Here is a 244,014-nt window from a genome sequence, read left to right as displayed (position 1 = left end):
GGGACGGGGCAGGCCGAGCGCCGCGGGCGGCAGCGCGGGGCTGTTCGCTCCTCCGGATCTCAACCCATAGTTCTCATTCCTTTTCATTATTATTATTTTTGCTTTAGAGTGATCGCTTGAAAATGGAGCAGCCCCGTTCGCTTTTAGAAAGGAGAAAGGAAAATACTCCATCTCCTTCCCGGGGCTCCACGTGCCGGGGCTCAGCACAGACTTCTGACCCCAGAAAGGGACCCGCAGTCCCGCAGCCCGGCGTTGTGCACAGCGCAGAGGTCCATTTTTCCGTGGTGGTTTACGAACCCTCGGTAACGATGTGCCTGCACTTCGCAGTGCCTCGTGCCCCGTCCAGCTGCTTGGTGGCCACAGCTGGGGGCTGCCAGGCCGAGCTGCCCCTCTGTGCCACCCGGCAGTCACCATCCTGGGGAGCAGCGGGACGCCGTGCTCGGAGCGAGCTGCACTGCTCAGCTCCCGGTGTGTGTGGGCCCACTGCCACCACTGCTCCTCCAGAGACACGGCTTTGTGTATTCAAAGCCTTTGGCAGCTGAATATTAGAGACCCGATCCCAATGAGCCTCAACTGGTGGCCCCAAAAGGTGGCTGTGAGCTCAGCCCCTGCCCGCAGCTGGCAGCACCCCTGCTCAAGGCAAGGTGACAACGTGGTGGCAGCCCTGCAGTGCCAGCCCCCCTGCCCGGGAACGCAGGCCAAGCAGCCCCGCAGCTTGCAGGGCTCCGCAGGAGGAAGGCTGCATGGGAGGAAGGCTCTGGTTGCAGACACAGGCTGCTGCAAGTCCGCACGTTGCTCTCACCTCCCGGAAGACAAAGCAGAACGGTCTGCAAGTCGATGCTGGCCTACAAACGCCCCAGTTCCCGCTATCCCGACTGCATCTGAACCACTCATGTGGCTTTACAACTATCAGCATTTTTCCACCGTGATTTAAGAACAAATAATTAAAGTCACCCCAGATGGGCTGGTAAAAGCAGCGTACCTCAGCTAACTGAACGATCTGCAGTAACGCCCCAACCCCCGTGGTGCTCAGGGCAGCATCACACACTGCGGTGCTTCTCCAGTGCATCTCTGCATTCTGACACCTGTGCTCCATCCCGGCTGAGCTCGAGCTCCTTGGACAACCTGCACAGCACACAGCGATGCTCTCTGGTCTGTGGGGCCAATGGCCTGCGGTCAGTCACTGCTCACACAGTCGTGCTTCAGTCTTTGCTTTCATTCGTCACGGCTGCACTTCAGCGTTACAGACCGCAGTGAGACCCTGCTGTAATCATTGCAGTGCTACACCAGGGACAGACTGATAACTGATAACCATAATAGACATAAGTAACACTAAGAGTCAAACCATCTTGACAGAGTGGTTGAGGAGATCCAAAGAAACACAAAAACAGCTCCCCAAAGGTTTGTTAACCAAACAGCTGTCCATTGAGGAGACAAGAGTATCTCACAGCATTACTCTTCAGACTCATGTTAAATAGATACGCACCAATGCAATAGGGCAAGAGTTACCATGGTGAATAATTGTACATTTATTTCCAAGCGCACCTTATTTCTAACAATTCCAGACACGGTTCCCACTTTCTGGTGACTAACCACTTCATTGAGGTTTTTAAACTCTTCAAGACAAGGCACTCCAATGCTCTCCTTGGCAGGCAGCAATACTGAGATCTGTGCAGAGAACAGTGCTGGGCAGGGACGGTGCCCAGCAGCCCCTCGCTTCCCTCTGCAAGTTTGCACAGATTATTCTCACATATGATTTAAAGCCCAGCAGCCACTCTGAATTAATTCTTCAGCAGATGAGCCCTCATTGTTGTCTGGAACATCAGACACATTTTCCTTCTCAGAGTTCATCCTCTGAAGTACGTGTTGAGAACCACCACAATCAAGATTTCACCTCCAATGATCCGCAGTGCCCACCTGTGTCTCTCCTAATGAATTGTGGCTCTGCTGCTCCCATCCTGAGCCCCATGGAGCCCAACTGTTTCTACAAAGCACCACCCACAACCCAAACCCTATGCGCTAGAGCGCTGCCCCAACACTGTGAGCTCTGGCAGCTCAGGGCCGTGCCCACAGCCCTTGGGTTACTGTTCCATGCCCACCAACCTCTCGGCACAGCTTTTCCCCAACACCCCCCGGACCCTCCCGATAGCTCCATGCCTGTCGCTCTCACCATACTGCAGAGCAGCACAGGACACCTCCACCCCAGCAGTGCCCACGGGAGCACAGCCCTGTGCCAGCCCCAGTCTCCCCAGATGAACGCGTTTTATTTTCTTGCACTGAAAACCAAAACCAGCAAAACCAGGCAGGGAATTTTGGGGTAGACTTATGCAGGGCCAGGACCCCACGATCCCTGCAGGTCCCTTCTAACTCGGGGTTAGATGCATGTAAAATAAAGCATCGCTAGGGAACGAGTCTCAAAACGCCCGGACGTGCCACAACCTCGCACCTCCTCGGAGCACCGCAGGCCCAGGGAGGCGGACTCACCCACCCGCACAGCGGCGGTGCGGCGGCCCCTTTAAGGTCCCCAGACGCCTCGGGGGCGGCCCCAGACGGCGCCCGATGTCACGGACGGGCGTTCCCCCGCCCTCCGCATGTAAACGACGCGCGCTCTCAGCCAATCAGAAGTGGGAGACCCGGCCGCCGGGCTCCGGATAACCAATGGGAGAAAGGAGGCGGGGCACTCCCGGCCATGTGGGCTTTCCGTCCACGTGGGGCGGGGCCGTGACCGCGCGCTGACCCGGTGCCGTGACAAAGGCGCAGCTCGCGCCTTCCCGCACCGCCGCCTGGAGGGGCCCGTGCCGGCGGGGAGCGCCGCGGGGGGCGGCGGCTGCGGGCGGGGCCGAGCGGAGCGGAGCGGAGCGGAGCGGAGCCGAGCCGAGCCGCGCTGCGGGGCTGATCCGCTGTGCGGCGTGTGCGCTGTGGGCAGATCGCGCCGCGCGTGCCCCTGACGCCCTCCGCACTGCGGCCCCGTTCGCTCGGGGTTCAGCACCAGAGCGACGGGAACACAAACAAACGGGCCGACGAGGAGACGGGGAGGATCCTGGAACGCGAACGCTCCCATAAATGCCTTTTCCGTAACTCTATTTACTCAGCTGCTGCAGTGACTTCAGCCCAGCGCCGAAACCCCCCATCCATCCCCTGCGTGACGGTGCGAGCCTCCGTGTGCCGCTACCTGCGGGCTGCGCTTTGCCCCTCGCTTGCGAAGAGCCGTCAGGCCCGCAGCGCGTCTCGCCCCGCCCCGAGGTGGGCCGCAGCCCCCCCGCAGCACCGGGCATTCCTGCGGTCCCTGCCGGCCCGGCCCGGTGCGCTGCGGGGGCCGCGGGAAGATTTCATTTTCCGAAGGAAAAGAGTTTTAATCTCAGTTTAAACCAAAGGGTTCTGCTTTTGCAGATCTTTTCCTGCTGGATTTATGCGGCTCATCCATTGCCAGTGTTTCCAAGGAAACCAATGTGCCCTGTTCTCACCGAACCAAATCTCACTATTAAAACAATTAAAAACTTAATCTGGGTTCCCCTCCTTGCTCCCTCCTCTCCTTTCGGTATTATCGTAGGCATTTTAATTAAAAACACGATAGCAGTAAGTATTTTACACATTTGTAGGCTACACCCTAAGTTATCTATTGGAAACTTGACTCCAGAGCATCATAACAGGGAATCAAATCTACTTCCACAGCTGGGTAAAAACAAGCGAGCGGGACTCTTGCTGAGCTGCTGACAGCCATTGCTCCCAAAGGCCACCCGCCGGCTGTCAGAGCTGAGGGCACTGCTGGGACTGCAGCACTGCTGTGTCCTGTGCAGCCCACAGCCCCAGTTCTAGCTGGGCCGGCAGTGCAGGGCAATGCAGGGCACTGACAGCTGGGTGCAGGCCTGGAGCTCTGCAGCCTGCTGCCCTCTGTGCCTGGCCAAAGCCGACCAGCAGCTTGCACACTGTGCCCAAAGGGCTGTGGGACAGAGCAGCAGGGCCGGGCCTGGCAGCCTTCCCCCTCCCTGATGTGTTTGTAGGGAGCCCCGCTGCTGCCCTCAAATTTGAGCCCCAGGGACAACCGCCAGGGAGCTTAAAGCCTCCAAGCACACACACAGCTCGGGCTCTTTGTGCTCAATGCTTTTTGCTGGTTTGATCTGAAGAGGCAGCCGGATCCTGGCACGGGGCAGCGGGGCTGCTGAGGAGAGGGATCTGCAGGTCAAGAGGCTCCTGACAAGAGGAAGCCGGCTCTGAGCATTAGTGAATGCCACCAGGAAGGCAGCAAACACAGCCCTGCTCTTTGTTTCCCCGCATTGTGCTCTGCCTGCCGCGCCGACTGCGCTGCTCTGTTCCCTTGTGCGCAGTTCCACCGCCGCGCCGAGGGGCTGAGCACAGGGAAGGAGCGGTCGGCACGGAGACGTTTCATCTGCATCCAGGAGCTAAATCCGTCCCCAGCTTGTGTGCTGCCCCGATTCTCCAAGGAGCAGAAGGGAAATGTGGCCCGAGTGGCTTCCTCCACCATTGTCTGAGCGGTGGCAGAGGGCAGGGGACAGTGACAGCGTGTCTGGGCCAGTGTCTGGGGCACTTCCAGCTCACCCCGTGCCCGGCGGGGCTGACTTTGCAAACCTCCCTGCGGGCGGATTCAGGGCAATGAGTGTTTCTCACCGCTCCGTGCACATCCCTCAGGGCACTGTGTATTGCTGTGTGCTCCTCACAAACGCAGTTTTCTGTGGAAAAAAAAAAAAAAAAGAAAAAAAAAAAAAGCTTTGCTAGCATCCCATCCCACATGGAACGTGATACACTCCCATTCATGCCCACTTCCCACCGCTCTGACACGCAGCACTGTATGGGCAAAGAAAGCATACAGCATGTCAGCACTCAGAAACACCCCTTCCTCCAGTGGGTCGGGGTGACTTGGGGTGATTTGGGAGGGTTTTTCCCCCCTTGTTCCAGAAGAGGTTGGAAAATTACTTTCCACCATCTGCCCTGCCAGAGCCGGGAAATATTTGGAATACATTCCATTCTCCTAATGAACACGCAGCAGCAGGGGTGCAGCAAATAAGAGAGAAAATCTTTCTAATGAACAACAAATGAACTAGAAATCAGATCTGCATAGCTTCAGCTTTTGTTGCCTATAGCTTTAGGGTGATTCGTGGAGACAAAAATCAATGAACGTGCTGTAGACCCAGGCCTGGCACGGTGTGCACAAGTCTTGCCATGACCCAAGCCGTGTTTGTTTTGGGTACAAACACCGACTCTTGCTCGCTTCCTTCTTATTTAATTGAACAGAAGTGGGGGAAGAATTTCTTACGTATGATTCCTGTGAGTCTTGTTAACGCTCTTCAAAATGTGTTGAATTTATAGGATACTGTCAAATGCATATTAGTATTCATGACAAATCACGTTGCTTCCAGCTGGGATATAGAGCTGAGTCGTGCTCTTTTGTTTAAAAAAATAAAATAATGTGCTCAAAGTGAAGAAAGTAGTGGGCTTTTCTCAGAGGAAGGACCCAGAATTCCTCTTGATCCATGCTGAGCATGGCCAGAGGTGAATTTCCGGAACCTCCACAGCAGAAATGAAGGGTTTCTCTCAAGCACTGTGTTTGCCACTATGAATATGCAATTAGCTATTCTTCTCTTCAGAGCTCTGCCTGCTGCAAACCATCTAGACATAAGCAAGTTTCCACCCAATGCTTTTGGTGTCAGCTCCAGCCTCAGATGCTGTGTGAAGCAGTGACCCATCGCAGCTGGCCCCAGTGCAGAAGTGTGAGGTGCAAAGCATTTCTGAAGCTGTAACCCATCCTCAACAGCAAAACCTTTGTTTGGATCCTGGGACTTTTCCTCACACTTCCTTACTGGTGTGTTTTTGTTTCACACCAGTCCACAAGCTCAAGCCCAAAATGCTCAAGAAGTGACAAGTGTCACCAAAGAGCTCAAACCATCACCCCTGCAGCTGCAGCATCTCAGCTGGTCCCTGAGAGGAAAAGCTATGAGAGCACGGGAGCTGCTGTCAGCACACCTTGAACGTCAGCACAGCAGGCCAAGAGCAGCTCCACGTCCCCAACCACGTCGCTTTGGCTGCCAGCACAGAGATGTTCCAACAGATGTTCTCTTAGGAGTTACTGCCTACACTGCCCTGACATCCTGCACTGTGGACACTGCACACTCCTGGCTCCAAGAGCACCGAGTTCCTCATGGGAAACATCACCACCAGCTGAGACAGGAGACTATTTCAACAAGGAAACCACCTCACCCTGCCCTCACAGGTGTCTGAAAGTGCAGAGCCCTGGAGGTACACGTAGAGCAGCCCAACATGCAGGTGTGGAGAAGTGATGGCCAGACACGCTTTGTTCTACAGACAGGGCAGTCGCTGCTGTGCCCTAAGCAGTCCTCGTGCACTGTGGGCTGGCTGCAGGAGGGCAGGACAGGAGATGTACACCAGCTGTCCTCTGTGCACCTGGCATTGCACCTGGCTGCGTGCTGAGCTGCCGATTTTCTGATGTGTGCATTCATTTCCTGAGAGCCTGACGCTGCAGTTCCTTCAAACACTGAACCTGCAGGAAAGTCAGCAGGGCTCTCCCATAACAGCATCACGGTGAGGCATCTTTATTTAATGCCATCTTCTGCATACCTGCTCGCCTTCCTCACCTTTTTATTCCTTGTATTCCCCAATGGAAAGAGGAGCTGCATTCAGCATCAAACACACCCTAACGGCTGCTTGGTCCCCCCCTCCTCCAGGTCTTTCACACTGGAGTATGCGTTACAGAGGGGAAAAAAAAAAAAGGAAGAAAAAGAGACAGAACGTTCCTACAAAAAGCAATTTCTTGGCTGGCCGCTTTTTTTCTACTCCCCTCAATATGGCAGGAGATATTTCTGTCTGAACAAACCCTCCCAACCCATCCAGCTCTCCCCATTCTGCACCGCAGTCGTGCTGTTTGTATCAGTCTGTTGCTGTGAAAATTAATGTGACAACACAGAACGCAGCATAATGACTGAAGGTGTGTGAAACAGTCCCGGAGAACTGAGCAGTGACTTCAAATGCAAGGTATTTCCTTCTTCCCCTCTCTCTCATCCTACAAGCTGCCACAGCTCTGAAAATGGGACAGTTTTCAAATAGGCTATATTTGCAGAGCAAAGATGGATGCTATTTTTATTGCAAATTAGCAGATTTTTTAGCAGATTCAACCTCATTTGCAAGTGAAAATGACTCTACTTACCATGCAGATATAGGTCTTATGTTGGAAACTCATGGAAATTCATGTTTTGAACATACTTACAGAAGAAAAAAATAGACCCTGCCTTTATTTCTGGCTGAGCCTCGCTCTGCTGAAGGAGCACCGGTGGGGCAATGAGTACTGCTGCTCTGCTGCATGGTGTGAGTGAGAGCAGGGGATCCTCAAACAGTTCTCTGTGAACTTCTCTGCTGGACTTTAAGAGTCAGCAGAGATGGGAAAGGGCATACTCTGATGGCAGCCAGGAACCTGCACCCGGGGGTCCACATTGCCCCTGGAAATATTTGACTGTTCTGCGTGCTGGAGAGGACCGACATCTCACTGTGCTAACAGAGCTGGCGAGGTTGTCGTGCTCTGCCCTCGTGTGAGGAGCTGAATGTAGTAAATGGTGTGAGAGCAAAGTGTTCTCAGTCAGTGGTGGTTGGTCCTGCAGGAGATGCACACTGGGATGCCAGAACTGTTGGTACAAAGGGAACAGATCTGGGGAGTGGACTAAGCCAAGGAAAACAGCTGAAAAAAAGATGAGGGCAATCAGAACACTCCATGGAAGTGTTACAGAATCAAAAGCTGCTCAGGCTTTTGTCTCAACCTGAGATATTGAAGTGAAAATTCAGCCAACTTGAGAAAGGTGAGCGATGGTGAAATGCTGCGTTCCCAGAAGTGTGATTTGGGATTTAGCTGCAGCTCCACCATGAAAACCAACTAAGGAGATTAAAAAGAAGTAATCTTCATTTTAGTATGGGCACTGCAAGGAGAAAATGAAAAGCGAGCAGCAGGCAGAGAGAGCAGGGAGCTGCTTCTGAGAGGTGGGACATCGTGGCAGGAGTGCCATTCCTACCTGCTGGATTTGCACATGCATTCCTGGAACCTGGAGCCATCCTTTAGGTGTGAACCTGTTTGTACTCCTCCCAGTGGAGCACAACAGAGGGAAACCAGTGGTGCAGGTACTCAGGTATGCTCACCAACGCTGTGAGCAGATGCCAGTTTGGCAGTTAGCTGCTGCACACAAAGGAGCAGGAGGTGCATGCCAGCCCTGCTGCCAGGCTGAAAGGGCTGAGCTCAGCCCTTCTTTCTCCCCGTCCCATCCCGATGTATCCTGGGGGCAGACAGCTCCCATTTTCATGACATCCATTACAAGGCACAGATCACATTCCCAAACACTCTTGTTGCTTCAACAGGCTTTGATATTTTTTCATCACAAGCAAATCTGAAATCGGAGGCAACATTTTTAAAGCACCTATGTTCATGCCGCAAAAACATGAGACAAATACCCACTATTCAAACTTAAAGGACTTTGGTTGCTCCTAAACAGGGTCTCAGACAGCACCCCACTCTGCTGCATCCTGCCTGCCCATAAACACCCTCAGTTCAACACCTGTCCCATGCAGTGACCCCATCCCGTGGGAGTGATGGCACTGCGGGTCAGCACACAGCAGGGTGGGCTTTGTCACTGCAACAGCAAGGCCAGGGAGGCTGTGGATGCCCCATCCCTGCAGGCATTCGAGGCCAGGCTGGATGTGGCTCTGGGCAGCCTGGTCTGCTGGTTGGTGACCCTGCACATAGCAGGGGGTTGGAACTGGATGAGCACTGTGGTCCCTTTCAACCCAGGCCATTCTGTGATTCTGTGATTCAATGAACAGCAGTTCAGAATCTCAGAAAATGACAGGCCACCCTTCTCAGTTCAGTTTTACCACTTCTATTTTCTTTAATGGAGGTTCAGAGAATATGATTTCATAGTGCTGACAAACAGACCCGGCTATTCTTTCCTGAGCGTGAGGCTTTGTATAGTTTGTAGCAAGCATGAATTATTGCCTCCATCCAAACAAGTGAACATCTGTATCCCATTTTCATTGGCACCACAAGGTACCTGGCGCAGCCCCAGAGCGCAGTGTTTAGCTACAAGGGTTTGAAATATGCAGTAATTTGCTGTTGTGTTATCTTCTGGTATTCTCTGCTTTGGGAAAAAAAAAATAAATAATATTTTATCAGCGAAGTCCTCCCACCGTCTATTTGCCTTGCTCTAATCCACAGTGAAATGAATCAAGGAGAACAACGCTGAAAGCCTCATTTGTTTGCCCTCCCGAAGAGCGGTGCTCACGAAGCAAGCTGAGCTGTGTGCTGCAGGAGTGGAACACTGTGCCCCCATCCTCGGGGCAGAGCTGCTGGGAGCAGAGTGTTCTGTGCACACAGGGACACCCAGCCCTCCTGAGGTGGCACTGGGAGCGATGCTCAGGGACGTGGCAGTGCTGAGCTGTGTTTCTCTGCTGATGGCTGAAACGGTCGCAATGCCCGCCTGCTTCAGCTCTGTTTGGCTCTCAAGTAATAGACAATTAAAATGGTAAGGAAATTCCTGCTATTAGATGTCTGTGAACTGGCCAATGAGAAACAAATTCACAAGTATCAGCAAAAAGTATGCTGAGCTGTAGCAATAGGAATTACAGAAGTAAATAAGGCCACGTCCCCAAAGAGAAGGGCTGTTACATCAGTGCAGGTGTCACTGCCCTGGAAACCCTCTTATCGCAGGGCAGGGGGGGCTTGGGACACGGCTTCAGGAGAACGACCGTCTCCCTTTCAAATGCCATCACTACAGAAGATAATCCCCCAAATACCTGAATCAACTCCAGTTGGTCCCTTGTCCAATACCAGCTATTTTCTCTTTGCAGGTGAGGTCTCCTCCCCATACCACACATCCCCAGGAGTGGCTGCAGAGGATTCCCCTCTCTGAGCTCAGCTCCCTGCTGACGCCTGCCTGCCCCAGCGCTCCCATCCCCGGAGCATCACGGGGAAGGAATGCCACTCGCCTAAACGTGATAGACTATTGCTGCAGGCAGGAGTAACTTGTGCTGTCAGTGTTCAATTAGCACCAACTTAAACTAAATGTCTTGTGAATATTTCATAACGATCTGCCAGCATCGTATCTGAACTCTCTGGCTTTTACCAAGCCATTTCCCTTCCAAAGTGACACAGTGTGGAATGAAAGGATGATGAGCCAATCTCGCTTGTTTGAGTGTCTGTTCAGAATCGTGCTATATAATAAAAAAAGTAACAATTAAAAACTGGCACAAAATGTCCCAGCAGCATCAGCTACTGAGGCTTATCCTCTGAAAATAAACTCTCACCTTGTTTAAAGGCAGCTTATATGAAAAACAGCTCTTCCTTTTCTGACTCTAAGTTTATGGTATCTTTCCCCATTTACTTAAGGAGTGACAGGAGCTGAGCTCATGTCAGCTTTTATATTGCCCATCGTTTTTCACAAAAAAGCTCAGAAATGGGTTGGAACAGACCTTAAAGCCAGGGCTGGCTTCAGCCTGAACATGGAGCAGGGGCAGGCAGTGGCCGGGCTAGGTGAGCTCCCCATGCCCTGTGCTGGCTGCATCAGCTCTGCTCAGCTCTGCGGGAGCTGGGGCAGAAACATCCACTGCAGTGCAAATACTTCTGTCTTGGAAACCAGACCTGCCAGATCTCCGGCTGGAAAGTGGCTGTGAGATCTGCCTCACCTGCCTGGGGTGCTGGGCAATGAGGCACAGGGATGCAGCTCTGGGCTGTGCAAAAGGCAGCAGGATCCCAAGGGGCTTCCTCTGAAGGACAGCAGCTCCCCTATGGATGGAAAGGTGCTGCTGGGCACGGAGAATCTTTCCCAGATTTTCTGCTGAGGCTGCCAATAAGGAGATCAGTTGTTTCCAACAGTAATGGACCAAAGCCACCAATTCCTATCGCCTCATCCATCAAATGCTGGTGATAAATGATGCTGGTTTTGGAGGACACAGCCATACTGCCTAGCTCTGCTTGCTGAAGTGACACTCCCACAGCACCCAAAATTCTGCTGGGTTGGCTGCCTGGGCTGGGATGAATGCCCCAGTGCAGTGCATCTGCACAAGCAGAACAAGTGATGGGGCTGGAAGGTAAAGAGCCATAGCAGGGCTGCTGTTGCCATGGGCACTGAGCTGGTTCCCTTCTCAACACAAAATGGCCCGTGAATAGTTTCACATGGCCACGCTCTGCCTCCAGTCTCACCTCTGCTGGATTTTACAGCAAAATAGTATAAATTAGGTAACTGCCCGTAAAGAAAATACAAGTCACACCTCTTTGACAATGAAGGCTTAATTGAAGAGTCCACATGGGAGCTATCCTGTGGCACTGCAGCAGCAACTGTATTGATAGAACAGATGAAAGGTGCGTGCATAGGCAGGACGAGTGCTTTGCCATTTTAAGAATATCACTTTAACACACAACATGTACAGATTCACAGCAACATTTCACTTCTGGCCTCCCTCCCCCAGCACACTGTCTTGCACGCTTTGCCATGAGCAGTGTGGGATCCCACTGCTGATGGGCTACTGTGGTTTGCTGAGCAGACCCGGAGACCTGCAGCACTAACTGCTGTGGATACAGATGGAACACAAACAACAAAGCAAACCCAAGTGTGGTTGGGCTGGAATATTAATGCCTCCCTCCAAGGGCAATGGCAATAGGGATGAGCCTGCGGTTCATAAACACGGGGTGGATTTTGCTGGGGACAGGCAGCCTCATTAACAGCAGAATGCCCCAACCCTGCTCTGTAGGAATACTGACACTGGCTCTCCCCAAATGGCTGAACCAGTCTGCTGATAGCAGCGATGGCATCCTTCCAGCAGATGGGACTGGGGTTTTTGACCCAGCCCCTTGTCTGAGCACCAGCATCTGTAACACAACCCAGGAGGCCTTCATGGCTCCAAACCGGAGCCATGTGGGACCGCTTCCATTTTCTATTAGACAGTCACAAAGAAAGGGAATGCTACTGAAGTCATAGAATAGATTCACCCAATTCTGTGCTCAGCTGTGTAATAGTTGCCAGAGTAAATTCAAGGATGTGCTTTAGAGTGCCAAAATATATTAGCAATGCTCATCTATGAAAATAATGATTATAGCAAAGGGATTTGTTTGTATGCCTTAAAGAGAAAACATAATTCATCCCATATTTTGCTGGAAAAGAAGAAAGTCCCATATAAATAGAACCTGGAGTTCTGAGCTGAGCAGAAGGGGTTGGACCCACTGACCCACCCAGCCCCTGGGGCTTCAGCAGCTTGTTAGAAACAACCAGGAGGCTGCACAAATAGTATTTCTAACTTGATTAACATGATGTTCCTCTTTGCCACTATGCTGCTGCTGGTTTTTTGTCCTTGATAACCAAGGGATGGTGGCTGACGCTGTGTCACTGCCACCAGGCTTCATCTCAGCCCTCAGGAGTGAAAAAATCTAAGGGAAGGGTCCCAGGGGGTGGGTGACAGGGTGGATGATGCTATAGCTTTACAAGAGCGAGTAGCACAGGTGGAACTGCTCTGATAGACACCAAGATGGGGCAGGATGGGGAAGGAAGGGAGTCCTGCTCGCTTCTCAAGGCTGAGCCCCACACTGGTGCTGGGTCACCCTACAGCTCTATGGGCTGAAATGAATGCCTGCCTGTGCTCACCTGGCACCTCCAGGCTTCCATGGGATGCTTTATTGCATTAGTGTTGTCAAATGGTGACATTTCTGAGTGTAAGTCGTAGGGTTGTTGTTAATGCCAATTTAATGGCGCTAAAATGATTAAATATGGCAGGCTTTTAAATAATAAGGTACATAAAAGGTGTTAATAACCTCTTAAGTGCTTTAATAATATTCTGTGCTATCATAAAATGTTAGTAATTGGGCCTCTTAACTTTCATCTGCCATAAAGTAATGAAAGAAAAAAAATCTCAACAGAGGTGCTGAATGGCTGAAAATTTTGCTTAAATAAAAGAAAAAAAAAAGGGGGGGAACAATGGTAAAACTGAGACCTATTTGTTAAAAAAAAGAAAAAGAAGAAGGAATTAACTGGAAAGCCCAATGGAACGTGCATTTTAATAACATGCAAATTGTTAGCATTTGGTACTGCAAGAACAAAGGATCCGGAGGAAGGCGCAATGGTTCACCATGAAGCCCAGCCTGGGGGCTGCCAACCTGATGGGAGGCAAAGGTGTGCCTTCCCTGTGTGTGTCAGGCACAGAGCTCAGCTGTGCTGCTGCGCAAAGCTGGTTTTGTGGGTCTGATCCTGCAATGGGAGCATCTCCCTGGAGAGGCCTTCTGGGATAGGCAGTGCAGAAAGCCCCTGGAATTTCATGGGAACTGAAAGTGATAAAGCACCATTTGATGCCTCTGGGGGTAATGAACTGCCAGTACTGGAGAGCACAGCGTGAAGCAAAGAGCTGTGGTGGATGGGACAGCAAAATAACCAGCTGTAAATAAAATGGCAAATGGAGGACAAATAGGAATGCCGAAATGAAATTTGGTCAGGATTCTGGTATGCAGGAGCAAGGAGAGAGGTCTCTAACGTCCCCCAGGTACTGCTGAAACCCCACCCAGCAGTTAGCCAGAGGAGCAGTGGCAGCTCCCACAACGTACTGACATCCATCTGCTGTGGCCCCAAACCCTCCATGGCTCCCCGCCATCATTTCCAGTAGTATTTGTTGGGTGTTCTCTCCTAAATACTAATCAATTAGGAAACACTTCTTTACAGAATGGGTGGTTAAATATTGGAACAGGCTCCCCAGGGAGGTGGTTGAGTCACCGTCCCTGGATGTGTTTAAGAGCCATTTGGATGTGGTGCTCGGAGATATGATTTAGCAGAGGGTTGTTAGATTAGGGTACTATGGTTAGGCTGCAGTTGGACTTGATGATCCTTGAGGTCCCTTCCAACCTGAGTAATTCTATGATTGAAACCCAATCCAATTATCGTGGGAGAACCCGTACCAGCAAAAGCATCTCCATCAATGGCAATCTGCACGTTCCTGATTCAATGGCTTTCCCAGATAAACCCTTACGGTCTTCCTGGCAGCTGCCTTACGTGCATCTCCTGTCATCTGTTTACACATCCACCCAGCTCGTTTAAGAACAGGTGCTTTGAGAGGACAGTGGAAGTGGGACTCATAGGGACAGCAGATGAGGAGGCAGTGCCACACGTGCTGTGCAGCCCAGCAGCACACTGAGCCATGGCAGCTCACCTGTGCCATGCACGGAGTGCTGGGGGCACAGCAGCCTCTTTGGAAGACAGGCACAGAGCAGGAGCCGGCCCACGTCAGCATGGCCACCAATGGCTGCACAGGAGTAGCAGAAGGAAACGGCAGAAGCCAAACGTTTGCCCATAGGCATTGAAAAAATTATAATGAGTAAATCGATCCTGAGTAGTCTAAATTTGCTTGGAGATAAATCAGGAACAGAACAAATGCTCTATCTAACAGAGAAATGATTCACCAAGTACAGTGTTCCTAGATCCATGCAAAAGGCTCTTGGCTGCTGTGAATGTTGGCTTTTTTTTTTTTTTTTTTGGCTTGGTATCGCAGACCATTATTATTTTCTCATTACAGGTCTAATGCCGATCCCATTGAAGTCAATGACAAATTTTCCATTAGCTTCAATGAAGGACTTGGCCTCATAAAAGCAATTATTCATCCATCCATAAAGTACTTCCTTGAGTCTCGTATTCAAGAGAGACCGCTCCCCACCTGCCAGCATCTCTTCCAACACAGCTACAGTTTGCAAAGGCTCTTCATGCCCTACTGCAGACCCAGCATCCTAGGATGGGATCACAGTCCTCTTACTCAGATGCTCCTTGGTTCATCTGAGGCACCCATTATTTGACAACTCTCTCATTTTGCCCATTAGGTAAATTCTAGGTGAGATTATTATTCTGGATAGCTGTGTTACAGTCCCTTTGAATCCATCTTTACGCTTACCAGGATTTTAGAAATGCAATCTAATTTGTGCTAAAGCATAGAAATTCAGCTCCCCTATGATCTGTGCCATTCACATGTCACTGCTGTGTCTGCAGTGCAGCCCTAATGTGTACACAGCAGTGGGAGAAGCAGTGGGCTTACAGTGCAACAGCAAACCCCACTGAGACAAGTAGCTGAGCCCCAGCGAGCCTTGGGACCAGGAGAAACCAGCTGGTTCACAGATGATAGTTCTTTTTTAACTCTTTATCAACTCTCCACAAAACTCTCATTTTTTAAACTCAACCGGGAATCATCAAACTCCTTCTGTGTCTGTAAGAGCAATTTTATACTTTGAGCCACGTTCCGGGAATGTCAGAAGATGTGCAAAGCCCAACAAGGATGCTCAGGTGCCTTTTTAAACTGTCACTTCACCTTTTTTTGGTTTCACACCAGCTCAGGTTGCAGTCAGTGCAAGCCTCTGCCTTGTTCTTGCTCCCAGAGCTCTGTGGATACCCTCAGCAACGTGGAGAAATGCAGCCTACCCAGACGTGCCAGTCGCTAGCAGTGATCAGATTCTGGTGTTGATTGGCTAAGTTAATTAGAGCAGAAGTTATTTTGCTAGAATAGGGTAAAAAACACCGAGCAAATGTTTCATTTAGTGATTAGGTGCTGTGATTAGCTTCGGCTTCTGGAGGAATACAGCACAGTGCTTCAGTGTGACTGCAGGCTGTTTGCACCCCATGGCGCGGGATAGGGAGCTTTCTTCAGGATTTCACCTCTGAACTTTCAAACATGAGAAACTGCTCATGTCAACACAGTGTGTGACAGTAATTCCTTCCTCTGGTACCCTCTCAGGGCTTTGCCACTTTGATTTTGCCAGGCAGAACTGCTGCCCACTGGAGAAGTGCTTGGTGCCTGTGTTGGGAGCGGGACCCCGAGGCAGGCAGGCTCTGTCCCCACAGCATCCCCATGGTGTTTGATGCTCTGTGCTCTACATCACATAAAAGAGGAGGATAAAATGAAAATCAGCAGGGTGCCTGCAGAGGTGCTCTGTGCAGAGCTTCACACGCGTATTTAGGAGCCCTCATCCCCACCACTCACTTCCCGATTCTGTTCTTGGGGGATAAGCACTGGGATATACTCTGCAGCCAAAAGTAAAGTCATAAAGAAGTTTGCTCACGTTCCTCGACACACGAGATACAGAGTTAATTAAAAATTGTTCTCTGTACAACAGGTTTGTTTCACTGGAAAATGTCACTGATGTAAGGCTGTTCCACTCTTGTTGCCAACTACATCGAATTGACTCCATTATAAGCTTCCTCCTCCTCCCTTCCCATTACTTTTCTTCCAATAATAAACCAAAGAGATCTCAGATCCCACTTTTTAGTTGGAGAAGGTGTGTTAGGAGGAGCTGAGTGGAACAGCCCGTGTTTATCTGTGTTTCTACATGAGGAGCAAACCCTTGCCCCAGCCCTGCACAGCGTAAATGAGATATCTGATCCTACGGGCATGGTGCTGCTAGAAGATTCTTAATTAGATAAATACATTTTATAAAAAGATTTTGCAGAATAGTTGCCTCTAGCAACTGTGACAATCTTCAAGCTTCATCTTCTAAAGGAAAGAAGACTCCTGCAGGAAGCGAATGCGTTACATCCAAATGAAACATGGTATTACAGAATTAATAGAAGGGGGTCCACACTCTGATAGAAATGCGGTCCCGCTCCTGGAAAAGCGAGTTGGCTTCATTGCTGCCTTCAAACAGCACAGGGATTTGTGCTGGAATTTTTCCAGCCAGACTGCCAAGTCTCCCTGGCTAGAGAAGGGCTGGACCTGCTGGGAAGGAGACCCTGAGCACAGCCTCTGCTGTGCTTCAGGATGGACCACGCAGATGGCTGCGCTGGGGAAGGACCCGGCCCTCCCTGCGCTCTGGCTTGGTGCTCCATGGAGGAGTTGGGGTGTCCTCTTCCAAACACCACGTGATGTCCCCCATCCCAGCCCTGCACACAGCCGTGCCTCTGCACCGTGCGGGAACTGCGGGATTTCCCTCTCCCACTTTCAGATCCCAGTGAATGACGCGTGCCGGTGCGCCGTAAGCTGGGGAGTTTGGTCTGCTTGGAGCAGGGAGGCAGCTGGCATGGGAACTTTTCCATCCTCACCCCCATACTCAGTATATTTAGCCCTGACCTAGAAAGACCATCCTTTCTGGGGCTGAGCTGTGATTCAGACAGTCTGCTCGCGGAGCAGAGACTGCCAACTGTGCCGAATCCTCGCTGATCAGAGGTGGGAGAGAGCCTGTAAAACAATACACCCAGGCAAACGCGGTGGGTTTGGAGCGGTTCACAAAAATTATATTTAACACCATTTCGGTGGCTTAAAGAGAAATTAAAACAAACAACCCTCGCACCTTCCAAAATAACCCCACCTGTCTGCGGTGGGAGAGAGGAGACTGGCAAAGTATTGCTATTTAAAATCACAGTGAAACAAGATGAATACACGTACAGATAGGTGGATTGAGGTACAGGGGCAACCTCACCTCCAGGCCTGGGAGAAAGCAGGAGTGGGGAGGCACCGTGCTTATGAACCAGTAATACAGCCAGGGAGTTAGACTGGGAAATGCTGCATAGCCCAGTCTGGAGAGAGCAGAAATGAGACTAAACACAACAGTTTAACAAATAATTGCAGGTTCTTTCTATGGGCTAGGATCTGTAATCCGCCTTCATCCACTTCTCTTTGCACAGTTTAGAATTACAATGCCAAAGGGATCACAGGGAATCATGAAATAATGTCCTGCGTTTGAGTGCAGAGCAGACAGTCTCTGAGGGTTTTAGGCAGTCCATTTGATACTCTTTTCATGAAACATTTACCATGTCGTACCGAAGCGTCCACTCCACTGCAGCTCAGCAAACAGAGCGCGCTGTTACACTCACATGTTTGCAGCCATTAAAAGTGATGAGACAAAACCTGGTAGGTGCTCCTGGATTTAGATTCAGCTGAGTGTGGGCCCTGAGCAGTATCTCCGCACTACATTTGCCACACCATAAAACAGAGTGAAGCAATGGCTTGCATTTCCACAAACACTCGGTCTCCCAGGACCTCCTCCTCCATTTGCTGCACAAGGTATGGAGTACAGCTTCCAGTCATCTAAGTTTTTAATGCTAACTGCATGGAGATGGTGGGCTGACAGCAGAGGTGCTGGGTGGGTTTGGGGGCTGCGGGGCTCCCTGACACCCCTGAAATCCCATCCTTTGCAGAACAGCTCAGCAGCACCGCTTTGCTGTGCCCAGAGCACCCTACAGCTGTGCCTCCATGTCGGGTGCCTCCTGCTGCCCCGAGTGACAGCACTGCATCCCAGGACACTGAGAGGGCTTCTCAATGAATTGGGCATAAAAGAAGCAAGGCACTGCGCTCGCACTTTGCATTATGTGCACACAGACACTTCAGGCTGCGCTGCCAGCAGCTGCTGGGCAGGGGGACACGGAGACGGGGGGACACACAGCTGCTGTGCTGCAGCACCTCCATAGGTGCTCATGTATGGGGAACAGATCGGCTACAGAAGCAGTCGTGGCTAATAGACAAAACTGAATGTTAATAAAAGAAATGCTAATAAAATAGCTCTAAAAATGGCTAGGTAGAAGGAACTCGCAATGAATGTCAGAAGTTGGTGAGGAGTCAAAAAGAAATTAGAATTATCTGAAGTCAAAGAAAAGATGCTGTTCTGCTATAAATAAAAGGCTTTTTTAACACCCTAAGTGGTTTTTAAACACTTCTAGATAATGCTGGAGGAAATTTCACAATGACAGTTTGCACCAAATGGAAATACTTTGTTTAGAAACATCTTCGCAAACATTTCACATTTTTCATACTGCCTTTTTTTTTTCCTCCCTTACACGAACAGTGCGGAAAATTGCCACTGGTTTGGGAAACACTGCTGCATTTTCGGCCCCAAATATTTCACCCAAACCACGCGTTCACTTCCAATTGGAAGAAGTGTCTCTGAAGGACTTCTACAACAAAAGGCCTTCCTTGAAGCACAAGCTGAAGTCCGTTCGATGTCAGTGAGCTGAGCACAGACTTAAGGAAGCGACTGGTGAGCGGTGCAGGGCGGTGTGCGGCCGGGGCTGTGCTGGAGTGCGGGGTGGGAAGGGAGCACAAAACACATGCAGAAAGAATCAGCAAATAAGCCTGGCGCTGTGAGATGCCGAGCTTTGTTTGTACAGTATTTCTAAGGTGTGTTTTGTATGTCTGAAAACCCACGTTATTCAGCAGCCCGGCATCGCTCCCCCATGCCCAGCAGTGCTGAATAGCGAGGCACAGCGGGCGGCCCTTTATTCCCAGGGAGCCTTAATCGCTCCCTCCCGAAACCGCGGCTCCATTTGAGTGACAGAATTAAATGCAATCCACATATTGGAGGGGAAAAAAGAAAGGCAGCCCCATTTGGTTGTCAGACTGTGGGTACATACACAAAGCTTTTAGCAAAAAAAAAAAAAAAAAAAAAGAGAGAGAAGAAAAAAGAAGGAAAAGTTGTTGCCCTCCTAAATCACATCTATATTAATGACATGAATGACAGGCTTAAAGGGAAAATTATAAATCTTTCTTTCCAGCTTTTCTTCTATTGCCCAACCGTATCGTTCATCTCTGCAGAGAGCGGTGCCATTAAGCACGCAGCTGGCAGAGGTGGGTGCTGTGGATAAGCAGCAGTGAGGCCCCTCCTGCCCCCCCTGGGCAGTGCCAGCCCCGCAGCCCCTGCAGCACCCTGCTCCTCTCTGCCCCATCACCCGTGTGCTGAGGACCGAGTGAGACCAAGTGCTGCTGGGGCAGTGCTTGGCCATAACCCCCCCATTCCTTGGGGCTCCGGGTGGGTGCACAGCTCTGTCATAAGCAGAGCAATGCTCTGGGGCTGCACCCACCAGCTGCCTCCAGGGCTCTCACAGGATGCCCCGTGTGCCATCAGGGCAGTAGGTGTGACAGGTGTGACAGTGCTTTGGGTTCCTGATGGATAGAAGAGGGCTGGCTGCCCTCTGCCCCGTGGAAGAGAAGCCACCAGGTCTCTGTTTCTGCTTTGTTCATTTTCCTACGTCAGTCTCAAGGGAAAGCAGAGAGGAAGGCAGAGAAACCCCCGAGTCTTGTGGGATCACGGAAGTACATTTCATCACCTTCAGTTAAACCTAATTCCTTTCAATTTCCCCAAACCCAGTTCTGCTTTTGCTGGAGGCAACACGGGACTGACATGACTGCCAGGCCTGCATGTGTACGTATATGAACGTATGTATCCACGCACACACTGCCATTCCCTTTCTGTGCCAGTCTCAGGCACTGCAAAGACACTTCCCTGGGCTTTATTGTCTGTGACCAGCACGCTCCCAGTGTATGGTAGCCTAATTACAGGCAATCCACTTTAAATGCTGATGTGTCGTGTTAAGTTATGCTGCAGGTGAAAGAGTGGACAGAACATTTCTCTGCCTTCTCTCAAATCCTGTAGCATTATTAAGAGGCTTCGTCAGCGGCACGACTGTCTGGAGAAATTAATCTCTTTCAAAGTGGTCCTTGATTTCCCATCACCAGTGGCACTGAGTGCACAGCGTTTGGGGAATGGTGGTTTGGTTTGTTTTTTTTTCCACGAACGAAGTGGAAGATTAAAAAAATTAAATGGTTTCATTTGAAACCTCCCGCAGAGCTTAGTATGTACCAATAAAAGGCAATGATGGCTCCTCACAAATCAACTGAGGGGGAAAAGAGAATTAAGAGAGAGTGGCAGTGGGGATGCCAGGTGCTGCAGCTCGCTGCTCGTTGCTCTGCACAGCCCCAACTGTGCGGCTCACACCTCTGTGCCAGCACTGCTGCAACACACAACAAAATCATTTCATTTTCTGTGACTCTTTTCATCTGAACGGACACCCGGAGATTTCTCAGCTGTGGGACAGAGCACGGAGCCCCTTTCTGCAGAATGGAGAGGCAAGGGAAAGGGAAGAATTGGGTGGAAACGCCGGGAGAAACTGTGATGAAAGAACAGGCTTTCAAACGTTGAAAACACCTGAAGGACAATACACAGCACAAGGAAATAAAGCCTGCTGCCACCCCAGCACTGCAGTTTGATCCTGAGGGGTCTGCATTTCTCAGAGCAGAGATTCCTCAGGGCTGCTGAGCAGCGCTGCGGGCTGTGGGTCCCCGCAGAGAGCCGTGCGGCGGCAGGGAGCCCTCGCCCCCCAGGCACAGTCTGGCACATTAAAAACCCGACAGGATCTTTCTGTTTTCAGCTCGCTGCTCCTGAGGCTCTCTAATGTGTTGCCACTGCCCGTGCTCATCCCCAGCGCAGTATGAATAGCTGCCAGTAGATGACAGATAGGGCATGGACATGATGCCCATGTCCTCCCCCCATCCCGCTGTCAGACTGTGGGGACAGCAGGGGCTCAGGGGGGCTGAGCAGCAGAGCTGAGCAGGAGGAACTGCTCGTGCTGTTCCTGAAATCCTGCTGGAGGTGAATGTAGAGGTGAATATCTGAGCCAAGCAATAGCTCCGGGGCTTAATTAGGGCTTGGTGTAATCTAAGAGTTGGACATAACCAAGAATGTATGTAATTTTATGTTGGGTGTTTCAGTGAGCTCCCAGTTCAGCTTGGTTTTTATCCTAAAACCCTCCAGCAAGGCTGTCTCTGGGATAATGGAGAGTTTAAACATCAGCTCCTTGTCCTGTGCTAATTGTCTTTGCCACGCTATCCTCCATCCAAAGCAGCATGGTTCCAGCAGGATGCCCAGCTTCAGACACCAGAATTTGAGATGGACATAGATTGACTGGCAAGAGGCCAGGGAAGAGTAAACAGAAATGGTAAGAGATTTGGAAAAAAGGACCAAAAAAAGAAACCAGATTTGCTCCGTTTAGACTGCCATTGGCTCCCCTCTGTTGACAGCAGTCCAGATCTGGGGGCTGGTCTTTCTCCCACTGCATTCAACAGGGAACTTTTCCATTGGCTTCAGTGGGGGCAGTAACAAGCCGTAGTATCTGTCAGTGCAGATTGCCAATGGAAGACAAACTGGAATTGCTAAGCACTGTCTGTAATGAGAGATCATTTTTTCCTCCCTCCTCCTCTCCCCCCAGTCCATTTTCAGACCATAACCACGTTTTAATGAATAAAAAGTTGTTGTTTCAAATCCTTGCAGAACTGCAGTCCCTGCCAAGCCTGTTTTTCTTCTGGAAAGACAGATGGATGTGCTCACATTATGGTAGTTGTTTCTTGTGTGCCATATATTTTCAGTGATGTTCATGAAACTAGAATTAGTGACACTAATAATGACAAATCAGAGGGCTAATATTGTTTAACCCTGTTAAAGAGTGTTATTACATTTACATGTTCCCACAGAGTAAATGCTGTTTGGCTCAGACATATGTCTTGCTATCTGTTTATTTTTATGAATCAGAAATGAATCAGCAGTCAGTCTAAGAGTGTCCCTTAGATTCACTTGTCTCATATACCACCTCAGAAGGAAAAAAAGAAATCAACCAAAAATACATACCAGGGTTTACTGAATCATTCTGTATTCAGTAGAAGCATATTATTATTACTGCATTAATTCTAATCAATAAGAGAGAATGTTGCAGGTCTACGAGGATGTATCCCAAAATGCTGAGCCACAAAGCTAGACTGTGCTCTTGCTGATGTAATATGCATTCCTTTTCAGATGGTAAAGGCAGAACAAAACCTTTAAATTAGGCCTTACGTGTGCGTCTGTCTGGTTTGCACTGCTTATGAGCAGTGCCTTTAGCCAGCAGGTCTCTCAGAATGCAAAGAGCAGATGCACAACGTAGTCTACAGCATTATGTCCTATTTGTGTGCAAGACCTACAGTGATTTAGAGCTGGGGAACGATTCCCTCTCTGCATACAGCAGATAAATAGAAGGAAATGACAGGCCCTGCTGAGATGGTCTCAGCCGTATCTTGCTTCCATCCTCAGGGACTTTCAGGAACAGGGCTCGGATCTCTGGGAAGGCCTTTGAGAGGAACCCTCTGTCCTTCCTGATGCTCAGGCCCTGCTTCTTCTTGGTAAGGAGCCAGTAACAGGCCCAATGATTTTTGCCTTAAAGCCTAAAATCAATTTACCGCTTCAGAAAATTGACCAAGAGAGTTATGTAAGAGGTACAAAAAACATCACACTTTCTTAGAGCATTAGACATTCCAAGAATTACAGAAGGTAATTTAAATTCAACTCAGCCACCACTGTTGCAATATTGAGGTTTTAAAGTCAGTTTATTTATATTTTAACTTTGCAGTTTCCCATAAGGCATGGTCAAAGTCTTTAACACAATCACTGACATTAGGAATTCTCGTCCTCCTTTTCCCTTGTTCCTTATCAAGCGTACTTTGTTTCCTGCAATGGTTTATTGGGACCATCTGCATCTCCTCCTGTTTTCTCTCAGGCATGGAGATAAGATTTCACCTTTGGCTGTCTGGTTGAAGTCCAGCTGGCAGTCGGGACGCATTCGGCCGCGGCTCTGCGCCTGTTGCATGCCTGCGCCAGGCTCACATGGTGCCAGCAGAAGGGCCCACGTGAGCCACTCTTCATGCTCAGGACCCGCTCCGTTTTCCTCTTCCAGGCTTCAGAGCTTCAGAACTCACTGCTTGAAATAAGTGCCCTAAGTCCTTATCTGAGAGGCTGAGCAATCGGCTGCGTGCTGCAGTCTGTGGTCCTCACCGATGTGAGAGGGGATGGCGAAGCCGCTGGGATGATGAGGCACTGTTTGCCAAACCAACACCCAGTCTGCTTTCTGAATATTTTCAAGCTGCTGTTGGTCCCCACAGCTGCCCCCATCTCTGCTCATCGCCCTCATTCCTGACCTTGCTGCTTATGCTGAAAGCAGCACCGTCACCACGTGTGTGCTTGGGCCTTACAGCCCTGTGCCCCAGCAGCCCCGTGCTGTGCCAGAGCAGAGCAAGCAGGCTGCAGCCATGCAGAACTCCTCAGCATGGGGTAATCATCATAGGAAGTGCCATCATTTACTCCACCCAGCTCAGAGTGCTTCTGGATGTCTGGCCATCTTACCACTCTCCCCTGGTACGGACTTTTGCCTAATGCAGTACGTGAATGTGAAGTGGAAGGCCTTGGTTTCAGCCTTTGGAACGATCTGCAGCAGCAGCCCGCTGCACTGAGCAGTTGGGAAGGAATGCAGCCCCCCAGGGTTGGGGCACAGCTCCCAGCAGTGGGGAGGGAGGAGGCAGAGCCCTCCCCCAGCTCACCCAGCAGCCCTGCAGAAATGCTGCGGTCTTTGAAGATAATAGGAGCAAAGCCAGTTCCTTTCTTCCTTCCTTCCCTCGCTTCTTTTTGGAGACACATTATCTGCACAGAGGGTCAAGTATCTAGTTAAATGTTTTTCAAAAGCCCACAGTGAAGGTCTGCAATGCAGACAAGCCATCTCGAGCCTCACTGCACGTTTTCCCAAGAAACCGAAGGAACACCTCATGTACTGATCCTTTTGTTTCTTGGCTTCTTTCCTTTAATATTTTTATTCTTATTTTTTGGTATCTCATGAAATAGAAGAACCCGCCAGTTTCTGATGTTTTAGAAAAGCCAAAGAGACAAATCTGTAAAAGCACTTTCTATGTTTGTTGGATTTTTTTTTTCTCCTTAAACACAGGCTGCAAGTCTCAGAAGAAGTCAAGGACTCAGTTTTCTCTTTGTTTTTAGTGCCTGGCTGCTTCCAACTGCGTTAAAGTGTCAGCTCCAGATAAATAAGGGAATGAAAACAGAGAAGGTCTATTTAAGAGAAAATGTCTGTCCTTCAAAGTCCAGAGAGATAGGAGCAAATTTATAGTCCCCTGGGTAACGTCCAGGGAATGTTTTGGAGCCTTGAGGCCAACAGTGGATGCTGGAGCAACAGCCCTCAGCAGTTCTGTGCATCCTTGACGCTGCACTGAGGCCTGAGCTGCTTCCCATCCAGAGAAGCAAAAAGCAGATTAAACCTGGAAAGGAAAGGAGCAAGGAGAGGTCCCTATGGACCACATGCAGTGAAGGGCCCATGGCCGAGGGGTCAGAGTAGCCACGGGGCAGTACAAAGCATTTTGGAGCTGTGTGTTAGAGAAGTTCATCCCATGCCCTGGCATGGTCACTTCTTGCTTGCTCTTTTTTGGGACGTGCAAAGGAAGGTCTGACGTGATTGTAAAGTCTCTGGACCTTGACAGACTTGGATGAAGGTGGCCTTCCCTTAAGCACCTGCATACGAGCATCACAGCTTATATAATCACTGTAATTAGCATGGTGCAGTCTTGCTTATTTGGACTCATGATTAAAAGGAAAAAAAACAACAGTAGGTGTCTGTCTCATAGCTATGGAGAAATGTTCAAGGGAAAGGTGGACTTCTCCACTGTTCTTCCACAGGAATATTTCCGAGGTGCTGTTTTCCCTCAACCTTTTATTCTGTGTACTCTGCAGCAGGCAGCCCTGCCTTGGCGTGGACGTGCAGGTTGTAGCACACAGTGCCAGCTGCCTCTGCTGGGCACAGCACGGACTTTTTTAAACTAGTTTAGGAGGAAGTTTTTCACACAGAGGGTGGTGAGGCACTGGAACAGGTTGCCCAAGGAGCTGTGGATGCCCCATCCCTGCAGGCATTCAAGGCCAGGCTGGCTGTGGCTCTGGGCAGCCTGGTCTGCTGGTTGGTGACCTGCACATAGCAGGGGGTTGGAACTGGATGATCATTGTGGTCCTTTTCAACCCAGGCTGTTCTGTGATTCTATGAAACCCACAGCACGCAGAATTGCACCTTCTGTGGAATCAAGACTAATGCATAAGAGTTACCATAACAACAACACCTCGACACACTGCACAACTACCTGAATGGAATCAATGCCCTGTTGGGTGAAAAACATTCACCCACTGAAGGACAGGCTGCTGCAAACGGTGCACCTTGAGTCATGATTTTGTAGCAGGAAATCTGTCTGTGAGAAAAGGCTTCCAGAAATTACTGATCAGAACTGTATTGCTCTTTTACCCAAGCAGTGGTGATGCTGGCTGCTGTCAGCCACTTGCTGGCTGAGTCCTGCTACTGGGGAGTTGGAGGGTTCATGACAGCAGAACAGAGCTCTGTGGTGGTATGCACTGCACAAACACGTGGCAGCAGGAAAAGAAAGGCCCTAGAGATAACCCAGCAGGCTGGCAAATGACAGGTTATCTTCAGGAGTACGTGCTTTTCGAAGAAAAAAGTGTAGCTATCCAAAGTAATCTAATGGAAAGAGATGTAACAGGAGCAGAGATAAGGGGAAATAGGGCAGGGAAGAGAGAGCAGCATGGAAATATGTATAGTGATGGAGGTAGCTGAAGAGAGATGGTCCCAGCCGTCCAGCAAACAGCCCTGCTGTCCCACCCAGCGGTGGCTGCTTTTAAAATCCCTTACTGACTTCCATCTCCCTTTGTTATTGCAGTTTTCTCCTAGAACACTACATTTCACAAGACTCTTAGGCCTACGGAAAGGTTTGGGGGTAGGAATTCCTTTTTTTTTTTTTTTAATTTTATTTTTTCTTTTCTAATTAGACATTTTGTTGGTGTGCAGCATTTTGCAGTCTTAATCCCACAAGGCTTTGTGTTTAGAAGCCAGGCAGCTAAATGCCACACAGTTCCTTCCCCTTCAAATAATTCTTCCACGCAGCCTGGCTGTAGTGAGGCAGCTCACAGTGCACAGCTGTGCACAGCATTCACCCCCATTGAAGAGAACTCAACAGGGCAAACCCCACGCCCAGCCCTGCACCTTCATTCTTCTCCTTTTCCTTGCAAACAAAGTGTCGGGCCTTAAGTTTCCTCCCGGTTTCCATAAGCATTGCTCTAACAGAGATCCCTGCCTGTTTATTTGTTCCCAGAAGAACAGTGCTGGATTTTGCTTACAGTCCATCTCTGCTGTTAAAAAAAGAGCTCGAGTCATTTCTGCTCCACTTGCTTTGATAGTGATATTCAGCAGTGAGAGTCTTTGTGTATAAGAAACCCATAAGAAGTAGCTTTTCCTAGCATTATAATTTGTTACACTGAGGTGTTACTGAGCTGCTTGCTCTAGCCTGCAGATTCCCACAAGTTTCTCTTTGTCCAGGTTGGTCACACAGTAGTTTTAGGTTCCCTCTGCAGCAAATGGAGGGAAAAAGGCTTCCTTGGGGCTGAAATTTATCCCACTTTAGATCAGGACCATTCTGAAGGGTCTCTCTTCCCCACTGAGCACAAAGGCATTGCAGGCAGGTGCGCTGCTAGGAACCTTTCTGGGCTGGCTGATGCCTGCCCTAAGCTGCTCACCATCTCAGCAGATAAGAAGGGAATGGGAAAGAAGAGCGAGACGCAATAGCAAGAGGTGGGCAAGGAGGCTCAGGAGATCGGGCACTGCTTGGCACCCAGCACAGGGCTGGGCTGGGACCCAGATCTCCTGATGAACCCCTTTTCCTGCAGTTGTAGTGCATGGCTCTCCGCTCTGTCAGACAAAAAGAACATCATCGTCTATTTCCTTTTTCTCTTCCTTTCCAGTAGTTGCATGTTAATTAAGCACTTAAAATTTTCCAGAGCAGATGTAAGACCAGAAACCTCTAAGTTAGATGGAAAGAACTCAGCATTTCAGCCAATGCGAAGCATCCAGCAAAAATAAGCATGTGGGGAAAAAAAAAAACAACAAAAAAACATCGTGCAAATAATATTGCTGAGGGAAATATAAAAATTACATGAAAAGGGCAGACAGGGGCACTGTGCAAAGGATAAGGAAGGAGAGTTAGGACCGAGGAAGGGTTCTTAATTTTGCTTAGTAAGTACGGCTGCTGAACAATTCCCGTTCCCACCCCCACCCCGAGGTCTCTGACCCCACAGCACAGCCTCACAAACATCTCATTTCATGCTCTGCACAATGGTGCGGGTCCCACGGCCTTCAGCAGCCCAGCGGTGGGGACAGGAGGGGAGATGGCAATCAGGGATGGGCCCCTTGCCAAGTGCCCTGCCACCGAGCAGTGGGCTGTCCTGCACACAGCTGATTCGTCTCATGAGCTGAACCTTCCTGTCTCATCCATTGTACCAAATGCTACATTTGTTCGTTGTGGGGCTACAGAGGCAGAAAGCTCTACAAAATGACAGCCAAGTGTAAACTATTGGTGCTGGCCTGATCTGATTTCAAATATAACCCTGCCCTGAGTGGACTGGGTGATCTCCAGATGTCCCTTCCAACTTGATGTTCTGATTCTCTGTCACGGGTTACCATCAAGAACTGCAAGGATTCAGGAAAACAACTCGTCAGAGAAAGAGAAGAAATGGTATTTCAAACCACAGTTTATGTTTCTTAACAGAAAAATCCCCAGATGAACTCAACACCCCTGAAATCCTGAAGCAAAGAGAGTCTTTATGGAGAGGTCACCAAGCCACATCGTGACAGGTGAGCCCTTCGTTCTCTGCTTGTGCTGTGAGATGGCTCACTGCTTTTTCTCTCCCATTCATTTGCCTCTCAAGACAAAAGCCAAAGCAAGTGGAAGATCAGCTGCACATACTGCAGACTGCGCTCCTGCTGCTGTCCCACAGCAGTCCAAAAATGACCACTGCAACATTAGCCCAGAAGCATTCCTTCACTTGTTTTGAAACTGTCCCAGCTGGGATACAGACTGCAGCTTTGTGTCACTTCTTGGTCCTGCTGTGGCTGCATTTATAGCTGCTGTACGCTGCGCCAACCTGCAGGTTGGTACAGAACCAGAGCAGGATGTGCAGTGCCCCAGCAGCCAACCTCCCACATCTGCTCAGCACCCAGCCCAGCAGTGACCTCCCAGCCCCGCAGGGCATCTGTGGGATGCAGGGCAAGCAGCCTGACTTCTGGAGGTCATTAGACCAGTGTGTTTTCAAGGCATGCAGACTTTACAATACCCCCTTACAAGCTTAACCATGCTTGGCACTGCGCCCTGTGGTAATTCTAATGTGTGGTGGTTACAGGAGGCTCTAATTCCAGCTGCTGTGCTTAAACCAAACTAAGATGGCAACCCGTGAGCCAGTGGATTTGGATCACAGCTGCCTCTTCAATGCCAGTGAGTGAACAAACACCTTCAGACACCCAGGAAAGGATCCCTGCAGCACAGAAGAACAAACTTTGCTCAAAAGAGGTTATCAGTGGGACCCCAGGAGACCAGTCACTGTGAAGCTCTACTTCATTCCGTAAATGTTTTGGAAGCAATTACTTCATCTTGTTCTTTATTCACAGGATTCACTTAACTGATGACATTATAGCTCAGTCCATTAAGTAAATGGGTTATATATTTTCTCCTGGTTTTGGTGAAGTAATGTTGCAGTCTACGTTGCTATCATTGTCAGCAGTCAATGGGGACAGATCCTCATTTGTTTAGTGAGGTTTACCTCAGCTGAGATCGTAAATATGATAAAACTGGCTCTGGATATTTTATAACATTTGAGCAGGATTAAAAAAAAAAAGAAGAAGAAAGGAAGTGTTATTTTCACAAAAATTCCTGGCAGCTGTACCGTTTATTATGAGAGGAAAACGGAGCAAGAAAAATTGGCGTGTCATTTCTTAAATGAATTTATATCCTCATTTCCTTTAGAAAATGAATCCATGCTCCATCTAGCCATTTTCCATCAGTCTGCAGGGGCAAAGTTTGCAGAGCACAATCGAAACACACAGTTATAGCGTAGGCCAGCGTGCCACATAAGGCTTTATAATAAGATCCTCCCCCACCACTACTGCCAGTAGCACTTATAAAGGCTTTATTTCCCATCAGTTAGCCGTGCAGCAGGTCTTAAAAGTCAGCAGTGGCTCAGAAAATAATCGGGGACAAGCAATCAGGGCAGGAAGGAATCGGAGTGCGGTCACTGCACGTCCCTGTGCCATCACAGCACTGTGCTGGGTGCCTCTTTTGCAGCTCCTTTGCAATGTCTCAGTTTCCCAGGGAGGAGAGAGGCAGCAGGCTGGGGAGATTTGCCAACAGATAAGCAAATTCAGGAGCCAGTTAGAAGCACTGCATTTGGGATCTGTCACAGAATGCTGTCACTCAAAGAAGTTTCTCACAAAATCTCCAGAACAACCTCTTCCTCCCCCACTTTCATCCGCCTCCTCCGAGGGGTGGTGGTTAATATACTAAATACAACATAACCACTTGGAAAGCGCTTTTCGTTTTGAGTCACCACCTTGCTATTTCTGCAGCCACAGAGACAGAATGGTGGAGCTGATGTCATGAATCTGGTACATACAGGAACAACCTGGGGAGCTGGGGTGCAATTCTGAGGAAAAGGAGGCCCTGGAAATGTTTTCTGGGGAAGTCAGGATGCAGGAAATGCAATGCTTCGTTGCCAGGAAAATGAAAGAAAAAGAGGATAATAGCACTGTAATGTCAGTTCTGCCTGACTCCAGTTTGTTTTAAAGCACTCTCAAATCAGAAGAAAAAAAAAAAAGGAGAAAAACTAAAAAAAATAATAAAGGAAAACAGAAAAAAAAAAAAATACTGCATTTACTGCCAACAGTTTTTTTGGATACAGGCTTTTCATTCTTTTCAGCTGAGATTTTAAAAAACACCCAAAAAAGAAGTTCAAAGCCCAAAGTGATTTCAAAACGAGAAGCTGAAGGCTCCTGTTCCAGCAGGCAGCTCGCTGGGACAGGGTGGCAGACGGGGTGGGAATTGCCAGACATCAGGTCCTGGCAGCCTGACAAACACGAGGGAGGGCCTGAGAGCAACAAAGCTGGGACACGAAACCCACAGACTCCCGGCGATTTGGGTCAACATATGGCTCAACACACTGACTTCGGCCAACCTCGACGTGTTTCAGCCTCCAAGGTGCCACCTGCTATTTTCTCACATCAGAACTGCAGAGCATTGATGGCACTACGGAAGCAAAAGCGACTCCCATCACACCGCACACACGTTCCTGTATAAATGGGGTGCTGCAGTGCTGTTTACTTACAAAACATCTGATCTACAGCTCTCCTGGACCTACTGAAAGCTTGGGGGACTCCCGATGGGTATTTTGGCTGTTGAGTGGGAAAGCAGCACTATTGATGTGGGCCGGGGTCCCTCAGCAGCGGCTGCATGAGCCGCTTCCCCCGCCAGGCGCTGTGGCTGTGCACAGCCTGATGTCAATGGCACTATTATGATTTCACCCAGGCTCGCAGCTCCGGCTGCAGTTTCCCTCATTCCCCGAACAGCAGGGAAGGTCTAGACGGGAGCTACAAAGATTTCCACATACACAGACACAGATTTTTTTTTTTTTTTTCCCCGAACTGCCTGTTTCACCAACCATGAGAGCAATTCACAGAAGCATATGAAGGCTTTGTGCTCTCTGACCTGCTTGGCCGGCTTCCCTCAGCCCGTCCGAATGGCTCTGCTGGCCCAGCCCTGCACATACAGGCAAGCTCGAGCCTCTGTTGTAGACGAGCTAAACTTTGGGAGAAAATAAATGTGGGTATTAAAGTTGGAGTGAGAGGTACATGGCTGTGGTAGGGGAGAGCAACTGTGGGATGGAGAGAGCTCAAGGCTGGGGCTGGATACACAAGAAGAGAAATGTCCCTAACATCATCTTTCCTTTGTACGTGAGATTGGAATCTGCATTTGGACCTGAGCTTCTCTCCTATCCCTCTCATGAGCCTGGGGACAGACAGACAGACGGGGCTCAAAGCCCTCGAGCATGGGGCACTGCCAAGGAGTGCAGCTCCAAGGGTACCGGACCCCATGCTGTGCCCCACTGCCTGCAGGGGAAGGGCCTCCAGCATTCAAGGGAGCTCCAGTCAGGGCTGACCAGAGCACGCAGCACTGATGTTGCCCTCAGGTCCTTGAGCAAACCATCTCCAGCCCAGCAAGCTTTGGATCACTGCCATGCAGAGACTGTCCTGTTCTGTAGAATAACTGGAGAGAAACAGAGGACACGATAACCTGGGGAGGGCTTTGCCCTGGGAACACTGGCACTCAAGATGCTCAGACAGAGCTGTGGGAGCCCAGCTCACAGCCAGCCCTGGCCCGAGGGCTCGCAGCCCCCAGCACAGAGCTGTCTGCACACAGCAGCATTGGGGACGTGGGCTCCAGCAGAGCCCAGAATGGCACTGCGCGGTGTGACGGAGCTGCTTGGCAGCCCAGGGGAGTGCTGTGACATCGCTGCGTGACTCTGCTCTGTGAATCCCTTCCAAACAACAACAAGAAGCAGCAGGCAGGTCAGAGCAAGCAGTGATTCATGTACTCAGAATGGTTCTTCTGAGAAAAGCAGCCATGACCAGAGGCACTTTCAGCAGACAGCACCACTTGAGCAGACCTGGCTGCTTCTAGGTTCATTTCCTTGAAAGGGCTGATGGCAGCGTAGGCAACAATGTGAACAATATGACAATAATCAGCGTGGGGGAGTTTAAAAAGGAAAGAAATTGGGGAAAGGGACAAAAAACCCACATGGGCAGGAGAGAACTGCCAGGAGGGGCACAAGCACAGCAGGTGTGCTTGTGTTGGAGCATCAGTTTTTCTTAAGAAAGGCACGTAAGAGAATTATAGGAATGAAATATTGAACCAAAATTTTAAATGTGCTAAGAATAAACCACTGCATCTCACACTGTCTCTATTTTAATGAAGTTTTTTTCAATTTTCAAACTCTGCAATACAAGAGGAGAAATGGGACATCCCCTTATCTCTGCCCACTCCTTGTGTGCACTTCCAGTCCAGTGCAATGGTTCCAGTCATTAAAAAACACAACACACTGAACAACAACAGAAAAAAAACCACCCAACAACCCTTCAGGAAGTGAAAGCTAAAAGAATACGTCTCATTTAATGGTCCCTCCTTCTTAGGTCTGTTTAACATCGTTGTGTCAGGTGTTACAGTTGGAAGCAGCTGCTTTTGTATTGGTGCCTGTTTGCTTTTCTCTTTGGAGTTTGCACAATCCCCATCTCACAATGGAGTGTGCCAACAGTTTCAGTGCTGGAAAACAGAAATAAACAGAGGAACAACTGTTCTGCATTATGCATAGCGACTAGTGAAAATTATTTTTCCCCTTCTTCTTTCCTAATGACTCACACCTTCCAAAGTCCCATTAGCTAAAATCCATGTAACCTGCTTTTCCTCTTCAAGTCAATTCTGTTTTTCCCTCTCAACCAACTTCAGAAGAAAAAAATCTGCATCTCAGTCCTTTTCATTCTCTGATAAAAGCAATCTGACCTCCACCAGAAGCGATGGGGAAACCTCCAAAGGCTTCAACTCCTTTAAGTGAAGCGCAGCTGAACTTTTAAGCATCCCCCTCTAATCCCTCGCAAGCTCACGTTTCGCCTTTACTCTCCATGGGCTTACTGACAGGGGAATACCTTCCCAGAACAGATGTACCACAGTAATTAATCCACTGTAGATGAGGTGAGTAAAATTCTCACCTGCACCTTCTTCTGGAGTGAAGCTTATTTTGTTCTGGATTCACACCTCTGTGTGGGCACAGCTTTTGTTCCACAGCCCTGGCAGCACAGCTCACAGTGACCCATCAGAACAGGACATGTCCCAGCACAGGTAGGCCAGGAGGACTGCAGAGAGATTGGGCTGCAAACTGCAAAAAGGCATTGGGATTGGAACCGGGTTCATTCTCATTTCAGATGCACGGCCTTACCTACATGTCCTTCCCTGTATACAGACACCTTCAGGAGGGTCTCACTGCTCCAAGGCTGTACCTGTGGCACCAGGCCATTGCTCTGACCCCCTTCTGATGAAAGCAATGGGTTTTTCTAACCCATCACCCAGCCATGAACCCAGCAGAGCCCAATGGCACCTCTTGGCACTGCTGGTTCCCCACTGCATGCCACGTGCTGCTCTGCCAGCTCTGCCCTCTGGCGCTCTGCCCTCACACTCCCACTCTGGTTTCCCATTTTTTCAGTGGGAACGTAATACTGCTTTGGGGATTCATTAATTGATGGATAGAGAGAGCTTGGAAAGTGTAAAGCACGACAGAGGACTTAAGTGTTATAATTAGGAGCAATTCTCATTCTGATTACAATGAGGTAAAAGCTGGAAGTCTTACACCACTGAAAGATTTAAGCTGATAAAAAAAGATCAGAAGCGGGGTCTTATGATTTTCAGTGTAAACTTGGGCAGATTCCCTGCCGAGTTACATCTGCAACTGTAATAAGATCATGGAACATGACAACTTGTTATTTCAGTAAGAGATATAGGGAAAATGCCCTTTGAAAAAATTAAACAGGAAGGAAATTTTAAAAGTGTTTTCTTTGGCTCTGAAACATATGCCCGGGGAGAAACTGTTCTCAGCAACGCAGTGGATCTTGAAATATTTACTGGGTCTGGCATTTAGCATAATCTTTCTTGTATAAACGATATAGGAAAAACACATATTATCTTAGACTGCAATCTAGTGTGAGGATGAGATGGTATTTTAATAGGGCTGCATTTATCAGCTGTAACAAGGGAGGGAACGTGCTCCAGCCCCCCGCGCCTGCTGGGCAATGCCAGTAAGAGTCAGCGACTGCGACTGCCAGAGAAGTACGGAGATGGGAGGAAGGCAGACGGACAGACAGCCTGCTGGGAACGACGGCGGTCTGGGAGGTGAAGGGTGCGGCACCCACTGCCCACCTTACCGGCATCCCATCCCCATCTCCACCATCCTCAATGCTCCTGGAAACCTGAATTTCTGACTTGACTTGCGATGGGATTTGCATGTCTAGCCAGTGACACTACTATTTTCAGAAGTAATGAAATTTTTAATTACGCTTTTTAATAGCTGGTAGCTGCTGCCTTGCAGTTTTGTTCCTGTCCCTCTTGGATGCACCTTGGAGCAGCACCAGGAGCCTCCACTTCTCTTCCAGTGAGATGTGAGTGTGTGAACACACAGCAAGAAAGGGGAGAATGTGTGTGTCAGTGTGTGCAGCTGATCTTGCAGCCACACATCACAGCTGGAGACTGAAATCAGAAGTGGGCAGTGCATCTCAGAGCTATGGGAACATCCCCTCAGCATTTCCCAACACAAGTCTGCAGAAAGAATGAGGAAGACAGAAAGGCCCAGATCTGCAGTGTGCAGGCAGAGTTGGTTCTAGGAAAAGCACACCAGCTTTCCTCTAAATCAGGTGTTTGGGCTGAGTGCTTGTAATTGTAGGAAAAAGGGAAAGTCGTCATATAAAAGCAACCACAGGAGAAGTGAAATAAACTCTTCAAAGCTGGCTCGTGCTGGAGCAGATGCTGTATTGAAAATCCAGAGTGAGAGAATTCCCTGTGACCTTGGGCAGGTCGCTCCATCTCTTAGCAGCTCAGACTGCCAGTCGGTCACTAAGGCACCAACCTTCTCACTGCTCCTCTCCTCTCTGGAAACAGAGATATGGAAGAATAAGGGTATCTTTTTCCTAGAGATCCAAAAGGAGGAGAGGTCTAAATAAAACAGAAAGGAATTAGAAGGCAGCTCATTTTGATCCAGGCAGATCCTTCAACCTTTTGAAGTTTAAAGGATCCCTGACTTTCCTGAAGCAGTCCCAAGACTCCCATGCACCCATTTGCAGAGAAAACAAAAGTCCCTCCAGAGCTGGCTGCTCATTAATTTGCTTTTCTTTTCTCATCATTTGTTTGCTAGCTTGTCTGCTTGAGAAGATGGCGTGGGTTCCTATGATTTTCTAGTCATTGCCTAACCCACCTGTTGCAGGGCCCAGCAGTGCTGAGCACCACGGAGCTGCAATGCTCTGTTCCCAGTCCCTTTGGTGTCACCCCCTCACAGACACCCTTTAATCAGCAGATTTCAGGTGCTCAGCAAACCCTGGACACGTGGAGCACAGCGGCGATGCCGCGCTGGAGCACTGCTGGCTGCAGACCCCCACAGGCACCGCTGCATCCCATCCCTTTCCAGCCAGCTACAAACAGCAGCACAGAGTGGCTGTGATTTGGCATCTCATTACCACAATGACTTCAGCAGTTCAGGTAACCATTTCCAAATTGCTGCTAATTGCTGTTAATTTGCGTGCGTGGCAGCCCGACAGGATACACAGCCCAGGTGGCAGAGGGCAATGCTTGGTTTTCAGGTCCTAATTTTATCTCGCTTTTTAAAGCCGGGTTTGAACCTCCGAGGTTTTGACTTCTTCAGATCCCCTTGTTATGAAGTTATGAGAAAACATCTGTGGTGGGGTGATTTCCTTTTGCCCTAGACAGCTGTCAGGAGCAGCAGAATGGCCCAAGGCAAAATCTGATGTGGGCGAAAGGAGTGGCTTAAGCCAGTAAGTTGAAGTGATGGGTTAGAAAGCCTGAGGGAAAAAAAATGAGCCAATAATTGCTGAAAACCTTCCTATTCTGCTAAGTTTATTTAGTCAAATTCAGTGGCCCCTCTCCAGGCCTGCAGCCCTTTCCACACCTTAAAGAGGAACATTATTCAACATTTTGCTCCTATTGTTGAATGACTCTGAGCATCAGCTCGGTGCCAGGCTCTGCAGAACAAATGCAGCCCCTCCCAGGCTGCAGGAGGAGTGGGCACAGAGGGATGGCTGGGGCCCAGAGCCCACCCTGCATTGGTTGCAGCATCAGCAGCAGTTCTGGACCCCAGCTCCAGGCTGCCTCTCTCTGAGCACACGTCAGCAGCCTTTGGGAGGTCACTGCTGCTTTAACACCTGGATTTTAGGTACTGGGAGATCATCTGCTGCTTGGAGTCCTGAGATCTGAGAACTGTGACCGGGTTCATAGCGGAGCCCCCACAGCCTCTCCAGCTGAATCAGACTGGAGATACCCATCACCTCTTGGTGTTTCAAGTTCAGTGGGATTTAAAAAATCTCCTTCTTACTCCCCAGCAGTCTGTAGGGAATTCTTCTAATGAGCAGTCAGCATTGGGATTGGACGAACACCCTCCACCAAAGAAGGTGGAAAAGTGGATTAGTGTCTCAGATACAGTTGTCACAGATCACATTTGTGCTTCTTGAACAATTTCAGTTTTAATGAACAAATGCGCATCTCCTCACCTCCAAAAATAACAGCACCTGAAGGAAAATCTGTCTGAATTTGGAAAATTTTCAGAGGTATCTGGGGAGGTAGGAGGAGGACAACTTTCATCTGCAAGAAAGGAGAAAGGACCTCAGTATTTGTTTCAACATTTTGTAAACAGTAGTTGCAACCTTGATGCGCCCTTGGCTCTGGATGCCAGCAAAATCCAGAGCTGTGCACAAATATGATCCCACATAGCTTGCAAACTGCAGCTTTTGGGCTGGTGGCTGCTGCTGCCCAGAGCTGCGTGGGGGCTTCAGGAATGGGGATTCGTCCTGCCCAGCGTGAGCACAGGGTCCACTTCTGCCCTCCGTGCTGCACCCCGAGTGGCTCACAGCCTGCAGCCTCTGTGTGTTTGGACACCTGCCACAGAGGGCTTCACTTCGCTAAGCAAGCATTTGCAACACAAATATAATTACCTTCCTCTCTGGTAGCCTTTGTGCTTCAACTGATTTTACTGGAGCACTCATTTTCATTCAATTAGAAACTGAAATTATATTAATATCAGATTATTATTATTATTATTTTTATAAAGACTCTTAAAATTCAGCTTTTGCTTCTTCTGCTAAATGATTGCGTGCAGACCTGTCTCTCTTTGGAGGTCTCAGCCTGAGCCTTTCATGAGGTGTTCAGAGAATGCAGACTGGCTGGTTATCAGGTAATACTTTATACAAAGGCTGAATCTTTATTTAATAGTCAGTCTCCTATTGATTCACACAGGCAGCAGTGGTGACTAACAGCTGTGATTCATTGGCACCCATTGGTGTCAGGAGGTTGGGGTTTCTTTTTTCACTCTTCACAACCTCTTCCCTCTGCTTCCCCAAAACCCACACACTCTAAATACATGTCTCTTAAATTACAAAGGAGCAAAGAAACAGAATGAGAAGGCTATTTTTTGAACAGTAGCTCTACACTTGTAGTAAAATTCACATCCTTTTATATGTCCTATCTGCAGCTATTTTAGAGTCATGTGCAAGTTTCTAAAACCTCTTAAAGTTACCTGCTAAGCTGTTTATCTTTTTTTGTTTCTTCTTTTCTATTAGATAGCAAATACGAGATGAAATCAAGTATATGGGTTATAAGGAAACAACAAATGATTCATGACAGGTATATTTCAAAATTAGCTATTCCTTGTCCATTTTATAAATGCAGACACGCAGAACCCTGCCCAGAATTGATCCATATTACTCCCACTGAAATAAATAAAATCACAGTCCTGTTCATACATAGCTGGGTAGAGTACTTTTGATTCAGTCAGAAAGAAACAGCAAGGCAGGAGTCTCCAAACAACAATGATAATAATAAAATCCATACATTTTCACAGTAGTTCAGTACTTCTAAGCACAAGCAGGTTGTACATCCTAGTACTGAAGCTCTGGGGGCAGCCCTGTCCCTACAAAGTTACTTCAGGCTTTCTTAACAAGGAGCATGAGCCTTCAGCAGCACTGCTGGTAAGCACCAGCCCCCAAACCTGCTGCTCCAAACCTGCTGCTCATTCTCACACGGAGAGGTGCTTACATCTCCAGGAGCACAGGGGAACGTGGCCACCTAAGCCATTTTGGGTGAACAAACCCTTCTCTTGGTTGTGCTCGCAGAGAAGCAGACACTAACAATTTCAAGCTTTACTCCTAATGATGTGAAATCGTTACCTCTACTGGTGGGTCTTCCACTCTTTAAGAGTTGTACATGACAGGCAATGGAACCACTGCCCTTCTTCCTACCAGAGCCCCCCCAGCTCCTGCAGCCAGCTTTATACTTCCATTTCCCCTTCTCATCATCCTGCTTTATGTGAGCGCAAGCATCAGGCATGAAGTCTTGGCCTCGTTAAATCAAGTCTGACTTTTACCACTTGTGACAGTGGGGCCAGCATTTCATTATAGGCCCTCTTTCCCCAGCCCTGAGCAATGGCAGCCAGAGCTTAACTGGGGTAAAGCTGGGCCACCATCATACGATTCAATTAATTAGTGAGTCATGATTTGACAGTTGTAGACACACGACCAATTGCTTCTGTGGAACTCTGAGCCCAGTAAATCCCAAATATTTGAAATTCAAGCTCAGACTTAACCCCCCATTCCTTTTTTTCTTTTCTTTTTATTTTGCTTCTTAAAATCCCTTCCCTTGGAGCCTGTCAAAGCTGCCTCCCCAGGGCTCTCCCCATTGTGCATGTCCTCGTGCAGTCCCTCTGCAATACCCAAGCCATGCAGTGGATGCTCAGACTGAATTAGTAAGCAGGCCTGCATCTGATCTGCAAACATAACTCCAGCCTCACTTCCCTCCCTTTAATGTATTCCAGCCTATGCCTGGGTAGTTAAAATCTTCAATTCCTACCACTCTCTCCTTTTCACATGCCTGTTTTATTTGCACAGTCATTTCACAGTCCAGTTGTTCTTTCTGGTCAGGTGGCCTATAAAATATTTCTATTACTAGTTTACTCTCTGAAACATCTCCAAGTGCAGCCCATAATGACATAGCAGGCCCATTCCAGCCTCTCTAGATCCCCACTCTCAAATGCTAATAAATCCTTTTTCTTCTCAAATAGCTCTCTCTTCTCTCATTCCTTTCTCTCCCCCCCCAACCCAAACAATCTAAACAATATCTACTCTTTAATGTTAATATCTCTGTTACCTTCTAAGGAAACTGCAGTTGCATCCATACCTATTTCCTAGTGGGCAATGCCTATGTGTACAGCTCAACCTGTAGCATCCACACCGAGATGCAGCAATAAGCAACCCCTCCTTCCGTTCCCCTGCACGTCCAGCCCAGCCCTTTCCTGACCGCATCTGGGACTGATGGCTTTGCCATTCCTGGTTGAGGTAAGAAGGGCTGATTCTTATTTCTATCCATCTTCTGTCAAGTCTCCAGTTCTCCGACTGCTTCCAATTTGTCTGGGAGGAAGGATCTGGTTAGAGTCAGGGATTTCTACTTTTTAATGTCTCTTCTACTGTATCCCATAAATATATTTAACGAGCCTTTCCCACTCCCACTGAAGGAAGCCATCCTTCTGTCAGTTGTGGTGCAGGCTGGTTACACACAGCAGTGTGAGATGAGCCTGATGCTTGGAGGTGAGACCGTCCTTGAGGTGTGAACTGTGTACCTTGACCTGCAATGCCTTACATTCCTCCATCTGTGCTTTCTCAGCATGTATTTCTGCCACACTGGGAGAGTGAGCAGTACCTCGGGAGGTTCTTGTGCCCAGCCAGGTCTCTGCAGGCAACCGGAATGGCTTAGGAGTCACTCGTGTGCCAAGGGTTACTAGTGTGTCATTAAGCACCAGGCCAAACTTTGAGGAAGTTCTATGCTCAACTCTATGCTAAACATAAATATGCTAAAAAGGAAATTTGGCCCTGAAATGATTTGGTGACTATAAAATGGAATTTCAAATATGTTTCTATTAGTGATCTGGAGAAGAGCTAGGGAGGATGTAGAGGGCTACGGCCAGTTCACATCACCTAGAGAAAAAGGATCAGCCAAAAGGGAACAGAAGAGCAATTTCCCTCCTTTCCTCTCGCAGCCCTGCTGCAGCCCTGCAACTGGATTCTCCAGCACACCCCATGTTGCTCCCTGGCACCCAGGGAATCAGCTGGGTTGTGCACCATAGGAAAGCTCTGCAAACACAGTGGTTGTTACTGACACAGACACACATTCCCACAAACACCACTCTCATGCTAGATACGTCCAACCAAGCAGCCAAATGGTTTAAAGCCAAGCAGTGGTCTCAGAGCCAGTAAACTACAGCCTCTGGAAATCCCTAAGAACTCCAGAGGCAGAGTGCCCTCTGCTATGCACTGTCCCATGGCTGCTGCAGTTTCCTTGCTATGAGTGCTGCTGGTTTTGCAGACTGTGCCACATCTGAACCTGTCAGGCTGTGACAAATGCATCTCACACTCAAGAGCCAGAAGCTTTGGATGTGGTACCTCCACAGAGCAGCCCTCCAGGAGACCTTGGTGACATCCAGAACAGAAGGACCTGGTGCTGTACCTGTAATTACCAGTCTCAGCCCACGGGAATGAAGCTGGGAATATGTGAGGCACATCTCCTCTTCCAAATCTTGGAAATGCTGCCACTGTGGTTTCCCAAACTCCGGTGTTGACACGTCTTGTTGGGCCTTAGAATGCAGCAGTGGGACTTGGTCTGTACTGAGTCAGAAGGATCCCACTTTTGCCCTGAGTCTATTAGTGTAACATTTTAGTCCCTCTCACTCTACCAAACTAACACACAGTATTGCTGAAGTTCCTAAGAATCTGGGATTCTGCTTTCCTTGGTAAGCCCAAAGCATTTTTAAAAGGTTTGGAAGAAGTTTCAGAAGTTGTCCTGAACGAGGTCTGATTCATTCCTCCCATGGATGCATGTCTTGCCTCAGGGGTCAGATACCAACTCAGAGGCAGTAGCTGTTAAGGGTTTGATCCTCCCATAGATTTTGGATGCGACAGAGATGAATGAATTTTACATCTTTATCTGTAACTTCTCTCATCTGGACAATTGGTTACTAAAGATTATTCAAACCCATACATTCGGTGAGACCAACTTTTCTGTCGATCACGCAGTACCCTCAGAAGAGTGAGTTTATTAGCAGTTAACTGACCACACACAACAAAATAAAAGTATTAAATTGTGCTTTTTCTCTTCTGAATCCTACCGTCGTTTAAGGGAATGGAGGCAGTGTGTCAGGTGAGGTCACCCAGTGCCTGGCAGTGTCACCGCACTGTTGGGTGTTCCATGGCCACACCAGCTCCGTCCCCAGCACATCGCACAGCCCGTCCTCATTCCAGAGAGCTGAACCAAAGCTCAGCTGCACAAAGGAGTCACCCTGGGCCACTGCTGGGAGGAGGAACTGTGGTGCAGGGCTGAGCACAGGCTGTGCCATGCCCTGCTGTGTGCCCTGCCATCGCTAAGAAGCACATGGGCCATGGAGTGGGGTAAGGTTCAGAGTGATGTTGGGCAGCTATCCCTATGGAGGGACCCTGGTACTTAGTGCTATACGGCATACAGGCACAGTTTTGCTGGGTAAATGACACAGTTAAACGAGGTAAATCGACAGTGACAGGCAGCGAGAAAATTATATTGACTGTAATGTTTACAAACACTCGTCACCTTCCAGCTCACTGATGAATTGGTAATTTTTTCACGGGAAGAAAAGATCCCTCTTGCTTTAAAGAAAGCTATTGGATGAGGCACAAGGGAGACAACTAGACATTTAATTCAGTTTGACCTGCTCTGTCATCACGGCTCTTTGTTTCCCCATCTCTCTCTTTCTCTCTGACCTTTAGGACTGGGCGATTGGTGGCTGATATTTATTTATTTAGTTAGACCAGGTCACATCAAACAGATCCTGCTTCCCGCAGATAACGTGAACGCAGAATATGAATGCAGACTTCCCCTATTGTGTCCCTTCGCCTCCCTTCCCCCCGCTCCCCCCCACCTCCCTGCCTGCACGCTCCTTTGCACAAAAGCACACCGAGTCCCCACTCAGCAGCCCACCTTGAACAAAAACACTCCAGGACTCTCGAAACAGCAGAAGTGCTAATCAAGCAGGGCCCTGTGCTGTGTGCTTCTGCAGTGGTTGCCTGGCATAGAAATGGGCTGTCTGGCCGCAGCTATGAGGTAACGTCTGGCTTTTTTGCCAAGCTGCAGAACTAGTCAGACACTCCCTGGAACAACATTTCTTCAGGAAAAAAAAAAAAAAAAAAGTTAGGCAAGAAATGATCTTCCAGAAACTTCCTTGCATCTTTCTGTGTGGTTTTTTTTTTTTTCTTCCCGTTTTTTTTTTTTTTTCTTCTTACAAAAAGTTATATAACCGAATTACTTAGAATGCAATGGCTTTCGTCAGCTCATTTGGGGCAGTAATCTTACGAAACTGATTTCTCACACCAGGCACACTGGAAATTTGGAAAGGGGAAAAGGGGAAAGAACACAGCGGCACGAATTACATACACACAGGGATGAACCCCACTCTTTTTCCTGCACCGCAGTCTGAGCCCATCAGCTATTTTTGGATGGGAGCTGAAACAGAGCAGTACGGATGGATCAAGGCAGAGCTAACCTGCATCTGCAGCGTCTTTTTTTTTCAGCGCTACCGATGAATCTAATTAACCAGTGAGATGAATGGTTGGCTATGCTGCAGCAGCCCTTCTCTTTCCCTAAGAAATTCCTGATTTAGTCAAGCTGCAGAGTATTCCTGATTCAGACTATTCTGCTTTTTTACAACGTCACTGACTGCTTTATTCTTTTTTTTCCTGAAGGAAAGAAAATATATAGATCATTTTCTGCAGTGAAGGTTGAAGAATAATCTGAGGAGATGTGGCTGCTCCTTTGGAGTTTGAAAACCCCTTATATCAAATATGTTTCTCAGTCAAGAATTCAGGCTGTCCCTAGGTGACACCCCTCGAAGAGTTAATTCCTAAGAAGCAGCAGCTTTGGAAAGGTACAAGGAGGAATGTCTTGTCCTCGGGATAGGAGCAGCCAATGAAGCCGGGTGCTGGTGATGTAATGCAGCAAACCTGGTGCATCATTGGTTCCGGAGGTATTAGACTTGATATGATTTTGGAGAGTTGGGTGAGAGGAGTTTTTTGCAAGAAGAGCCTGTAAATTTCCCCGCATCAAGGACACCTCACTGAAATCCTGCAGTGCTCCTCAGCTGGGCACGTCCGGCCGGGAAAAGTTTGCTCTGATGATAATAATTCTGTCTGGTGTCTTCTCGGTACTGTTTAGCTATTCTGCACTCTGCTATCTGGGAGGCATTTCTCTGAAGTCAGCCTGTGCTGGAATTACTTCTCTAGCCTGCCCATGAAATTGAAATGAATTTTTAATAAAAAGCAGTTGTTTTTTCTCTGACTCACCTCTGAACTCTTAATTGTTTCAGGCACCAACTTCCATTCCCCCAGCTTCTATTACCTTCCAAGGTTTTCATCTGCCCAGTCTTATTTCTTTAGCTGATTACTTCATGAGGAGATGGCTGATGATGTCTCAAATGAACCTCTCCAGTCTGGGCTTGCTCTGAAGGGAGCTGCTCACAGCCCCGTGGTGGCAGCCCAGGAGCATGGAGCCTCTCACTGGGCTGCAGTGTTTGCGTGAGGCAGCAGCCCTCTCTGCCACTGCTGTCCTGAGCAGTTCGTCCCAACATCAGCCACATTCAGTCCTGGGATCCTCTGACATTCCCATCCCTTTCTCTCATCCCCCACCAGTGAAGCAGTCTCATACAGATGTTCACACGTCTGGCTTAGTGCTGCTGTCACGTGCTTCATTTCCAAACAAGAATAAGAATCCAGAATTTCCCTCAAAACCAAGGGGTAAATTTCTGTTCAGGTTTTATCTCAATAAAATCAAAATCTGCGTTCTGATGCAGACTTCCAAAAAGATGTACAAAAAACCCAAACGATTTACTACTCACACAAAAAAGTCAAACACCTGAAATAATTAACTCCAGCAGTGAGCCGTGTCCCACCACCTCCCACTTCTGTCTGAAGGACACAATTCCAATGAAACCGGCTCACGTTAGCAATGTGTTTGAACAGCAGTAGGGTGGCACCTTCCTGAGGTCAGACTCCCACACTTCTGATAAGGAGGGCACAGAGATGAATGGAAGGAAACTTTGCACCTCCTCTCCCTGCTCTGTACAACCTGTGTATGATGGTACCGGCGTACTTCTGCCTTCGTGTGAGTAACGCAGCCTTAAAATCCTTTTAGACAAAGAGATCTCAAACTATGCTGGAAAGTCTGTGCCACTGCCCAGCTCACCTAATAAGCGGAAAACTTCTCCTAATATCCAGTCTAAATCTTTTTTGCTTCCTGCAAATAAAGCTGATTTATTCTTAAGCAGATATCCTACCTCTACCAGCCATCATCCTCCTCCAGTCTACAGCTCCCCACTACCAGGCTGTTGCCGTGCTCTTCCTTAATCCTTTCTTCCCCCAGACTGAACCGATCCACTTCTTTCCATCTTTTCTTTTCACCCATGGTATCTAAAGTTCAGATACTTTCTGTTGTCTTTACCCTGAGATTTTGTCTCCATTTTTTTGGAAGTTTCCAGAAAGAGACATGGCACACAGTGCTCCTGACAGTGCGTTGCTGCATCCACTCCCCACACACCAACACAGACAGGAGGAGCTCTGTGATGAGACATTCAGAGATGTCTTCTCTGAATAAGGGCCGATAGAAGCAAGGGACAGGAATGTCATCCACGTAGCTCTCCTGCTTTGTGACATTTTGCTGAAAAAGCATCCCTGTTTGAATGTCCTCACAAAAGGAGAACTGGGCACACTGCACCTCCTCGGCTTCCCAGAGGAGCAGCACTGCCCAACATCCCCTGAGGGAATATTTCTGACCACTCTGCCCAGCGTTTCCACATCTCAGCACTCAGCTGGACATCCCATGTGCTCCCCGCTCAGCTGTTCTGGCTTTCCAGCACCACAGTGCCAGAATGCCTCATAAACTGGTGACATAATTGTCATTCAATGGTAAAGGAAGGAGGGATTTAATAGCAAGCTGTTGAAACATACAGGAAAATGAAGGCCACAGTGCAGCACCACACCAGTGCAATGCATACACTGGTTGCAAGAAGTCTTACCAGGTTGTTTCCTTCTTCTGGTCATCTTGCTCATCCTTCTCACTTGAAGCCCGTGTCTGTCATTGCTACTGACACAGTAAGACTTTGTTTCTGCCATGTCAGAGCTGTGACTTCTGATTTCTTTCTTTCTATTTCTTTCTTTTCTACTAAGCAAAATGAGGTTTTCTTTGCTACCTTGATGGAAAACAGTGCATCACTGCACAACTACATGAGTAGAGGTATAAAATGAGCCTCCAGTCTAAGCGCACAAGATTGAGTTTACAAAGCCCCACCATGCAGGCTTAGTTTTAGCACTGTTTATGGATTTTGATAACGAAGCCCGTGATGCTAGAATGTAATGACAATGAAATCCACATTCAGTGATCCTACGGCAGCACCAAGAACACCTCTTCTTTTCCAGGCCTTCCTACCTCCTAAGGAGACGTTGTCGTGTTGGCTTTGGAAAATTCACATTGCACAAATAATGTGCTGTGCTGAGGCCCTGCCCTGTGTGGAGAACTCGGGTATGGCTGTGCTGGGTGTTTGCTGTGTGGTTTATAGAAATGCATCTCACTTGCAACTCCAGCTAGGCGAGTGGCTCAAAATTGCTGTAATAACAGTGACAGCTGTGTTTGGAGTTGGTTTTTGGGTATGTGTGTGTGTGTGCTGCTTTGCTACGGGGAGTCTTTCCATTTACTTCAGGTAGTTTGAGAAAGGGCCTTTGCACTAGCAAATATCTCCTGCAGCACAGACTTTCATCTGAGCCAGCCATTAACACAAACCACAGGGAACATGCACGCACATAGGGAATAAAAGTAAATATGGAGTTTGAAAATACGGCTGTTTCCAAATAGTCTTGTGTTATGGCACAGAAATCCAGTGGATAACCAGATACACAAAAAATGCATCACAGAGTACTATGTTTTCCCACAGTGTTGACAAATTCATGCAAACTAAGCTCACAGAAATGTCGTCCTGCTCACAACCGCTCCTCAGCCACGTCCCCAGAGATCCCTGTCATGGTGCTCCTTAAAACCTCTCTGCAGATGATGTGCTGCAGGGTCACAGCAAACCCCTTCTCTTGCAGCCCTGTGGAGCACAGTGCTCCCCTGGCCCCAGCAGCCAGCCCACTGCCGCATCCTTGGGTGCAGGCAGGCCTGACTGCATGGACAAGTACAGCGACTCACCACGGCAGTGACTCCTGCAGCTCACCCCAATGGAAGATGCTTGGGTGTCTGGTTGCCACCGCGCTTCTTCACAAATTGCTCACATTTGAAAGCAGAAAAATTCCACTCCACAGGACATAAAGTGTCAATTTAAGTGTTAATTGTATTTCCATATCCGAATGTAAACTCCAGTTTGGAAGAACATGGGAGTCCTTAAAATATATGGCAATAAAAAATGAAAACAGCTAGTGTTCTTGAATCAATTTTCACATTTGTAACTTTAAAGAATAGTTCCCTTTTTCTGTCTCACATTGTCAGCTCTGTATGGCTTTCTGCTTGCCTTGTCATTTCATCAAGAATATGTCAGCCTCCCATTTGCAATGCTTCTTTTGATTAAAACAAATATCCCAAAATACCACCACCACCAAAAAAAAGCAGAGGCAAAGTCTGAACAATATATTAAACCATGTGGGCATGGTCATCTGAAAGAAGATGACAAAGTTATCTTATCAACTATGGGGAAGATTCAGGCTGTGATTGTGAAGAGAGCATCCTTCTACTGCCACCAAGGCTGCCATCCATCGCCGCTCACTTCCAGAGGTCATTTGTGAAACACAAAGTATGCCGTAAATATCATTTATCATAGCATCTGAGGGCTTTCTTGGGAATCACAACAACAGGACCTTCCACATAGATGATTTACTTTATTTATTGGATTTCAAAATTCTAAATCTGTCCAAGGTCATCACAGTAATGAGAAGCATGAAGTTAAAAGATGCTGACTGCAGAGTTTGCAGAACCTTTCCAATACCTTCTAAGCGCTCATTTCTAATTCCTAAAACTACTGACTTCTTATTTTTAAGCTTCTCCAAACTCCCACAAATCCCAGGAGCCCATCACAGCCTTCCAAACCTCTAGCAGTACATTTACTTTCTTCTACGTTAACTACTAGACCTAATTAAACAACACTGTCTCATCTGAGTGGATGATATTCTTACAGTCTGAATACAAATTAAAATTCCAGTTCTGTTAACATTCAGGTCAGTTAATCAGAATAAACCTCTTTAAGAACTGGAAGACTAAAGTGATTTCAAAGTCAATCATACTCAACACATTTTTAAGGATGTCATTTGTAATATTCTCTGTTGGTTCCCTTTAAATAATCATAAAAAAGAACTAACCGGTCTCAGATCAGCCTAATTCAATGGCAGAAAAGTGGAGAATTTTCTGTGAAGGGTTGCTAAAGAGCTTCAGTTTCCAAAGGGCAGGCATGCAGCCCTGCGTGTGGAAAATTGTACAGACAGTTGCCAAAACAGCATGTGCAAATTAGACATCGTGCACATAATGAACTTGTTAGAAGACTAATTCAAGATTTGCATGTGGAACTCTGAATGTAGAGCTGCATTATTCCTGTGAATGCAGATGTATCTATTAGCTTGTGTGTTTTAGCAGATGTTATTTTGAAAACAGTATCCTAAGTCCTCACAGTACAGAAATTAATAACCAGACACTGCACTTTCTTGGAGCCCTTCTCTCTCACATAGGACATAGTGCTAGGCACTCAGAAATGATGAGTTTTCAACCCACCCTCAAAACAGATATTCCACATGAGGGAAATTGTATGTATTACTTCTACTTACTTTTGTTTACCTATCAGTGAAATGGCTTAAATATTCCTTATCTGCCATCACAAGCACACCGTCAGACACAATTAGTGCTTGTAATTCACTTTAAGCTCTGCAAATGGTTGCATGTTTTAGAACAGAACTAAAACTCGAATTGTTTAACCCAATCATTTTTGCACTGCAGTGCTAATCTCTTGGCAGTAACTTTCTCACATTAAAGAGAGAGAAAAAGAGGGAGAAGGAAACAGGCGGCCATGCAGGTATGCTGGCACACTTGGAGGTGGGCTGGGCCTCCCTAATTGGAGCTGGCACATCAGTAACTTAGTGGGCTTCAGATGCGGGTGTACAGAAGAGCGCAGAAAGCAGAAGCTGTGCTTCTGCTCAGTGAGCACAAAAAGGCCGTATTTGTGTATAGTGTGCTGGGGAACCTACCCTCCCACTAATTGCTTCAAATGGGGACTTTCAAAATGTGCATGCCATGGGGAATTGTTTCAGGTCTCAGCTGCAGCGATGACAAACGCCGGCTCCGCTTAGCATGCAGTTTGCGTATTGCTAAAATACATATAGCTGCTCAGGTTTTAGGCCCTGTAATCATTCTTTCTAAAGTGCAATGCTATTTTCAGCTTTATCTTCATTTTATTCTCATTGAAAATAATTGCTGTGATTTAGAGACTGTCTAATGCCCTGTCGTTATCTCCAGATCTCTGGTAGTATAAGTCTGCTGGCATCCAGTAGGGAACCTAAAAGCTGCACAGATTTTCAAGTTGCAGCATGTTAATCTTGTTCAGTATGTGGAACGATCTCTCTAATTGAGAAGATAAATGCGGCCCAGCTCTAGATGTGCTTCTTGTATGTTTGCATTAAAACTTCAGTAAATGCAAGGAAAGGAAAAATGAAGAAATAAAACAACAAACCAAACCAAAAACCAAACCAAACCAAACCAAAAAAACTCTCTGCAGAAACAAAATAAAACTGAGGTAAGTGTTGGCTTTGAAGTCAATAACCTGATTTGATATGTGCTGCCTGAGTGTGCTCTGTCCATAAAAACTGAAGATAAATATTTCTCAAATCACCTTGCAGAGAAAGAAATTTGCATGTAGGAAGACTTGAAGTACAAGGATAATGAAATCTTGTCTTTGTCTAAGCCATTAGCCAACCTTTAGCTTCGTTATGAATAAGACAGCACTGCTGGATGGTTTGTGCCTTAACCTATTGCACTGACACAGGAGATGGAAACCAAGAGGCTGAGATCGACTCAGCTTTTCTTGAAAAGTAACAGATCATTGTTTTCTGACTGGCCAGTCAGCAAGAAAAGCAAGAGGGAAACACATTTTACAACAAAATCCATAACTTTTGTCTATCGCTGCTTTATTTGTTCCCTGTACCCGTTCAATAGCCCCTTCCACGGCGCTTGTTTCTTTCCTTCACTGGCAGATACAACAAGAAAGAAAACACTAACTTTTCCCACGAGAAGTCTCAGAGGCCCCTGCACCAGAATGCTGGCACCACGCCGTACATCACACCCCACATCCCAGTACCCCAGAGGTCTGTAATGCCACATTGCCCTCTGGTTCTCAAATCCAACCAGGGGGAACCTTCCTAGGAAATCTAGTAGAAGCAGCAAAACGCAATCGCATGGATTCCAAATGGCTGGTGCACATCACACCTCTGTGTTTTCCCCCACTCTGCTCCTGCTTTCACCTGGTTGGCAATACCCACGGGTGTGGTTTGCGTGTGAGATGAGCCAGGTTGAGAGGCAGGCTGTTATCACTGCTCTCGCAGTGCATGTGATTTTTTTTTTTTTTTTTTTATGTGTTCCTACTTGTAATTTTATCGCTCGGTTATTATTTCACAGTGTATTTTATTGCACTTTTTACTACAGGAGTCTTGTGAGTATTGGTGTTAGATATCAGGGAGCAAGCTTCAGCTGCTGCAGTCTGCCAGTGAAAATAGGCAAGAGGTGCCCAGCTGAAGTGGAGCTTTCTGTCTCTGGGGTCTGCATGGTGCAATGTAACCTCAAGACGCCTGGCTTAGTCTATTTAAAAGCTGTCTGCAGCGCTGCTCCGTGCACATCCTGCAGAAGTCCCAAGTGGAGAGAGCTGCAGGCAGGTTGGCTCTATTATCCAAATCGGGTCACTCATTCCTAATTATTTATAACCTCTGTCTGCAGCGCATTGCGCATCACGATGAGTGCACTCTAACGGGAAGCTTCGTGGATGTCCAGCTTCTGCTGTTTTCTCTCAGGAGGAATCCCAAGCAGATTTCCCCTTGGGCTCAGCAGACTGCTGCTGTGCCTGGGGGCACATTGGTGTGGTGGGTGTGCTCCCTGCTGACCTCCCGCCAGCCGCAAGAATAACATTTGCAGGCTCCTTGTAAAGCTGCCGATAATGAGGGCTCCCTCATTACAAAGTCTAATTATCAGAGCGCGATTGTAGGGGACACAACCTTAACATACAGGCTTTCTTGACCCTTTTCTTCACCCAGTTTATCGGGATGCTTCTTCGGACCTGGCGGTGTGCAGCGCCCATCCTTGCTGAGCCTTTCCCATCAGTCCCACACCAGCAGTCAGTTGGAATCAATTTGATGAACCGGCGGGTCAGCAGGAGAGAAACAAGGCGTATTAGTCTTTAAGCTCCTTAGATAAAGTGTCCCAATGAACTCTGGCAAAAAAGAGGAATCGGAGTGGGACCCTGCGGTTAGGGGAGGGGAATTAATGGCCGTTTGCTGTTTTTATTTTAAGGAAATCAATGGACTTGCTGGAGACCGGGTGATGGAACACACAGCTGGTAGAATGGACAGCCAAAGATCACTATTTTCCTTTTAAGCAAATCAATGTGTTAATTGGGATTCTGGTGGGATTCTGAAGCTGCTAATGGAGGTGGGGGCCAGTGGAGGATCATTAGTCTTTATTGTAAGCAGTACAGTTAGTTAATTGGGGTGTGATTGTGTTGTTGAAAGAGAGAACAACAAAGAATGAAAAGTGATTTTTAAAAGCTGTCACTTTAAGCTCTCTCTAATGAAATGGACTTATTAAAAAAGCTAAGGAAAGATATAATTTGTTTCTCCTTTAGGTCTTTCAACTTGTGGAGATCTTCATTGTGATGAGACCATTCTTTTTTGTATGACAAGTTTTCCAGCTTTCTAACCTGTCTTAAAAAGAAATGATGCAATCCTTGGAAAGTTACTACTGAGCCTCATGAAGGTGACAAAGTGTCATTGGGTCAGATGAGATCAGATCCTCACCACATACCCATATGACTGTAGACACAGCTCCATCTCTTATTTCAACTTGGAATTCTTCTATGCGTAAAGATGCCTGGTTTCACAGAGGTACTAGGCTGATAGGAAAAATCTAGAAAAATCTCAATTTCTTGTGAGTTCATCCCTATTGTAAATGACTGAGAAGTTCTGAGTCCATCTGTGATCAGGCAGCGAGTCAGTTAGCTGAATGGCACGAAGGCTGAGCAGGTTCATCACAGCCCTCAGCCTGCCCTCAAGAGCCCAGCAGCCAGGACTGCTTTATTCTCAGTGTAATAAAACCAGATTCGCACTGAAAGAGATGAAGTTTCCCTTGGAGACCAGGTGGAGACCAGGTGGCAGAGTGGATGCGCCTGTGGTTGAACTGAAGAGTTTCTCCTGAAGGGGAAGGAGCTGTTTGCAAAACTGCACTGGAAAATGGTGGTTTAACCTCTCAGGGTTGTCTCAGAAAAAAATATCTTTTTTTTTTCTTCTGTTTGTTCAATGAAAAAGTAAATGAAAAATATAGTTAGTAGTGAATCATTTAGAATGAGTAAAATATGTCACCTAGTTTGAAATAGAAAGTGTCCTTTCACTTGTCAGCACTTAAAAAACAAACCCAGGTACATTTTGGAATGGTGCACTCTTTCATGTAACAGTGTTAAAAGAGAACGCTTTGATTTGCTTACATTTTAAGAATGAAACGACTCGTTAAGTTGAACTCATAAAATGTTTCAGTTGACCCAAATCTGTTTTCTTCAGAGCATAATGTTTTATCCACATCTCCCCCAGCACTAGCTGTACATCCCAGAAATGTTCTGTGCAGCATCAGAATAGGGCCCCAATCCTTTCTTAAGCACCTGTGAGCCCTACTCAGCGGCTTTGCCTTCCATCACACATCAGATGGATGTTACTGATGGATGTTACTGTGCAGTCAACAGCGGACTTCTCGTGGATTCACAAGTTTCAGATCTGCTTTTCTTTCACCACTCACAACGTTCAGCTTCACCAGGCTGATTCCCTGCTAGCCTTGTTGGATGCTGGAAGAAACGCCGGCAGACTTTCCGGTGCTGCTAAAAGCCCTCGGGCCAGGCTGGCAGATAGCAGCCCTCTTATTTATTTGTCTAAATAAGCACAGAGCGTGATGGGCGAGCTGTCAGGGGAAAATCAAATCAGTGGGGACGTAGCTTCAAGGGAATTACTGCTTCTGATGCACCGCTTTTAAAAACATATAAAAATTAACACAGTCGGTGGCTAAAGCCAAAAACTGCGTTTCAGGACTGGCAGTGATATTTCCAACAGAACAGTTCAATGAAAAGATCCTAAGCCATAGCATATGATAAGCACACAGCTCATTCTAGAAATGTATTTAGCCCAGAAGTGAAAGCAGAGTGAAAGTGCAAGTGACTCCAGGTATGTGATTAAAAGGAACTGAAAACAAGTAATGGCTCCACATTTTGAAAACTTAAATATATACCCATTTTTGTGTGTTGTGCGTGCTTGAGAAGAAAGTACAGAGAACCTGAAAGCTTTTAGCAAACTCATAAAACCAGACACTGTAGGAAATGAACTTGTTCCAAAAAAGAAAAGCTACTTTTAGAAATACAGCTCCACGTCTGGCCACAAAGTAATTAAGGTTCTTAAAGCTTTCCTGTCCAGATGAGTGACTGGCACAAAAATAAGAATAACAGTACAGTAATAACAGCAGTGACTTGTCACTGTAGGGAATAGGTAGCAGTAAACAACTTCCAGTGGGAGGTGAGAGCAGAGGGGTAGGAGTGTGCATGGCAAGGGGTGGTGCTGTGTGTGCCCTGTGAGGTATGGGAGAGGAGAACTCAGGCTGCTTGCCAAAGCAATGCTAAACATCTTGTCTTAGGGTTCAATTCATAAAAAAGAATAGAACTGAGTCATATTCTTTCCACTATTCAGCGTGTATGTGACACAAGATGCAAATTCCACGTGTGATTCATAAAGATGTCAGTTTTTCAAAAGCACACGAGTCTGAGTGCTGCTTCAGGTCCAGACTGAGCCGCTGCGGGAAACTGGCTCTTCTTCTCTCAGCATCCAAAGGCAGAACCCAGAGACCTGGCTCAGACAGCACTCACCCACCTCCTGCAGCGTGATTACCAGTTTCCATTCTTTTTAGCAGGAGTGGAAGGAACTTGTCATGTTACAGAACTTGGTCTGCAAAACTCATCCAGTTCAAGTGCAGTTTTCCATGAACACCAATGGGCATCAGACCAAGACATGGAGGACAAAAAAAGGTTCAAATATGAGCAGAGCTCAACAAATCGCAGAGCATCTTTTCCCAAACATCTGCTGAACTTTTGATACCTCCATTCAGTATGTACTTGTGCCATCTTAAAGTAGAAAACTAGAGAAACTTCAAGTCCAAGTAAGGTGGCATCACCCAATAGCCGGCGGCGCGGAACTGACAGTCCCACGGATGCTTTTGTTCTGTGCTGATGCTGAGCTCGGGCTGACAGTGCAGTACAGTTGCACTGCTTCGTTTCTGCATTGGAGGTGAGTGAAAACCCAGAAACGCTATCTGCTGTCCTTGGAAAATAACGTGGAGCATTTTGTTTGGCATTTCTGTCAGTGTGTCCAGTTGAGCAGTCTGCCACACCACCATGCAATTCCCTGATTTCATACTTTCTTGGGCTGTCTTAGTACAGATGGCACAGTCCCATACAGAGGAACACCCATTTGTTTTGAAAACTAAGCCAGATCTCAAACTTTTTTTTTTAATTTTAGGAAAATTCCACTGGTTGAAAGAGAGAAAACAGGATTTTTTCTCCATAAAATACAATGTAAAGTATTCCTAACTATAAAGCTGATCAAAAAATACATTTTCTCAAGAAAACGTCAATGAAAATAATAATATTTTTTCCTTCCATTCATATTTTCCATGCAAATATTAGTCTTCAAAGTTAAATAAACACATGCACTCATATACATGCTTGTTGATTTGAACATGTATTCTGTCATCCCTTTTCTCTACAACCCAAACTTGGCATGATATTCTGCAACAGCCCTGCACTGCTGGCATGGGGAAGGAGTTTCTCAAAATATTCAGTAAACAGCTACACTCTGTTACAAAGGAAATGATAATGTACCACAGAACCCATTGCTCTGGCAGTTTTATCCCTCTGAAAGATGCTTTTTAGGGAAGGTACTAATGAGGCCATATAGATTCATTCTGTGTAGAAGCTGATTCAGAATAGAGAGATTCAGGAAACCCACACTGGGCATTCACAGTTCCAGCCCAGAGCCTACAATGGTGCTGCATGTTTGAACATCCCTCCAAATATTCAGAGGCCATGGATGTGGGATTGGAAAGGCCTCTGAAGTCATTAAGTTCATCTGCTGCTGCTGTAAATGAGTACAAAAGAGTGTGTTCAAGAAGCAGGGAGGGAGCTGCTCTGAGGCTCTTCTCTTCAGAAAGCTCGGGTTCATCTGACTGGAATCACCAAGCAAACCTTCAAGGGTCCCTTTACTTCCCCCATTGCAAAGGAAACTATTTCAAGCTCATGGACTGCATTTGTAATGGCACCCTGCAGACTTCACACATCCTGGAGAAGCTGATCCAACGCATTACTTCTCTCCTTTTGTTTTTCAGTCTTACAGCCTGGTTATGATTCACTCTCTCAGGAGGAAATGAAAGTCAGCAGCTGTTGACTTTTTAGCCAGAGAGAAATACAGTTTATGGAGCAAAAAATCCAACAGGAACAGAAGTGGGCTGAACAATAAACCAATTTCAGATGGAATAAACAAAGGAACAAAACCATCAGCAGCTGAGAGCAACAGGAACTCTGAGCTTCAGTTCGTTATTTGTCCATTGCAGGGTTACAAGCCAAATGAGTGTTTATATGAGACTAAGGATATGGACTGCAATAAGAAAACAGCCTGGAAAATACTCTAATGGTAAGAACTCCATGCATTTGTGTTTCACTTCAGTCATGTCCAGGTGTAACAAAGATTGTCTCCAAAAGCGAAAAAGGAACAGAATATAAATTACAAAATGGACTCATTTGCAATCTGTGAATGACCAGCAGGATAGCAAAGGGGAACACAGCAAACTTTGAATAGCTTTGAATAGATGTGGGACTTTTACCAGTGCCCCAAAACTGGGAGAATAGAGAATCAAGCATTTCTTACTGTTTCCCCTTTCCTAAGCCTTCAAGTCCTGATGGAATTGTTAACTCACTACATCCTCTCAGGTGTAAATGCTACCATGGTACCATTACTGTTCTGAGATGCAAGAACGAGAGGCCAGCTTCCTTCACATAAGGGTTATCAGTTCAGAATAAGGCCAACAGAGATGGAAGGTGCTTTCTCCATAACCACTGTTTGGAATAAAGCCTACCTACCCATCTACAGTGGATAAGAGCCTGTGTGCACTTGTTAGACAGCAAGCTATAGGGAACTTGAGCAGACAAAAACTGAAAGATGAATCAAAGAAAATCACCTACTGGTTTTGGATCAGCAGTCTTTACAGCTCTAAAAACTATTGCTTCTGAGTGTTGAGATAAGGGAAGAATAACTTCTTGGATGCCATCAGTGGATATTTTATTGTTAAAAAGTAACATAATGTAGCTATCAAACTGAAAACTGCCCCACAGACCTATTGGAAATATCCTGTGCATGTTTAAGTGCATCCAAAGCAAGGAGTGATGATTCCACATCTAACCCTGTCCAATTCTGACGTTGGCATCCAAGTGACAGCTGCCTTGTGGGGCTTATTGAGTGAGGGAACTTCATCTGTCCACACTCCTGTTTCATCCAAGGCACCACAGGCAGGCACTTGCTCTTAGCCTGTGTAAGCACAACCTCACTCTGCTTGTCACCCATTAACAGTGACGTGCTCCCAGTTCACATCAGCTCTAAAGAACAGGCTGAGCTCAGAGGTCAGCCCCCAGGTTAGTGCAACCAGTGGTGAGCAGGGCTCAGCCTTCACATCTCTGTCATTACCACAGGCAAGCACTGCCTCAGCTAAGGCTTCTGCTTTCTCATTACCAACTGGAGAATTGAAACAGATTCCTTTGCCCTTAGCACCTGATTTATAGAGAGAGTTACTGAAATCGTGACTGCAGTAGATAAGCCATGAGAATAGCAAGACGTTCCTGACATGCAAGTCAGCCAGCAGCAGCCCTCCAGGTGGCTGGCAGAGTAATGCTGAGCTGTGGCACCCTGCGCAGTGTCAGGCAACACCAGATGTGTATTTCAGCCCGAACAGTGAAAGGAAGGAGAAAGATGGGATTTGTAAGTTGGGAATAGGGCTCTGAGAGATGCCTTTAGCAGGAGACTTGTAAGTGATACAGCAGAAGGTTAGCAGTTTGTGTGGGCTGAAAACATCCTAGGACTCTTAATTTTTCTTAGCATCCTTCCCACTTCCCACAGGTTCCTTTCCTTAGATCTCACTTCGTTCCCTGCCTCAGTGGGAGACACCACTCAGTCACTGTCTGCAGCTCTGGAGCTGCTTGAGAAGCTTGAGTGGTTTTCTTCCTTGAACCGACTCATTCAGAGTAAAAAGGATCGTGGCAAAACTAGTTGCTGTGGATCCAGAAGAAAATCAGGCATAGTACCTCTATTCAGTGTGAAGTTTGGAAAATGCTCTCAGTAGAATTACTGCATTGATTGTTGCTATTTCAGAAAAGCTATGCAAATTCTGTGAAAATACACAGAATTAGTAATGGAAAAATACTAATAAAGGAACTCTTTCAGATTTAACTTGGCCTAAAATTTAGGCTTTGTAATAGCAAGCTGCAACAAAACTTGTATTTCCATGACATTTTGTTTTAAATTCCAATGCGGAGGAGGGAGAAAAGTTTGAACAAAGATTCTCTGTAGTCCTTGCTTTGTGAGGAAAGACATGAAGCCTGAGAATCTCACAGAGTGACTTAAAGCTTCTCTGGGTGAATGCTGTCAGGAGTTTCTGTTCATCAGAACATATGCTGCTTCCATGCTCTCTTCAGCAGCCCTGTCAGGACACTGCTTTAAGGGCACTCACTGCTGATGGCCCAGCAGAGCCCAACAGAGCCTAGCAGAATTTCTCAGGGCTCACTCTGAGATTTCCTGGCTGCTGTCTGGGCACACTCACCCAAACCCTGGTCATCCAGCAGCCTGCTTCTTGGGAGCACTCCAGGTGGCCAAGGGCCAGGTTCAGGCAGAGCCTCACCGAAGTCAGCAGAGTGCCTTAACACAGGTGCTCAAGTCAGCTTTCACGGTCCCTCCTTTGGATGGGGTACCTTTCCTAAGCTCTGCATTGAGGCAGTAAGAAGTGGAGAGTTACCTATGGCACAAGGCATTTGTAAACCCTGAAAAATGAAGTCAAGTTGATTGATACAATGAAATAGGAGCACGAAACATAAGGACTATGGCTCCCACCACGCACTGCACATCGCATGCCTCAGGCTGGGAGACTTGCTTCATGGTAAGACACACGAATGTTTTCCATAGTTACTGCAGTCCTTGCTAAGTATTTCAGTTAATCCAAACCCCAATTTTCTGTCCCAAAAAGGGGGAGGGGAAAGGGAAGAGAAATTCTGACAAGTCTCAGATTGAACGTTATTCCTGCAGCCTAATATCATAGCATAGGTACATTAGGAGATCAGTATTGCTAGCAAAGATATAATGCAACACAACATTATTTCATCGTGAAAAGGAGTTTGGCTTTTCTGGACCTTCTGGTTATTTCCTGCTGAGAACCTCATAGCAACGACTGGTGTAACGCACTTGGATGATCTTTTTACATAGAAAACATCTCCACAGTTGAGTCCTCCGAAGGGCAACATCTTTACAAGTACCACCACAAAATGTCTGGTCAGGGTTTGTGTTAGCAACGTTTAGAAAGTATTTTCTAGCATTTATTTGGCAGCGATACAAAGGACTTCCAATAAGTGCCCACGTCTCTCTGTACTGGCACAGAACCCCCAGAGGAAGGCACTGCGGGGGCCCCCAGTCAGCACTTAGTTTAGTCTGGGGTTGCACCATCCAAAACATCCTTGAACCTCAGAACAGAACATTTCAAGGACACTTTTAGCAGACTTGTGATCACAAAGGGGCAAAAAAACGCCAAAATACTTGAATTATTTATCCCCAGCAGTATTTTTAGAGAGAAGAGGTTAAAATAAACTTTATCTGTAGGAAGCCTCGGCCTGATTGGAAACCTCCTCATATATTTGGAGTCCTGTTTAATAAGGCATCCGGACAGAGGGAGCATTCTTCTGTAAAGCCCGTTTGGCACAGAAGCCTGCAGCAAGAGCTGAGCAGGCAAATCCCACGGCAGGGGAGAGACAGCACTTTTTGACCCAAACAATGTCTAGACAGCCTGAAAACAGATAAATTAACAGGCAAGCAGCAGCGGCATCACACAGCAGCAAAGCAGTGGATATTTGTCACCTCAGTGATGGGTTAAATGAAGATTCAAGGCCTCGGTATAGTCTTTATGAAACACAATGTACTCCAGCTGTCTCCCTCCCTCCTCCTGAGCTATTTACTGTGTTAACAGCTCCATGCAGAAAGTTCACATTCACTGACATGGTAAACATTTCCCATCTTTTACAGGCTGCCCTAATGAGGCAGCGGGATCAGAACAAATTAGTGGCAGAATTCCCCCATCTCCGTGCACGCGGTGTAGGAGCAAATGTCCTTTACATCCCGTGCACCCTGTAGAAGCTGCTCTTGGCTCCTAATGCGGCAATTGGTGGCAAATGAGAAAGTGGCTGTTCAGCCATAATGGTGTAACGATATTTTTAAATGCAGTTCCTGGTTGAGGATGCTGCGTTCGCTTTACAGTCTGGCTGCCCTGTTTGAGAAAACACGTCTTTTACTATATATAGCAGGGTCTGAAAAATACATTTCGCTACTCAAAGAAGCACGAATCGCTTCGGATGACACTTTGGGTAGAAAAGAGATGTGATTTCATCCACTGTGTTTACTGAAAATTATACACACACAAATTACCTTAATGAGATGCAAACCTTGTCGTTTGCATTTAGTGCACCACTAACAAAATTCTTCTAGCTGCAATGATAGTATATTTAGCATACAGAAAATAAATAATTTGTTACATCAATGCTGTCAAAATGAAACAAGCCAAACTGTGATTAAAGCAGTTATCATTAAACCAGAGGCTGACTTCCTGAGCTGTTGTGAAAACAGCAAAAGAAGCAATTTTCCTAAGTGCATTTCAAGTGATTGAGTAAAAATTGAACTTATGGTAGACTATGTTATAGAATACTACTTAAAGTGTTTGGATGATGATACTTCATAACACAGAAGCCTTCATGCAGTACAATTTAAATCCTTTTTTTTGTAGCAGAGCTTGAAAGCATATTAAAGATTGAGAGACTTTCTGTGTGAATCAGCTCTCCCATTCTCAAATATGATAGCAAGGAAGTTTAGTCTGTGTGAGATTCCCTCTGTATGCAGAAAGATGCGCAGGAGAGAGGCAGGACTCCCTATAGCACGCAGGATGCATGTCCTGGCTCTTGCCAAGCAATATTCTGTGCGTCTTCAGGAAGGCAGGAGTTGTAAACATGTTGTATAATCGCCTAACTGGGCTGTGACCCATTTGTAAGCAGCACAGGAAAAATACATCAAAGTCACAGATAGTCTCCTCAGACAGGCCTCGACAGATACCCATCTGCTAATAACCTCGGACTGTGAGGGATGGGTGATTTATAAAGGTGTTAAGAAATAAAGGTCTGCCTTTTATACATGCAGAAACCCTGGTGTAAATTCCCTACTGATTAACTATGAAGTACCAGGAAAAGAAAAGGAAAAATAATGCACTGTTTTAGAAACAGTGGAGAACTGAATGATGTGCAATGAGAGACTGCAACCATATTAAAGGCACTGAGCACTGCTAGCCCTGAGATCTGCTGTCTGTTAAGCATATGTGAGGCTAAAGTGTAGCAGCCCCAAACAGTAACTGCCCTTAACTGCCAGTCACTCTCTTGTGTTTAACTCTGGCTGTCACCACAAGTGCCAAGAAGGCAGTGACCAGCTACACTAGCAAGTCAGGTATCTTCCTCCTTGCAAAAGCCCACCAGAGCAGATCTTGCACTTTGATTTCATGGAATTGAATCGCTTTGGTTCCTTACTGGTCTGGAGCTCTGCTTGCCACTGAGGGAGTTTGAGATTGGATCCATTTGTGTCCCCACAGCTGGACAGAGACTGGAGCAAGTGCATCGCTTTCCAAATGTGTTACACGTTCCAGAATGTATTATTAGGAATATTATCATTCCACAGTGTAGTATCTCATTTTTGTGCAAGGCATAGACAAGCACAGAGAGGTACTCCCATTCTTAAAAGCCTGCAGTCTCAGTATCTTCTTAATAACACAGCCAGGTCTGATAACTGAAAGCTGAGTGCACACAAATACCCTTTCTTGTCATGGGTTTTCTTCATGACACTGTTCTGTTTATATCCATCATTCTCCTTGGAGCCCTTTCCTTTCCGAAAGGTCTACTGGATTTAGGGAGGATGCATCATCGCTGGTAGACATCTTCTGTGGTCTAGACTTATAAGTTCTTACTCTGTTGTTATATTGCTCCACCAGAAGGCTTATAAGTCACACTACTTGTCAAAGTTATGAGGATGCTGAATCACTTTTATTAGGCATCAAAGTCTCCCCCTCACCCTTTCATTTCTTTAACTGAAAGCTTCATTAGATTGCAAAATGGCACCTCTGTGCTCAGACAGGCCTGTGGGCAAATCAGTTTCTTTCCTTTGTTAAATCTGATTGATTTATTTCACATATAAAATGAGCAGTAAATGTTCAAGTTCTAAAAAGTTATTTAACAAGTGTCTGAGCAGAATGAAAATAGCTTTCTAAAATAGTGCAAATACTTATCATAAGCATATTAAAGAGACTCTTTTCATTTTCGGATGTTACCAAATGCCCATAAATTCTTAGATGTTCAAGTGGTCAGGCACCTGAGGAAGCTTAGGATAACAATTAATTATTGTTATAATCAAGCTGAGTTCTGCAGCACTGAAGAAGAAAGAGGTACCACTCTGTTTACATAGTGGCAGGGAAACAAGAGGTGGACATGGAGGACTGCTATGAGCCAGGCTATGATTGCAAGTCTCCCTCCAACCCAGATGGCAGGCCATGCACCCCAGGCATCACTGCACCTCCTGAGGACTCAGACAGGAATATACAGAACTGGAGTCTGTATAAACCCTTATTCAGGCAATTTGTCAGAGATATCACTCAGACAGTATTGTGTTCCTCTTATTTGGCCACTTGGCACTTAGTGACTCATAGAAGCTTAATGAGAAAAGACAGACACTTCCCAAAGGTGTCTCATCCCACCTGGAGGAACATGCCTTCTGCAGGACGCTGTCTCTCTCTACGCCCATTTGGGACAAGTGCTAGAAGTTCAGCCATGGCTGTGTTTAACCTGGGCAAAAGGTGAGACAGCTCCTGGAGTAGGGAAACACCTTTTAAAAGGGAGAGAGACAGATGTGAGCCTTGGGCTCAGCAGCAACATGGAGGGGAGAACGAAACAGTGGTGGAGATGTAAGTGACAGCGTGTAGGCTGGCAGACTGTGTCAGAGGCTTAGAGAAAAAGCAACAAATCAGCATAAAGTTGCAGGTGAGCAAAGGCCAGTTTCCATTTCATGTTAATTTTGCTACAGAAAGCTTGTCCTGCTACCCAGCTCCAGGGTTACTATGCTCAGAACCTGTTAATTTTCTGATTTCCTTTGACCATATAAGAAGAAGAAAGCAAAACCAAAAGGAGAGAGATGTCTCAGAGGGGAGAAACAACTGAAGGAAAGAGAAAAAATCAGTTGAGGGAGAGCAGCAGAGGAGATCCAGGGATTATGCACTGTAAAAAAAGCTATGAGCATAGACTTTCATAGCAACTGAAGGGGAAAATATAAAAAGCACAACAAAAAGCCCTGTCTCCTGTGGTGAAACTTCACTGAAATGCTATTAAGGATAAATCTTTTATTGTATTGTCCTGCAGGCAGTCTGGTAAAAACTGTATTCTCAGCATAAATGAACTCTCCCATTATAAAATAGGAAAAAATGTCTGCTTTCAGGACTGGCTCTGTAATGGCTGCTGAGATATCCACTGGGGATATTTAGGAGCTGTAGCAAGTAGGAGTAGGCCCAGATATTTCCTGCTGAAATAAGAAGGTCTTCTGAATGAGCAGACACATCAGATGTGTTTGCAACCAGCTTCCCATGGGCTACCAAAGGACTGCAGTTCACATAAAGGATTTAGCCCAGGGAGAGCATTTAGTGAGGAAATAACTCCCTCTGCTCCATGGTTTGTCAGGATCTCTTTTAATTGGCTCTCCGGCTGAGAGATAAGGAAAAACACTGGCCAGGTTAGCCCTGGGGGAGTTACAGCAAGGACAGATTTAACCCCAAAGTGAGAAAAGGGTTTTCAAAAGGAAAGGGAAAAGTTTTTAAAAACGTTGGTCCAGAGCAGGAAGTCTCTATTTTGAAGAGACAGTGACGCAGTGGGCTTCTGATTGAGCAGCCCTTCTCCAACAACCATCACTGAGAACAGCCAGAGGCCCCTGAGTCACCATCACTATGGCAGCTGCTATAAGCAGGACATGGACATGTGAATGAGGACTCAGACAATCAGCACATCCCACCAAAGCAGAGCCATTTCAGCCACAGAAGTTTGCCTTTTTTCCTTGCTTGCACAGTCCTTGCTGGTTTGTTACATTTCTGATGTAGCACTGCCCTCAGAACTCACATGCATGTCTTCTAACCTCAGCAAAGCTCTCACCAGTCAGCCAACTTGTAATTTTAACAGAGATTTGCAGGCCAGATCTTAAAACAGTTTAGAGGTGCCATTATGTGTGTAAGGTCTGTGTGTGGTGAAACAGTCGACCATCAACTTGATAATGGTACTGTTTGCATGCAAATCATGGCCACCAGATACACAGATGCACATCTGCTGTGTGCCAACCTCGGCTGCATGTAAAATGACAGGCTTGCTATTTCAGGTCTATCTGGCTGCAGGAATGAAAACTCATCTGAGAAAGCACAAAAAAACGCACTAAAAATGTTCTTGGGGGAGATTTCTGCTTCAGATTCAGCCATTTTTTCTGAGACCAACAGGCCAGATAAATATTGCGTCTTTGCCACCATAGCACCATCCTAGTTTCTGTGCCAAGTATCTCCTCACACCTCCTGAGCTTCTCCTGTGTCACCGTTCTGAAGTTCTTTGGAAAAAGCAATTCCCTAAAGATCCTTCTCAGCCAGAACATTTATTGCAGCCCAGCTGGCAGTACCTGCTGCATTCCCCACCTGGATCACTCTGCCTCTCTGCTTCCCCCAGGGCAGCCCTGCTTCTGGGAATGGCCACATATCAGAATCTCAGATGATGTTTTGGAGACTGCATTTACAATCTTGTGTCCATTACTTTCTGAAACTGCAAAAATTTCTGCTCGTGTGCATTATTATTCAGTAGCAGCTCATGCTTAGGTTGGAAGTACACTTTAAGCACAGGTGGAAGTGTTCAGTCTCAGTCTTCAAACGCACAACAATATAAACTTACACATTTCTGTACATATGAGACTGTCCTTAAACCTCCTTTTATAGTTATAAAATATTATTCTAATTAAAGCTGTTCACATAGTTTTGTGCTTTATTTTGCTTTTCTCTCATCTTGAACAGCAAAAATCATTTCTATACCTAGCTTCATTTTTAGAAACACAGTAGGGATGGCAAGGAGGGATGCTGGGTACACCAGAACCAGGAGTTTATAACCCATAGCAAATTCCCCGCAGGAGCCGAATTTAAACGTATTTTTCTTGATTTGGTATGATTAATTCTGATGCCAGGTGGTTCGTGGTACCTTTCCTCAGAATAAATCTATGAGAATTGCAGACACTTGTTTCAAAATGATTGTTCAAAGTGCAGAGCACCAGGAAAGCAGGCCAGGGAGTAAGAGATGATGCAGATAGGTGGCTGTGATTTCCAACCTTTTCTTTCTCTTTTCTCCCTTCTTTCCTCTCCCTGCCTCAGCTGAGCCTAGTATTAGCACTGATGGCTGTGATTCACCATGTGTCAGACGCCCTGGGGAAAAGAGAGGGAGGGAAGAGAAAGCACCGCCAGTCAGACTAGGAAGAAAACATTGCTTTCCTTTTGATTTAGAATCTTTGTTCCCATCAATTCTTTGCAATTTTAACTCAATTCGGAAGTGGTAAAACACAGTATTGCCCCAAAACTCACAGTATATAATCTGTAGTGGGGTGTCAGTGGCAACCGGAAGAAAGCATCACTAAGTTCCAGCAACTGATGGTGTCAGAGTGTGGCAATGGTCAGGTGGCAATGCTGAGCTTGTAGGTCTTCCTAAGAGTCTGCATCTTCTGTGTGGATGTGACATGGAGATGGGGAGTTGTCGTTTCATGTAAATTTCTGGGGCTTTTGAGGGACATCATACAATCAAAAGACTTGGCTCACTCACTCCATCTGGCTAGAATACTGCGTCTTCCTTTCCCTGCCGGGCAACCTTTGTGGAAAGCCTTTTCCCAAGTGACAAAATGGAGCATCAGCAAAGTACTCAGAGTATGAACATTTTTTGCCCGTTTTTCTGTGGCCATCCACTGGAGAATTCTTTCTCAAATGACTTTTAGGAAGCAGAGACAGCCTTGCTATTGTGCAACAAATACTAACTTGATTCTGGGATCTCCAGGAAACTTAGATGGCTTCCAGTTCTCCCAAAACTTAGGGTTGAGCCTAGTTGTAAAAGATACAGGCTTTTGCTGGCTCAATTTCCAATGGAGTTATTAGCATCAGTTATAAAACTGCCACAGTTGTGTCTTTATGCCCTCTAAAAATTATACAAATTTTCCATCCTTCTTTGCCGGTATGTTTGGAGATGCCATCTTCTCCTTGTTTTCTTCCATGTTTATTACAGAAGAGCTGTCTAAAGCACCAGCAGTATCTGAGGTTTCAATGTGGCTTGATAAAACTGCAGATTGCTGAGCTGAATTCATCAGTATATGATTCACATATAATGGAGGTACATGCAGCACCAAGCATTAAGGGATCATTTATTCCAGGCTACAGATAGGATTCAGCTTGTGAAGTTACCAAGAATTTTTCTAGTGATACGGGTGGGAGAAGTTAAGTCCCAGGGTGCCAGAGGGAAATTGTAGTAAAGCAAACTTCATGTCTGTAAGAACTTGAGGCACAGGAACCAAATTGGCAGCTCTCCTCTGACTCGGTCTGTTCTCAGGAAAACTTTCAGATACTTTCAGACACACATTTGGTCCCTTTGTGCTAAAGTAGTGCTAGAGCACACATGAGAATTTTGGATTTGCCCCGATGAAATCACTATTATGAAAAGAATCTTTTTGATTCGGTCAGAATTAATTCATTGAAAAAAACCTCGAGTTTAACTGGAAAATACAGGCTCGGATAGGTGGAATATCCTTTGAAAGTTACACAAGGGTATTTTTTCCCCTCTACTTATATCTAAGATGTATTAACAGAAGCATATGGAGGAGATCAAATATACCTTGAAACAATGGATGTATAAATCTGTGGACTGAACCTCTTTTGAATACTGGATAGGAGAGGAAGAGAGGGAATGTAAAAATATAGAGATCATTTACTGAGGGGATATAACACTGAAAAGCTACAGTGGTTCTAGGATCTTCAATATTTTATAAGAGGAAGCTTAAAGTTATTTTAATAAACCACTGAGGCCAGTTCTTAAAAAATGTAAATGTACAACTGTGCGCAAAATCTGCATATGCAAATCATCGCAATTGGGCAAGCAAATCAGATAATTGCATGCAAATATGCCTACTCACTCTGTGCCTGTGTCTACAATGGTAGTAACTGTGCATGCAAATTAGGTACACATTTTGTACACATAAAGGTGCAGCTTAAATGGCATATGGCATGAAAATATGGCATATAATGTAACAAAAGAGGGAGAAGGAAATAGCAAAGGATGCAAAGTTAGCAGTAAATAATAATATGGAGCGTACACAAACACACACACATGAATCAATAAACATGGGATTAAGAAAAAGAAAATACATGGGTCTTTTGAGAGCTTAAGGAACTGGAATGGCACATGACGAGTGGAGTGGGCGTCCATCCAAAGCTAACACAGCTTCCCAGCAGACCGAGTGCCCATTCAAAGCACAGGCTGAGTAGGACTTCACCAAGCCACACCAAATTCTTGCTCATTTGATCCAGTGTCCCTTGCCTTGAAGGGAAGATGGAGTTCCATCACTCAGGCTTACAGAGGTAGAAGGCTCAGTCACAGTGTCAGCAGTAGTGCCAAGTGAACGTCAGATGTGGTGGTGGTCTCTTGTGATGCACGGATGCATGTCTTCAAGGAAAAAGGCTTTATAACTCTTTTGTCTCTCAAAGTATTGATTTTGCTTCAACTACCTTTCCTTCTGCTTGGGAACTAACCAATATAACTTCACTGCCTTTTTCCATTGGGCTTATTTGGATTCAGACTGCATTATAACGAGATTGCTGGCAGAAAGGATGGATGGATAGATGGATGGATGGATAGGATTCTAACCTCAACTGTATCCTTGAACTTAAAATCTGTGTTATATCTTTAAAGCACTCAGACCTTTAGCTCAGTTGTTAGCAGATTAATGAGATGCACAGACTGACATTTTATTTGAAATTTTCCAGGCAGAGAAACATAAAGTGCTCAGCGTGAAGAGCAGACTGAGTAGCGATGACAGCATGCCCCCTCAATCACTCCAGGCTTCAGCATGCTCACAGATATGAAACAATGAGCAGAAGTTGGAGAATGGAATAAAAAGTGTTGATTAAATTTTGATTCAGTCCTTTTTATGCATGCGATTCTAAATTTGTGCCACACTCAAACAGCCATTAACGTTAGAGATTACTGACCACTTGGAGCCTTTGGGATTGGGCTCGTGGTACTCATACTATCAAAGACCTGTGTGAAGAGGGCACACAATGCAAAAACATCTTAATGATCCAGAGACAGTCACAAAAGTCAGACTTGCCAGCTGAAACATCATTGCACAGGAAACTGATGTGACTGCATAGAGGATTTGGATGGAAAGTAGATAGATGTCCAGTTTCTTGTCTCCAGTTTTTTCAATGTTCTTGTTGTCTGGTTTTCCTTTGCATCTCAGAAACCTAGGCAGGGTTTCGCCCTTGCTCAGATAGCTCCACAGATTCACTGAACAGCCCCACCATGGGGGTTTTCTGGCTGTTCTATTTCATGAACTCAGTGCACATCCCTGGAGCCCCTTGAGGAAGGCTGTAGAGGATGGCACTTTGGTGGAGAATATAGGTAATGAAAAGAAGGGCATGGCTTGGGGAACCAGTTAGGCATCTTGCTGTCACCTACACTGAAAATAAATATATTTTTTCTGTATCTGTGCCCTCTTTCTCATTGTTTTATTTTTCAAATGCAGTACTTCTCTAGAAATTGGAGGCAGAAACTGTGCTGAGGTTTCTGTCATGCACAGCTTGGCTCTGTCCATCTTGTGCTACCTTGAAATGAGCAGCCACTTTCACTTATGGATAACATCCTAGTGGTCTGCTGTTTTATTCTGATCAACACAAGGTTTTAAAGTTTTAAATTCAGCTTTGGATCAGGATCAAAGCATATATTTTCCCTTACAGATCTGTATGGCCTTACATGCTGGAACAACAAAAATTTGGAGCAACTCCACACACACAGAGTATGAGTGCCCATGCACACATTGAGAGAGCATTCATTTTTCAGTACATACCTGGGCTAAACTGTTTTCAGAAAGGAGGAAACTTAGCACTTAATGGATTTTGACCAAACTTCAAGTTAGTTTGGAAGCACATTCTGACATGCAGCATTAAAAACACTACTGGAGCTGCACTCAGAGAATTGGGAACAGACCAGGGTTTTTATTTCCCTTCCAACTGCAGCCTGAGTCTTTTGAGGCTTACTCTCATACCCAGTAGAGTAGATGAGAAACTCTCCATTGGATTCAGGAGGAATTGGACAAATCAATACTGTAAGTTTTCTCTTAGGAGCAGTTATATTGGTCAAAATAAATATTTCCCAAGTAGAACAAGTCTATTTTAAACCCTTTCCTTCCCCTAACAAAACAAAAATATTTCTCCTCAGAACTGCTCAGATGTGTCTGTTAGTGAAAGCACACACTGAAGCAGGGGATGGCTTCCTGGACAGTACCAGCATGACTTGGAAATATTTCTTAAGAGACATATTGAGCATCTTTGACAGAGTTTTGAGTGTGGGCGCTTTGTCTCCACTGACAAGCTAAACTTATTTATTTCTGTCAAAAGTAACATTCAGAGTTCAACTCTTCTGAGCAGCCATACGTGATAAAATTTCCCTTTTAACAAAAAATTAAAATAACATCAGGTGAACTGTGGGCTATATCCAGCTTGTTCCTTTCTCCCTTTCCATGAGGAGGAACTGGGGACTTCCTGGCTGACAAATAGATTTCAGCTTCTGGAAAGATGCTGAAATGAAAGAATCAAAGCATTTGTAAGCACACAGAAGATAACAAGGAAATAAGCATGAACACATGTACACTTACTGGGAAGAGACTGCATCAAACCAAGCTCATTTCTTTCCATGACAGGAATAGAGGAGAAATGGTTGTCATGGCTTGATTTAAGCAAGTCTTTTGACTCTGACTCACAAGACGTTTTTATAGGCAAGCAAAGAATCTCGCTCTTAATGAAGCAGCTCAGCAGTGGGTGCAGTCAGAGTTAGTGAGACACAGCTGCAGCAATCACAGAATCACAGAATCACAGAATTGCCAGGGTTGGAAGGGACCTCAAGGATCATGAATCTCCAACCCCCCTGCCACATGCAGGGCCACCACCATTCCACCTAATGCTAGACCAGACTGCCCAGGGCCCCATCCAATCTGGCTTTGAACACCTCCAGGGACGGGGCATCCACAACCTCCCTGGGCAGCCTGTTCCAGTACCTCACCACTCTCTCTGTAAAGAATTTCCCCCTGACATCCAACCTAAATCTCCCTTCCCTCAGCTTAAAACCATTTCCCCTTGTCCTGCTGTCACTCACCCTTTCAAAGAGTTGATTCCCCTCCTCTTTGTAGGCTCCCTTTATGTACTGAAAGGCTGCAATGAGGTCACCCCGCAGCCTTCTTTTCTCCAGGCTGAACAAGCCCAGCTCCCTCAGCCTGTCCTCATAGGGGAGGTGCTCCAGTCCCCTGATCATCTTTGTGGCCCTCCTCTGGACCCTCTCCAACAGCTCCCTGTCTTTCTTGTACTGGGGGCTCCAGACCTGGACGCAGTATTCCAGATGGGGCCTCACAAGAGCAGAGTAGAGGGGAACAATCACCTCTCTGTCCCTGCTGGCCACCCCTCTTCTGATGGAGCCCAGGATCCCATTTGCCTTACGAGCTGCAAGGGCACACTGCTGGCTCATGTTAAGCAATGACAGCACCAACAGTCTGGGGTGGCAGGAAAGGCAACTGCTATCACAGGGGATAGATAAGCAGTGAATCCCCTCAGCACACAGTGGAAGCCTTCTGCAGAAATACAGTTTCCATGTGCTAAGAGCAATTTCTAGAAAGTAGAAGTTAACAGATTGGTCTTAATTGTTTGCAATTGGGCAGCCATAGGAACTCTGAAAAACATTGCTGGATAAACCTTCCCATGGTCTTCATAAACTTAAAAAGATGATAATAATAATGCTAATAATGATGATGATAGTAATAATAAAAACAATAATAATAATTAATAGTAATAGAACGTTGCAGTTGAAGTCGAGTGCCGAAGTAGGGTTAAGTATTTGCACAGCTCTGTTGCCCAGGGGCCAGAAGAAGTTGGGGTCAACTAACGTTCATTATGCACCAACATCTCTTCATTTTGATCTGAGCATGTGGCAGACATCTGCAATGAAAAATGCATGTGCACAAGCTCCAGAAGTAACTGATGTACTCAGTGTCACCCAGTTATCATGGATTTAATGAAATCTAGGTTAAATCCCCTATGAGATCGGGGAACAATGCCTCTTCTCTTCATCACAAATCTCAAGCTTGCTAGCACTGAGTGAAAGACGAAGTGCTGTGTGCTTTACAACCCGTTCCAAGCCCTTGTGGGATTAGTTAATTATTCTTTGCCATAATTAAGGCAAAAACAATTGATATAAGAATCTCAATTTGTTTATAGTGTGAGGATTCCCTTCCCCCAAGGCTGGAGAAAGCTACAAATATATTTATACTCCAAAGCTGCTGTTCTCCAAAGGGAGATTGTTCTGCTTGGCTGAGAATGAAAGCCATATCGTCGCTGTGGCAGGTATGGCTATATTAAGGCAGCAGTTGAGGGCCCTCAGGAGTTTCTTCATTACACTTTGGAACAGCTTCATTCTTCAAGGACTGGCATCAAGCCAATTAGTCCTATAGGAAGACTGATGTTTTAACTAGACACATCCATCTACGCTGCAGCTTTCTAAATACACTGTTTTCTAGGTATGCACTGCATGCCCATTTCTATTTCTCATTTTCTACAAAGGTCAAAGGACACCTGCGATTTTTGTTCAAGGCAGATGTTCCAGGAACCTGGAAAGCATGTGACTGAAAATCAGACATTGTCTTTCGTGTATTAATTACCTACAGCATTCACTGAGGGACAAGCGAGATCTAAAATTATTATTTGGCCTTTCACCCACTAATCTATCACAGATTTAAGGGACTAGAAGCATCCTGTGAGATCCTGCTCAGAAAATCTAGCCAGAAAAAAAAAAAAAAAAAAGAAAAAAAAAAAAGTAGCATCTCAGGAACCTGCAGGCACTGAGAAATGAGAGCAAAACTGTACAGTGGCCAAAGTAATAAAGGCAACCACCTACATAAAAGCCACGTCTCCAGAGGCATGACTCTGGACATGTTTGTTCTAATGTGCTGTGGAAGGACAGTCACCCGGCTGCAGCCTACATCCCTCCTTCCCTGCACTGCCATGATGCAGGCACAACCTGACGCATCCTCTGAGCGCGCCCATTGCTGCTGCCTGCTGTGAGGAGCTCCTCTCAGTGGCTTTCTCTCCAGTGCTCTTAAGGTCTATCAGCTTTTCACCTTCCCACCTGTGTGTTACGACCTCATACAAAACTTGTGTGCTGGGCAAGAGGGAACCTGAGAGACTGTTTTCTCTCTGCTGACTGTGCGTTCCAGCAATGAACATAGACTGCTCCAGGTTTATTGGGAATGGGATGTTCCTATTCTCAGCAGCACTTTAGCAAGAAAGCTGCCTTTGTCAGCCTGCACTGCAGCAAGCAAATGGGAGAGAATGGCCCCAAGATCCTAAGTCCTTCCTGACACACATTAGCTGTAAATGTGAGCCTCTGTATGCTCAAACGTGGGGCAAAGTTACCTTAGAACAAACAAAAATAGTTAATAATCAGAGCATCCCACAGAGTTTGAGATCTACAGTAAGTACTACAGAGATGTTTTTAAAGTGTTCTAATCGTATTATAAAAAATAGTCCTGTACTGTACTCAGTATTGAGTGTATAGAAGCTGGCTGCAGATTGTAACTGGGTTTCTCTATTATAAGTATTACAATAATGTTATAAGCATTACGATAATTAAAGCAGCTACTCCCTAAGTGACGTTCTCTATCATCTCTTTGGTAATTAATTTCCCCACTAAGGTGCAGCCTCTGCTTCTTCAGAGAAGCACAAAGGTGGTGGGGACACAGTTCTTGTTCCTGAAATACACCAAAGCTGCTCTGCCAAAGCCGGGAGGAGGTTTCTGCTGACTGCATGTGCAGCCCCAGCAGATGAAGCAGGGGTCATGCAGGGCAGCGTGCCTGCCAGGCTCTTCAGAGTGAGAATGAAGGCTGTGCTGCCATTCCTTCCTCTAGGAGTAGTCTGAATGCTCTGAAATCCTAAGAGGGCAAATAACCCTGAATTTTCACAGCTCTCTTTTGGAGGTACCAAACTCCAGACTGTCACAGTATATATCATCTAGGCCATTGCACCTACACAACTCAGCTGCTTTAATATTGTATGTTGAAAGGGAAAGGTCTTGTATGCACAGGCACCTAAGGAGGGTTAAACAGTACCAAACTTCAGATGTCTCCATCTGATCTGCTTGGCTGGACTTCCTTTATAGTCAGTGGGCAATCACACTTGTGGTGTGATTCATCCAATCTCTTTCAGTAGCCAGCTGCCAGTCAAGGTGACTATCACCTTTAAAGTGTCTCTTCTCTGCACTGAGTACAAAAGAAGTTGAAAAGACCGTTTCACACAGAGATGTCTACATTGTGGACATCTCCAAACAGGTGAGATGAATCCCAGACAGAATATATGAGCAAAGGGAAAATTACAAAGCTGAGAAATTGCTGCAAAGCATTTAGCAGCACCCTATGAATTTCTTTTTGTTACATGTCTGCCATGGAATGATCAAACTACAGTTCTGATGTAATCCTAATGTACTGCCTGTCTTCTGCTTTAAATGCAGTTTTCAATTCTCACAAAACACTTTCTTCACATGGTTAGTCCTTACAGGATAAAATATTAAGGTAGAAGAAGAGGAGAGGGTATTATCAAACAAACTACTTTTTTTTGCAGTGTATGCAGTAAGATGGAAAAGCTAATTTGTATCATAATAGCATGTCTTGGAAGAAGAGATGGGAACATTTATCCTTCTGGTTTTGCACAAATGCAAAGTCCTCAGTCATCCTGCAGCAATGTCTGACTTTTAAATCATTTACATTTTCTCCCTTTGTGTGTGGCACTGTTATAGGAATTGCAGAACCACGGTGCTTATCCCCTGGATGTGTCATACGTTATTTGGCTGCAAAAAATTAAAATAGCTACTTCCTGAGTGGCATTATCTATCATCTCTTCGGTAATTAATTTCCCCATCAAATGTTGACCATGAGTTTACAATTTAAAAAAAAAAAAAAAGCAATTTGGAGAGGAGACAACCCGCAATGGTTGGATGAGCTTTTGAGCACTTTGTAATTGAAGGCCTTGCTACTTGCCAAAGCGTAGTCTGAGTGGCTTTCCAGAGGTGATGTCAACAAAACTTTCACGGAGATGACTGCTGTCAAGAAGAACAACCTCGTTAACCTTCAGTCCGTCCCAGGGCTGTCTGCACTACTCGGCACGGAAAGCTATCAGAACAGTGCCAACCTATTTCTTACCCGTCACAATTCAAATGACTTAAGTCCCATGAGGGCCATCTCTTTTAATTAGTCACTAGTTCCACTGTCAGGTATTTTGTTCACACAACTGTGTGAAGGAATGAGGATTAACTCATTTCCCCAGTAATTACTGGTTAACATCAGTTCTGTCCCTCCTCTTCTGTGATGGCACAGTCTGCTCTCCCAGAGCAGTGAGTCCCTGTTTCCAGCAGCACAAAGAAGCTCCTTTCTGGAGAGGTGCACACTACTAACTTTTCTGCATGCTTCTGGTAAAGATGTTCTCCTCTGTAGGGGCATACATCTGAATTCACCACTGGTCACACACGTTGTCTTCACCTGCTTTAAAGCACCTGCCTCTTGTTTACTCAGTGTTGTATCTCAGCATAGGAAGCTCCGAGGTTCAGAGCTTACCTTCTTTTATTTGTTTGCTGATATAAATATTTCTTCCAATGTTTACCCAGCTTATGTAAGCTCTTATAATTATCTCAGCATTAGCTGACATAATTTTTTTGTCTGCTCACTTTTGTCTATACAAGTTCATGTGTGCTGGGCTGCGCTGCTGGCATCCGCTCATCGGGGTGCACCCTAAGGAAGGTGGAAACTTGAATACTGATAGAAGGATGTTTCCTTAGTGTTGTTCCTCCTGGTTCTTAGTTCTTTAAAGTCCGTGCAGCTTACTCCAGGGATATTTTAATAACATGAGTTTCTTCAGCCTTCTAATCACTCTTTGATTTTACAGAACTCTGTATTCAATTGCAAGTCTCACGATATTTCACAGGTTTTCTTTTTTAAAGCCCCAGCTGCTGAATTCAGGCATTGCAAAATGCTCTCATCTTTCATTTTAAAAAATTCATCTTCTTGTTCTTATGTCTGTGGAAAGGAGCCTGAAAACATGAAGCCCCTGTAGAGCTCCAGAGAGAGAAGGCCAATAAAAGGAATTCAAAGAATATTATTTTAAGCCAATCTCATGATTTCTTTTTCCCCAAGGCCTGGCTCATGATTTTTGAGAACTGGCATTTGGAAATGCTGGAAACATAAAACTCTTAGTAGGGAACAAGGAGAGTTACTAAGAAACATGAAGAGAGAGAAGATTTATTCACTAAAATGTGAGCATTAAAGAATTGAAGAGGGAGCCTTGTTAAAGGCTAGCAAAATTCTATTACTCTCATACTCAGCAATTCTCCTACACAGTCCCTGGTGACTTCAAGGTGCATCATTTTATTACCCTTAATTTCACCAGCAGCTTGATGGTTTGAATGCGGTAAAGTCATTTGGCTTGATATCTTTTAACTAAAACAATCAGGTCAGAGGACATCAAATAGAACATTGCTGGTCTGGTTTATTTTACCCCTACCAAGAATCCTTGTGGCTTACCTTGCTATGCAAAAGCATTTTTTCCCCATCTTCAGGAGAAGTTCATTTTTATGATTTAAAAACAATTATGGAATTCATTTGTTTTTTAAAAACCATCCTAAAAGTAGGCTGTTTTATAGAAGTCTTTCTTTTTAAATGAGCTCTACTATCAAAACTTATCATAGGGCCTTTGTTGACCTATTTAAAGATGTCCAAAGAACTTAAGTATTTATCATGTTAAGTAAATACCAAATCTTTATCATAGTTAAACTCCAAGAAAAGGAACAACTTTGTCTACCCACACTGATGGATATGTTACATGTATATGCCTCGAGATCGATAGACCAGATGTTGCAGATATAACAGAATCAGTCTGTTTACTGAAATTCAGTAAGATGTTTTCCATTCTTTGGATACTGAAAATCCATAGCATATCTTACATTCTCCCACTAAGATAAAATATTTCAATATTATCTCTTACCCATTCATCAGCTGAAGTGGGGAAAATTCACATTTTTTCTCTTACATCAATGCAGACTTTGGACTCTAGGTAGTATATCCTGAATAGATGAAATGGGAAAGCAAGTAGCTGCAAAGGAGCTGATGTTGAGTCAGAAACAGAGAAGGCCTGGCTTGCTTGCCTGTGTCAGACTAAGGTAGAGACTCAAGCACTTTCAAACCCACAAATGAAAAATTACTCAGGCAATTGCTTGGGCCTGAATACAGCTACCGGAAGGCTCAGAAAATGAAAAATGAATCCAAGATTTCTCTACCCAAGATCTTTCTATAAAATGGCAGGCATTTGTATGCCTAAAATTGCCTGCCTAGCCTTTTCAAATAAACTATGAAAAGTAAAAGAACATGCAGAATAAAGCAGCTGGAAATATAAGAGACTGCTCGTTTAGCTCTTGTGATCACACTGTGTTTTGTATGCACAGCTGCCCCAGCAGTTTCCCCATCAGATGTGCTGCTGCATTTGTGCATTTATGCCGAAGACAACAAGCTGCAGAAGATTCAAATGAAGATGCTTAAGAGGATTTAAGGGAAGTGCTGCAACACAAGTTGTGTTTGACTGCTTGAATTACATTTAATCTGGCTCCCCCAGAGATAATAATACTAATATAATATGCTGTAAAAGGGAGTTTAAAAATCTTAAATTGAATCGGTATGTTTACTATCAAAGTGGCTGTGTGGAGTGCATGGTACAAAGTTTTAATACTTTCAGCAGGCAAGTCATACATCTTGTCTAGACACCGGGGAAATTTTCAGACACAAAATTATTTTAAATGCTAAAACAAATAATGCAGACTTTACCTCACATCCCTAGCAGATTGTGGAATGTCATTTACTTTAAATTTGCAGCCAGACATCACATAGCCAGAGAAATTGCCTGTATGAAAAATAGGCTGACACTTATCACTGCATTCCAGTGGGACCAGGCAGTGATGTCAGCGCTCTCTGTCTCTCCCAGACAATTGAGCTTCCTCCAAATCAATAAAAACAAGGTTTATTGGTATGTTTGCTTTATCACACTTGAGCCACTTTCATCGTCCCAGTGACAAAGTCTTCACAAATTGAATCATTAAACACAGTAATTGTGTTTCAAATACATTTTAGAGAGGAGGAAGGGAAGAGAGTATAAAAGAATATTCACTGCAGTATTTATGGCTGCAGAATTTAGATTTGTTACAGTTTGCTGTACCTATATTCTATTTTTCAATATGAAAAAAGGAGCAGGGGTGGGGGCGGAGGAGGGACTCCAGTAAGTGGAATAAACAGTTGCACTCCAATTCAGACCAGCTAAGCTTTTAATATTTTGCTGAGGGAACGTTATATAAGGAATTTCTCAACAGATCCTTACACAAAATGTCAAACTTATTTTAAAATTATTTCTTAAAAATAGATGGGCTTAGGGGGAAAAAAAAAAAAAGGCACCCTGGAGTCAGGATCTAAGGACTGTTACCATCCTTGTGGTTAAAATAATTCCTTCCTCGGTGTTGCTCAGTCCCTTACGCAAGCCTGTAAACTCATTTCGCCCCAGCACTCTTTAAATCTTTGTCGCTCTTTGCATATGTGGTTGCAATTTACATGCCACCCACATTTAAAGAGGTATTGACATTTTCAAGTCGGCTATTTTAGCCCCTGGATTTAAAATGGTATCAATCACACTTTATTTCCTCACTCTGGAGCTCAGGCCTGTGCTTGCCGCACACCCAGCTCTCTCCGCAGCACGAGAGAAAAAAAGCCATCTGCATCCCAGCAGCCCTCCAGCTGGCTGCCAGGCCCGGGTTATTGAACCCCGGTGGGGATGGGGCCGGGTGCCCCCAGCCATGGAGATTTTGGCCTCTCTGTTCTCATAGTTGCTATGCAAACTGAGTTCGTGGCTGTTTGGTGGACGGCCTAGCGAAACACAGGCACCGTTCACAAAACTATCCAGCATTATTCAGCAAAATCGGGTGTGACTGGCGTTCTGGGCGCTGAAGAGGCCTTTGACGAAGCTGGCATGCAAATGGCATTGTTCTGTGCTGAATGGCGGTGACCTGTGCTGGGCAGGGTTAGGTCAGCGGCAGGCCAGGCCGAGGGCTCATAAAAGTCCCACATGCTCCAAGCCCGACTTGGGAGTAAATCGGGGATTCCTCCAGACAATGGCATGTGTGCTTTTGTCTTAGGCAGCAGCCCTCGAGAGCGGGAGGGCCACAGACATGGGCTCGTCTCCAGAGATGTGTGCAGGTTGGGCTGCAAACACCGGCATTCCCCTTTTATTAGGTTTCCTGGGTGAATCAGAGAGCATTTCTCCCTTCCCTCTTCTTATCTTGCTGCATTTTTCGTACTCAATTAGCCTGAAATGGAACATGATCAAGCTCCTAGCTGGAGTTTCCTCCCAGCGCACTGGTATCAGACCTTTCCACACATTATACAAATTGTATTTTATCATCGAAAATTAAATCTAGAAGGCAATGATGTTCAAGTACAGAACACTTAAGAATATACGAGCGCTTCCTCCGCTGCGCCGGCCCTCCAGATGAATGGAGGAATGTCAGTCAGGAGCTGCTGCTCTCCCAGCGGCTCCAAATCACTGCAGGCCCTTCCCAAATCGCACTGAGCGGCCATGGAGCCAGCAGCACGCCTCACACAGCAGGAGGTCCGCCGTGGTGCTGACAGTCCCTGAGCTCTTACACACCATTTATTCCCTCACACGTGAGTGCAGGATGCTGGAAGGCTGTTTGCTTTAATGCGTGGCTAAGAACAAAAATCAAATGCCTTTCAATGGCATTATTTCTTGCACAGAAACCATCTTGCGTGTGTTCTGATGGAGATTTATTTCTCTAAAGGCATAAAATGGTTGGGGATCCACTTTGATCCTGCCAGTGAAGTGCGGACAGGATTGATGGCCTTCCTGGGTGACCCTTTCTCTTTCTGAGGCTGGTGTTGAGGCAGGAAAAAGTTCACAGTGTGTGCACAGCAGATATTCCACAGGGGCTCCGTAGCACCAATTCTAGAATCACACGTGCCAGGAAGGGTGTCCACCAGCCCGCTCTGCTTTCATCCAAAGCAACCGATGCAGCCAGCAGCTGCAGACCACCTCTGTTCCTGCAACTGGAGGAACAGCAGTAGAGCTATTTTGTTGTCCGTCCTCTAATTCAAAACAAATGCCACCCATTCTCACCAACATAAAACCTTCCTGGAATTGGGAGGGGAAGGATATTCATATATTGTTCATGTGTGTGAAAAAAAATATATAAAATCACCTATGTTTGGGTCATTTCCTCTAATCATATCGAGTAAAACAAATGTAGCAAGCAAACAATTCAGAGACATGGGCTTATTGACAATTAACCTTGCATTTTAAAATGATTGTGGTGCAAATTAATTCAGTCGGCTGTAGGGCTGCCCCAAAATAAGAGTCTGGGTTTGGTAAGTCTGTCAGTGACGGCTCGATTTCCCAGTATATATTTACACTCACATCAAACTTGGTGAGTGGGTTTGCTGTCGAACTTGCAAAGCACAAAGCTGACAGTTTGGTTTGAAGTTCCCCACACGAGGGTCATACAGGAACACTTGAATAGATGCATTTGCTATAGGTTATAGCAATCTTGACAGTAGTGAATGAATGACTGCTCCTAAAAAGTACATCTTGTTCTGACATTATCGCTTCGCTGCATTCTAAAAGTGGCTAAAACAGAGACAGCCTTCCTCATCTTTCCCCAACCCTGCTGCCATTCAGTGTCTCTTCTGGTTCAGCACTCTGTACTTTCAGACTGTTTCCAAGGGGCTATGTAGTTACATCAGTGGGACATGACGCACAGTCGTAGTATGTAAAGCATAACAACAACCTATTTTTCCAGAGAAGTGCTTAGATTATCAAAGCAGTGAAGTATTTTCCCCTCCTGTGTGTCTAAATAACCAATCAATATTCCTGTTTAAATAAATAAAGCTCCCATAATCTGTTGTGTTGCAGCCTTTTTCTATTATAACCAAAGGCAGGAAATGTTGCTGACTTCCATGGGAGCAGCGTTTGCATCATGAGTAACAATAGGTTAAACACAATGTACCAACCCCTGACTTAAACAAAGCTCAGAGACATGCCCACTTAGAAAGCCACGCTGCCTGTGGTGAGGGACAGCTTGGAGAGAACAGCAACAGTGGCAAAAATAAAACAGTCTAAAACAGATATGAAAAATGATGAATTGACTTTGCATGACTATTTTTGCTTAAAATTAGGGCAGGCACTTGAGAACTTTGCTGAATCAGGGCCTTGATGATCGGTATCAGTAATGAATGCAGACATTTGGGAAGGTACGTTTCATTGCTGCCATCATATTTTATTTTTGGAGATGTTAAAGAAAGATATAAAGAAGACATAAAGCAAGTAATTAAATTCCTGTTTAGTGTAATGCAGAGCAAATATTTGCTTCGAGTTTTATGGCATCTTGCAAATCAAAATCATAAATGCAGATGAGCTTTTGTTTAAAAAAGGCAATCTGACAGATCAGCATAAAAGAATAAGAGACTTTGGTTTGGAAGAGAAAAAGAGAACCTTGACATGAACATGAACACACTGGATTAGGTGATACTAAAGGGAATTTGCTGAAGAGGGTAGGGGTTGTCAGGTGCCTTCGCAGCAGCAAACATCCTCTCACTTCTCAAGTTGGTATGGAAGTCAAGAACACAGACTTACTTCAGATAAGATATTTTAAGAAATTTGTTTTATATTTGCTGGTGAAAGTGCTCTGACAGCTTAGCTAAGAGGAATTTGTATTTGAGTGAAACTTGGATTAGATAAGAGTTAAGAGAATACCAGTGTTGGAATGGAACCAGCATTAGACAATGGAAACGAGTTGGTGAACAAGTTACTGGGGAATATTTTCTGCAGCACATTCTTTCTAGTATGAACCTTGCAGAAAGTGAAATCCAAAATGCCAAAACCACCTGTTATGGACACAGGAAAAGTTCGGTTTCCAAGGAGTCCAAATTCATTATTTTCGTTCTTCTTTCTTTTTTCTTTTATTTTTATTAACGCTTTTAGCCCTGTAAATACTTCCTTGAGCTTGACCTAGTCAGAAAGCAAGGGAATACAGAATACTTGTTACAGTTTTCAACAGTATTTTGACGTTTTAGAGGAGGAGGAAATAAAGCTTGGGTCCAGAAAAGCCAGTGCAGTCATGCAGTCATGAGATCCAACATTTGTAGCTTTCCTAAATTCATCCTCCTCTTTCTGCTGAGCTCTCTGTGCTGTACCTTACAGCCAGGCTTTTCTGGCAGAAAAAGGGAAGGCAGCCTGTGGTAGGGGTGTGTTGAGGCACACGGTAATCCAGCCAGAGAACCGTGCCCACAGAGGATTCTGGAAGCTTAAATCAAGAGTTACAGTCTCACATCAGGCTTTTTATAAAATAAGAGACTTACTGCAAAATAAATAAAATGATAAATAAATTTGAGATGGAAACTTTTTTACCTGTCCTGTTCTGAGCAATGTGCACATTGGTTTTTTCACCCTTTTGCTGACATTCCCAAAGCAGAAATCTCAGCTGATATCATTCTGCATTTAACACTCAGGTGCACAAGAAAGAGCAACAAATTCTTCCAATTCTCAGACAAATTAACCCCTTTGTCTTTGCCTCTTAGTTCACTATTGCACATGACAAATGAAAAGGTGAGCTGTGTAAGAAGAAACAAATCAGCATTAATCAGAGCAGCTAATACAATTAAAAGCGGGCAAACAGAACCAGATTAGCTCTGGTGTACATAAGCCCTTCCAATAGCAGAAAAAGGAGATGAAAGTCAAAGACACAAATCCTTCACTGTCTAATCAGAAAGAAGAGCCAGATGATTGCTGCTTTGCTAACTGGAAAAGATCGGTCTTCCCCATGTTTACAGCAACTAATAGCAAACATGCTGATGTATTTTCTGCTGTTTCATGTACAGCCAGGGTTTAAAAGATGAACTAGCATAAGTAATGTACAGAGCAGAGTGTATATTTATAGCTTAAGCACCATCCTTTACCTGGCTGCATGAACTGCACTGACATCATAGTCTTATGAACCTACTCTGCTGCAGATCTCCTTCAATATATCAAGTAACAAAGCTGGTCCATTAAGCATTCCTCTGCTAGCACATGAAATATTCTTCTGACCCCACACAGCGCATAGGTAAGATTCTCCCCTGTAATGTCTTTTAGCATATGGTCAATGGACAGAACCTGGGCGGATTCCAAAGAAATTTGTACTTCCTCAGCTTTTGTCATCTGTAATGCTGCACTACTGTGCCCTGGGGGTAAATAATCAGCCCCATTTTCCTAATGAGGAAATTCATCCAAGGTCACACGGTGAGCTGGTGGTGCTGCAAGGAATGAAAAACAGGTCATGGGTGGGAATCACCTGCTCTTTGCTCTGTGGTTTCATTGCATTCCAGAAACTACATTTATTTAGTATGATAATAAGCCATCACCTGTTGTAACAAGATGATAGCAACCGAAAAGAGGCAGAAATATGTTGAAGCAGTGTGGTAAGCAACAGTAGCTAATAGAAACTATAATAAGGCTAGGGAATTAGGCAGGAGCTAAGCATATTTCTGGAAAAGAGTATTATGGTAAAGTATTACTGATCAAAGCCTGTAGGCCCTAATCCTGCAAGTGCTTCCTTATATGTAGGATCATATTAGTGGAGTCCCATGAAATGCAGTTCGGTCACAAATGATAAGGTTTATATATAATCTCTGTAAACTGCAGCTGTTACAAACATGAAGTTACCGGACGGGGAAGTGGTCTCCAGGAGGCCACTGCTGTGGCCTCTGACTGGATTCAGTATTTTCTATATATATGTTCAAGTTAAATGCAATCAACCTGTTCCAGAGATATAGAAAAACAAGTCCTGGATGTTCTTTATCTTCCCAGATCGAATGATATGAAACATTAGAGATGCTCTGATCATTTTAAATGTTTTGCTGCTTTCACAGAGTCTCATTACATACTAACACGTCATTTGTTATGAAATTATGCATTCACATTTATTTTTGAGAATTAGTATTTCTATATCCTCATGGAGAAGCACAGCTCCTTCAGCCCCAAAAAAGAACCCAGTAATCCATATTCCTTGTGTCTAGCCACAAGTAGGTCATATTTATAAGCTTCCCATCACGTACTGGCTCTGGTGCCTGGAATGATCTTTCAGGTTGCAGGTAAAGCTACATTTAGCTCATGACCCCACTGTACTCAGAGCCTTAGTTTATTAATATAGCTATTATTCTCTTTCCCTCTGGCTTTATTGATTTCCTCTTACTGTGAAATACTGAGGTTATTTTCAAATCTGTCTCACACCAAAAAGCTTGACTTTTCCCACTTGAACCTTCCCTTGACGAGCTCAAAACAGTGATAGAATGAATGGAAAATTGCAATAAATACTGCTGATGTCAGCTGAGACGGCTCACACACGGCCATTTACACACTTGCCTGGATTAAAGCATTCCTGATCTGGGACCACTTTGAGGGTTTCCTACAAACCCAGTGATAAAAATACAGCCGTGTACCTGACTGTGAATAACGAGGCAGCTATGTTGCAGAAGGCTTGTGAATGCTTGCGCTTACTGCATAGGAGGCTTTGAATATCTCAAATGGAAAAATCATGACAGAAAAAGGCAAAAGTCATGTAGACATTAGGGTGGCAGGCAGGAGCAGTTCAGGATTTAAGGGTTGTCCTTGTGCTGGCGTTAGAGGTCACATTCAAAATCCCTGTCTCAGGGAAGAGCCCTTGTCAGGCACTTAGGGACAATGTTGGAAAACTATCAAAATTGCAGAATCTCATCATTCTCAAAACAACTGGCATCTTCCTGGGGACTCTGCCTCCCTAAGATAGATCACTCCTGCAGGAGGCCTCTGAGATGAAATGCCATTGCAAGTTTTTATTGCCTGCTTTAAGCTTGAATTTCACAGAACTCTTTCTGTTCGGTTGTATCCCACCTGCTGGTATATTTTTGTTCCTAATCATAAGGAAACTTGCAGCACATTAACCTTCCAGAGGGAGAGTACTTCATCTTTCAGCATTGCATCAGCAATAAAACTTGTGTCTTACATAACTTCTCCATCAAAAAGAACTAAAAGCAGTGGTATGGATTTTAAAAGGTGGAATAATTGCAGCAGAGCCATTATTGTCACCGTCACGAGACATTTGTAGCGATAAAAGTCACTCAAATGGGGAGTGCTAATTGATTAATTATAATTAAATAAAACTAGTGCCATTCCCTGAAATACTCACACTATCGCACAGACTGCTCATCCGCCTTTGTCCTCAAAACCTATGGGCTCACAGCATGCTGCAGTGCTGCAATCAGATTTAGCCACAGCTATCGGGGTAACCTTGCTCTGATCTGCTCCCTACGATCCAACAGCGAACCAGCAGCACAGGCAGCCCTGGCAGAGCTCAGCAGCCGCCCTGTGCCCCAACTGCATCCCGCAGCAACTGAAGGTTACTGCAGCAGTTTTACAACCGAAGCCCATTAAGCAGCTGAGGCGATTCAGCATTTTTATTCAATGCAGCATTTATCTGACTTTTTTTTTTTTTTTTTTTTCCCCCGTTCATTTTCAGGGTTTCATTGTTCGGTGTTTTTTCCCCCCCGGTTGTTTTTGTGCCTGCAGTTCTTCCCTGTGGTTTGGGAGGAGGTGGGAAGCGCTGAGCCCGGGGTTCCCCCGCTGTGCTGTCTGCCCGGCTGCCTATTTATAGCCCTTCTCTCACTGATCTGCAGAGATGTCAGAGTTTTGCAACTATGTGTTGGGGACTGAATCTTGCAGTGTTTACTGCCAGACAAAATTCAAGTGAGTCAGTGAGATTTTTGCCTCCTTAGGTCTAGAGATGAAAATAAATCAAGCCTAAAATTCTTTTTATTAAGTTCTAGGACACTTCTGTTTCATTCCTGTCAGAAGCATATTTTCAGAAGCAAACGCCGTTCTCCTGCTGTGTAAGAGCAGTCACTAATCCCATGTCTGTGAGTTTAGGGGACATGAGCCACAGGGTTTGCAACTGCAGATGGTAACTGCATGTCCCCTTCCATACTGCTAAACAAAGAGGAGAAGCTGAAGGTGACTGGCATTTAAAACTATAATTCTGTATTATCCACACCTCCCACTGTAAATATCATATCCATAATCGGAGAGTTTATTTTCCTTAGCCTTACTTTAATATTATTCAAATCCAAAGGAATCTGCAGTTTTAAATAACTGGGAGGACAAGTTGTGCTTTCCGAGAAAGGGAGTTGGTACTCCTGCTTGAACAGATGTTAAGAATGTTTCTGAGTGTGCTAGACTCATTTACGAGTCTTTTTCACACATTTGAATCTTGGGGACATCAGCAGTTTGTTCAATATTTTCAGCCTCCTTCCTAAATGCCACATTGGGAAAATGAGAGGAGAAAAAAACGGAAAGAGAAAAAAGAAAAAAGGAAAAAAACCCACTGAGCTCAACTTCCATCAGTGAGATAGCGTAAGCAAGAATCACAGCCAAACAATGAAGGCAAGGAAGGCACGGCCAGATTGTTTGGATGATAGAATCAGGCTGGAAAAATAGCACAAGATGATAATTTTAACATCCAGTTGAAGCTAGTCAGCTTCCGGACTCCTGACACCTTGGGCAAATCTGCAAACCATGGGGTTCTCCCATATAAGAGAGAGCTGAACTGGCTGTCCCAGTGATAGCAGGTCTGCCTTTGGGGCCTCTGCAGCCATGGCACAAAAAAGCATCGTAAGAAAGCAGCTCTTTGGAGCTCTGATTTCTCCTAGCATTATTTGGCGGTCTTTGGAGATGCTCTGAGTTACCGGGCTGGAAGGGAAAGTATCCTTTCCTACCAGGTTTGTATAGTGCCCAGAAGCACAGGGCTCAGCTGTGTCTGGCGCAATGGCTGCTTCAAGGAAATAACTGATGACAGTGCACCAGTTGTGAAACGAATGGACGATCGCTTCTGGCAGATAATGAAGCTCAGCCACTTCAGACTCACCAATGCACATTGATAGGCATATCTCTTGAAGGAGCTAAAAAAGCAAAAGATTTTCCTCTTGTTAAAAATAAAGGAAGTTAAAGAGACTCTGGTTTTGCTGGGCTTATTGTCTTTCCTCTTCTGCTTTTGCTGATGCAAGTAGATAGACTTGTAAAGAAGGTTTAATATTAGCAGTTGTTATGGAATTCCTCACCAGATTACTATAGATCCCTAAAGACTAGCTGCACTTTGTTATTTCCATTTGCATTATCAGCTGAGTAGACCACAAGGCATCAGCACTATCAAAGCTCTGTGCTCACTTTGAACAGTTCTCTGTTCAAAGGGAATCAAAAAACCTTGTTACTCTGCCTAGGCAGCTATTGGCCTAACGTACAATTTTGGAAGTCACTTCACTTTTCCTTGCTTTCTTTTCTCATCTTTGGTGCATCTTTTTTTCTAGATGCTAAGTTCTGTGGGGCAAGTATCATTTCTCCACTCATGTCCTTACAGAAGTGACGGTTCCAGTTTACTTCTGCATTGAGTTAAGCAATTATTCATACTTCTAACCAAGCATCTTGCTTTCCTCTCATTCTGACAAACTATTAACCAGCAGTCTATTCTGGCATTGCTAGTCCCTGCAGTGACTCTGATGCTCACAATCAAAGGGATGCTATCAGACAATCCAGTCTCCCTCCATGTCAGAATACAACCCCAGTTTTATTTGTGTGTGACTTCCTGTTTTCAGATGGAAGCACTTCACACAAAAAAAAACTTCAGCAAATATTTTAGTCTAGGTAGGAGCTTTCTTGTTCCTGGTGATTTTCCATCAAGCTTGGAAGGCCATCCCCTGAGTGCTGTGTTATCAGTGACAATGCAGACAGAGCAGTTGTGGATAATGGGGCCAATTTTGCTCTCAGGCAACCCCGGTGACTTCATCGTCTGGTTTATCTGATGATAGGGTATAAGCTGGTAGGATGACTCATCAAGAAAAAGAAATAGGAGGAAAAAAAAAAAAAAAAAAGCAAAGGCAGCCAAGCAAAGACACAAGGCTGTCTCCTAAGGATAATTTTAATGGCAAAGACAGGGAACAAGCTTCAAAATGCAGTAAGGGAAGCAGAAGCCTCTGCAGTGTGGGTTCAGCTCAGAGCTGTGACACAGAGCTTGGTGCCTGGGGGCTTTTTGGTTGTTAGCAGTTGGGGGGTGGGTTGGTTTTTTTTTTATTATTATTTCTTTTCTTTCTGCCCACCCCACTCCACCCCCCAACAGCCAGTTAATCCTCTTTCCTCTGAGCTTACAGACCTGGAAAAGAGAGCTAAAGTTAGCATATATAAAGAGAAAAGAGGGCTAACTTGGAGCAGGAGCAGCTCTTCATAATCACTGCATATGGCAGATAAAAGTTTTTTAAAATGTTGCCTCAGTGTATAAGGAGTTTGTTATACTATTACTTCACTCTCAGAAACACAGAAAACCCTATACAAGGTCAGGATCCCTTATGCAATGCACTGGACAAGCCCCTGCTGAGAAAGAGCCCTGGTTCTTATAGCATTAAATAGATACATCAATCAAAGACAGGAATAAAATGGCTGACAGCCAAATTAGATGAGTGAGAGATTTAAATTCCCAGTGCTCCGAGTCTCCTGCCCTAAGCACTTGGTTCCAGTCCCTCTCCTTCTGCAGAGCTACAAGGCAACCTGGTGGCAGGAGGAGCCCTCTGGGCACTTCTCTGCCTGGCTCTGAAAATCAGATGTCTTTGACCAGAGCAGGCTGGAAGACTTCTGGTGACTAAAATCAGAAAACTTAGGGAGAAAAGTTGCATTATTTGTCCCTGTGACTGGGAGAAGTTTTGCAAGTCTGAGGTTTTCTCAGCTCATCCCACTGCATCTGATTACTCAGTTCATGAAGATTAGGAGGGAATTTGAGTAAAGGACTTAAAAATTACACTGGGAAAAGAAAAAAATCAGACCAATTAAGGGACAGCTGAGCCAACACCACAAGAAAACAAAACAAAACAAAGACTTGTGGGATTTTGGAATGGTACTAATCAATTCTTCAGTTTATGAAAAATGTTTCCAAGCTAAAAAATCATCAAGTCACCTCAAACCCACTTAAAATGTTTATGGTATCATTATAAAATTCTCAAGCTAAAGAATTTTAATGGGGTTAGAGATCAGAACATAGAAAAAAGTGTTCAGATATCAACAGTGGAACATACACATGTAGTGGGTAAAGCCTTGTCTCAAAGTTGAGGAGTCGTGCTCCTATGTACGAGATGTTTGAGAACATACTGAGGATGTTCTGGAGTTATTTAGCTGATGTCCTGATCGTTGTTTGAAGTCAGTAATAACAAGCCATATGTTGCCTTTTTCTGAAGAAATATTATTTATTAATTCTGTCAGAGTTATGAACTCTCAGGCAAAAAAGCACATAAAATGTTCCTATGCTATTTGGGTAAATTCTGCTTTACTTTAGAGGTCAGGTAATACTCTTTACTATGAAACTATTTGATACGTCTCCAGACTTTGTTCCCTTTATGTACCAGTAGCAGATAAACAAATCCTCACTGATTTAACTTGAATAGAGATTTGCCTCCACAGAATCCTGCTCAAAAAGGAGACAAAAATATCTGCAAAATATCCTCGTCTCCTGCCAAACCAAACCCTGCTGGTGGCTGTTAATGGTGTATCTCTGCTGCTGGAACCAAGACTCCAGCTGTTACTATCTTGGCTATTGAGTGCAGACAGGAATCATTCTGTAGGAAGAGGATTTGTTATCATAACAGCTGAGAACACAAGCACCTGAGTTTGGTTCAGCAGCACTGCCATCTTAAACTGGAAGGTCGTATTCAAAACTTGGGACATAAATGAGCAATAGCCCACCTATACAGATCTTTCTGTCTCCTTCCTAACCAGCAATTCACATTGAGAAAGGACTGAGTTAAAGGGTTTTATATATTTAATCTCACCTCAAGAAAACAGCATTCTAGTACAGTTAACTAAATTCAATTTGAAGATCTTCGCCTTCATAAAGAGGAAAAGAGCAGAAAAAAAAAATTTCTAAAAAAAAGGAGCACTTTGCTATAATCCCTCTCTAATTAACAAGAACACCTACTATTTGAGAAATCTCACATGCCCAAATTAATGATCCATGTGGGACAGAGACCCAGTGTTCTCAATGCTGTGTGAGACAACGCTGAACAAATAATAATAGTTATTAGTAAGCCTTATGCACCATTGCACTTTGTAATACTGCCTAGAAATGAAAGCGACAAGATGGTATGGTAAGCAAAGCTGTTCCCAGGCTATTGCCCTCTTCAATAGGATCCCCAAAATACAGAAATCTCAAACAAAACCTTATTTTGGGGATGTTCCATATTTGTTCTTTGCAAAATTAATTTCAAATTGGTTTCAGATAAGTAACCCAACATAAATCTTGTCCATACAGCACACAGTGCGCAAAGCAGGATTGCATCAGCTTTCATAACTCAAATGCCTCTTCATTCTGAATCTTCAGAGGCAAAGATGGTGAGAGAAAATAGGGGAACTGCAGCTTCGTTCACTGGCTATTCACTGATTACATTATAGCCCTCATGCTATTTTAACATACATAAGTTGCTTTCACTAAGATTGTACGTAATGTACATCATGGTATAACCAACATAGCAGGAGTTTGAGAAACACTCATAATGAAAACTGAGGATGAGAAGTTAGAACTGGGAATTCGTGGACTCGTCGTGCTCTCCAATCTGGTGACTACTGCAAGTGGTTGATTCTTCACAGGGAAAAATTTGTTTGCAACACTTAGGCCAGAGCCCTCTGGAAGAAGGTTCAAAAGAATTCAGGAGGGAGAAACTCCTTCCTCCCTTCCAGATGGAAAACAGTGGCTGTCAATAACACAACTACACTTTAGATGAAGGAACTGGAACATAAAGTCCACCATGTTGGGAACACTGCTCTGCTGGTCAGCTGCTTAAAGATTCCTGGTTTGTGGACACTGAAAAATAAGCCACCACTGTAAAGTCAGTTTGTAGGTCCACATGAGCTCAGTATTTCCAAATACTTTTTATCCCTCTTGTTTGTAGTAGAAAAATAATTGCAGAACTGCCCTTTAATTAGAAGCTTTGAAGCTCCTGAAAGTTAAATTCGCGATGTAGTAAAATATGCAGTGCAAGAAAGCAAAGCTTTACTGCTGCCCCTCCAAAAGAGGATAAAAAAATGATGTGCTTAACACCATTTTGCCAGTGGAAAATCAAGACACAGATTAAGTAATCTGGTAAACCAAAGACTGGGCTTTAAGGCAATGACCTTCTTAGTCCTCCTCGAGTATCTGAGGCAGGTGATTGTTCTACGCTAAGGTTTCTCCCAAAGTGCCAGTCTAATTAGGTTTGCTTCTCTCTACCAAACGGAAAGTCCACCTCAGAAACGAATTTGAAATTTTTCTATAGGTAGAACATCATGGAGTATAGGAATTATTATGGCAGCAGGTACTGACACACACAACTCTTAGTTATTTACAGGACAGCAAAGACATTTTACTCTTCCTTTTTGAGAAAATGAAAATCCTCTCAAAGCACTCTGGATGCATCAGAACCAAACACATCTATTCTATCAGCTCAGGTTTGCTGAGCTGTCAGGTAGCTTTTAACAGAAAGCAGATTGTGGCTCTGTTGTTGTGAAATCTGTATCAACTACACGTAAAACCATCAGGCCCATTCAGTGATTTAGCTTCCAACGGTGAACGTCGTAGCTGGTTCCCAGTATCAGGATGCTGCAGTCAGCTGTTTGACGCCCCGTGTGCAGACGTGGCTGGACAGGCAGCAGAGGGGCAACAATTGGGTGCAGGCTCAGCGCGGTGCGAGGGATCGGAGTGACACCGTGGCAGCCACAGAGAGATGGGGTGGGACACATCGCACTGCAGAGTGACAGTGATGGTAACGAGCGGTGAGTGCCAGTGGTGGAGATGGAAATCCAAACAGCCAGGCACTTGGCAGCTCGCAGTAGCAGGGTGCAGATTAGCGTCAAGGTCAAATAAACATCATAAAACATTGCTTAAGCTGTCAATTAAAGAACAAACGAGCTCATCATAATTATACAAGATAATTGTTATCTGCTGGGTGTTAATTAGATACATTTTATCAGATCTGCTGTCACTGAATGGAGAGCAAAACTGGTCAACATTTTTTTTTTTAAATTGTGATGATTTCAAAACTAGTTTTATTCTCCCTTCAGATGAGACCAATGTCTTATTTTCCCTGATCAGGTCTTCTTGACTTTATTCCTTCTGTTAATAGGCTTTAAATTTTCAGAATGAAATTATCTTACTCTGTAACTAAGCCTACTGAAGAAAAGCATGTATGGAAAAAGATCTAAAAATAAAATTTGTAAAAGGTATTTTCACTTTAAAATAGAAATTAAAAAAAAAAAAAAAAAAAAAGACTTCTTCTTGTACAGGTTCAAAAAAAAAAAAAAAAGGGTTCAATTTTATTAATTCTGAACAAATTAAATGGAAATTTCAACCTACTCTGAATCATAAATTGGTACTAAAATGCCTCAAAGAATGAAACCAATGCAGTGCTGGTCAATTACATAAGAAAAGTACTTTCCTGAAAGGTTTCCCCTTCCATCCCATGGGCTTTGGGTAGTGCCCAGATGTGAGTGAGGAGCAGAGCATGGTCTCAGCCCTAAAGGCAAAGGCTGCAGCCGCTGCACTCACTCCTAACCGTGAGAACAAGGATGTGGAACCACCTCGGAGGGACACAAGGATGGAGTAAGGGCTAAAAAATGCAGCAATGCCAGCGGGGCAGTCCTGTTGGGAGTCTGATGAACAAAGTATCACGTGGGAACGAAAACAAAAGGAATAGAGAAGAGTTGCATAGTCGCACTCTTGCCTCCCCCTATTGGCCTTCATTACAGCAGTCCAAGCTGGCCTCCTTTCCACCCTCACAAGTCACAGTTTATCTGCCCAGGTAACAGTTACCTTCCCAGCAAGAAAAGACAAATTTCCAGTATTGGAACTGGAACAACCAACAGAAACATCTAAACTTTCATCCTCTTGGGCAGGATGCTCTCTACTTGTTCATCACCAGACAGGAGCTTCCTGGCACTGCACTGAACAACAGTGATGAGAAAGGGGGGCTTGGAGGCCAGGAGAACTACCAAACTTCCAGCTTCATTTAAATTCAGGATTTGCTCATCAAAAAGATAACTAAGATCCGCATCATAAGTTACAGAACTTGTATAATTTGTACTGGTTTTAGCACGGAAAGAAAATACCAATTTTTTTTAAATTATTTTTATTATTATTATTATTTTCTTTTGAGGAGAGCAGTGGCACAAAGGTTTACCACACGGGGCCGAAAATAGTGTGAGAAAGGAACTGACTTCAGCTTGAATAATAGTCATTAAATCAAAACACTGGAAAATGCATTCCTTGTAAGAACACAGCCACTGGAGGTTTGCCCAGTCCTAAACAAAGAGTAGCAGTTCACAGCTGTAGGGGACACACTGTGGGAATACACTGATCTAAGGTTTAAATATACAGCAAACTTGGGGATTCCAGTGACTGTGCAAAGGCATCTCAGGTTGCTTTCATTTCTGTATTCGATAATAGCATTTGTCTCCCTAAATCCATTTATCTTCCCTTTCCAAATTACTGGAAAAGTTACCTTAATAGGATTTATCCTAAAAAAAATTCCAAAATTTATGTACATAAAACTGTAAATCCACTCTGAGATTATTTCAAGCAATAGGGGGTGTTTTCATGGCAAAAACGTTGTGGCCATATTTCGAGAATACAGAGACAAAGTTCAATGTGACTCATGCGTGCAGGTAATTGATATTATTAACACAAACAGAAAATTTGAGGTCACAACTGGCAAGCAATATAAAAATCGTGTTTGTTTTCTAAGAACATTGAAAAGGGATTACAAGAAAGGCAAACTGAACAAAGACCGAGTTAAATATTTAATACATACATGTATATTTAATATTCATCTAACAATACCTCATTCATAGCTTATGCAACCTAAATGGTTCACAGGTTGAAGATATTTCCTCTTGTTTCACAAGTTAAACATTATAATACAACGTCCTTTTTTCCTTCCTTCCTATAGCACGTCTGTGTCACTGGTTAGCAATAGATACGGCTGATACTTAGGTGAAGATCTGAGACCTTTCATCTCTGAGGACTGTGGAGAACTGAGAAAAGCTGGATAAGGACTTGGAGGAGAGACTGTAAACCCTTTGAACAGCAGTTCAATCTTCATATACCAAAGCTTAAATAAAGCTGAAGGAATGATCCAAAGACTACTGAAAGCAATAAGGACCCTTCTCTCGATGGACATTAAGAGGTTTCACATCAGCAAAATGAGAAGCAAACAGACACTTAAATTAAAAAAAAAAATCATCTAGAGAGCAGAGGAAGGAAAGAAGTGACAGTCAACAAAGCCTGTTAGCTTTTCATATGCTTTAGAAGTTTGGCCTAAGTTGGAAGAATTGTTCCCTCGCACTTGGGCTTCTTGCCAAAGTAGCTTTTCAGAGAGAAATCTGAGATAAGAGAAGGCAGACATCTATCACGAGTCACCTTTATCAGTTCTAGGATGCATGCTCGCTAACAAGGCTGAACACGTTTGTTTTCACAAAAGGCCACCAAGAATGGAGCAGTCAAAGCAATGGGACTTGAGGGAGTGGCCCCAAGTTGTGCCAGGGAAGGCTCAGGTTGGATAGAAGGAAAAAGTGCTTTTCTGACAGAATGGCCAGGTGCTGGCATGGGCTGCCCTGGGAGGCTGTTGAGTCACTGTCCCTGGAGGTGTCCAAGAATCGTTTAGATGTTGTGCTGAGGGACGTGGTTTAGCAGGGAAATATTGGTGGTAGGTGGGTGGTTGATCTGGATGATCTTGGAGGTCTTTTCCAACCTTGGTGATTCTATGATTCTACATAATGCTACTCCTTGCCTGCTCTAGTAAAGAAATCTATCACATGTGACCTAAGGAGCAGAACGTGACTGTATCGCTCATTTTTCCACAAGTGTTGCATCTCTGGGAAAGAAACAGAACAGAAGTTATGCAGTATTAGAACGTACAGGAACCTGGTAAACAACAGCACTTCAACTATGAAAGGCAGTCAGGCACAAGCTTCTGTCCCACAGATATCAGCACAGCGAGGGAGACTGAAACTTCCAGTCTCACTGCAAAATAGAGAGTCCAGAGGATACAAATATTAGAATAGCCAAGGGCACAGCCCAGCATCCTCAACAGCAGCATTTCTCACCCTGTCTGATAAGACTGCGTCAGTACTGTCTGCACGTGCTGCCATCACTGAACTCCACGTTGGTTATTTAACAGCAATAAACAGCTCATCTCCATCCAAATCCCGTGTAACAACAAGAATCAAAGTCCCTCAAAATTAGCAGCTTGAGGAGCTTGCACTAAGGGCTCAGAAGCACACCTGCGGCCGTGCCCTGACAGACAGGAGCTGACAGGCAGAACGCTTGCCTCCCAGCACTGATCTTACATCCCAGCTCCTCGCACTCCTCGCGTGCTCGTTCCTCGCACCCACACCAGACCTTAACAATCATCCATCTGACCCAGTTTTACTGTCATATGTAGGGCAAGCGAGGGAATTTGCTTTCATATCTGGAACAATTCAGATTTTGTTTTCTTTTGTCTCCGAAGGAGGAGATATGTACCGAAGGGCATATTTTTCAGAACTGTTACTGTGCATGTCAAGCAATGCACACACCTCACTACTGCTTTCCATGATGGCAACTGAGATCCTGTTAATTCCTGTGACAGTTTGCCTGTTCCTGTCCATAACAAAAGAAAATCAAGCAAATTAAATTGATTTGATTACAAATCTCTGTTTTGATATTATGATTTCTTTCTATTGGATATTTTACAACAGGGTGCAACCTTTCATCTTAAACTGACTGGAGTTGCAAGAATAGGCTGGAAATGACTAGAATTGGAAAACTGTAATTGCAAAACAAATGGGTGTTTCAACTTCTGTTTTCCTTCTTGAGGTTAGGCAAAGCAATTTCCACCCCCTCCATGAGGAAAGGCCAGTTTGGGTACTGGAAATGTCTCTGGTAGTTCTCCCAGTGTTGGGCCAGGAGATGCTGAGGTTTATAAAAAGGAAGGAAAATACAGCTGTAATCACTGGTTTCATGAAAGGTATTGGGGAAATCAATAACAGGCGTAAGATGACATCTGAGTGCTGCATACATTCCAACAATGAAAAATTATCTATTCCATAATGATTGAAGTCTTTGCAACCTCTAAATAGTGTAAATATTGATGTATTCTGATACCTAGCATAATAGTAGCTAATTTTTCACACGTGTGTGTGACACATACTACTGGAAAATGGCACAGAATATCAAAGCCTTCCTAGACATGCTGAGGAGTGGAAATCCAAGTCTGATTTATCATCTGCTTGAATAGCTCCACTGGGCTTGGAGCACCTCTGCTGGCTTGCTGCTCCCTTTGGATTTCTCCTTATTTCTCAGTGACCGATGAACTCTCTCTACAGTGCTACACTTTGTGAAGATAAATACAGAGGGATGCTGTTACAAATTATAGAGCACCTCAAAGACAGCAGAGAGCACAGGTCCTGGTGCATCATACGCAGCACACGAGGAGGATGTACCTTGCTTTCCTAGTTAGAGAGTAAACTCATAACCGGCTTAACTTCTTCAAATAGGCAAACTAAAGTAAGGCTAATTCTTGTCTTCTGTTGCATATTAAGTTATATATACACCATCTTATTCAAACTGCAGATTAATATTTTTGTTCATTTGAAGTTTGACAAAACACCTGCCTCATAGTGTACTGATTATGATTTGATTCACATTACCGCCTTCATATTAAATCATCATTTGTGCCTATTAATGTAACCTTTAACATGATCAAAACAGTAATTAGGTAATTGCTATTATTCTTGAATGCTACTAAAAGATTTCCCCAAAAAGGTGATGACAGTGATGCACAGAAAGACTGGCTGATGAGACACTGAATAAACCAATCTCTTGGTACCTTGTTACATCAGATCTCTCTTCACTGATGGCTTCAAGTCCCCAAAAGGAATACGCAGGAAATATCACCAGAATTTTACCCACGTTATTAATATCATGATGTAATGGGATTCGTATGAATACATTCTCACAGAATCTCCGACCACACAATTTATGTTGCTGCAGTCTGATGAAAACCATGTGCCTTACATCCTAGAAAGAACACACTGCCCATTTGCTACAAAAGACACCTACTGAGTCAGTTACATATCTGGGGTTTTGTTTGTTTGGCTTTTTAACTGTAGCTTTGTCAGGCTTACAGCCTTAATTGCACATTTGTACAAAGGAGAGGAATTCAGAGCATTTTACAATAGGTATTGTTTAGTCTAGTACACTGAGTTATGCTCAAGTGGGATAAAAATCTACATTTCGTCTTTTCTATTACAGCCTCCTGAATGCTGCCAAGAACTACTTCTTGGAATAAAAAGCAACATTTCTTCTCATGGTTGCAATTGTTTTTATTCCTTTCACTAACAAATCATCTGAAAATTTCCATTTCATTTTTTTTTCCCCTATTTTTAGGAACACTGACAGAAAATTCAAGTCATGTAAATGTTTTTCCAACCTATCTCTGCATTTCCCTCATGATGTTTGCTTTGGGAATGATTTGTCTTACTGCCTCTATGACTTTTCCCCATTTCTTCATAAAAGCTACAGTTCACCAGGCATAGAATAATTTTTAAAAAGGAAAACAAAAAAAAACAGCAACAAGAAAAAAAAAAACCAATTAAAAAAAACCTTACCAACTATATGGCCAAGATAGTTGACTAAACATCATAAAACACTCAAATGTGGAGGGCTCCTGATCCAGTATTTAAGCATATATGCCAAGTGTATGCCAAACATTACAAAAGAGAGAAACTAAGAACGTTTGGTCGTGGGAAATCCAAAAGAAGCAGAAAAGGGATAAAGCATTTGAATAAAGTATTTAATATATCCAGTTCATCCAGTTCTGCTCCTTCTTCCTCATCCAGAAGAAAAGCCTATTAATGTATTCTGAATATGAAATGTCCTCTATGAAACATTTAACATATTACATTATTTTTATATTCTTATTATTTTAAAAATATTTACACTGAGAAGATGATCCCTTTCCTTCTCAATATTAGCACATGCACTGTGGAATGCAGATTTTAATCGAATCCAGTTGTAGAAAGGATAGGTCATTTTAAGTCTCAAAAGGAGATGTGGCTCAATCTGGAGGCAAAACAATATATGTGAAGTTAAAAAAAAAAAAGACTCAGATTCAGCCCTTACATTCTCCCACACCTCTGGCTGTCATTTACATAGGAGGCTGAAATAACAAATTTGTATGCTGCTACAGAACTGGGAGATATTAAAGATTAATTAGCAAATTTTCTAAATCCAATCCCCAAGACGGTATCTAAGTAAGTCAGCAGCAACTTTTGGATGATTCACTGTTCTAGAGATGGACTCTTACGTGCACAATCTGTATTTGGGTCACCACTTCCAGAAAGTACCTCTTGGACACTCAAGGCTTTGGGCTGATGTAAGTTATCCCAGTTGTGAACAAATCCAAATTTAAGCGTCAGCCACTCCGCCAGTACATCAGTACTTCAGTTCTAGTAAGTAAGGTGCATAATGGATCTTCCTCATCACAACCCAGAACTAGGATGAAACTGTCCTTCCTCTCCAACTCTTCTGCACTGATTCGGGAGTTTGGCCTTGTCCTTAGTGAGTCCTGGTTGGCCCAAAAAGAAAGGGGTGTTTTCTGAATGATACCAAATACCCTTCCCATGGGAGAGGAAAACAGAGGGGTTTCTCATCACTTGCTGGGGTGAATTATAAGAATTATAATTTTTATGTGAATGGATGGGGAATTTCTTTTTGAAGAAGACCCACTTTCTCCATTCCTCCTGAAGGAATAAAGACATGCAAGGGCATATTTCTTTGTGCTGCTGCCAAGCAGTGGATATTTATCATCATAATTAAAGAAACAAATTGCCAAAAACAAATATTATTTGCAGATGGATTCCTCTGTCTTCTGTGAAAATTCTGTTTACATTTCAAATGAGTGGAAAAATAAGATTACATATTTGAAAAAGCCCCAGGCCAGCCATCAGGAGAGATAGGGGAGCTCTGAACTTTCTCCTGTAAAACACACCTGAAAGACTTTCTAATTTCTCAGCATGTTGACATTATTTAAATTCATGTCTTCCTGAAATATAGCCAAAGCTGAAGCTCTAGCCCCCAGAAAATAAACTCTTGTTTAATAATGTGATGGGTAAACGTATCCAGGAAATGTCACAAAATAAATCTGAGATAAATTAAACAAAACTGACTTCCTTTCTTATGTCAGATGCCTCTAATTTTGGCAGCTTGGAGTAACAAAGGAAAGAAAGCAAGTATTTAGAAATGAAAATGTCTGTTTAGCATCAGTGCTGTGAAGGAAAAGGAGCATGTTTCCAAATCTGTAACAGAATATATGATATATGACCTGGGTCTTCTATACTGTACGTAAGCTTCTCATTGGTTTCAGTAGGAAGAACATTTCTTTCTTTGCAATGTTTGCTATTTCTTAGGAATTTGGGCTCAGTAAGGCTATGCTTCAGAGGATGCTGAAGGCTCTATTCCGTCCATCCTGTACAATGCTAGATAAGCTCCCACTCCTTGATTTTCAAGATGACAGTTTCCTACAAACCATCTGCTAACATAACAAAGCATCAGGATAGAAGTCTAACTGCCACCAGCAACAGATCTGTAGAATTACAGATCATAGAAGTCATTAATTAACAGTAAACATTGTTTCCTCATTGATGGCGGACACGGAGAGTTGGCAGTCAAGGCTTACATGGGCTGTTGATAAAGAACCTTATGAAATTAAAAACTAATAACGTGTGAAGACAACCACATGCATTTGGTATGAAGGAAGGGCATTTGGGGTCAAAGCAAAATAGGAAAGACAGAGACTGCAGTCCTCCTCTGTGATAAACTTCAACTCCTTACTTCATTAAGCACCTGGCCGAGCTTTTTACTTCCTTCTCAGCAGAACTGCATTCTCTTTTGCAGGGTGCTCTCCAGTGCAGGGTTACACACAGACTTTTGGGAGGGCTGAATGCCATGAGAGCACAAGAGGCAGGATCTGCAGGCTGCTACCTGAGCCTGTCACCCTCTGACCATGAATTACTCAGCTGGCTGAAATAAGGAAACAATTATCTTTGCACCTGGCTGAGTCCTTTAGATCTTGCTAAAATATAGATGACCGTATAGATGACCATCAAATATAGATGAGCCAAATAGTGATCAAGAATATTTAAGAGATTAAATATGAAATTTGCCTAAGTCTTACGAGTAGAGATTATTTACTTATTTTTAATTTGGTCAGATTCTGAATACCTTAAGGATGCCTGCTCATGTGCCATTCCAACCTTACTCATTAGGATTAGGGCTTCATTTCTCTAAAGCAGCAGATGCTGCTCTGATTACAGTCACCTGCCCTTGGGAGTAAGCCACCCTTAGCAAAATATTTTGAATAGAAGTGGAAAAATCTGTCAGAAGAAAAGATAAGCAGGAATTAAAGAACATGAAATGTTCCTTTAAACAAACCAGGGTAAAAAGAAAAGGTTCTGTTGGCCCAGTTTTGCCCCTCTAGAGACATAAAGAATACGGTTTGTATTATTCCACACGCCACTATTTCTCACTTAAAAAAAACCAACGTACATCTCTCTTTTTCTGAGCCTTCACGCTCAATGCCTCTTTGGGAGCATACAGGTAGCACTGAATGCTAAAGAGATGACACCTTCTGCAGCCCTGGACCACCAGGATGTAACTTCATCGACCCACAAGCAGCAAGATGACGAACAGTCCATCTGGCATGAGGGTGATTCTAGTAGTGCAACCACTGTGACTCAGTGGGCAGTCTACAGGTACACCATGCAGAGGTAGGCTGTGTTTAAGCAGCCATATCTAATGGGGATAATGATACAAACAGTAGAACAGCAATGGCAAATGAAAGAAGGTTATTTTCAGCAGATTATTATTTCAGTTATTTATTTAGAGGGGGAAAAAAGTTCATAGCACATAGCATCAACTTTGCCCCAAAAGAAATCACTAATATCAAATGATTTGTTCTCCCATAGAACCCTCCATCTGGCTGGGGACTCACAGAAACTAAACATTTCCACAGCAGCCTTTGAGAAAGGAAATATCATCTTCTTCACATGGATGACAAAAGCAAGGGGCAAAGAATGATATCCTCAGGATTATGCAGAATGGAACAAAGAAAAACACCCAGAACGTGCTTGTTCAGCTCTGGAAGAGTTCTTGGAAGCATGAGACAGTTCCATATATTATGATTACAGAGCATCACATGGTATAAAAGAGGGGATGGGAAAGTCTCACTGCTTCCCACAGGAAACCCCACAGTAATAAGCCTGGAGAAGGAGTATTCCCAGAAGACTTTTTCCCACATCACTTATTTGAGGGGGTGGGACTTCAAACCTCAAAATATGCAGCTTGACCTGACATACTTGTTTTTGCACAGTAAGTTTCAGACAGACAAGGCAGCTACCCACTAAAAGCATCCTACTACTGCCGTACAGTTGCAAAAATTTATTTGGAGCATTTTCTGAGCCAGCTATCTCCATACCAATCTTCCCGTGTCTTGTTACAGGAGAACTAAGGCAAGCAAGCTTTCCAAAGGAGAAAAAACCCTGAAGGTCTGATTAGTGGAAGACACTGCATGATTCCTTCCTCTGTGGGAAGAGAGGAATGCAGCCTGCCTTACGCTCCAAAAGTAGAGTCCCGAGGGCCAGGTATTCTTGAGCATTAATCCTACACTTGACACCACCTGACATCCTATTACAGTAGATCTACTGCATCTCTTTCCTCCTTGCCACCCCAGTGACATTGCTTCATAGTAATGAAGCAGCTAAGAATGAAAATGGTAGAGCTCACTTAGAATGAAAAAAGCATTGCTCACTTTTCTGCAGCTTCTGTACAGCTTTGCAGTTGCCCTAGGTAGGGAACTACCTTCTCAAAGCAACTGAAATAAGGAAATTCCTCGTTTCTTTCCTGAGTAATGATACCAATAAATGTTACACCACTATGTACTAAATCAGCATAACCCTTCATGGCTCATATGCCTTGAAAGTGTTTATTCAACTTGTTTTTAGCTGAAGAGGACTGCAGCATGCTAGTGAAAAAGAGGGGAGAAAAGGAAACAAGCACCAAAAAAGCCTGACGTACTGCCCCAAATAACTTCTGTAATCTCATAACGATGAGAAATTTCTGAAGATAATTGTTTTCTTCCATATTACTGAGAATCACAGAGGCTCCCAATAAGAGCCAGAAGCTTTGAAAGGAAGGGGTGTTTATGCGAATGCGTGAATTTAAAAGTCCAGCCAAGCACAGAACAAAAACAAGGCAACTTCAGCCTCCAGAGAAATAACCTTCAAATCACAATTTGACAAACAATATCAACAACTATCAGAAAAGCAAGCAATCCAGCTGACTGCGGGGTTTTCATTCCCTTCTCAGCAGTGTGACCTCATCACAGTCGCACTCGCACAGAATCCTATTACTGCTGCCTCAGCTGCAGAGCTGCAAGACAAAGGAAGGTTACAGACATCACTCCCTTCTGTGCCTTGCTAATCAATAGTTTTTATCTAATTTCTTTGCTTCAAGATACAGGAAAACAAGGTGCTGCATCTGAAATGAAAGGCTGGGAATAACTGAGCTTTGAGGGAATCGATAGAAAATAGAATAGCTGACAATGTCATTCACTGAAACACTATGAAAAAAGAGCTGAAGTTCCTTTAATTATCTACACGTTTGTATTTTTAACAGTGACTTAGTGTCCGCAGAAATACTGGCATTATATAAGAGCCATTCTGGTTTCAGCATTTTTGGAGCTCCTGGTTAGTCTGCGCCGTTCCCTTATATTCCTATTCTGGGTGGAAGTTTCCCTTTTGATGTCAGTTTAGGGCTCAGTATGAAGCATCTGATAGCTTGCTACACTCAAGTGGATAACTTACAACTTACAACATAGCATCTGAACCCTGGCTAGCAGGATCAGTGCAATTCAGTTGATGGGCAGTTAATGGACAATGGACATGCTTTCTTTCTCTAAAGTCCTAGGCAATTTTTAGCAACACCAAGTTGTGTGATTTCCTTAAACAGGCCAATAAGAAACATAAAAGTCCAGCAGTACTTAAACCAGAACCAAGAGAATTAAGAGATTCCCCTAACAGTAGAAGCAGTCTGCACATAGCTGACTCAGAAGAGAACAATAAATCAGAGTTAAGAGATGTAAAATGGAAGTGCCAACTTTAAGCATTCTCTGCCTCCTCCAGAGCACCAAAGGGCTTCTCTCAACTAAAGCACACAGAAAAAAGTTGATAAGGCTGCACAGCCCACTCCACTTGCCTTAGTGGCTCTCCGGAGAGTCTTTCACGCAGACTACCAACAGCAGCACAAACCCACTCCTTTCCCCCATCCCAAATTCTAACAGTGTTCCTGTGGGAAGTCATTAATTCCTTACAGCTGGTGGATCTCTGCAGTCCTGACAGGCAGCTGTGTTACTGCATCCTCCCCTGCCCCCACAAGGGTGAATTAACACTTTCCCAAAAGCCCCTTCACCAAACCAACGTGCACTGCTACACATGCTCTTGCTTTGCTCCAGTGTTTTATGTCCTGGGCAGCAGGAGGGACTTTGCAGTAGAACACATCCATCCAGACTCTGCTCTCCAGAGCCCCTCTTTGAATGCCTTACACCTAAGGGACTTCAGGGTCACAAAGACAGAACTTACCAAGCATGTACAGTTTTCCTGCTGAACGTGTGCATAAATCTGTGCAAAACTGAGGAACGGGGCACCTATCATACATCCATGCTGTTCAGGGATTCTGAACTGAGCCATTCCCATACCTGCTTCACCTAGGTTTCCTCAGTCAGTGCCTGCCATACTGCAAAATGCAGCAGCAATCTGTTCTTCGTACTAAAAACAAGGGCAGAGAAATCCCCTTTATCCAGCTGGTTAATGGTTAGCTTGGTCAGGGTACAGACAGACTTTTCTTCTTTGTTTGAAGGGACTCAAACCCGCTTTTTCAGAGACGTTCCCTGCTTAGAGGTAATGATACCACCGGGTTGTTGCAGAAAAGAAATGGTTCCCTACATCCCCCCTCACACTGTAAAGGATAGCGAGTCCTGCTTTACAGTAAGGGGAAAAAACAGAGACTGGAAAACTTACCTTCAGAAGAGTGTTTCAAGCAGCTAATCCCACATGGAGAGAGATGCAAGGCCCCAGCCCTGAGCGAGGAGCCTGAGCTACAGCTGAGTGCCCATGCCCTGGCAGCACTGCCCTTCCTGACTGCCATTCTGAGGCTCCTTGCTCAGGGCTGGGCATCCCACGAAGGGGGCAGGCATGGAGAGCTCACTGTTTTGGCATCCATAGAAGACTTTGGGCCTGGGTCTGATGTTGCTTGTTGCTCCCTTTTAAGCTGATGCTGCTTGTAGAAGAGCATCTTCTTAAAGCTTACGCTGAAGAAATTGTGAAATCGAGGGAATGCGGAATTTATGTCACAAAAAGCAGCTCTTGCATACAAACTGTAACTGCTCCACAGCTGAGACTTCTCAGCCAGAGTAAAACATTGTTTTTCAGTAAACTATGAGATTTAATTTTTGTATAATTACGTATAATTAATATGGTTAGCATATAGCATCTACAACCTCCTAGAAATGCAGTGCAAGCGCCAGCTACTTCAAGATGCTACTTCACTGCAGCTTGCAATCCTGTTTTGGAATGCTGTGAGTTTGCTCTAGAAGGGATTGCTTTAATTTAAGATTTTAACTGTAACAGCCTATGAAACTCATTGAGAATAACAGGCGTGCTTCTGTTTAATGGATAAACCATTTTTTTCTGAACTGAACTTTTATAAACCTGCCACTAGCCAGGATTTTAAATAAAAATACCCATTTAATATAACGGAATGCTACTCACGTGTTAAACAGTAATCAGTTTTCTTACTCTTTCTTTCTTTTTCTGTGGGCCATATAACTGCTTGCAATACTGGTAACTGGACAGTGTAAAGCACAGGACTGAGGACAGCTGGACAACCACTAACAAGTCCAAAGCTGAGGTGCAGCAAAGGCAAGAACTGCTCTGCAGTGTACATCTGTGCACTTGCTCGACTGATGCTTTAATGTTAACCTGGCACAAAGATCAGCTGCTTACCCAGGGAAAACTACCAACACAAGCAATTCTTGTTTTCCAGACTAATAGTAAATTGAATTTAATTTTGGTAAAGTTTCAGATTAAAAAAAAAAATAATTAAAAAAAAAGGAGACATTTTTCAAAATGTCAAAACATTTCATGTTGACATTTTTAATGTGAAATGTTTGTCTCAGAAATGCCAAAAAAGAATCATTTTGACATTTTCCTAATTGAAAGATTTTGCAAATTGGCATTTTTCATTCAAAAGTTCAGGTAATATTTTTTTTAAAATCACCTTCTTAATTGAAAGCTAAATAGCTCAAAAATGAAATGAAATACTTCATTTCAGGTCAAATAAAATATTTCCCACTGATCAAATGCAGCTTTAGCATTTCTCTGAAAAGTTCAGTTTTGGTTGAACTCTCAACAGTTTTTATCTTGGTTTTTATTTATTAAAAGAAAGGGAGGGAGGGAGAGAAGTCTTGTATGAATTTAGAATTGATGCTTAATAGATTTCTTGTTCTGTTTTTTCTTAGGTTCATAAATGGGTTCTTGTATCTTAATAAATGTTTGTGCATCATCTGAGCAATGTTAGATAGCAAAGTGCTTTTTACTCCACGTCAAACATGAGATAAAACATTTAACTTAAGCTTCTTTAGCTGATGGATTTTATTCTGCATTTGCCACAGTCTAAATTTTTTGTTAAAGTTTATTCACCACCAGAGGGTTCAATTCACACATACATCTGCGACTTGGTTTTGGTTGAGGAATGGTCTCCATTTTATATTTATGAAGCTATATTAACACTTGGGAGAGAAGCCTATTTTTCCTGAAATAACATCAGCCAAACAAAGTTACAAGCTATAAATCTGGAGATGGATTAGATTAATTAATAAATGAGCTGGGCCAATGCATTGTTTCATTCCTTAATGGTGAAATCTCAGGCTACAGAAGGTTAGAAATCCAGTGAAATGTTTCGTGCCCAGTGCCTGATTTATTTTTTGCTAGGTTGAGTTCAGAGCTGGCTAAAGCAATCTGAGAGCTGCGAGTTGGTTTCATGGAGATATTGCCCTCTATGGAGAGTGGATCGAGTTGCAGATGCTTGAAAATGGTCAGTCCTCACATCTAGACTTCAAAGAGGGCCCAGGGTGGGGGACCAGGATAAGAGCCAGGAAATAAGAAAGAGGGCAGACATCCTGAACTGCCAGAGAAGTATCACAATAAACTACCAAATATGACTTTATGAGTATCTAAGTGGATGAAGAAGATAAGTATGAAATTTAACCTGACCCAGAAATTGTCAACATCAAAGGAAGAGCTCCTAACTTTTCCTCCCTTTGCTGCACTTCTACTGATTATTTTATATTTGGTCAATCTCTTACTGATGTAGGAAGTCTGCTCCAGATAAGGAAAAATATTGACATTAGTAACATAATTGTTTCATATGATATCTCAAGACTAGATGGGGAAAACATAGTTTTGGTCTTTAAAATGGATGAAATACTGGTCGTAGTATCTTCCATGGGTAGTAATGATCAGTGGTTCACTGGAAGGATATGTGGGGTACAATGCTTCATCTTTTACCAGACAATATTTTCACTACAGATTTTTGTGATAGAATGCAGCATGCACACGTTCAATTTACTGATGAGAACACAGCAGAAAACATCGTGTGCATTGGATAAAGAAGTGAAAGAATGAATGAAAGAATGAATGAAAGAATCAGTGCAGTAAGGAGACATACAAGGCTTTACAGTTAGGGAAGAACAGCTAGTTGCCCAGAGCACACTGTAGAGACCAGACAAGAATCTAGACATTACTACAGATTACAGGCTGAGAAAAATCCAATAACATCATATGAATTTTTGGAAAGTGGCATTACTTCCAGAACATGTGAAGCCATCTTTCCAGTCAACTGGTCCCTCCCAAGACCTTGCCTTGAGCCCTGTGTGTTCAGCACAGTACGTCCAAAAGGCTGCAGACCACTGGGAGAGAATCCAAAGGAGTGCTATGAAAGTATGAGAAATTCAAGTACATAAGGAAATCTTGATGGAACATAAGTTGCTTAGGGTAGAGAGGAAGAGATGGGAGGAAGACATGAGAGCACTCCACACAAAGGTGAATCTGCAGGAGATAAAATATTCTTCATTTTTAGCTGGACAAGAAATAAAGGAAATTAAATGGCAGAAAGGAATGTACATGAACACAAACTATTATTAATTAATTACCATTATTAATTTATTCATACTACGCAGTGTGTCTGCCAACATGCTGCATAACACTGCCAGGCTGCGGGCACTTACGGTTAGTTACTAATAAAGTCCACCCCAGAGACCAATCTGGACATCAGCCAGCTGCTGTAGTCTTTCTTTTATTTTAAGTAGCTTTACTTTCTCAGACCTATGAATGAAAGCATTCTACACGGCTGATGTTGAACTAGTTGTTTCATGTCCCTTTACTTATTTACTGACGGAAAAGAAGAGACATGACAGCTGTTTTGGTTCTGTTGTTTGGGTGCAACTTGGCCAAGAGAAGCAGTACAACAGGGCTCATGATTTGGGCTCTTCTGAAGCAGTAGAGCAGTGACAGCTCTTTTCAATTGCAACTTGATTGATTATAGCTAGCAGATATTCATTATCATTAATAGAGTATCTCAATAGAACATATTTGGACTCAAGAAGTCAAGGGGTTAAGATCCTACATGGTGTAATAGAGAACTATGGAGTTAGATGGATGACTCAAACATTAGACAGGATCAACATCTATAAAGAATATCTATTCCCTACACTGTTTCTTAGCATCTTTTTCCTAAGCACCATTCCATTTAGAAACATGATATGCAGAGTAGGAACACTTGCAGTCTGGTCTTTTTTTCTGTTAAAAGAAAGAATTTAGCAGCAATTAAACTCTGATTTTTAACAATTATTTCATTTTAAACAAAACTTAGGAATTCAAAAAGGCTCATTATAATTTTCTACATGAAACAACCCCCTGTTCTGTTTGAAGGCAGTTTTTTATTTGTTTCAAATGCACGTTTTACAGCCCTAAGCAGAACATCAAAATGACGTTCTCTAAAGAACTGAAAGCTTGAAAAATTTCATGTGAGTGAAAATTAAAAAAAAAAAAACAATTTCAAAATATCACAGAATTTCATTTCATTCATTTCCCATCCAAGTATTGCCAGGAAACTAACAGCATTGGATTTCCACCATCTCTAAAAATATTGGAGAAAACTCCGTGGTTGTGATTCATTAAGGCAATACCCACATAGCTGTGGGTAGGTCTTGTCTCACCTAGTCTGAGACATCTACAGTGTTGAAATCCCTGTCTGAGCTAGTCATCACAGCCTCCTTTAATGTCAACATGCTTGTGTGATGCATTATTTTATGGTAGGCATCTTAAATAGGCCACATGCATCCTATTTCTCTCTATCGGCAGTGAAGGGAATCTAGTTCAGGTGATGACTTTGCCTCGTTTATGTCTTATGCTAAGCATTCATATTTCTATATAAATGAAACAGTGATAACATTAGGAGTCAGACACAAAAGGTAACACTCAGCATAGGTTAAGACAAGCACCATGAAGTCTACAGGAGGTGTAATTCACTGAAGACTGGATTCTCTTCACCACCTACTAAATGGGACCTGGACTACCTTCTCCAGGGCACTTGCTTGGCCATCTGCTTTCTTTTACGTTGTGTTGGCTTTTCATTTGTTGCTAAAGGCAGGGATATGTAGGTGACTTTGATAGTTTTGCTTTCTGTAGCCCCAAGGGTTTCAGCACGAAATGAGATTTCATTTCGACACTGAAAAGACAGAAAATGTGTAAAAAATTGTAGTGATGTTCTCAAGGTTGTTGGATTAACTTCCTTTTGCTGTCACTGACAATGATTTATCCTGGTTGTTTAAATTCTGCTGGTAACTATTATGCAGTGAGGGCAATTATGCTCTCACGGTGTCGAAACAGAATTTTCCAAAGCCAAGCAGGAATTTCCTGCTTTTTCTTGGTGCTCTTTGGATTACGTTTCTAGAAACATGCAAAGGGAAATAAAATCTTCTTGACATCTTCATGTAGGTCATTCACTTTTTCACCATAATTCTCTGATGCAATACTGTAAGCTCCTTAAGAATCACAATTGACAGAAATCAGCTAATGTATATGAAGTAGTATCTTCACTCAGTAGATGGAAACACTTGGATGCACTGCTTGCATTCTTCCAACTCAACCTCATTTACCCAATTTCAGTCTTCTGGCTTTCCAAGCAATTTCTCTGACTTTAGAAGCTGGTAACATAAAATATGTGAAACGAATACTTAGAATGTACAAACGAACCATTTCAAATGAAATGAAGAGAATTTCTTTTCTTCTTTTCTCACGTGATGGATGGTGCTGGATAAAGCAAAAGCCACAGTGAACCGATCTACAAAAATATACCATAAGGATGTAATGGAGGAAAGAATATGGTCAGTGCTGGAGTGCTGAAAGCCATGAGTTAGCAGTGGAGCAGCCAGTGGTTCCACATAGCGGGATTCAGTACAGATGTGGTTATTGTGCTGCAGATGTGTGCTGGCTCAGATGGAGCCAGATTGGCCACAGCTCCTCCTGAAATACAGTCAATCCACCCCCACAATGAAGACTGATTAATTTGAGGCCTACACTCCATACTCATCATTATCATCATCATCATCAACAACGACAACAACAAGAAGTTAAAAAATCCCTCTAAAGCCTTTTGATGGTTTTATTGTCCAGAGTCTCAGAGGAGCTACTGACAGAAAAACTCACCATTAAAGTATTGATGTGATACAGAGGAGAATGATTAAAACTTCATCAAAATAATTCAAAACAGCTTTCTTTTTTAAAAAAAGCTTATGAACTGAAGGTTTTTTTTAACATCTCATTCTTCTTATCTTTGTACCACTGCTCTCACGGACTACAGTGGCAAATGACAATTGCCCTCTTCAGAAAAACAGACCCCATTCTCCAATGACCAGTACTTAATTAACTCTGGCATGTGCATAGAATCTGAGGGACAGGTCAGAGCTTGTGCACTATAAAGGCACAGGCCAAAATGACAAACATGCTCCAAAAAATAGGTAAGTACTGGAAGGCTTCTCTGCTGAGGTATTTATCTTCAGTTCAAGTCAAATGGTTTATCCACGTCTCAAAGGCTATTTATTTGATGTGTGTTGTTCCACTTCATGTTCACTGTGGGAGCTGTCAGTGCCTAAGAAAATCAGCTCCTAACTACAGAACAGTTCTGGGACTCTCATTCCTGATTCCCAGTAAGATAACAGAACCCTGTCCTTCTTTGGCTGTGGTTCTTGTTTGCAGCACAGTCCCTGTAAGTGCAAAGACAGTCTGGCTCACCTCCAGTTGTGCCCTTTCCTGTAAGATTAAGCTGGTGAAGAATCCATCTACCAAGAAGACAAGCAGTGTTTTCTCCTCCTCCTGCCTTGCTCTTCCATTCACAGATCAGGTCAGGAGTTGATTCAGTGAAGACATCCAAGAGGGCACAGGAGTGGAGAAAAAGGGAGGAAATCTTTGCCAAGAGAAAGGGGAAAATGTGGCAAACCAGCCCAATTACAGTGATGGGAACAAGACTTCCAAGTCTTGGGAAGTCCAAGGCCAAAAGAAAGTGAAAAGTTTCCTCCTACACTGTTACAGTCAGAATCCAGGAGGGATCTTTCCCTCTTCGGTGAGTTATAAAGGATGTCTGAACATCACTCAGAGCAGTAACAAGCCTAATACATACATAACTTCAGCCAAATCTGCCAGCCATCACATCACATGAATTTGCATTGAAGCTTAGTTGCCTGGGATTTTTTTTAATGGTGAGCATATTCAGCTCACTATATGTTCTCGTTGTGTAATCATCTATCCATCATCTAGTATATGCACAGCTATAAAAGCACAAACCAGATCGTCATTGTTATTTTTTGAGCAAACATTCCTTTGTTCGAGCGCGAAGCTTTGTCTCCTTCAGTTGTGCTGGGTTTTAGTTATTCTGAAATCTGACTTTATAAAAACCTTCTGCAGAAGCAGATAAAATGAAGGCTCCCTCTGTGTAGGAGTGATTAGTATTCTGTAGTGTCGCAGTACATTTTCATACAGATTTTTTGTGTGTTTTTCCCCCTTCAGAATAGTACATTTGTGGGCTCTACATATCTTAAAATAGATTGAAGATAACATTTTTTAAAATCTACACTTGGGCCCCATAATTCTGCAAGTTTTCTGCGACTTTGGAAGGAGGATTATTCACATTAGGAAGACAGAATGTCAGCAACCACATTTCTGGGGCCAAAAGTAAGTAACGTTGTTCGGAAAGAAAGCTGAAAATATTCAGCTTTATGTGCTTTTATTTCCTAGGAATGTAAACATCACAAACATGATGTAGTTTAATTATTTCTGCAATACGTTGGTGGAAAATAGATATTTCCTAATGACATAAGATTATCACAATGACAAGAACACAGCTTTGCAGCGAGCTCAGTGTCTCCTGAGCAGTGCTGAGCACTCACTGCGACTCTCACTGCAGTTTTTGGCAGTTGCAGTTGCTCAGCACACCGGGGAATCGGGCCTTGACTACCTTGCAGTTCACAAAAATTCAAAAAAGATCTATTGCAAAGCTTGGACCTCATATGCTTCACTTGAGCACTCAAGTGAGATATGGCATCAAGATCAGAGCAAATATTTAAAACAGAAGCAACTTGAGGTGCACAACCCAATCAAGGCGACGTTGGAGTTGATCCAGTGCCTAACGTTAGGTTAAAAAATGTAAACAGAAAACAAGATCAAGATGCCAAAAAACGTTGTATTGATCCTAGCTTTAGAATAGAGTCCCTCAAAAACAGAAAATCCTTTTTTTTTTTCCTCTTCTGTCCCTGTACATTTTATTTATAATATAAAAGATTTTTTTTTAAATTCTTGTCAGCCATGAACAGCATTTTCCTTTTTTGTTTTCTTTTTTGCCTTCAACCCCAGCATCATTCAGTTGACTTCAGCAGTATTTACTAATATGTTTAGAGTTGGGCACATGCTTAATTATCCAGTAGAAAAAGGGACCTTAAATAGTTCTCCGATACGGGAAGGCTGTTTTAGGTTAACTACAAATGTGATTTGCCTTGTGGGAACCTCTGTCTCACTTCCATGATTGAGGGCAAACCATAATGGAGTAATGGACACATAATGCACTTAACTCCACTTTTTAAAACAATATTTTATTGATTTAACTGAAAATCTCAAGTCTGTGGATTTGCTCTCTATGATGCCAGCCAATAACTAAAAGAAAACGAAGGGAGGAGAGTGGTGGGGAACACCAACATTTCACATTTCTGAAATTTTAACCCTTTCATGTTTTTTTTTTCTTTTTAAGACTCTTGTTTCAAAAGATGGAATGAAACAAAGCCCAAAGGGTTTCTTTGGCAGACCAATTGGAAACACAGATAGAGAAGAAAGGCAAACAGAGACAGTCCAATTTATGTCACAGCTCACTACATTAGAGAATGTCTAAGCCCTGAATTTTTTCTCTGTTCGTGCCAGCACTCCTTTGATGATTACTTTATCTGAAAAAGATAAGACATTATGAATTTGATTATGGCATCACTCCATGTGGTTTGACAGAGCCTCAAGCACATTGGCAAATTGCTGTCTGAGCAGTTCCATTATTATTGCATAGCACGGCTCAGATTTAAGGACTAAGCTGTAATAAATATAGAATAAAAAAAAAAAAAACAACAACAACCAACAGTCACTCTTAGCCTTTAAAGAAATTACTCTTTTAAAGTTACAGTGTCTTCCCATTACTTGCAATGTCATTCAGTAAAACATTAATAATTGCTGTCCTGAGTATTACCTGTAAGCTCAAAGCAATCCCAGAGCCCAGCTCCACAATGCTGAAATGTCATTTCTGACCATCTTTGAAGAATTTAATCAGTAGTTAAATTGCATGGGACTGACAAGAAGAACTGTTGACAGCAGTTTCTTTGAGGCTGATCGTACAGTTTTCAAGCTGAATGTTAGGATTGTGAAGTATTTTAAGTAGAACAGTGCAGTAACTGTAATTTTAACAAGAGGAACATTTTATGTGTTTGGGTTTTTTTTCTGTGCATTAGTCTGGAATTTAGGCACTTAACAGTCTCTTAGTTTAAGGACTTCAGTCTCGGAACAAAGAAAAGCAACATATATTACAATTCAGGGTAGATCATTGGAAGAGCAAACACATCACTGCCACTAGGAGTTCAGAAAACCGATTATATATTATTATTATGCCTTAAAAACACAGGGCTATAATCAGAGGGAAGTCTAAGGAATTCTGAACTGGGACCATTTAAATTTACTTCCCATCCTTCCTGCTGTAGAGACCCTAAAAGCAAAGAAGAGCAACAGAGTTTGTGGAAGACCTTGCATGTGAAGTTGAAGACATCCCAACCAAAGCAGGAAAGCTCTTTGTGTTAACTGGACTTGCCAATATGCAGTAATCCATTTGGAAAACAGTGCTTTCCAGCCCTTCAGCTAGGATGTGGCCATAACAGAAGGTTTGTTTTCAGCCACATCTGGGAGAGCAGAAACTTCCAGGATGGAGCAGGGGCTCAGAGGAGTGGAAGAGGGCAATTTTAAATAAGAGTAAAATGACAGGAAAGAAAAAGAGCAGGAACAGTGACTGCTCCCTTTTGTACCATGTGTGTAGCCAAAAGGCTAAATTCTTTGTCAACTGGCAAGTAATGTCCTAATTTTGCTTCATTAAAGGCAAAGCAGAAATCTCCCAAGGTATCTTGAAAGATGCCAAAACATGATCATATATCTCACATGCACTGCTATCATACACCCAGCTGACCTGGGAACCAGTTTTAAAGTAAAGCAAGAGCATTAAAGCCAGATAAAGGAGTGAAAGAACTTATCTACTGAAGGAGATGCACACATCAGATGGCACTTGCAGAGCAGCAACAAGCACACGCCTGTGTATCTCAGTGTGTGAGCACGGGTGGCTGCATGTATGTCTTTCATTTCTCAGGACTTGAGCATGCTACTATTTCCTAAGAAGGTCCCTCCTGACTGATCCAGGTGGAAAAAAGTTGCAAGTGATAACAGGTCTCGGGCTGCTCATTTCCCAAAGCTTAAAGCTCACTGCATGAGTCAAAGGTACTGCAGCAGCCTGCATGCAGGGTTCTGTGCTGCACCAGCCTCCTCCTAAAAACCACTTCTAACCGTGCAGCTTTCCTGGGCCTGCTTCTGCATCTCAGGGTTGCATACCCCAATTCTCTGTCTGCAGAGCTCGCTTCCTTCTCAGCTGACATGGTGCACAAAGCCAAAGCAAAGGGGCCCCCCGGCTTTGATGTGCCTCACTAGGAGCCAAGAAAAGTGTATAGAGAGTATTTTAATAATTAAGAATTATGGATATGAAAGCAAAGCTATTAGCGTTGCCAAGTTCGGCCACAGTCTTTGAAACGAACTCTGTCAAAATGTGTTTCTAAGAAGAAATTATGTTATAAATTATTTTTATGGAATGTTCCAAAGTTAAATGAATATTTAGGCTGTAGTTCATGAAAACCTCCCTCTTCTGAAAAAAAAATGTTTTCATTTTTTAGATTTCTCTTTGTCAGCATTTCTAACAGTAAAAATGACAAACTTTCATGGGTAGGTGCCAGTGGAGACAGCTGTATTTTATTATTGAATACTTCTGGTGCTTAGTTTGGCACCAGTCCTGTTTATATTGCTAGTAAGATTTCATGCAAGCCTTTGCAAGGTCTTGTGTTTAAACTTAAATGTCTGATATGGTTTGTAATTGATTCCACCCAGTTCCTTCCCTCCTCCTTCTCGGTCCATTTTGTAAAGGAGAATTTATCACTGTGTGGGGAACACAAACCTTCCAGTTCTGCAAATTCAAAGACAAAAATTCCACAGCAAGATCCTAGAAACCTCTGCTGCTATTATGATTCTCTTCAGCTGCTAAGGGAATGTATTCATCCCCACTGTTCCTGCCCTTGGATTCTTATTTTTGATGTGTTTTGAATAACTAACTTTTCTCAAGGTTAAATCAAACAAACCTATCTGCCTCCCAACTCAGAGCAAAAATCTATATAGGCATACCCCCTATTCCTTGATTTTTTTCTCTTCTCTTCTGCCATAACCTCTATGCTCACTGTGGCTACTCCATGCTGCTTGCTACGTGCTTGCATGAGTGGCAGTGAATATGAAAAAGCAACTTCATAATAATACGCCTTAAATATGAAGATGGTTTGCTTTGGTGCCTTTCTGCAAGAGGTGAACCTCCTTTCTGTCAGGGCTCATGTAACACAGGTCGCTACGGTCAGAGGATTTGTTTTATGGAGTGAACTTTCAGAGGAAAGAGTGTTTGTTAAAACCCATCCACTAGAGCTCAAGCATGGAAAACAAGACATATTTGTTTGCTTTGGTCTGGTCTAAATAGAGCCAAACAGAAACCAGAAATAAAATACCCACTGGCCAATTCAGTGTGTAGGGAGCTACTCCTGATGAGTAGCTAATCAGTGAACTGCACGTGGCCTTGCTTGTCTTTGACACAACCTCTGTGACTGCCAGCCTCATGACGCCTCTTCTACCACTGCCACGTCCTGTTGCAGGACTGCTGGGCCTGAAATGCTCTTTTTGGCATCTGCCAGTACAGTAAGTATTGCAACAGCCATGTTTCTGGCTGGGGTTTTTAGCATTACTGAACTACAAGAGCTGACAGCGTGACATATTTTGCAGTTCCTATCAGATCGTGCACAGAATTTCACAATATTTAGAATTAGGTATTGCTTTTGCCTTGTTTTATATCAAAACAGCTTCCATGTCTTTCAGAACTCACTCCCTGTGTGCTGCTGTAACTTATGCAGAAAGATAAAACGGGTTATTCAAAATCAGCTCAGATCCCCATGATACTCTGCATTCTGTGGTGGGCCCGTGTTAAAACTGTAAACTTCCTCACTTTAAATTCTGTTACAGTGAGCTGCAAGAATAGCTTAACAAATGTCTGTGTAGCCATAGCTGTAGAGAAAGAAAAACTATATGGGGCTTTAAAAGTCAATGTTTCTCTCCCACCCACCATAAAAACTGTCTAGAAACTTCTTGTAGCCATGAAACTATGAAGATAATTGCACAGGGTATGACTGTCCTTCAAGGGAAATGAAAGAATATTATATAGATTTCAATACAGAAAGGAGGCTATAATTGCATGCTATGCAGATACCATTCGTGACAGAATTACAACAAATATCACATGCCAGTTACAGACTAAGAGCTGTGGTGTTCAGCTAATCTCTCACGGGGTGAACAGAAGATGGTGCATCAGTAAATTGGCACCAGAGTCTAATTAGCGTTCTCATTCAGCCTACTAAGTAGGAAGAGATGGCAGAAGAAGTAGATAATATTCGACAAGCAGATCTGGATTAATATAAATTGCAGACCCAAGGATCTCTGGAGTGCAAAACAGAAGATAACATTTTATCCAGCTTCATCACACTAGAGGGCAAAACAGAAGTCTTAAAACATCTTTTGTCATCAGGGGTATGCAGCTAAACCAACCCGTGTTTCCTCGACGTGTTTACTTCACCTTCTGCTATGCAGGAAGGGGGGAAGTAAGGCTAGGGCTTGGTAATAACTTACCCAGAAACATTTTCTGAGCTAAAGGTCAGGTAAAGATCCAGGAGAAGCAAGTTCCAGAGGAATGCAGCTCTGAGTAAGAATTCCTACGTCCAGCTCCCACTCGCATCTTGAAGGGGATGATTAGCTGAAGTTTCCTGACGAGCGTAGGTGTTTGCAACAAGTCAGAGAGAGAGAGAAGTGATATATTAGGTCATTTAGACTTGTCTAGCACTGCTGTGTGGATAGATCAACACTTCAGATTTCACACAGGACTCTTAGACAGCGTGAAGAATACAACAGAAGCATAATGAAGTTCTCTTCCACTTGGAAGGTGGACAGCTTTGCTGTGATTCAGCATTTGTCCGAGTTGCTGGACAGCATTCAAGATTCCTCCCTGGTACAAAAGCTTCACTATCGGCCTGCTTCAAAGCAAGTAAGCCTTTAGATTTTAACATTTAAGGATAGGAAAAAACATGTCAGTTCCTGAGTAGGGAAAGATAAAACAACCAAGATATCATTTCAGACTCCTAGACTGAAGGCGCATGCAGTAGGACCTTGACATGATACGCAGTTTGACAAGAGGCAGGTTTACTGATTGAACATCTGTCAGGTACACAGACCTTGCTGAGAAGCAACTCTGGTAAAGAGAGCTTGCTCCAGTCGTAGGAAAGCCCACATTATAATAAATTTGATTTTATGATGATCATAATTTGCATTAGATTTAGCACTCACGTAAGTTGGACTTTATGATTTTAAATTTCCCCTTTGAGGGAAAAGCTGCAAGAACTGTAAAATCAGGATGTACTGAGATAAAAAACACCAATTGGAGAAAATACAGCAAAAATCACAATTTTTTCTTGCTCACAGAAAAGCGCAGACCTTTTCATCACCCTATTGGCTGAATCCTATTGACAGCACCTTACAGTAGAAGAAATTAGATACTATTTACTATGAGCCTTCAAGAAAGGCTGGAAACGTGCATCTGGGGCTCCGACCATATCGAGACTATTTCTGCTACTTCAAGGTGAGCTGTCAGGCTGCTGGTGGCAGATAGGCACAATATAATATTTTAGGGTCTCAATAGCAGTGTTTTCATAAGCGATCAGACATACCACTTCAATTATTAGGTCTGGCAGGAGTGTTTTCATTGGGTTTCATCTGAAAATATAAAAGGAAAAACATTAAACTTTGATAATAAAGTCAGTATCAGAAGAGTGGATTGGACCAGTGACTGGAGATTTGTGTACAGAAGCAGAAAATAAGTATCAGCAATAAAGGCCAGAGCTGAATTTCATTGACATGTGAGCAGGTGGACCTAAATTTAAAAAAAAAAGAAAGGAAACCATATTTGTTTCAGCTCAGAAACTGAACTATAATTAAGAAGTTCAAGTCGCCCCTGCTTGTTGTTTTGTCTCTCACTTTCTCAATTTTTTTTTTTTTTCAGCTGTTTCTTTTCTCTTTTGCAAGGGAAAAAAAAAAAAAAAAAGGAATGAAAAGAAAAGAAAAAAATACATCCACTGCAAAACTGACCTTCTGGATGCTCAGTTCCAGTCCAGGTCCAGCTTTTATTGATAAGATTACAGAACCTTGAAAGAATATGTCTTTAATGATAAGACATTTGCAATGACGCATTTCAACAACCCTCAGGAAGAAAATCCAGAGTTGCACATTTCAGCAGAAATGCATCTGTTGTCACACTACCAGATGTAAGGGGCGCCATCCTTCAGTCTGCTTACTTAAGAAAGAATGCAAGAGAGAAAGACACAACAACTTCAGTGTCAATGCATGATATCAGTCCAGTTCTTATTTATCCCAATGGGAAACGCGAGCAGAAGCCTTTCCCTTGGTCTTTTGGCCTTAAGATAAAGATGCAGTTTTTAACAATCACTGGAGTAACATGGCTTCAGAAACACAAGGAAAAATAATATCAGATTTGCTCTGAGGCTTCAGCAGTTCAAAAGGTTCCCAAACTGGTTGTTGGGTTATTTTCTGCTCTCTTTTTTTTGCTTTTATTATTCAACTTTTTATCTCTGACTTATACAGTTCCCCATGAAAATGTTTTCTTATAATTTTCATTTGGGCAAAGGTGACAGCACTCTTCACTTTTTGTGTTACTTTCCTCACCACCTCCTCTTGCTTCCAAGAGATTTACAGCTCTGCTGACATAAGTTTTCAAAATCCAGTACACAGCACGAAAGCTATAAGGCCCCTTAATTCATTTGGCAAAACTCATTAAGATTTTGTGAGCATTGTAGAAGTTTAACAGCCCTCCCAAGGGAGGTGTTCAGCAGGAGTGATGACTCAGAGGACAACAGACTGCCACGCAATGGTTTGCTGGTAAAGATGAATGCTGTTCTTTCCTGCGTTGAGGGAAAGCTCTTATAACACACATTAGACTGGTTTGTTTCTTGACTTTGCCACAGACTTTCTGTGTGACCATGAGCAAGATGTGCAGCTCACTTCTGCCATTCAGCAAGACTGGGGCAGGAGGTGCCCAGCAGATGAGAGCTGTGGCTGACAACAGCCTCATCATTCACAGAGAAATACTGGCTCCTCTACCCACCCAGAAACACCAAGGGCTGATCCAACTCTGCCAGCGCAGCTCTGCTATGAAAGAAAATCTTCAATCTGAATGCAAACTCTAGGCTTAGTTCAGCAACTCTGCATAAAGGAAAAATTGCTATGGAATCTAGGCCTGAGAAACAGCCAGAAAAGATCCCAGCTGGAGAGCAATCCCAGCCAAGCTAAGAAGGCACTGCCATTTACATCACAGGACAGGTTGAGATGTTTGGCTCAGCTCACATTTTCCTGTCTACAAACACAGCGATCACATCAGCTGTGCAGCTGCACACGAGATGCCCCATGTTGTCAGTGTTCACCCTAGGACCTCAGACAACTTCTGTGGAATAGATATTTGCAAGATGGAAAAGGCCTTGCCCAGTTGTTTCATAAAGAGCAAGACACTAACAGTGCAATGTAACGCTGCTACCTCATCCTTTCCTGAAGCCAGGCATTTCTGCAAAGCTGTATTCAGTGGTGTTCAGTACCTGTATGGCTACATACTGTGCAGAGAAGTCTAAATATTCCAAAGCATTGATGCAAAATTCACTACCACCCCAATCTTATATTTTTTTCTAAGATATAAGGAATACTCTCACCCTGATTTAGATGTGTGGTATTTTTTTATTTTTTATTTTTTAAAGACATCAGTCCTGTAAGTGTTTATAAAAGAGCTGGTAATCTATTGGAAAAGTTCCCCCAGCCCTGTCTTCAGTTAAACAGATTATATGGTTTCTACCTACTAGACCGAAGACCACATCACATTTCGCTTTGAATAGTCCTGCTATTAAATGGCTGTTTTCAGAGTAGTGATGGAGAACGTTTGCCAATGAGACACCCTTGCCAGGTGGACTCTCAAAGTCATCCACAGGACAGGGCAGACAAATGTGCTCTGAGGCTTTGTGTCTGAGAAAGGCATCCTCAGAAAAGGAAAGCCCACAAGTAAACAGAACATTAGGTTCCTCACTATTGCCAGTTCTTTGGAGTCTGCAAACACAAATATCCACTGCAGGAGAGAAGTGTGTGAAAGAGATTCTGTGGGCTGCTGGGAGTTATTGCTTCCACGCCACCCACTGTACTAACTCATAAAAACAGAAAAGTAATCCCTATGCATTTCCTTTACGTAATGGTGGTTGAATGCTGGTACCCAAATGTCCATCCCTCTTCCATGGTGCTCTGTCTTAAATTACAGCCATTTGATGTTAATTTCCAGCCCTAGCAATTACTGGATAATTTCTGTGTTTTATAGAAAGTGTGACAGGAATATTCCTCTTGGGGTGAATCAATATCAACTTATGCCAAGAAAGAGAGCATTTTACAGTACATAGTTACTCTGGTTTTTTTTTGTATTTTTGTCTGCCTAGTGGAGAGTCATTAATTCTGTGGGCGATTCTAATATTAAGTGCACATGCATGTGGTAGGTGGGTGGCAAAGACAGTTATTGATTATAATGTGGACATAGTAATGAAATCTGAAATCCACTGCAATGACCACTGGACTGTGCACATAGCTTAGTGATAGTCTTTGGAATAGTTCTTTGTAATGAGTGCAGCAGAACAGATAAATGTGGAGAATGAAGATCTCCATGCAGATGAGGCAGGGGTGTAGGACAAGCAGTGGCAGAGCGATGCAGTGCGTTACACCATACAGGTGTGAAGTGCACAGGTTCTGCTTACTTCTTTACACAAAACAGCTACAAGCTTTGCAGGGCAGTGGATGAATGTCACCCAAGATATTCTTCTGGAGTAATGGCCTACAAAGATTAAGGAGTAAATTAAATCTGTGACAGTTTCTCTCTGCTTTGACTGCTCTCAGCATCAGTATTTATCATTTTGTGATGGCCGCTTGAGCTTAAGAGCAATGAAGCTCTACTGAGCTCAGAAGAAAGGGCTTCAGAGTGATGGACATAAAAGTCTGATCCAGAGATAATTTGATGACATCACCAGCTGTGGTTCCAAAGTCCCCATTTTGCTATTTAGTTGTAAGTTTCTAAGCCTGCCTGTCTCTTTTTTTTTTACTGGCAGGTCATTAAATGCTTTGTTGCTGCAATAGTAGACTCAGAGAAGTGTCATAAAAAAAAAATTTCAAGAAAGAACTGTTTTGCCATTCCTAGAATTCAGCAGTACATTTTCTTACCTGAACTTTAGATTTATACCAGCTTCAAATACTGAGCTGAAAGCATGCACACAGAGGTTCGTGCACCAAGTTGTGGGAACGATTAAAGAGGCTTGGACAGCAGAGTGGAGAATGGCAATTTTAAGAATTTCTCCATTGGAAAGCAAAAATGAGACGAAGCCATCTGTTTCAGAAAGAACATTTCTGCAGAATGTAGAACGCTTCTGTAGAGGTTTCTGTTCCATGGAAAACCTGAATGTTGCTAACCCTTCTGACAACCACTAATTAACTCCAATTTCTACTACTTTTGGCAGATGTTCAGGGTGCTGAGCATCTCACAAGGATTTTACCATGAATCTCACCAGAATGGAGCATCTAATTTAACCCAAACAAAATTAATTTGCTGTGTTGAATCTGTGGCAGCAACCGTCTCATGGGAGAGAATCAAAGCTATAAAAGAATAGCTACAGTGCAGAACTTGGGTGTCCTCAGGACACAATGACAGGACCAAATGAGGATACAAAGTACAGGATCTGCAAATTAAAATGCTTAAATTTTCAGTAAGTATTCAGGTATGTGCAGTACCCATGAAACTCATATTTGAAGTTTTAATTAATTCTGAATAGGAATTTGAGCAACGGCTTCAATGCTGTTGTTGAAAATATTGACAAAAGGCCCAATGTCATTTGTAATGGGTCACAGTTACTGAGTTCTATAATTCAAGCACTGGAATACTTTGTAAATCCAGATGAATTTCTGTAGGAAAAGTTTTAAAATGGGACACCTGCTCTGCTAAATCTCCTTCCTAACACTGTATCTCAAAACAGTAAATTCCATTTGTCTCTGCCACTTGAAAGGGGATTCTGTTACCCAACACTCAGCATTGCTGTGCAGCTCCAAGAGCTGCTCAAAACTTTTTGTAACCAGAATATATTTGGATGGGAAAATTCTTCTCCACTTTCTGTTTTTTAGGGAAAAACAAACAACACCACCAACAAACCCCAGTCCATGGGATTTTCATGTAAAAAAATGTTTCGATTTTTCCACATTAGAGAATTAAATAATAAGCAAATAAACAAACAAATAAATAAAACGTGTGTTTTTGTAACATAGATGCATTGCAGCTTCACTGAAGGAATGTAAGTTGCTCTGAAATGTTGTACAGACATAAAAGCACAACCAGTTTGTGTGCTTGTGAAATGTTCAGAAATCCATAAACAGAACCATATCCTGATCTTCTTCCTGCTCTGTGCCACACAGAGGCCTTGACTATGAGCAGGACCAGGATTATCCAGCAGAAAATTACAAGTGGCTACATGTGCACTTGTAATTAATGAACTGGTGGCCTGACAATGCAGTATTCAGGAAACACCAGCTGGTAAAACTCTGTACGACAAAATGAGGCTAAGCAACTGGAAAATCACTACAGCACAGTGCCTTTATGTGGCATCCCAGCTAAAGAAACCCATAGAATTTAAAAAGAAACACAAAAGGAAATGTTTAAATAAAAAGTATGGTACATACCTATTTGCTATCAGTATTTCTGATGGTAGGAAATATTGTTAAATTACTACGCTGAGTATAATTGCATTAGTAACTGTAAGAAACTGTTCTGTAGCAGTGAAGAGCAGTAACGTGCCAAGGCTGATCAAACTCCTCCAGACAAGAAAGGTGAGTCTGACAAGACCAAAGGCTGAGTTCTGTGTCAATATCAATATCACTCTGTATTTCCCAGTCTTTCATTTCTGTTGTTTCTGAGTAGATCGATTTGAAATATAAGTGTAATATATAAGTTAAAAGTGAAGTTACTGAAATTACTTCTACTGGCTTTACACACTATGGCTGCAGTTTAAGCAAATGAATTAAGCACTGCTTAAGCAGATTTCTGTAGCACTAAGCTGTTTAGCAAATGCTTTCCCTGAAGGCCTTGAGGAGCCATAAGAATGTTAGCATATGCAAAATGTGGGGATGTACGTAACTGCACAGCGGCACAACACCGAATCTGAGGATAACTGTGGACCCAACATTCCACTTTGTAGGAACAAACAAGTGACTGCATGACTTTGTTGTGATTTTTCTCTCTATCACATTGAAAAAAAATATGGTTGGTAAAGAAAAGAATAATTACAAGTCCTTTCCAAGTATTTATGGAAAGGTAAATTCTAGGGATGATTAATGAGGTGGTAGCAGAGGCAAACAGACTCCAGAGCAAGGGAGAGAAAAAACCCCACAAGCACTAGATCAATCCATCCTCTGTCAGTGCATAATAAACACTGTGGTCTTCCAGCCTATAATTCACCGGATTCAATATTAGGTCATTTAAGAATCCCTGTGTGACACAAATAGAAAAGCAAGTTAGCAGCAGAAATGTAATGATTAATTTTACATGTAGCAGAGAGATGTGCGTGCCTGTTCAGCTCCTCAGAAGCCCCCTGACAGACGATTTTTTATTTCCATTTTTTTCTTTTTAGTCTACAATTGACACAGTGTTCCTGATGACTTGAAATGAGGTTGTCAGGGCAAATGAATATCACTTATGAGGAGGTTTGACTGCCAGTGGGCATTAAACCAGCAGCAACACTGGCCTGCAAAAATGAAATTAGCAGCTCCCTTTGTATTGGTGCGGGGCAATATATACAAATAAATGGGAAATAATGAAGCTAAATGATCACTGATAGCAGCACAAAGACTGCTACAATCCCAGCATCTACATATTTATTAGTTGCAGTGATAGAGCCAAATACTAGAACCTAAATTACAGTGAGATTCAAGGTACAATTGAGAATAGGTAGGCTGAATTAAACAAGCATGATGCTGGTTGCTCCCTTCCAGCTGGAAGAATGATGATAGAGTACACATCTTTCAATAAATATGCAGTGATGGTACTATTAGGAATTGAAATAGCTGTCGAGTCATAGGACTAATTAGCAGCTTTATGACTGATAAGTGAAAGAAAATGTTATATAACTTACTGAATTGCTTTATCTAATCACATAATCTCCATGAATATCTGCAGAAACAACTTGGGAACAGCAGCAATAGACCCAACCCTGTACCTAGTCACAGTGAATAAGGAACATTTTAACAACTGGCAGTGAAAGACCCTCACATTTTTTAAACAAGTAGATAGCAAAATGTCCACTTTGTCCTAAGAATTATTTATATATATAATATATATATATATAATATGTATTTATATAATAACTGGGGTGTAAGATGACCACAATCAAATGAGGAAACAGTTCCATTGAGACTGCAGAGAGTTTGAATAACGTAAAATGTTCATTTGAATGATGTATTTGCAATGATTCCTACGAGGTTCCTAAATAATACTTTCCAGACCAGAATTGATGAGAAATAATTTGAAGCAGTGAACAATTTAGTTTACAGAGAACGTCTAGCACAACTGATATCCTTATTTCACAGCTCAGGACGGCGGGACTGGAGAGCTTAAAAGGAGACCCCATGTCTGATAATGCCAACACGACCACCGTGCCTTATGGCACTGGGTTGGCTGGGGGTGTTGGAGCCTGGCAGGAAGAGGAACCTACTTCTGGAGCTTGCAGTGCTGTGCAAACCTCTCACAGCTTTCTGCCCCTTCCTGCAGAGATCTGTGCAGGCTCATTGGCTTCAGGGAGCTTTTCTCAGTGGTGGAGCAGGGCTCTGGGCTGTGAATTTGCCCAGCACCTGCCCTCTGGCAGAGAGAATGGGCTCTGGGCAAAAGTTCAGACAGGTTCCTATGTGACTGAACTGCATCCCGTTCTTGAAAAGGCTTTCAAAATAGAAAAGCAAATGTTCTAATCCATCAAAGCTACTAATTAGCTGGAAACGTGTGGCAAATGGATGTTTTCTTTCAAGGAAGCAGTTGGATAGCTTTGGAGAAACTGGTGCCATTCCTTATGGAAGACAACAAGCAAAGGGTCACCATGATGTGGCATCACAGAGCACATCAGGCAGACTTTCAGGGAAGCTGCCCCTCTAGCAACTGCTCCACATAGTCTTAAACCAAAATATCGTGACTAATAATGCAATAATTTGAATTGCAATGTCATTGTCAAGAGTGGAGCAGCCTCTAATAATGTTCTGTAATTCCAGGGGGAGAACTGTCTGGTTCTTGCCTGCAGTTTTGTTCTGCAGGGAAAACATATGGAGCAGCAGAAAGCTACCCACAGAATCGCTGCAGCAGGGTGAACAATTCTCTGAGGTGCTGAGTAGGTTCGTCTCATGTTAAACATGGTTGTTATTTTCCCAGCTTGCTTGCTGTGGTCTCAACCAGTGATAGGTTATTCATTATTCAGCTGGGTATGTTGGCAACGCTTTAAAACGCCACTGTATTCCCTTTGCTCTGGCCTTAAATTAGAGGAAGCTTAAAGCAGATTGCTATATTTGAAAGTATTATCTTCTGTAAGCGCAGCATCTCAGTGTCTTCCTAGAGAGCTGAGATGTATGGGAAAACAGAAAGAAGAGCTGAAGAGCCTGGAAGGTGTGAGACCATGGGAACATGGGGAAACAGCGGCAGCAAATGGAAAGAGGGGTGAGGCTGGCCATCCCTGAACCATAACTAGGAATACCTCTGCAGAGTCTCACCAGTGAGTTTCTCAGAATCAAAGACTTCTAAGTACTGCTGTGAAGGAGGGAATGGTAACACAAGCTCACACACTTCCTCTCTGTGGGGTCAGTGGCACCACGACCTGCTCTGTGAACAGGGAACTGGTGACTTGCTGCAGCTTCCCAGCCGCCAGGCTTCTGTCCTCCTTGAGCCACACTCTTGCTTTTAAATGGACAGCAAATTCTTCTCCCAAGAAGAAACTGACTGCAATTTAAATCTGAGCTCGTCATTTTCAGAGAAGCCCTACATTCCCCAAATCAGGCTTGCTTTAAGGCTTGCATTAATTTATAATCTTTACCTTGCATTGTAAAATAAATGCCAGAATGATGGAGAGTGGTCTTTCTAGGTCAAACAATTGTAGAAAAGTCAGGGAGATGCTGGAGGGGAAATGCCTGTTCAATCAGGCAAGTTCACTAATGATTTATAAAATGTATAAAATGATTTATAAAATGTCTTAATTTCTTCAGCACCGTCTACAGGCATCCCTTCATGAATCAGACAGGACAAATAACTCAGTCTAATATTTCAGAATTAGCAACTTGCTGAAGTAACCAGACTATAATCTTCCTAGTCATGGTTAGAATTTTTGAGGTCTCATCAGTACACCACAGCTTCTTTCTTTAAGTGTTTTGTGTAACTGCAGGCTTATCTTCAAAGAGCAGATGTATGAACTATCATTTTTGATTAAAGCCATCCAGTTGGAATAAAAAAAAAATAAAATTCATCTGTTCACTGCAGCTAGAATCATCTATTTTAAATACATTTACATATTCCCTTAGCTGTCCAACTATTTTTTCCCTACTTTCTCTTCTTTTTGCAGCTTGGAATCCTGCCACATTTCTATTTTGCACTAACTACTCAGGGTCCTAATTAGCAGAAATGGGATGTCAGCAGGGTACCAGCCAGCAAGGGAGGCTTTTTTGCTTCATTGGGAAGATGTGCAGCATGTGGCATGGATCAAAATCTTTGCATCCCATGCAGAGAACAGCATGATGTGAATTGAAGAGCAAGGTAAATGGGAGAATTTGGGCATCTCGGAAATTTGTGAATTGGCAAAAGCTGCCGATTCACACACTTTAGCTATAGGCAAAATGAAGGAGGGTTTGCCAGCAATACTGTAAATTAATCCAACATTTAGTCTCTGAGGATGCGATGAGACTCAAAAAGAATGTGCAGTTCTGGTTATTGAGCCCATAGCTGTTTCATGCAGCCCAGTCCCACTGACATCTCAGGCTTGAGATGTAAAGTGACAACATGCACTGCGAACTTTCACATTAGGGACCTGGCCCCCATGAGAGCTCAAGTGCCCTCAAGAACACATAGGTTGTCTGCAGAGCATGGGGAGAACTAAGTGCATCAGATAACGGCCAAAATGAGAGGAGAGAGCTGAGCTGGCACAAGCATTAGCAAGTGGCACAGGAGATGTGTCTCACACCACTGCCCTTTCAAAGACTTTGTCCCCTACTCAGTTGCCCCACACCTCCACCACCTGGAAGCCACAGCTCATGCAAAGATCTCCTGCTGTGGATGTCTCTGGAAGAAAACTGGGTGCCAATGGCTTTAATGGCAAAAAAACAGACATAGACAATAGCATAGACAATAGAATAGACAATGCTTATTCCAGTGTGTATTTCTTGGCATTCTTCTGGAGTCTTCTTGCTTTTTCTTTGTGACATCCTATTTTTTTTTAAGACAGTTGAGGAATTAGCAAGTAGGGCATGAGGAATTCTGAAATATCAGACTACAGATCCGCACCCAAACAGAACAAAACGTCTGACCTTACTCTCCTGATTTCATACTATGTGAGTAGATGTTGATTTTCACAGCAGGTCACGGGCAGTAGAAGTTGCTTTTTCAGTGGTTTAAGTGGAAGGTATTTGTCAAAATCATCCATACTCAGTGGATAATTTCTTTAGCAGAAACTGTTGTCACAGGACATGAAAATGGTTTCAAACTAAAAAAGAGTAGGTTTAGATTGGATATAAGGAAAAAGTCTTTTACAATAAGGGAGGTGAAGCACTGCACTGAAGGTTGCCCAGAGAGGTGGGGCCCCATCCCAGAGACACTCGAGGTCAGGGAATGGGGCTCTGAGCACTGATGGAGCTGTGGGTGTCCCTGCGCACTGCAGGGGAGTGGGAGCAGATGGCCTTAAAAGTCCCTTCCAACTCAAACCATTCTGTGATTCTATGAAATCAGAATGGCTTTAACCATTGGTGGCTTTAGTGGAATTTGCTCATATACAGTCAAAGGGAAATATGATCCTTAGGGTTACAAAATGGTCCTTTGAAGTCACAAATGTGGTACAGTCAATGACTTTCCAAAGGAATGTTCAGTGCTGCTCACTAATGAAACATGAGTTATGATAATGGCTGATAATGATGATTATTAATATGCTAACTATACATCCAGCATTAAAATCTTATCTAAGCACTGTAAAGGCACTAAAAGGTGCCAGACTGTGGATGAAGCTTTAATCTGTGGTGAAGAATTTTTACCATAGATCTAAGAGGAAAGGAAGAGAAGGCAGGACTCTGCTGACAATAAATATGGTAAAAATAGAGAATATTGTTTCTTTGCTTTTGAACAGTTTTAGTTTTGCTTCAAATTCTCTCACTTTCAGCTTTCTCTTTTTTATTGTTTAACTTCAGAGTTTATGAAGTGACAAGTTTCTTTTGCCTTTTGCTATTAGACAAACTCTGCATCTGTTTGGAAAGTGGCACGGAAAGGAGAAAGGAATGACAACATACTTTGCACTCACTCTTCATTTACGTGCAGAGATAAACAAAGGAAGGAAAATGAAAAGAAAAAAAAAAAAAGTAAAAAGATACTAAAACCCTGAGGTTTCCGAGTTTGAAAAAAAAAAACCTGGAAAATTAGAAAAGGAAAGAGGAGACGCCTTAGTTTTGAAAATGTGGCCTTTTTCAGTTTCATTTCTAGAACTGCCACAAGTGTTGTAAGCTGGACTGCTCTCTGCACTCTCGTTATGACTTTCTTCACTGCGACTCTGGTTTATAATTTTTTTTTTTCTAATTACAAGCATTAAATATTCTGATAGATTCAGAACTCTTAGGCTGCTGTTTTTATCTGCCCGTGGAATGCAGTGATTTGTTCACAGCACTGAATAATCTCAGCCAAACTCCCTGTTTGCTGAGCGCTTGGTAGGAGGTTAGATACTATTATGCTGTCATTACTCTCCATTACAGCAAAGCTGAAATCTCTTGTGAGTGTCTTCATGGAAAAGTTACCGTTTGGCAGAGAAAACATCTTTGGCGGTGTGGGATAATCCTCTGAGTGAGTAAAGAGCTAGACAGAGTGAAGACAAAGCCATATAAAGAGAGATTGCAGACTGCACTCACCTCTGAGCTGGAGTAAATATTAAAATGAACAACTAGAAAAGTGAAATAATGAAATAATGCATTGTTTCATGAAGTGAAATGATGGCAGGTCCTGAAAGGCCACTTATGGGAAGGCACAGTGGAACTTCTCAGAGGAGGCGAAATAGGTGGGGCTTTGGCCAGAAGGTGAGCAAGAAGGATTTGCTGTGGATAAACAACTCCAAAACAATTCCCTGCTCATGGCAGTTTCTTCCAGGAAAAAGAAATCATTGGACACAATGAATCAAGAGCGCTGACATTTCATTCCACCTACTGCTACTCCTGAGCAAATAGACTTATTTCAGTTCCCCCATAGGCAAACTGCAGAGCTCGAGAGGGAGGAGAAAATTTTGTGCTCCTTTTTTAATTTTTTTTTTTTTTGTAGAAGTAAAGCCCATCAACCACAGTCCTGCAAGGTGCTTTGTACTCCCTACCCTGAACCAGAACAACTTAAGTCAATATTTTAAAAGTATTTTTGGTCTCTGCAGTGCTGTTCTCCTCCAAAGGCCTTTCTCTTCTGCCCCAGGGCATGCAGAACTTCTATCAGCATCACCATACTTTCATCCTGCAGAATCACAAGCACTGGGCCCATGGAACGAGGTGACCAAAGCAAAGACTGAGTGTGGAAATTGCTGCTCCCCCAATCCATTGCACAAATCTGGTGTGCCGAGAGCTTATATACACAATTATCTGTAGGTTTTAACTTTCTACCTCGAGGATCAATCTAATTAGCCCAACATGATGTTAGCACATTAACCACACTCCAGCAGACTGAGAGTATTTATTACTGAGAGAACTCCTACTAGAAACCTTGGAATTTTTACAATACATTTTTGTCCTTACTTTTTGGAGCAACAATAATGTAATACCACGCTCCCTCCCCAGATAGCTGCAGGGTCCCTTTTAATGAATAGGAACAAATAAACTATCCAGCTAAGCCCAGAAAAATGACCCCTATCAAAAACAGAATCAAACAATACCCTGAAAAAAATCTACATATACAAAGAACAAACTTTTCTTGTTCTTCCAAAGATTAGCACAGTAGGTATTTGGCATTCAACAAATTCTACAACAACATAAATTATTTTGTTTTTGAAGAGGTTTTCTTTAGCATTATTGTTGCAGTTATTTTACAAAAATAAAAGAGAAAAGAAAGTTTTAGAAAACAACTCAGAAATACTATTCTAGGTAGCATTCTGTACAGCCAGGACTGCTCTGCTCTCATCCAGTGACAGTCTGTAAAGTCTGCTATGTTATAAACATAGAACTACCAGCTCCTGTTCAGCATTCACAATTCAAGCAACAGCAGTGGTATTTTCCAGCTCTCCACAGAACAGTATCTGTGACTCCAGCACTGTACTGGGCATGGAAGAAACTTATCCTGAGCTCATAGAAGAATGGACACAGATGTATAAAAATGATGGGTCCAAGTGGAGACACATAGGTGCCTGACTGCCTCACACCGAGTGCCAAGACTTTGGGATCTTCTATCAAACCTGGACAGGGGAATGACTCAGAAAACAGCTCCATCTCCCTCGGGGTCCAGAGGGACCTTTCTACTGGTCCACCTCTTTCACAGGAGAGAAGACTGGAAAGGAAACAGAGCATCTGGCAACAAAGCGTTCCAGCTGTGCTCTGCAACTCCTGCCTCACTTGCTGGCAGGGTCCAACTCACACTGACCCACTCCACTCCAGCAGTCAGGCTGCCCGAATCACAGCAGTTGAGCTGAAGTGATTTTCTGTGCTTTGCATCCATAGAACACTTCCAGAAGCCCATGAAAGCAAGCAAAGCCTCTGGGCTGCACTTCTTTCTCAGTAACATTATAATTACTTATTTAGATTATCTGTTCCCTATGGAAGGGACTGTCTGACATTGGGTGCAGCACTTCTTTAGTGCTTTTGTCTTTTAATTTCATGACAAGTCAAGAAATGCCATGTGTGCATGACTGACTGTATAGATCCCAGTGCTGCCATCAGTGATTTTAACCTTGAGGTCTAGTAGCACATTGATTTCTGAGTACTGGCTACCTCTCAGGGAAAAAGCAACTTCTTCTAGTCACCTGTGCTTTTAAGCCCACATTTAGAAGCATTAAAAACAGCTGGCCTTCAGAGTTCTGTGTTAGGAACTAGATAAGTATGAAGAAGTCAGCACTACCCATGCAGGCTATCCATGGTGGTGCTTCTGCTGCAAAGTGTAACATTCCTTCAGTCAGTATGACGGGATGTGAAGGGAAGGAAATGAAAATGCTGACCATCCTCTTCAGAGATGGAGCTTCAAAGCAACTATCAGGAGTTTTCCAAGTTCTTGTTAATGGGAAATGCAGTCTCCACATCAACCGTTTCCTACAGAAGGGTTTGATTTTGCTTTGTTTTATTTATTATTATTTTCAATAGAAAATGTGAAATGACACTCCACATCTCAGCTTGGATCCAAATGATCCCAGACATCCTGTGAGGGAACCTTCCTCTGCACACGGGTCACATCACAGCGGTCTGTCATGAAGCAGCTGCTCCCATTCCGGTCACCACTTTGATCCATCAGAGCCTGGGATTTTTGATCATGTTGTGAAGCCTACATTGCCGATGAGTGTTCCAAAATGAGAATGAGTAATAGGATGAGTGTATCTTGGGGCTGCCTTGGGGTTATTCCATAGAGGGCTTATTGATCTGAAGCAAGTCCAAATATGAGTCATTATGCAGAAAAGATTCTTATTTGCAGTCTTGCAAAGCGCCAAGGTCCCTACAGTGTTGCAAATAAAACTGTAGCAAGTTCTGAGCAGCTCTGATAAGAAATCACCAGGGGGTTGTACAGATGTTGAGGGCACTGCCCCTGGCTCTGCGGTTGGGAAGCTAAGGCAGTTCCACAGGGAGCCTGCGTGCAGGGAGCAGAGAGCAAAGGCAGAGCGTGGGAGGCAATGGGCAGGGGGCAGTGGGCACGGGGCAGCTTGGAGTGAGTAAGGGGCAGTGGGTAGAGGAGCAGTGCTGCCTCCTGACAGCTCGGGTCACTACAGGAAGAGCCTGGGGAGATGGGGGCTGGCTGCACCCAGCTGGAAGATGGGAGAGATCAGCGGCCCAACCGGAGGTCATCCTTAGACAGTCTACAGAGACAACTGAAGAGTGGTAATAGGAGCTAATTAATTATCCTAAGTGTTTTTATTTTTTACTCCCTGCTTCTATGCTAAGGGAAATTCGATGGTTTTTTATTCTCTATCAGCATTTTTCCCTCTTTATGCCCTCTGAGACATGAGGCAAAATAAGTCAGCAATCCCTCCCAGGTCAGTGCAAACAAAATGCCAAAGCAAGTTATTTGAGAGGAACTGTTAAACATCATCCCACATCCATCACATCTGCCATGAGTAACGGAACTGCTGCATGGAGTCTAACCTCCTTCTTTAAGGTTCAGCTCATGCTCATGGGTTTGAAGCTTCTCTTCTTGGGATTTCCTCAGCACAGAACTAACATACCTACACACACACACAGCTCTGTCTGACTCTGGACATACTGTCTGAACCCTCTGTCTGAATATGGCTGCAGCAAGGAGGGAAAGAGCTGAGCTTCATGCCTTTATCTAGCTTGAGGCTGCTTACTGCTACACAAATGCCTGCAGTTCCTGAAGACTGAAAGCCAGAAATGAGAGAGTAAAAAATTTTTCCTGCCTTATTTTTATTTCCTTTCCAGCCTATCAGTTATTTCTCTGCCTCAGCTGCTGTTAGGCTTCGAGTCATTAGATTGCTGGAAAGAGAAGTTATGAGAAAGAAATGTGTGTGAGGTGAGGTGGCATCTTGCTTTGAAATCTGCAGGTGCTGCATTTTCTACTTATTGCTGCAGTGCTGCATACACTGCTGTTACTTTACAGACAGATGCAAAGACCCTTTTGGATGCTGAAAATACCCTGCATCTGTTTCAGTAATGCTTCAGTCTTCTTTTTTTTTTTTTTTTTTTTTGCTTAGTTACCAGAGCAGATTTCTCAACGTATGTCTTTTTCTTATTAACATGAGGAACTTTCATGTTAGTTTTAGTGCCCAATTGTCCAATGCGATTAGAACTGCCAAAAACAATAACCCAGGAAATGTCATTTTCCACAACATTTTAGCACTGGCTGACTTTGTAGAATCCCAGCGGTGAGCTGTGAGCAATGATATATGAAGTGAAAAATGCTTGCCCTCCCTCGCAAGCCTCTCCACACACTGCTCTGACTTCCTGCTCACAATCCGTACTGAGGTCATGGGTTTTGCTGTCAGACTGAGCTTGAAAATAGATGATGGCTGCATGCTTGCCAGGTGCTTTTGCTGCCACTGTGGTCAGATAGATAGCAGTTTACCATCTCAGAAGTTCTCTTTATTGTCAGTTTTACTTTCAACTCAGAACTTCCACTGAGTGCTACAAAAAGACTGGCTTGAGGCCCAGGATCCGGGATAACTTGCCTTGCATTTGTGTGTGCTAAACTCATGTTGTAAGGAAATAGTTATGTACCCAGTCACAGCATATCATGTAAAGCAACCCCGAAAACAGCCTCAAAGGCCGTATTCCAGGGAGGTAGATGGACTATAACGAAGTTTTTCTGATGGCTGGAAAGTTTGTGAGTAATGTGAAAGTGTGTTTGGAACAGAAAATAATGCATTTTGCGGTAGTATGGATATGTAGTAAGCGGTCCTCCTGAAAGGTATTCATGTGGAAAAGATAAAGAACGATAGCAAGGTAGGCAAGTGGAGATCATAACAAGCCATAGCAGGCTTTCAGCAATGGCTTTTACAGCTTTTCGCTACTCAGATGCCATTTTTACATTCAGAGGTTAGAATGTAATGGGATGTGCAGATGCATGGATATTTTCCCTTCTTCTGACTGACTGATTTGAAGAATAGGAACCTCAGGCTCTGTGCACAATTGGGAAAGGCAATTCTAGCTTTCTTGAGAAGTTGCTTAAATTATTAGTTTCAGAAGTAAAATGTTGGCTATATTTATGTTTACAGAAGAGAAAATGGGGTATAAACTTTCCAACAACTGCATGGAGTCCAAAGTTTTTTTTCTCTCCTGACACAGCTATAATATTTGCTAAATGTGCAGTGGGTTTATTTTTCACTCTTAAAATTGCACGAGAAGGTCACCAGTTGAACTTGTCTTTCCATATGGAATTAAGCAGAAGCAGATTAGTAGTTAAAGAGAGAGATTCTCATGGGAGTCTTCTCTGTTTTATTATTTTAATATTTGAAGTCCACTCTGAGTATCCATTTTAGCTGAAAAGAAGTCACAGACCTGATGGCATTTTCAAATTTGTCTGTGCCTTTTATTTCACTCCTTTTTGGATACCATAATCCTGTTTATTCAAAGGTCACTGTGCTGAAAGCAATATCTGCAGGTCACAAGAAATACTGAAGACACAGTCACACAGGATAGAAAAATATGACTTGCGTAACCCTTCACCTCAATTTCTTTTTGGTCTTTCTATTGGTTTTACAGATGAAAACAAAGGAAATTCTATTGTCTTGAGTTTGCCTATGCAAAATAAATCATATTTAAGTCATGGTTCCCTCCCACTCTAATAAGAACACACTAAGTCCTGCAGCAGCAAGAAGGCTTTGGTGCTGTTAACCCTCCATGGCTCATCCATGCTCAGACCTCTTAGCCTCCATTTCCTAGTCACATAAATATTTCTAAAACTGACATATCAGAAATGAAAGCTGGTTACCATTGTGCAGTAGGAAGAAATGTCTTCTAAGGATATAACAAAGAAGTAAATTTATACCCTCTCAAATGTTGTGATTAGATTAAAATTCAAGGTAAGATTTGAGTCTAAGAAAAAATATATTCTAAACTATCTTCTAGTGCAAACACCATGGAAGCCAAAATCTCATATATGGAACTTAAGCAGAACACAAGGCATTTTACTGACAAGAAACATACGCACATTGACCATAATCTGCACCCACCAAATGAGATAGCTTTTTCTTTTTTTTTGGTGTAGCAAATGTATTGACAGCAAATCCAACTGCAAAAGTGAGGCCAGTTAAAATTTGAGCCCACTTCTTTCTGGGGCAGGAGATCTGGTGGCAGATGACAGGGAAAATGCCAAGGCACACAATGCCTTAATTTCCTCTGTCTTTAGTGATAATGTTTGCCTCAGGTCTCCGAGGTCAGTGCAAAAATCCTGAGCAAAGAAGATTTATGCTGGTTAGAGGAGGATCAGGTTAGGTTACATTTGTTCATGCACTTGTGCATACACAAGTCCAGGGAACCTGGTGGCACACACCCAGTAGAGACAAGGGAGCCAGCTGATGTCACTGCCAGGTCACACTCAATTATGGTTGAAAGGTAATAGCGATCAGGGGATATTCCTGAGGACTGGGAAAAATGAAAATCAAATTTCAATTCAGCCTCCAAAGAAAGGCAAGGAGGAGAATCCTGAGAACTACAGGCCTCACCTTGGGCTTGGGAAAGTGATGGAGCAAATAATCCTGGAAACCATTTCCAATGATATGAAGGACACGAAAGTGATTAGGGGTAGTCAGCATAGATTTATGAAGGGGAAATCATGCCTGACCAACATAATAGCCTTCTATGATGAGAAGACTGGCCTGCTGGATGATAGGAGAGCTGTGGATGTTATTTATCTCAACAGCAGTAAGGCTTTCAGTGCTGTTTCCCATGACAACCTCATAGAGAAACAGATGAAATACAGGCTATATATACTATACTTATAGGAGAATGCCATGAAGAAAAGGTATTCATGCTGTTCAGCAGTACTAGCTGCACCTTCTCTTTCAAAGCTGGAAGAAGATATGAAAATTTTGTGAAATTCTTGCATTGAGCAAGTAACTTGTTGACATGGCTGAACGAAAATATAACTTGTTATTGTTTACTTCATCATTAATAACATCATAACAAAATGTAGAGAATTAGACTGGGGGTGTAAGATGACAGTTTTGGAAGTGTTCAGTATAATTTACTCAGCATTTCAGATGATGCAGGCATGCACTGATTGCCAATACTGACATTAGTCTGCAAGTTCATTTCCATCTCCTGCCTTTCTGGCTTCCCAGTCCAGTTTGCACAGGGAAGAGGAAGATACTTGAGAATGAACCTGACTTCAAAAGAGGCTGATGTCTGTCTACCTGAGAGCAGGAGCAGCAGGCTGAAAATAGCAGATAGCTTAGGAGTGACTGGGCCTGAAACCTGTAATGAGAAAAGCCAAGATCTTGCCAGGACTGAATACTGACAGTGACAGCTACATAAGAAGATAGGGCCAAGTCCCTCAGAAAGACATTACATTGCCTTTCAAATCCTAGGATGAGTTTGCCTGAGGCTGTGAAGTGAATGTAATACTTATTTGGGCTGCATCCACTAAAGGCATCATGCATAATATGCTGCTGCCTATTATTCATGGGGAGGGAATCATTCTTCGTGTAGACATCTAGAGAATTTTGAGAAAAGAGTGAAAGCAGTTCTCTCCACGCTTTGGCAGCACAGGTGGGTTCCTTACTGGCACTTCATTGACCACAACAATACAAAACTTCCCATTATGCCCCTCAGTTTAAAGACAGATGACCCAGTATATATATTCTCTCTGGTCCAAATATCCAGGCCATATAACATGGATTGCACTGTAGCATGCAGGCTACAGAGCTGCAAAGCCAACCAGACACTGCCACCACCTCTCCCATAACAGACCTACGGTTCCCAGGGATCCCCTCCTCTGCTGCCCTTTGAAAGGGAGGTCTGTAGCAGAAGAGTAACAGCAGTGTTTCAGCACTAAGAGTTATGAAAAATTAAAAAACTCTCTAATCACCAAAAATGCCGATCTACTGGAATTAAAGTTCTTATTTAATGCAAACTGCTCCCATTTTTAACCAGAGACTTTCAAGAATCTTTCTGCAGCTCTGTATCTCTGCCAAAGCCCTGTTTTTTTTTTCTTTTGCTTGCTGTCTCCCTCCCTCTTTCTTCCTTTTTCCACCCACACATTATTTACTCAGAATATGACCAAATTACAGTTTGTGTTTATCTGAAGGACCTCCAGTTCATCACTTCAGTTAAAGTGTTAGTTAGTTAGAATGAAGATGGACAAAACACTTCATTAGGAGAAAGGGAAAGAGAGACTGCTAGTGCTGTTACAGATATGAGCAGAATCCACTGGGGAAGGTAACAGAGAAAAAGGCAGTATCTCCTTGAGCCTTGAATCTAAATGGTGTCACTGCTGGCCTGGAGTATGGTTATTGTCTAGCCAAAGTCAGTCTCTCCTTTAACTATTAAACTGGGGCCTGTTTTATTTTCCTGGTCTGATCTTGGTCATGCTGAAGGAAGTGGTGATTTTGCTGAAAGCAATGCTGTGCCCTTTGCTGCTAACCATAATGATGGTGTTTGCTGTGCTTCTAGCCAAGATCCTGATGAGACTCCAGAGAAATACTTTCTTCTCCCTGTAGCCTCACAGAACTAGTTTTACTTATTATTATTATTTTTTTGAAGACAATGTGAAACTGGATGAAGAAAAACAAGCCCTGCCTTTGAAAGAAGTACTTGCTTGTGAATCTCTGGATCCCTGGCACACACGAACAAAGGAAAGGAAATGGGAGGTCAAGGACAGAGCATCTGCTCACACTGTGACTGCTGTCCGCTTCCAAACATCAAGTTTTCAAAGGCCAGTCCTTAAAAAATCCAGTCCTGACTACAAATATCTTGGCTTGGCTTGCACCAGATAGCCTTCCTGCACCCACTCATTTCAGCTGGAGTTTTGCCACTGACTTCCTTGGAACTAGTAACCTGGCATCTAATCACCATCACGCACCAAAATCTGTACTGGTTTAGTCTTCATATTTAAGGATGATTAAAAATGATCCTGGGATCTGTTGGAGCAATAGAGCTGAGTAAAACAGAGCATGATATGCTGGCTAGCATCTTTTCCAGCAGCTAGCCCACAGCAAGCAGCTAAAGGACTTTCCCCTTACTGAGAGCATTCAGGGCTTCTGCTGCAGTGAGAAGTTCTGGCCGTCACTCAATTCTGCAGCAGGTTGGTTGGGAGTTCTCTGGTATCTCTGCCAAGTGGGAAATACCTGCATTTGCCCAAGGGCTGATCTGCTCACACAGATCAATCAGATACACACAGATAACGAGGTAAGCAACGTCTGTGCTGCATTCCTCTTGTTGATTGCTCCCCTCGTGCAGACACACCTGGGACAGAGTTATCATTACATTTGAAATATTCCTCAACTCAAGAATCACAAATGCTTTTTACCCTATGGAAATTGAAGGAAATGTGAACTGCCCGGAGGAATTCTATGTGGAGTTCTATGGTGCACCAGAAAGCTGACTGCACAGAGCTGGAAAATGTTAAATAATTGGAGAGGATACAACTGAAATCCATCCCAACAGGAAAAATGGCAAGAGAGGCCAATGGGAATAAGTGGGGATAGGAAGATTAGCATCAGCAAAATGTGGAAGTCTTTCAAACACAAACAGTCTGGGAAGGAAGCAGATTGGGGAGAGCTAGTGTTAAAAAAAACACATCCCAAAGCTGGAGCAAGTTAAAAGAATAGCTAAAGAAGGAAAAGAAATACAGAACAGCTAATAACAGTTCTACGTTGTTCAAAGGCTTTTTTTTTTTTTCCTAGAAAAAAAATGTAAAATGCTTTTTCTGAAAAATAAAAGGTCAAAAAAAAAGGAAAATTAGGAAAAATTGTTAAATATTTCCTTCAAAAGCACAGGAGACCCCTGACAGCCTAAGCAGGAGTCATCCAGGGAGGCCTCCAACAACAGACAGCTGCTTAATTTTGTTTCTGTCTTTACAAATGAGGAGGTTAGAGATCACTAATGCATTTCCCCTTGGAACAGCAGCTATGCAATGACAAAATGCATAGAAACATTCACAGAAAGGGAAGACTGGGTGCACCATGAGCCCAGCAGTACATTCCAAAGTGGGAAAGGACAAGTGAGCATCTGCATGAGCACCAAAGTGATTCCTAAAGAGACGGGAAACATCTGCACTGTAGATGGCCATTCATAGGGATATCTCTGCAGCAGTAATCTGAGACTTATTTAACGTTGTTTGCTAGATTCAGTCTGAAAAGTTTAATCTATTACGTGAGTCAGTATGGTTTTATTGGTGAAGGATGATTTAGATGTAGAGATCTTCACAGCTGCCATGAAAAAATGAAAAAAATGTTATAGACAGGAAATAATAAGGACACAGTTCTGCCTTCACTTATATTTATGCACTGAGATCAAATCAGCAGGCTCACTCCCCTCATCAGATGCTTTTTTTTCCCAGCAGACTTTCAGACTTTCACAAGCCTTAAATGGAGTTAACTCCCGTGTACCAATGGAAGTGAAAGGAGAATTCTGTTCACTGATTCGTTATGAACATAATCAACAAAGAATTTGGCTGCTGGCCTCTTTGACAGCATCTTCTATTACACTTTATTAGAAGGAGTCATGAGTTGAAGTGAATAATTCTGCCTGAGGGAGGTAAGTATTTCAGCACACAACTGTTGTCTAAGAAAGTGAAATCAGCTGCACCCCAAAGCCTTTCTGAGCAAAAGGGGTAATTCCTTTTTTGGGTATCCTCTGTTAGTTACAGAACTGACGTTGGTGCTTTACAGGCTCTTGAAGGCTGACAGAAGATTCCCAATAACGTCACTATGTTTTGGTTCACTTCCAGCAGTCTTCTTGCCTTTTACCTTTTCAGCTAGGTAACATCTTGAAAGGTTTGCATTCCAGAAATTCCCACAGATTTCATAAAGAAACACCATAAAACCTGAGACAGCCTCCTCTATTATCAAAGACTATTGAGAAGGTTGCAAAGATACCCATTCTCAATAGTTTAAATAGGAATTTATAATGCAAGGAGTTTGTATTTGCTGACAATGCTAAAACTGCAGGTATAGAGACAGTGAAGGCAGAGAAACCAGAGCACACTACAGACCTGTTCTCATTTTCCAGAATGAGACAGAAAGCAGAAAGCAGTGCCAACTACAAGTCTTGGGGCAATGAATGAATCCAAAAAAGGCTTACTGAATTTACCAGCTACAAAAAATAATGGTCAAGAAAGGAAAATGTAGGGGGCTATAATACGAAAAGCTGTCTGTCAGGTGTACAGCAGTTATAAAATCAAGGAAAAAGAAGGATGTGGTAAGAATGAGACAGAAAAGAAGACAAGGAAATGATATATACAAATGCCATACACAAAGCTCTGATTCACTCTTCTGGAGAGCATTGAGCAAAACTCAGCTCCAAGTCAGAGTGGCACCACGTCTGTGCTCTCAGTACTATTAACAACTAGAGAATTTTACATTGATTAGTTTGGTCAACCCTTTTTTTTTTCTTTCTTTCTTTTTTTTTTTTTTTCAGAAAGCTTATTCTATTTGTGCAGATGATGCCACATAAAACAAACAGGACAATCCCATGAACTGTGAGAAAATATGTGATCATGTAGATAGGAATTTTTCCAATAGATGTGGGACAGAACTAATTGCAAAGCGATTATATTGATTTCTTGAGACAGCCACTGGGGAGACATAAATAATGTACCGATCTGCAAACGCTCACAAAGCACTTGCTTCCATTGGCTTCTCTGCTCATACAAACCTAGAAAAGTGAAGAAGTCTGCAGTAAAAATTGAAATGTGAAACTCACAGCAAGGTTTGTTGAAGTTTCCAGTCAGTCTGTTAGTTCATAGCACAGCAGGAATAAATGTAAGAGTGCTACCAGGAAGGCCTGCAGTGCCAGGTGGCACACAGCAGTGTAAAGCTCAGGCAGCTCTGCTCTGCACAGCTCACTCATGACCACATCAGCTCCGTAATGCAAAGCCCCCATCCTTCCTGCCTGGTTTCTATGAGGCAGTAACAAGTCAATGCATGTCATTTTCCACTCCATAATGAATAATCTGCATTGTCTACTTGTTGCTGAATTGCAACAAATGGTTCTAATGGCAATTAGAGTGGTTTTTTTCATTCACAGAAAATTAGGGGCATACAGTACGTAGATATAAGCCTAGCTCTGAATTTGCTGAAAATTCACAAACCTATCAGGACCAATGGCACCATCTTATTTATTAATTTAAAAGAAGAACACAACTCCATCTTCCTGTTGTACTGGATCCATTCAGAGTTCTCCACCACTTGGTATGTAAAGCCGTGCTTTGAGGAGGGAAGGCAAAGCAAACCACAGAGCTTCAGAGAAACCAGATGCACATGTAAAGCAAGAAGTAGAGGTCATGAAAAAATGCCAAAATTTTGTGAAGGAAGAAGAAAGCACACTGTGCCAACTACAGCCAACCACAGCAGAAAAAAAAAAAAAAAAAAAAAAAGGAAGGGAGAAAAAAAGGAATGGGAATAAATATAAACCCTTGCTAAGACTACTGGAATATGGACTTCAGTAACAAGAGTTTCATTTAGAACAGAGATGGGTTGTAAAACAAGAGCATCAAGAGCATCTTAGTGAGTAATCTGCTAGGCTGTAAAGCCATCCCTCTGTTCTCCATCAGGCACTCATACCGGCAAGCTGTCATCTAATAGCAAAAGCCCTAAGTCATCTAAAAGTCATCTAAAGCAAAGTCCCCGACTTTGGACCTTTTACGCCCTCAAATGAGCACTAAGGTGCCACAGAAGTTTTATGCAGGCCTTCTGCAGCCTGGTGCTGGTCAGTCCGTACTGCAAGGCAAACTCTCTTCTCAGCAATACTGGTGCTCCATAGCAGGATCATTCAGGCAGGACCTAGCTGGATGAGAGCATGAGTCACTTGGAGTTGTGATCATCATGTTCTTTCAAAGAAAAAGAGGGTTTGTTCTCTATGTGAAAACATCCAGTGGCTGGATACTGCCTCTTTGCACAGGGACACAGACCAGCTAGATACTGGTCACGTGCCCTTTACAGAATAGAGGAGATGATGATTAAGGTTGTAGAAATGTTAGCACATGGAATCACTTTTCATAACCTGAATAAATAATTTTCAAAGCAAGCATTGTTCTTTCTCCTTTCTACACTTTGGCTGGCAGCTGAGAGGTGTTTTAAATAGAAAAGAAAGTACAGTGAACAGTATGACTTTATGAGTTTCCTCAGTCTCAGGAAGGAAGCAGAAGGTGCCGAATTAAACAAACATCTGCCCTGGCAAATAGCAAACAATGTGTTTGTCTAGTAAACTGAACAAACAGGACTTGGAAGACTGAGAAAGGGGAGGATGAGACAGAGGAAGCCAACATGGCCATTTTGCCAAATGACATTTTTTCATGCGCCAGCAGTCAGTGTTGTAATTACGAGAAACTCTGGGGAACTGAGGAGTCTGAATCCTCACTGCTTTAGAGCATTGCCAATAAGATATAAAAATTGCTAACGTAGTGAAAGCATTCATCTGCAGTGGGGTTTGGTATGCCTTTAACCAGCAAAACGTCTATTATGCAAAAGAAAAATTCATTATAGAGTCTTTCATCACACCAATTTCATGCTCATCAAAAGGGCCAGATTAACAATGGCAGGAATTGACGTCTGGTGTTTATGTACAGACGAGGCAGAGGCATTCATAGAGCATGCTTTCCTGCTAACACGTCTCAACCTGCCATGAAAAGGCAGCCCTGAGGATCAGAAGGTTAGTCACTGTTGATGGGCTTGCAGAAGTTTGCAGCCAAGGTGACAGTAAGTGCAAGAGTAAATTAGGCATGAGGCTGTGAGGAGCACTGAGAAAGCCTTATTACAGTTGCAGCGTATATAACTTGTAGATCTGCTGCAAGAAGCCTCCAGATCAGGGACACCTAGCTGCATATCTTAAGCTCATGTGGGACTCAGTCTATGAGATTATACAGATGTCACAAAAACTGCAAGGACTTCCAAGGACTACACAACTTGTGCACCTCCCCATCTGTGGGTACAACTGGCAAAGAGATCAGGCTGGAAAGGAGTCCTGAGACTCCCTTGACTTGATGGATTCAGTCAGAGTGAGCACAGCTCAGTACCAACCTTCACACCCACCAGCCTGGTTATGTCTTCATGGTGCAGCTCAGCAGGGCAGGCCTTTCAGTATTGTTGAACCTAATTACCCCAAGACTTCTTTTTTTCATTTTCTAAACCACATCTGTGCTGTTTTATGATTTTTTCCCTTATGTCTTTAACTTTGTTGAGAATCTGTACCTTACTTTGTGCTTAGGAGATTCTAATGTGAATGTTAAAATCATTTTTCAGCCCTGGACCTCAGCTCTCAATAAATGATGGCAAGTGCTAAACATACGGCTCCCATGTGCAATGCTTTCTGGTCCCTGAAGAGATCCATATAAGGTGCAGCTTGAGACACTGCATTTATTAAGTGGTGGCTAGAAGCAGCCACCAATCCCACAGACACTGAATGGAAGAGACTAGACTTGGCATTTCCTGCCTCGATTAAATTTTCTCTCCCATTTTTCCCCTCACAACTATCATCCCATCACTTTTATATTACAACATCATTTTCCTCTATGTTAAAAGCAAGGCAGGAGCATCAGCCATTGATCTTGCTCTTGTCCTTTGGCAGACGGGAAGGTGTGGATTTTATTGATGCAATGAAATCTGTTAACTATCAAAACGTGCACAATTATTTTCCAAATACTGTAAATGCTAATCACTGGGGTAACCTTTACTAGTAATTGGCAATAACTCAACGATTATTTCCTTTGACTTGAATGACTACAATAGCTTTTGTGATCTTTTTGTTGCTACGCTTCACTGATTTACATTTACAATGTGGGGTGTCTCACAGCTCCGCTGCTTCAGGAAACTTCTGTGGAGAACAGAATCTGAGAACTGGAGGAAAGAGAAAAGCAGCAGGGACTGGTGGCTGATGTAAGGGATTCGAGTCACACAGCCTTTGGTGGAGCACACCCAACGCATTGGAACCAAAGGAGAATTTCATTTTGTTTTTGAAATGCTGTTATTACATTCAGGAAATTTGCAAAGGCACCTTGACAGAAAATGATCAAATATCTGAACTTCTAGTGCAACAACATTTACTTAGTAAATGACATTTTAATGCAGAAAGTCAAATTTGCATACTAATTAAAATTTTCCTTTAAAACATTTAGACTTTTTGGCCTTCCCATCTACCCACTGCGACAGAGATTAAAAGATTTTTTTTATTAAGTCCTGTCAAACAAAACACTCTTCTGTAAAGTGTTACAGTACAAAGTAGCACTTTTAACCTATTTCCTCGTCACTCAGAATTCAGGCAGTTCACGTTTCCACGTGCTTCTTGATCTCAGACAGGCAGCTGATGGCAGAGCGACAGGGAAGAATGCGTTTCCTCCCTCTCTCTCTCTACATTTACACATTGTGGGAAAACAGTTTCATGTACTGCAGGCCGGGTAATAAAATAAAAAGACATCACACTTGTAAAACTACCCCAGCTCTTTACGAAGAGAAAGAGATTTATAGAGGTGCTGCAAGTTATAGTAACACTTCAGCTGTCTTCACCTTTCTTGACTTCCAGGCAGAGATAGAGGGTGATACGGGTAAAGTAGGCAATAAATAGTCTGAGGTGGCAGAATGAGGATATTAGCATCCCAGGGGAGGAGCTGGGTCGCAGCCAGCAGCTCCCTGGGCTCTGCTGTTCCTGCAAGGGCCTTCCAGCCCAGGGCACCTCAGCCTGGCGATGTGGGCACATCAGTGGCACACGCAGCTGCAGAGCAGAGCACTGGGGGGAGGGGGAGGGAGGAATGCAGCCAGCCTGCAGCTTTGGTTTGAGGTTGCTTTTTCTTAAATCAGCCACTGAAGCAAAATCCCTCCGATAATAATTTCCTGGCCAGGCACAGCTTCTTACTGTGAAATAACCATTCCTCTATATTTTAATGGAAACAAAAATATTTCAGGAGGATCAAGACAAACTCGTTACACCATTTTTTCCAGTCTCCTCTTTGTATGTGCTTGTTACCAGCAGTAACTTCCTAAGATGTGGCCTTCCCACAAACCACGAGGATCGCTACAAACAGGCAAGCAATGCTGCTAAGCTTCAGTTGTTTTTTGCTCTTTTGTTAGGCCAAGAACGGAGAGCTTTGCTTCTGTTTTGCTTGACAGGAAAACTTCAACACTCTTCAAAGGTTGTTTTCGCCGAGTGAAATTTATATTCATTTCTGTGTGCGATCAGACTTGCTGCTCCCTGCTACGCACTGTGTGTGTGAGAGCACGCTCACAGCGAGCAGCGGGTTGCTGTGGGAAGGCTCAGAGATGGCTGCAGTGCTGCAGGCGCAATGCTAGCACTGAGCTTGGGGTGTTCCACAACGATTTTCTTTTTGTCCTTCTATTGGATGTCTTGAAAACTGTGCTGGAACCATGATAAGGCCATTGCAAAGATAGCTGAGAGATGGATCCTACAAACACTGGTAGGCTGCAAGCGCCATGTTCATCAGAAGTATTACCTTCACCTCACCTGGGACCAACTCACATCACTGCGGGTTCCAGAAGAGCTAGCACACTTGCATCCCTTTATCTTAAGGACAGAATTCCATACCTGCTCTTTTTCCCGTGTACACTTAGATCACATTTCACTGCTCTGCCAGATGGCCTTAAGTGAAGGTGAATTGCTTTAAGATTAAATGCCAGCTCAGGGTTTTTCTATACAGTGCTATTTTGCAGTGGTACAAACAGGGTAGCTCCCGCCATTTGGAGTTAATTACATTTTGAAGATGACAGCTACCTAGATATTTACCTTCTGTCCAACGAGCACTTAAACTCCTCCTCTTTGTCCCATGTCCCATACCTGGGTTATCCACAGAAACTGTTCTGGACTGGAATAGGAGCAGTTTCTGACGCCCATCCCTACCAAAGCATCCTGGCCTTCATGTCTCTCTCCATAAATGCCACAAACAGTTGTTGTTGGAGAGAGGGAAATTTCTGCATGTCATAAGACACTTTAGAACATGTATAAGAATTCACACTGAAGTAGTTTCAGTGTTACAAATACATCATTGAAGATTACAATTGTAAAGGCACGTTTTACCCTCCAAAAAACTATCACAATCCACATTAGCTCAAACATGAACTAATTCAGTTGATGCTGTCTTCTCTGCTAAAGCACTGACTCTTAAACAATAAACTTGTTTTTATCTACAATGATGAGTACTCAATTGCTTTCATTAATGTCAGTTTTCTGCAAAGCTCTGAGTATTCAAGTTAAAAGCACTAATAATTTTCATATTCTGAAAAGTGCTCAAATAGTTTCATCTGAAACCCCTTCCCAGCTCTGTTCTTCTACATTATGATGATGGTAATTCAGGGCTCTGAAAGGACATTTCAAACACAAACACTTCTTCTGTTTTTCACTTTATGTGCAGCTCAGAAGCTCACAGTGTAGTTACTTCACCCCTTCCCCCCTCCTCTCTCCCATCTTTATTTCCCTGCTTACAAATTTAACAAAGCCATACCGTCTGCTCTTTGGGAATAGCTACCGTGTCTGCAGGGTACAGTAACGAGTAATTTAATTTAACCCTTTGAAAAATGTGTTCAGATGATGTTCTTACACATCTTCAGCTGCAAGGAGAGCATGCACAACAATGGAATCGCACAGAGAATTTTTGTCTTTTTAAAAGAGCCCTCTTTGTCTTTAAAACAGACAGAGAAGTTTGCAAATGCTCCTAATATGCGACATTTTATTTCCATGTAGGGTAATGTTTGTAACTTTGCTGTCTCTGTAGGGGACTCAAACATCTAGATCACAGTGTCTGATGTCAGTTGCAGCTAGGCATTTACAACCCTTGGGCCTCAAATCTTAATTATATCTGCTACTGTTTACGGCTTATAATTATTGATGTTAATTTACTGAGTGATGTTATACTTCCAGCCCCAAGTTATGTTTTTGGCACATTAATCCATTTGCACGCAGACTATTGCATCTGATTGTACAGACTGCAATTAAGGGGGATTTTTCACTTTAATTTTCATTTGATTTTGTCACGTTCTACATGATTTTTTTTTTTTAAAGCAATACGACTTTTCCAAGTAATCTTACAAATAACGTTTAAATTATGCATGATGCTTTGACAGGACAGCAAGAAAATAAAGCTTTGTCCATCGCTGCAGCAGCCAGCCATTACCTGTCTGATGTTTCAGCAGCAGCTGGAGCCGCCAGAGGGCAGAGTGAAAAGCCCACCGGGTTTCTGTGCAGAACTGTTCCATCTATGGCATGTAGCTGTGTGAGCAGCAAGAGGCTGGACATGAAGAAGAGGAAACAGCACAGGATTGTGCACTTGGCTGGTTGGGTTTCATTTCAACAGGCTGGGTAACAAGTAGTGCATCATTGCTTCCAGTCTGCAGCCAGCAGCGCTTCACCCACTGCCGTGGACAGGCTGGATGGTGATGGCTGTAGCAGATGTGCACACAGCATCCTAACGTCGGGCGTGTGACTGGGCTGGACAGTCACGTGTCTCAGGGTGCTTAAAAACAATTCAAGTGGGGATTTGTACTGACTTCTAAGGACTACAGTCAAGCATTTCAAGCTTTTCTTTTCTTTTTTTTTTTTACATTGGGCTTTTAAGAAATCGGGTTTGAATTAAAGAAGGATTATTGCTGTTGCTGACTTACTCCTTCCTAATTGCTTTGATTTCTATGAAGACTAGATAATTGTGTCCTCTTAAAGAAGAGCAATTTATTTTAATGTTGGAAGGCCCTGATTCCACGGTACCTTTAAGCATGGAAGTATAAACTTCATTGTCCTCTCAGCTTCCCAGGAGCTTTGTGCTACCCAAGAGCAGCAGGAATGACAGAGGCTGTAAGGGATGGCAGAGAAGCCTCTGGGTTAGCACAGTGTTCAGAAGAGGAGGCAGCTCCAGGTTAGTGTAGGGGGTCTGGCAACCACATCATGGGATGGGGGAGAGCCTAGATGCCAGCAAATCAGTGTGAGCAGGTAGGAACGTGGCCTTATTCTTCTCTTTCAGGAAAAATCCTAACATCCTACAGTTCTAGAAATCACCTTAACAGGACACTGAGCCAGTTCTGACCTTTGTCAGAGCTTGGAAGTTGTACCATCACTGGCAAGAGGAGCTCCCACCTCTGTGCCAGGCCACCGCTCTCTCTGAAGTCGTTCACACGCCCACAGTGCAAACTCCTACCTTACAGCATTGCTTTGTGCAGGCAGCGAGCGATCTCAGCTCCGGCACAATTTGACTGACATTACAGTGGAATTACAGACACTTTCCTTGGGAATTAGGTGAATACCTGCCATTTATACCTTTCAGAATCTCTCCCCGAGTGCCAAGAGAGAAGAGTGATTGTGATATTACATCTCTTTAAAAATCAAAATAAAGGAGCAGAATTTTAACAGAAACTGACTCTGAAAGACCATTTCTTTTCCTCCATCCAAGAATGGTTGGAAAAATGAGAGCTAAGTCATTTGTCTTTTCACTTCGTTTACCACCAAAGTCTGATGGGCTCAACAGGCAATTAAAATATGAAATATGAAATATTTCATAATATGAAAGATGAAAACACAAATAATAAAGAATCTAAAATGACAAGCAAAAAGAAAAAATATAAAGTCAATGGTTCACTAACAGATTAAACATAAACATACAAATTATCTAAGACATGGTAAAACACTCAGCTCACTTCTGTAGGCATCAGCTTTTCCAGCTGGCTGAAGGGCCATTGTGCTTACAGCCTCCCAGATCAGAAAGCATCTCCAGCTTGCTGAAGTCTCAGTGCTGCAGGGCCCTCAGACAATAACTCCTATTTGTTCTCACTATTAGCAATTATTATGGATGCAACTAAACTTCCTTAATTTCATCAGGACACAAATTTATTCAACAAATAATTTTAGCATTGGTGTGCTCCATTAAAATGTGTTCTTAATTCTCATTCTAAAGGCAGTTTATGACTGTATGTATTTCCCTCTAGCAGAGGATACTTTCTTCTCCTCAGCTTGAGACTTTGATCAAGCAGTTCCTCCTTCCACAGACACCACAGTTTGGGATGCACCAACCGAACACCTGCTCTCACTAAACTCACTGGTCTTTTGGGACCAGAATTTTATTCTATATTCTTTATTATCACCTAGGGGCCAAAAATTTCTCCACTCCCAGCTTGAAGTGAGTATGACAGAGAAACTGGGGACAAGTATTACAGTAGGAAGAAATAACCTTCTTATAAGGTGTTCTAATTTATCGGGTTCTCTGGAAGACCACGAGGCGATTGGGCTGCTTTCAGCCACTATCACACCTCCATCTGGGCTGAAGAATAACACTGCTGATGGCAATGTGCTACCAAACACCACAAAAAAAAAAAAGCATGTACAGATCATACTCCTATATCACAGTAATGTTTCTTTGCAGTAAAACAGGCTACTAGGAAAAAATATAGCATTCATAAACCAAGTCTAAGGAAATATTCCTGCTGCACAGAAGTAGCACACATTGATGGTACTTTTCTCTGATCAGCTTGTTCTAAGCTCGTGCCACAGTAACACAAGGTACAGGAGAGGACAGACAATGACAGGGGAATGAAGATTTTTTTATTATCTTCCCCAGAGGATTAGAGAATCTGAGAGCAATCTCTTTTTGTCTGGGCATACTTACAACTGAAGACATATGTCTGGAGTAGGCAAAAAACGTGTTTCTTAAAAATATGGTATTGAGCATTTTCATCCTACAGCAGCAGACAGGAGTAGATGTGTTTCACTTAGAATCAAAGTTGTTAGAAAAGCAAATTAATTTATTCTATGCTCCCCCTTTTTTTTTTTTTTTTTTTTTTTTGTCTTCATCATGACCAATTCAGTGGCAAAACCACTTAGAAAGGGAAAATCAACAATAGATTCTCATCTTTATGATTTTGCTTGCTAGAGGAGTTCTTGGTTGTTACAGTGTCATGCAGAATAATTCACTAACACAGTGGCCAGGTGGAGATATATATCTAGATTGCATCAGCTGCATCTATATTACTCCTCACCACACTACAGGGACCACTCTTTTATGATGTATACTTGGCACTTGTTTCAGCAGCACTTTTGCCATTCCCAGGGGTTGGTGAACTGCAAAGCCCTCTGAGATAGAGATTTTATGCTTCACTTAGATGTAAACTGAGGCATAAAATAGTTCTGTGATTTAACCTGTAGTCATTAGGAAGCAGAGGAAATTAATCCGGGACTCATATCTGCCATGCTTTTATCTTTCTTACTAGAAATGTTGCCACAAAGAATAGGACTGTGGAAGAGATTGCTACCACTGATTCCAACAGAAAAACATTTGGCCCAGTGCTGAGTGCTTTTGAAATGCTGCTTTGACATTTTAGGCCTGAAACCAGACATTTTTCCTGACATTATGAAACACAGCGAGGTAATATTACAAATAAGTATAAAAAATAAATCCAGCTTGAAAAACATACATGACCTTTCAAAGCCTGAAATCATGTAATAATAACCAGCCTGATCCATTGCTGAGGTTTTATTGTTTGGGCTTCGCTCATGTTTTTGCCTTTCTCCCTTGGACAAAGCAGACAGTTAGGGACTAAAATCCCAGAACAAGTGCATGCTTATTTACAAACAGAATGAAAAATGTCTTGAAATAGTTCAGAATGGTTAATCTGCTGGTGGAGAAATCATATAAAGGAAAACAACACCACCTCCTCTCTCTGTTTTCTCCTCGGTTTGCTTATATTGTTTGCTTCAAACAGCCCATTTTTAATGAATCCAATAATCAGTTGGAACTTGAACCTGCTCTGCCATCTCTCACTGTTCGTTCTTTCAGTTCCAGGAAAACTGAAGCAAAAAATATTTTTCTTGCTCAGCATTAAAGAAGCCATAATAATACTAATGTTTACATCTGGTTCCAAAACCAGTTTTGAGCGTCAGTCAAAACAGAGATGAAATTTAATGCACAAAGTTCAACTTCTTGGGAACACAAAATGTTTTCTTAGTTGGATTTCAAATCTTTTTTTTTTTTTTCTTTCTTTTCTTTCTTTCTTTCTTTTTTTTTTTTTTTAAAGAGTGCTTCTTTTCCCAGATTTGGAGCTAGCTTCTCTAGGTTGGCATCAGTGGAACAGTACCTAACCCAGTTCTGTTCTTTGGGTGTTGAGTCAACACTGCATTTCCATAGCTCTCTAACTGCTCCTGTGCTCGGTGTCAGTGCATTGCTAAAGAGGTTCACAGACAAAGATTTTGTTACCGTTCTGATAAAAGCACAGGGATCAGGGGTCAGCTCTTTGCAAAGAAGCAATGGCAAAGTTCCCCACGCAACAAATACCATGCTTTATCTCTGTGTACCTAACACCTTGTCCTCTGCAGGCAGCTCCCCAGCCTGCTCTGACATCCATGCCTGACGTGCCTTTCAGACTGGGAATGGCAAGAGATTGCTCTGCCTGCATTTTCCTCCACAGAGGCACTCTGGGCCTCCTCTCCCAGTTGCCATATTCTGTTAACATTGTTGGAATTTTGTATTTTTGAAAGCCCTCTCCCGTTCGGTCATTTTTTCATCATAACGGCAAACATTCGTAAGTCAGTGGGAGAGGACAGACACTGACAGACAGAAAGATGGGAAGACAGCCTCATTTCCTTGGGAAACAAGCCTAAAAAATGAACACACTCCCTAGAGATTTTGACTGCAATGACTTTGGTGTAGCTGCGCAAAACTACCTTTAAATGGATACTGTTGGATTCTGTTCCATTTTTGCTCTTGTCCTGACCTGCTCATTGAGTAAATAGAGCCATCTGCCAAAGCAATGGCTCCTGAATTAGAGAAATGCACCTTCCCCCTGGGAGAGCAAAGTAGGCCAGCAATTCACCAGGGCTTTCTGCAGCTGAAATTATTATTCAGGTTTCCACACTGTAGGAGCAAGGGATCTGTATCTAAATGAATAATCTGGCAGGAAATGTAGCTAAGTCACAAAAACATACTGGCTGAGAACCATGGGTAATTCTACAGAGAATTTAAAGTGACGTTTTCAGATAAAAGTTTGTCATTCTCTTTCCCAGCCCTGACCAGCTTTTTATTCACTGCATGCACTTCTCACCTTAGGCAGCAGCAAACTGCATTGGATCCACAGCCAAAGTCAAGATGCTAAAAGTCCTAGACACCAAAGTGCTGCCACAGACACCAAAGACTGTTATTTGAGCTGTAGATGATCAGAAAAACAATTTCTATCATGGAAAACTTGGGAGTTTTTTTTTTTTTCTTTTGCCAATAAAATCTTTCTTTGACAAAAAGATTTCTTCAACCACTGTCTCTAATAAAAAGAGTTTCTATTTCCAAAGACAATTGGGTTTGTTTTGTTGGTTTTTTGTTTTTTTTTTTTTTTCAAAATATAAAACATTTTCCTAGAAAGTATCTTTCTCTCTTTCTCAGTTGAAAGGTTTTTGGTTTTGTTGGTGTTTTTTGGGTTTTTTTTTCCCTAAAAAGGTTTTCCTATAATCTCTGCTGGTAACTGTGGTTTGATGTTCTAACAAAACGTAGAAGAAATGAAGTCCCTTCATACCCTACAGTCTTTCCCCTGACAATCTAGAGGGCTCACAGGAAGGTAACAGTCTTAATCCCAGAAACTGGAAGAGAAAGGGGTGTTGCATCCAAGCAGACAAGTCTCGTGCAGGTCATTGGCAGGGGCAGAGATGAGGCCAATTCCTTAACTCCATTTTATCTCTGAGGTGAAATAACAGAAATAATGGATTATGTCAAGACTTAGTTTGACCTTTTCTGTCTACCCATCTCATCCTCCTTTTATTTCACTTTAATTAGCTATTCTTCAGTAAAAAAATAAAGCAAATACTCCCCCTCCCCCCCAAAGGAAATATTCCCTTGACATAATGAGAAGCCTCCTCATTCTGTGTCCTCCAACAATTGGATAAGATTATGGGAGGCACTGGCAAAGGTCTGGCAGAGGAGAGCGGAGAAAAAACATCTTTTAAAGAGCCTTTGCAAAATTCCTTGGATGACACATAACCTACACTGACCCATGCATGCTCCAGTCTGCCTTTTAAGAATACTGTGCCCTCAATGACTGTTAGTGATGCTACCACGGGGACTGTCTGGGCACCTTCTCTCTTCACAGTGGCCTTTCTGTGTCATTACAGGATGCAGTGGAAGCATCTGGGAAATTGTCCCAGCTTCCTTCTTGGATGGACTCTATGCCCACATGCGTGGGAGGTTCATATCCAGAACATTCAGTTAGAGCTCATATCATTTATTGTCTGTGGCTCTCTGGGCAGCTGGTAAATCCGCCAGCATGGAGACCTACAGGCAGTGCAACCTGATGGTAAATGCTAGCAGAAGTTTAGTTACCATTTTTGGAACCCAGGATTCTTAAAGGCTTAAATGAATGTGCTGCTACGTATCAGTTCTGCTAAACCAGTACAAAGGGCTGTAGGAACACCATTAAATAGATCTAAAATTAGAGTTGAATTTATTGGGAACAAACCAATGCTAGCCTAAAATAAGTCTTTGTTAAACCACTGTATGACATTAAACTAATTTAATTAAAACTGGTTGCAAACTAATTTAGCATATGGTTGTGGCACATGTAAAAAAAGTAATCTTTAAGTATCACTGACAGCTAAGGAGCACTTACTATGGGACTGTAAAGACAGATACTTCTGAAAATTAGGTGAGTTCATATTCTGTATTTTGATTTCAACCCAAACGCAAAAAGGATCACTTTGATATTGCTCTGAACAAATCTATGACTCTCGTTATTTCTACAGGTTTTCTGGAAATTTTGCTCAGTAAGTTGTTCCAAGACTCCATATACAACAACAAAACAATTTGACTTACATAGTAAAATGGAACCTGCAGACCAGGTTCAAAGCAAGGACAAATAGGCCATTAAGAAAAGACTCCAAAACAGAATGAGATACCAATGAGATATCAATGAGATATCAATCACCAAAGCCACTAGCTCAACTGTGAGGGAACTGCCCAGCTCCAGGCTCCCATCTGCCCTCAAGAATCTCAGGGAGGGGACAGGAAACTATGGCAGGAATATCAGAAAGCAGATCATTTAGGCAGCGAAATCTCAAATTGAAATGGACATAAATATTAAAAGTCTCTCAAACATGAGGAGCTTTTGTCTTCCTTGTCTGAGGCAGCTAAGTACCTAATGGTGTGCGATAAAAGCAAAGTTAGGCAATTATTTTCCCCTGTTCTGCAATCTGTGTAAAAGCATGTGGGTAAACGTCATGTCTGGTTGCGAGTATCATGCTTTAAGGTCTGGAAATTTACATTCTTAGAGCCCAGACAGACATGAATTGACATGCACTAGCCATTCCTGGAGCAAATGTCAGATTCAGAGAGCCCTTCTCTTCAGATAAGTGCCCCAGTTTTCCATGCACATGCGCAAACCAAGCCTTGATGCTTAACAAGACAAAAATCAAAGCATTTACAGAATCTCAAAAGACTGTTTTTTTCTCTTTCTGGCTGCTAGTCTGGAAAGCCAGCGAAGACAACTTTTTAAAAAAATTCAGGAATTGAATCACATATCAGGTTTCATGACAGGCAAACAAAAAAAAAAACTCAACCTATCATAAAATCAGCCTACAGTAATATCACTAAGTCTTACAAGAACAACATACTAAAATGCAAGAGTGATTTATCTGAGAGTGTCAGTATCTTCTCCAGATAGTATTTACTTGCTGAATTTGGTTGTAGCTTGAGCTAACTTGTCCTATTTCATCTCTCATGAATCCAAAATTATGGTCCAGTCCTCAAAGGCAGGAAACATAGAAAGAGAAAAAAAGAAATTCTCCATTATAGAATTAAGGGCAGAAGAAACTGATTCTTTTTTTTTTAAATTATTTCTGTAAATCCTTTTAACCAAATGGATGACAGTATAAAATATTAATTATAAACAGAATTACTTCCAGTATTTTGAAATATTTTGAAAGTTAAATTTAAATGCTAAGAAATCTCAAATTAGTTTAACTTTCTTCTCAGGATCTGTTTGCATTGTACACAGGACAATCTTCTCTCTCTAAACATATTCAGTGTATCTTTTTTTTCACCTCATACTAACCAGGTAATTATCTTACACATTCTTGTTTCTGAGAACTAATGAAATAAAAGGTTTGCTTCCTACTAACCCACCCACTCAGAAGCAATGTCTTCTCATGTTTTGCTTGAGAAAGCAATGTGGTCCTTTCAAGCAGTCTGATTTGACATTTCAAATAGATGAAAAGTCATATCAGAAAGATATCTGTTGAGTGACAACATAAGTACTTATTTAATAAGTGTATTAAATACATATGCATGGCTATATACTGTACATGCAAGGTTTTAAATATATACCCTAGTTAACTGCCATATGGATATGTTGTTGTGGAAAAAAATATTTATAAAATGTTTTTTCCAAATGTTTAATCTACAGCAGATGCGCCTTGCGTTCATCTGTTTGGCTTGGCATTCACTACAGGGAGATCTTATTAATCATACAGACCTCCTGTAGCAGAGGAAACAGAGGCTATTATAGGATTCATCTGTTTATGACTAAACAGAAAAAAAGGATCTTCATCAAATGAGAGATCCCTCTCTGAAAGGGGGTATGTAGAAGGTTGTGAGTAAGCCACATGCTGTTTTTCATCTCCCAGCATTGTACCCTTACTCCTCCTCCTCTTTGTATTGAAATAACACAGTGAAACAGGCTGTGTGTATCGGGGGGAGGAGAGGGAAACAGGGAAGTTGCAAGTATGGGGATGGATCTGGAGCAATCCAGATTTCATTTGCCCCCTTTCTACACGGAGGTTGTGGAAGCTTTGCTCCTCACCCATTTGTTCTTCCATTGCGTGTAATGTTTGGAAAAATACACAGCAGGATTTATGGAAAGTGCTTCAGAGTCTAATTTTCCTCTCAAAATCTCCAGCAGGTATCTCTCAGAGCTCCGCTTCACATGGTGAGTCAGTGCCAATGTTAACAAAAAATCTCTTTTGATTTTATTGCCTCCCATCATTGCATTATTCATCTGTCTGGCTAATTCTCTGTCCTGACAGAGGAGTACATGCAGCTGACCTCCTGAACTGGGCAAGGAAGGAGCAGAGAAAGCCAGTAAGGAAAAAGAATTAGTTAGGTTCCATGGAGTAGAGAACATCATCCTAAGCATGTCAGCTGAGTGGAAACCAAACCGGAGACAGCAGAACTCAGGCATTCAAAGGGTTTGCTTTGAAACAAAGGAAAACATCTTAGGGTCCCTCTCTACCTGTCGTACTTCATAAATTATGTGTGCCAATGACATGCTGTTAGAATTACATATCTCATTTCTAACAGATATGTATAGAACAAATTGCCTCTTATCCTGATTCCAAAATGGGCACCGACAGATCACCTTTTAGTGGCTGTGATTGCTGGGCTATATGAAGACCAAACTATTCAGGCTAACAGCACATGTATATCTGGGACTGACATCTTCATTGCAAAGATGGAACTTAAATAAATTCAGAGGAAAAATATTTAGATATTTAATTTCCAACAGTAGTGTCCAAATCAGTCGATGAACTGTGGTGGTCTTTCTTTACTGAGCGTGACCAGTGTCATCCACTCTTCAAATAACACGTTGGCTCAGTATTTCCACTTTGTCACAGTTTGTAACAGCTGGATTTCTAACTGAGGCAGTGGATCATCCCATCATGGACTGACCTGATGTCTCCACCTCACAGCAGAATAATTCTATATAAAAGAATTATTTTGCAGATTCTGTTCACTCTTTAAATTTAGTGCAAGATCTCTTGTCCTGTTCTGCCAATTGACCATGAAAGCCACATGTTATGATTTTCATTTCCTGACTGGATAAAAATGTGACAGATTGAGGATGACATATGCTCACATCAGCTCTTCAGAGTGGAAAATAAAATGTCTGCTTACAAACTTTTTGAACAGGAAAAGGGTTAGGCTTGATTTGGAAGCTAAGCAAACCCTTATCTGTTCTTTTGATTCAGAAGTAGAGAGGTCAGGTTTGCCAGGGCTGTGGAGCTCTCTGTGTTCCAGCGGGTCATTGAAGTTGAACTGCCTTATTTTTCTGCTTAGAAAGGAAAGGGTTGTGAACATGTTTGAGTCTTAAGGACATTTGTTCAGCATCTTCTTCACTTTACAAAGTCCCATGTCCTCACTGCACTTTTCCCTGTTGCCATCATAGAATCCCTTTCTGTTGTGCTCAGTCTGTGGAATCACCCAAGGTCACTACTGCAAAACGCAGCATGTCCTGAGGATCTCTCCAGCCTTTCTGCACAGATGACCTAAAAGCAATGCTAAGTGGAACTTTGGGTTGGTGGTGATATGCAGGCCAACCCAAAGGCAACAGAACCTGACTCATTTTCTTTATCACTACCTTATTAACCCTTTAAAGATCAATCTTTGTAACCAGTAAGATTGATCGTGCTTGCCTTCGCTGTTCAGACCTGCTGCGTATTCACAGCTTTTTCTAACTTACAGTATCTCTTGTGTTTTGTCCCTGAATTCCATGCAGTCTGTGACTCCCACATGGACAAACTTGTCTGTCTTTGATACGAAATTTAGTTTCAGCTTTGGCAGTTTGCAAGTCTACACTACAGCATATCTTTAAAAAGGAGAACCAGCAGCTGCAACTAACCAGAACATTCTGCATCAACCTCCACTACTGTAGCCCTTTTGATACTGATAGCAGAGAGTTTTTTAATAGCTGTCTCTATTTACCCACGTGCTCTTTGAGGTGTGAGCTGGCTCATGATGATGACAGTATCCACTGAGGACCAGAAAGCCATAAACAGTACTACAAACTCAAAGATATTCTGGTGTATACAGCATTCCCATACTGCTGTGGAATCTAATTCCAACCAATGATTTGTAACGTTCACGAGCCTAACCTGGAAGGAGACAGGAAAGCAGCCATGTGAGGGGAATGGGCTTTGTCTCCTCGAAGCCTTCTCTCCTGAAATGATTTCCTCATTAATGCACTCCTGCCTAAATTCTACTTTTAGCTGTCATTTGCATTTTCGAGTTGTTAAGGTTGTTTTCAAACGTGCTGTATACATGCCAAACACCCTGTAAATGCAGGCTCTGCACTGAGCTCAGTGAACTTCAGCCAGTTTATTTTAGCTGAGTAATTGTCCAGGTGAATCCAGATTTCTTTACTCCTTTTTCAGCGATACAAACTGTAATCAGCCTCTCTGTAAATATGCATCTTATATACCCAATATTAACTAGATCTAATCAGCTTAATTATGTGGTTAATATTAATTCAAGTTCATGCAGCATAATCTTCTATTTAAATGGGTACAATATTTTACAGTATCTGAAAAAGGGCTTAATAAACTGATGGAGGAAAAATATCTTCAAAAAGGGAATTAAAGGACAACTCTTGAATGCAGATTGCAGCATTACCCATCCGCAAACAAATCCTTCTTCCAGAGAAGTGCTGCACAACAGGCGTTCACCAACAAAAGAATTCCAGTACTCTTTCAAATCCTGTTCTGGCTTCAGCAGTGCAAATCTGTCTCCTCATCTGCAGGAGAGCTCAAAAGCAGTACAGTTGTGTTCCACTGTACAAGTGCCAACCCTATGGCAGTGCCAGTTCTGTACTGTATGAACCGTTTTGTATCTCTATTTCTACCTGCTATCTCCTTCGCCTCACTGGTACAAACAAATGTTGTTTTGCTGCAGGGCACTGCAGAATGAGTCTGAATGCACTGGCGTACTTCTGAGTTAATTTCTTGAATGATGTTAATGTCTAACAATAAATAACTTTTTTCAAATATTTCATATACGTTTCACCAAAGATGGTTATACCCAACACCCATATTTTGAGCACTTCTGATTTATAATTATCCTTTTCTAATTCTTCCATATTTACTTATTGTAACTCTGTATATCATATACAGCATTTAATGCTATATTTTAAACTGCAGACAGCAAATCAGAATGCTTCAGCTCTGTTTTTCATGGTTCAGACATGTCTGAAATATAATGAGAGCAGGGATTTGTCTGCCCTGATTTAATTACTACAATCCAGATAACTCTGTCAATCAATTTTTCTCCTTGTGACTCCTGGCAGGGTGAAAAATACCTTCATTATAGGGATTGATCATTAGTGGATGTGAAGTTGAGAAGATGATGAAGATGAGTTGTTGGCTCTGGCAGAGAATTGACCCATCAGTGTCATTAAGTGAACTGCGGCAAGCCCAGCAATTCCCGTGGGGCAAATCATTGAATTCCTCAGGAGCAAAGGTCTGTGTCTGTCTGCACCAAAGCACTTTGAAATGTACACACATGCAGTTTGCAGTAATCTGATGGATAACTAAACAATTACACAGGCAGTAGCTGATTTGTCCTTCTCTTTTCATGAAAGAAACAACTTTCAAGGTACTCTATTTTTGTTTCCTTTTTATGTGATTGTTTAAATAACGCTTATATCCACTGCCCTTTTAACTCTGTGTTACCAAAGTTCAGCTCTAAGCTGCATCCACCTCCCAAAGCACAAAAGCTCTTTATAAAAAATGTAAATTGCAATTCTGAGTTCTTCTCCTTCTAAATGCTGAATGACAAGACCGAATCTCTCCAAGCTCTAAGGAATTTTTAATCAATGTTTTTCACCTAGCAGTAAAAACACCTTCCTGTAGAGCAGCTTCAGTGACAAGCAACTAAATGAAAAACGAGCATTATACGTTCAGTGTTTTTTTCTAAACTATTGGGAAAGGTAGTTTTACATAATTGACTTATTAATCGTAAAATAAAATTTAAAAAAGAAAGAGAATTGTTACAAACCAAAGTATTGCTAACTGAGCAATCACACAAAAAACATTCTGTTGGAATCAAAGACTTACTCAGGGGACCAAAATACAGGGCAGGGAGGCTGTGCAGGTTACTGTCACCATGCTGCTTTTAGAATAAGTTGCAGAGGACATTCTGTGGGGATTCAGGGCTGATGCTACAGGTCCCCATGTACCACAGTCTGACCTCTCCAGCTTTCAGGCTGCAGAGTCGGGCGATTCTTGCAGTGCCCATTTCAGCTCCTCTGGCTGTGTTAAACCGATCCCCTCCACAGCAGTATCTGTCTAATCCTGAGAGTTACTGCTACCACACATCCCTGTGCTAATTTTTCTTTGGTGGACTACAAATATTAACGGAGGTTTAATCGTAAGGTCTTTGATTGCTAGCACAGGATCCAAACTCCAGATTGAAGGCAATTTAAACATACGAGTGTGCAAGCAGGGAGATGCAAAGCATGCAACCTTTGGCAGGAGTACAGAGAGAATACAGCTTTATATAATTCTGTTATTGAAGTTACTGAATTAAGTCTTAAAACTGAGCAAGAAAGGAAGGTGTTACTTTGATGGGAAGGGTGCTCACTGAGCTAATTGATTCAGCAGTGAGACTGGAGCACTGCTATGAGTCAGAAAAGCTCAGCATTAACTTTGCTAAATAGTTGGAAGTTTTCCGACAGCTTACAAAATCTCTGAAGTATTTTTCCATCTTGATGCCTCAGCTATGCTTAAGCACCAAGAAGGCTCTCAGGCACTATTGTGACACTGCCATCACTTAAGCTCCTGTCTCCCATAGCCCACAGCTCTGTTTGGGAACAGCGTACTCTCTTTGCTGCTAATTCCTGGATAGTCATTATTTAGAATAAATTATCTTTTCCACTGCGGTGGTTCACAGCCAGAATCACAGAAGCTGTCCGTGGTCAAAACTTACACAAAGCAGCATCCAGGATCTGCTAGCCTGCCAAATTATTAATAGCATTCACTGAAATAGCACAGAGGAAATCCAGTTAGGCATCTAGGGTCTTCATATCAAATGGCATTTTAAGAAACAAACCCTTTCACAAATATCTTTCAAAGAAAAATGAAGGAAGTAAGAGAAAAAAACAAGGATATGGAAAAGCAAGAGTTAAATCTTTGTCATTGCGCTTAAATCTTCATCAGGACTGGAACTGGGCTTTCTACAGCAGCAACAAATAAACTGTGCTGTATGTTTGCTATGATGAGCATTTTTAAAGTGGAATTCTATTTTACTCCTGACTATTCCTTCCATAAAATAGGGAAAGGTAGAAAATGTCTTCAAAAGGTCAAATTTCCTTTTGCTTCCTGCCTTCCTTAACTCATGCAAGTTCTTCACCAATTTTCTTCAAACTTTCCAAAGCAAGTAATATTTTTTCTGAAGGTAACTGTGAAAACATTTGTCCCCACTTTTTTTCCAGAAAGTCAAAAAGCATGAAAAGTTCCTTCCCTACCTGAACCGGAGATTTGGTCCCATGATCTGTGAATGAAGTACTGCAGAAAAAAATAACCTGAGAGTGAAACAACAAACAGGCTTTCCAAATGGACCTGATGCTGAAAACTGGAAATGAACTTGTGATTCATAGGCCTAGGAAAAAAAGACCAGATCCTTGTCAGTATCGTGCTCCATGAGCAGCTACATGGAAATCACTGATGACACCCAGCGAGGCAAAGTGCTTCATAACTGGGGACAAAACTTAGCATCCTGAGGGACACATCCAACACACAGCTTAGGAGAGTGTTGAGAATATCAGGAAAAGGAGAGTGTGGAGCAGCAATATGGTTGAGGTGCTATGCTTTGTAGAATGCCTACAGGAAAGAACAATACTTTAATCTGGCCAATGTCACTGCTCTTTCACTGTCAGTCAAAACAGAGGCTCTTCCCAATTGCTGCCTGTTGAAAAAGCTTGTACACCCAAGCCTGTGGCTGCAATCTGAGATGGTATGTTAGAAAGCTGTTCACTGAATCACTCATGGACTGGAAAAATCAGAACAAAGAGGTTTTTAACACAAACCAATGATCTTCAGTAACAATGAAAACTAAATATAATTCAATATGTTTACATTAAACAAGTCAACCGAGACACATCCATTGTGCCCAAAATGCATGATTATACTTCAGGAAGCACTTAACAAGTTTCCTTTAATTGTGATGATGGGTCAGATTTACCAGCGGTGCCATTCCATCAGTTTCATTGAAGTTACAGCGGCGGTGAATGTGGTCCATTTCTGAAGGCATAAAGCCAGTAAATAGTCTGCAGTGGGATTCTGATAAATGCTGCCATCTGCAATATGTTATATCCAATGCAGGGCAGAAACAGATGGAAAAGCTTTTCAATCCAGAGTACCAACCTAAAATAAACATCCTTAAATGTAGCTGTTTCTTCAGTGGGTACTGAAGAACAGACAAAAAAAAAAATAAATGAATGAAACGAGGGAGGCTTATAAATTCTTTTTTCACAGTGACCAAAGTAAATCTTCTTGAGTTCATATATACCTTTTTTTAATGCAGGGATCAAAAAATTCTTGTTTTCAGGACAAAATGAGCGTGTAAGTCACATTGGTTTTTAAAGGTAAAACCTGTGTGCTCCCACTCTGCATTTTCCTGATAAGCACTCCCATTTCTCATCAAGTTATCTTCACCTCAACTTCTTCCAAAGACCCAAGCTGCAATCCTCTTTGTACCAACTGCAGAATTTCCTTCCTGAGCCCAACACTGTGATCTCAATAGATGGCTGAAGTTGGACTAGAAAGGGCTTCTTTCTTCCCCTCACAATGCCCTGAGCACACTGCCTCTATAAGCAAGAGTCCAGCTTTAACATCAGAGTTTCTGCTGGTTACTGCAGATACTAGCTTTTGAGCATGGGAAACAGCATAAGATATAAGCCTCAGTCCAATATGCTCTTTCAACAAAAAGAGACAAAATATGCTGCCAAATCGGAAATGGCTCAGCTTTTGTCCTTCGTGTCAAATGCTAAGGGAAGACTTTGCATTAATGTGTGTTAGCTTCAAGCCCGGGAGAGCTAGCAAGCAAAGATAATGCTATCCCTGATTTCAACTTTAAGTTTGGTTGTCCTCCATTATAAGACATCACGTTGCCTGTAAGTTCAGGATGATTTTAAGAGAGCCACATGTCTCAGAATGCAAAATAAACTGCTATAGTCAAAATGCTGAAAGGATTTACTTGGAAAATTGCAAATTGAATGAGGAGAATTACTCTGGCTAGACACACACATCATTAGGAATTATTGGCATATGGGTTTCAACAGCACTGGATGCCTGAATGAGAGAATTTCAAGCTTAGAGGAGACAGATTTAAAAGGCTTTAGGATAAACCAAAAGGTTTGCAGACTGCTTTATGTGGCAACTCTGTGCCATGGAAACACGCAGTACACAATGAAACATATGGAACTGAAAACCTAATTTTATGGAAGCATCTGAGTTGATAACTTGGACACACTTTCAAAGAGGTGCAACTGAACTGAAAAACAGATGCATTTTTATCTACGAAATTGTATCTCCAGGATTCAGGAGATAAAATATTGATGGTTGACATTTGAGTCTCCCGTAAGAAAACAGGATGTTTTTCTCAGCTCTCTCCAGCTGAGAACCTCCCTGTGCTGTTTGTAAAAAGAAAGTTCAGGGACAAATCTTCAGCTAGTACAAAACTGGGGTTTCTCCAATGTAGTGAAATGATCTCTGATTTGAACTGCTGAGGGTCTGGCTTGTGGAAAAACCTTGAGTTTGCTGTTATGGCTGCGTTTTGTAGCCATCTTTGCATTGGTCAGTGTGCAGGCAGGGCAGCAGGACAGCACAGAGAATTCTGGTCATAAAGGAGCTGCTGAGAAAAAAAACTGCACTGGAAACTGCTTTCAGATTATGACACAGAGGCATCCAGACCTGATCCCTGAGTCAGTGGAAACACATTTGAGATGCAGGAAAGAAAGCAATAACAGCCTGAATGAATATCTCCAGAGGTTACTTATACGCTGTGTCTCCTTAGAGTCAGAAACTTTTCCTTCTCTTCAGATTTTCAGGTCTGACTTCATTCTAGCAGTGGCAACATCTGCTACCACATGATACCTGAATTCAATGGGCTACGACAGAGAGAACCAAAAGAAGGTGTGAGAACCGAGGGAAACATGCAGGTTTGGGGAAGTTGCACGTTTGCAGTTTCTCCCCCCATTTCTCTGCTGGACTCACATACTCAAATGTCACGCGGTGCAGAATATCAGCCAGTTCAATCTGATCTGGATGACGGCACCAGTAAGAGGCTGCAACTTTCTGATCCCTCTCAGCTCCTCTTCCTAAAAATACTCAAAGCCATTCACTTTGTCATTTCCTTCTCTCCTTCCCCAAAATATAGAATATCTCTCCATCACTTTGTGTCTTTCTCCATAGGGCTTAACTTTTGATTTATTGCCATCCGTCAGAGATGCTCTTTAGTTCTAGCTGTATTAATGGGAAAAACAGTCCCGATGGAGGAAAATAACGTGGGCCAAATTTTGCTTTCTGTTACACCGCCATTGCTCAATCTTTTCCAACCTGAAACTGCTCCCTTCATCTCAGGATTTAATATGCCTCTTCCTTTTAAAAAATGTCAAAAAGGAGGGTGAAAATGGCCCCTCGGACACGTGTTCATGAAAGTCCATGGCAGCCAAGCATCTGCTCAGACTGAAAACTGTTGTGCATCTGCAATGCAAATGCAGAATAACACATTATTCTGGTGTAACTGAAAACCGGAAGCTGGCGCTGCAGATTCCTCCCACTCCTCCTGGTGCTTGTTTCCATCCATAACATTTTTTCCAGTAAGCACCTGCCTGACGCCTATTTAATACATCCACAGCTGCAGTTTCCATAGCTGCCTTTTGACAGCACAGTCCAAAATGAATCATCCTCTCTGTGAGGAAATTTCTCCAGAATGCTTTCTCTTTCTCATCTCTTCCTTCAACATCTCTGGATTCCCATTATTTCTATAAGGTATATGATTAAATTCCTATTAGAAGATCAGTCTTCCCTCAGCCCTTTCCAACCACCCACTCAGAGTCAAATAGGCTGCCATAGTACTAAGTTGTCTAGTCTTTTTTTAATAGGCTGGCTCTTATTTACATCACTGACATTTCTGCTAAAGCCCTTATATGGATAAGATATATTCTGTCAAAAAATGCTTAGGACAAACTATATTTTGTCAAGCTCCTTTATCTACTCAGCGTAGAATATTAATCCTGCCAAGTATCTTAAAACATTCTGCTGACAAATCTCCATCTTTTCAATATGGGAAAGCAGTGCATAGTAAGATTTCTTGCGTTGAAATTTATTTTTGATATGTCTAGTCACCAGCTCATCCTTAGCATTGATTATCTCTTCCCTTAGCTATGTTTTTGAGATACCCTACATTAAACATTGACCAGATATTCCAGTGTAGGATTTCCCCCCTATTCACTACAATCTTACATTACAGTCTTCCATTTTCAGCTGCTCAGAATCTCATCTGCTCAGTCGAGCTCTAGGCCAAAATTTGCCATAGATTCATAGTGACACAGCAGAGAAAGAGGACTAAAAGAGAATTCAAAATTAAACCCATCCATCTGTTTATCCCAAGGCAAGAAATGCCATCTACATCATCAGTGGCAAATACATGCTGAACTTCTTTAACAAACAGTTACCTGGTTTGGGTAACTTTGGCAACCAGGCCAGAAGTGGTCATCCAGACCTGCTCACACTACAGGGGATCCCTGAATTAACTCCAGTTTAAATATATCTCTGTTAGGAAACGCATACTGTACTAAATTCAGGATTAAATGACCGAGAGTCCAAAGGCCAACCACACTCCTATTTCAGTGCCTTGCTTCTGGCTACACAGCAAAGCCAAGCATTTACAACCACCCGGCCTGTTCTTTTCTAGAGGCTAGCCCTACCCAAAAACCAACAGCTTGCTTCCATTGCAGGTGAATGACTGATTTTATTTAACAGCAGTCACTGTCACAGTTGTGCAAAAATCAACACAAACTTTCAGGTGCAAGCAGAAGAGCTCCTGGAGCATGGGTTAACTTAGCGAACAGTCTGTTACCAAATGCAACCCCAAAGGGACAGGTTCAGAGATATGGCAAAAATAAAGCAGCTCAAAAGGGAGTACTTAGCACAGAGCTTTATCCAAATGGGCTGCACCCAGTTCTGACACATGCCATTCTGTGAACTTCTGTGGGCTTGTGAGTTTGCTGCTTTTTATTTCCTGCTCTTGGGTTCCACTGGCAAACAGAAGCATCGTTAGGTGCTGTGGAGGGGAGGGGGAAAAGCAAATAAAGGAAGAGTTCTGTATGCATCCCCAAAAGGGTAGACAGTAAAAGTCAGATAACTCATATTAAAAACAAGCAGCTGGAAAAAGAAGCAGGATGTGTTATAAACGAACCAGATGAATTAAAAAGGACAGGAGGAATCTATTACAAAAAATAGCAACAAAGAAACAAAAATGAATGTAGGGTGAGATGGTTGCTCAGTTGCAGCAAAAACAGGAACATGTCTCTTACAGAGGAAAAAATAACGGTACAGAAATAATACTGCTAAAGCAGATACGGCCAGAAATTCACTCAGAGGCCCAAGGTTCCCTTGGAAGAGAAGTGGAAAAACATTCCAAAGAGCAGAATAGTGTTAGAGTTTTCACAAATCCCTGATTCAGCACTGGGTGATTTCTGTTTCTCACCGTTTATTTTAGACCTCTAAATGTCCAAAACCATCTGCATTGCCAAATTTATTTGACAAGGTGTGTATATATGGCAGCTTCTCTGGCTTGCTGAATCTCAGAAGAGTTACTTCCCCATGAAACCTTTTACAAAAACTGGAAGTGTTTGAAGAAATGCATCAGTTTGGACAAAAACGTTTCTTCATGTGACAGAGATAGCTGAACAAACTGCAATTAAGAAACTAAAATAACGGGACACGGTGGCTGAGCCTCACACCACGCCATCCTCGATAAAAGATGCAGTCTGCTGTCTGCTCTGGGCCATGTGTCTGTCTGTCTCTGCCTCTCAGAATTTTAAAAGCTCTTGCTGTCATTTCCTATTGGAAAATAAATACGCTTAGAAACCTCAAAATCTTTTGCAAAATGGAACGGTTGTTTTCCTTGTCCAAGAGCAATATTCCCCTCTCTGGTAAATTCTGCATTGCACTGGAACCCCACGGCTTGTTCTCCGAATGTTGATTTTAAACCAGCTATCATGGGTAGCTGCAGTAAATAAACCCTTCAGATGGTTTTTTCTACTGCAGGGGGTGGGAAGCGATAGGGTCAGATCGCACACTGCACTGATCCTGCTCCAGCAGAGTTAAACAGTCAGAACTGCAGGTGAACTTCTCAGATCTCCGTTTAACAGCATGCTACCAGATCAGGCCCTGAAAACTTTTGTATGTCTGTACAAGATTATTTTTTTAATTTATGACACACCGCAGCCAGGGCAGATGATGAGTGTATAATGAGGTAAGGAGGCACTGAGATCGGAGCGGGGCATCTCACACTCTACATAAAGCCATACATAAGCAGTAGGTACAAGCGAGGGGAGAGAAAAAGATTCTGCAGGTCCCAGGTTCTGAGCATAAAGCAGGAGTTTAATAAGCTAAACCTGTTAGACCATAGCAGTTATATGGCTGTGGTGGCAATTGTGCTGAGGTTTAGTTTAATGTTAACATCTGAATAATTTGTATACTTTTAACATAAAATTATAGCTCATTATTGCAAAAACTGTTACTTCCTGGTGGTTTTTTTTTTTTTTAGTTTCAGACTTTATTTGCAGACTACAAAACCATAAAACTTTTGAAGGAAAAAAAAAAAAAAAAAAGAGAGCATAAATAAATAATGATTCCATAAAATTAAAATATATTTGCTTAAAGTATCAAAAAGGCAAAAGGCCAAAATGCAACATGCCCATGAAGAAAATGAAAGTTACCACATGAGGAAAGGCAGTGATTTGTCTCCATGTGCCACAGAGACAGAGATAAGGAGGAATGTGCAACATGTCTGTATCCCAGGCATGGAATTGCTGAGATCATCCCAAAGAACAGATTCAACTTCAACAACTCTGACAGCTCAAGCAGGCAAAAAAGACCCTTCATTCAGGGCCATTAGCCTTTTCACTCACGCTCTTGTGTTGGAGAATTAGAATTCTTTGCTGGAACAATCTCTATTATTTTTTATTAACTGTTTTCAGCCATCTAAAAACTGTTTCAGAAGCCCAGGTCATTCTCGCATCCCTCCAAAATCTCTTGTAACTGCATTTGGATCAACTGAAAATAAACAGCATGTGAAAAAGGACTCAGAATCAGTAGGGAGAAAAGCAAACCTCGTACTGAGGAGACAGGAAAACTAATATGACAGAAGCAGAACAGGAATGTCAGGCTCTTCCCCTGTAAAAGTAGAGGAGAGTGGGAGGCGCAGCAGTGCTGGGGAGATGTTGAGAAGTTAAGAGTAATTGCATGTAATCAGGCTTCCCTTCCCCACACCATTTCAGCCACAAGGCCCTTCAGTGCATTGCAGGTGTTTACTGCTGCCTTTCTATGCAAGCATCTGTTTTGTGTAAATAAAGGTCCACTTGTGGGAAGTCCTGATCTAACAAGCTCGCATCAAGAGGCTGAGCTGCGGGAATGAAGCATTTCATTGTGTGAGAAAAGAGTGATTACGGTCCTCTATCAATTTGATTAACCATCCTATGTAGAAGAATTGCCTGACTTGGAGCACCTGTGGAGTTTGGTTAGACAACTTCATTGAAGCTCCTGCAGAAATGAAGCTATCTGTCTTCCAAAGATGCCCTACTCCTGCTGCTGAAGGCAGGGCACAGGAGCACCACCTCTGTGCTGCTTAGGCAGAAAAATCTATCATCAAACAAAGTTGTCTATAATTGAGTGGTACATCATAGAAGGAAAAAACATGATATTAAAGCTAAAAGTCTAGTAATTATTATGCATTGCATTTGGTAGAGAAGTGGACTCAAAGGGACACGGAATGATCAAGGACAGGAACAACAGACATGCACAACACTTTTCCTTTCTTACAAAGTTTCACTGAGTAAATTAAAAATAATCATAGTCTAACATGAATCAATGGTCTGAATCATGCTCTGAAATAATTCTTTAATGCACTCCAGCACAGAGTTGTTAGTCTAAAAGCAGCACATCTCTGGTGACTTGAAATATGTTTTCAAGTTACTCAAATTAGCTGAGATATCATTTATAAAAGTTTCTGTCGTCATGCTATGCAATCATCAGTATTCAGAAATTCAGATGAGAGCTGGAGATGTAAGCTCTGCATCTTCCTTTCCAATCTGCCTTGCTTGTGGTCTTGGGGTGTAATTCATATAAATATGGATATAATTAGATATTTGAAAATAGCAAAGAGAGTTCATTTGTTACAGAAATCCATGAAGAATAAGAAGGTTTTTTTTTTATTTTATATATATATATAATTCAGTTTGGGATTTTAAATTGGATTCTTCATTGTCTGAAGCCTGTTAGTCATTATTCCCTGGGTGCAGAGCTTGAACTGACGTCTGCAGGGGTTTGTGTGTGTATGTGCCTCTCAGAAAACATTCCCAACAGCGACATTCCCCAGGGAGTGCTGACACAAATAACGGACACAACATATTTTATCTATTAAAAACACTTCAGGCTTTCAAGTAATGCCAAAACCCACAATTAAATCAATATTAGGCACATTGAAAGAGATGATTCAGAGAAGGTTCTTCACAGCAATGCACAGGTGGATATTTGCATTGTAGGAGTGAGCCAGATTGAAACAATTTTAACTCTGCACATGCAGAATGTTTCTAGGCAATGAGAGCGACCCCGAGCTATCTTAATCCAGAATTCAGAGCCCAGCTCCAGAAACTCACACGTGAATGTACTTCCTTCCCAAAGGAAAGTGTTCATAGCAGAGACACTTACACTGAAGCCACATTTTTATTCCAGGCATGCATGTTCTAAGTGTTATTTAGAAAACAAGTAAATAAACAGCTTAGTCCTCAAGAAATCAGGAATCAGGCAACAGTTTCCTGAAAGCCCCCTCTGCCCTTTGATTAATTTGGCAAAAACAAACAAACAAGAACAACAAAAAACACCCAAAAGCAGAAAGTAAAACCATTTTTCTATTATTTTTGAAGTTAATAGTATCCTGCCACGGTTTGCCTTCTCAGAACTATTAGATACAAACTGACACATACCCCTTCCTTTTGACTTGGTTATTTCAACACCAAAATCAAACATGCACAAATGTTTATACACTGAAAGCTTTGGAAATATTGACCACTTCTAAAGCATGTATCCCCTCCCAACCTGTCATTTCAGCCTCCGTTCAACACGCGCTTGGTAACATTTCCTCATATTTATTTAGTGAAAAAATATTTATAATAGAGATTTACAGAAGGCAGACTCTGGAAAGAGCTATTTATACAAAGGAATGGCCCCTCTGCTGCTCCCAGCATCTTCCTTCTCCACTTACATTTTTTTTTGGGGGAGAGGCTTTGACATACGCTGTGCTCAAATAGTAAGCTGACACATACCATGATTGAACCATGCCTTACTGTTCCATATGGTTATTCACTTTGTTTGAAAATTTCACAACAGGTTTCTTGTTTGTCATGTTTTCATTTCTTGTTTATCATAGTAACAGTCAGAAATGTACTAAGTAATGAGTTGGCAAGACACAAATGCAAAATCAGAATACTAGATTTGTAGCATCATAGGAACAGAATAAAAGCTACAGTAAAGGCAGCAGGAGAGCATTTAGCTTAAAAGTGGAGAAACTAAGAGTGTGGTGAGTTTTATTTTGCTGAATGCTTTCTTGCTATACCCACGTGGTCTCTGCTGAAAGTGATTTCTGTCAAGGGTAGGAGAAGAAAGGGCTTCATCTGCATTGTTTGAAATACAGCACCTTTTAGAGGAGTCAACACTACCTCAGCTATGCTTCTCATCTTGTACTGCAGCAAATGCTGGCCTTCAGACATTTCATGCCTGGTAGATGAACAGGCAGTTGTGTTCATCTTTTTGTTGAATAAGCGTCACTGATAACCCAAGATGTTTTTGCATTAGCTTCAGAAAGCAGGGTTTATTCTTTCCTACACAAGCAATGATGCAAGTGCGCAGGGACTAGAAAAAACATCCTGCAAATTTTTCCAATTAGACAAATTCTGGTCTTTGCAAAGAACTGAAGGAAGTTACTTATGCACAAAGATACCATGGAAGGAATTACTGAATACATTCCTATTAGCAAGACAGGGCATAGATCAGTCTTGGCTCTATTCTGCAAACAATTTGTTATTCCTAGCCCTGAGATGTCCCTTGTTACACATGTCTACATATATCCTTCTGTAACTCATTCTTCCAGTCACCTGACACAGAATCTTCCAAAATACTGAGATGTCTGGCTGAAAGATTTCTGCAGTGCCACTCAGGAGTGCTACAGATCAACAGCTCCCCATCCATGCAGATATACACTTTGCCTTCCAGTTTGTTTTCTCACAGCCTTGCTGCATACTGGGAAGTGAGAATATTGCCAGGTGCCACTCGCTGCCTGCCTATGAAAGCAGAGCCAGCAGAGACCACATATTCACTATTATGCACACAAGACCAGTGGACATGACTATAAGACTCAGTATGGAACACGATTCCATTGCCTTCCCTGAATCAGAAAGAAGAAAATGTAAATCAAACAATTCTTGCGTTGACCTCTATAATTGCATTAATGTGCCTGTTCACAGAGATTGTTTGCATTTATTCTTTAAACTGTTTTTAATCAATATTTAGTTTTGAGATGTTTGCACAGAAGACATCTGGAAGAAAGAGAAGGCCAAGAACACGGTTCTGCAAATGTCATGGCAGTTGTGTATGCATTGGTTTATCATAAAATGTTGTGAAATCGTAGTTTATGTTTCACTAAAAAGAGGTGGGGATAATTAAAAGCAAAGGAACAGAAGAACAGTGGATGCAGATGTTTTCCAGATTTCCATGACAAACTAGTGAACTATTTAAGAACATATATTCTCCTTTTCTCTTTATCACTGGATATTTTCATCCCTTGGTTATATCATATTGAAAAACACACAAATATTTCACAAAGGTCATATTTCCCAGCAGTTTGGGAAAACCGGGTCCTATAAATATAAAAGTGCTATTAAAGAAGGTGAAGCATCCTGAGCTGACTCAGGGACAGCCCCAGGAGCATCAGAGGCAAAAACACCTACCAGATGGAAACATAAAAAATGCTGTCCTATGTTTGCTTTTCATTCCATCCTAGCATTCCTTCTGCACACAAATTCCAAATTAAATGGATGTTATAGGCACACAGAAATTCTCCCAACTTAAAAATAAATTTCAGAGCAATCCCCTCACTTCAATATCCTTTAAATGTAAATCAGGCTCTTGTTTCTATGCATCTGACATTTTAAATAAGATTAGGGATAAGACTCCATGGGTTTCATTAATTAAGTTAAATTTAATAAACATACATAGACAAATAATACCATGCTTGTCATCTGTTTGGCATCCTCAATGGAGAGACAAACAAGATTGCCTTGGAAAATGTAACTACTTCCTTTCTTTAATTTAAAGCTTTCCCTTATATAGAGAATTGAGATTACAATGCAAGAGAAGTCTAGAGGCTGCAGGCAGAAGTCCAAAGTGCTAGTTTAGCTGAACAAGTTTATTTTAACATTCCTCATTCTGTATTTTCAGCTGGGCACTGGAAAATGCAGGGCTCAGATTCCACTGGCATCCAGATCCACTTTGGATCAGCCATGATCCATAATTGCACCCCGCTGTGTTTTCTGAAAGTGCTCCCGAGTTGTTTGTCCACCCAAAGTCAACTAAACAGATCTAAAAGCTGTTCTTGATCTCAAGACTGTGTGAAAAGACAGCTCTAGTTTAAGCCTACGATGTTTGCTTCACATCTAGGTCCAGTTTGTGACTCAGCCGAATATGAGGACAAATATATGCAATGCTATTCTTGTATTTTTCAGGGAGCCAGAGAAAGAGAGAAAAGAGGATAATAAAGTTCTGGATAGATTAAGGGACCAAAGATGTGCAATGGATATGTGCAGTCTAGAAAAGTTAAGAGAGAAAGAGGTATCACTGTATTCTAAAAATGTCTCAGAAAAAAAATCCTATTAAAAGGAATTCTGTCTTCAGTCACTCTAATGTGTTCACATTGATTTTAACGGAGATGCAAAATCTGCTATGCAAATTTTGGGAATCATTCTCAACCTTATAACACACTACACATAAAACATAACTGTTTAAATTTAAGGTGCTAAATTAGGAGTAGAAAAGAGGGAGAGCAGCGGAATTCCCCAAGGGATGGCTGCAGACAAGGAAAAGGACATAAAGAGAAATCATGTCAACAGCACACAAAGTTTGCAGACTGCTCTTTTGCAGCACACCCTTCACAAAGCTCTAGATCTACCAGCTGCATTTTAGTCTTTGATATTATATTCTAATATACAGGTAAGTATGTATGCCACAGCAAAGAAACCAGCCAAAATAGTTATTGGTTTGTTGTGTTAAGCTAAGTAGCAAAATGCCAGAGATCTTTGAAAACCAAGCTGAACCATATGGATGCGTAAGGCTAAGTAGCAAGGTAAGGCAAGCTGGGTGCCTCAAAAGAATCACAATTAATCATGGTCTGTGAAATATGATGAGATGATGAAAGGCAGGATGAACAATTAAGCCTGATAGACAACATATGACAACCATAAATGGCTGTGCATTGTGGCTTAATCTAAAGCAGCAAAGAAGAGATGGCACAAAAGACGGACAGGAAATGTGAGCAATGCATGAAAACATATGGAACCCAGCAGACTACTCTGTACTAGTTCCATTACTAATTTATTCAAAATATACAAAGAAACAATAAAGGAGAAGATCAAATACATAAGCTAGAAATAGAGTTGGGTTTTGTTGGGGGTCTTTTTTGTTTGTTTGTTTATTTAATTTGCATTTGAGAACAAATTGCAAATAAAAAAAAATAAGGTTATGTGACTGTGGTTTAGACTGGAGTCTAAATACAGATCAGGCACAAAACAGGGATAAACAAAACCTGCAAGTTCATGAAGGTTTCTTGAATCAAATTCTACACTATTTCTTTGCCAACAGCAGAGGAGCTTATATTTCACTTGACATTCCCCTCTTCCTCAGCATCTTGGGGGCACTTTTTCTACTTGAGCACCTTTTCTATTTGACACTTCCAAAGACACTCTAGAGAATCCTGCAATGGGAACATCCCATTTCACATTAGCAAGACTTGCAACCTCACAGTTCTGCAAGATTTGCCAGGTCAAGATCACTCACAACTCTGTCAACTGAAAATCTAAGCCATATCATCAAAATATCACACAGGTATTTACTTAGGAATGTGCTGATAGAAAGGCACTGAGAATATCAAGTTACTGCATATAGCATTTTCCATAACGACTAATATTAGACTGTGAAATGGCCTATATGTGTGTGTGAGAGAGAGAGAGCACTTGTGTGTTTATATGTAGATGAAGTCTAGGTTGAGAAGTTTATTAGCAAGAAGATTTCTGCAGAAGAGTGGTGCATTTTTCCTTGCATGTCATTCATGTCTGGAGATGCCAGTGATGTCACTGGAAATTTTAATCAAAGACCAGAGTCTGGTGCTAGGTCTGAAGGTACCTGGGTAGATGAGAAGGATTAGTCCTCCAATTGCCTGTGGTAGACAACTTTTGCTAAACTCTGTCACTTCTTTTCCTCTTGGAAGTGATACGGAACAGTACAGTGGATATAGCCAAGCGAGTGTTTGTGTTGACATATTAAGCTGTTCTTGGGCATATACAGTATTGAATAACTCCCTAATTTAAAGAGAGGCCTACTTATCTCATAATCAGAATTATGATTTAGCTTCACAAAGAAAACATATGAACACAATGATTCCCAGTTTAAATCCACCAAAACTTCAACTGTTTTTGCTGATTCTGCCTTACACAGCTACGTGTGGCTCCTTACATGGCTTGGGAATTAAGAGGAATTGTGGACTCTATTTCTAGATATGACTTTTTTCATTTTATTTTTTTGTTTGTTTTGGAATTGCATCACTAGGTTTCATCTCCTTTCTTTGAGGATCTCATGCAGTTTTCAAATCATTATTTGATTAAACCTTCAACAGTAGAGCACAGAATTATTAGAAGAGTCTACATAAGGGTATGAAAGAGCCCAGAAGTAATAGCAAAATGAAGGAAGGTTGCAGAGAAACTGTTCTTATGAGAACACTCAGGCCTTAGGGTTTGTTTTGGACCAGGTTACACTTGCTTTTAAACCCTCCTTTACTAAAGATTGAAAGCCATGATTCATATGTTCCAAACAGACATTTAGCTCATTGGGAAATGCAAATAAATGTACATACCTTCCTCATATTGGTATATAGTAAACACTATGTATTCAGAAGCAGACAAAATTTCCCAAGGAAAGGTGAAGCAGCAGCACTATATGCAGAAGAAAAGTTTCCCTCACTGTCTTGGCTTTCTTTCTTTCAGCTTTCCATAGTAGTTCCAACAGTAGCCCCAAATAGGCCTCAAGGTATTTTAGGACCTTAAGATGCAAACTTAGAAACAAACCTGAGAAATACATTTCTAAAACAAAATCAACCCTGTGAGTAATTTTGTGTTTTGGTATCAAAAGAAGGAAAAGAGCTGTGAGATATTTAACTTCCAGTGCTCAGAAATGGAGTGACTCAACAGCAAACCCCATGTTACACCTCACCACAGATGTTTAATTCCTAATGGTGAACAGTTTCACTGGTGTGCTTTCTCACAGCCATCTCACGACAATGTAAAACAGACGGTCATTAATTTACTAAGTGACACCCAAGATGTCTCTGTACCACTTAGTGAGAAATACGTCCAAATACACATTTGGTATAAATTAAATAATATAAATATTGTTAGTTTTTTTTTTTTTAATTTCCTATAAAAATACTGTATTAAATTTTTAAGTGACTCACAGTTTATTTCTGAGTGTACGATTTGGGGTGACTTGAGAGTCCCTTCTTTTCACAAAATGCCCAACTTTTGTTGTCTGAAAATCACGCCTAGAGAAAGCGTGGCAAAATGAGCACACACAAATGGAAGCATATCAAAACAACAGTAATTTCTGAACATGTTGGCCACTGGGCAATCAATACTGTAATAGACCTGATTATTCTGCTCACTGGAACACTGCTTCCAAACGTGAAAGGAAGATCTATTGTTTCTCACATACTATTCAGGCCAGGATCTCCTGGACCACATAGGTATGTGAACAACGTGTTTGGTTGCAGCACCCACTGTTTGCAACCTAATGTTCCATCAGATTGAGTGGAATTTATCTGGCAAATAACAGCAGTGTGTGTCAACGACAGCAGAACTGAGTCCTGTTTTTCCTCCTAGTTCCTGTTACCCTTAATGTAGGGTTGATGGCTAATAGCTTACTAAAGCCTTTATATAACAAAATATTCAGTTTCTCTGTAGCACTCAGTTTTGTCTGCATGTAGCACAGCGTGTTTTTCATAACTCTCTCACTGGAGATTAGGATGCTGAAAAATACACGTCAATAAAACGACCTACATTTCGTAAGAAACTCCCACGGGCGAAGTGCAGAACTCCAGTTTAATTAGCAGACTTACACAGCTTTGTCACAGGGCTCCAAAGGGATGAGAAGAAAAGGAAGCCCTTGTTTCTTGCCTCTGCCTAGACAGCAGTATTGAATCTTTTCCACCAGCCTGATCCACAGCAGCCTCTTCACCAACATTTAGTTGAATGAGCAATGCACCACGGCCCTGTCAGTTTTTCCCAAGATGTAAGAATTATAAAAAAAGGTGTTTGTTCAACATGCTGCACAAGGCATATGGTTTAGATGTGGTTAAAATTCCAACACACGCAGAACATTGCTCCATAGATCAGCACTCCCTGCTTTACAGTTATACCTGCACATAAAATGTGCAAACACACACACACAAAACCCAAAACGTGATCCAAATCTTAAAACTAAACACAAGATATTAACAAAATGGCCCTTCCTTCTTTAAATATTCATAAAACCATTGGGAAAGTCAGGGTTTTTTTCATATAGTTGTCTGGAAGACTCAGGCATCCACCAGTGTTGTATCTGAGCAATGCAGACAGCCACATGACACTCACAAACACGCATTCCAAGTGTGGAGCTGAGCTGAAGAATGTGCTGCTGTTCTCAGCAGCTATAATTATCACAGTTGCAGTTCTTGTCATCACCCACACAGGTGTATTATCGCGTAATACAAAGTTAAAAGAACCTTAACTCTTACTAAAGAACTGGAGCAGCAGGCAACAGAAGACCCAAAGCTGTTGTTTCTGACAGCAGCGAGCCAGGAATCCCCCTCCAAGTCTCCCCTGGGCTGTAATCTGTAACACAAAGTCTCTCTCTGCTTTGGTATTTTCCTCATCTGTAAAAGTTCTGATTCATATAATTCACATAATCAAAATACTTATCAATACTAGCTGAGCTTCACTTACAAAGAATGAGACTAGGTTTGAAATACACGATTCCCCCACCACTGGTGACGGTACATGGCTTAGTTTGAAGCCAAACACATCAATTTATATATTTATTAGTACTTTTACCTCTGGGCACTGAATAGGATCAAATAGAGATACTGAGGTAGAATAAAAGGTTTTTCCATTTTCATTTTTATCCACTTTCCTCACATTTGATAAACTGAGGGTCTTAGGGGAAAAAAAAAAAAAAAAAAAAAAAAAAACCAAAAAAAAAAAAACCTTAAATGATATATTCAAAATATAAATCAAAGACTACAGAGCAGGAAAGAAATTTTGTACTATTATCTTTGTACTGCATTGGTAACCCAGAAAGCAGGCCTTGCTTTAGGCAAATGCTTGGGGGAGTTTGCTACATGAGATAGAACAAGGATGCTACCCGAAAGAAACGTTTCAGTGTCTCACGGATAGAAGCATAAAGCAGTTAAACTCTGCGATTCAGTGGTTACTGTGTCTCCCAGGGCAGGCATCAGGTCTGACACTCTAGTGACAAAATTAGCCTTTGCAAGTCCCTGACCTTTGAAAGACATCTATAAGCCAAATCAGGCAGTCGCATTAGAAAATAGTTTTCCATGCTACTAATTACAAAAAGTATTCTACCCACACCAGAGCAAACAAAATCCTCATTTGAACAGGCTGAGAATACTTATATTAGTGCCTGCTCAGTTCCAGTGCTCTGTAGCAGATGTAAAGCAGCTGTGCTTTTCTGCTTGTGTGCCAAGAACGTGACTAGAATGGTTTAACCAGAGAAACCCAGCTTCCCTCCTCCGTGTTTTCCCTTCCTCTTGGCATCCTCTTCTCATTCTTCTGCTCAATTGTTCCTTTTATCCATGAAAGCAGTGCAGTGACGGAGGCTCTTTCATGTAGATTTCATTCACATTGGCAGTGCTCTTGATCCCCACTCCTCCTTCCAGAAGCACACCACAGTTGTGGCTTTTGCTCTTTCCCTGTTGATCTGAAGGGTGGGACATGCTGTTGGAAGCGTTTTGTGGGTACGCACAGAAGAGGAAGTCTGAGGACTCCTCCAATCTGCTTGGGACTGCAAAGGACTGAAAGAGATCTATTTAGGCTGCTGCTTTTCTCTATCTAATCTCTATCTCTATGCTGCTATATCAAAATCTGCCTGGAATTTACTGTATAGATCCAGAAGCTGTGAAGAGGACTTTATCATGAACAAAGACCAGTTAGTGTCTTATCCTTCTGATCCTTAGTAGATCAGTTCCTGGAAGAATAATTCAAGTTAAACTGCCCACAGACCAGCTTATCCAAGACCATCTCTGAGCCTCATATTGCCTTATACAAGAATTTCCCTTCTCTCCTTCCTCCTCTCTGCAGCAAGCTTAATCTCAAAGTCACTGTAGTGCACCCTACTTGTTCTGCTTTGAGAGTCCATTTCATAAATATCATCTGTCTCATGCCTGTGTTTTCATTGCCTGCTTAAACACAGCAAGGAGGTCTCATTCACCGAACAGAACGCAGCCTCCTTTAAAAAGGCATTCCACATACGATGTCCGTATACTTTTAAGAGAGCGCGGGGCAATGTTTCCTATGATGTGGAGTCACTAACACCAGTGCTGATGCCCAAGGTCCTACTCTTCTCTGCTTTCCTCTTCTTCCTGTTCTCATTAATGCAATGCTCGGTTTAATTTCAATAAATGCAAAACAATTATTTGAATCAACACAATCAGCAGGGCTGTTGTAAAAGATCTGGATGCACAGTGAGGCTGTCAGCTCAGTGACAGTTCTTTCATCTTCGAGACAGAAGTGTGTGAGTGATGGACTGGGATCACTGGAAGAGCACATGGGGAGTTACAGCTAACTCCAGTGATATTTATAAGAATGTTCTTGATCCCATCAAAGTTTTTGCCATAATTATCCTGTACTTTTGATCAGTGCTAGTTTTATTTCGTGTGTGTGGTTTTTTGCCCACTGTAGATGTTATACCTTGCGTATTGTTTTGGAAGCACAATATACTTAAATGCACTAATTGCATATGCAAATGCTATGCTTCCATACGCTAATGACAACGATTCCAGGAACTGTAAGCACAAATGATTGTGCTGATAGAACTATTCTCCTGTTAATCAGAAGCTAGATTTGATTCTTTATGAAAACATAGCTCAGTGATGTTGGCCAGAAATTTGCCATTTAATCTCCAGCACCACAACTGAAAACTTTTGGCAAACGCGAATAAATTTGAAATGAAAAAGAATAAAGCCAAGCATAATCACTTCTTTGTTCTTTGAAGTTCTCCCAGTGTTATGTTATAAACAGTTGTAAAAATCCCACTATTTGCTTTCTTCTCTGTGAGGGCATTACGGAAGAAACTGTGTGGAATTTAAAACTAGGAGCGTCAATTTTAAATTATTTTTAAAATGAAGAAAAACATCAAGTCTCAACTGTAAATCCATGAGAGCCTTCAGTGAAAGATGAAGTCAATGGCCAAGGGGTTTGACAAGCTCAGAATTCCAGAACAGTATGAATGAGACCCACAGTCATGGAACAACTGTGAATATAGCTCAGATTTCTGTCGTTAACTGAGGCCATTTTCAAGCCACTATTTTGGTAAATTGTAAAAGAGAATTCTTGGTTCTGTTAGGAGTCAAATTCAGTTTTGTAACTGTTTCTCCAATATCTTCACTGAAGAGACAAAAACTGAAGCGTCCATAGACTCAATTTCACTACACTTCAGCTGAGGAAAATCAGTTAAAATGCACTGTATTTAGATAAATCTCTCAGCAGACAAACCCTAAGATGACACTTAGCCTTCATAACAAACATCCATATCATTTCCACAAACACTGCCATCTTCCTCATTGGCTTTCCAGCTTTAAGTACTTTTTCCTCTTAAATGCAATCCTTCCCAATGCAGATTTTGTGTGTATTTTAAAGAAGCTCATTTCACACTTAATACCAGAAACACTTCCCTCTTCTACAACCAGATATTTCATCAGTAAAAGCTGTGGCACCTTCAACTATGAGGTTTTTTCCAAGCACTGTGAAAAGGGACCAGAGAAACCCTGATTGAAGGCAGCACGTCATCGAATAAACTTGTGTGGGACACAATCATAGAATGAACCCATTTGTTACAATTCGGTCTCTTTTTGTTAATGAATAGATGTTGTCAGGTAAAAGGAAGGATTTTTACTGACAAGTATGGAATGGTTTTCAATAGCAGAATTTCTAGAAAGGGAGAAGTTAATTACTTTATCATTTTGGTTACTTTTAGAGACCTTTGTTATTCTGAGATAGTCTCACCTGCAAATTGCTAATATAAAATATATGCTTTTGCAAAGCCATCAAAGTAAATAAAATAGCTACAGTCTTACAACAGTCTCAAGTGCACAATGAATTTTGCCACGTTCATTTGCATGTAACCTCCAAGGCACAGGGGGTTCAGAACATTAAGCATGCACGTTTGTCATCAGTCACCATTAATAAAAAACAAAGCCAAATTTTCCAGGAACAGAAATTCAAAAACAATAATAATCAAATGAGTGTCTGTCTCTCCTCTTGCATGCACCCTCCAGAGCCAGCAAAGGTAATCAAGTTGCATGCTTCATGATGGCAACTGATTTCTAGTGCAAACAGCTAATTGCTGCATGACCTGCGAGATGCATTTTAGGAGATTGTCTTAGCATCTTTTTAAAGATCCGTATTTGTTCCATGTTAGCTGAATTAATAGCGTAAGGTAATAGCTCAAATTATCTGAGGAATCAGAGGCTTTCTCAGCCAGAGATCTTCCAAAATGACACTGCAGCAAACTCTTAACACAGTGCCTCAGTTTTCTCCTCAGTAGGTTTGATCAAAGTTATTTGTCTCAGAAGGAGGACAGAGAGACTTTTTAATTCTATTTCTAAAATGTAGTTATTCTGTCACAAATACCTACTAGATTAATTCACTTCTTATCACAGATTTGCTGTGAGATTTAATTTACTGGGTTTTGCAAAGAATTCTGAGGTTCTGGATAGAAGGCATTACAGAAACAGGAAGCTTTAGGAACAGTGAACGCAGAACATTTCATTCCAAATGCAAACTCAAAGCTGTTCTTGCTGCTGCCTTTTTAAAAGCAGAGCCAAAAGATAGCAAAATACAATTTAGCAAGCCCAGCCAAATGCCCAGCCTTCTCCTGATTCTGAAATACTGAACATTTCGTTTATAGGATGCAGTCAGTCTGGCTTATCACACTAAGCAAAGTCCCAGAACCATAAGGGACTTCATCAGAACTCCCTACACCACATCAGCATAAGGGTTATGAGCAGAGATGTGACAGCACCTGTGTGCGTGTGCCACCTCCAACTGCCTGTGCCAGTACCACAGGTAGAGCAGTGAAATAAACCTTTGGCACTTCCTGGAAACAGGCAAGCAAAAGCTGCACATCAATGAGATGCACACTGATCAGGTGGCTCAAGCAATGGTTTTAGCAGGGATCAAAATCAGCCCCTTGTGGATTTTTGGTATTTTGTATGGAAGTTCTTCTCAGCTTCATCCTGCCTTGTTTTTAGTGCTGCTAGAAAACAGGTGAAATTTTTGTGCAACAGCTTCTGTGTTTCATATTTCTACTTATTTCAAGTATGGAAACGGAAGCCTGCAGGTATTAATGCATGCTTAGCTGCTTAAATACTACTAATAGCTCTATTTTTGGGGTGTTTTGGAATGCCTTATAAAAGGAAATGCATATTAAAAGAAAATCTGAAGTTCTTTTCCCAGAATATTTTAGCTAGATTATGTTGTATAACCAAATAACACACATGGATCAAAAAAAGAAGGAAGCACACCAGGTGTTTCGAAATTGACAATTCTCATTTTAACACTGCACCAGCAGAAGCCAAGCATGATGAGGCTCTTTACAGCATGCAGCAGCACCGGTTTTCCTTAAAAGTGAAGTTTAGCGCCTGAGTTTGTCTCCAAATCTTAAAAAGTGGCTCCATGGAAACACATGGAGCCCTCTAAGACAGATTTAAAGAAAGGTAGGAGTCCAAAAAGAAACTGTTTGAGAATATTGATTTTACAAGTGCTGAAAAAAAAGGTGGAATATGCGCTGGGAAAGTATGTGGAATTTAAATGAATCCTATAAATAACATTTACAGCATACACATCTGTACAAAGACAGAAGGAACAGGAGAAATAGATCTTCCTAATTCACATTAGTTGCCATAGTGTTACTAGGTATAGTCATCATTCAGCTGTAATGTACAGGTTTGGATTTCTCAACCCTTATTTCCAAATGATTGCATATTTCCTAGAAGGTTACACGTAAGACCAAAGTTTGTAGCTACAGGGCTCTACTCAACCTCAGTCTTGGACTGTGGTTTAATCTGACACTGAGTTTCTCTGTATGAAAGTTGTCATATACTTTGCAAAACAAAGCATTCAGAGGAGAAGTGCTCTGATTTCACAGCGAAGCATTCATTTCTTTCTAGAACACAACAAGTCTGCAGTGTTTGTGGCTCTGTGTGCAGAACGTGTGCTGATCTTGCAGATCCCAGCAGCAGAATGGCCGGGTGTCATTTCCTGACTTACTGCTCTTCCTTGGCTTGAATTCCTCCTTTTTTACATATTCATTTTGTTTCCATCACTTTTCATCTCCCTCTGTCTGTCACTGCAACACAAATGCAGAACCCAACCACCACTGCATGCAAACAACGTCCATCTGATGCAGCCACATGGGTGCAGCTGTTTACAAAATGGAACAGCAAACTCCATACGTCTCAGTATAAATTCACATCAGCAAATCTGCCTTTCGCTCAGTAATTTTACTTTTCCATACTTATTTGTTGTCGTGTTGATGACAACAGTTTCAGAAGTACAGTATGTTTATCAGAAAGATGCATATTCAATTAATATCGCTTTAGGCAATTTTCGCTAAAAATCAAAGCTTGCAAATCTCTCCACAATTCACACATGTAATAAGGCCCTTCAGAAGATGTTACAGAAGTATTTCTGTTCCCCTAGAAGACCTTGCCTTGCTCATTTAGAACTTGACTAGAACTTTATTTACAATCAATCTAAACTAAATACATCAGGAATGGAAAGCTACAAAGCTGATCCTTTGATCTGTCATCACAGTTTTCCCAACATTCATTATCAAGCAGTTTGCTACCACTGTCTGAGCCACCTTACATTGGTCTGTCACTGTAAAAGCAGTTACATGCTCACGATTGGTATCTGTACAAACACACATTCAGACAACTCCTACAATAGGAGTACAATAGGAGAGTTAACATTTGAAAGCTCTCTCCATTATCCTTGAATTGTAAAATTCAGAAAAAAAGACGAGTTTTTTTTCATTAAAATCTTCATTTCAATGCATTTTTGTTTCTAGTCCTAAACAGCATCATGATGGGCCATGCCAGGAGGGCAAACATAAGCAGATGCATATTCATTTATGTCCAGATCATCATTAATATCTCATTTTTCTTGTTATTATGTAGCAGAGCATCTTTGCTGCAACCAGATGCCACTGGGTTAATTGAGAGCACAAACATCTTTTAAGTGGAGCTCTCTACTTGAAGGCTTCCTATCTGTAGCTGATAATGCGTCCAACTGACCACAACAATTACCCTCTGCAGGGGAGTGAGTATTTCTGAGTATCTGTTGCAGTGCAGCAGAAACTAAACATGTCAAATCAATTTTCTTTGGTATTTCAGAAAAGTGTAAATGTCTCTCTAAATCATTCAGAGAAGAAACCTCTCCAGTGACTTACAGCCATCATTAAATACATTTAGTGGGAAAATAAATTTGGTTTCATGTTTTATGAGCTCCTTTTCAAGGTATTATACTGGAGTTCCTCATTTGTTTAATTAAGAATTGATTAAACTTTTTTTTCCCCTTTAATTTTAAGAATACTTGTTCTCCAGCCACAGATGTTCACAGCATCTGAAGTCTTTTCCTGTTTTCATAGCCTTAGTAGCATTTCCTAAACACGAGAGGAGTACCACAGATTATGGGATAATGAAATGGCTGGAACTGCATCACTGCATCATCACTGCTAATTGAGAGTTCATTACGAGAAACTCTTTTAATGTTTGCAAAACTTTCATTAGGTTGCACTCATCTCCTCAGCAGATCAATGCATGGAGTTTTTCACGATTTACAAATGTTCTAGGTAATGCTCAATATAAAAATTAATGAACAAAGTAAGTCTTCTGTTTGGAAACCATGGGGACCACAGGGAGAACCTCTCAGTACAAATTATATGTCAAAATTAGATTTAATTTTATTTTGGTTTTGACAGCTGAAGAGAAAGATCTCTCTTATAATTAAGTATGCTTTCATGCTTGATCAAATGTGTGAAAATGGCATCTGATAACCAAGCTTTACAACTGCCACACTGAAATTTAGAGAAAACCTAAATACACTCAGATATTTAAAGTCACTCTCTCTCAGTCTTAAGTACCCCATGAACAGCAGAGGAAAGCCTCAGGTCAGAATGCTGTGTGTGTGCAGCACTGTGCTGCCCCTGGAGACAATTGGCACCTCAGCTGCAAAAGCTGCACGGAGAAAACTTCTGATGCATGCTGTCAGTGCAGTGGAAAACTGAACTACAAATTATCTTGCCTGGGAGTCCCACATTCTTGCAGTTAAGCCATTAATACATAGAAAATGAAAATTAAATAACATAGCCTACGTGTTTATTAAGTGATTCACTGATACGTGAGTAAAATCTTGTCTTTTCCAAAATTAATTGGGAATTCTGCCACTGAATTCAACAGAATGCAATTTCATTTACTACATCCAATTCTCCAACTGAAATAGATTTGAGTAAAATATTCAGATGCATTTGAAGGATGAACCTTTGCCCTGTAATGAACCAAGGCATCTTCCTGAGCTAAGATAAACTTCTGTGTGCCTCGTTTAAGAATTGCAATCCATCCTGTGGTGCTTCAAACTCACATACATCCACATACAACAGTCCTTACATTCACGCAGTCCCATTTGACAACAGAGGTTAGAGGTGCAGAGGTCTTGGCAGTACACAAGACAAGGCTCATGATAGCTCACAAGCAAGCATTCTTAATTCATGCTGGATTGCAAGCTTAAACCAAAATGACATCAGCCAGTGCCACAAAAAGTGTCTTACATCCAGGTCAGGGGATTCAGATGCAGACCATTTTTCAAACTCTACTGTAAGTTTCCTTTATCCTTTCTTAAAAACCAAGCCTGTTTTTGCACCTCCATTTCTTGGTCTACAGAGACTGTTCTTGTACAACAGGTTAAATATCAGTCTTGAACAAATGATCTCCTGGGTTTGCCAAAGGCACGAGTAGAGTCTAGGACCCCAGTGTGTCAAGCATGGAAGCTATGTTTTGGGCAAACAGCCATGCTGGTTTCATCAGTACAGAGGTATCCTGATAAAGATTCTTAATTGAATGGAACTCCTGCAAATAAATAAGCTTGATGAAGATTGCTCCCTTCCCGGAATTCATCTTGTTGCACCGATTTACTGCTATCACTTGCATAAGAGACTATGACAAAGTCTCTGAAAAAAATCATAAAATATGCAAATTCAGACACTTCAAAGGCTTTCATTTTAATTGTATAGAATGCAGAGCAGAACAAGAACAATTCCACTAAGAATGGAAAAAACATGAGAGGAAACTGATACATTTGCATCACTATTTTCAGAATTGCTCTCAAGCACAAGAGTTCTCCATGCTACCAGTTCCTCTGAATGAGTGCAGTTGTCACAATGTAGAACTGCATGAACATCTTCATTTTTTTCCTGTGGACCTCACAAAACTCTCAATTCAGTTTTCTTGCAAATGTTGAATTCTGCATAGATTTTCTGAAGTTTGTAAATATTACCATTCAACTTTGGATCACGTTCAGCTGAACCCATGACCAGTTTTAGGTGGATTGAGGTCCATCTTCAAACAAACCTGGGCTGAGTTGTGGCTTGGCATTTCAACAACTTCAGCTTAGTGGTTTTAACAGAATTTGGGGATTCTTTTGAATCAGAGATGAGCTCAAGATGAAAAATTCCAATCTGGGCCAGGAGTTGTGGGTATTTAGATCCAAAGTTGTGGCTCTGGCCCAGTTCTAAACGGAATCATAACCACAGCTCAAATTGAAACTGAGAAAAGAGCACATTTAAAGCCAGTCAACAAAGAAAAACAAATTTTGCACAACTCCTTTGGTTTAATATCTTGATTGTGAATGTTTTAGGCTTAGTAGCATCAACACTGCAGCAATTTCTGAGACACTGGAAAGGAATCTAGAGTCAAAATTTATCCTAACTGTATTTCAGAAATGCAGCTATCCTACAGCATATCTGTCAATGCACACTTTGTTCTGACTTAGGCCTTAATTTACCTCTGCTTTCTAGATGGATAGATTCTACTCTTTAATGCCCAGGTGTAGTTCACACTGAATAAGATCACATCTATAAAAAGGAAACTGATCTCCTTTCAGTATTCAAAAGTACTTTTATGTTCTTAACTGCCTCAGTGGTTAATATTTATCAAAGTTCAGAAAAATACCATCACAAAGAAAGAGAGATTTTCCCCTGTAGGTTCAGACTCTAAATTATCTCATTTTACAGTGCACGCTTGTATAAATATTTATTTTTAAAAATGAAGGGCTGCTATTATTGAATGAAAAAACAACAATAAAGGAACCCCATGTTTTCAAAAAACATCTCCTAAAATGATGATGTTGTTTTGTTCGGTATGAAAATTCAGCCATTGGACCTAACATGATGAAAAACAGCCCAAACTCCTTTGCTTTTAATTTATGGATGCTTTCCTGAGGAATAGGCCTTAGTTATTCAATCTATTCTGTGCAGTTTGTCTCGCTGAACCAGAAATGAAGTGGTAAGCAGTAGTATCAGGATCCCTTAATCCATCAAGTTAGCTCCTACACAGTATTTTAACATGCTTGAACATAATCCTTATGAGGTGGATAAGATGGAGAAGAGAATATTACAACAGTCAGAGTTCTTTTGAGCAGAACAAAGGAACATCCACATCCCAAACACCTTGAAAGTTTGTGTTTGGAAGAATAAGACAGAGCAGTGACCTTCAAGACTATTTTGTGCTCACGGTGTGAGCTTCTAAGGTGTATGGAACTAAGAGCCAAACCTCACGCTTTCATGAAGGAAGAATTAAGGAAAGCAAAGAAAGACTCTACAAAAAAAAAAAAAAAAGGTTAAAAATAACAGCCTACAGGATAACATGAAGAGCGTGGAACTCTTTTTAGCAAAGACATTGTTCTGGGAAGCTTTCCTGTATTTAAGATTTGTGGTTTAACCCGAGCAGTACATGTGCAAAGAATGTAAGACAGCTTTCCATCAGCATTAACACTAAGCATTAGCACCCACCATTAGCTTTCCATGCCCTTATATTTTCAACTTTGTGTGAAATATTTCAGTAAATTCTGTGGCACTATCTATACTTCAAACAAGTCTTTCAATACAGACACAGAAACAAATCAATGACTTTATATAGCCTCAGCCAACCAATTATATACACACTGGGAGAAAAGCTCTTAAGAGTTGGGGAAACTTCCTATGTTTTAACGTTTCATCTTTGATCTGCAACTGGGAAGCCTCCATCTCCTGAAAACCACGAGGACCTGGACTACAATTTGAGTCTTTTCAGGGCCTCTCAAATTTAGCACGTAGAAATTGAAAATATATTAAAAAAGTCTTCACATTTTTTTCCAGTCTTGACCAACAGAACAAAAATACAGTTCCTTACAGTCAACTTTCGTGATAAGTGTGACAACATTTAGAGAATAGAACATCTGGAACAAATGATATTTAGGAGAGCTTGTTCCAGAACGTTACCTCCTCCTACAGTTTCCCATTACTATAATTTCACTCTTATTGTTGCCTGAGAGTTTTGTTATTCACCTCAAAGCAACTACCCACTAAAACTAGACAAACCAGACATTTGTTTCAGATAGTCCACTTTCTCTGCGAGCAATAATATAAGCTGTGTTCAGAACAGTGTTCTCCCAAATTCTCACTTTTTTTTTCTTACTTCATCTCTGCTTCTCTGCATGCTTTTGCTCTACTGCTTTGATAAAGCCATGGTCTCATAAACATCACTGACATCAGTAGAACAAAGAGTTTCTTCAGAGAGGACAGTATCATATGAAAATAGCACACAGAAAGAAACACTGATAAATAAAAGTTACTGCAAGAAGGAAAGCAGCTCTGGTGTGATAAGGAAGCTTAGTGCCCAGACAAAACATCATTCCTTCAGCTGCACCTTTGCACAACCTCAAGTTCCTTCATAAAACCAAAGCTTTCGGAGGACACCAAGCAGACCCTCTCCCAGTAGGCAGTGATCTCACGTATCTGCCAAGTATGCCACCAAGTGGACAGTGAACGATTGCTCCCCTAATTAGCCGGGCTGTGTTTTGAGCTGCAGCAGTTTCCAGTTGAACTGAGTGACACGCAGTTTAAGCGCAGTATTTTACAGCTTAGGTGACTGGAACTGAAATTACCTTGATGACCAATCCTTTGACTCTTTCTCAGCACTGCAGCCTGCAATTTCACAGCAGATTAGTGGAATAATATAAGGTGGCTTTTATGTACGATGACCGAATTCAGCATCTTTCCTATCTCAGCAGAGATCATCTTCAGAGAGGATAGACAGGCCATGAGTAATGTGCTAAAATAGATCTGAGTTCAGTCCTCCACCCTGGGCAAATCACATATGTTCTCTGGTTCAGACTAAGATGGGGATAGCAACACTCTGTCCTCCTGCCTTTATATGCGAGAATAAAAGGTTTCTCTGATGCTATTTCAATATAGGTCATGTCAGCGATGGAGAGAGATGAAGATTCATAATGCAACAGAAGAGTAAAAGGTATGAGTCAGAGAAAATAACATACAATTCAAGTAGCCTAGTATCCACTCCACTACTTTTGCAAAGGAGTTGTGCTCTTTATCTCTGACAGGAAAAAAAGAAAAGAAAGTAGAAATGCAGGAGAAAGCATCCCACCTAAAGAATAACAGAGCCATCCAAAACTGCTGACTTGAGTGCAATGAAGGAAAACACTAACAAAGCATGAATTTCTCAGTCTAGACTTCAGATTTTAGCATTAGATGTTATTTGCCTAGCGTGCAGTGGGAACTACATAGTCATTGTTTCTCCCACCAGCACTTAAAAGGAGCTCAGTCCTTCAGAAGTCTTTTGGGATGGAAAGGGGTATGGATGGGGTGGGGGGGAAGAAAGGGGTTGTCAATGGCTTCACACAAGGAAGACAGAATCAGCAAAGTGAAAGGCAGGAGCTAGAAAACTTCTGTAGGGAAATGGCTTCCCATGGTTTGCTGATACCTTCTCGATGCTTACAATTGAGAATTCACAGTAGTCTTATGGCAGCATAAAATAAACTCTGGTATTATTAGTCTGAAAAACTTGCACCTGATCAGTCATGTATAGAAAAAGCTTTTTGTAATGATTATTTATGCAGTTTTTCTTAATAAGCCTGCTCTCCCTTCTCTTCTAAACACCTGTAGGAGAAGGAAATTTTCATGCCTTCTGATGAAGCCAGCATTTACTGATGTGCTCTCTTACAAATACGAATGCTTATGTAGGTTAGTAAATGGAATACAGCACAGCTATCCATTTCTTCTGCATTTTAATTCTTGCCAAAAGGGATTGTGCCCTTGTTTCTTTAGAGTTGTGTTTAAATGAACCTAATGCACCTATTTTGAATTATGCCATTTCCTTTTGGAAGTGGACTGTGTCACCAAAACTCCAAATATCACGTCTGTGTGTGAGCCCAGGCCTTCTTCTGTTACCAATAGAAGGACATGGTGAATATTTAGCCGCATCAATGTTTTCCATTCCTGCTTTTCTTATGTAGAATGGAGATATTTATTGGACAAGGACAAAAAGATTCTTATTCACAAATCTGGCAAGCTCAAGAACTTGAACTACAAAGAGAAATATAGCTCTGTACATTCAAGAAATGAATTGGAGAAATGCCCTGGCTTTCTTTCCATTTCTAAAACTCCCTTTGTTTCATTATCTCTACTCTCTTAGCATCAGAAGTTCATGACCTATCAATCAAGCAAGTATGAAGAGTAACTGTTAAGGACATACTTATGTGAGAACCATGTGTTGTTCTTGGCATCATGTGCACCCTCAGCCTCCCTTTGAGCCCACTCACTTCTCTTCTGAGCACTTTATTCTTGAAAGAATGGTCTACTGTCAGATAAGTCATTTAACCATTGACAAAATGTCTGCTCTGATTTTAAATCTGTAATCTGTGTGGGAATAATTATTTGATTCAGGAACTTATGTGGGCAGATAGCTTTATCCAATGAATCGTTAATGGAGACTAAATTTTAAGCATAAACGTCAGCAGAGATACACCAGAGTTCGGTGTAATGTTTATTCCTAAAATACGTGATAGATCCTTCAGCTCTACAGCAGCCTTACTCATAAGACAAGGGACTCATACTTCTCATAGTTTCATTCAAGGCTACCACTCTTTCCACGAAAAATGCAAAGTGACATATGAGAATTAAAGCAAATTTGGGCATAAATTTGTATAAGGTATATTTTCAAGATAAGCTAAAGAATCAGCTAATCATTTGCCTATAAGAGACTGGAAACAGAAGTTTGACACAAAATTTCAGATCTGGGAAAGCAGTAACTAAAATATCAGAAAGAGATTCAGAAGATCCAGTTTCAGACTTCCTGGATGATCTTACAAAATCTGATAATCATTTTCCCTTTCACAGTCTCTCAACTTGCCATTTCACACTTTATTTTATTTATAAAAGTAAATTAAATCACAAAGGCAGTAATTGTTTTTTTGTTTTGTTTTTACTACATAGGGGTACAGCACAACTGGCCCTCATTCCAACTAAAAAAATGGTAACAGACTGAAGTAAAGGTGTAGAAGTAGATCCCTCTTTCCTCCCGTGTTCAGAATATTTGAACATGGGAGGAAAGAGGGATTTCTGGAATTATGTCTCACCATTCCAGCTTTTAAATACTGAAGTTTGGTGACTTCTCATTCCATAAGAACAGAGGAGAGAAATACAACAGTAACTGAAACAGATGATGCATAACATGAAGAGAAGACAGAACGGAGAACAGAAGAGAAAAATAAGAGTTCAGGTGAGCTGCTGATGAAAAAAAAAGAGAAGATTGCAGATCAGAAAGATAAGAATGGAAACAAATTACAAACAGACAGCAGAAAGAAATATTCAGAATCAAAGGATGGATCTAGAAAAAGTAAAAAATAAGGAAACAATGAGTGCTTTGGGTTTTTTTCCATAGGAACTAAAACTGAGGTGTGGAACACTTTCCAACACTTTCAGTATTTTGCTATTTCCCTCTGCAAAATGAAATATAAGAGGAAAACATGGCCAAGCATAGCATCCCTTATGTCAAATATCACCATAGCCCACAATCTTTAAATTGGGAATTCTGAATTTCTACTGCTGAGCTCAAGAGATGTGAACCAGATCTGCAGATCTACACTTGTTTTTCTGAAGATTCAGGTAAGTGCTTTGCCATGGCATCACAAATACCTCTGTATGTACATGACTCATATCAACTTCAAAGTACATTTCAAAATGCAGCTAGTTGTTTATCTGTTTCTTTAATCATCCAGATACAACCCTAAATTTCTGTACAAAGAAGCCAAATTGGTATGCTTCCTCTGATAATCAGACACTGGTGGGGATCATATGTACCAACCAGCAGTTTACCAACGATGGTACAAACTGTGCCTCTGTACACAGTTCCCACCTCAGCTTCATTTAATCCTGTTCTCTTGAACGTAGGGGGTGAAAGTGTTTTGCCCTTTCAGTCCCTGTGTTCTGGTTCCTTTCAGCCCCAAATTATCCTCTGCTCCCAGCATCAAGCAGCTTTGCATTCCTCAGTCGCTGATGGCACAGCACGTGGCACAAGGCTTTCAGCACAGCACACCTAACTTGCAGTATCTGTGTCCTAGCAGATTTTATGAACTTCACGTAATTTGTAAATCTTATTTTTTAAAGAATGCAAACTCATTCTTCTATAAACAATACACTGTTTTTCTCCCTTTGTTTTACCTCCATTTCTCTAGTTCTCGTGCTCCACCTTTGAAATTTGCTCAGACTATAACAATCCATTACAAGACTTTAGGAATGCAATACATTAGGAAAGAGGGAAGAGGGGAAATTTGGGAAATTGACGCCAATCAGCAGAGCCATGTCATCTCCTGTGATTACAAGAGGCAAAAGATCAACTATTAATTCTAACAGTAGCAGTATCAGGACCAGACTTAATAGTTGCATACTGTGGGATGTGCTCAGCACACCAATGTGCAGTAACATACAGAGATTAATCCAAGAAAAAGCTGCTAAAAGTGGGGGGGAGCACACCAGAGTGATAATTCATCATGGAGAGCTGTCACAATACATGAAAGTACCGGAGCAATTAGCAGACACAGTATTAAGCACTGTGCCACTTTCCCCATTTTAATTGTACTTTATCTTATTCAGAAGCTAAACTCAAACTGAACTCTGTTGGATATGGCAGAACTGACTCATTTTGGAGAACACAATGGTCTAACAGTTAACTTCTACTTTTCTAACAAAATAAAGAGTAGGAGTATGAGGAAAGAAACACGGGGAAAAAGAGCTGGTGGCCTGGAAGATTTTGCTCAGAATAGTATTCATTTTCTAACTGCAGTCTCTTTTAAAAACGTACAAAATGCTTCCCATTAATTTGGGTACTGAATCACCAGTACTTTACTGTTATCCTTTCCTTGTTGGCTGAGAAAGCACACATCCTCTTGTCCCTCACTGGGTGTCTGGAGAATAAACTGGAGAGCATGGCATGGACTGGAGGACACCACCACTGGGGCTGCAGCAGATTCTTTGGGAGGTCCAAAGGTTGACCAGAGTACTTTTCTGGTACAAAGGCAGCAGCACAATTCTTTGGAGGTCAGAGGGAGAGCAATAGAAAGCTCTATCCTTGCATCTTTGCTTTGTTGAGAACGGGCAAAAAAAAGGAATTGTAATCTCCAAGAAATGGATGTTCAAGTCACTCAGCTATACAGGAATCAGAACGCAGACACTACAAGCAAGCAGCCAGGAAAACAAACAAAAAACAAACAAAAAAAAAAAGAGAGGGAGGAGAGAAAGATTCATTTCAACAGATGGATGAAACGCTCTGCAATAAAACATCACGTTGTTTTTGAGGTTGTAAATGTTGTGAGACAGAATTGCTTTCTTCATTGTACCTACAACTGAGCATCCTGGCATTTTGTGCTGCCTGTGGCTGTCTTTAGATGAGTGGATGTGATGTGCAAACTAAACTGAATTGTTCTGAGGAACAAAATTCAATTCCATATACATTGAGGAGTTCCTCAGCAAAGCGTTTTTCCCAAAAGGTATCATTTTGATGAGGGGATAGTTTTTACTCTTGTCATGTGACACTGATTTGTTGCAATTTTTTAATCAAAGATTAACAATTATCCTTCTTGACACTACATTCTACTTTTTTAAGTTTTCAATGAGCTTTAATAATAGAGGAGCAAAGAGAAAAGAAAGATTTTTGGCACTCTTTCATTTCTCACACAAAACAATAATTGTTTTGGCATCCAGAGATGTCAGCTCCATGCTCAAAGAAGATTTCACTTGTATTTGCACAAAGGTAGCAGAACTACTGTTATCTCCAGCAGGGTTTTGTCTTTTTTTTTCCTTTAAAAAAAAAGTACCAATACAAGGCCTTCCACCGAAGAGCTACTAAGTATATTGTTAATATTAAATAATTACATACACATCAATCAAAATATTTACTCGGGACTACCTCAAATGAGAGCAACCAAGTACGCAGAGCCAGAACTTGGCATGGCTGAAATGAAGTCTTATGATCTTGTATGTTCTGGTTCTTAAACCCTTCTTGTTATCTTTTTCTTCATATACCTTTGTGGTTAACAGAGCTCATTTCATAAGCAGTCCAATAATCTCATCACATTCTTAGCTGAGCAATCTAGGTTGAGATATCTTGGCTACCACTCCTCCAGCTGTAAAACAGTGGTGCCATACAGGATCAGATGTAGCTTTCTACCAGTTAGCATTGGAAACTAGCTTTAGAGGTGAGTTTTTTTTCCCATCACTCTATATGCTGATAATAAGGAGTCTGGTGTTTTCCAACAAGGTTAAGAGCAGACATCTCTAATTTTATAGCGAGCTCAGCTCAGCACAAATCCTAGTGCAGTGAATGCAGAAAGGATTATAAAAAGTACATCATTGTCTGTATATTATAACAACACGAGAAACCATCACATCTATCATAGCACACAGCCAGCAGAGAACACCTCCACTCAAGGAGTTTCTGCCCACTGGAGATACAGAACTCTGGGGCCGTCCATTCTCAGTCATTCCCTAGCATAAACTCCTTATCTCCTAGCTGGGTGGAACATTCCTCTCTAACAACTGCGTATCTGCATATGAAGGACAGCTGTGTTTCAGCTTTGCAAAGACTTTGCACTGCCTGGGTACTCTTGGGTACTGACAGGCTGCTAAAGGAGACAGGGCTTAAAACACACTGGCTCTTCAGAACAATGAAACTGCAGCACCAATGAAGACCAAGGTCCTGTAGAAAGGCAATGTGGCTAGAACTCTTGTCAACACAGTTGTATTCCAATCCTCCACCTACCATCAGTCCCCTGCATAATTCTTAGTTCACTACTTCACCCTCATGTGCTACTTAGAACGCAAATTCTTCAGGACCTACTTCCATTGTACATTTCACCATTCCTGATGGCAGGGGCCATTTAGGGTCTCCAGACCTCCTGCAACAGAGACAGCAGTGGTACAGCTCCCACACAAAGCTTCAGAGCCAGAAGAAAGGTTAGAAGTGTCTCATTTTACATCTACAAGTTGATCACACAATACAGATTTCACTATTCACAAAAAGACCTATTTCTCATTTTACCACAACTTGTAAGAGAATCAATTCACACACAATCCTCCCATATATAATTTACAAATGCAGCTTTTACCTGAAGTACAGCGGGATACTTAGAATCAAAACATGGTGTTTTAGCAGATCATTTCTCCTTGCTCCCCATGCAACCTGAAGAATATGCGAGCTGTGCGTTGCAGAGAGCGATGCTGGAGCTCATGGCCACATGCTGCCTGCCTTCATTAATCATTATCATCCTGCTGCTTCAGGCCTTAGGAAGCCTTGTGGATTTCATAAATAGATTACTTAATGAAACCATACCACTTTAAAACATAACCACACAAGTAATTAAAACGTATAAATACCACCTTGTGTTACAGGACATAATGTACAAACTACACCTTATGAGACCAGCAGCGTGTACTTGGCTCTGTCTGGTCAGTGAAGGAAACCAAGAGATTCTGCAAGTGACCAAGCCTAGATTTTTATTTACGTCTACCTTTAGAATGCTTTCTTCTGCGTTGCAAATTAGACTTAACATTAGACTTAACAAAATGGAATGTGACCTTTAAGTTGTGGTTCTCAATGAGCTCACAGAGGATATAAGAAGCAACCACATTATCTATCTTAAAAATGTGTGACAGCCTTCCTATTTGCGTACATATGACCTTCTGGGACTGATGGACTAATTTTCTGCTGTCACAAGGAAATAAAAGACGAGTTGGGTCACCCCCTTAGCAGAGCATGAGCACTGAGCTCACACACTCGCAGGGAAGCCACCTTGGGTCGATTGTGATGAACTACAAGACAAACCACAAAAGAGATCTTTAACATCAATCCTTATTTTGCACAATTTCAGGGACGAACTGAATTTCAGGGTCCAAATTCAGTCTTCCCACACTCAGACAAAGTGTGAATAACAGGCATGATTTTTAAGGAAGCACTGGACATACTGTCTATAGTTTTCACTGTGTTTATACATATCTGCTGATATTGCAATAAGACACTGTGCACTTGATAAGTGAGGACATAAGCTTTAATTCATAATGACACTTGTGTATGCTTTTAGCTTCAAACCTACACCAATTTTTAATGAAACACGTTAACTATCTTTTACTGAGAGATTTTTAACCAGTTTTTCTCCAACAATTTATACCTATTTTGGCACATCTAATCAATCACTGTGTTCAATTTGTCTTTTGCAAATGCATGGATTTTTCGCTGTTACCACCTGAGCCCACACACAAAAATGAAGAAAATTGTAAGCAAGATGAAGAAACGTGGCTATCAAGCACTAGAAATTAACACAGAACCCCTAGACTCAAACAGCCCCTATCCACATTGCCCAAAGTATGAGCCAGAATGCACACAAAGAGCAAAGCAGAAGCCACAGACAAAGTTCAATTTATTTTATTCTTCCTCACCTCAGCTTTCACACCGTGGTTCACACAGGTACGGTACCTAAATGAACCCTGCAGGGAAGTCCTTCCTGGGGAACGTCAGGGACAGGAAGGGGCAGTTTCAAAAATGTAAAGCAATATAAAAGAAAAAAAATCTTTCACGAAGCCAATATGGATAGCAAAAACCTCTGTGCAAAGGAAGGAATCTAGGAAGCAAAGGAGAAAATGGAGGAATTCAGAGAACAGAAGAGGAAGATCACCTGTCAGAAGTTTGGAAAGCAAGGAGTGAAATTCCAAGTTTAATCAAGATATTTTAAGGTAGGCAGAAGAAGATAGGTCCACTGTAACCGAGTTCTCTGAAGTGAGAAAGCATGCTGCCAACCACATTTGGGGCAGATGATGCTAAGAATGTAGAAGGAACACTGCTGATTGAATTGCAGTATATTCAAATGAAGAGGCCAAGCTATATTTGAATCACCACATGTTACATAGACTGTAACAGACAAATTTATGTGCAGGAAGGAGCTTTGAGGAAAATTTATTTTTGCATCCTGACTTAATACACCTTCCTCAGGAGGTAAGGTCTGATAGGAGGTCACAAGAAAGGTTTATAGTCTAAATGCTGAAATCCATATGTGATATAGGAAAGGGAGATGGACTACCCACAGATCAGAAGCAATACCCTCTTGCAGCTGGGAACTGGCTTGATTTTGGCCTCGTTTACATCTCTCAATACAGCACTTGCAAGTATAGTTTTAAGAACACATAAACAAGAGGAGACTGACTTATTTCCATTATTTTAGAAGCACAGATTTTTTGTTTTTTTTGTTTTGTCATTTTCCTGACCCAACAGATTGTATGAACAGCACATGAAATAAAGCTAGCTCCACTAGATCTTGAATACTTACTCTAATCTGGGAACAATTTCCTTTCTTTTACAACTTGCAATGTGGATCGGGTGATAATTAGATGCACATAAGTTTATTGATGTGAATTGAAGTCAACATAGTTATTCATGTGTGTAAATTGAAGCATGTGCAATGCCAGGGGTAGATTTTGTGTTACAAGCAAAGAAAACTAATCATAACTATGTAAAAAGTAAATTTCTGATCAGTGTTTTAATACAATGACATGTTTCCAGGATGTGCATACAGAGATTTGTACCTGATACTTAAGAATGCTAATTAGTACTAACATTTGGAAAAGCAGGCTGATCAAATAGTGATTTTTACATAATCTGATGCATCTATAATCCAGCACCTTGCCACTCCTAAAATAACCACAGGATCTCAGTGAGTTCTTATGTACAAATCCCACGCACACACAAGTGTCCCCTATTGATAGCTACACCCATTTAAAACAAATTCTGAAAACTGAACAATTTCTTCTTTGAGATTTCTGTTGTCCAGATGAACACAGAATTAGACAATACAAATCACTCACAGTCTCACAGCTTTCCAATTGCCAAGGACATCACAGCAAAGAAGTACTCAGTCTTCCTACTAACCACCCAGAACCCAGTTTGATGGGCACAATGTTTCATCCCTGAATTATATAATTTTTTACCATCGTTATTTCCATACCAGCACAAAACATAAGATAACAGCAAAGAAACACAAAGAACATTTTCAAAAAGAGAATAAATTATGATTCAGAGTAGAGGGGTGCAAGGGCTGTTATACTGAGCCTATTCAGAGCCTGGAGAGCAATATTTTAGTTACATGAAAACTGTTAAAGGTCAGGTTGATCATCAAACGTCAGTCATACTAATTCCACTGGACCAGTTCCTGAGGTTCCTGACTCATTTTTTATTCTGGCAAAACCAGAGTCCCATGAGGAAGGAAAAAAATTCAACAATAATCTGTCTTCTCTCTGAATTCACAGTAAGCACCCATGCAGCTGAAGCACAGTTACATCAAGACCACTGGAACTGCAATCTTAAAGATAAAACTAGAATTGAGTCTTAATTTTTAATGGAAAACCATCCAGTGTATGCCTTTATTAACTGAGCCCCATCAGTGTCTTAACTGAGATTATAGAAAACTCCTCATATTTTCAGTTTCATGTTCGAATTCTCCATTTAACTTCTTTTATACAGTGATCCTGGATAGGATGAGAAACGTACACAAAGCCTGAGATGCCACAACCTGAAGTAGAGGAAAGCCACTCTACAGTTTAAGAAACAAAAAATAATCATATCATTGCTAACTAGTAGATCGTCTTCCTTCGTGAAATTATTGCTATTGTGCTTGCCATGGAAAAAAATCAAGTAAGAACCAGATGTCTCTTTCTTTTCTGGAAATTCAAACCCCACTGATGTGACAGCTGAATGGTAGTCAAGGAGGTATTCTGAGAACTGTCACGTGCAGTGTACAAATAGCATTTCCTTCATCTGCAGGTGTTTGGATGGCTTTGTCACATGGACTATGACTAGTAATTGTGCCACCAGAGGAAAACAACAAAAGCACACAACTCTGAGCCATCTCAAAATAAAACTTTAAAGTGAAGAAAACCTTTTATTACAGATGTCTGCAATAAAATCATTGGAATTTTGTCACTGTTACACCAATAAAGTTAGGACCAGTCGCTCTGGAAAAAGGTTTTAGCAGGAGCCGTGTGTAAGAAGATAAATACGACTATGGTATACTTCACTACTACACCTCCAAACCTCAGTCAGCAGTGCCTCCTGTTTGCATTTCATCATACTCAAGCCATAACACTAAAATACCAGTCTTTTATGTGGCCGTCAGCAAGGGCCCTGTGCTGACATCAGAGCCAAGTTGCTTAGCCCAAACTGCACCTGTGATTCAAGGAAATGATTGGTGGGGATTGGCCATCTTATTCATAAACTCATTAAGAAAATGACAATGCAACAATAACAAAAAAAGAGTTTAAGAAGAAATTATAGATCCTCTTATAACTGCACATCCTGAGAGAGGGGGCCTTTTAAGAGAAAGATATGTAACCTTGGGAGACAACTTTTTTTGGTTTTCATAGTTCTTCTAAGCACACGATTAAGATTTGTTGTCCCCCAAATTCTTATTTGTACAGCAGATTAAAGGCATCCAGATGTCACAAAAAATATGTATCTGCCCTGTTCTGTAGTCTTACACATGCTGAGTTTGACACTGATTCAGCAATTCAGCATGGCTGGGTTCTATATGTCCACTATGTAAATTCAGGGTTTTTTGTTTATTTGTTCTTAGGATATATTGGTGCAATTCCTCACTGCATTTTATTTAGGATAGAAAATGCACTCTTTCACTGCAGAAATACTTTAAATACAGGGGATTGTAATTAGATTTTTTTTTTTTTTTTTTTTTAAATCTCAGTATTTTATAGCTTTCCTTTTCTGTTTAGGCATGGAGTCCAAAATTCACTATGACACTACTGATTTTATTTTTAGAACGTAAAGCAACCTCAAATTTATGGTTGCTATGTAAATAAATAATCCAGTATGATTTCTGTAACTCCAGAGCAGGTGGACTTTTTCAAGTCTGCATGATGAATCTGGACTTGGGCCCAGGATTTTTGTAGCATTGCTGTTGCATTAAAACAATTCTATGGGTACAAATACTTTCTTTGGCCTCCCTTTCCTTTATTTCCTTGCAGTTGTCACAGTGTTGTAGGATACCAGAAGAGTCCTTGGTTTCAGCCAAAGCAGCCCTCCCTGCAGGAGATTGGTGTGAATTAGATTTTAGCTTTTTTACTAGAGCTGTGCTAGGCAGCAACCTGACATTTTTTCAAAGAAGGATTTAACACGTTCAGCATGAAGGTTCTTAATGGTAAACACTGCCAAAATTTTAGTCTGTAACACAGCTATTTATTCAATGCAAAGGAAGAGACATGTTTGTTTGTTTGTTTTTTCCAAAGACTTTTCTTCACGTTGTTGCACAATTTAACCTTTATTTACCTTAATAAAGCTTCTTGTAACGGAGGGGCAAATTCTCATTTAATCTTGCCTCATCAGAATAGAGTTATTCCAGAGAACAGCACGTTGGTGTACATTTAGACTCCTACCAAAAGCACTTATTTTCCACGTGTAAGCTTATCTCTAACAAAGCACAGTAAGGAATTACTGTAACATAATAGGTATTCCTCACCACGAGGCACTCTTTGCAGTACATTAATCACTGTCAGAAAAGATCTGAGGTGGAAAAGGTAGCTCATGCACATCAGACACAATCAGGAGCAATACAACAGGCCTTCAGAACAAAACATAGACAACTCATCCAATGCCAAGTGCTACCACTGCAGAAAAGAGAACAATAGTGGGGAAGCAAAACAGGATTTCATGGCAAATTTAATTCTCTCCAAGATTCCAAAGTGTGTTCTAAGAATCTGAAGTTAGGAAGGGTTAACAAGAGATCAAGATTTCAGAAGCCTCAGTCCTTGCAAAACCAGCTGCGACTCATGCATCTCCATTGCTTATGTCAGTTAGGTTACTTTCACTTCACCACACTGAAGCCATTTTGTATCCCTTTCTTCTATGACCTCTGGGATTTCCCTAAGAGGCATTTTAAAACAATTTAATCTTTTAAGAACTATTCTGCTGGAGTGGTCTGTATCAATAGCAATGGATTTGTGTAGAAGTGAGAATCTAGGTTTCTTTCCTTCATTAATTTCACTAATGAAATGGAAAAGCTGACTTCACAGAGCTACTCAGAAGCTAAAGGAATTGGCACTGATGACAATTTTGCCTAGCAAATGCTGAGAATCTGATTCTTTCATAATTTACAACTGCATAAATCACAGCTAAATATAATAAAGTTTCACTGATACTAAATTATTCTTGGTTTTTTGTGTTTTTTTTTTTTTAAACAAAAACTGTTACCTAAAAAATTACGTGTGAAAAAATGAACAAGACAATTACCAGCACTGTAAGAGACATTCAGAGCCTTCTTCCTTATTGGAAATACAAGATGTTGAGTTTATTTTACTTACTTGAATGCTTGCCTTCCAGAGTACACAGCTGAAGGACCATGACTGCTTTCTGCTGAGCTAACAATTTCTCACAAATTAACTTACTCCTTATCAATGTTCTCTGACCAAATTAGAAGACCTGCCAAGTTTTCACAGGCAGGCAGTGATTTTAAGTGCTGGAATTCAGTATTTTGTGCCAGGTTACTACCATAACATAGTTATCTAAAACGTTTGCCAGATTCTTGCTGCAACTCTACCCAGTTATTCTAAGGAAAACACACCTATCAGCAGTTTTGTAACAGCAGGAATACAGACTCAACAGAAATTCAGGACTTAATCTTCCAAATTTTACTCACATTAATAATCATATTGGCTTCAAAGAGAATGCTTATACGGGTAAGTCCCAATAAGATGTGACTTACAGTGCTTCACACTTTGTCATTTTGAGTGTTTAAAAGACCTAAGACCCAAATCCCCATTTTACCATCAATTGCCTCCGGGACCAAAATACATCTGATGGCCAGCCCTGCTAGACTAAATACTATGGTATTTAAACAGAAACTAAAAGAATGAAGTTTTCCTCTTAACTAGTTCCACCTGAAATCCAATGCCTGCTGAGCAGAGTCTTTCTACAGACAATGAACAGAAATCCCTTGTTTTGTGTAGTTAGTGTTACTTCTGGCTCAGTGTCACACTGTCTTACTCAAAAGTAGAGTCGGATGGGAAAAACAATTCAGTAATTAACACACAATTTGTAGAAGAGGTAAAATATCTTCACAGTAGGGGTATAATGGAATCATTATTGAAAGCTGCCTGAAAACACTCCATGAAAATAGAGAGAAAGATGTTTGACCTCAACCACACCAATTGCACAAATAAACCCTTAATAATAGCTTGCAATCACACTTGGCTGGGCATTATTTCCCAGACACGCAAGGTCTGCATTACAGGGCCAGAAGCAATGACTCACTCTGCCAGCTGCTGTGAAGGCACAGGGCAGCTTGTTATTCTGTCATAAGTTGTTTTGTGCATGCTGAAAAAGCTTCTATACATCTGATCCCTCAAAAAAAAAAAAAAAAAAAATTCACTGTCTGTAAGCAAGGTAGGTAGTTTGTCCATTTCTGAAATGTCATTTGAAGTTAATTGTTGAAGGTGAAAAAAAAAAATTTGTTGTTCAAGGAAAAGACTCAAAGCATACTATTAAAAATATATTTAAAAAGAGCTGAACACTTTACACCTAAAGGCAACATAAATGCATGCATCTGGTATTATAAGTGCATCTGCACCCATTAGCACTGCAGGCTGCGTATCACTAAAGCAGCTCCAAACTTTAAAAGCAGACAACACTAAAAGCCTGCAGGTATTTTCTATACCAGTTCTTGCCTACAACATCAGCTGTACAAATTTTCACAAGCTGAAAGTGGAAACCAAGAAGCCAGCCTTCCATTTCTGTAATCAAAGACTGCTCTAAGACAGCCTGTTATTTATTTGTGTCAGTAAAAGATTTAAGGTAGAGATGACTGTTCAAAGCCTTTGTTAGTCCAACCATATGATCATTTCATGTTTTAGAGCTTGGTTTTTCTTGTGGTTATGCCTCTTTGCCCTCACATAATATCTGTTATTTTCTCTTATCTGTTTGAGAGGTATGATACTGATCAAAATTGTAGCACAAGACACAGCTTTATCTGCAATGGCTCTCCAAAGGCCTGGAAATGAACAATCATCATTTAGCAACTGTCTAAAACTTCACTCAACTTCTCTGAACATCTTAATTTTTGACACATTGTCAGAGTTTCTCCAAGTTTGGCTTACTGAAATTTTGAGCAGACTTTTAGAGGAGCAGTCTACACTAGAAATATGTTGCAATAGCTTCTTACACATCCAGAGGGAAATCATCAATATATCTTGATACAAAGTTTAAGATAAGGGTCTTTTTTTTTTTTTTATCATGTATCATCTGACCCTTCAGCCTGCTCCTTTCATTGAGAAAGCAAGGCAGCACTCAAACTCACAAAGTTTCTCATTTTCCACTGAAATTCTCTTCAGATCACAGACTCTGTTCACACCTCCTCAATACCTTAAAAAAAGGCTGAGTGAGACCCAGTGGATTTCAAAAGCTTACATGTTAGTCTTTCAAAAGAGAAAATCGTAGACAAAGTTTCTTGCTTGAGGGTATAACTAGCTACTACATGAATGAAATTAGGAAATATGGTCACTTCTGAGCATATAGTTGCAGCACTGTATTCTTGCAATGTTGTAACATGTCTGACCACTGTCAGGAGTATGTTTTGGACTAGATAGTCCATAGTTATCCCAACGTAACAGCACACTTCCAGCCTTAGCACTGTAATTGGTTTATTTGTAGCATCATCAGATGTGCTGTCCTATCATGTTATAATGAACATTAAAGCAGGAAAAGTTCACTCCCTAGAGTTATCAGCTGAGGGCGAAGCATCATTTAACACCAGTTATTCTACTGCCACAGAAAACAACACATTATTGACAAATCATATCTGAACTCTGAAGCTAAAGTTTCTGCTTAACCTCTTCAGAAACAGGAAACCTAGCAATAATTGTACAGACTTTGGCAAAAGTAATACAGATGCTCCATCCTGAAATTCAGATCAATTTCTTTTTAAAGTCTTCAGACTGAAGATGCAGAGAAAGCAAGTTGTAAAGGGATGCTCTCACATGCAAGGACTGTTGTACCACTGCAAAACCTTATGTGACCCAATTCAGAGTACAGTACATCAGGAAAGTGTAAAGACAGCTGAGATGGCAAATTCACACCCGCAAAACTTCAGAGATATTCCTGAAGGAAAACAAGACATGAGCGAATGAAAAAGACAATGAAAATAGCCTGCAACTGCTTATGGCTGAATGCTAATAATAAAGTATTGAGCTCAATCGAGTTAAGCTAGCAGTATGTTTTCAGAAAAGCCACCTTAGTTGCTCACAGCAGCTGAATTCCTAATTACATAAACTTAGTGGTACACACGTATGTAAGTGTACCATGCCTGCTATGCCAGCAGTTAGATTCTGATCTAGTCTTGTCTGCCTTATCTCATTCTGGCACAGTACAAATTAGTATGAATAACATCTCATTGCAATATCAATAGAACATGGAAACGCAGTACGAGTTATGGAACTATAAATACCATAAATAGAACTATTAGAAGACCTAAATAGCCCTAAGCTTCTCCACATCAAAAATATATTAGATATCTGTTTGTATATGAACACATAAACAGAAGAAAATCTTCACAGATCTCGCAAGTATCTCCATTTGCAGCTATATAAACTTTCTAACTAATGATTCTGGGCGTATAAACTTGATTCCAGATGCACCTGAAAACAGTGAGACAAAACTGAGTCACACACCAACTTCTCACCAACTTCTGACCTCAGCAGAAGCTTTGTTGGAGCAAAAATAAAACTTTCCAAGATTTGATCAAATTTAGTCTGAGAATGCCTTCCCTTCAAGTCATGGCTTTCAGATAACACAGATCTCAAAGATTTTACAAATTTTAACAGTCTTTAAAGCATTGGTCCATATCTTGACATTTACTGTCTTTGCACTGACAGGTAACGCCTAAGATAATAAAGTGGAAGGCTTAAGGAAGAATAAAAAAAGGTGTTTTTTTTCCCTGTGTCATATAGACTCTTTTATAAGTAACATGTATTTTTCTCTAATAGTACAATTTATACCTCCTTTTGTAGCACTGCATAGTTCTGCAATTTACCAAAGACATCAGAAAGGCTACACATAAAGATGAATCCCACACATTCCCCCAGATGAAATGCCATAAAGAATCTTACAGCATCAGAACTGCAATGTAGCAAGCAGTTCTCTGCGGCCTGTGTGGTATCTGCAAAGAAAACCACAGAACTTGTAACATTTGTACTCTCATTCATTCAGACACTTGCTCATCTAAGTCTCCCTTACTTACACACATCTCTGACCAACTGCTAAGAAACTTCTGTCCTATGCATTCTGGAGAAATTGACCATTCCTATTTCCACAAACCAAAGCACAGGTACCAGTGTACCAGGTACATAATCATTCACATCATTCACAAACACCAGGGCAAACATTTTGCTCAATCTCTTCCCAAACTCACCCTCTCACCTTTTTGCTCTCTGTTGTATTGCTGCCTGCTTCGCTCTTGTCAGGCTGTCTCCATAAGCAAGGTGAGCTTTCCCCACTATGTACTGCAGTATTTACCAGCAGAAAAGCAAGGGCTTCTACCCAGGTCTCACCCATGCTGTTGGCTCCAACATTATGGTAGATTCACAAATTTTCTAAAATGACCTGCAGCCAAAAATCTGTATTCTGCTTTCAATATTCACTGTATAAGCCAGATGTAGTAAAATATGATATACTGCACGTTGTAGGCACATTCTATTGCTCAGTTTTACCTACAGACTAAGGCTTTCAAACCGCAGTAAGATTTCAGATAAAACAAATTTTGAAGGTACTCTGGGATTTTATTCTTTAGCCACAGAATGCACCTGCTAATCTCAAATTTTAAGTATCAAAATCAACGATTTCATTCTTGCATTTCTAAAGACTGAGTTCATCTATGGTGTAAACTTCATTTGCTTTTCCATTTCCATACAAAGGCCACAGCCCTCCTCAGATTCTACAACCTCTCCCACAAAAACACCACGTACAAGGGACAAGCACTTCAGAACGCTGCGCCCAGACAGCTGACAGCTCACACACGCAGCCTCACTGCTAAAATTCAAGACTGAAGTTAAGATAATTCTTAACAGTAGGCCAACAGTACAGGAAAATGGCAGTTTTGTGCTAACAAAACCTGAACAGGTATTCCAAATCATCTTACAGGAACTTCAATTCTTTAGAAGTAATTGTCTCCTGTACATATTTTGATTTCAATTATAGATAACAGTTACTAGTTCGTATACTGTGGTGCCTGCTCTGAAACCTTCAGACCAGAAACATGGCAGACTGTTAATCAATGACAAAAGGAAATGTACAGAAATGCAAGCATAGAAACATATGGTATTTAATCTCAGTTCTCCACATGATCTCTAACTTGTCTACACTAGAGCTAAGCAGCTCAGAATAGCTGCAGGTAGACCAGAAAGCCTCCTGAAGATGTCACGTAGGTTTAGAAGTGCTTGCTTCCCTTTATTTCAGTTTCAGAAAGCTGAAATTGTTAGGCAGTTCTTCCTCATCTCATTGCCAATGAAACACTTCTGTGGCTGCCTTGCTGCTTCCAGCAGTATTGGCTTTTTTCTTCTTTTGTTTTGTCTCCTTCTCAAATGTACTGTCCTTTCACGCTGTTTGTTGTTTCATAATTTTAAGATGAACTCATGGAACTGAAAACAAAATGATTCACAAGATCTTCCCAAGGTCAAAGCTAAAACCACATACAAACTCAGTGAGATACTTCAGGACCCACACGCAGCTAACTATCTCAGCTCTGTCAGAAGCAGAGAGCAAAGCAACTTTTTCTATTTCACAATATGTGAAGGTTACTTCAAGGTTTTCTCATCCTGATTCTCCAACAAAGATGGCCAAACCTAAGCATAGCATTTCTGTTCAGAACCAGTTTCTGGTGTGCCAAGTCCAGCTGAATGGCACATTAAGCCCCAAAACCCAGTGGATCTTGGTGGAACAAATCACAAAGGCAGCACACGGCACAACTAAGCATGTCTGAGTTTATCTGTGCTGCACGAATAGAGCTAAAGAAAGGGATCTGTATTTCCCAAGTCCTGAAATTTCTGTTTGAAAGTTTTCTCAGGCAACCTGTTGCTGTTCCACCACCAGAATCATCTCAGTTTCCACTTCTCTTTGAAAAAAAGCTGTATCAGTGATGTGAGTGACCTGACTGCATCTCTCATGTCTCCATATGAGCAATAACATTCTCCTGCATGGAAAGCAGAGTCAGAGTTACCTTGTGCATGCTTATTGAAACAGAATAAAGAAGAGAAATAAATATAAATAAGGTAAACACTATTATGGACCGACTTTCTACATCACTCTCAACTGCTTTGAGGAGAACGAATAGAGGAAGAAGCGGGGGAGGAATCTAAAACTCCTAAATAGAAATAAGCTCCAATCCAGCACACACTGCAGCTAACGCTGATCAGCTGTTGCAAATTTCTATGAAACAGAAAAGTATCTTTATATCAAACATTATGTTGTTCTTTCCTGAAGACAAACCTCTCGATGGCATTTTCTTCACACAAGAGTGCCTCAAACTGACAATGAAATTCAGTGACAAACCTGCGGGTTCTCAAAGACAGATTGCACCTTTTGTTGAATTACTGCATCTCCTAAATGTGAACAGAGACCATTTTGCTCAACAATTCAAACAGATGTCAGGAACACGGTAAGTTTATGCATGCTATTTCTTTTGCTTAACACAGACTTCAGTAGCATGCAGAAGTATGTCTCGTAATACAAAAAAAAAATTGTAAAAATTTTTCAACGCCATAATTCAAATACTGTAAAAGAGACAAAGCTCTGAAATTGCACAAAACTCCAATAACCTGCTACTGTGCTTTGAAATTTATGAGATTCTTATACTACTCTTTGCATTATGGAAACAATTTTACCAAGACTGCATACAAAGTTTGATATTTAAGTCTAACCATGTCCTATTATTCTCTCTTAGAACACAATGGTTGGGATATTTTTCTTCAGCATTAAAATAAATTTGACAGAATTTAGTGATGCATAGAGTCAAACGATCATCCCTTTTCCTTCAAAGAGTCTTCAATCTGACCCCTAAGTCTACATTTCTGACAGGGGAAGTGAAGGGGTAGAACATATCCCAGCGGTGACAATGAAAGGAAATTGATTGTTAATATGAAATAGGTCACCTTTATGACTATATGTCAACAGCAAGTGAGTGATAAATGCCTAAAAGCAATGTTTCGCCCTACAGATGTATGAGTGATACATGAAAATTCTCAAGCAGAAGCTGCTTGCATAAAAGCCAAAGAACATAATGAAAAGGAAGTGGTACCTGACATTTAGAGGGCAGAAAAACAGACAGGGATTGTGTAGCTGACTGATACTTTTGTAAAAACAAACGTTGAAAGTTTCAAGCTGCACTAGACACGTACTGGGGCATGTTCTTTTTCTTGCACAAATCACTATTTTACCCATCACTTCCATAATAACGTTAGTCAGTGTGCTGGGTACAGAAAGGGTGGAGAAAGCTGTATCATCGCCCACTCAGTAAGTACAAACATCCCTTTATCCTTCCTTTTTTTTTAAATCATGACAGTGAATGCATCATACACCGTCTGTATGAACAATAAACAAAGGTAAGTCTATTTCCTTCTTCTCCCACACTGCCCATCTTACCTAATTACATCCTAACACGGATGTCTCCTACAGTCCACATACAGTGCACACAATAACTGCCTCCTATAGGGTACTGAAAGAGGTGGGATGCATTTCTGAAGCTGGCAGACATCCAGCAGAGGAAAGGAAGGGAACATGGTGAAGTGTGTTTCTACTCTGCTAGGTTTTCTACTGGTCTCAAATTTAAGGATGCCATCTTCTTCTACAGAACTTAATCTATACAGGCTTTCAAGAACAAAATAAGTCTACAGATTAGAATTTGTAGCTCAGAAATAATCAGCTGCAGTCCATCTCTCACAACACTAAAAGCCCTTTCAAAGAATCAGTCCTTTGGAGTTCTGACCAATCATCATTTAACAACTGAAATCATCGTTCTGTAGAGAGCTATCTACCAACACGTCCATTTACATCAAATTAAACAATTCTTCCATTGTACCTGAACTTCAGAATCTCAGGGTGTTTCAGAAGCAGAAAGCCTTTGGATTCTCATGGGATTCTTGTGACTTCTAATGAAAACATTGATTTAGAATCCTCCGTTTTTGCCTGCTTTCTGGAAATAATTCAGTTCTGACCAGTGAAAATTAAATCTCTTTAAGAGCACGTTTAGTTTAATGCTTACAACTTGAAATATCAAAAGCGGTCATTCAACTTTCAGCCATGCCCTGTCAGTAGTTACTAATGCTGTCTACTGGGTCATCTGTTAGAAACAGAGCTTTCAGAGAACAGAAAATATATCACATGCAAACAGATCTGTAAAATGTTTTATGGTGCCTGATCATAACCTCAAAAAAAAGTATTGATTCAATTTAAAATATAAAAAAATGTTAGTGACATCGCAGGGCTGCTGTGACATCAGTGTTTAAGAGCACTCTGCAGAGTTGAATACTTCTTTTTATCTGTCCAGAAAGGCTTTTGAATATTTTTTGTATTCTAAATACAAGATTAACTGCATCTGTTGGATCAGTACCATAAAGTAGCAGTACTATCTTCCATAAACAGTCTTTCAGTTTTATGAACCAGATTATTAGTAGTTAAATATTTAAAGATGCTTGCCCTTTGGATCTCACTTTGATGCTCACAGCCAGAAAACACTGTCTTCCAACCCCACTTCCAAGCTCTTCAGCGTGGGAGGAAGATTTTGAACCATTTCGAGAGCAAAAGTAATTTTCCATCCTTCTAGACATAACAAGAGAAACAAGAATGTATTCAAAAACAATACTGCACACTTAGGCTCATTAGAGCTCGTTCTCAAGGAATGGTGCAGAACAAACCATACAAGAATAAGCACAACAAAGTAAGGAGGACAGAGAGCGAGGCGTAAGGATTTGGTTATTGCCTGTGAGTGTCATAAAGCACACGAAGTAACAGCACAGTGCAAGAGTGAATCAACCAGTTGTTTCTTTTCCTAGGGTCATTTTTTTGTCTCATGACTTTCTCTTTCCTCCACAGTGTTTGGCACCCTCAATCTTTCTCTGTTTTAAATGCACTAAGTCTCCATCTTCCCAATGTTCCCCTTACTTCTCCCCCCCCCCCTTCCCCTCCAGTCTTGGAAATTTGAAAATAAATGTGAGTTAGGAAAGATGGCTTTCCCTGTCAGAGACCATCTGCTGCAAGGAACGCCTTGAAAAAATATTTCAATAAAATTACAGTCATAGGATGCCCACAAAAAGGGAGAGCTTAGGCAAAAGCAAGAACACAGAGGTCTATTGAGAGGGTCCCAGGAGCTGACCCCCAGATCTCAGGTAGGCCTGTGGGAGAGAGGCAGTGAGGGGTAGGACAGCTAATCCAAAGTAATGCTTTTGTTTTCCTGAGAATTATCCATCATTTCAATTTAAACATAGTATGTTAGCTTTCCCTCAAAAAAAAAAAAAAAAGTAAAGAAAAATAACTGGTCCTTTTGTCACTCAGAATCGCATTATCTCGTAAGTATAATTCGCATAAAACAAATTAAGAAGCTGATCAAATGCTCTGTTAGTGTAATTCTTTAATAATAATAATAATATCACTTAGATCTTAAACTGTTTAATTAGATTTTAGTCAGTGCAATCAACAGCCTCATTGAAACTGTTCATTTATAATTTATACTCTGTATTTTACTGTTCATTCTAAAAAACATTAGAAACAGAAGCAGCATTAAGTAGAAAAACAACAAATAACAGCAATAAGAAAACCCAAGGTGGTTTACAGAGACGGTGCACCATTTGAGTTTGGGAATGAAATTATTTCCTGGATCACTAAACATCAATAGAAATATTTCAATTGGCTTGAATGGGTTCATGATTTTCCCCTCAGGAAAAATATATTTGGATTTTGAACAAAATTCTAGATCCAGACTTTTGCATTTGACCACAAATCTGAATCGAATAACAGAAAATAAGCTGTGTTTTTATTGAGAAAGTTGGAAAATGAAACAGATCCTTCAGATATTTAATGCTTAAGCATTCACCTTAACATCCATCGATCAATTAGATTTCTATAGATAATGAAGTTGCAAAGAGTAGGCAATGCAACTTTTGCTGTTATGAAGCAGACATTCAAAGAAAAAGGCATTTGCTTAACACAACTGTAACTGCCTTGTGTAAGGAAGGCACTTGTGCATTTCTGCACATCTGAGAACACCTATATTCACAGGTAACTTTTCTTTCTAACTGCAGATAGGAACAGGCCATCCGGGGTCAGCAGACGTACTTGCTTTGCACAAACTATAATTCTCTCTACAACATGGTGCAACTTTTTGGACTGGCCTGCAGGAAACAGAGCTCTGTTTGATACAACTCGCAGCACAGAGTGCAATATTACAGCTCCAGGGCTTCAGATGAACTTTACGATGATTGCGATTCCTCTTAGAACATTAAGATATTAGCTGTTCAATGAGACAAACATTTTGCTTTCATCTGTATTATTTTAATAGCCAAATCTTTATTTTCCTGTTATTGCAAGACTGTGTCTTTATAATTACACTCCATTTAAAGAATCTCCGATTAACATGTTGGTGATCCTCCAGTAACCACTTCAACTATGTAAGCTGAACACTTCTCCCTAGCACTGTCCAAAAAAGACCCCAGCAGAATTTAACACCCATCCCTCTTAAGCAGTCTGCTGATCTGCTCAAAATATATGTGTAAACTAGCAGGCATCTGCTAAGCTACCAGTGAAGTATCCAGTAAGTAAATAAATGCATCTGGGTGCAGCCACTAAGATTTATAGCACTTCTTGATTTCTTTTTCACACTACAGTAAATACTGTAATGGTGCTGGCTAATAAAGAGCCATAAATCTGCCTTCCTGTTTTTACGTTGTTTGCTGATTGAAAAGTAATGCCGTGAAACTGATGAAGTCAGTGACTATGAATGCAAGGAGGTTTTGTGGGATTTTGGGGGTAAGTTATTAGTATATTTGAAACAGTTCACTTTGCAGGACTTTTCCACACCCACATCAGAAAGTTGGGGTTTTCTCATAGCCTTCACCCTCCCTATTTTCCATATGCTGTAAGCTAAACTTTTACTCCTAATAAATTCAGCACATCCACTACAGATGTGGAATAGAACACAAGGCCTAGAGATTTTTTGAACACAGCCTCTCACCAGCAACTTAATTCAGTTCCCATTAAGTCAATGGAAAAAGTTCTTATAGACTTTCATGAGAGCTCAGTTGGGCTTTTGATGCTTCCTTCCTTCCTCACCATTTCTTTCATACCCTCATTTTCAAGCCTGGATAACAAGGACAATTTAGGAACAGTAATACACCACACATCTGTGCTTATAACTCAGGTAACAGAGCAGTGTAGGAAACTCCTAAAAATGCAGGAAACTTTGAATTAGAAATCTCTGCAGGCAGAGAAAGAATGGCAGAAGCATGCAAGAGATCCTTACAGGAAAATTCATTCTGTTCCTGTCAACATCTCAAATTTTGCCAAGCCTGATGGGACCGCCCATAAAAGTCAGATTTCAAGTGATTTCACTTTTGAGAAAGACATAGAAATTCCATGTTGCTTTTTTTTCCCCCTCAAACTTTTCTGAGGGAGACAGAATGGGAAACAAACAGAATAGATGAAATAATTTTGCAATTTTATCTTTAGCAGCTCTGGAAATACCTTATTTTATCAATTGGAGACCTGTCACTTCCGAACATTGGAAGTGCTACACACTTTTGAGAGTAAGCTCAAACATTAAAGCGGTTTGCAAGGTGTCAGATGATGTTCACAGGGAATTAGCTGTGTTTATACTCCTAAAGAGGAGAAATATTTTTCTTTTCAGCCACAGAGAAGATAAACTGCTGGTATCAGCCTGCAGAATTGGTTACTTAACATCTCATCCAGTCTTTCCTTCCTTCTTTGCAGAGGCACTAATTTCAGGAAAGTTAAAAGTGAGTTCCATCACATAAACCAGTTAAGAGAAGCCTACCTGTGCTGACCTGTAAAAACACTTCCAAGAGGAAATTTCATTTTGACAACCTTTATCCTCTCAGCACTGATGGCTACTTTTGCTTTACAGGCTGACATAAAGCCTCCAGGTCCACAGGAACCCTGATACAAAGGCAGAAATGAGACCTCATGGTCGACTAAACAAGAAATCCTATTGTTTTATTTTCTAAGAGCTGATGCTAAATACAGTCTTACTCATATCCTCAAAATAAAACGGGTACTAATGACAAAGGAGAAAGACTTCAAATCAAACACAGTGACAGTGTCCACAGGGATTGCAAAGGGCTCTTTTCCAGTTGATATTACCGCCTCAGAGTTGCACAAGCTCAGTGGCTTCTATATCTACAAGACAGGTGAATGGGCATGGATCCATTAGAGTTCACAGAATGGAACACATTCATTTTTGGTTTGTTGATGTTTGAGAAAAACCACACAAAACAGGAAGCTGTAAGAATGATGCAGGTGAGAAAAGTCTTTTGAACATGAGAATTTTTCCATCTTCAAACCAAATTGTATTTTGCTCAATATAGTTTAAAACAATTTAAAAGCTGTACATCAATACCATCGTTGGTTTTATTCTTATCTTGCAGGAAGAGAAAATAAAAGTAAATTTCAAGTGCAAAAGAAAAACCAGCGTATAGCTTTGTAACTCTGAAAGGTCAGTGCTTGTCTCGCTTTTTCCCTAGCTCTCCAAGTTCCTAATTTCTCTGCCGTACACAGATCTCAAGTCTCATTTTTATTAGTGCTAAAATAGACTGTTCTCCCACTGTCACACCATCTGTGTCTCTTTCCTCCCGCATGCCAGCATACAGAACATCTAGGAGTTGTTCTGTAAGGAGAATTAAAAGGAAAAAAAGAGAACGATATTGTTTTGGTCACACACTCTGTTGGCAGCAGCATGCTTCCAGCAGTGACTGTCTTCACTGTTCAGCCTTTGCCAGCCCATGATACACATTTAGTTAAAAAACAAGACCAAATCCTTGCTGGTTTGGAATAAGGAGGAATGCTATTTCCTTTCTGCTCTCCCACTGTGTGATGTCAGAGGAGGGCAGCTCCTCCCTCTGTCACTGTTGCCTTGCTGACATTTTGGGTTCTGTATCAGAAATCTTTCCTGAAAAATCTTCTGATTCAGCCTGAGCCTGAATCAGCAGCAACAAGGCCTGTTCGCAGCACACACCAAGAAGGGGCTTCTCAGAAAGTGACAGAAAACACAATATGGGCTGCTGCTGCCTTTTTAAAATGTACTTTGACTTTAAATCTACAAGCTTTTTTTTTTTTTTTTTGGCTTTTTTTAATAGAGAGATCAAATTCCCTTTTCTTCCATATTATAACGATGCTCTGTATGAGTAGCACTCAGGCCGAAAATTCCACCATACAGTCAAGAGAAGACAGAGATTTAAAAGTATAAATAACATAAATAGGCCAGAAGTCTGTTAATACAAGGAACATCCTTGTGTATAACCGTGCCTAACGTAGAAATAGCAGTAGATACCTATTTTAAAGGGGAATATACTGAAAAGATCAGTCAGGAGGAAAACGTAAGAACGCACTGCTGAGAAAGTTCCCAGGCTGAGTATCACCAAAGTCCTGGAATGTGGGACTAGAAGAGTGAAAAGCAATGAGCACCCACAACACTCCTGACACTGTCAGTACAAAAGGTCTGTCTGCTATATTTAATGCATAAACCACCTATAACTCCCCTGCTTTGCCTGTAAGATATTCAAATGCAATTAAAAAAATGAGAGAGAGGAAGAAGGAATGGATAAAACACATCTCCATATATGTTCTTGCATATAAGTTCCAGAAGAACGTTTTTCACTTGCTCATATGTGTACACCCTTACCAGACTCAACTACTCACAGGAGTACTTGAATAGATTGCTGCGATTTACACAACAACTTGCCATAGCTCAGATTGAGCAAAACGAAGAGGAACAGTTCTGAGGAGTTTACTGGGAAGTGTATATTGATTTTCAACCACTTCCACAGCAGTACTGTTTCATACTTTGCTTAATAGGCCTTGCAACTCCCTGTTGTTTTTCTTTCCTGTGGGCTGAAAATGAATTCGCACTCAAGTTATTTGACATTTAAACTTTTAAGACTTTTTCTGTGAAAATAGCACCATCTGTAGGAGAAAACAGACCCAATTTCATTGAAACATGCTTCTATTTTCAAGCCATCAAACAGATAGCCCTAATTCCCAAGAGAATAAATGCACTAATTTTCAAAGTAGGCTCAAGATTGCTCCATCTTGCTACTCATCCACTCCTGGTTCAGCCCATCAGAGCAGTAACAAACCCCAGGCTCTCTCTGCAGTGCAGCTGAGCCTTTACACAACTCAGAATGGGTCCTGACCATTCTGGTCCTGACAGCACTCCACTAACGACAACTGTCTGCTATGATTAAATCCAGACACAGTGCCACAGATTCACTGGTCTACAAAAACAAAAAAACAGCCTTTATTTTCCCAAGGACTTTGGATGATATTATGTGACAGACACTGCTGTGCCAGATCCTCTGCTGGGCGAGCACTCCTGTTCCCAAGGAGCTACACTGAATAGCATCAGCCAAGAACGTGCCTTAGTATTTACCGAAATAAGCAGTTTCCAAATACTGGAAATATTCTACATTTAGTAGTTAAGCACATACATTTTCCTAGCCTTTTAAAAGTGACAATATGCCCAGCATCTCAGTTCACCACACATTAAGTTCTGTTTGCTGACTTGCACAAGTCTAGAAAATAAAAATGTTTCATATTAGACGTGAAAATTAAGAAGAGAAAGAAAAGGAATGAAGTACTGTTCCCAAATTGGTTGGAGCCAGCCTCATCTATCATGCCACACAATGTCCTCAGCTGCTATCACTTACAAATTCATTTACATTTGCTTATAGTGGCACACCAGCTGAAAGCCTGATACAGTACCTCACAGAACTGACATGGAACATGCTCAGAATACTTGGGAGCTACCTGCTTTTCCATAACTATAGTTTTTAATGTGTGAAAGCAACTTCCAAATGATCACAACATTTTACTGTGGCATATCAGAATAGAAAAGCAGTTTTAAATAGTAAATCAAGCATATTTTTTGAAACCTAGTCCTTGTGGACATAAATGAAGAAATATTTTCTTATATTTGAAAAGCATCTTGCCTCTGCCAGAAACACCGTGCATGAATTCAAGTCAGTCATTTCATTTCATTGAATTTCCAAAAGGAAAAAAAAACATTCCATACCTTTCTCTTATCTATTCCAGGCCCTAGTCAGGGGAATTGAGCATTTTATGTCACTAGCAGGATAGGTGATAGAAGCAAGGTCGCTCAGTCACTAACAGAGATAAGCACAGAAGGACAACACCACCGGTTGGGCTAACTAAGCCTCTACGTTTCACTTCTAACTGCCAGATACGCCAACAAACCAACAAAACAACTACTCAGCAATAGTTCTAGAGAATATTTTGCAAGGACATACCAGCAAATTCTACACAGATTATGAGCTTGCTAGCACTATGTGAGCATGGCTGAGTTCAGAAGCACTGGTGAGACATGTTTGTTACTTCACGTGGTCGTGTAGCTTCTGGCTTTCACACACAGCAGAGCAAGAACCTTACACTAATGTGACACAAACAACTCATCAGTTCTTATGGGCATTGTAACACAACGGAAAGCACAGCAAAGGTAGCAGAGTAACAAGGTCCTAAGCTGCAGCAAGTGAGGATTTGCTCAAATACAACAACCATGGGGCAAAGAAATAAAGAAAAAAATCCCCTTACCTTTGGAAGGTCTCAGGTACACTGGGATCTCCAGCAAGATCCCCTCACCTGCACTGCCAGCCCTTAAATGAGGGCTGGAAGGGGTGGATCCTGGCTCCAGCCCTTCCATCACTCAGATGCATTGCTTACACCTGTGCTCTCCTGGGTTGGCCCTGCCTTCCCACCAGGTGCTCCATCACTGCTTCAGGCCCTGACTCAGCACTGCTGCTACAGACATCCATACAGATGTAAAACTGAGTCAAACTAGACTATTTGCATTCCCATAGTAAAAGTGAGACACACAAAGGAAATGTAAGGGAACATAAAAGGAATGTTTTTAATTTTCAGAGAGAGCAGTATGTAGAGGCAGCAGTAATCTGAGCAACTGATTGAAATGTTGAGAAATGACAATTTGGAGTGGGATAGAGTAAGAGCAGAAATTAATTTATGATTGTTGGATTATTGGATATCGGAAGTAATTGAGAAAAAAATAAGGGATGGTGTAAAAAGCATACAGAGACAAAGAAACCAATTCAAACTTCATCCAATGTTCACTGAAGCCAGGGAGAGGCTCTGCACTTAACACACAGCCTTTAAGATCCTGTACAACAATGAGGACAAGTTTATATCAGACTATTGTTAGCAATATTTTTCAATTATTGCTTAGAAGAATCAGCCCCTTCAGTCAAGTTCCCTGACTGTGGGCCAAATTTAGTTCCAACATATGCATCCATTATCTTTCAATACAGCATACACATGCGCTACAGAATTTGGCAATTTGGCTGCTTGGTGTGAATGATTAAAACATTCAGAGAGGGAGCTGCATAGAGATTTAATAGATTATTAGTTCCATGTTCTCATTCAAAGAGAAGACAAAACAGTATCTCAATTGACTAGAATATACTAACAGTGAAAGCAACTGTTCTGTAAACCATTTGCTTTCTAAAAAGGAGAATAGAACTCCCGTTGCTAAAATCTTCCTACAAAAATGTCACCACTCTGGGATCGAGTCCCACTTATATCCTCATCTTGCTGGGCAACATCATGGGACCATTAAAATATTCAGTTTAAAACACAAAGAAAGTCTGTTGGATGTGGAAATATCTACAGTTTAAATCACGTACTGGTTGAAATGTTAATATATATATATATGTGTGTTTGGTACATGATTTCACAGTAAGAATTTCATATAATTTTTGGAGAGGCTTTAAGCACGTACCATAGCATTTCACTGCTTTTAAACATACAAGCAGCATTTCAATTAGCCTATTAATGGTTTCCTAGGAGAACTGAAGATTCCATCAGAAACACCACACAGATCAAAAAAGCAAATCATCAAGCTGATGTGTGCATGTAGGCACACTTCTATCTTCCCTCCTCAGGTAGTCAGAACAGTATTGTTATTTGTCCAAAGACCTCTTGCTTCTCAATTCAGCCTTGACATTTGACTCATTTCTCTTTCCTTAATGGCAATCGGGTTGTGACTGAAGGCAGAATTTAAGACCCACCATTGTTCACATGGTTGTTTGGAAAACAGCTGCAACACAGCAGCACAAGCTGATAATTCAGTAGACAGTCCGCTTGGTGTTGAACTGTTAGGTTGGATCAGATAAAACTGCTCCCGTCATTTATTTGCTCAGCCTTCAGGTGAGATCTGAAAGGGCATATATGTTATCAAAACACCATCAGCTTATTCCAGTGACACAGCTGTTACATATGATAACAGAAGATGACACCCAGCTGAACACATTCGTTTGGCCACGGAGATTAGGAAGCAATCATATGGTAAAAGGGCTATTGGAAAAAAAAATCATCTAACAAGCCAAAAAAGCAAAATAGCTCAATTAGAAGAAGCACATGATGTGTTTACCCCCCAGTCCCAGCTGCTACCTCAGGAAAAGATCATTTTTGTAGATGAAGCCAAGCCTGTAACACAAAGCCAACCACAACTGTTTTCAGAACAACACCAACTCCACCCTGGCGGCCCAGAAGGTTATGTAAAATCATTCTCTCCCAAATGCTGTTTTTGATGCCACAGAACAAGAAGGAAGGAAAAGGGAGGGGGAAAAAAAAAAACAAAAAAAAAAACCTCTAGGTTTTGCTTCTTCCAAGATCCCACTGAGGATGAGCCTCACAGGAAAAGTCATCCCATTCCTTCTGAAAGCACCACTTTCTGTAGTTCATGCTAAGTCTTGATAGAATCAGTTTGCAGACAGAGAACCCTGAGAAAAGGCCACTGCAGTAGCAGCTGCAAAATCAAGCTCTGAATGAATTGAACAAGAAAAGCTTCAAGACAGCATCTATGCCAGGTGGTGCTGACTTTCAGTGAGATCTGGGCATAAAAATAAAATACATGCTGTTCCCATCGATGAAGCACTGGGAGTCTGCATTTAGTAAAAATTGTAAAATTATTTAAGCAGCTCAGGAGACATTAATCACAGGCTGTGATTTGTAGCTATCTGCCATCCCTTCATCTGTCCTTTTCTATTCAGAAAATGGAGTGCGTCTGAGTCTCTGAAGTTACTTTCCATTTTATGGCATAACAGCAGCAGCTGTTTCTACCTTCCAGGATAACAACCAGACCAGGTAAAATTCACTGCTGAGCAGGCAGCTAGGTCAAGGCCCCCACTCCATTTACATGCCTGTTCAAGCACTCATGCTGATGTACCAATATAGAAAAATTCTGCACAATGTCCACAAGCTCTTTCTGAATCTGAAGAACTTCATAAACAAAACAGATTTTCAAAAACATGGTATTTAGGATGAGGAACAATTTTTTTGGTTGTTTTCTTAAAAAAAAAAAAAAAAAAAAAATTTCTCTGTTTACTTGGAATTTCAAGCTTTTCTCAGTAGCCGTAAAGGCTAGAAACTTAGCTTAGAAGGGAACTGGAACTACTGTATGGTCACATATGAGAAACTGAAATTTGAGAAAAATCTCAAGTATACAAAAAAAAAAAATCACAAAGACTCCACAGTACGTTGATACCAGCTTGATATCTAAATAGGAAGCGTGCAGTTTAGACTTATCCACAACACAGTTTCTAATCAAGTAGGAATCTAGGAACAGACAGTTTCATTTCGATAATTTTATATTTGATCTGATGGAGTGGTTGACAGGCAATATCCAAATACAGTCAGTATCCAAATACAGTCAGTTTGTTGTGCCTATAGCTGCTGTAAATTCTTTAGAATATGAGCTGGCATGTTTTGTGTTCATTAGGCATCTAGAAAAATAAAATCCCAATCCACTGCTAGGAGGTTGCTGGACATTACAGCAATACAATTAAGAGCTTTTTCCTGTGGGTGAAAATTTATGAAACGTGTTTTCCTCTAGCTTTTTTTTTTAAAAAAAAAAAAAAAAAAACTTGTAAACTACAGTCAGTTGTGGACCTGACCTCCTCACCAAACCGTTACGAGCAGAAATGGAATAAAAGGGTCAGATTTCAAAAGATGTCTCACTTATGGTGATATCTGAGGCTCAGGCATGCAAACCGGCAAGCAAGTTGTCATGGGAGGAGCACAGGAGGATCTCTTGGCAGATTAAGTAAAAGCTTCCCCACCACAATTCTTTTTGCTGTCTTCCTTTGCTTCACCTGCTGCTAAGGAAATGCACTGAATTAGAATAATCGCGGCAGTTTCATTAAACTTCCAAATGAGATGACAAACTCAGAATAAAAAGACTTCTCGAAATCCTGCTGAGCTTTGTGCAAACAGGAGGCCCAGGTATGTGAGCTTCGAGTCCCTATGGTTTTGAGCTGAGTCTGTAAAATTCACTTGTACACCTGCCCCTGATGCAGAACCAGATGGAGACAACTTCTCCAGTTGAATGTTATTGTATGTCTGCATCCGCCAAAATCTCCAACTGATAGGAAAACTTACTGGGTAAGAAGTGAGGCAAAGGGAATGAATTTACACGTCAGAAATTGAAGGGCAACATTTGCACAAGCTCCTCTGAAGCTCAAATCCCAATGTCACACAGCAATAGTCAGTCTGAGCTGAGAAACACAAAATATTAAGGACGCTATGACAAAGCTGATACATTTCATCTTAGGAACAGGCCTCCTACTGTTTATATTTTATCTGGGAAAAGGAAGAGCACACATCACAGATGTTGGAATTTCTGCTGCTCTGGTTTGGCTTGGAAAGGCACAATGCAATCTGATAGATGAACACCCTGAGAGTGACTGTCCCACAGAGACACGTTTTCGTTTTTCAAGATCTATCACTTCATGGCATCGCGTCTTGTAGCATAACAATGTGATGTGTCTGAATAACAAATCACTGATTTCCTGCTGAACACGTAAAGGAATAATAAACATACTTTGCTTTCCTTTTTCTTTTGTACATATTCTTCTGAGTGAAAATTATATGACAGTGTCTGAAGTCAAAGGACTGAGAAACAAGGCCACTTTGCCAGCATCCAAATTACCAAGGATGCAAATGTTTCATTTGTCTCTGTTCAAAACAAGGCGGGCTGTTTTATTTTTTAATGCCAGCATAAACCTATTTCCCTGCAACTCTCTCAACAAGGCTCACCAGATGCAGGCATGCTCTACTTACAAAACTGTCTTCTGATATTTAATATTAATGCGTCTGCAGACTGCATTCATTGGAGCAATTAGAAAAGAAACAATAAAAAACTCTCAAGTTACAGCAAAAGGAGTATGCAGAAACGTAATCTTGTGAAATGAGTGATGTAAATGTAAACTGAATCTCCAGAATACCAACAGTGGATCCCATAAGCAAAGTAAAAGCACATCCATGTCAGAGAACTGGAAAATCCAGAAGTTCTTTGCCAGTACGTCCAGACAAGGCAGAGTTAAGTGTGTACCAGCAGACAGCGTGCTCTCAGCTCTTCTCAGCAGCATTTCTAGTTGCAGAGCTGCACAAAATCAGGTCAGCCATCTCTGAAAGCTAAATGACATCTTGCTTTGGATCCATTACTCGTGAATATTTAATTTGTGATTCCTCTTTACTTGGTTATCATCTTCTTGACAGTAGTGGACAATTTCCTGCTTTTCTATGTCCAAAAAGAAACAACAGAATAATAAAAATAGAAAACAAAACCAATGATTTCTCAAATAAACTGACTTTCAAATATTATAGTTAAAGAGGAGAGAGCAAAGGTCTTCAGTGCCCAAATAATCTTGCAAAATAAAACAATTAGCATAATTTCGATATATCACATCTTCCTTCAGTTCAGCATACCCCTGTAAGCCATCGCTCACTCCTTATAGGCTTACACCAAACAAATCTAAATCAAAGTCAAGCCAAACCTCCAAGCTCTGCTCTCCTTTCTGCTCTTTTCCCAAGTCTGTCTTCAACAGGTCATCTGCCTAAAGTTTATAAACTCACTCCTTCGGCTTGCCATTTCTTGTTTTGGTTTTTCCACAGCTTTTTTGTTTGTAGGGACCACAGAATCACCTCATTCACATCCGGAAAAAAATTACCCAGGAAGCTCCCTATTGTCAATAATAGAAACACATCATGGAGAGATAAGCAACCTATGGACCTGGATGTGACTGGGTGTCAGTTCCCAGCATTACTTCACAAAGAAATCTAGCAAAGATGCTACAGTTTAAAAGAAGCAGCATACAGCCAAAGTGACTCTCTTATTTTCTCTTGCTCAGATTATGAAGGCCACAACTAGCCTTTAGAATCACCAGTAGTTCTACCAGTGACTTCTTATTTTAAACAACAGGATCAGGATTAGAGGCATTCAAACAGAATTATGAAAATATACTGAGAATGTCTTAAAACTATTAGTTTTGTTTTGTTTTTTTTTAAAAAAGCACCAACCACTGCTTTAAAGATTCACCAGCCTGCACCATCTAATATCACATAGTTTATTAGGGTACTGTTACTAATACTGCACTAAAATATCAACTTCTACTTCAAAATAATAATTTCAAAAAGACACTCATTGCAAAGAACATCTTTGGGGAAAAAAAAAAACCAACCTTATCAGACAGAGTACATAACAGTCAAGAATTTGCCACTTACACCATCAGCTATGATATTTCTCCAGTCGTCTGACCTTCATTAAAAATATTTCTACCCAGTCAAGTGATTAAAGTGATGAAAGGTCATTTAGCACTCTCTGTTCCTTAAAGGCACTCAGTCACACTCATGCTGCAGAATATTTGTCTTCTGTTAGAGAGTTTTGTGCTTCAGAGATGGCAGCCAACACCGTCATTATGAACGAGTTGTTCATTTGTCTTACTTCAATTATACCTTATTACTAAAGCTTCTATTAGCTGATGCTTCTCTTTTGTTTGTTGATTGCAGTAAAAGACAAATCTTATTCAAATTATTGATGACAGACTCCATAGCTTAGGTCAGTCTGGCCCTCGTGTTTCTCCACTAGCATCTTACATGAGCTGGCATAGCAGCTTTTCCAGCCACACTGTTTGTAATTTAAAATGCCTTTACAAACATTGATATCTTGTATTGGTGTCATTCCCTTTCTTTCAAGATTACAAGAAGAAATCGTTGTTTGATAGACCAAGTAACGATTAATTCTATCATAAATTTGAAACTGAAAAAAAGAAAATTCATCTAGAACTATTTTTCTGATTTTTCCCGTTTCAATAATTTTTATTACTTTTTACATTCTAATTCTTGGATCAAAATCATAACTGATTTAAGCTATTAAAAAAAAAAAAAAACAACCATGTGGGCTATACGTGGGGCATAATCTAATTCACTTTAAGCTAGGTTTTGCCAAGTCATCATTCTAATTGGTTTGTTAAATAACTGATGGTTTATAAAATCACACTAACCTTTTCTTTTTCCGCACAAACTGTTCTATTCCTTGGAAAAAAAATAATAAACAGATTACTAAAAAAATCTAAATCCATGCTTGAGTACAAACAGTTTCTCAACAACAACCACTACCACCATATGCACAAATACACCGATAGAGAATCACAGAACTGCAGGATCACAAGGGTTGGAAGGGACCTCTGGAGGTCATCCAGCCCAAGCCCTGCAAAGCAGGTTCCCAGCCTCTCAGAATTCTCTTACAATTTGCACGAGTGGAAACAGGAAACAGAAAGAGAAAAAACGTGCAAAGAAATTTGGCAGTCAAAACCAACAATAATTACAATCACCAGTATTGAAATAGCCTCAGGATTGTTTGGATCTCTGACACTTTCAGTATTAACTTCCGTTTAGTTTCTAGAAGTTAGAGGCTATGAGCACAACATCTTGCAAGTGTTCACTTATCATGTTTATAGGTTCGAAACATGATGCTAAGTTGGAGTTATTAGGCAGTGCTCAATGCAATTTTTAACTGTTTCTGGTATACCTACACATTCACATGGAGAGAAAAGACTGCCCAGCAACATGACACACATTAGCTCCTTAACACCATAATGGAAACTTTGCGACAGGAATCAAAATGCCTGGTGTCTAAGACAATGGGAATGTTCAGGAATGGACATCAAATGAGAATTACCTTAAAGGCACAAATTTCCTTTCTCTCTCTGTCACCAAAGAAACAAAAATAAAGACCAAATTATGCTACTTATCACTTTCCAGAAGAAAAGTAATGGAAGAAGGAAATAAAAGCTCATAAAAAAAAACCTGAATGTGTAACATGAATTAGTTGGAGAAGTAAAATGCACTTGTCCTCCAAAAGACACGTGTGGGCTTTTTGTTTTTGAGATGGATGGCACAAGTGGGTCTTCTCACATGTGACGCAGAAGCTTTGGAATGACCTGGTTTATCTACTGGATTCAATCCCAAAGAGCATATGATTTTCAGCGCTCCATTTCAAAGGCATCCCCCTTAGCACAGACTTTACCTTAAAGAATGTTTTGTAAAATCATTAAAAACAAAACAAAACAAAAAACTGTGATTTCTTTTTTAAAAAGAAAAACAACAACCAGAAAACTTGAAAGAAAAACAGAAGCAGGAAGGAAAGAACTTATAGTGAGAATAGAGAGTGCTGTGTTTGATCTTGTTTGCTTTTAGATAGCTTATGTATATTCAGCAATATTTTCTACTTATTGTTTGACCTGAGCTGCAGTATTAAAAACTTTGGAAGTAGAGAGCAGTGCAAGAGAAACGGTGCCCAACTGCTGCCACATCTCACGAACGTGAAGAATCTCATCCAGATGAAGTATGGTCAGCAGAGCCAACGACAAAAAAGAGCCACATCACTCTTTTCAAATGAAATTTGGTTGGAATAGCGGCAGAGAAGAGCAGAGTGTCAAGGCATATTTTTGTTTTGATAATTTAAAGAATGCTTCATCATTTCAGCTAGAACCCGCATGTCTCTCCTGCCAAGGGAGATCAGCAACACGTTTTCTTCTGAAGAAAGAACACAATGAACTGATTAATCAAACCTTAAAACTGTGAAGCCATTTGTTAAATACAAGAGGGTATTAAAACAAACAGTTCTAGTGGTATTTGCTATGGTTAACGCAGTGATATTTTCAATGTCCTGTGCTTGCAGAAAATTGGCACTCTCTTCTTCCTGGGACTCCAGTGCTTCCAGTTTCTCAGCACTCTTCTCTGAATCACAAAAAAAAGTGAAGAGACCCATTCTATTCCTGTCTGCAAAAAATCAGAGCAAGGCTACTGAAATACACGTTTGATACTGCAATGTCTCAAGTTTTTTTTGTTTGCTTGTTTTTTGCAACCATGAAAAATCATCATCATGTAACTCTCCTATTTTTTATTTTACGACACACAGCAAAAGTAGAACTAATCACACCTAACTTCGGTCAGAAGTTACAAATGTATTTGCAGCTGGCTGTCTGAGCTTTCATTGTCAAATGAAACACTCCAAAGGGTGGCAGACACTAATGAACTAATAGCTCATTTTATCTACATATCTAATTGTTAGATTTTTTTTCTAACTATAAGAGAATTTCATTCAGTTTTTATGGATGTCAGTCATTTCACTGAGTTTAGTGATCTTCAAACAAAAATAAGACCATTGCTAAATCATTCAGTTTTTGTCAAAACAAATGCCTGTATACACACAGAATAAGTGACACAAGCATTGCAACACAGTGAAATCCATCATAGATTAATTATTATTTATCCTCAGTTTAGGAAAAAAAAAATATTTGTATGTTACATTCATAGATCCACAACCAAAATATCTGCTGTGAAAAATGTACAGCAAAGGAAAATCAGATATTTGTTTTTGACAGTTCTTCACTTTCTTAATTTCAACTTTCCCAAACTTTAAAAAAATTGTCAAATGTGTCTTTAGACAGGAAAATTTTCCTTATTACCTTTCATATTGACAATAAGTTGCCTGAGAATTCAGAAGTCTTATTATTGCTCACCAGAACTGCTTGATGAATGGTTTCAATAAAGCCAAATCTTCTGACTTTACAGCCCTAGAAACCAGAATCTGTCATTTCTCAATTTCATCTAAAGCTGTTAGTGAAAGTCATTGTCATTTCAGCAAGTGCTGTCTCTGCAAGAAGTGCAATGTCAGTGCTTAAAATTTCAGCCTTAGAAAGAAGCAAGCTACCTACTTCTAACTGGGGCTAGACAAGACACAGAAGGTTGGCTTTGCGTTTGATTTACTGTGGTTTGCAGATGCACAAACCATACGGGAGGATAATGCAACTTTATATTATTGCATCTTTCATCCAAACCAAACACAACTGAATTCAAAAGCCTTTTGTCCTGTTTTGCACATTTGTCTTAAAACAATGATTGACATTTTGAGGGACCTTGTCACCATCAGTGCTCACAGTATTGAACACCTGGAATATTTAGAAAGGGCACAGACAGCTCAAAAGATTATTACTTTCCTGTGATAGAAAAGCAGTTCCACCATATTTTTACTTAGAAACAGAATGAGAATCCCTTCCACGTGCTATAGAATTCTGGAATATCTGGAATTGAAAGGGATCCACGAAGATCGCAGTGCCCTATCCATAGCTCCCCACAGCACCACCCAAAATCCAACTCTATGTCTGAGAGCCTGTCCAAATACTCCTTGAAATCTCTGTGACACAGCTCCACGCCATTCCCTCAGCTCCAGCGCCAGCCCTCTGCCACCAGGCCTCCTCCCAGCCACTCCTGTATCCTTGTCCTCTAGACACATCACCATCTTTGCTGTCCTCCTTCGGAGGCATCCTGGAAGGAGCTGGTGTGCAGCAGCAGTGTAATCATCTGCACAGCTTACTAAGTGCTATCTGAGCACCGTGACTGATCAGGCCCCTGGACTTTCCTTAGAAGTGGGAATTTCTCACTGAGATGTCTGCAGAAGACTTGCAATTTTAGTCAGCCCCTACACACCACGGAAGTATTTAATCCGTAGTCTCCAGGCTTTTTACACAGGTAGCCACACCTTTCATTTCAGCAGAAAGGCTGGATGAGTGTTAAGAAATACACCCTAAAATAAAGAAATTCATATTAGGGCCCTTATTTAGAGCAAGTAATTAACTGAACTGATACCACAGATAAGGGTGCGTGAGTGGAATTTTCGTTTCCCCACCACACACACACACAATTCATCAAAGTGAGAGGTTTAAAAGCCTGGCACAGCGAAGACAGAAGATATTAAACTTTTCAAAACCTCATTTCTTTGGCCTCTTCCTCACCCCACTCTCCTATCACTTTTTTTCTTAAAAGACATTATGTGTTAGGAGAGCAAAGCAGCCTGGGGAGGTGATATTTTACCATCGTCTGTGTGTGCTATTAATGCAGTTAAAAAATCCTCAGACTGGAAAAATCAGACAGATGCATCTTCCAGGTTCACATGTGCCAACTCCATCTGTTAAATCATTAAAACACAGGCTTGGCAGATTCTGGAGAAAAACACATTTGCTTTCATTATGAAGAGGAAGAGTAAACTTTCTTTCTGTTCTTGTAATTCCCCCTCCTCCACAATTATGTGAATGTGAAATCCTGCATGAGTGGGTTCTATTTAACTTGTTACTGAAAATAAAGCTGCTTTCCTCTATTTGGGGTACACGTGTTAAATTGCATTTCATAACCTGGGTTACTCAAAGAGCTATCAAACCAAAGCTTATAGTTTCATGAAGATGCTTCATCATTTACCTCTTTGCTTCTATCTTGTTACAGCACCCACCCAGCCAGTCACTATCCTTATAGAAAAGAACTTATTCATGTTATGTTCCAGGTACAGTTTACATAAGGAGTTGCAAATCTGACCAAAGGAAGTTGCCAAACCTTGAATAAAGTTGTTGGTAACAATAAAAGCTTATACAAATGTATAAAGAAAAAACATTACTTAAAGTTAAAAAAGCAGCAAAATCCTACCATAAATTCAGTACCACTACCCTGGTTTTTCCCATTATCAATACTAAATTGATTTATGCATTAGTTTTTCTACCACAGTCACTGTACAATCATTCTTCACTATGGCAACATTACTTATAGAGCATATGTCTAAATATTGAGTCTTCTGAATGCAACTAAGTATGTCTGGGATCACTGCATTTCAGAAGTATGACAGTGTAAATATTTTAAATCCCGTGACCTCCCACAGCTACTATAAAAAACAAACAACCCAGATTGCTGCAGAGTGCATTCCTTTTCCTTTGTATTATGTTGAGAAACTGAATTCATTCTCCAGGCATGGACTTAATCTAAGAGCATTCCAGGCATTAATATCAGTAATATTTTTTGAAAAAGATTATCATCTTTCCAATGATGGTCACTAAATTACACTTAGCAGATTTCACATCTGACTAAGCTGTACAAATCTTACCAGGGATACAGTTAAAAATTTATATAAACAAAAGATCCAAAGCACCAACAGAAGCAAATTTCTCCACTGCTGTAATTTCAGGAGCCCAAAGCAAATGATACTTAATATCATTAATACACATTGCAATCAGCCCAGGAGCAGGGAAATTACCATATTCTTTGCTATTTAGAAATCATAGAACAATTTTTTTTCACTTCTGCGTCTAGGAGTTTCTATCAATATTTAAATGCATGTCAAAATTTTACATTTACAACTTCAATCAATAAAAAATGCATTAGTAGTTTAAAAAATTTAGTGGGAGCATTACGTGAATTATCTTTAAATTTGAAGTGGATTCTTGGTCATTTTCAACTTCAAATAAGAGATATTCTATTTAAACTCAGCGGTTGCACTCAGAAATGTTATCAGATGTTCTTGTTTGCTTACAGTTCTGCAGCTGGTTTACATCATCAGATTAACAGTTGTTTCTCCTCTAACGTTCTGAACAACAGAGGGGAGAAAGGAGCAGCTATTTCACAAGCTATCTGCTTACGCAAAATAAGTACTGCTGCATAAAGAATATTCCACTGCACTGCCTTGAAGTTTCAGCAAGTGATTCTCCCATGCAGTGTGCTGCATCAAGGCTCATAGAACAGCTTTCGGCCTTGAAACACTGATCTTAATGTGTTCTAAACTGCAATCTTTATTACTGCTGCCAGACTCCACAAAATGGCTGCAGGAGCTGGAGTCCCTTCACAAGGAAAGGGTTGGAACCCTGCCTTGGCCAAAACTCCTACATTTAGTTCTGATTCTATAACAGATCAACTGCACTCCCACCCCACCATCCTAACTGCCCCCCCCTCAGAAAAAACCAACTGGTGACACATTATCCACCCCATTATCAAAAATAAGAATTATTCTTGTATTTGTGCAGTCCTGGAGGGGCTCTGATAGCCTGGGGAAATAGCAGAACCATCACTATGAGTTACCCCTCCCAAAATAATACCTCAAAATATAAGAGAACAGAGCACAGTGTGAGTACATTAAGCAGAAAAACAAAGCACTGGCATATTGCAGAACACAAAGTGCATTATAAATGCTTCCAACACCAACAAAAAGTTAATCTAAATACCTACTTTCTTCCAAGCAGGTATTCTAACGCACGTGCTCAGAGAAAGAGTAGTAAAATACATCTGGTAGAGACAACTTCACCATGCTAGAGCTGCAAATAGAGAATTCTGAAGGAAAAACAAATATCCTCTTAAATTGGAACACAATGAGACGCTCACAGCCATCATCGCCTACCGTCATCCTCAAGGGAAACGGAACTGCACGGCACTAACAGAATTTTCACTTGTTTGTAGAATTTACTGAAGGCTCAGGAAAGTTTTACAGGCTTATCATCAGAAATAATGTGCTACTTATTCATCCTAGCAGCGATATTTTAACACAGCATTCTGGGATCAAAATGTAATTTTAACAACAATATATTTTCTGATGTTCTCCAAGGAAAAATTGCTAGTTCCTTCTCCCTAAAAGGATTTAAATGGAATAACATCTGTGTTGAGATTATTGTGAATATGTTAAACTGACAGTATGTCTCTAAGGGGCACTGCTCATTAATGTTCTGTGCATAAAATTAAAACCTGAAATATATTTTTCAATCCATTTTGAATCATTTAAGCAATTCTCATGCAAAGAAACTATTGTGCTGCAATAATATATTTTGCAGAGTTGAAAATGAAAGCTATTAAAATGTCCCAGACCCCCTGCCTTCCATGCAAAAAGAAAAAAGGCAACTCTTCTGGTTTGAAGCATGCACTCTATTGAGAGAAAAATACTTCCAAAGACTGTGAACTGTTTGATTTCAGTTTATATAATGCAACAAAATTCTAAATTGTGTCTTCTTTGCTTCACTGTAATAGACATTATATTGAGGTACTCCAGCACATATGTGGGGAGAATTTCAGTATGCGTTGCACTTAGGCATTGACAAGAACTGTTCCCTCAGGGAAGGGTAGAAGTGGTGGTCACATTCTGTGATCTTTCAAATTGTAACCAGGCAGCGTTCTGCAAGGCCTCTGCAACTGGAGCTGGGGAGCAGAACTCAGAGGTAACCAAACCAAGAATTCTGATGCCAAACTGACATCCAACAATTTGACAGTGAAAAAACCCTCCACGGCACCATAGAAACAACTTTGGGAAGCACATAAACCAAACTCCAACAGCTACAGCACAAACAAAAGCAATGGATCTTCGCAAACCCAAATTGAACAGAAATTACTGACAAGTATCTGAACTCAGTTAAGGCTGCTCGTACCTCTCATGCACAGAAACCTGCAAAGAGCTGTAGCTGTGACATTTTATGGACAGAAAGCATTTTTAAATTGGGATAATAGAAATGCCAGACACCGCTCAAAAAACTGTGGGATAATTACAGCCACCGTAAGATCATGACCACTCTAAATTTGGCTACAGAATACAATTGTTCTTAGCACACCACGGATTCCTCTAATGAGTGGTAACCCAAGAGCTCTAATTAACATATTCCTTGATGTGATAGACTTCAGCAGGGTTCTTTTTTGTTGCGTTTTTAATTATTGTTTCATTGCTGTTCGGGGCTTTTTTGTTTGGTTGGTTCAGTTTTGTTCTTGGATGAAGTCAGAGTTCATAGTCTCAATAGGACTTAGTTTACTTAAAAGAAATCACAGCATCCTAACAAAGCAGTCTGCCACTCAGCAGCCTACATCGGAGATATGATCCAGAAGCACTGTAAAAATAGCTGGAGTCTTTCACTGATCTCTTCTGTTTGGCTTCCACACTCAGTGCTGTAAAAAGCAACATGAGGCAACAAGTACAGAACTACCAATACTAATCAACATTTTTTTGTAAACATTTTCAATGCAAGTGTGGAAGTATAGATTTGTGTATGGATTTAAATACACTTCAACATCCATCTTCATCTTCAGAGGCTTCACCTCTGAGGAGGAGTGGTAACAGCTAGCACGTAGCTGAAGAAAATAATGCCTTTCAGGTTTTTAGATGGATGCAAAGACAGCAGTGCTTATAGTGAGCAGCGCAGCCCTTAACAAATAAAGCCATAGAGCATGGGCTGGCATACAGCACTGCAGGTTTCCTTGGGAATATTAGCATTCTTCTTTCCCTTGCTGTTTTATCTCACATCTGGGCAGATTATTTGCACCTTCCAGCCAAGCAGCCCAGTCAGAACACTGACAGTTGCCCTACAGAACCACCAGATGTACAGCAGCAGCCATATCACACTGGGAGTGCACAGGGCTTACTGGTCACATCCAAGTTAGTGGCACAGCCCTGAGACAATTCCTCAAATCACTAACACGTGTTTTTCATTACACGTTACTATACTGCACTGTCTGAATTTCTCAGATAGAAAACAGCAGTCGTAAACTTGTACTCCAGCAGGACACGATGAGATAGAAGCTACAGAGCCCCCTATGCCATAGCTGTCCCATGCAGAGAGAATTACAACAGCAACACCCACCTCTTCCTAAGAAACATTCCTGTTATACTGCATCTTTGCAGTTGTTAGTTTATTTCAGAAGCACTCAGGAAACAAGCACCCTGCTCAAAGCCTTGCTTAGTGACAATACTCCTCAACTCATAAACTTTCAGATCACAAAGGGGAAAGAAAGTCTTACTTTATCATCTGTATTGTTGCCTTCATGGTGACAGGTACTGCAGTTTATGATGAAGTGCACTGTTAGAAGAGCACAGGAGGAGAACAGGGCTGGAAGAATCTCTGAGCACTTCACGTTACTGCACACCTGAGTGTGCGGTACTCAACCAAAAGTTGAGACAGTCCTTACAGTGCTAAGAGCTCCTCAAAGGGAAACAAGCAGATTCGTTTCTCAGGAACTGTCCTGCTAGCTGATCCCCAGCCACCTCTATCTACACTTACCTTGCATGTACACAGAGGAGTAAAACAGTAAACTAGCAATAGCTTTTATCTCATGATTCTCAGAGAGGATCCTCAGCTGTACTTTTTCCTGGTAAATTTACAATGCAGAGATCTTATTAAAGAGATCAAGGGTTTAGATCTAATTACAGCTCTGCACTGAATATCATAGAGTAGCAGTTTTGTTTATGTAGTAGAAAATATAAAAACACTCAAAATACTCTTTGCAACAACAAAAAAACCTCTCTCTTTTGTTTTCCTCCCCAGTTCCAATGAGAAGCAGAGGTTTCTTATCTCTACTGGCAAGAATAGCAGGCACAGTTGATGTAGTTGATAACGTAATGCTGGAATTAGGCCCATGATTTAGGGCTTGTAACCAGAACTGAACGTTACAGAAGAGCTGGTTTAGAGTGCTGTCAAACATAAGGTGCCTTATACCTCCACCTACAGAACCTGAGCACAAGTATGATCTAGAATCACTCTCAGTTCATTCAGTGGAAGTTGAGGTGCTCATAAACTTAGAGCCTGAAAGAGAACAGGTTTGCTCCTTCCAAGCAGTTTCAAAGATTAGCACAGCTACTGTATGCTAGTTTGCACATTTTCCCATGAACAACCAATATAAAAAGCTTTCACATTTTCATCAGTGTAGACATATAAAATTCCCAGAAAGACTTAACTCCTTTCGAAGACCAATAATGACATAAGCAAAGCCACCACTGCTTTATATAAAGTCTTGTGTGATAAAAAGATCCACCTACCCTTGGTTGCTCATCTTGGCTCATGCATCACCCTCTACTGCCTCCGTTCTGTCCGTTGTTTTGATTGCAGAAACACAACCATTCATGGAGCTGTTTTGTGAAACACAGTAGATCAGTGACCTCATTTCCCCTTATTGAGGAGCCTATTTCAATCACTTTGGTTCTCTAATCTATTTCAGAGAGCAGTACCACCTCGACCCCTACCAACACAACGTTCCAAAGCTACAGTGTTGTAAACAGACCCAGCAGTAACATCCAGCACATTCACCAAGCCCTCCATCACTGCCCTGTCTCATGCTGCTGGCAGCATTTGTAGAATCACCCAAAAGAGCGTGGGTCAAATCATCTCATTTCCTCGTTAGACCATGTTCAAACATGCACCTTAAACATGTATCTACCCATTACTTACTTCATTTGTCACGTGCTAACAAATGCTGTTGTACGTAACTACAAGACGTAGACTTTCCATAAATGACCTTATTTAACTCCTATCTCACTTTGCTTCCCCATACTGCAAGTTTTCTAACATCATTCCATGCTCAGAAGAACCAAATGACAGCTCAGGCTGATGGCTCACCTCCTCACATCCCCTCCTCTAAAAGATTATCAGTTAAATACCAAAAGAGAAACACAGAACATTATTAGGTTCTATTTTCACTAAATTAGTATGAAGTTTCATTCCCTCCTGACAAATGCTACTGTAGATTAAACCCTGATACATCATTTTACGTATATATATGAATTTGATTGCTTTCATTAACAAATTACTTCTCTCACAGAAAACATCTAGTCTGTAATAAGAGGCCTCCCGAGATAACTGTGACTAAGCAGCAGGGGTTAATTAAATAGGACAATGAGTAAGCAGTTATGGGTGTGATAGCAGACCCAGCTGATCTAATTGCCAGGCTAATTATCAAACAGAGAACCAAGAAACGGCACATAAGTGAAATATTGCATTTGTTGAGGGTTTGATTTTTAGAGAGCTGCATCAATTGCTGTTTTAGGGCTGCAGAGTGCCTTCCTTCCCTCTAATTCAAATGGAAGTTCTCGGTGTACCTACATGAGGGCTGAAAACACTTACAGCCTTCTCATGTGCAAATATGTAAGACTTTTAGATACTTTGCTTGACAATAAGGAAATAAATAGCAAATAAGCATCCAAACGCACTACCTATAAAGCACCCGGCTGAGGTCAGAGTGTGTCTGCATTTATATTATAATGACAATAAGCGTCCAACAGCTGGAAAAACGATTTGCAGCGTTGGTACAAACCAGCTTCTATGAAGGGCGGGGGGGGGGGGGGGGGGGGGGGAATTACTTCAACCCCTTGCGCCAACAGGGGCCGCTTTCACCGTGCAAATCCTAAATTCCTAAATTTCGATTTCTAAAGGAGCTGAAGGAGGAGGAAAAAAGGAGGGAAAAAAAAAAAAAAAAAGTGTCAAAACAATGTGAACTTGTTACAAACTGCACACAGTTGGGGTTTGCATTGGAGGGTCGTAAAGTGGCGGAGCTCTGCCCAGGGGCGGCACTGCGGGGGGGCAATTCCGCCCAGCTGGAGCTCAGCAAACACCTCCTGCCCTGAAACACTTGTCACCTGCTCTGATGGATAATCCTAGCAAACAGCGTCCAAAAAACAAATGAAAACGATGGAGCACGAGCTTTCCTCAGTGTAGGAAATATCCAAATAATTTGCTAGGACGGTATCTCTGATAAAGCAGGTTTTATTTGCAATTGCAATGGCGGGCCTCCTGCAAGCAGGAGAGCTCCCAGAAAACAGAGTTACATCTTTATTCCCTATTCCCTGACGCTTCTCTCTTACTTCCCTGGTTCCTCATTGGCTGAGTACTTTAGCTTCACAATCTCCTCGACACTTCACTAAACATGCAAACACTGGACAAACGTAAATTTTTGCTTCATAAGCGTAAATCTGTAGTTAATTAATTAACTTATTCCACACCTGATCATTATTTTGCAGATATCTGCTTGTCCTTCTTTCTACAAAGATCAGCTTGGGCGAGAGGGGAGCGTCCTGGTGCCTGCCTTCACACCACAGCCTTCTCATGGAGTGAGGCAGTCCCGCCTTGTGTAGAGGCCCTGACTTCTTTGGTGTTTGCTAAATCTGCCTTGCTTTTGCTGGGAGTTTCTTATCCTAACAGAACAGCTCTACGATGTTTTCTAATCACTATACTCGCATTGTTCGGAACATTTAACAACTATTCCAGTTTTGCAAGAAAGAATTAATCACATAATTCAGTAATAACGTTTCTAAAACACGCCGCTAACGTATACAGTATTTTACTTCTTAGACCAACTATTTCTAAGGATAAGCTACAGAACACAAATGCATTACACCCTACTTCTTCAACCCAATTGCTCTTCTTAATACCAACTGCAGAAACAACACCCCATCCCCACGTTACGAAGCGGCGGGTGTCAGCAGCCCTTCACCTGCGCCAGGCGGGTTATCCAACCGCTGGAGGAGCAGCGCTTTCTGTGCAGAGCGCAGGACGGAGCAGCGCACGCGAAAGCCGCTCCGTGCCCCGGCCACGCGCTCATCGCCCCGCAACGGCCGCAGCGCGCGGCCCCGCCCGGCACGGAGATGGCAGAGCCGCGCAGCGCCGTGGCTGAGGACAGCAGCTGGTAGCGACCCGCACAGCCCCTCGTTTTGTGCTCCCTCTGCTCTGCTCGCAGCCTCCGCTCGGCAGAGGCGGGAGGAGCTCGCTCGTGCTTTCGTTTCACGGGCACGAGGGCGCAGAGCTTTGGGCGGGCAGAGGAAGGCGGGCAGCTCGGGGCTGCAGTTTGCAGGTGTCGCACAAACACCTGCGAGGAGCTGCGTTCACGTGCGTTGTCTCCTCTCCTCGCCGTTGGAAAAAGTTCCCGTTATTTCCATCAGGGAGCGTCAGCACAGCGGTAGACGCGCTGCTCTGAGGCGGAGGGCTGAAGTGCTTTTTATCACTCGTTGGGCTCGTTGGTTTGTGCCTTTAGAATATAGCTCTCCGAGTCTTCTCACGCGTTTCTCCATTTCAGGAAACGATACGTTGAAAGTGAACTTGAAACTGCAAGAAGATGGTCTCACAAGTGGGGATTTTTGAAAACAGCTCTTGAGGAGGTAAAACAGGGCGGTGCTGGGCGAGGTGAGGCCCGGTGGCACAGCAGTGAGCACGCAGAGAGGTGCTGTGCACGCTTTGCTAAGCCAGGTTCTCAGTTTGCAAACGCAGCACCTTTAAAGGTGGGCTGAGGGTTCCGGCTTTCCTCCGAATGCAGTGCAGCAGTCATTGATATGCCACGCACATCCTGATGTGTTTCTCCTGAGAAACACGGCTCCCAGCAGTGCTAACAAGTACGAGATGCACACTGACAGGAAAACATTTCCCCTTTGTCTATCCATATGGTACATTAAAAACCAAGGGGGAAAGGTTCTGGCTAATTAAAATTTCAGTGGAGAAATTTACAGTGAACTAAAATATTTGAAGAGGTGTCTCTTCTCACCGATGTTTAGATATGAGATATAGCATCGCATGATGTTAGCTTGGAATCATGATCTTTCATTGCTAAAGAGCAGATCAGTGCAGGCCCTGAATGCAGCCGTCCATTTACCCTACGTGCAGCTGGAAGCACTGCATCCATTGCAGGATGTTGGAACATTGCTGTAGGCATCCACGTCAGCACCTCTGAAACATTTTGTCCTCTGAGCTTCAGCATCCATCTCTGATAACCACTGTTTGCCATACACACCACCTTTGCACAGTGCTGATAGATACACGGCTAGCAGAAAAGCTGACAAACTCAATGTGTTCTTATTGGTGAACTTAGTCTTTGCCTTGTGGTCATAGAAGGTACATCAGATATATTTCTAGCCCTTTCTGGACAACTGGTGCAATTAAGAGAGTTGAGTCACTCAGCAGGATTTTGCCTTTCACCTGAAATTCAAATTTATATCACTTTCTGGGGAAAAAAAAAAAAAGTTACAACACCAATTTCCAAAACACTACAATGTGTGCTTCTCTTTTTAGTGGAAAAACCAGAGAGAACAGATGCAACAGTCGGGTTAATGGGATAGATATCAGAGCCCATTTTTTTAATGCTGATGTTTTTATTTCAGTTGACTGAAGATGAAAAGAAAGAAAAAACAAAGCCCAAGATACAGCTCCCAGAGCATCTGCGGATCCGACCTGTGACACCTGTGGAAAAATATATTAAGGTTAGAAATTAGATTCTGAGATTGCAGTGCAGCAATGCCTGTCTGAAGAGACCACCCAAGCCCTAAAATCAGTTGACTTGTAAAGGTGGGCTTTTAGCTAAAGGTCAGAGTAAATTGTATTAGTGGCCCAAGCAATGCTTTAAAAGCACTCATTTAAAACAAGGAATTGCCCTTTGGATGTGGTTGTTCACAGAGCTTTGTGTGTGAAATCATCGTTCCATAAAGCACATCCCCGTTCTCTGTGACATCGAGTAACAGAACAGTCAGCTGGATGGTTTATTATAGAAGAACGCCCAGACCCATTTACAACTGCTGAGCAGTCATTGTTCAGATATACACGCACATGCCTTACTTCAAGGCTTAGCATAGCCTCATCTCTCAATTTTAGCTAGTGGTTAAGACGTGGCCATTTTTTCTAGCTTTGTGCAAGCATTATTTTTGGCACAGACACTGCCTCTGTTCTTTTAGTGGCACAAATTAGATCAGCTGGGAGAAGCGAGTTCTAATGAGTCAATGAGTTTGATTTATAAATATACAGCATCCAAATCACCACCAAATAGAATAACCATAGAGCTAGATCACCAACAATGGGAGAGGAACCCACTCAGAAAAGGAGAGGCAGAACATGCCAACTAAAAGCAAGGGTAGTCCGCTCTGAGAAGATTAAGGAAACAAAAAAGACTGAAAATTCCTACTTGTTGACCTAAATTTCAAGGGATTCCAAGGGTGGTAAGATAAGGTGAGTACTTCTACTGAGACTAAACTGAACAAAAGAGCAAGTGCTGAGAGTGACAGAAATGAAATGGCAGCACTTCTGCCATGAGAGCTGCTTGTTCTGCTGTTTGTCCCAAGCATCCAATTTCAATCATTCAGGTTTGCCTTTCCTACACCATGAGATGTGTCTTCTGCACATTCCCCTTCATGGTAACAATCCTCATATCTGTTCTTCTCTCTAGGTTGGATTCATGCTTCTTCATAGTCCCTTCCCCCAGATCATAAGTGGGAAATGATTTCTTTTATTATCCTGCTTGGTGGGTGGCACTTCTGGCCATAAAAATTATCTTTTCGGAGGAACTGCTCCACCTAAATATCATAAACATTTCTAGTCTTGGCCAAAGAACAAAGTGAAGTAACTCTGGCAAGAGAACTGAAACATTGTTCTCTTACTGCGTGTTTCTCTATTAAGTCCCCAGATGATAAAACCATGTAAGTGCCCAACTGAGATGATTCAGCCAAAGCAAGCACAGCAGTCACTGAACAGAGGCTGCTGGCGTTTGCTTTGTTTCCTTTTTAGCAAGATTAGTTGCAGATTAACTTGATGCTTACCCATCTTTTAAAGTAGAAAGTGGAACGGATGAGAACTTCTGGACATAGAAGCCAGCTTGGTCAGTGATATCTTTAGCATTTGGCCATAGAATTGTTATTCCATGGCAGCATTGCTACCAAAAACACTGCAGCAAGTATAAAGTGCTGTTTTTCCTGTTTAGAGAAGGCAAGTAGCTTAAAGATTACTGTTAAAGGTAAAGAATAAATCCTTCTAATAACGTAAAGCCCTTAGAAATATATTGAACAAAACTGTGTATATGAAGAAAATGTATAATATGTACTACTGACTGATAATTTTGAGTTTTGATTTCCTGTTATATGTACCAGTCGAGGCACAAAAGTACTTTTATAAAGAATGGTAAATGAAAGTTAGTTACTTCACTGGAATTTGTCCATTTAACTTCTCTCTTCCCCTGTGCCTTGCTACAGAATGGGACCTAAGTGATCCTAATGACTTTATATTATGAACCATCCTGTATTATAAATCAAACTTGCATGCAACTAGGCAATCTTCCATAAATGTCAGTGTGTGTTCAGGATATTAATTAATCAGAATGCATTTAAACTCACTATTTTTATACATTCTCATTTCCATCCACAATGGAGCACATGTTGTGTGACAGAAATTACCAACAAAACCCTTTGAATCATTGAATTCTATGTTTTACTTCTATTCTAGGTGAATCCATCTCCTCCAGTTCCCAGGACTTCCCAGGGATTCATTGGCTGGAGATCAGCTGTTCCAGAGCTCCAACTTGAACGTTGTTTTCAAATCCAGAGCTGCAAAGGCGCCTTCTTCAAGGATCTGAACTGGCCACGTGAGCCCTCCGACTGACAGTAGGAAATAACAAGTAGGCACATAGAAGCACTTGCATTCCAAAGTTAACGTTCACTAGTGGATTGTTAAACACCCATATAAGCACCCACAATCTCTGTGGCAATGTGTGAACATCACAGTGCAGCATTTTGCTTGTTGCAGAGTTTTTGGAACCTGTAGCATTCAGGCTGTGAATACTGCTTCAGAGTTGCCTAGTTTCCAATGGAGCTGCCTGATTGGTTTAAGTAAAGCTGTCAAAGGCCATTCTGTAAAATGAAGTCACTTTCTAAAAGCAGTTTTGGTATCAAAAGTGTTTTTTATTGTTCAGAATATAAGTTTCTAAGCATAAGTTTCAAAACAAAAATATGCTACCAAGTATTTATGTTGCTGCAGGTTTTTTATACCAGTGTTTATATCAACCAGGACTGGTATGAACTCAGAAACAGACTGCTGAAGTCTAAGTTAGTTCATTTAAAAAAAAAAAAAAAAAAGAGAGAGAGAGGGAGAAGCTAAATTGGCCTTCAAGTATTTTCTTGCACTGAAAATTTCTAAATGCATCCATCTTCATACATCATTTAACACGTTTTGTATAAAAAAGACAATGTGTTATCAAATCACTTCTTACGGCGGGCCTATTTTCAGAAATATTTGTGTAGAAACAAAAATAAACACACGAACAACACAGCAGTTTCTTGAATAACCCAGCAGGCGTTCCTCAGTTTATCAAATACTCTTTGGTTGGAAGGTTTGTCACGCAGCACTTAGGTTTGGCAGCTTGTGGAATCTCACCTGTATCCTGTTTACCAAACACAGCAGCATAGCAACCACACAGCACAGTACAATACAGCATGGAGAGAGAAAATAAAATATATTTCCCAACCGTCACCTGCCATTAAATCAATCAAAAATCTGAACGAGGATCAGATCAGCACTGGGTCACTCCTGCCTCGCGCTCTCAGATGAAGCTGTATGAATTGCTTCCTCCTGGAAGCGATGAGGAATCCGAGACGTTTGGTTTAGAATGGACACGTTGTTCCCTTGGATGCTGTTCAACTCTTACCGCTATGATTTTAGCAAAGCAAATGGAGATAAGAGGGATGCGTTAACAGCAAACCACACGAATACCTGTTTACACACAATAGATTGTTTCTGAAATCTGTAGTATTTGTTCTCTTGTGTTACAGTCTTGCAAACTACACTTTACATTAAACACATTCATTAACAGTAAGGGATTGCACTGGGAGCTACTGGTGCAGCTCTCTCGGTGTTGAACCTAATGAGGTTCAATAAGGCAAAGTGCAAGGTTTTGCACTTGGGCCGGAAGAACCCCAGGCACCTGTACAGGCTGGGGGGAGTTGTCCTTGAGAGCAGCTCGGCAGAGAAAGACCTAGGGGTCCTGATAGATGAGAAACTTAACATGAGCCAGCAGTGCGCTCTGGCAGCCCGGAAAGCAAATGGGATCCTGGGCTCCATCAGGAGAGGGGTGGTCAGCAGGGATAGGGAGGTGATTGTCCCTCTCTACTCTGCTCTTGTGAGGCCCCATCTGGAGTACTGTGTTCAGGTGTGGAGCCCTCAGTACAAAAAAGACATGGAGATTTTGGAAAGGGTCCAGAGGAGGGCCACGAAGATGATCAGGGGGCTGGAGCACCTCCCCTATGAGGACAGGCTGAGGGAGTTGGGTTTGTTCAGCCTGGAGAAGAGAAGGTTGCGGGGCGACCTCATTGCAGCCTTTCAATATCTGAAGGGAACTTACTCCCAGGAGGGGAGTAAACTCTTCATAAGGGCTGATAATAGCAGGACACGGGGAAATGGTTTTAAGTTAAAAGAGGGAAGATTTAGGTTGGATGTTAGGGGGAAGTTTTTTACTAGGAGGGTGGTTAGGTCCTGGAACAGGCTGCCCAGGGATGTTGTGGATGCCCCGTCCTTGGAGGTGTTCAAGACCAGGTTGGACGAGGCTCTGGGCAACCTGATCTAGTAAAGGTGTATGTTCGGTGGCCCTGCTAGGCAGGGGGGTTGGAACTACATGATCCTTGAGGTCCCCTCCAACCCAGGTCATTCTGTGTGATTCTGTGTGTGGTTCATCACCCACCTGCAGATTTGCCAGGACTTCTGAAAACTCAGAAGGAGCCTCATTTAGGTGCTGTTTGCAGATTCTAGTTCTAGTTAACTAATACTTAACATTCAAAATACACGACTATTGAAACAAGTAACAGACTCCGAGAAATCCATACAGGCAATTCTTAGTACTCCTTATTACTTAGGGAGAAAAGGCTTTCCTCTGTAATCCTGCTGCTAGATCTCCGTTGTTTTCTGCAGCAATCAATTTGTACTTGAGTCAGCACCGAGCCCTTGGCTTTCATAGCAGTAGGTCAGCAGCTAGCGTTTGTTCTCTCCCTCTTCCCAAGGAATGACTCACAGTGATCAACAGCCCACCTACTTTTTTTACATCCAGTTCCAAGTGCCCACAAAATAACTGTGTTTTACTTTTTCCATATTCTTTACAAATAATGGAGAAGTGAATCATATCCTTTGGAAAGATTACCAAAGAATGAGAATACACAGCAGAACTAACTTCAGACTTAAAAAGCAGAATAAAGAATTACTTGGAATCAGACACTGGAAATTTAAACTAAATTGCACTTTAGCTACTAAGTATACACGTTAAACTGTTCAATGAAAAAGCAAGATAATTATATTTTACATCATTTTTCAATTTTAAGTGCTTTCTTGTCATTGCTATGTTTCTATATTTATATAAATATAAGTGTGTGTCTGTATATATAAGATGGTTCCTCAGCTTGTTTTAAGGTCATGTATAGATCCTTTTATTCTTGTTTGATTTAGATAAACAGGTATTGTAACATTAATATGTAATTTGGTAGCAATAAAATTACATGAATTCCAGCAAAATGAAAGGGGAGCTTCACAACCACAGTTTTAAAATGTTACATTAAAGGTCCAGAGCTGGCATCTAATATCCAGTAGATGTTTGTGTGAACTGAAAACCAACTCCATACGAGTCTCTGATTTTGGAAGCCCAAATAAGCTCCTTGTCCACCACCTATCATTGGGCATTTCTGAATCTTATTTCCAGTGTCTGAGTATTGCCTCTGTATGAACAACGGAGTGGTGTTTGTTGTTTTGTTTTGTTTTTTTACTATACTTTCTATCATTTATGGTACTTTTACTTCCAGAAATACTTTGATAATTTGAGGGATGCGTAAGCACTATTGCCTAAAATTTTAACTTCCTATAGGGTAAATCTGTGATCCATACATCTAGGATTTTGGTATTCAAGAATACACAAACTAGAAACCTTTCTTTTCCCAGCACATTTAATTTGATCTTTTGTACCTAAAAAATGTGTGAAGTAGTTTTAGATTTGCAACTGACAACGTACTGCCCAGTCAACTGCCTCAGTCGTGAACCCAACTTGCTGATCCAGGATCATTAAATCATCTTGTAAGGTTTAAACCTGGCATCTCATTTCTGGAAATTAACCTATTTTTTGGAGCCAAGTTGCACACATAAATGTCACTGCATACTGTAAAATATCACACTATTTCCAAGGTCGGGGTGGTGTTAGTAAATTCAGTGCACATCGTGGGGGAAAGGCTTCATAACAAAATTAAATCACTTTAAAAAATGCAGCAAAAGTTGGGAGAAATGTAATCCTATAGAAATGCCTACGCCTCCTATGCTCCCATACAATCGGAGCAGAAAGAGATGTTTCTAAACATGCATAAAATGTTACATGGATTATATTTAGCCAAAATTTGAAAACGAGATGATATTTCTTTGTCTTCTATGCTTCAGTGTAAGCTTCATTTAATGTAGACATTCATCACGCTTTTGGTGGCCTGCGGCTCACATCAGCAAAGTGAAACAGCAATTCCTCCTTAGCTGACTCACATTTTTCAGAGAGCTGAAGCCATCTTGTCTTCTGACTGCACTTTCAGTTCAATTAGTTCCTCGCTATCACGCTGTTTTTAAAGAGAAACTACAGAGTTCGCTTTCAGAATTCTATATGCAAAAATACTGGTGTATTTTGTGCACAATCAACAGCAGTACATGAAATCAGCCACGCATCTTTTTGACTGCGGATGTGTGATGAAATAATAGTAGGGACTTGAGTTACAATTGTATTTAAGTTGAAGAACTATGAAATCAGAATTATTTTTCTCATAAGCACTTGCTTGCTTTATCAGCCACATCACTGGGTGGCAAGAAAACCTTTTCCTTCACAGTGCATTCTTCTCTGTATTGTTAGAACTGGCATACAACTGGCTCTTGCTATTTATAATTTAATTAATACAAGATATTTTACAGAGAGCTCAAATTTGAAAGACTCGTATTTATTTAAAATGCAGTTTGAATCAGAGTGAAGATTTTTGATTAGATGATAGTGAAATAGTGATTCTGTGCAAGTCACACTAATCAAATTACAATCACAGCCAATTGATTTTGCTGCTGCAAAGAGTGGCCACTTAGACAGTAACTAATTGCTCTTTTACATGGGACGTTTCTACAAAGTCCCATTCCTCAGCTGTCCTCACAGATAACCACTCTGGTCCCACGTCTGTACAGAAGTTACCATCAGTTGCTGCTGCTGGCCGCTTTGCAGCCTGCATTTCATTCTGAGATCACTTGCTTTACAAAACCAAGAATATGAATTTTTTATTTTTTTAATATATTTTTTTTCCTTTTTGGAGACATAAGGCTCCCCATTCACACGTATCATTTCCTTCGCTGAAGGATTCTTTGTGGTTTCTTCCACATTCTACAGAGCACCAAACACTAGTCATTATCAACCAGACCAAAACCTCTACTCCCACATGAAGCCCAGGCCAGGTCACTCCTTGCATTAGGTTTCTAAATGCAAAACCCTAAGTGTCATTGCAGATAAGGCCTGCCCACAGACTGTTACCTCCTTCCTGGCTCCTGTGGTTTTCACATCCCATCAAACTGTTATTTAACTGGTTGAAAGCTTGTCAAATAATTCCATAGGACTATAGTGTAATAAACTGAGCTGTACTGGAAAATGATACCATCGTGCTGTGACACTGATTGGGTTCAGTGTAAAAAATGCTACTCCTTTGATCTGCTCTATCGGACATGGGAAGGACAAGCCATAAAGCAGCGTTCAAAACAAAACCAGAAACTTTCCAGAGCTAACAAAGAAATTGCTAACATCTGATTCATGTTGCACCAGCAAAACAGAACTCTGGAAAAGGACCTTGTTTTGATGAGATGACTTGGCGATATTTTTGATCTTAGGGTTTCATCTCAACACTTGCTATGTTACAAAGAACAAGGAGATTAGAAGACCATTCTTTCTTGTACATCTCAGTGGTGGATTTATTTTCATAAAGGTTTCTAACAGAAAATTCTCTGATATAACCTGAACAGTACCACAGGGCAGCTTTTCATCTCAGAGCCAAAACTCTTAGCATGCTGTCACTTTTACAGTAAGATACACTTATCAGTCTGAGCACTGTGTTTTATATACCCTTACAGAGCATGAAACATTCAAAACTCTCCCAAGGCAGGCAAGCCACTGAACACCCAGAACAAAGT

The 244,014-nt window shown here is 41.9% G+C and overlaps 1 protein-coding gene and 2 long non-coding RNA genes across 8 annotated transcripts; 2 read left to right on the top strand and 1 right to left on the bottom strand.

Moving 5' to 3' along the window:
• Positions 1 to 27,866: 27,866 nt before the first annotated feature.
• LOC149915636 (uncharacterized) lies at positions 27,867 to 29,054 on the top strand. The gene is made up of 2 exons (XR_016471873.1): positions 27,867 to 28,271; positions 28,817 to 29,054. It is a non-coding gene; the product is annotated as an uncharacterized LOC149915636 (long non-coding RNA).
• Positions 29,055 to 76,851: 47,797 nt separating this feature from the next.
• Positions 76,852 to 234,631, bottom strand: LOC149915635 (uncharacterized). Of its 6 annotated transcripts, none has more exons than XR_016471868.1 (3): positions 234,542 to 234,631; positions 232,095 to 232,184; positions 76,852 to 78,443 (listed from the first exon to the last, which is right to left on the bottom strand). It is a non-coding gene; the product is annotated as an uncharacterized LOC149915635 (long non-coding RNA). The 6 variants fall into 6 exon arrangements; XR_016471870.1 differs by lacking the exon at positions 76,852 to 78,443 and adding an exon at positions 87,479 to 90,211; XR_016471869.1 differs by lacking the exon at positions 76,852 to 78,443 and adding an exon at positions 216,866 to 217,367.
• CIMIP1 (ciliary microtubule inner protein 1) lies at positions 234,584 to 238,732 on the top strand. Its single transcript, XM_031591474.2, has 4 exons — positions 234,584 to 234,733; positions 235,121 to 235,202; positions 236,196 to 236,294; positions 238,300 to 238,732. The coding sequence occupies exons 1-4, from the start codon at positions 234,693 to 234,695 to the stop codon at positions 238,453 to 238,455; spliced, it is 378 nt and encodes a 125-aa protein (XP_031447334.2). The 5' UTR covers positions 234,584 to 234,692; the 3' UTR covers positions 238,456 to 238,732.
• The last annotated feature ends 5,282 nt before the right edge of the window (positions 238,733 to 244,014 follow it).

This window comes from Phasianus colchicus, chromosome 17, assembly GCF_987193195.1.
Source record: "Phasianus colchicus chromosome 17, bPhaCol1.hap1.1, whole genome shotgun sequence".
Taxonomy (NCBI): domain Eukaryota; kingdom Metazoa; phylum Chordata; class Aves; order Galliformes; family Phasianidae; genus Phasianus; species Phasianus colchicus.
This window is presented reverse-complemented; position numbering and strand designations above follow the sequence as displayed.

Excerpts from the sequence above, each read along its gene's own strand:
- CIMIP1 (XM_031591474.2), top strand. The coding sequence starts at position 234,693 with ATGGCAGAGCCGCGCAGCGCCGTGGCTGAGGACAGCAGCTG. Across the intron at positions 234,734-235,120 it reads GTGGCTGAGGACAGCAGCTG|GAAACGATACGTTGAAAGTG; the intron begins GTAGCGACCCGC and ends TCTCCATTTCAG. Across the intron at positions 235,203-236,195 it reads TGAAAACAGCTCTTGAGGAG|TTGACTGAAGATGAAAAGAA; the intron begins GTAAAACAGGGC and ends TTTTTATTTCAG.